At 38.8% G+C, this 216,172-nt stretch overlaps 5 protein-coding genes, 1 long non-coding RNA gene, 10 other non-coding genes and 1 pseudogene across 32 annotated transcripts; 3 read left to right on the forward strand and 14 right to left on the reverse strand.

Moving 5' to 3' along the window:
* Positions 1-3,790: 3,790 nt before the first annotated feature.
* On the reverse strand, positions 3,791-28,011 carry CENPL (centromere protein L). Of its 3 annotated transcripts, XM_010813359.4 has the most exons (6): positions 27,587-28,011; positions 26,604-26,647; positions 17,925-18,101; positions 9,453-9,704; positions 5,603-6,145; positions 3,791-4,390 (listed from the first exon to the last, which is right to left on the reverse strand). In XM_010813359.4, exons 3-6 carry the CDS (start codon positions 18,096-18,098, stop codon positions 4,319-4,321), a joined length of 1,041 nt encoding a protein of 346 aa, XP_010811661.1. In that variant the 5' UTR covers positions 18,099-18,101; positions 26,604-26,647; positions 27,587-28,011; the 3' UTR covers positions 3,791-4,318.
* LOC781733 (small ribosomal subunit protein uS10-like) lies at positions 15,274-16,205 on the forward strand (annotated as a pseudogene).
* A 300-nt stretch (positions 28,012-28,311) lies between the features above and the next one.
* On the forward strand, positions 28,312-56,098 carry DARS2 (aspartyl-tRNA synthetase 2, mitochondrial). 4 transcript variants are annotated; one of them, XM_005217104.4, is made up of 18 exons: positions 28,312-28,442; positions 28,874-29,031; positions 29,674-29,773; positions 31,029-31,095; positions 32,838-32,939; positions 33,326-33,421; positions 34,874-34,997; positions 36,678-36,724; positions 38,871-38,977; positions 39,765-39,834; positions 40,603-40,782; positions 42,064-42,171; positions 45,025-45,087; positions 48,778-48,930; positions 51,452-51,670; positions 51,863-51,973; positions 53,898-53,973; positions 54,877-56,098. In XM_005217104.4, the coding sequence occupies exons 2-18, from the start codon at positions 28,914-28,916 to the stop codon at positions 55,089-55,091; spliced, it is 1,956 nt and encodes a 651-aa protein (XP_005217161.1). In that variant the 5' UTR covers positions 28,312-28,442; positions 28,874-28,913; the 3' UTR covers positions 55,092-56,098.
* A 2,394-nt stretch (positions 56,099-58,492) lies between these two features.
* On the reverse strand, positions 58,493-60,522 carry LOC100848315 (uncharacterized). Its single transcript, XR_009490878.1, has 6 exons — positions 60,473-60,522; positions 60,170-60,210; positions 59,834-59,889; positions 59,077-59,107; positions 58,863-58,892; positions 58,493-58,682 (listed from the first exon to the last, which is right to left on the reverse strand). It is a non-coding gene; the product is annotated as an uncharacterized lncRNA (long non-coding RNA).
* On the reverse strand, positions 58,753-58,829 carry LOC112441944 (small nucleolar RNA SNORD81). The gene has a single exon (XR_003029897.1). It is a non-coding gene; the product is annotated as a small nucleolar RNA SNORD81 (small nucleolar RNA).
* On the reverse strand, positions 58,962-59,038 carry LOC112441892 (small nucleolar RNA SNORD47). The gene has a single exon (XR_003029855.1). It is a non-coding gene; the product is annotated as a small nucleolar RNA SNORD47 (small nucleolar RNA).
* On the reverse strand, positions 59,709-59,789 carry LOC112441895 (small nucleolar RNA snR60/Z15/Z230/Z193/J17). Its single transcript, XR_003029858.1, has one exon. It is a non-coding gene; the product is annotated as a small nucleolar RNA snR60/Z15/Z230/Z193/J17 (small nucleolar RNA).
* Positions 59,960-60,040, reverse strand: LOC112441945 (small nucleolar RNA SNORD79). Its single transcript, XR_003029898.1, has one exon. It is a non-coding gene; the product is annotated as a small nucleolar RNA SNORD79 (small nucleolar RNA).
* On the reverse strand, positions 60,282-60,346 carry LOC112441904 (small nucleolar RNA SNORD78). Its single transcript, XR_003029867.1, has one exon. It is a non-coding gene; the product is annotated as a small nucleolar RNA SNORD78 (small nucleolar RNA).
* A 65-nt stretch (positions 60,523-60,587) lies between the features above and the next one.
* Positions 60,588-60,648, reverse strand: LOC112441894 (small nucleolar RNA SNORD44). The gene has a single exon (XR_003029857.1). It is a non-coding gene; the product is annotated as a small nucleolar RNA SNORD44 (small nucleolar RNA).
* A 275-nt stretch (positions 60,649-60,923) lies between these two features.
* On the reverse strand, positions 60,924-60,992 carry LOC112441903 (small nucleolar RNA SNORD77). Its single transcript, XR_003029866.1, has one exon. It is a non-coding gene; the product is annotated as a small nucleolar RNA SNORD77 (small nucleolar RNA).
* A 265-nt stretch (positions 60,993-61,257) lies between these two features.
* LOC112441942 (small nucleolar RNA SNORD24) lies at positions 61,258-61,339 on the reverse strand. The gene has a single exon (XR_003029895.1). It is a non-coding gene; the product is annotated as a small nucleolar RNA SNORD24 (small nucleolar RNA).
* A 159-nt stretch (positions 61,340-61,498) lies between these two features.
* Positions 61,499-61,561, reverse strand: LOC112441905 (small nucleolar RNA SNORD75). Its single transcript, XR_003029868.1, has one exon. It is a non-coding gene; the product is annotated as a small nucleolar RNA SNORD75 (small nucleolar RNA).
* A 354-nt stretch (positions 61,562-61,915) lies between these two features.
* LOC112441893 (small nucleolar RNA SNORD74) lies at positions 61,916-61,995 on the reverse strand. Its single transcript, XR_003029856.1, has one exon. It is a non-coding gene; the product is annotated as a small nucleolar RNA SNORD74 (small nucleolar RNA).
* Positions 61,996-62,618: 623 nt separating this feature from the next.
* On the forward strand, positions 62,619-91,022 carry ZBTB37 (zinc finger and BTB domain containing 37). 7 transcript variants are annotated; one of them, XR_009490769.1, is made up of 7 exons: positions 62,619-62,662; positions 63,194-63,392; positions 64,410-65,366; positions 67,043-67,142; positions 67,292-67,421; positions 69,291-69,366; positions 73,777-73,861. XR_009490769.1 is itself a non-coding variant. In XM_015475158.3 (5 exons), the coding sequence occupies exons 3-5, from the start codon at positions 64,444-64,446 to the stop codon at positions 74,263-74,265; spliced, it is 1,512 nt and encodes a 503-aa protein (XP_015330644.1). In that variant the 5' UTR covers positions 62,619-62,662; positions 63,194-63,392; positions 64,407-64,443; the 3' UTR covers positions 74,266-91,022. The 7 variants fall into 7 exon arrangements, 5 of the variants coding, with proteins under 5 accessions (XP_015330644.1, XP_010811663.1, XP_005217190.1 ...); XR_003029631.2 differs by lacking the exon at positions 69,291-69,366 and having other exon boundaries at positions 73,777-73,863; XM_015475158.3 differs by lacking the exons at positions 67,292-67,421; positions 69,291-69,366 and having other exon boundaries at positions 64,407-65,366; positions 73,777-91,022.
* A 292-nt stretch (positions 91,023-91,314) lies between these two features.
* On the reverse strand, positions 91,315-101,928 carry SERPINC1 (serpin family C member 1). Its single transcript, NM_001034698.2, is given in 7 exon segments — positions 91,315-91,563; positions 94,219-94,283; positions 95,198-95,588; positions 97,663-97,800; positions 98,613-98,828; positions 99,491-99,860; positions 101,819-101,928. Coding segments are annotated over 7 exon segments (1,398 nt in total). The 5' UTR covers positions 101,860-101,928; the 3' UTR covers positions 91,315-91,386.
* Positions 101,929-114,069: 12,141 nt separating this feature from the next.
* On the reverse strand, positions 114,070-189,839 carry RC3H1 (ring finger and CCCH-type domains 1). Of its 6 annotated transcripts, XM_059875799.1 has the most exons (21): positions 189,622-189,839; positions 170,084-176,134; positions 156,127-156,493; positions 153,831-153,951; positions 152,869-153,108; positions 152,309-152,484; positions 151,024-151,224; positions 146,728-146,860; positions 141,953-142,071; positions 140,517-140,629; positions 136,858-137,139; positions 136,307-136,521; positions 134,392-134,762; positions 133,670-133,837; positions 129,333-129,485; positions 127,089-127,302; positions 126,539-126,629; positions 126,281-126,413; positions 124,266-124,439; positions 122,861-122,976; positions 114,070-121,622 (listed from the first exon to the last, which is right to left on the reverse strand). In XM_059875799.1, the coding sequence occupies exons 3-21, from the start codon at positions 156,355-156,357 to the stop codon at positions 121,472-121,474; spliced, it is 3,402 nt and encodes a 1,133-aa protein (XP_059731782.1). In that variant the 5' UTR covers positions 156,358-156,493; positions 170,084-176,134; positions 189,622-189,839; the 3' UTR covers positions 114,070-121,471. The 6 variants fall into 6 exon arrangements, with proteins under 6 accessions (XP_059731782.1, XP_024832626.1, XP_024832627.1 ...); XM_024976858.2 differs by lacking the exon at positions 170,084-176,134 and having other exon boundaries at positions 146,728-146,854; XM_024976859.2 differs by lacking the exon at positions 170,084-176,134 and having other exon boundaries at positions 124,266-124,412.
* Positions 189,840-216,172: the final 26,333 nt, after the last annotated feature.

The following is a 216,172-nucleotide window of genomic DNA, read 5'->3' on the forward strand; positions in this document are numbered from 1 at the left end:
TCTTTTCAGTAAATGGTACTGGAACAAATGAATATTCATATGCAAAATGATTAATTTGAATGCTTACCTCACACCATACATAAAAACTCAAAATGTATTACAGATCTAAATTTAAGAGCCAAAGTTATAAAATTCTTATAAGAAAACATAGGAATAAATCTTTGGGACCTTGAACTAAGCAATGATTTCTTAGATACCACACCGAAAGCACAAAATACAAAAGGAAAAAAATTTGACAAATTGGGATTCTTCAAAATTTAAAATTTCTCCACTTCAAAAATAAATGAGTTCTGAATAAATAAATAAATAAATAAATAAATGAGTTCTGTTATTTCCAATTCAAAGTTAACACTATAGAGTTTCTACTTGATTTTATAATTGTGTTATACACTTGTACACTGAAAATCTTGGTTTCTAACATTGTTATAATTACATATATTTTATTATGAATAGTGATAAAATAAAAATGTTGTTGTTGTTTAGTTGCTAAATTATGTCCAGCTGTGTGACCCCATGGATTGTAGCCTGCCAGGCTCTTCTGTCCATGGGATTTTCTGGGCAAGGATACTGGAGAGGGTTGCCATTCATTCTCCAGGGGATCTTTCCAACCCAGGGATTGAACACATGTCACCTGCATTGCAGGTGGATTCTTTACTGAGCCACCTGTGAATATTGGTATAACACTACTGATATTATTAATAATAAGGTAACTGAACGCAATTTAAGATTCCTTTGCTAGGAATCTTTTCCTAGGATATAGCCCACTCAAAGGCATAGTCAAAACACAAGGATTTAGAGATACTAAAAATAACTCTTTGTATCTTTATGGCCTAAACATCATATAGTTAGGTTCATTTTCAAGTTTTAAGGATTTTTTTTCATTTTGATCTAATTTTGTTTTGTAATTATATAAAACACTTAGATGGTTCCAAACTACAAACAAGGAATATTCAGAAAACTTCTAAATTTATTCCTGTCCCCTCTCTACCCAGTTGGTTCCCCTCATTCCACTAGCAATGACTTTTACTAGTTTTTGGTTTATCCTTCCATTGTTTCTGAAAATGGAAGGAAATATACACACATACTCATATTCCCCACCCCATTCCTTCCATAAACGCATACAATACACTCTGTCCTCATCTTGTTCTTTCACATAACTATATCCTAGAGATAACTCCAGTACTCTTGCCTGGAAAATCCCATGGACAGAGGAGCCTGGAAGGCTGCAGTCCATGGGGTCACTAAGAGTCGGACACAACTAAACGACTTAACTTTCACTTTTCACTTTCATGTATTGGAGAAGGAAATGGCAACCTACTCCAGTGTTCTTGCCTTGAGAATCCCAGGGACAGGGGAGCCTGGTGGGCTGCTGTCTATGGGGTCACACAGAGTCAGACACGACTGAAGCGACTCAGCAGCAGCAGCAGAGACAACTCCATGGCAATATTAGCTATCTTCCTCAAACCCTTTTATAACTACATAGTAGTAATTCACTATGCAGACGTAGCATAATTTATTCAAACAATCCCTCTCTGATGAGCATTTGGATTTTTTTTTAGTCTTGCTATTACATATACTGTTGTAATAAATAGCCTCATTCCCACTTCAATTTGTATTTTTGCTAGTGAATTTTGGGGACAGAATCCCACAGTGGGATCGCTAGCCAAAGGGTAAATCATACATAATTTTGCTAGACATTGCTAACTTCCCCATGAGGCAGCACCATTTCTAGCAAACTTTTTTCCCTTTTCCACTCTTGCGTACCTACAACCCTTTCTCCATTGTTATCTTCTAAAATCTTGTAGGATACAAATTGGGTCACATTAACTCTTCTGCTTAAAATATCAGTGGCTCTCCATTGCATTTAGAATAAAATCCACTTCCTTCACAGTACCAGTAAAAACGTAAATGATGTTTATCCCTCCTCTATCACTTAGAATTAGGTTTGGACTATGGGCAAGAGAACCAAAGTAACAAGAGCTTAACCAAGATAGAAGTTTACATCTCTGATACATAAGTCTGAATAAACATCATCCAAGGATGGCACTGGGGTTCAGCTTCAAGTTCTCAGGAGGACTTTCCTGGTAGTCCAGGGGATAAGAATCTGCCTTCCAGTACAGGGGACTGGGATCCGTGGTTGGTAAACTATGACCCTACACAGCTCAGGGAAACTAAGCCCGCATGCCACAACTGGAGAAGCCCTCACAACTAGAAAAGTTTGTGTGCTGCAAAGAAGAGCCCACAGACCTCAACCAAGACTAAGCATGTGTGTATGTGTGCTCGGTCATTTCTGACTCTTTGCAACCCCATGGAGTACAGCCTGCCAGGCTCCTCTGTCCATGGAATTTTCCAGGCAAGAATGCTGGAGTGGGTTGCCATTTTCTCCTCCCAGGGATCTTCCGGATCCAGAGATCAAACTCGTGTCTCCTGAATTGACAGGCAGATTCTTTACCACTGAGCCATCTGGGAAGGCCCAAGACCAAGCATAGCCAAAAAAGAGTCCTCAGGGCACAAACTCCTTCCAGGCCATACTCTGCCATCCCTGTGACTTGACACTCACCCTAATGACCTAAAAAAGCAGCTAGAGAACCAGTCATTATATGCATTCCAAACAGCAAAATTGGAAGAAAAATAAGAAAAGGGCAAGGGGTGCACGCCTGTTTACTAAGCTCCTAGAAGATCTATATGACACTTGCATTTTTATGCCATAGGTCAGAACTCAAGTCATTTGACTTATAGCTACCTGAGAAAAGCTAAAAATGTCATCTTTATACTGGGCAGCCACATGCCCAGGCAAAAACTGGGAGACATAACACCATGGCCTAAGTAAGTCTCTGATGAACACTCTTTAGTTTCATCTCATGCTGCTCCACCCAAACTCCCCACGCTACGGCCACACAGACTTCCTTCATTCCTCAAAGAAGCCAAGCTCTTACCTTTCTCAAGGCCTTTGCACTTGCAGTTTTACCTGTCTAGCACACACTTCCTCAGATCTTCATACAGCTGGTTCTCTCTCATCATTTAGGACTCAGCTCAATGTCCTCATAGAGACATTGTTTGACAACTGTATATAAAATAGGCCCCATCCCAGTCACTCTTCTTATTGCACTGCTTTATTTATAGCATTTATCTGTACCTGAATTTATTTATTTTTTGCCTTCCTCTCCTTGAATATAATTTTCATAAGCCAGGGCTCTTTTTTATCCTCACTACTAAATCTCTTATAACCCAATACAATTCTAAGTACAGAGTAGGAGCTTAACATTAGTTGAATCAAGAAATGTCTGACTCCAAAGCCCATGCTTGTTTCACTACCTCTGCTGTTCCTAGTATACGTGAAACAATAACCCATTCCAGAAGTTAGTCTTTGCTTTTTAATCACAGCCTATTAAAGTTATTTTCTTTCCGAGAAGATTCTAAAAAACATTTTTTCTTAAGTTAAACTGTTCCTCTGCTCAGTGAGTAAAAAGCAGTTTTAGACATAACATCTTATGCAAGTCTATGTTGCACTATTTTGCAGTTTTCATCTGTAAAATGGAAGAGTAGATTAAAATAAATTCACTTCATCTACAGATATTTAGTAAGCATTGTGCTAAAACAAAACTAAGGACATGAAAGTTACATAAAATAATCCTTGCCCTCAACAGAGACTCACAGCTGTCTTTCAACTCTCTGATTTGTATGATTCCACAATAGCCATTGTGTAACCTTTACAGAGAAAAAGCCTATAACTTCCCATTCCTGGGACATTAAATAAAGGTTCGTCATCAAGACACTGATAAACACAAGATTTCATTTTAAAAGTGAATATTTAATTCAACATTGCAATAAGAATTAAACAGTTAAAAACAGAAGCATATTAGTGGCTTAAAAAGGACAGCAACTTTAGTTCCTTTGGAGAGGATTTTGATTGCCGGTTGTCTACAGCAAAACGATGCTAGGAAAATGTCTGTAGAAGACAGAAAATCTCTCTGAATGCAAGTCTAAAATGCTTAAAAATAGGGATTAAAGGTTTTAAAGATGCAAACCAGAAGTATCCAGTATTAAGATGGCCAAAAAATGAACTCCACATAGTCTAGAGACTAGAATCCCAGACGATCATGACTGTTACACAGGCACCTGGCTGTGGTTCATCCACTACCACCTTCTTGGTTCTTCTAGATCCTTCTTGGCTTTCATCTGGGTAACTCCAAGGCACTGTGAGGAAAACAGATGGATAGATGCCCATTTCTCCTGTAGTCCCTCTCAGTTTGGCAATTAAGCAGTCAGTCAGTGAGAAAAAGGTATTTAATCCATAACTTATAGTCCCCATAAGACCTCACTCAATTTGAAAAACCGCCAGTTCTGTCAAATACGCCAGCACTCCAATAAGGTATTTAGGACACAAAATCTGGGGAAAAAAAGACATTTAAATTAAAATACAATTAATTATAATATAGTTTGATATCTGATAAATATTCCAGACTTATTTTAAATTCCGTATCTATAAGCTAAGCTATGAATAGGAATTGTTATTCTAAGCCAAACAAGACTACTTAATAAAGATGCCTGACTTTAATAAATTTGCAACTATTAGTCAATGGTGCTTAGAAGGAATTAGATTAAGGTTCTTATTTATCCTGGCTTCCACTGATTAGCTACCTACCTGCTTAAAGAGAGGGGGTAGGGGAAGGGTATCTATGAACCCCTTGGACGTATATATCTCTACTTTCTAGAAAAAGTTTCATAGCTTCCTTCTGAAAAGTATGTACGTGCGTGCTAAGACGCTTCAGCCATGTCTGACTCTTTGCAACCTGATGGACTGTAGTCCGCCAGGTTCCTCTGTCCATGGGGTTTTCCAGGCAAGAATAGTAGAGTGGGTTGCCATGTCCTCCTCCAGGGGATATTCCTGACCTAGAGATTGAACCCACGTCTCTTATGTCTCCGACCTTGGCAGGCAGGTTCTTTACCACTAGGGCCACCTCTCAAAGTTATACACAACACCAAAAATGTTTTGTAGAAACAAACCAGAGGCAGAAACTTAGTTAACACATTAATTTCAAACTTCTGAGAGGCAGTACAGTGTTGCAGTTAAAAATATATAAGTCTTTGAGTCAGATGCCTGGGTTTAAATTTCAACTCCACTTATTAGCTGTGTGATCCTTAGGGAGCCTATTTATCTTCTGTGCCACAATTTCCTCTTTACGACCTATGCAAGCAGGTTGTTGTGAAAACTAAATGGGACAATATGTATAAAAATGCTTACTAATGCTTGGCATGGTTAGTGCTTGACAAATGTTAGCTATCATTTGGCATTATTTGAACCTAGGAACCACAATTACTCTCTTACATCATTAAGAGAGGTTCTTAGAATAGTCCAGATAAAACAGGGCCACCCTCATATCCACAGATGGATACAAACACACTATATAAAATAGTTTAAAAATATACTTATTAATAGAATGTGAGCATATGGAAGTAAAATTTAAAATATATATAAGGACTTCATGAAATTGAATTCTAAGTATTTCAAAGTATTCCTTCATCGTGGAAAATATTATTGCTATGCATTCTGAAAACTATGCAAAAATAAGGAAAAATAACTAGATTTGTTCAAACTAACCTTTATTTTTCCATCAGTATGTGCTGAAGCTACAGATGTTGAAACACGAACCAATCTTGTGGCTGATAAATGAATTTTGAAATGCCTATGGAAATGTGAATACAGGCAGTCCATGAACAAGTCAACTTCCTCCTGGGTAACTTCCCCAGGTGTTTTGTGAACACTGTCCCATAAAGCTTTTGCATCTTCTGGATGTATGGCGTAAGAAATGTCCAGACTATGAGGGCTACAGGGTACAGACCAAAGAAATTCAGTAGTGGCCATATAATGGTCCATTTTGCATGCAGTCCACATAGCAGCCATCCAGGAAAGGTTAAATGCATTGATTGCTAAGGGACGGAAGTAACAGTCAAAAGTTTTCTGAAACCAGGTTCCAATTATAGCTGTATTAGTCTCTGCACCATTTACAAGGAATAAGGGTAGACAGGTGAAATCTTCTGAAACAGTCTCCAGAAGACTGTCTCCAAATACACAGCAGAACCAACCAGTCCACAACACTTTGCCTTCTTTGTGCTCAGATGGCAATTGAGATTTGGACAGAATCTATGAAGGAAAATCAAACAGGTTCATTAAATTCCAAAGTACATTTATTCTGGACTTCCCTGGTGGTCCAGTGGTTAAGAATCCGCCTGCCAATGCACAGGACAGGGGTTGGATCCCTGGCCAGGGTAGATTTCACATGCCTTGGGGCAACTAATCCCACAAGCCACAACCACTGGACCTGTGCCCCAGAGCCCATGCTCTGCAACAAGAGAAGCCACAAAATGAAAAGCCCTCACACTGCCAACTACAGAATAACCCCACTCGCCAAAATTAGAGAAGGCCCTCACATAGTAACAAAGATCCTCATACAGCAATGTAGCCAAAAATAAATAAAATAAAAAACAAAAGCACATTTACTCCTAAATTACATCGTCTCAGCGTTAATTAATATAGTACATTTAAAAATAAGAAGATATGTTGAATTAACATTACCTGCCAAAAACCACACAAAGAATTGTCTCCTTAATCATTATTAGGGTTTATTCAAGTTAATTGACCTTTCTCCTAATACTCTGATTAGGACAAAGTATATGGCAAGATCTTGGTGCAATCAAATACAAAATAAGAATACCAATAAGGTATAATCAGGTACAGTATCCCGAAAAAAAAAATCTCAACCTGAGAAGGGACTGTAAAGTAAAAAGTTCACCAGATCCAAAGTGCTGGAATTATTCCACTGGGAAAGATGCCACTATTTCCTAAGGCAGCTCTGTCTATCCACTTAAAATGCTCTTTTGTGTGTTAGACCCCATAGTTTCCAACCACTGGTCCTACTTTTTTCCTTACATGCATATAGATCAAATCTGATCTAATCTCTCTTCTACAGAAAAAGCCCGGCAAATATTTGATGGTCTCTATCATATGCTGCCAAGGTCAATATCTCCAGTTTCTTCAACCATTCTTCCTATGACATACGTTCGAGTTCTCACACTATTTGGACACACTTCTCTGAAAACCTTTGGCACAGGAGTCATTCGTAAGTGAACGTAATTACTTCAAAAACATCTGATTACAGGACTGTTAACACCTTTAACCTGTATTATACTCCTACTAATCTACCTTAGATTGCAGTAGTTTTCTGCTTTTTAGTTGAAAACGTTACATAAATTAGCCCTACATACTCATTTTCATTGTTAATAAGTAAATCCCCCACCCCCTACAACTTATACTAAGGCAATAAACGTATACCTATTAAAAATTTAATCTCTTTCAATTTGACCCACTGTGCCAATCCATTCAGATCTTCTAGAATCTTGATTATATTTTCCAGTAGATTGACTAACCCCTCAAATGTCAAATCTTCAAATTATATAACAAACATACCTTCCAGATAGTTATAGAAGTTTTAATTTAAGTTCAACCAGGACAAGGTGAAGATCACAGCCCTATATTATATATCCCTTTAGAGACAATCATGTAAACAATTACTTTGACCACTCTCCTCCTTGTTCAAAAAGTTATAAGAGACTTTCAAATACATTTAAAGCCCAGATATAGTATGTCTATCATATTTTCATAATCTAAAAGTCCTATAACTCTGTCAAGAAATAGATTTAATTTGAAAACTATTAGGATACTACACTAGGAATTCAAGAGGTCATTTATATTTCTCACAAGAATATTTGCTTGCCTGATGACATGCAAACCATATAACTTCTTAAGGCCTCAACTGCTTTACATGACAGACTGCTAATTATCTACCCAGTATCTATTTTTCCCTCCACAATAATACAGAGATTTTACTTGGGCTGGCAAAGTACCTACTGAAAAAAATTTCTAGTCTCCCTTCCAACTGGGATGTAAAGAGAAGTTACTATTGGCTCTCAGCAAGTCTCATTCAAAATTTACTCAGTGGCAGGCAACCTGTCTGCCCTTCCCATCCTCCTCCTCCTCCTTGTCTTGAACTTACATATAATATTTAGAACTCCAGGAGCCAATTTAGATTACAATGAGACCATAAGCATGGAAGCCACGGACCAAGGATGATAGAGAAGACAGAAGGAGCTTATATTATTAATAATTTCATGAAGCATTTATCAGCCTTGAAAAGCTTACCTCTGGACACTTTTTTGCAAAATAACTAAACCTCTATCATCACTGTTATTTAGACTTTCTGTTATATGCACCTGAACCTAATCCCAATAATCCTGAAAACCTTGCCAATACCATGAGGGTCAGATAGAAAGTAAATACTTGAGGCTTTGAAAGCCATATGGTCTCTGTAGCAACTACTCAATTCTGCTGTTGTAACACAAAAGCAGCCATAGACTACAGAAACAAATGAATGGGGATCTATTTCAAGAAAACATAACTTACAAAGCCAAGACGCAGGCTATATCTGGACTTCAGGTCATAGTTTGCTGACCCCTTATCGAACAAACAAAATTTCAACTGTTTCAGAACTTACCAATGACTAAAATGAGTTAACTCAGCAGAAACAGAAGTAGCAGGCATAAATAATAAAATAAATCTGGTTTCTTAATAAAACAAAGGATAGTCATACTACTTTTATACACTACATATAGGAAGAAATGTAAAATGTTACATTTTTAAGAGTAATTTGGCATGATATATCTACTTCTAGGATTTTAATCCCAGTAAAAACCATAGAAATATACAGATAAATTTACAAAAATGCAAAATTTACATTTAGTTACTCAAAATGACATGAGTTAACTAGTTACAGTGCAGATTATTAGTTTAAAAAGAAGCCATAATCATACTGCAAAAATATGGACAATATGACCACGATTTTAATAGATACAAATAGCCAAACAGACATATCTAGGTTCATGATGGAGTCTGCAGTTTTCTTACAATGTCTTTGCCTAGTTTTGGTATTAGGGTAATACTGGCCTTCCCCTTAGGAAGTATTCCCTCTGCTTCTAGCCTCTGAAAAAGCTTGTAGGAAACTGGTATAACCTCTTTAAATGTTGGGTAGAATTCACCAATGAACCCATCCAGACCTGTTGCTTTCTGTTTTGGAAGGTTATTAATTATTGACTCCATTTCTTTACTAGACCTAGGTCTATTCAGATTGTCTACTGCCAAACAGATGTATACCAAACTGTTATCCTGTGGTTTTTAACTTTGTTTGTACTTAAATATTTAAGTTTTATTAAAAGAAACAGGGTTATATTGTAAAAGGAAAAATCTAATTGCTGTAATTTGATCAAACAAGATATAACATAGGTTATAAATCACACACTTGAGAATTTTAAAAACAGTAAGAATATAGTACAATTTCTAAACCAAAACAATGCACATTCCTTTCTCCTAGGAAGCAAGTACGACTTTTACAATATACCTGGACAAGAAATGCTTCAGGATCTCTTTGTGTTCCTTTCACTCCCATGAGAGTAGAGAAAACCACTTTGATGTTGAAGTCATCTCCCACTTCCACAGCAAGTCCTTTCTGCTTTTCAGCAGCAATAAATGCATTCAGAAGTTTAGAGTACTCTTTGAAATTAGTATAGGAGAATTTATATAAGGGAGTTAAACTATATAAAGTCCATTGTTTATGCAGAAGGAATGCAAACTTTTGAGGATCAACATCTTCCTAAAAAAAATCAAGACAAAAGAAGTCAGAGAATAAGGAAACATCAGGCGCTTCCCTGGTGGCCCAGTGGCTGAGAATCTGCCTTGCAACACAGTGGACACCAGTTCAGTCTGGGAAGATTCCACATGCCACAGAGCAACTAAGCCCCTGTGCTTGTGCAATCATAAATAAATAAATAAAGAAAAGAAAAGAAAAGAATTTGGAAACTAAGAACTTAATCACAGTATTTTAAGTATTTAATACAGATCTATTATTGGATACCTGATCTTCGCATTCCAGTCAAACTGAGTTTGTAGGACTCTTTGAAGATCTTTGAACAGACTTTTGCATCTGCTGTGCCTTCCCTTTTTGATGTTCTTCCCAGAGTGTTTACAGGACATGGTCCTTCCCTTTCTCTGCCCGAACGTCACTCAAGAGGGCACCCTATCTAAAGCAGCACCTGCATCCATTCCAACTTTGTCACTCTGTATCTCCTGAACATGTTTCCCGCCTCCCCCCACCCCCACCCCGCCACAACATTTATTATGTGACATTATGTACTTGTCTATATTTTTGGAATCACAGGTACCATTAAAAACAAAATAGTTCATTTCTATTGGCCCTAGGGCATTGTTGAGGGTCTTCACATACACCCCCATATAAGCTTCTAGTTTTATCCTGAATTGAAATTTTCTATAGAATCCATACTTCCTGATATAGTCTCACAGTTCCACCTCTTTTAGAACTTTCAACACAGTTTTCCACTTGACAAAAATATTTGTCCTGACTGAAGTACTCACGGAAAAGTCATAAAACTTTTTTCTTATTACTTCAAAAGATTTGGGGCAAAAAAAGGCTGGGGGCAGATTCCCTGGCAGTCCAATGGTTAGGACTTGGTGCTCTCACTGCAGGGGCCCAGGTTCAACCTCTGGTTAGGGAACTACGATCCCACAAGCCCATTTGGTGCAACCAAAAAAAGATTTGGCAAAATTATTTGTATCACATAGAGAAAAGGAAACACTGAACCAGGCATTCTATTCTTGAATTTATATACAATCTCTGTTTTCTGGTTAAAAGCTATCACTTTCATTACCAGGACTAGGAATTTTTAAGGAAGTTTTCATAAAGAAGCAAAAATTTTCCCATATTCCAAAAGATACTAGACCTACAACAGAGAAAAGAAAACAAAGTTATAAGGAAGGTGTGGGTGACTTGGTCAGACTTCTTACTAAGTGACTCAGAAGCATCCATCAAACTTGTATCCACTAGGGCTTTATTTCATGCTTCAGTAAAATTAAAAATTATGAATGTTATATACAAGGTTTAGGGTTTTTTAATGAATGATCAAAACAGCATATTGCCACTAGACAAATCTGGGACAATATAAAAACCAAAATGATTTAGTAAGGAATTAGAAAAATTTTTAAAAAAACACAGGAATTCATAAGAATGAAATCAGAATACTCCCTAACACCATACACAAAAATAAACTCAAAATGGATTAAAGACCTAAATGTAAGACCAATCACAAAGGGGAAAATACAGCAAGAACTCTCTGACATAAATCATATCAAGATCTTTTTTGATCCACCTCCTGGAATAATCAAAATAAAAACAAAAATAAATGGGACCTAATTAAACTTAAAAAGCTTTTGCATAGCAAAGACAACCATAAATGAGACAAAAAGACAACCCTCAGAACAGGAGAAAATATTTACAAACAAAGCAACTGACATGGGATTAATCTCCAAAATATACAAACAGTTCATGAAGCTCAATATTAAAATAAAAAACAACCCAATCAAAAATGGGCAGAAGACCTAAATAGACATTTCTCCAAAGAAGATATACAGATGGCCAAGAGACACTTGAAAAGATGCTCAGTATCACTAATTATTAGAGAAATGCAGAACAAAACTACGATGAGGTATCACCTCACACTGGTCAGAAGAGTCATCATCAAAAAAATATCTAAGTATCACATGTTGACTCTTTGAGGAAGACATGGTTGCCACTGCCGGGAGGACCAACCCCATGTCCAAGGAGCCGTGGCTGCATGGGCACAGGAGGGCCTAGGGGAGCTATCCCACGTTGAAGGTCAGGAAGGGCGGCGGTGAGGAGATACCCCTTGTCCAAGGTAAGGAGCAATGGCTGCGCTTTGCTGGAGCAGCCATGAAGAGATACCCCACGCCCAAGGTAAGAGAAACCCAAGTAAGATGGTAGGTGTTGTAAGAGGGCATCAGAGGGCAAACACACTGAAACCATACTCACAGAAAACTAGTCAATCTAATCACACTAGGACCACAGCCTTGTCTAACTCAGTCAAACTAAGCCAGGCCCGTGGGGCAACCCAAGATGGGCAGGTCATGGTGGAGAGATCTGACAGAATGTGGTCCACTGGAGAAGGGAATGGCAAACCACTTCAGTATTCTTGCCTTGAGAACCCCATGAACAGTATGAAAAGGCAAAATGATAGGATACTGACAGAGGAACTCCCCAGGTCAGTAGGTGCCCAATATGCTACTGGAGATCAGTGGAGAAATAACTCCAGAAAGAATGAAGGGATGGAGACAAAGCAAAAAGAATACCCAGCTGTGGATGTGACTGGTGATAGAAGCAAGGTCCGATGCTGTAAAGAGCAATATTGCATAGGAACCTGGAATGTCAGGTCCATGAATCAAGGCAAATTGGAAGTGGTCAAACAAGAGATGGCAAGAGTGAATGTCGACATTCTAGGAATCAGTGAACTGAAATGGACTGGAATGGGTGAATTTAACTCAGATGACCATTATATCTACTACTGCAGGCAGGAATCCCTCAGAAGAAATGGAGTAGCCCTCATGGTCAACAAAAGAGTCCGAAATGCAGTACTTGGATGCAATCTCAAAAATGACAGAATGATCTCTGTTCATTTCCAAGGCAAACCATTCAATATCACAGTAATCCAAGTCTATGCCCCAACCAGTAACACTGAAGAAGCTGAAGTTGAATGGTTCTATGAAGACTTACAAGACCTTTTAGAATTAACACCCAAAAAAGATGTCCTTTTCATTATAGGGGACTGGAATGCAAAAGTAGGAAGTCAAGAAACACCTGGAGTAACAGGCAAATTTGGCCTTGGAATACGGAATGAAGCAGGGCAAAGACTAGTAGAGTTTTGCCAAGAAAATGCACTGGTCATAACAAACACCCTCTTCCAACAACACAAGAGAAGACTCTATACATGGACATCACCAGATGGTCAACACCAAAATCAGATTGATTATATTCTTTGCAGCCAAAGAGGGAGAAGCTCTATACAGTCAGCAAAAACAAGACTAGGAGCTGACTATGGCTCAGACCATGAACTCTTTATTGTCAAATTCAGACTGAAATTGAAGAAAGTAGGGAAAACCACTAGACCATTCAGGTATGACCTAAATCAAATCCCTTATGATTATACAGTGGAAGTGAGAAATAGATTTAAGGGCCTAGATCTGACAGACAGAGTGCCTGATGAACTATGGAATGAGGTTTGTGACACTGTACAGGAGACAGGGATCAAGACCATCCCCATGGAAAAGAAATGCAAAAAAGCAAAATGGCTGTCTGGGGAGGCCTTACAAATAGCTGTGAAAAGAAGAGAAGTGAAAAGCAAAGGAGAAAAGGAAAGATATAAACATCTGAATGCAGTTCCAAAGAATAGCAAGAAGAGATAAGAAAGCCTTCTTCAGCAATCAATGCAAAGAAATAGAGGAAAACAACAGAATGGGAAAGACTACAGATCTCTTCAAGAAAATCAGAGATACCAAAAGAACATTTCATGCAAAGATGGGCTTGATAAAGGACAGAAATGGTATGGACCTAACAGAAGCAGAAGATATTAAGAAGAGGTGGCAAGAATACACAGAAGAACTGTACAAAAAAGATCTTCACGACCCAGATGATCACGGTGGTGTGATCACTGACCTAGAACCAGACATCCTGGAATGTGAAGTCAAGTGGGCCTTAGAAAGCATCACTACGAACAAAGCTAGTGGAGTTGATGGAATTCCAGTTGAGCTATTTCAAATCCTGGAAGGTGATGCTGTGAAAGTGCTGCACTCAATATGCCAGCACATTTGGAAAACTCAGCAGTGGCCACAGGACTGGAAAAGGTCTGTTTTCATTCCAATCCCAAAGAAAGGCACTGCCAAAGAATGCTCAAACTACCGCATAATTGCACTCATCTCACATGCTAGTAAAGTAATGCTCAAAATTCTCCAAGCCAGGCTTCAGCAATATGTGAACCGTGAAATTCCTGATGTTCAAGCTGGTTTTAGAAAAGGCAGAGGAACCAGAGATCAAATTGCCAACATCCGCTGGATCATGGAAAAAGCAAGAGAGTTCGAGAAAAACATCTATTTCTGCTTTATTGACTATGCCAAAGCCTTTGACTGTGTGGATCACAATAAACTGTGGAAAATTCTGAAAGAGATGGGAATACCAGACCACCTGACCTGCGTGCGTCTTGAGAAGCCTGTATGCAGGTCAGGAAGCAACAGTTAGAACTGGACATGGAACAACAGACTGGTTCCAAATAGGAAAAGGAGTTCGTCAAGGCTGTATATTGTCACCCTGTTTATTTAACTTATATGCAGAGTACATTATGAGAAACGCTGGACCTGAAGAAACACAAGCTAGAATCAAGATTGCCGGGAAATATCAGTAACCTCAGATATGCAGATGACACCACCCTTATGGCAGAAAGTGAAGAGGAACTCAAAAGCCTCTTGATGAAAGTGAAAGAGGAGAGTGAAAAAGTTGGCTTAAAGCTCAACATTTAGAAAACGAAGATCATGGCATCCGGTCCCATCACTTCATGGGAAATAGATGGGGAAACAGTGGAAACAGTGTCACACTTTATTTTTGGGGCTCCAAAATCACTGCAGATGGTGACTTCAGCCATGAAATTAAAAGACGCTTGCTCCTTGGAAGGAAAGTTATGACCAACCTAGATGGCATATTCAAAAGCAGAGACATTACTTTGCCAACAAAGGTCCGTCTAGTCAAGGCTATGGTTTTTCCAGTGGTCATGTATGGATGTGAGAGTTGGACTGTGAAGAAGGCTGAGCGCCGAAGAATTGATGCTTTTGAACTGTGGTGTTGGAGAAGACTCTTGAGAGTCCCTTGGGCTGCAAGGAGATCCAACCAGTCCATTCTGAAGCAGATCAGCCCTGGGATTTCTTTGGAAAGAATGATGCTAAAGCTGAAACTCCAATACTTTGGCCACCTCATGCGAACAGTTGACTCACTGGAAAAGACTCTGATGCTGGGAGGGATTGGGGGCAGGAGGAGAAGGGGACGACAGAGGATGAGATGGCTGGATGGCATCACTGACTTGATGGACATGAGTCTCAGTGAACTCCGGGAGCTGGTGATGGACAGGGAGGCCTGGCGTGCTGCGATTCATGGGGTGGCAAAGAGTCAGACACGAGTGAGCGACTGATCTGATCTGATCTGATCTCTGATGGTTGCCACTGCAGCAGAGCCCTTGCCACCTGCCCCTGCTCATGATTCATCACTGTGCTCTTGTGGACAAACAAGTAGGTTAGGAAGCCACATCACAGCCATGGCCTTTAAAGGCACCAGCAAGATTCCTGTGGAGCCAGAGGTGGCCATTCACCAGATTAGGATTACCCTCACCAGTCACAGCCTCAGGTCTCTAGAGAAGGAATGTGCCTACCTGATCAGAGGCGTGAAGGAAAAGACTCTCGAAGTGAAAGGACCTCTTCAGATGCCTACCGCGACTCTGAGAATAACTACAAGGAAAACTCCTTGTGGTGAAGGTTCTAAGAATTGGGATCAGTTCCAGATGAGGATCCAAAAATGACTCACTGACCTGCACAGTCCCTGTGAGATTGTCAAGCAGATCACTTCTGTCAGTATTGAGCCAAGAGTCGAGGTGGAAGTCACCACTGCTGACGCCTAAATCAAACTTTTTAGTAAACTGATAATCAGTTGTTAAAAATAAATAAATAAATACATAAATGCTGGAGAGGATGTGGAGAAAAGGGAACTCTCCTGCACTATTGGTGGGAATGTAAATTGATACAACCACTATGCAGAACAGTATGGAGATTCCTTAAAAAAACTAAAAACAGAACCACCATATGACCCAGCAATCCCACTTCTGGGCATATATCCTGAGAAAACCATAATTCAAAAAGACCCAATGTTCATTGCAGCACAGTTTATAATAGTCAGGACATGGAAGCAACCTAAATGTCCACTGACAAATGAATAAAGATGTAGTACATATATGCAATGGAATATTATTCAGCCATAAAAAAGAATGAAATCAAGTCATCTGTAGAGACATGGATGGACCTAGCGTCTGTCATACAGACTGAAGTAAATCAGACTAAAGTAAATCAGAAGGGAAAAAATATATCGTATATTAACGAATATATGTGGAATCTAGAAAAATGGTACAGATGCTATATGCAGGGCAGGAATAGAGATGCAAATGTAGGGAAAGGACATGTGGACATGGCGGGGAGGGGGAGCTGAGATGAACTGGGAGACTGGGACTGATGTATATGCACTACCATGTATAAAAGAGATACCTAGTAGGAACCTACTGTGTAGCACAGGGAGCTGAGCTCAGTGCTCTGTGGTGACCTACATGGGTGGGATGGGATGGGGAGAGGTCCAAGAGGGAGTGGCTGCTAGGTCACTTCAGTCGTGTCCGACTCTGTGCAACCCCACAGACGGCAGCCACCAGGCTCCCCCATCCCTGGGATTCTCCAGGCAAGAATACTGGAGTGGGTTGCCATTTCTTTCTCCAGTGCATGGAAGTGAAAAGTGCAAGTGAAGTCACTCAGTCGTGTCCAACTCTCAGCGACTCCATGGACTGCATGCAGCCTACCAGGCTCCTCCGTCCATGGGATTTTCCAGGCAAGAGTACTGGAGTGGGGTGCCATCGCCTTCTCCAAGAGGGAGTGGAGATACATGTATATACACACACATAGAGCTGATTCACACATATAGCTGATACATATATATACACACATATAGCTGATTCACTTTGTTGTACAGCAGAAACTAACATTGTAATTATACCCCAACAAAAAAATAAAATAAATTTAAAATAATAAATAAACAAGATTTAATGAATCCATACTGATAAATGGATAAACAAATGGAATAGAAATGAGAAGGGCCTAAAATATAATGCCAAAAGCTAGCTGGAAAATACGGAGCAAATAGAGATGGAAAATCATTATTTTGCAACCATTATGATAAAGATGGAATTACGCAACTCTACTCAGTGCTCTGTAGAGACCTAAATGGGAAGGAAATCCAACAAAAAGGGGACATACGTATATATATATAGCCGATTCACTTTGCTATACAACAGAAACTAACACAATGTTGTAAAGCAACTTTATACTCCAATTTATACTCCAATAAATACTAAGTTTAAGAAGAAAACCAGTAAGACTGAAAAAATTAAAACACAAATAAAAACTAATTTTTAAAAACAGGATCAGGCAAAAAACATCAATGGATAAGGGATGTTAAGTTTAAGGTGAAATTTTGACAAGGCACCAGATATATGTATTATCTTAAAGTGTCTCCCCACAGACTGCTTCTTAGTTGCAGGGGAAATAAAACAATAATTTCGGGGCAACACTTTCTAACAGTGTGATCAAAATTAACATCACCTATGTGCTATCAGGTGTTATCCCCCCAAAAAGGACACAACAGCACCTATACGATATTCCAGTTAGTGATACCTAACTTTAGTCTAATCTTGAGAAAACATCAGACAACTACAATATTCCTCATTTTGTATTGCTTCCCTGGTGGCGCAGACGGTAAAGAATCTGCCTACAATGCGGGAGACCTGGGTTCTATCCCTGGACTGGGAAGATCCCCTGGCAGAGGGCCTGGCCACCCACTCCAATACAAAATGAAGGACATTCTATTTAAAAAAGGAAGAGGAGGAAACATATTCTTCAAAACTGTCAGTATCATAAGAGAGAAATATTGTGGAAACATTCCAAATTAAAGGAAGTTAAAAAACATATGGCACCGATAGTACAAATAATTGTTTTAACCATTTCTCATTCATTACTTGTGGGATTAAGAAGATATTAAAAGTATCTTTTAGTTACAAATATTTATAATATATATATAATAAATAGTAACAAAATTTTTAAATGTTTTGCTCACATTCTCAGTTACTGGGAATACCAAGGAACACAAAAAACATACCTGCAGTTGTGAACCCTGGGGGATTTTCCTTCGTGGTGGAGTTGGGATAAATGAAGTCTGCTTCCTGACTGATTCTAATCGTTTCTGCAGAGGGGTGGCGCCTACAAAGAAATCTTTAAGCCTTGAGGAGGCGTCTTGTCTAGGAGTCAATTCCGGTGCATCATAAGAATCCATGGTCTGCATAAAAAGAAATAAAACCAGAATTCCAAACACTAAGACGTTAATTCATGCTTGTAGTTTCACTGATTCTTCTCCCTCCTGTAAAGGAATTCTTTCTCTCTCCCTCCCTCTCTTTGCCTCAAGTTTTGGCTTTGTAACCAAATCTTGTATTTCTCATTGGCTAACAGGCTATCTTCATGAACATCTTACTGACACCTCAAACACAGTATGTTCAAAACTAAATTCACCTTCCATTCTCCTCCTTCTAAAAGCCAGCTGGTCCATTTTCAAATTCCTGTCAACTTTCTAAGTTAATTTAAATTTATTTACGTAGTCTCCCATTTCTACTTTTTAACATACAGTCATTAAGCATATTCTTTTGCGTTTTTTCCTTCCTCAGTTTCCCCATTCATTCCCAAAGCTACTTCCTTAACCAGGGCTTATTACCACAACCGAGCGTTCCATATCTGAGGGCAATCCATTTTTCAGAAATGGCACTTTTAAAATAAAGAAAAAACAAAACAAACAAAAAGAAATGACACTTTATTATTAGTCCCCTGTACAAACACTTTACAGTGGTGAGATAAAGTCTCCTCTTCTGCTGGGTACTCTTTATTTCATAATGCAGCTTGTTCTTACCCTTCTCCTAGACATAAACACGTTCTCATCTTCATGTGTCTGCCTATCAACTATATTCCCTATCTCAAGTGTTCTTTTTCCATTCCATCTCCATTAAGACTATGTTTGAATTTAATCTCCTTTCAAACAGCATGGTTTTATTAACCATTTCCCACCCCCCAGAAGACCTATGTTACACACTTCTGTGTCTGTATCAGTGGCTCATTCCCGGAAGCAGTGTACATATGCGTATAGAATGAGGTCTCAGGGGTAAATATTTTGAAAAAGCCCCAAAGCCCTCTAGATGACTCTAACAAAATCCCTCAAGAATATTCTACAAAGTCTTTGGAGATTAATAATACATTAGCCCATCCCCAGTGGCACAGCGGTCAAGAATCCATTTGCCAATGCAGGAGACACAGGTTCGATCCCTGGATCAGGAAGACCCTCTGGACAAGGAAATGGCAAACCAGTCTAGTACTCTTTCCTGGGAAATCCCATGGACAGAGAAGCCTGGTGGGCTACAGTCCTTGGGGTCACAGTGAGTTAGACATGACTTAGTGACTAAACCAGCCCATATAGCTCTCTTTGATCACCTAGTCTATACCACTAATTTTGGCCCAAATTCATACTTCCTTATATTATTTTTTTGGTGTGTATTTCCTCTTTTCCCAGTAAGACTAAACTACTTTGAAACTGTGTTCTTTATATTTATCTTGTATAATTACCCTACTATAATGCTGAATACTCTGTTAAGGAAGTATTGGTTTAACTGAACAGAAGTATTTCATAGAACCCCGAAATTGAAAGGAGTTATGATCTAAAACACAAGAGAAGACTCTACACATGGACATCATCAAATGGTCAACACCGAAATCAGACTGATTATATTCTTTGCACTCAAAGATGGAGAAGCTCTATACAGTCAGCAAAAACAAGACCAGGAGCTGACTGTGGCTCAGATCATGAACTCCTTATTGACAAATTCAGACTGAAATTGAAGAAAGTAGGGAAAACCACTAGACCATTCAGGTATGACCTAAATCAAATTCCTTATGATTATACAGTGGAAGTGAGAAATAGATTTAAGGGCCTAGATCTGATAGATAGAGTGCCTGATGAACTATGGACGGAGGTTCATGACATTGTACATGGGGATCAAGACCATCCCCATGGAAAAGAAATGCAAAAAGGCAAAATGGCTGTCTGGGGAGGCCTTACAAACAGCTGTGAAAATAAGAGAATCGAAAAGCAAAGGAGAAAAGGAAAGATATAAGTATCTGAATGCAGAGTTCCAAAGAATAGCAAGGAGAGATAAGAAAGCCTTCCTCGGCGATCAATGCAAAGAAATAGAGGAAAACAACAGAATGGGAAAGACTAGAGATCTCTTCAAGAAAATTAGAGATACCAAGGGAACATTTCATGCAAAGATGGGCTTGATAAAGGACACAAATGCTGCTTCTAAGTCATTTCAGTTGTGTCAGACTCTGTGTGACCCCACAGACGGCAGCCCACCAGGCTCCCCCACCCCTGGGATTCTCCAGGCAAGAACACTGGAGTGGGTTGCCATTTCCGTCTCCAGTGCATGAAAGTGAAAAGTGAAAGTGAAGCCGCTCAAGTCATGTCCGACTCTTAGCGACCCCATGGACTGCAACCTACCAGGTTCCTCCATCCATGGGACTTTCCAGGCAAGAGTACTAGAGTGGGGTGCCATTGCCTTCTCCGAAGGACAGAAATGGTATGGACCTAACAGAAGCAGAAGATATTAAGAAGAGGTGGCAAGAATACACAGAAGAACTGTACAAAAAAGATCTTCATGACCAAAATAATCACGATGGTGTGATCACTCACCTAGAGCCAGACATCCTGGAATATGAAGTCAAGTGGGCCTTAGAAAGCATCACTATAAACAAAGCTAGTGGAGTTGATGGAATTCCAGCTGAGCTATTTCAAATCCTAGAAGATGATGCTGTGAAAGTGCTGCACTCAATATGCCAGCACATTTGGAAAACTCAGCAGTGGCCACAGGACTGGAAAAGGTCCGTTTTCATTCCAATCCCAAAGAAAGGCACTGCCAAAGAATGCTCAGACTACTGCACAATTGCACTCATCTCACACGCTAGTAAAATAATGCTCAAAATTCTCCAAGCCAGGCTTCAGCAATACATGAACCACGAACTTCCAGATGTTCAAGCTGGATTTAGAAAAGGCAGAGGAACCAGAGATCAAATTGCCAACATCCGCTGGATCATGGAAAAAGCAAGAGAGTTCCAGAAAAACATCTATTTCTGCTTTATTGACTATGCCAAAGCCTTTGACTGTGTGGATCACAATAAACTGTGGAAAATTCTGAAAGAGATGGAATACCAGACCACCTGACCTGCCTCTTGAGAAACCTGTTTGCAGGTCAGAAAGCAACAGTTAGAACTGGACATGGAACAACAGACTGGTTCCAAATAGGAAAAGGAGTACGTCAAGGCTAGATATCGTCACCCTGCTTATTTAACTTATATGCAGAGTACGTCATGAGAAACGCTGGGCTGGATGAAGCACAAGCTGGAATCAAGACTGCTGGGAGAAATACCAATAACCTCAGATATGCAGATGACACCACCCTTATGGCAGAAAGTGAAGAAGAATTAAAGAGCCTCTTGATGAAAGTGAAAGAGGAGAGTGAAAAAGTTGGCTTAAAGCTCAACATTCAGAAAACAAAGATCATGGCATCTGGCCCCATCACTTCATGGGAAATAGATGGGAAAACAGTGGAAACGGTGTCATACTTTATTTTGGGGGGCTCCAAAATCACTGCAGATGGTGATTGCAGCCATGAAATGAAAAGACACTTACTCTTTGGAAGGAAAGTTATGACCAACCTAGATAGCATATTAAAAAGCAGAGATATTACTTTGCCAACAAAGGTATGTCTAGTCAAGGCTATGGTTTTTCCAGTGGTCATGTATGGATGTGAGAGTTGGACTATAAAGAAAGCTGAGTGCTGAAGAACTGATGCTTTTGACTGTGGTGTTGGAGAAGACTCTTGAGAGTCCCCTGGACTACAAGGAGATCCAACCAGTCCATTCTAAAGGAGATCAGTCCTGGGATTTCTTTGGAAGGAATGATGCTAAAGCTGAAACTCTAATACTTCAGCCACCTCATGCGAAGAGTTGACTCATTGGAAAAGACTCTGATGCTGGGAGGGCTTGGGGGCAGGAGGAGAAGGAGACAACAGAGGATGAGATGGCTGGATGGCATCACCGACTCAATGGACATGAGTTTGGGTGAACTCTGGGAGTTGGTGATGGACAGGGAGGCCTGGCGTGCTGCGATTCATGGGGTCGCAAAGAGTCGGACACGACTGAGGGTTTGAACTGAACTGAACTGATGATTTAAAAGTTATAAAAATTATTTCCAAGTACTGGCACAGTTGTGCTTCCCCGGTGGCTACTGGTAAAGAATCCACCCACTAATACAAGAGATGAGTGTCAGGAAATCCCATGAGGTGGGCACGGCACCCTACTCCAGTATTCTTAGCTGGATAATCCCATGGAGCCTGGTGTCCTACAGTCCATGGGGCCACAAGAGTTGGACTCTTAGCAACTAAACTACAATTGGCATAGTTACCCTTTTAAAGTTTTTTTCACAGGAGTTTTTATTACTATATTTAAACTTCATTAGGTCAAAGTATGACACACTCTATTATCTTGCACAAAACTCCATACATAAATTAAATACATAGTTCTCAAAGCTCCTGAGTGATAATGCCCAGAGCAAGATTATATACCATACAATTTAAATAGCAGCTACTGCAAAGCAATCTAGCTTTAAATTTGCACAGAATTCTATTCAAAAAGGAATTTCAATCAATATCACTTACAGAGAATGTTTTCTTTTTCAAATTTGTTATTTGGAATAATTTCTAACATTTTTTGAGTATTCATCATGTGCCAGGTACTTTCCTAAACCCTTTAACAATCCTATGAGGTGAGTTATATATTTCCAGCTGACAGATGCAAAGACAAAGAAATCAAGTAACTTGCCACAGTCATGCAGTTAAAGATGCAAAAGCCAGAATTTAAATGCAGACAGTCTTAACACCAGAGTAGGTGCTCTTACCTCCTTGTTTCATGCCACTTTTCAGTAGGCATCAATTTCAAGACAAAATAAGCCTAACTAAATTTGACTCCTCTTAAAAGAGAAATGCTATAAATTCCAAAAAATCATTAAAGTCTATCTAGGTAAGAGAAAACTGGAGATACCAAGGGAACATTTCACATAAGGATGGGAATGATAAAGCACAGAAACAGCAAGGACCTAACAGAAGCAGAAGAGATTAAGAGGTGGTGGCCAGAAAACACAGAAGAACTATACAAAAAAGGTCTTAATGATCCTGGATAACCACAATGGTGTGTTAACTCACCTAGAGCCAGACATCCTGCAGTGTGAAGTCATGCGGGCCTTAGGAAGCATTACTACAAACAAAGCTAGAGGAGGTGATGGAATTCCATCTGAGCTATTTCAAATCCTTAAAAATGATGCTTTTACAGTGCTGCACTCAATATGTCAGCAAATTTGGAAAACTCAGCAGTGGCCATAGGACTGGAAAAGGTCAGTTTTCATTCTAATCCTAAAGAAGGGCAATGCCAAAGAATGTTCAAACTACCATACAATTGCACTCATTTCACATGCTAGTAAGATGATGTCAAAATCCTTCAAGCTAAGTTTCAACAGTACACGAAGGCAGAGGAACAAGAAATCAAATTGCCAACATTCACTGGATCACAGAGAAAGCAAGGGAATTCCAGAAAAACATCTACTTCTGTATCACTGACTATGCTAAAGCCTTTGTGTGGATCACAACAAACTGTGGAAAATTCTTAAAAAGATGGGAACACAAGACCACCTTACCTGTCTCCTGAGAAACCTGTATGTGGGTCAAGAAGCAACAATCAGAACAAGACATGGAACAAAGGATGGGTTCAAAATTGGGAAAGGAGTACCACAAGGCTGTTTATTGTCACCTTGCTTATTTAAATTCTATGCAGAGTACATCATGGGAAATGCGAGATTGGATGAATACCAAGCTGGAATCAAGATTACCTGGAGAAATATCAACAATCTCAGATATGCAGATGATACCACTCTAATGGCAAAAAGTGAAAGGGAACTAAAAAGTCTCTTAATGAGGGTGAAAGAACAGAGTGAAAAAAGCTGGCTTAAAACTCAACATTCAAAAAACTAAGATCATGGTATCTGGTCCCATCACTTCATGGCAAATAGAAGGGTAAAAAATGAAAGCAGTTGGAGAGGGTGTGGAGAAAAGGGAACCCTCTTACACTGTTGGTGGGAATGCAAACTAGTACAGCCACTATGGAGAACAGTGTGGAGATTCCTTAAAAAACTGGAAATAGAACTGCCTTATGATCCAGCAATCCCACTGCTGGGCATACACACTGAGGAAACCAGAAGGGAAAGAGACATGTGTACCCCAATGTTCATCGCAGCACTGTTTATAATAGCCAGGACATGGAAGCAACCTAGATGTCCATCATCAGATGAATAGATAAGAAAGCTGTGGTACATATACACAATGGAGTATTACTCAGCCATTAAAAAGAATACATTTGAATCAGTTCTAATGAGGTGGATGAAACTGGAGCCTATTATACAGAGTGAAGTAAGCCAGAAAGAAAAACACCAATACAGTATACTAATGCATATATATGGAATTTAGAAAGATGGTAACAATAACCCTGTATACGAGACAGCAAAAGAGACACTGATGTATAGAACAGTCTTATGGACTCTGTGGGAGAGGGAGAGGATGGGATGATTTGGGAGAATGACATTGAAACATGTATAATATCATGTATGAAACGAGTTGCCAGTACAGGTTCAATGCACGATACTGGATGCTTGGGGCTGGTGCACTGGGACAACCCAGAGGGATGGTATAGGGAGGGAGGAGTGGGGAGGGTTCAGGATGGGGAACACATGTATACCTGTGGCGGATTCATTTCAATATTTGGCAAAACCAATACAATATTGTAAAGTTTAAAAATAAAATAAAATTTAAAAAAAAGTGAAAGCAGTGACAGATTTCTTGGACTCCAAACCACTGCAAACAGTGACTACAAACATGAAATTAAAAGACACTTGCTCTTTAGACAAAGTGTATTAAACTTAGACAGTGTATTAAAAAGCAGAGACATCACTTGACCAACAAAAGTCCGTTTAGTGAAAGCTATGTTTTCAGTAGTAATGTACGGAATTGAGAGTTGGACCATAAAGAAGGCTGAGCGCCAAAGAATCGATCTGTGGTGCTGGAGACAACTTTCAGAGTCCCTTGAACTGCAGGGAGATCAAAAGGGTCAACCCTAAGGCAAATCAACCCTGAATATGCATTGGAAGAACTGATACTGAAGCTGAAGCTCCAATATTTTGGCCACCTGATGCAAAGAGCCAACTTAACAGAAAAGACCCCAATGCTGGGAAAGATTGAAGGCTAAAGGAGAAGGGGGTGGCAGAGGATGAGATGGTTAGATAGCATCACTAACACAATGGACATGAATCTGAGCAAACTCCAGGAGACAGTGAAGGGCAGAGGAGGCTGGCATGCTGTAGTCCACGGGGTGGCAGAGTCAGACAAGGCTTAGCAACTGAACAACAAAAGTGAGAGAAAGACTACTAGCTTAAAGGACTGGTTTTGAGAAAACATTTCCCTTAAGCATTTAATACTACAGTAATGTGAAATAGCCCAATCCATGCATTAAAGATCAGAAAATGATTTATATCTGTTTTATTTTCTCACTCCATACTCAACAATGAGTATTTTTGCCCTGCCTGATAATTAAAGAGGTTAAAATATATTTTGATTCAATACTTTACTTTCCTAACATTCTTCCTTTCAACTATAAGGAAAGAGGTCCTTTTACTTGCTTTCTAAAGTCAGTCCATCAACTGATATTCTTGATCTCCATAGTCCTTCACATCCCCCTTAGGCACAATCTTCCATGTTTATTTCAAACCTCTATCATCTCTTATCTCTACTCCACAGGATACTTTTCTTCCACTGCTGAGCATATTTGTTTAAAACCTATTCATCTCATTCCTTTTGAGACCACTTTCCTGGAAATGTGGTATACAACTATTGCCTCCATTTACTAATAAATATTTTACTAGATATCTTTAGCAATCTCTTACGTATCTATCACTACAAAGACACTGCAATTTGAAGATTACCACTGGCCCTTTGAAGACTGTCAACAATGTTTTTGTGAAAATCATGGACAATCATTGGGTCATCAAGTTTGCTCATCCTTATTCCTCTAAACTTTCTGCTATCTTGTTCTTTTCAAACACTCAACTATTTCTCCTCCTTGTTTCTTATAGTTTCTTCTGATTCATTTGCTGACTCCTTTGCTTCCTCCAGTTGCAACAGCTGGTGTCTCCCCAAACTCTGAAATCACTTGTTCTCCATAAGGAAACATTCATTCAATATACGACTCCTCTAGTCCCATACTTTTGCACCTGCATTTCCAATTTCCTGTAAAACACTGAACTTCTGTGTCCTCGAACTCATTAAGTTCAAAGCTAAACATTATTCCACGACCAATCTTTCCTCTCCAACTACCCTGTTTCTCGGTAACAATTCCAACTCTTCCTTCTCATTTTTCTCCCTGCCTATTAAAATACACCTTAGTCATCTTTTACTCTTCACTCAAGTTTTACATCCAAAGTACCATCAAATTGTGATATATTCCTTAAAAATATATTTATTAGCCCTCTCAAATCACCTTCACTTCCATTCTTAATTTTAGCCACTTATTTCCAACTCAAGCCCCTTTCCCCAACCCAACCCTTTTCCCAACCCAAGACTAGTTTTTCCATAGACACCTCTCTTACCTTGTCATTACCTTGCTTGAGATCCCGTAACAATTCCCACACACCTAAATAAATGGAGTCAGAACTCTCTGTCTGGGCTTCAAGGCACCACCTTATCTGATCATAGTATCTGACCCTATTTGGGTTCACTCTTTACTGCTTTAGTTCTTACCCCAAGATCCATGGACAAACGGTCTTCCCAAAATCTAACAGCCCTCTAAGGTTGAATGCAAAATGTTTTATGCATGTGTAAATGGTAGGAGAAGGGGGTGAAGAAAGGTCTTTTTTTCCCTGTGGTTAAGTCTGTGAAGAAATGGACCCTTACTTAAATCACCTTTGTACCTTGCCACCAACACCTAAGTCCAATCGCCCAATAACACCAATGTATTACCAAATCCAAGCTCCCTCTGCTCACCACAAGACAGGTCAATGATTCAGAGATGAGGTGTTCAGGGAAGCCAATTATTTTCCAATAAAGAAAATAAATTTTCTTTATTTTATGACTGTATTCGGAAAGCCAGTTGACCAAGAAGATGGTAGACTAACATCTCAAAATAACCATCTTATCCTGCGCTAGATGCCAGTTCTTTTATAGATGAGAGATGGGAGGAGGTGAGGAAACAAAGTAAAAAGGCCATTAATCTTGAAAGTATCTCCTAGAAGAACAAGCCTTAGGCAGGGGATGTACTAATTTCTTCCTTCCTGTCATCTACAGGCGGGCAGGGTTCTAAACCAAGGCACTTTAATAACAGTCAGGCAGAGGTGCAGAATTCTCAGGCAGGCCACTATGTACTACAATAACAAAAGCAACTACAAGCAAGTCAAAGAAACAGTTTCAACACGGAATCAGAATTGGCTTTACCCTGCAACAAATGCTTAGCCCAGAGCTAAGCAGGTCCTGTGAAACGCACCTGAGCAGCCAAGTATTGTAAAGGTAACGACCACACGACAGGGCAAAACACAAAGTTTACTGCTATGGCTGAACCAATAACAAAGTATCTTACCAATAAAATGCCGTGATGACGCTGTCACCCATTCCCTTCACGAATCATTCTTCAAGCCGGGATCCAAAACTCCATCAAAACTGCAATCCCTCGAGGTAAAAAAGCCGCCAAAATGACAGCAAAAAGAAAGTCCAGAAGAACCCCTGGCCCTCCCAAATTCCCTCAAGCTCCACCACAGGACGCTTCAAGACGGACGCAAACGAGCCCAGAAAGACCTCCGCTCCCAAAGACGCCAGCCCAGCCTGGCACCTCAAGCCGAAGGGATATATCCGCTGCCTCAACCACCAGCTCCGCGACCCTCGCTCATAAGGAGTCAGCTTCAGCCCGCGGAGGGAAAGGGCAAGGGACAGTGTGTCCCACCTCGCCCCTCTCCACTTGAGCCCTCAGAGGCCAACGCTAGCTCGGAAATCCCGCCTTTGAGAAGCGGCAAATTGGCGTTCAGCCACCTCTTCCGTTTAAAATCGTTTCCCGACTCGCTCTGCGGCCGGACGCAGGACGTCTCCGCGGTGCCGATACCAAGTCTGTGAAGCTAATGAAGCAACTACGGTCGCCATTTTAACTGAGGGCATGGGAACGATCTAACCGTTACCGTCTACTTCCCTTCTCTCTGTCTTCCTTTTTTACCGGCGTTAAGCATTCCTTCCAATTTCCTCCCGTAGTAAATATGGCTGCGACGACACCCTGCCTCCTCCCCCGCGCTCTGATTGGTTGACTCCTTCTACCGTAATTTTGGTTCGTCGCGGGGTGGGTTAAGGAGTGAATGGCGCTCAGTGGCATGTATGAGTGGTTCCAGGCCCTAAAAGCATTGTGGATTTGCTTGCTTTCCTCCTTCTGAAGACTAGAGGTCGGCCGACAGGTTTGGGAGGTTTGAAATGCGGGGTTGATTTCTTCCCTGTTTTCCGGTTCTGCCCGCGGGAACCTTCAGGAAAGCGTGGAAAGACGGGAAGGGCGTGCGCCTGCTGACCGGCCCCTTTCTGCCTCTGCACGGTCGTGGTATCCCGCCTTGCGCTGCTGTATGGAGTCATTCGCTTGTCGCTTCTGGCCTACCTTTAATAGAAGTGCAAACGGATGCATTGAGAAGGGGGAAAGGGTATTAAAAAATCTTTACCCTACTCACTTTCCCCAAAGGCCCCAACGACTTTGCAGATTTATCTAGTTTACCTACACGAGCATTTGAATGTTCAGAGGACAAGGGCTTCAATATTAAAAAGAGTGGGAACTCCTGGCGTTTTAAGGGATTTGTTACAGTTCCTAAACTGACTTTTGACCACCATTCAACACCTGCAGCGTGAGATTCCTGAGCGTTTTACCATCCTGCGGCTCCAACATGTTCTGTTGGTTAAGTCGACTGTGCGGGGAATTATCCACACCCACCAGAAGGACCACCCAGTTGATCTGGAGTTCTGCCGCCCGAAGTATGGTACTGAGTTCACAGAGAATTCCAGGTGAATGCAGTATGGAACTTTGTCCTCTGAACAGCACTGCCTCTTGTTCTCTGCAGCCAGAGTGCTTTATTCCATTTCCCCACAAGTCTTGACTGGCTAGCTTTATGTATAGGAGCACATTATTCACCCTCTTCCTTTTTTATTTTTTCCCCTGAAGTTTAAAAAGACCAGTAGAGTAATCACATGAATAGTCTGTTCATTTAGTTGATGCCTAAATAAGAAGCCTAAAATATTCTTGCATACTTGAGAATACTTTAAATAGGGTTTTCTAGTGTACAAGTGACTGTTTCACTCTAGATTCATATACTAAAACCAGTTACTGCACCAACAAACTTCTGTAATTTCCAGGACTTTTACTTCATTTGAGGAAGAATGTGCACTATAAAGAACAGATCGGTGCAAACACTGAGTGATCAAAAATATTTATAGTCTTAAGAGGAGGCAAAATTTTACATTGACAGTTATTCACTTGGATTTTGACATATTTGCAGGCAATTTTAATAGTGATTGATTACGTTCTTCAACTTTAGATTTTATCCATTGACATGAAATACCAAAGATGGTATGATTTAAGAGTCTATTCTCAGAAATTTGCAAATGATATACTTTTAATCTTGCCTTTTTCCCCCTCTTTTTCAAAAGAACTCAGTAGCTTTGTTGCCCGGACCAACACATGTGGAGAGTTGCGTTCTTCTCACTTAGGCCAAGAAGTCACCTTATGTGGATGGATTCAGTTCCGAAGGTAGATAGAGGCAAGTGGTGTAAGAACACATGATGATGGTTTTCCCAAGGCAGTTTCAAACCTTTATTAATTTTCAACCGTCAGAAGAATAAAAGCTTTGCAGCTCTTGCAGGATTCTCAGAAGTCATTGAGTTTTCAGTTTTATTTTGTTTTGAAAAACTCAAATAGTGTCACTCAGTAAGTACCAGTAACATTTGTTGAAGCGTATAATAATGAAGTGTGATCTACCAGAGGACAGAAATGTCTCTAGATTTACTAAGATTGAAGAGTTCCTAGAACTAGTAATTGGGTAAGCTGATAAGCATCAATAGCATAAAAAAGCATATTTTATTCTAAATTTAGGTAGAGAAAGGCCTAAAAATATGAACAATGATTCCTTGCTGTTGAGTCCATTTTTTTGTTGTTTGGCTCTTTATTTCTAGAACATATGTGAATAGCACAGTAATTCACAATGAAGAGCTCCAAAATACATAGATTGTGTGACTTTCCTAAAAAATATGTCCCCTTTGGGTGGATATTTGACCCATACCTTTGGTGACTTCTATCTCCTGAAATGAAAATCTGAGGAGGCTTTTCTGTACCTCTTCTTGGTACTAAGAACGTGAGAAATGTAGGTTGAATGCTAAAATATTGGGATTTGGGGACCTTTTGATAGTTTGTAGAGGTTTAAGTTAGTATTAGACCTCTTTTAGAAAATTTTAGATTGCATCTCATATTTGGTGGTGGTGTTCAGTTGCTAAGTCGACCCCGTGGACTGCAGCATGCCAGACTTCCTTGTCTTTCACTATCTCCCAGGGTTTGCTCAAACACATGTCTTTGAGTCATATATTTAGAAAAAGGTAAGATTTTATATTGCTGCATTTAAAAAAATGACCAATCAGATGTCTCTAATATCCTAAAATATTACTTTTGGATTTTAATATGTGCAAGGTTTCCAAATTTAGTTAAATTTTCTTATAAAGACTTAAGCTAATAAAATTTTTAAAAATCTGCCTTTTTATTAATAACTCATCTGGATATTATTCGTAAGCTGTACATACAGCTAATAAAAGTTGATATTGCAAATGAAAAAAGTGTTTTTTCCTTAATAACCTACATAGATAATTGCATGAATATAGATAGCTATGAAGCACAGTATTTATTATAAAAAAAGAACGTGAGAAATTGCATGGGCTTTTTGTTTAGTTTGTTTTGCCTGCTTAAATTTTGGTCTCAGAGATTTTATCCTAATATGTTCATTTTATTCATTAATCAGGCAAAATATCTTCCTGGTCCTAAGAGATTTCCATGGACTTGTTCAAGTTGTCATTCCCCAGGATGAGGTAATAGAAAGGTCCTCCTATTACGTGAAAGTTTCTTTGATGCTTTGAAACAAAGCATGTTGGATCAGTGTGCTTGAGGTTTTTGTTAAAACTACTGTAAGCAGCATTAAGACTGATGACAAACTGGGAAAAAATATGTACAATTCATGTTACAGACAAAGGACTAATTTCTCTAATACATAAAGGCTTCTACAAATCAATAAAAACATTTTTTTAAGACCAGTGATCCAGTAGAAATATGAATGCAGAATATGAACATAAAATCTATAGAAAAGAAGATATAAATGGCCGTTTTTTTATATGTCTGTAGACATATGAAAATGTGCCAACTTTACTCATAGGCAGAAAAATGTGAATTACATTGCACAGAATTGGGGAATTCCCTGGTGGCCTAGTGGTTAGGATTCCAGACTTTCACTGCCATGGCCCAAGGTTGAAGAACTGAGACCCTGCAAGCCATGCAACATGGCAAAAAAAAACATTATACAGAATTGTTATTTTTGATGCATTAGATTGACAACACACAGTGTTTGGGAAAATAAATGCTCATCCATTCCTGGAGGAAGTACAAGTTGGCACTAGCACTATGGAGGGCAATTGGCAATATCAAAATCATAAATGCATACATTCTTTGAACCATTCATTCCAGTTCCAATCAATTATCTTAAAGTTATCTTACAAACAGACTAACATAGATGCAAAATGACACAAATATAATACCAGATTATTCACTGCTGAATTGTTTTTAATTGAAAGTTGGGAATAACTTAGACATTCCCCAATAAGAGACTGGTATAAAAATTAACGTACATCCTCACAGCAAGGAAAAGCTGGAAGAAGCTCTTTATATACTAATACGGGAAAAAATCCAAATTGTATTGTTAGATATGAAAACAGGATACAGAAGAGCATGTAGAGTGATATTATCTGTACTAAAAGGGCGTGTGTGTGTCTGTGTGTGTGTGTGTGTGTTACAAAATATACCTGAAACGACACATAACGTTGAGGAGGGGAATTAAGGGGTGGAGGGAAAAGATAGGAGAGAGACTTTTCACTGTAGATCTGTTTGTACCCTTTGAGATTGAGCCATATGAAGTACTACCTGCTCCAGAAATAATTACCATTAAAATTAGATAATTCTCGCCATGCTTCTTGGCCAATTGGTTTCTAATGTGGTAATATTTACAAATTTTTATATGCCTGAGAAAAATAAGATTTACTCAGCTGTTAATGTTTGAATTAAGTAAAGAGTCATGGGTTATCTTTCAGATATCAGAAATGAGCATAGCTAACCTAGGAGAAGTCTTTCATTGCTCCTGGATTTAACTGTCCCTAAGTTTAACCCTGGAGACAGTTGCCTTTCAAGTATGTGGGGCTTGTTTGCATTAATCATTCTTCTTACTTTCTATTAAGGAAAAAAAATTTGGAGACAGTTGCCTTTAAAGTATGTGGGGCTTGTTTGCATTAATCATTCTTCTTAGTTTCTCTTAAGGAAAAACAAATTTAATTCTTAACTAATAGTTTTATATGCTCGGTTATATGGCATCAAAATGGGGATTCAATTTATCAAGTTTTTGTGTTTTTTTTTAACCAAATTCTTTAATAAAGTCATTAACGGCAGCCCTGGTATTTATGGTAATTAAGCTATGAGTATTAACATTTTTCTAAGCCATAATCTAGTTGCTGCAGAGTTCTTTAAGTTCACTTGTTTGTTGGAACTGTTTTTCCCTCTTACTCTGTAGTCTGCTGCTTCGGTGAAGAAGATTTTATGTGAAGCTCCCATGGAATCTGTGGTGCAAGTGTCTGGGACAGTAATTTCCCGACCTCCAGGACAAAAGAATCCAGTTAGTAATTTAGAAACCGTCTATTTAAATTTTACCTGTGTACATTTGCACAATCAACACATTCAAGCAACAGAGACTGTGTATCTATTAGATATCTAGCACTAAAGCTCTGCAGGTTCTACAGATGAACCTACAGATTTAAAAATCATCACTGCGAACATAAGCACCTAAATAAATATGCATGTTAAGACATTTGTTAATGAGCTCGTCAGCCACAAAGACGCATAAGAACATCAGTCATACACAGACATTTATGTTTTAGACTATGCACTATTAGCATCCCATGCGTTTTACATATGTAAATAAATGCTTGCATTTCATAAATATTCATTGTGTACATGATCGATTGAATGATTTTTAAAACAGGTCTTTTCTCTCTCTTTAAGAAAATGCCAACAGGTGAGATTGAAATCAAAGTTAAGACAGCTAAACTTCTGAATTCCTGCAAGAAGCTGCCCTTTGAAATTAAGGACTTTATGAAGGTGCCATCTTCTGTTACTAATAAAACAGAGTGTCTAGAAAATGCTGGTAACCAGCAAAGTGTTTTTGGAATTTTAAGAAAAAGTTTTTCTACGAAATTAAGCATTCTGTTATAGCTATGTCATGAATATTCTTCTAATTTTATAATTTCCTGGTAAACTGTTCTTAAATATCAACATTTCATTAAGCTAGAATGTTTTTTCAGACAGTTGGAAACATGGTTCTCTTTAAGACTTCAGTGTCATTTTGTTCAAGTTTTTTTGTTGCTATGGTTTTACATTTTGTAGGGAAATTTGTATCTACCATTAGAATGGCCAAATGGCATATATTGAGCAATGCACATGTTAAGTTTAAGCCTCTAACAATGATAAAATGTTTATAAATCATACAAATATTATTACTTTAATTTAGGATATTCTTTGAGAAAGCTAGATAGCCCTGAATATGTAAGCCCAGCTACTTTTCAGCTTTGTGACAATTATCTACAGTTGTCACAAATAATCTATAGCTACCTGTATAATACCTAATTTGTAAACTAACCTATAAAACATACATTTTTAAATTGTATGGCCACTTTGTCTTATATTTGAGTTCCCAATACTTAATATTTTAATTAGAAAAAGCAATATAAGTACAGAGTTGACCTTGTTATGGCGGGGGGGGGGGGGGGGGGGGCAGGGAGGAAATGTACAGTTTTCCCCCAGCTATAAGCTCTTAAAAAGAGAAGTGGCAGACAGTTCTTCTATTTCTATTTTAGTATCAAAGAAATAACCTATTCTGGGGAAAGGACTTTTTAAAAAAAAGTTGTCAGCACAAGAGGGAGGCAAAGATTTACCATCTTAAAAAATAAGCAGACCTCCTCGTTATGTTCCTACCAGTACAGTTGTAGCGTCGTCCTCTGTTCCCTTCATTTCACTTCTCCCATTCAGGTGAAAAGTCGTGGCTGTTTTTGGCTCTGCTGTTGATTTTTTAATAATCTTTGAAATCTTTACTTTTTCTATTTTTTCAAGACCAAACTCCAGGCTTAAAAATGAATAATGGATAGAGAGTTCCCGGTGACCTAGTGGTTAGGATTCCAGAATCCTTTCACTGCCATGGCCCAGGTTCAATCCCTGGTTGGGGAACGGAGATTTCAATAAGCCCCATGGTGTGGTCAAGAAAGAAAAAAAGAGGGAGGGCGGAAATGAATGGATACAAGTTTAGAAAAGTAGGTAAATTTCAGTCAGTGAAGTGTGGTTCCCTGAAAAATGTAAAATCTGTACTAGTAACAAGCCTAGAAATTGTGAGAATTAAGGATGCTGGTGTATATACAACTGGTAGAAGCTAAAGATAGAGCTAAAGTTTTTGAAAATTCAGTCTGTGTCTAAAGTTAATACCTTTTTAATGATTGAAACATTTGAAATATTTTAACATTTGAAGCATATTTAAACATAAAAATCTTTACATTTGTTTAGAAAACAGAGACTCTTCGTTTGCAGTACCGCTACTTAGATTTGCGTAGTGTCCAAATGCAGTATAACCTGCGACTGAGATCCCAGATGGTCATGAAAATGCGGGAATATCTCTGTAATCTACATGGTAAGGAAAGAAACAATAATTTCCATGTGTTTTATCCTAGAGCATAATTTAGTAACACAGAGCATAATTTAGTAACATAAAGCATAATTTAGTTCCCTCAGTTCAGTTCAGTTCAGTTGCTCAGTCGTGTCCGACTCTTTGCGACCCCATCAATCACAGCACACCAGGCCTCCCTGTCCATCACCAACTCTGGGAGTTCCCTCAGACTCATGTCCATCAAGTCAGTGATGCCATCCAGCCATCTCATCCTCTGTCGCCCCCTTCTCCTCCTGCTCCCAATCCCTCCCAGCATCAGAGTCTTTTCCAATGAGTCAACTCTTCGCATAGGTGGCCAAAGTACTGGAGTTTCAGCTTTAGCATCATTCCTTCCAAAGAAATCCGAGGGTTGATCTCCTTCAGAATGGACTGGTTGGATCTCCTTGCAGTCCAAGGGACTCTCAAGAGTCTTCTCCAGCACCACAGTTCAAAAGCATCAATTCTTCAGCGCTCAGCCTTCACAGTCCAACTCTCACATCCATACATGACCATAGGAAAAACCATAGCCTTGACTAGACAGACATTTGTTGGCAAAGTAATGTCTCTGCTTTTGAATATGCTATCTAGGTTGGTCATAACTTTCCTTCCAAGGAGTAAGTATCTTTTAATTTCATGGCTGCAGTCACCATCTGCAGTGATTTTGGAGCCCAGAAAAATAAAGTCTGATACTGTTTCCTCACCTATTTCCCATGAAGTGATGGGACCAGATGCCATGATCTTCGTTTTCTGAATGTTGAGTTTTAAGCCAACTTTTCAACTCTCCACTTTCACTTTCATCAAGAGGCTTTTTAGTTCCTCTTCACTTTCTGCCATAAGGGTGGTGTCATCTGCGTATCTGAGGTTATTAATATTTCTCCCGGCAATCTTGATTTCAGCTTGTGCTTCATCCAGCCCAGCATTTCTCATGATGTACTCTGCATACAAGTTAAATAAGCAGGGTGACAATATACAGCCTTGATGTACTCCTTTTCCTATTTGGAACCTGGGTCATAAATATAGACTTTTCAAGGTGATAGTGCCTGTGTATATCGGCTATATATTGCCCATCACATTGAGGTGGACCAGCCCTTTGGTTTTTATCTGTAAGTTTTCTTAATTGTTTCTCATGCTTACACATCATTTATTGGGAGCTCAGGAATGTCACATGAGGGACTTGCCTGGTGATTCAGTGTTAAGACTGCACTCCCAAAGCAGGGGGCCTAGGTTTGATCTCTGGTCAGAAAACTAGATCCCACATGCCCAAACTAAAACCTGAGGCAGCCAATTAAATAAAATTTAAGAAAAGAAGAAGAAGAAGAAATGTCATGTGAATGAAACTAGACTTTTCAATCAGCCCTGGACTTTTTTCTACTATATTTGTGTTATATTTGCTATGCTAGCAGAACAGGAAAACCAGAACAGTTCAATACACAAGAATCCGTCAACAGAATTATTTCAGGACAAGAGTACAAACTTTATGAACAGAATAGAAAATCTTCAGCTTCCCTCTTGAACTGGTGGAAACCAGCATTAATGTGCTTGGTAACTCAATTACAGTCAAAATTCCTAATTAAATGGTAGCCTCAGATTTGTTGGACAGTACTTGGTAAATTCATGTTTGGTAAATTCCCATCTATTAAATTCTGACATGTCTCTCTTTTTTAGGTTTTGTGGATGTAGAAACACCAACATTATTCAAGAGGACTCCAGGGGTATGTATATTCCTTAAGTCAGCCTACTAATAATGTCCTGCTGGTTATGAAACTAGACCACTTTGCTTTTATATTGCCTTAGTTCTATTTCTTTTATTTTACTGCCTTAGGATGGTCACATTAACTAGGTGTTTTTAGAGTTGAAAAAATAATATGGGTTAATACTTTTAGTCAGAATGTTTTAATCCTATATCATTTTCTTTCCATTGAGCTTTATAGCTACCAATCAATAATGAATTTGTTCTTTAAAACTAAATCACATGTTCACTAAGAACTGACATTTCCAAACACTGGTATTTATACAATCCATGGACTTATAAAATTATAGTTTAAGTTTAGATAAGCAATTAAGAATTACTTGCATAGGAACTGATGCCCAAAATCCTTTTAGTTGGACTTCCCTCCTGGTCCCGTGGTGAAGAATCGGCCTGCCAGTGCTGGGGCACGGATTCTATCACTGGTCCAGAAAGATTCTACGTGCCGCGCAACAACTAAGCCCATGTACTGAAACTGCTGAGCCCATGCAGCACACCTACTGATGCCTGTGCACCCTGAGCCCATGCTCTGCAATTAGAGAAGCCACTGCAATGAGAAGCCTGCACACCACAACTGGAGACTAGCTCCTGATTGCTGCAACTAGAGAAAACCACCACATAGAACAAAGATCCAGCACAGCCAAAAATAATAAATAAACAGGATTCCAAATTAAAAAAAACAAAAAACTTTTAACTAGTAACACAATTGGGCATTCATCTCAAAAAGCATAATACTAAGTTGGGATCAAACTGCCAACATCCACTGGATTATCGAAAAAGCAAGAGAGTTCCAGAAAAACATCTATTTCTGCTTTATTGACTATGCCAAAGCCTTTGACTGTGTGGATCACAATAAACTGTGGAAAATTCTGAAAGAGATGGGAATACCAGACCACCTGACCTGCCTCTTGAGAAGCCTGTATGCAGGTCAGGAAGCAACAGTTAGAACTGGACATGGAACAACAGACTGGTTCCAAATAGGAAAAGGAGTACGTCAAGGCTGTATATTGTCACCCTGCTTATTTAACTTATGTGCAGAGTACATCATGAGAAACGCTGGGCTGGAGGAAGCACAGGCTGGAATCAAGACTGCTGGGAGAAATATCAATAACCTCAAATTTGCAGATGACACCACCCTTATGGCAGAAAGTGAAGAAGAACTAAAGAGCCTCTTGATGAAAGTGAAAGAGGAGAGGGAAAAAATTGGCTTAAAGCTCAACATTCAGAAAACTAAGATCATGGCATCGGTCCCATCACTTCATGGCAAAGAGATGGGGAAACAGTGGCTGACTTTATTTTGGGGGGCTCCAAAATCACTGCAGATGGTGATTGCAGCAAGGAAATTAAAAGATGCTTACTTCTTGGAAGGAAAATTATGACCAACCTAGATAGCATATTCAAGAGCAGAGACATTACTTTGCCAACAAAGGTCCATCTAGTCAAGGCTATGGTTTTTCCAGTAGTCATTATGGATGTTAGAGTTGGACTATAAAGAAAGCTGAGCACCAAAGAATTGATGCTTTTGAACTGTGGTATTGGAGAATACTCTTGAGAGTCCCTTGAACTGCAAGGAGATCCAACCAGTCCATCCTAAAGATCAGTCCTGGGTGTTCATTGGAAGGACTGATGTTGAAGCTGAAACTCCAATACTTTGGCCACCTGATGTGAAGAGCTGACTCATTTGAAAAGACCCTGATGCTGGGAAAGATTGAGGGCAGGACAAGAAAGGGACGACGGAGGATGAGATGGTTGGATGGCATCACCGACTCAATGGACATGGGTTTGGGTGGACTTTGGGCGTTGGTGATGAACAGGGAGGCCTGGCGTGCTGCGTGCGGTTCATGGGGTCTCAAAGAGTCAGACACGACTGAGCAACTGAACTGAATATTAAGTATACTTAATATGTACAAATATTATTATACTTAATATGTACAAACATTATTTAAAGCCTACTATGTGCCAACCTTTTGGGGACTGAAGGATGAGTAAGAAATGAACTGTCATTTGTGGGAACTTTACTCTTTAGTTGATTTCATTGAGGAACGACTTCCACCAGTTGTTGGATATGTTTTTTTAATAATATTTCTGCACTCCCTCTCTCTCATTCAAAGGGTGCAAAAGAGTTTGTAATACCATCCAGGGAACCTGGGAAGTTTTATTCTCTCCCTCAGAGTCCTCAACAGTTTAAGCAGCTTCTGATGGTTGGTGGTCTAGACAGGTGAGCTTTCTTTATGCTAGCAGTGGTCAGAAAAAAGGGAAAGAGGGGAAAGGAAACACAAAATTGTCTAATCTTTCAAAAGAAGTTTCGAAAATGTATGAGAGTTTGGAAAATACTTGTAAAATACCCTAAAAACGTGTAGTTATTATGTAAAGATTTATTCGGTGTCCATTATGTACAAAGTTCTATGCTAATAGATGGGACAAGGGGTTAAAAACAAAAAAGAATAGGTTTTGCTCTTGAGCTGATGAATCTAAGACAAAACAGGATAATAAAACCAAGTGTGACGTAAACCAAAAATAAGTATGCTGAGAGTTGCAGACTGGTTGCCTTAAGTAGTTGGAAATTATATTGTTTTGGGGAATATCATTAAAAACTTTGTGATCTAGGCCTTCTGGGACAGAGCTGCATTTCAGCAGGTGAAAATGAAAGTTGGAACAGCATAGCCCAGGAAGGCTCAAGTGTACTCATGGAGCAGTGGGTATTTCAGTTTGGCTGAAGCAAAAGAGTATGTATATAAAGAAGCATGGACTGTCCTGTGTGTCAGTCTAATATTTGGACATCCAAAGGTGCCATTGTATGTTTTTAAGAAAATATACAGAGTAGTTAACTTCTCGTGGGTCAACCATATGTCGGAGTAGGTTAGAGCATCTTAAGGATTTTACAGTTTCTTGCGTTGCTTTAGTAGTAGTATTATTTCATAGCCTACATTGCCAGGAACTATTAGGGGAAAGTGTGTGTGTGTTTCTAGAATCCTGACTGAATTAATGCTGTTTTCCAATTGTAGATATTTTCAGGTTGCCCGATGTTACCGAGACGAAGGTTCAAGACCAGACAGACAGCCTGAATTTACTCAGGTACTTATATTCATTCGCCTCTTATTGATTCAGCCTTGCTACACCCAAGAATGTGGACAGAAATTATACTTTCTTCTCATTCCATTTATCTATCAGATATTTAATTAAACCAACCTGTAGTTAAGGCATTAATTATTTAATTTTTGATCCATTTACAAAGAATATGGTCTCATGTTGATGTTTGACAGAAAACAACAAAATTCTGTAAGGCAATTATCCTTCAATTAAAAAATAAATTAAAAGAAAAAGAATATGGTCATAAACTAAGGATGAACAGATTCCTAAAGTGTTTCAATGATCATGATATGATAAAGTTCTTTTAAAAAAATCTCTTGTGCACTAAAACCAACAATTTCTCGTGTTGACATTTAATCTGTAAACAGATCTAGTCAGTGTGAACAAAGCTATTATGATTTAGTTTCTATGTTATATCATATTAACCAGTGTAGGTGAAGCACAAAAGCCGTAAGATTTAGAGATGGACAGACATTAAGATCAAATACAGTTTAACTGCACACACTCAGAAGTCACTTAGCCTCTCTGAGCCTTCAGCCATGGGATAGTTGTGGGCACTAACAGTTGGATGTATGTAGAGCATTAGCACAGGGCCTGGCACAAAACAGACATACTACAATATTTAACCTGCTCCCCCACGTAGTAAGAACAGAATCCAATGGTAATTTGAAACAAGAGGAATACATAACTGTGTATGTCTTTATTAATACGGTGGCTCTTCAAGTTAGTTTCCGTATGTTGTTTCGGTTTCAGATCGACATAGAGATGTCCTTTGTAGACCAGACGGGCGTCCAGAGTCTAATTGAGGGCTTGCTCCAGTATTCGTGGCCCAGTGACAAAGATCCTCTGGTGGTCCCTTTTCCTTCCATGCCTTTTGCTGAGGCACTGGCCAGCTATGGAACCGATAAACCTGACACTCGCTTTGGGATGAAGGTACTTTTCTTCACTTTTCCCAGGACTCTGCCCCCAAATGGTCCTGTAGTCAATTTTGAACCACTTTAACCTTTACAACCAGTTACACTGTTGTATCATATTTTTTGCTGTTCCCTTAGCTTGTTACTTTTGTTGTTACCCAGCGACAGCAAGAGAGAATAATAGCATGTTAACATTACAATCGGAGAAGGCAATGGCACCCCACTCCAGTACTCTTGCCTGGAAAATCCCATGGACGGAGGAGCCTGGTAGGCTGCAGTCCATGGGGTCACGAAGAGTCAGACACGACTGAGCGACTTCACTTTCACTTTTCACTTTCATGCACTAGAGAAGGAAATGGCAACCCACTCCAGTGTTCTTGCCTGGAGAATCCCAGGGACGAGGGAACCTGGTGGGCTTCCGTCTATGATGTCGCAAAGAATCGAATACGACTGAAGCAACTTAGCAGCAGCAGCAACATTACAATACCTTTTCTCTATCTACTGTGTTCCAAGATCCATTTTCAAGAGCAAGGTTTTTCCTACTGACAAGTTATTAGTTATATGGATGTGAATGGTAACTTGAAAGAAAAAAAAACTTACTCTTTCCTCTTGAATTTTTCTTAAGCTAAAATGGACTTGGAAGGCAAATGATTAAGGGTTATTTATTCTCTTTCCCTGGTCTATAAAGAGCTCAAACATGGGAAATGTTTATTCGCAGAGCAGTTTCCCTTAGGAAGCCACTTTTTATTTTCTCTTAGAGAGCAACAGTTCTTCATTGCTGTAATGCTGATGACATTTATCTTGGTTCTCAGTGTAGATTCCTTAGAAACTGAATTCTGCCTGGTCCACAAATAGGCAGCACTTAATTCTTATAATGAAAAAAATGTAACAGAAAAAGTTATACCTACCTGCTTACAGCAGCCAGGTTAACTACTCCTTGTTTCTTTTGTAATATGAAATGGTCGTTCTTCTTAAGTTAGGCTGCCTAAGTTAAATTCTGGCTCTGCTACTTACTGGCTGTGTTATCTTGGGCAAGTCATTTCTTTGTGCCTTGGTTTCCTCTTTATTAAATGGGGATAATAAGAGGGCCTACCTCATACTCTCATTGTACAGATGAAATGAACTATTACTGATACATTAGTACCTTAACATTTTTATGGTGCCCAACCTGCAGTAAACACTGGATGAACGTGCTCTGTAAATGTTAAGATCTATTCTCCTCTTTAAAATCTTGTTTGTAAAAGGTTTTGTGATAAAAATGACCTCACGTTGAGTTACCTTCTTCTGTTCTATTTTCCAGATTGTAGATATCAGTGACATGTTCAGAAACACAGAAGTTGGATTTCTCCAAGATGCCCTTAGTAAACCCCAAGGAACTGTCAAAGCCATATGTATCCGTAAAGGAGCAGTAAGTGGAGCCAATTCTATGTCTTCTCTAGAATCTGTATTTGGGAAGTAAATATGTTCAACATTGGCATGTTTAAGCTTCAGAGAGAAACATTCTCTTTAAATAAAAATGTAATTTGTCATATAGAGTCTAATAGTGTCTTTAGAAGCAGAAGATATTAAGAAGAGGTGGCAAGAATACACAAACTATACAAAAAAGATCTTCATGACCCAGATAATCAGGATAGTGTGATCACTCACCTAGAGCCAGACATCCCGGAATGTGAAGTCAAGTGGGCCTTAGAAAGCATCACTATGAACAAAGCTAGTGGAGGTGATGGAATTCCAGTTGAGCTGTTTCAAGTCCTAAAAGATGATGCTGTGAAAGTGCTGCACTCAATATGCCAGCAAATTTGGAAAACTCAGCAGTGGCCACAGGACTGGAAAAGGTCCGTTTTCATTCCAATCCCAAAGAAAGGCAATGCCAAAGAATGCTCAAACTACCACACAATTGCACTCATCTCGCACGCTAGCAAAGTAATGCTCAAAATTCTCCAAGCCAGGCTTCAGCAATATATGAACTGTGAACTTCCAGATGTTCAAGATGGATTTAGAAAAGGCAGAGAAACCAGAGATCAAATTGCCAACATCTGCTGGATCATAGAAAAAGCAAGAGAGTTCCAGAAAAACATCTATTTCTGCTTTATTGACTATGCCAAAGCCTTTGACTATACGGATCACAATAAGTTGTGGAAAATTCTGAAAGAGATGGGAATGCCAGACCACCTGACCTGCCTCTTGAGAAATCTGTATGCAGGTCAGGAAGCAACAGTTATAACTGGACATGGAACAACAGACTGGTTTCAAATAGGAAAAGGAGTACGTTAAGGCTCTATATTGTCACCCTACTTATTTAACTTATATGCAGAGTACATCATGAGAATTGCTGGGCTGGATGAAGCACAAGCTAGAATCAAGACTGCTTGGGAGAAATATCAGTAACCTCAGATTTGCAGATGACACTACCCTTATGGCAGAAAGTGAAGAAGAGCTAAAGAGCCTCTTGATGAAAGTGAAAGAGGAGAGTGAAAAAGTTGGCTTAAAGCTCAACATTCAGAAAACGAAGATCATGGCAAATAGATGGGGAAACAGTGGAAACAGTGGCTGACTTTGTTTTTCTGGGCTCCAAAATCACTGCAGATGGTGATTGCAGCCATGAAATTAAAAGACGCTTACTCCTTGGAAGGAAAGTTATGACCAACCTAGACAACATATTAAAAAGCAGAGACATTACTTTGCAAACAAAAGTCCGTCTAGTCAAAACTATGGTTTTTCCAGTAGCCATGTATGGATATGAGAATTGGACTGTAAAGAAAGCTGAGCACCAAAGAATTGATGCTTTTGAACTGTGGTATTGGAGAAGACTCTTGAGAGTCCCTTGGACAGCAAGGAGATCAAACCAGTCCATCCTAAAGGAGATCATCAGTCCTGGGTGTTCGCTGGATGGACTAATGTTGAAGCTGAAACTCTAATACTTTGGCCACCTGATGCAAAGAGCTGACTGATTTGAAAAGACCCTGATGCTGGGAAAGATTGAGGGCAGGAGGAGAAGGGGACAACAGAGGATGAGATGGTTGGATGGCATCACCGACTCAATGGACATGAGTTTAGGTGAACTCTGGGAATTGGTGATGGATAGGGAGGCCGGGCGTGCTGCAGTCCATGGGGTCACAAAGAGTCGGACATGACTGAGCAACTGAACTGAGTGTCTCTAGAACTATAAGGAGAGAATGATAAAACCTTATGAATTTGAGTTTACACTCTCAAGGTCTAGTGCTTTTATTTTTCTTTTTAATGCTGTAAAGTTCTGTACTTCCTTTGGGATTATTTTTCTGTTTCCAGCCTCAGTTTGTCCAAAGGCTCCCAGTTCTGTATCAATTTTAGCATAGCCATTGCTTGTTGGTTCGGGTTTTCTGAGGCTCTGGGATCTATTGTATTAATAATGGGAAGAGAAAGGAGGTGGAGCTATGAAAAGCAAAAGGAGTGGAAATGAGAGTAGGAGAATTGTTGGGTTGGTTAAGCATGGGCTCTTTAGTAATGGGACGTGTCTTTTTTATGTAGTTAGCACATCTGCTTTGGAAATAATTTAGGAAGAGGAATTCCAAATGTATTTTGAATAGGATGACTATTTTGAAAGACTACTCAGTTGAATATATAAGCATATTAGTATATTTAAAATGAGTATAAGAATTCAGTACCATTACTTTTTATTCACTTCATATGTTCAGTGGAAAGTAATTTGGTGCCCATACTCTAGTCCAGATATATTGAATGTGTCCAGGTAAGCTCAGTATAACATATATTGCTTGATATTATTTATCCCAATTTGAGTATATCCATTCTTTCCCAGGTAGATTAGAAGGGTCATGAGCCATGTAAACCTCTTTATATCTCCCGTACCTGAGCTCCATGAGTATTACTGATGATGAGAGCCATAGTATCTCACTTAGAAACACATTGGGATAATTTAAAGAAATAAGATATAAAGAATTTTAAGTGACCTGAAATAATCAAATTCCAAGCCTTCTTATTGATTTTGTTGATCTTTCACAATTCAGTTGTAAAGATACATTTTGAACATATTATGTATGCACAGTCTTCTGTGGAATACATTCACAGCTGTTTCCATTGAGACCTGCATAATTAGAAAGAATACACCTGAAACAAGCCTTAAAATTTTGTCATTTGACAATAGAAATTAAATCTTTATTGAACCTTATATTATAATGGAAAGACACAAAATATATTTCTTTCCCATTTCATTGACATGTTTGTGAGGCTATCATATTGATGAATTTACTTTTTCTTTCATCAGAAATATTTGAAAAGGAAGGACATTGAATCCATTAGAAAATTTGCAGCTGACCATTTTAATGAGGTAAGGAGCAGGTTTTTTCCTTTCTTTTAGGGATTCAATATTTTAACTATTAATTGCTTGTACTCTTATGCTATCATTAGTCTTGAGAGGTTTGTTATTTCAGATCAGTCTTCTACTTTTCTTCTTTTTCTTTTGAAAGTTAATCTTACCCCTGGATATAACTCCAAGACTCCAACTTAGATGAATTTACCATTAATCAGAATGCAAATTTCAACCATAGCCTTTTAAAATAAATAATAGTACTTTAATGCAGTTGGGAAGATTAAATAAAGCCCAAGGTTTAATGGGCCCAAGGTTTAAATGAAGCATGGTTAGTGTGAAAGAAAGCCAATATTCATTATTCTTCCCATACCCTTTTTTTAAATTCTGAATATACCTGTCCTTAGAAATATTTTGTGTTCTTGGCTTGGTGAACGGTAACACTAAAATCTAGATGAAAAGGAGCAGGAAATGGGCATTCTTACACTGTCACTGGAAGTATGAATTGCCTCGATCATTTTGGAATCAATAACTTTAAAAATAGTCATGCTCTTTGAGTCAGTAATTTTCTATACCTTAAAGGAAGGATCTTGGATATGAGGACACTTATAGACAGTATTGAAAGGTTGTTGTTGAATGAAAAGACGCCGGGATTCTTGGCCGCCAGAGGAGAAGAATTCAATCCGGGGCCAGAGACGAGGCTTGATCACTGAGAGCTTTTGTGTAATAAAGTTTTATTAAAGTATAAAGGAGATAGAGAAAGCTTCTGACATAGGCATCAGAAGGGGGCAGAAAGAGTACCCAGCTGCTAGTCTTCAGCTGGATGTTATATAGTCACTAGCAGTCTGTTAATGAAAGAAAGGAATGTCTTAAAACTCAGAATGGCACCAGGCCCCTAACCCATAATATGCATTTTGGGATAATCTTGGCACCAAATGGTTCATCCTGGGCCATAAAATGATTAACTTGAATCTTGTAGAAGGACAGATTACCATACAAATAGTTTCGTTTACATAGATTAGGGCGACGATATCTGAGTATAACATACTGGTTTTTCAAGTAGGTTCTGAGCCATGAGAGAACCGACTTGAAGACAGAGTTTGGGATAAATGCATAACACATTAGCATAGCTTAAGACAAATATTTCCATAGAAAAATGCATTGGTTATCTCAAGGTTTGAGAATAGTTAACTTCAGGTGCAACCAGGTGTCATTATGGCAACACAGTATTTTAAGAGAAACCTCCTTTTAAATTTGTATAGAGAAGGAAAAAAATATCACTAGGTTTTTTTCCTCCTGCCACTTAAGAAAGATAAAAATGTCTGACACTTGTTGGAGACCCCTGGCCTTCCTGCCTGTTACCCTCTCAGTATTATTTACAGGAATAAAATGAAATCATATGGGAGTGGTTTAATTAAGGAAGAATTAAGGAAATAAATATTAAAGTTCCTTTTTGAAGTTTGTAATGTAGGGGAAATGTTCAGGTTATAATGATCTGTAAGAAAAGGAGAATACAGAATTACATACTCACTGATCATAACTATATAAACTCCATGGATTGAAAATGGACTACCCAGTCTCTTCAGCAAGTGGTATTGGGAAAGCTGGACAGTCACATGTAAAAACACACTTCAAACATACTGTCACACCAAAATAAAGTAAACTCAAAATGGCTTGAATGTTTAAAATATAAGACATGACACCTTTAAACACCTAGAAGAAAACATAGGCAAAACTTTCTCTGACATAAATTGTAGCAATTCTTTGTTGGATCAGCCTCCCAAGGCAAAAGAAATAAAAGTAAAAACAACCAAATGGGACCTGGCCACATTTACTAGCGTTAGCTCAGTAAAGGAAATCATAAACAAAACAAAAAGGAAACCTATGGACTGGGAGAAAATATTTGCAAATGATGTGACCACCAAGAGCATATTTTCCAAGTTTACAAACAGCTCATACAACTGAATATCAAAAAACCAAAGAACCCAATCAAAAACTGGGCAGAAAACTTAAGTAGACATTTCTCCAAAGAAGATATACAGATGACCAATTATTAGAAAAATGCAGACCAAAACTACAATGAGATATCACCTCACACTAGTCAGAATGGCCATCATCAGAAAGTCTATGTAAACAATAAAAGCCAGAGAGGATGTGAAGGAAAGGGAACTCTCCTACACTGTTGGTGGGAATGTAAATTGATGCAGCCAATATGTAGGACAGTATGGAGTTTTTTTCCTTAAAAAACTAAAAATAGAGTTAACTATTTGATCTAGCAATCACACTCCTGGCATATCCTAGAAAAGAGGAAAACTCTAGTTTGAAAAGATAGATGCACCCCAGTGATCACAGCAGCACTATTTACAATAACCAAGACATGGAAGTAACATTCCGTGTGTTGCACACTTTGAGGGGCCTTTTAAATATGAAGCTTAAGACCTCTCTTTGTAACTTGCCTGTCTCTTTTGTTTTCATGTCCTTTCCATCATTTTGTCTTTTTTATTCTTTCACGAAGATTTCTTCAGCTCTCCTGTTGAAATTTAAGTAGTCATATTTTTATATCCTATTAGTTCTTGCTTGCTTCTTTGCATTTTATTCTGGTTTTATTGATAAAGTATCTTTTTTAATACCTTTGAAGATTCAAGTTTTTTTTGGTCCCTAAATTATCTCTTTCCTTAGGGGTCTTTTTTTTTTTTAATGCTATAGCTTATTCAATATGTAGTGATTATTAGTTACACATATTTAAGAATGAGCTATTTCAAAAGCTGTTTAAAGGGCCCTATGTAAATGGTTAGGTTTACTTTCGAGTGAGCAGCAAGATGGTTGCCTGTTTCCCGGCGGCCCTGTGCCTCAGAATTTTGCAGGGTGAGATCAGTTCCTTCTTTAAAAAAAAAAAAAAAAATTCAGGCAATTCTTTACTGGGGCCCCTGCTGCAACAGAGGGGAGCAAGAACAAACGACAGTTTCCCTTAATTGTTTGTTCACTGGAGGATGGGGACAGGGCGGGCAGGGGACAGAAGTGAGCTTGTTCCTTATATGGGATGAAGATAGGGGTTTATCCACGTGTTGCTGCTGCTGCTGCTGCTAAGTCGCTTCAGTCGTGTCCGACTCTGTGTGACCCCATAGACGGCAGCCCACCAGGCTCCCCCGTCCCTGAGATTTTCCAGGCAAGAACACTGGAGTGGGTTTCCATTTCCTTCTCCAGTGCATCAAAGTGAAAAGTGAAAGTGAAGTCGCTCAGTCAGGTCCGACTCTAGCGACCCCATGGACTGCAACCTACCAGGCTCCTCCGTCCATGGGGTTTTCCAGGCAAGAGTACTGGAGTGGGGTGCCATTGCCTTCTCCGATCCACGTGTTAGGCCATATCAATTCCTTCTTGTGCTGAAGCTGCTCCAGTGTTCTCTAGGCTAGAGTTTCCTTCATCTTGCTTCTTTGGTCATTCCTATTTCACTCACATGCAACCTGCCAAAAATTTTCACGAATCTCTTATTTGCTGGCATCCCTTCCCATCCTTCTTTCCTTTTTCTTTTTTTTTGTTTTTTTTTTTTCGTTGTGGTGAGATTACTTTTCAGATTCCTTTAGTATCAAGGAGGAAATAGAGATAATCTCAAGATAACCTCTTCTTTTTCTTTTGGAGACAAGAAATCTTTGTACTACAGGAAAAATAAATCACCCCTGCTTTTTAAAAACTGTAAGTCTTTTTCTTTATCAGGAAGTCTTACCTATATTCCTGAAAACCAATGAAAACTGGAATTCTCCAGTTGCTAAGTTCATAATGGAGGAGCAAGGCTTGGGACTCGTCAAACTGTTGGAGACCCAAGAGGAGGACGTGGTCCTGCTCACTGCCGGAGAGCACAAGAAAGCAGTAAGAAAAATTACCTCCAGGCTTCTGTGCTGTTGGTGTTGAATGATGCCTCTCTTCTCCTATGTGTATCGTACATACTTGAAATTGACTGTTAATTTCATAAAATGGAGCTGCTCCGCATGGTTTTATATATATGTTTTATAATTTTATTGATTTTTGGCTGCACTGGGTCTTTGTTGCTGCATGGGCTTTTCTCTAGTTGTAGCCACTAGGGGCTTCTCATTGCACAGCATTCTCTTTTTGTGGAGCATACAGTTGGGGCGTGCAGTCTTCAGTAATTGCAGCACTCAGGCTTGGTTCTTGCTGCTCGCAGTCTGTAGAGCTCGGGCTCAGTAGTTGTTGTGCACAGGCTTAGTTGCTCCATGGCATGTGGAATCTTCCCAGACCAGGATTCTGGTCTTATTGATAAAGTTCCATGTGTCCCCTGCATTGGCAGGTGGATTCTTATCCAGTGCGCCAATAGAGAAGGCCAGTTTTTATATTAATAAATGTCTTTTGGCATTTTATAATGCATTATGTAAAAACTATAGTTTTTGCATCATCTGCCAGCCTCCATTGGCATTGCTCACACAGATTAGATTTGGCTGATTAGGAAAGCCACTTAGGTGGAGAGAGGGCTATTGATACTCATTGTACAACTGTGAAAAAATTTTTCAGTTTTGAAGTTTCGCAGATTAAGAAAAGTTGGTAGTCCCAAACTTTTGTACAGAATGCATTTCTGAAAATGTGAAGGGACGGATCAGACTGCTGAAGGGCTGCTGGGTTGGCAGACACTCCTGGTCCTACTTAGCTGAAACAGAATCCTTTTTCCTCAGGAGCAGCACCTGGCAGGTGGTACACGCTGCCACACACTGGCTAAATCACCATTCTTCAGGAGATACATGGAACAGTGGATTTAACTTTAGAGATCACTGTAAAATATACAAAGTGTGGTTTGTGTGTGCATGCTAAGTCGCTTCAGTTGTGTCCAACTCTGTGACCCTATGGACTGTATTGTGCCCTCATTGTAAAATATACAAAGTGTGGTATAAAACTCAAACATGAATATTGAAAATATAATGTGGCGGGGGGGGACTTCCATGATGGGCTAGTGATTAAGACTCTATGCATGTAGTGGGTATGGGTTCAGTCCCTTATCGAGGAACTAATATCCCATGTCCCATGCAGCCAAAAAATAAAAAGAAATACTTAAAAAGAAATATACTGTAGGGAATTCTCTGGTGGCCCCATGGTTAAGACTTTGTGCTTCCACCCCATGGGAACCAGTTTCAGTCTTTGGTTGGAGAACTAAGATCCCAGATGCCACATGGCACAGCCAAGAAAAAGAAAGAAAATATACTAAATATACAGTAAATGTCAAGCATGATAAAAAGTCATCCTTGCACTATAGTATATCTTTATAGTGCCTAATTTGTACTTTATCAAGTTTATTCTACTAATTTATATTTGTGCTGTACTTATTTATCATTATTTCTTCCAAAGGAATAGTTTCAGGGTTCATCTACAAGCCTAAGTTAATCTACTACCCTTCCCTTTCCCTGCAGTAAGAGTGAAGAAAGCTATTTAATTACAACTTTTTTTGAAACCACAGTCATTTTTTAAATTAATTCATTTATGAAAATTGAGGCACAGAGGTTAAGAATTTGTTCACACTCACACAGCTAGGAGGTGGAGGACCCTGACTTCTAACCCACAAAATCTGTTTCCAGAAGTCTCACTCTTAATGTAACCTCTAACCCATACTGTCTCTCTAATAATGGCCAACATTTATTGAATGTTAAGTGTATACAGCCTCTCATCAGCTCCTCCCCACAATCCTTCAGGCACAGTAAGGAAATACTCATCATAATGGCTGGTTCATATTACAGAGCTTATCTGACTTGATCTTCACAACAGTCTTTAGAGTAGATATTTTATCTCCATTTTACTATGGGAAAAGGTGCACAGGAGTTAGTAGCCAAACTGAGATACAGACCTATGTTAATCAAGCTCTGGTACCTGTGTTCTCAAGTCACTGTGTTAGCAAATACTCACCAAATCTGCTGAGTGTGGCCATCATCCTCAGCAATGTCGCAAATCATCCTCAGATCCTTCTCTTCTGAGAGGCAGAGAGTGTCTCGTCTGTAAATTGGATAGCTCAATTGATAGAGAATCTGCCTGCAATGCAGGAGACCCCGGTTCGATTCCTGGGTCCGGAAGATGCCCTGGAGAAGGGAAAGGCTACCCACTCCAGTATTCTTAGGCTTCCCTTGTGGCTCAGCTGGTAAAGAATCTGCCTGCAATGCGGGAGACCTGGGTTCAATCCCTGGGTTGGCAAGATCCCCTGGAGAAGGAAAGGGATACCCACTCCAATATTCAGGCCTGGAGAATTTCATGGACTGAATAGGCCATGGGGTCACAAAGAGTCGGACACAACTGAGCGACTTTCACTTCTCAGAGAAAGGCCTGGCTTTAGAATCCACATGTGTCATTTGCTGCCTGTTCTGTTACAGCAGTTAACGTTTGTATCTTCTGTTTGCAGTGCTCTTTGATGGGAAAATTACGACTGGAGTGTGCTGACCTTCTAGAAGCAAGAGGAGTGGTGCTTCGTGACCCCGCTCTGTTCTCTTTCCTTTGGGTGGTGGATTTCCCCCTCTTCCTTCCCAAGGAGGAAAATCCCCAAGAGCTGGAGTCAGCCCACCACCCATTTACTGCTCCCCATCCGAGTGACATTCACCTTCTTTACACTGAGCCCCACAAGGTATGATAGCTATACTTCCAAATTAAACGGAAATACGGAAACTTCAGGTTTCATGGTCTGACCCAGTTCCAGAAGCCCCAGAAGAAATTGTCAGATTTGAGCCATTGTCCCTAAGTAGCTACAGTTTCTTCAACCTACAGAACAGAAAACCAGAGATTTTTCTCTAACACAAAGGCTCTTTGAATCTTCTAGGTCCGTAGCCAACACTATGACTTGGTTTTAAACGGCAATGAGATAGGAGGTGGTTCTATCCGAATTCATAATTCAGAGCTTCAGCATTACGTCCTGGACACAGTACTAAAGGTAACATCATCTTCTAACCTGGCCTTTTTTTAAAACCCTAATATTTGTCTGTTTTGTTAAAATTTGTCATGAATGGAGGATTCACTAGCTACAGAATAGTGTCAGCTTATTTCTCTACCTTTAGTGTTAGACTTTGAAAAATAAATTAAAATAATGGGTATTTTTTAGTGACTACTATATGTCAAGCACTGTTTAAGTACCTTATATGCATGGACACACTGAATCCTCACAATTATTTCTTTTGTGTCAGCTTAGCTGTGGACTCTATAGTTATCTACTCTCCGTCATTAGGCATGGGCTCTGGAACACATGGGCTCAGTACTTGTGGTGCAAGGGCTTAGCTGCTCGGCAGCATGTGGGACCTTAATTCCCCAACCAGAGATTGAACCTACATGTTCTGTGTTACAAGGCAAATTCTTAACCATTGGACCACCAGGGTAGTTCCCTCACACTTACTTTTTAAATTAAGACCCTTATTCTACTTATTTTAAAGATAAACAGATTAATGAACCTAGCCTAAAGTCACATAGCACAGAAACAAGCAGCGCCAGGATTCAGGCCCAGGCAGGGTTGCTCTTGAACCCAAGCTCCCAACCTCCTAATCACGGCACTGCTCCAAAATGGATGCAGTCTGAAGTGGCTGAAAATTGTGTTGTTTTGGGGGAGTGGGGGGGTGCAGTTTTGGCCACACCACAGGGCATGCAAGATCTTAGTTCTGCAACCAGGGATCGAACGCATGCTCCCTACAGTGGAAGTACAGAATCTTAACCACTGGACTACCAGGGGAGTCCTGAAAATATTGATACTGCTAGAGAAAAGGAGAGTGATTTGAAAGAATTTTATGTCACTTAGTATTTGAGGTGGGGTAGATTTTAATGATAATGACGGAGAGTGGGTTAATCAGAATTTTCAGAAGAGTCTATATAGATGCAAGCCTAAGAATCTGTGGTTTGTTGATGACTCTTCAGGAGGCTAGGATGGATTTCAGGAGGCCCAAGAAATCCTTGGAAATCTTTGGTCCAGGAAGTCCAAGAGAGTCTGATCCTAAAAGATCACTTTGTGGAGTGGGTTATTTGAGATTGAGGAACTTTGGGAACAGCATTGGAGAACTCAGAACACTCTAGCTTTAAAAACTTTACAAACTCCCTTAACTTTTCTCCTCTTAAGTCAAAACCCCTAACCGCTAGTTTCCCACTAGTGGGAAACCACTTCTGTTTTTTCTTCATTCCTTTCAAGCTTCTCAAAATGTCAGTGAGAATACATTGCTTGAACTTCTTCTCTTCATTCACCCTAGTGCCTCTCGGCCCTTGTGCACATTAGAACAGAATCACCGGTAAAGCATTAAAAACAAAACAAGAAAACCACTCACTTTTCCTCAGCAGACCAATTAAAATAAAAAAGCTCTAGATGTGAGATTTGGACATTTGTTCCTTGAAGTTTCCCCGACTTGATTGTGACCTGTAGTCTGGTTGGGGACCCATTTCAGACACAGCTGCAACACTTCCACAGGCATTGCCCATAAAAGCTATCTTGCCCGTGGTCATCAGATCCAGCAGCCTCTTGTTGGCCCACAAGCTGTCTTATCTTCTGGCAGCATCTGCACTGTTGCCTTCCTGATAACCTCACCTCTTAGCCCATGTGACAAGACCAGGTCCTCCTTTTCACCCTTTTTCTGAGGCCACATCTCATGTCCTTAATTGGTCTTAACTCTGTCTGCATTATCAGCATAATAGCTGCATTTACTGAGCCCCAGGCATTTCTCTGCATGTTATAGTACCCCTGATTTGTCATATTCTCTTGCTAAATATAGGCCTCTAAAGGTACTTTTTAAATTCAACTTTTATTTTCCCTTTAGCAACTAATTATATTATTCTGGCACCTAGTGGGCCCTCAGTATGTATTTAAATTATCTTTTGAATTTCAGGAAGATGTGAAATTGCTCTCCCATCTGCTCCAGGCTTTAGATTATGGGGCGCCCCCTCATGGAGGAATTGCCTTAGGTAAACAATCTATCCTTTTTTAAGCCTTGTTTCAATCCATTGCCTAAGTGTCAAATTTGGGCTCTCAGTTTATGAGGAAGGGTGGGGTTGGGGAAGTGGAGGAGTAAAGAGGGTATGAGGTGAGCCCAAGAGTTCTAAAAGAATTTGGTGTTTTTCATTTTGATATTTTTTTGCCCATGCTGTGTGGCTTGTGGGATATTAGTTCCCAGACCAGGGATTGAACCCGGTCTGAGCAATGAAAGCGTGGAGTCCTAACCACTAGACCACCAGGCGATTCCCTGATGATATATTTTTTAAAATATATTTAACCAGTTATAAAGATAAAAGTTAACTGATAATTTGCATTTGAAAATGTTTTTTAATAGAATAAAACTAGACAAGTCTTAAGTCAATATTGCTCACTTCCCTGGAAGCTCAGACACGTTCATTGGAGTATGAAAAGTACTGCTCCACAGTATTCAGCTTATGTGAAATTAGGAATATGCCAGTGCCTTTCTGATGGCCCAGGTTGCTCACATTGCTAGTTTTTTCAAACAAGAAAAGTGTGAGAGGTTCTAGGCAGCTTACCTAGATTGTAGGCCCTCAACAACAGGGACCTCCTTCTGTGTTTTTGGAGTCCTGTGCACAGTACCTAATTTTTTTTAAGGCCTTCAGTGAGCACTTGCTAAGGTCTCATTAATTGCTGTGACTATTAATCCCAGTCACATGTGAATATTAGTCCTGAGCACTTTTCTACAATGAGATAAAAGAACCTCTCAAACAGAAGTTCCCTAAAAAGGCCAGGGAACTGTGATTAGCTGCAACTTATTAAAGGCTCTTATTTGTTTTATACAACCTTTAAGAAAAACTAAGTCACCCTCAACCTTAGATTATGTTCTCAGTTATCAACTTTATATTTTACAGGGTTAGACAGACTGATGTGCCTTGTCACTGGAGCACCAAGCATCAGAGATGTCATAGCCTTCCCCAAATCCTTCCGGGGGCACGATCTCATGAGCAATGCCCCAGATTCTATCCCTCCTGAGGAACTGAAGCCCTATCACATCCAGGTCTCCTGGCCAATGGATGCAGAAACAGAAAAGAGCTCATCGAATCATCCATGCCGTTCAGAAAGTTGAGCTATTGAATTTTGTCCTTTGTTTCCCCAAGGCTAAAATCAGATCTGGAGTTCGGCCACAGATCTGACTTCAAGTTTTTCGATGGAAGAAATCCAGGCTACATTCTTCACCTCAATGAATAAACAGATAAAAGGTATCCAGTTTTCATGATAGCGTGCAATGCTGGGATTATTTGGAACTTTTTTAAAGTTTCTTTTTACTTGGAAAGGTGTGAAAGATGGCTCTTTGTTGGAGTAACATAAAGGCATAGTATTTTCTAATCACATTTTTTATACTCAGATAGTAGACTGTTCTCTTAGGACAGAGGTAGTCAAATCACATGTAAAAATGTGGAAAAATTCTTGCCCCATTAGACTGGTCAGTTGACGGAGGGGTCAGTGCAACCAGCTTCACCACAAGAATCCTATAAAATAACCTGGATAATGACATTTATACTATCAATGTAATATAGTGAGAAGCAACACGACATAAAGCAAAAAAAAATCACTGAAATAAAGGTCACAAATGTTAATCAGTGCTTTACCCCACAAGTTGTGTAAATCTCTCTTGGCCTCCCTTTCTGCCTATATGAAATATAAATAGTACTTTCCCTGAATCTCTCTTCTTGTCAGAATCCTAGGAGATAAATATATGTGGAAGATAACTTGAGTAAATATGCTCTGAAAACCTTTCAGGCATTATTTAAATGAAATATTATGCACCTGGAAATAGAATACTCTTTAGTATATAAAGTAAAATACTTTATGTAAAATACTAAAATACTATGTACTTTATAATTTTAGGTTAAAACTGACATCTATGGTAAAAAGGAAAACAATAATCTCACTAATCATTATTATTTATATTTCTATTTTTTAAAATAATCATGAATTCCTGAACAAATTTTCCTCAATTATAACTGAAAATATTAACCTTAAACCAACCTCAAATGTAGAAAAGTGAACACTGGAATTTACTCATTTTTTTACACATTCTGTTGACACAAATAAAGACTTATAAAATGTGAATAAGGTCTTGATTGTTTTCTACTTTATCTTTTGCCTTGACATTCTTTTGATTTACAATTTATAAATACCAAATATTCTTACATTCCAGTCTGTTTTTCTCACATTGCCATAAGCAGTGTGATACAGTAATCACCTGTCCAGGTCTAATTTATGATGTTCAGTAGGCTGTGAAGAGTGCATGTCCTTCATGACGCTGTTCAGTTGCCCAGTTGTGTCCAACTCTGAACCCCATGGACTGCAGCACACATGGACAGGCTTCCCTGTCCATCATCAGCTCCCAGAATTTGCTCAAACTCATGTCCATTGAGTCGTTAATGCCATCCAACTGTCTCATCCTGTCATCCCCTTCTCCTCCCACCTTTAGCATCAGGGTCTTTTGAGTGAAAGTCGCTCAGTCGTGTCCAACTCTTTGCTACCCCATAGACTATACAGTTAATGGAATTCTCCAGGCCAGAATACTGGAGTGGGTGGCCTTTCCCTTCTCCAGGGGATCTTCCCAAGCCAGGGCTCGAACCCAGGTCTCCTGCATTGCAGGCGGATTCTTTACCAGCTGAGCTTATCAGGGAGGTGGAGCTTTTCCCTAGTTTGTCCCTTAACCCTATCTTTTCCCATTTGTGGATGTACTCTGGAGCCAGAAAAATCCTTGCTGGCAGAGATCTTATGAGAAAGGTGTCCAGCTCTGCCTACCCTTTCTCAGTGTAATTTATAGATGCCCTTTGTTAGTTAAGAAAATGCAATTTTACATTTATTTATCCCACAAGTACAATACCTACTTTCTAAATGTAACTTACGATTCACTGTTTAGAACCTAATCCTGACCACAATAATGTCTTTCTGTCCTCAAAATGAGTTACAAGTGACTCCCTAAATCCAAAGAATTACTGTAGCCTAGACACCACACCCCAAGTCCCCAGAGGTTCATACAATGCCATGTTGCTATCAGTCGTTCAGTCCTGTCAGGGCAAAAAGAGGCTTATGCTGAAACACAGGGGATCATAAATCAGAAATAACACAACCAGGGTTTTGAAGCACACAAGCTAATTGTAAACTCTAAGCGAGGTTTCAGTAATTTGGCCCAAAATACCTTTGTTTGCTTAGGGGTTTTTTCTCTACCCCTCCGGTATTCCTGCCTGGAGAATCCAATGGACAGAGGAGCCTGGTGGGCAGAGTCCATGGAATCGCACGAGCCGAACACGACTTATTTCTCAGTATCTTAGAGCTAACAATGGCTAAGGAAACCCACTCCAGTGTTCTTGCTTGGAAAATCTCATGGATGGAAGAGCTTAGTTGAACAATTGTTATAACCATGCTTTGCTTACTCCGAGGCATGTCTGACTGTGACCCCATGGACTGTCAAGCATGGTCTGTGGGTATTCTCTAAGCAATAATACTGGAGTGGGTTGCCATTTCCTTCCCCAGGGGATCTTCACAACCCAGGGTTCAAACTCTATCTCCCAATCGCAAGGGCATTCTTTCCTGTCTCGGCCACCAGGTAAGATCCTTCTGGACATTGGATAATTGCTTTACAATGTATTGTTTTCTGCATCATGAATATCTTTATGCCCAGAATATCTTAAGGCTAATTCAAACTGTCATGGTCTAGAATATTCCAAGAAATAAACGTTCAAACTGAAGTTTCAAAATCCACGTCGGGCCTACTGTAATACTATATGCACTTAGTCCTGTCCAACTTTGTGACCCCATGGGCCAGAGCACACCTGGCAGTACTGGAGCTGGCTGCCATTTCTTTCTCCAAAGTATCTTCCCAACTCGGGGATTGAATCTGAGGGTCTGTAGTGGACCCCTAGTGCTAGGTAATGAGACTTGAGGCTTCCCTGGTGGCTCAGCCAGTAAAGAATCTGCATGTAATATAGTATACTCAGGTTCACCGTCCTGGTCCAGGTTTGATCCCTGGGTCAACAGTGATCAACCAGTGTGGCCAAAAAAAAAAATGTCAACCTTTTACAGAAATAAATCCCAAACTGCTAAGCTAATATTAACTGAATTTTTGGCTATTTTAGCTATTGGGAACTTAAATGTTTTGGCAAGCAACCAAGACTTAAACCCCAACTTAATGTGGCTACACACCTGAGTGCCAAATTATAAAGCTTAAATTCGATTAGCAGGTACTTACACTTTTGGATGTTGCCAGAGCTAATGGTTTCCTTGGTAATTTAGGAATTAGCAACTCACTGACTAATTAATTTTCTCATTAACTTGAACCACACTCACACCCAACATCTGCAAAACCAGTATCCATTTTCTAGAGAAGGATGTTACAACTGCAGTATTTACCTTAAAGATCTCAAAAAACATGCCATGGGATCTTCTTGATTACAAGTGTCCTATTTTCCTACCTACACCTTATGAAATTAAAATGAGCATACTTCAGAATGATTTATAAACATTTATTAAAATAGAAAGCTGGAGAATTTCCTGGGGTCCAATGGTTAGCGCTGAGCTTCCACTGCAGCAGTCACAGGTTTGATCCCTTGTCAGGAAGCTAGGATCCCAAAAGCTGTGCAGAGCAGCAGTCAATTAATAGCTGTTTGCTCTTCTATCCCATGTGCATCCATCAGGCTGCCTGTAACAACAGAGAAGCCATTTTTAGTCCCCTTTCCATGTTTCAATTCTAATGCCATTTGGGATACACAAAGAATATCAGATCTTTGAACATCATCAAGGCATCAGTGAGAGAGTTCAAGTTGGGCTGAGATCATCACATATTCTTAAACAAAACAGTACAGTTATTTTCAAGGCTCACCTGTTCTATCTGACTGGTATCATAAATGCCCTGAAAAGACACGACCATATGTTAAATCACAGTAAACGAAAAAAAAAATGTGATACTTGTTGCTAAAGTAACCTCAGAATCAAAATGGAACGGTTTTTTGGTTGATATCATTCTATTCATTTGGCAGAATCATCACATCACTGGTTACCTTATAACTCATCAAAAATACCAGAAAATAACTTACCTTGAAATCTTCAGGACAACAAAACATCTGCCTGATTGAAAATGAACAATAAAGACTTTCATTTACAACATGGCCTTGTATATATGATGCCATTAAAATCTTCATTTAAAAATTTGCCCTTTCTCCCATTTTAACATTTTTCAAAAAAAATTCTAGGTCAGTGAGTCTGTTCTGGGCAAAGTGAATCTTTCTCATGATACATTTGGCCAAACCCAGAATATACAACACCTTGATTTAACTCCAATGCAAGTCAATACGCAGTGTACAAGCTCAGCCGTGATCACACGGACTGTAGCCCTAGATTCAGAATCTGACGTGCCAATCTCATGCTAGATGTTGATAGTGAGACGAGGATGCTACATAGGAAGTTACTGTTCCATTTTGCTGTGAACCTGAACTGCTCTAAAAAGTTACTATCAAACATCAACTACTCATTCTGGTGTTGTCTACAGTTATGACATGGAAATTTCCTCAGTTTTAGCCTGTTCTTATCAAAATGTTAACTCCTAATCCTGAAATTAACTATATAGGACACTTACATTATACTTATCCAAATCCTGAACATTTCAGTGAGACAAAGACTAATATGACTAATTTCCACTTTCAAAGGTATAAAACAGAATTGTTGTAGCCAGATACATCAGATAGGAGCGAAAGACAGTATTTGCTCATCACTGTTAGTCTGCTGAACTATGTTTTCATCATTGTATCGGCTTTAAATCACAAAACACAAAAACCAAATTTGAGACTTCCATACCTTTGGTTAGAACTCTTGGTTCCTTGCATGGACGTAGTCTCTACCTCTCTTCACACCTGCAGAAATTAAATTACTTTTAAAATAAGTAGTAATAGATTTCAAAATACTATTGATACTGATTCAAGATACTGTTTCAGTTTTTAAAAACTTCATTCTTTTTCAGAGAGATTCCCATCTGTTTTATTATAAAAATCATCACCAACAGTACCTTGCTTAATAATTAGGCAAGATTGATTTGTCCATCAGAGAACACTATCAAACGTCAACTACTTGGACCAGCACATTTCACAAACAATGTAAGCCCAAATGCCAGTAGTGAGTGTTTTCGTGTCTTACCCCAAAGAAGTCATCCATAGAAAAAAACATGTAGCCATCATCTGTAAGGAAAAAGACCTTTTCATTAAAAGGTCAATCTTATTGTTAAATCCTGAAGTGTTTTGTCAAAGGGTTCTTCAGAGTTAGACTTGTCAACATGCTAATTTCAGGTCAGACATTTGCTCAACATCATTGCAAAAACCCTCTCCATCCTTTTCATACCATGCTCGACATGCAATTACAAACCAGGCAGATTAGCTTGGTAGTTAAACATTCAACTTCATCAGCAGTCTCTATAACAATGTTTTTGCCATTAATACTCACCAAAAAGGCCAACTGCTTTTGACAGGTCAAGGATTCAAGTTCACCTAAGAAATAAAAGAGTGGTTTTCTATAGCCAAAGACAAATTTTCGCCCCACAAATTTTTAAAATGCCTGAAATCAGATAGAGCTAATTAAGACCTTCATATTCAGTCAGCATTTGCTTATCATCACACAGGCTGTTTTTAAGAAAGGACAAGGACCTGGCTTTTATTTAATGCTTTCAGTACACTTTTCAAACATTTCAAGGTAGGACTGCTTCCTGTGCATTGGAAGGCAACCCAAAAATCATTAGTGGCATTCTGTCGTGTTTGCCCAGTCACCAATGTTTAGTTCACTGGAAATTTTACTTACCTCTTCAACTTCCAGTCAAGTCTGCTTAATGGCTACAAACAAAGAGAAACCAGATTAGTAGTAGTAGTTTACATCTACTATCAGCAAGTTTTACTAAATCAGATACATCAGATAAAATGGTTTCTCTTTCATGATTCCTATCTGTTGAACTATGCAACCATCACAGTATCTGTTTCTTCAGATTCCCCCTAGTATTCATTATAATAAAAGGACGCAAAGATTAACATTTGAAAAGGGAGAAGTTCCTAATATAAGCACCAGTATCCGCCTGGCACTCACTAGTCCCTTTTTGAAAAAAATTCATAGTAATTAAAAAATGGTTTCTCACCTGTCTGCTCATAGATAGAGCATCAAGCTTGAGCTTTAAGACCTGGGAAGAAAGTTTCATGTCAAGGTAGGTGCAATCTCTGCGCTCTCTGAACAGCCATTTCGTGTGCCTCAGTTAGAATAATGGTGGTAATAATTCTCGTCATCCTCACAGTCAAGAGTAGCAAATAAACTCTCATCATTGTGGCACATTCAGGGGACTTTCAACCTAACTTTCCCTTGCAAGGGAATTTCAGTAACTCACCACAGCAGTAGTTGTCATCCTTCTGGTACACAACTAGAAAACAGACAAAGAGTACACAATGAAACATACTGTGGTGCTAAGCTAATCATTGCCTCAAGTATTTAAGCCTCAGAATATAAATTTTCAGAAATCCCTTCTGTCCACTACTCTGTAAACCATCACAGGCTTAAAGACCACGTCTAAGATTTCACGCTTCCCACCGTATCCAGCAGTTTCTTACCTGCCCACCAGAAGCCATCAAAATCCACACTGGAGTCATGCCTGCCGCGTTTCCTAAGAAAAGGTTGAGGAATTTTTAAAATGTATTTTGCTGTAAGTTTACGTCACTTACATATCATGTACACAAATCGTTTACACATCCATAACTGCATGAGAACCCCTCAAAATTAAGGTTAGACGATGACAAAATGGTGCAATGCGAAACGCCGCCATTTAAAGAACCACGTGCCCTTCCCGAAAACAGGGACCGAGGAAGGTTCATTCCCAGGTTATTAACAAAGACCCATCCGGTGAGTCGGGTTACGCCGCCATCAGAGCCGTTGGCATTCATCAACAATCTCAGATGTCCCTACCAACACAGGCTTCATCAGAGGCAGAGCAAACGAGCTGCGTTTTTCCCGCAGTTAGGCCCTATAATCAACAGTATAAACTAGATCCTCCCCGCACTCAACTCGCAATCCTCCACCATCTCATCTTGAGAGAGCCCTGCGAAGGCCTGCAAGTGGCCTAGGCATACCAGCCAACTCAAGGATACCCAAACTGCTAAGGGCTGGAGGACTCAGGCTAAGTACTTACTTAGCAGCATACAAAAACGGAGAACACCCGGCTCGCAGCCACGAAAGACCGAGATGGCGCCCAGGCGCCTGTATATAAGTATTCTGCGCCATGACGTCATGACGCACACTCTCCGCCAGAGACGGCTTCAGCCCCTCCCCCCCGCCTCAGTCTCCTCCTCTTCTATCCGCACCCCCGTCCAGTCCTCCAAGCCCGCCCCTCGGCCCCGCCCTCGGCCCCGCCTCACCTCGCCGTTGTGGGCGGGGATACAGTTGCCCACGTGATGCAGGATTCCCGCCCTCCTACAGACTGAGGAGGAGCGGAAGAGAGGGGAGGGGGCGCGAGGGACGGAAAGCGCTGGGGGAGGGGGAAGGGGGGCGGTATAAGGGTGAGTGATTTCCTTCCGGCACGTCGCCCGCTCCGGGGGAGGGGGTGGGGGGTTTCACTTCCGGGACGGTGTTCCGGCCCATTCCGGCCCATTTCCACCCCCGGAGGTAGGTGCTGCTCTTTGACTGGGCTCGGGCCCCACACGGTAGTCCCGCTGCCCTGCACTGGGGCCGCCTCGCCCGGTCTCCGCCGCAGCCTGCCCCTGGGGCGCTCAGCCACTTCCTTCCACCCCGCCTCAAGGAACCCGGAGACCTTCCACCCTCTTGGCCCCGGGCCGCGTCGAGCTGCGGGACCCGCCCCCTCGTGGGCCCCTCCCTCAGGACCCCGGGATGGGCGGCCCCCTCCCCCACCGCAGCCCGACACACCCAGATACACACACCCACCTCTGGGCAGCTCCCCGCCCGCTTACGCCTGCCGCCTGGACCGGGTCCCGGGGCGCCGCCCCCTTCCCGGTCCTCTACCCTCACCTGATTGCTCGCTCCCGATCGGCTCGCCTTCCTCTGCTCTCCGCCCCCGCACCTCAGTGACATTTCGCCCCTTTGCCTGTTCTCCGTTCCCCACGCTTCCCACCGCGGACTAAAGCCACTTGAATACCGGAGTGGCCAACCCCATGCCGTTCCCGATTCTCCCTCTTGCAGCTCTCACCCCTCCAGTGCCGACGGTAGAAAAAGACCTTACTCCAGGGGCTTCCTCCTCACTGGGGAATTGCCGGAAAGAACAAACAAAAAAAAGGCGCTGGTGTAGGCTCCAAAATAAACATCTGAATTCATGATGGCATCGACAGAGGCTCTTATTGGATTAAAAGTTTCAAAACAAACAAAAACGCTTTGGAAAAAGGTCAGATTGACTAAAGTTGGTTCTTGAACGCAGTGTATACAAATACTTCCCTATTTACTGATAAGTGTGTTGTAATTTCGGGCAATACTGTGAGCTTGTCAGGATAACTTACTGAACTTTCAGATCTTAGGTAACTACGTGTGCTCAAGTCAGTGTCTTTCTAATGGGATTTATGCAAACTACTCTCAACCGGTGAAGATTATTGGATGCAGTTACAGGCTTGTTTTTTAAAAAATCTTTTAAAGTAAAAATATTGGCCATACTTAGCAAATGCTGTTTTTCACCAGCTTTGGGCAACTAAACTTTAGAATCAAAGTATTACCACCCTGAAAATTCCAACTTTGGATTTAGGTAGAGGCAGCTTTATCTACCCTTTCCTAATCCTGAGGGTGAACGTCTTCAAGTAATCTTTATTTTCGTGCTGACAAAACTTGGAGTTTTTCCTAACCTAGCATCTCCCTCCAAGTGCTAAACCCAAAGTCTTTTTGTGTGGGCTCTGACTCTTCAGCTTAGAAATAATGGTTTATGTGGGATATTGGTCACTTTGTAAAATAGTAAACGTTAATTCATGCAGCAAGTAGTAAAATGTTCAGATTTCCCACCTGTGTATAATTAAATTTATTCAGAAAGCTGCTTCATTATATTGTATGCAAATACGTTATGATCAACATTTAGAAAATAAAAATTGTCACACTGGTTTTTTATCCCCTCTATTCTGTTGAACTTCAGTTTTGATGTTACATAGTTTGTTAATAAGGAAAGTATGGGCATAACTTGAATTTTTAGGAGTCTTAATGTTTTTGGTTGTAATGGTATCTTGCTTAGAAACCTAACCTACTAAACCTGTTGCTATTTCTTTTCCATATTTAAACATAAGGAAGGTATCTTAATCTACTTGGAGATTTTGAAATTTCAAGCAGTGAAATTGAAATTTCACTGAATAATATTTTAAATAGGTTTGAATTGCAAAGGAGTGGTTGTAATTACTGATGAGGGTTCGGTTGTCTCTCGCAGCAGGGTTGAATGCCTGCCTACACCCTCAGGCACGACCATGGAGAAAAGTGGGAACATACAACTGGAGATCCCTGACTTCAGCAACTCTGTCCTGAGCCATCTGAACCAGCTGCGCATGCAGGGCCGTCTCTGTGACATCGTGGTCAACGTGCAAGGACAAGCTTTTCGGGCTCACAAAGTGGTCCTGGCTGCCAGCTCCCCCTACTTCCGGGATCATATGTCCTTGAATGAGATGAGTACTGTCTCCATATCAGTCATCAAGAACCCTACTGTTTTTGAACAGCTCCTTTCTTTCTGTTACACGGGGCGGATCTGCCTGCAACTGGCGGATATCATCAGCTACCTGACCGCTGCCAGTTTTCTGCAGATGCAGCACATTATAGACAAATGTACCCAGATCCTGGAGGGCATTCATTTCAAAATTAACGTGGCTGAGGTTGAAGCCGAATTAAGTCAAACGAGGACCAAGCATGCAGAGGGACCTCCGGAGTCTCACAGAGTTACACCAAATCTAAACCGCTCCCTCAGCCCCCGACATAATACCCTCAAGGGAAACCGGCGAGGTCAGGTGAGTGCTGTCCTGGATATCCGGGAGCTCAGTCCTCCCGAGGAGTCCACCAGCCCGCAGATTATTGAACAGAGTTCTGATGTAGAGAGCCGGGAACCCATTCTTCGAATCAACCGAGCAGGACAGTGGTACGTGGAGACAGGGGTAGCAGACCGAGGAGCCCGGAGTGACGATGAAGTTAGAGTCCTGGGAGCAGTACACATCAAAACGGAAAATCTAGAGGAGTGGCTTGGGCCTGAGAATCAGCCTTCCGGAGAAGATGGGAGTAGTGCAGAGGAAGTCACGGCCATGGTGATTGACACCACAGGCCATGGTTCTGTAGGACAGGAAAATTATGCTTTAGGATCTTCAGGAGCCAAGGTGGCTAGGCCAACAAGCAGTGAGATTGACAGGTAAGTTGTTTTGTTTGCCCATCTAGTGGCTTACTGTGTAGACATAGGTAAAGCAGGCCCTCTGTGTGACACAAAGAGCATCTTCTTCCTTACTTGATGTTCTTCGTCAAAATAAGTTTATGTTGGGGAAACTGAAAGTGTGCCAAAAGACTTGCATTCTAATTTTTTTAAAGCAGGAAGCTCCTACTCCTGAAGTGTTCACAGTGTTGTGAGAACTATGGTAAAGTTAGACACTTCATGAATCAGAATAGCATCTGCAGTCACACTAGGATCAGTAATTGCCAGGGCCTCTTCAGAATTGAGGAAGAGAGCTGATCATCAGCTGTGAATCTGACAGCATTGCCCTTCCTTGGTATGGTCTCACACAGGTAGGTGGCCTCTGGGAGTCTCACTTTCCTTTGTAGCAGTTTACCTTTCTTTGCCTCCCCTGCTACCAAATTTGAGGAAGTATGGTACTAGCAGTGATGGTTCTTTTTAGTGTAATCACAGTAATTCCAAAGAAAAGCTTTTTGAGTGTTTTTCATTCCTTTTTTTCACTTGTCATTTGACTATATCTTTTCCATTTCTTTCATTGATGACAGCTGCTACCATAAACCTGAGAGTTTCTTTTTTTCACCAGTGCTACTATGCGCTATGCCTTACTTTTCTCTTTGCAATACATTGTGATTGTTTCTTTTGGGGGGAAATAACAATAATTTTAATCTAAGTTGAAAGAAAGTCTTAAAGAGAAAAGTATTACCAACTGAGATCGGTAATATTCTTTTCCTTTCTTAAAAGTTTAAAATTGAGTGAATGAACAGTGGTAACTAAAGAAGCTATTCCTTTGGTTTGCATCTGTTCTTGAGAGATAAATGTGTCATAAATTCGGAGAGGATATACTGTATCTACTTCAGTTGGTCTTGGTTTGAGTATTTTCCTTCTTCTGTCTTTCATAGTTAAAATATTCTTGAGCCTAATACTTACTGTCACCTGTATGAGCATTGTTGTCCCTCTTGTTAGAACTGTGTCAGGAACTAAATAGCTTTAAAGGCAAAGGTTTTTGATCTCCACGGTCTGTATCTGAAATATATAGCAAATTATCATGGGACTTGGGGAAAGGATTAACCAAAAACCTAAAATTTACATAGAAGAAACAAAAGACCTAGTTTTAATTTATTCCTTTTTGGTTTTCTAGTACTTAACATAAGGATAGAAGCTTATATTTAGCCTTAGCTTCACCAGATCATATGGTCTATCAGCTGTGTCATTTTTTATTTCTTAAAAATTTAGTAGGGCAAACTTGTCTTATTTCATGCCAACGTGCTAAGTCGCTTCAGTCGTGTCCAACTGTGTGTGACCCCATGGACTGTAGTCAGGCTCCTCTGTCAGTGGGATTCTCCAGGCAAGAATACTGGAGTGGGTTGCCATGCAATCCTGCAGGGGTCTTCCTGACCTAGGGATCAAACCTGTGTATCTTATGTGTCCTGCATTGGCAAGCAGGTTCTTTACCACTGGCGCCACCTGAGAAGCCTTCTTATTGCATATGATTCTATATTGACTCCATGGAAGGACTTCTTAGAAATCTGTTGTTCGATTTGTTCCCCCTTCCTAGACTATAAAGGAGGCAGACGTCAGCAGTTTTTAAGCTCCTCGACACTACTTTCCTGTTAGTCCCCTTTTTGCTCCTCTTCCAACAGATTTAGCCCCTCCGGCAGTGTTGTTCCCTTGACGGAGAGACACAGAGCCAGAAGTGAGTCTCCTGGGAGAATGGATGAACCTAAGCAACCCACTTCCCAGGTATGTAGTGGATTTGAGATTGCTGCGGTGGTTGAAGAAATTGCCACTGTGTGTGAACATAGCATAACGAATAAGAAAGGAAAGATGTTTTGTTAAATAAATGCTGCATTTGATGACTTTTCTCTTTATTTTTGCTTGTGAGCATGCAGGAAATGCACTTTTGGTGTCAGCAGAGTTTGGGAAGTAGAAAAGGATAAGATTGTGGAACTCTTTCCTGATTATAGGAGCCAGTCTGTAGCCCTAAGTGTAATAAAAATAACCTCTGAAAACTTCATGCAGGTAATTTAGGACCTGGGATGGAGAAAGTTTGATTTTGTACATATGTGGTTATAAGACTACATATTTACTAGTTGATATGTATTTTGTCTTTGTAAACAAATTGCTTATGCCTTTTATATCCTGCTTGCTTTTTAGTATGTTTGTATCCTTTCATTTATTTTCTTCCTAAATGTCTTGTTAGACTAAAATGTTTGAGAGAGGATAGAAATGATGTCTTTAATTTGTGACTCCTTAGCAAATAGTATAAGTATGTAGTTGGTTGATATTTTTGTTTATATTTTCTCACAGGTGTCTATCATTTGAAGATTGGTTTTTAAAAAGTTTGTGAACTCACCAAGTAGAGCACAATAAATTATAAACACTGTGGCCCTTTAAAAGGAAACACTGGTAGATTAAGATTACATAGCTAATTTTTTATCTTCTGCACAATATTGATAGTATCTTTTTAAATTTTTATCTAAACCATTGGATGTTTATTATGTATATAGTGTAGTAACAGCAGCAAGACATTATTATTAACTGTATCTATGTGTATATTATCATGCTGTTTGGTACCAGAAAAGGAATTGTAACCATGAAAGAATTTTTTAGTTTTAGTAAGGTGTCATAAAAAGTGTTTATGAACTTGAAGGAAAAGTAAATTTACTCGTATTATTAGGGCTCTTTTTCTTCTCATCTCTCCAATAGAATGTGATGATTATGTGACCAAAACTATTGTAAAAATAAATAGAGCAGTGAGACCAACCTTACGGTTTAATGTGGGCATAAGACAAACTAACAAATACACAAAACACATACAGATAAGACTATATAAACTTAAGTAATGGTGTTGTGGGAATAGGAGTGCTTAAAATGCAGTTATAGGAATCAGTATCTGCTTAAGGAAAGTGTTACTCAGGAGAGTTTAAGTGTGGTTTTTAAAGTAACTAGAAAGAGATAATTTATTCCATATGTGAATAGGATAGGAGTAAAACTTGGAATTCTACAAGGGTATTTACCAGACTGAAACAGAAGGAACAGGCTGTAAAGAAATAGAAGATAAGTAGTATTGTCTGGAATTGATATTAAAAGATGAGTGTAAGATATGCCTTGACATGCATGAAAGTTTATTATGGTGAGTCTACTCACCAGTTATTGTTTTCTCACCACAGAGAACCAAAACAGGACATGACTTACATTATACTAAGAACAAATTTTGATAGGTTTGAAGAGCTTCTTGATTATAAGCGTGATTTGACTGGAAAAGACTACTAAGGGCACTCCTTTATTCTAAACATTCTGTGTTTTTCCTTTTTCTTTCACAGGAAGGTTAAAATACTTGGCCTGATTTTCTAAGTCATTTATAATCTTTCAAACCTGGCTTTTCCTACCGTTCATCAGCATTAACCATCCCAAACAGACAGATTCTATGCCTCAGAACCACATCAAACTTCTGTCTCTGCCCTTTGAGTCAGGGATACTCACTCAGGCATCTGGGTCCACGCAAGGCCCGACTCTTAGTTCCATCTGTCCTAACTGTCCCTTTTGATCTCCCCTTCTTAAACCACTATAGCATTTACACGTGGCAACGTGTAATTTTTTCCTAATTCTCTACTGACTCATATAAATGATTTTCTGATTTACATTAATTTGTCTCCTAAATTGAAATCTCCTTGATAGCAAAGCCCACATTTTCTGATCTTCTTAGTATCTCGTGTTGTCTTATCAAGTGCCACTAAATGGGAGTCGTTTTACCTCTAAGTAGTTCTGAATAGCTAAAATTACTGAAAAGGGGCCCAATAAAGAGACAGCTACTAAATTAAGTCCTCAGTTTTAGAGATCATTAAATAAAATTAAGAACTAATCAGATGATTTTTGAATTCCCTTCAGTTCTTCGAGTCTCTGATTAGTAACTGAAGATTGGGATTGTGGACAGCTATGAAGCCCTTGTCAAGAATCTAGACGGGTATTTGTTTTAGAAAATATGGAAAGCATCCATTTATATGGAATTTATTCATTGTATGGAATAATTCATTTAGAAAACAGTTCTTGAATACCAGCTACATATCAGGGACTGTCAGGTTCTAGCATATTCCGCAATGTAGGATTGTCCCTGTGTGTAAAGAGTTTACAGTCTACTAGGGAATTGCCAAGTGGAAAAAGTGAAATTATCCACTTTTTTTAAAATACAAATTTATTTATTTTAATTGGAGGCTAATTACTTTACAGTATTGTATTGGTTCTGCCATACATCGACATGAATCCGCCATGGGTATACACGTGTCCCCCATCCTGAACCCCCCTCCCACCTCTCTCCCTGTACCATCCCTCTGGGTCATCCCAGTGCACCAGCCCCAAGCATCCTGTATCATGCATCGAACCTGGACTATTATACATGTTTCAATGCCATTCTCCCAAATCATCCCACTCTCTCCCTCTCCCACAGAGTCCAAAAGACTGTTCTATACATCTGTGTCTCTTTTGCTGTCTTGCATACAGGGTTATCGTTACCATCTTCCTAAAATTCCATATATATGCGTTAGTATACTGTATTGGTGTTTTTCTTTCTCTCTTATGTCACTCTGTATAATAGGATCCAGTTTCATCTACCTCATTAAAACTCAACTTTTTTATTTATTCATCTATTTATGGCTGCACTGGGTGTTCATCATTGTGCATGGGCTTTCTCTAGTTGCGACAGGCAGAGGCTCCTCACTAGTTGCAGTGCTCGGGCCTCTCACTGCAGTAGCTTCTCTCATTGCGGAGTCTAGGCTCTAGGGCGCTCAGGCTTCAGTAGTCTCAGCCTGTGGGCTCAGTAGTGTGGCATGAGGGCTTAGTTGCTCCAAGGCATGTGGAGTCTTCCCAAACCAGGATCAAATGTGTGTCCCATGCATTGGCAGGCAGATTCTTAACCCTGGACCACCAGGGAAGCCTGATCCAGCTCTTTGTGACAGAGACAACTAGGTGGCAGCTGTTTTTGTCCTTGCTTCTTTTTAGAGTTCAAAGGAATAAAACTACCAAAGAGACATTGTTTCCTATGACAAGGACCAATCTACATTTTATGCTCATTTATTTGCTCTTTTATTGCAACTTTATTGCAGTAATTTTTAGGTGAAATTGATCATAATGTGTGAGTTTTCTGATTATGGTTCATGATAGATAACTAGAACAAATTTACTTTCTTTTTGTGGACAGTACTGCTATGACACTATTTTCCTTAAAGTTAGGCCTTTTTTTTTAGGGAATTGGTATCCTCAAGATTATGAATAGTATTAGCAATTTTTGTAATGTTTAATAATAGCTAACATTGAGTTATGCTAAGCACTTTATTAATTCATTCAGTGCTCATAGCATCTGCTCAAGGTAGATGCTATTATTATATTCATTTTACAAATGGAGAGGCTGATGCACAGAGTAGTTAGATAACTTGTTCAAAATCAAATAATAAGTGGGATGGAGATTTTTTGTTTGCTTGTTCCTTTTTTGGGGGATGGGGTTGCGCTGGGTCTTCGTTGTGGTGCATGGACTTCTCTCCCTGTGGTGTGGTGGCTCTAGAGTGTGCAGGACCTCTAGGTGAAGCATGCAGGCTTAGTTGCAGGATGTGGGATCTTACTTCACTGACCAGGGATCGAACCTGGGTCCCCTGAACTGGAAGCATGGAGTCTTATCCACTGGACCACCAGGGAAGTTCCCAGATTTAAACCCAGGTTCCAGCACTCTTAAATTGCTGTAAAGTATAACCAGAGGCTTTCAGGGACATCTCAAGGTATACTGTTATCATATTTGATTCTCATAAGAATATAATAGAATTGGCAAAACATACGCTAACTTTATTTTATGGATGAGGAAACTAAGCCTCAGAGAAGTTGTTCTGTGCTCTGTCAGTGCTCATCCAGGACCTTTTATTGGGATAATCCCTCATTCTTTATGTGAGTTCAGTTTTGATTATCCAGTGAATTAGAGTAGAAATGTTATATGAAATAAATCAGAATCATCTAAAGCCTTACCAGTCCATGCTTTTCTTTACATACTGCTTCCCAAACCTGCTGAGAACTGCCTCTCTTCTGTTGGAAATACTGAAGAGCGCTATTGGCTAACAAATGTGAAAGGAGATAAAATGCATTTTTAGAAGTTCAAGAAAAGGATGTAAGATTAATTGCTAGATTCATCTTTCTCCAGTTAATCCAGAGTCAGCTTTCACATATTCTCCTCTTTGCACTGGTACTTTGCCTCTGCTAGATATATGTGTTTCCCTCCTACATACTTTAAATGCTTATATATATTTGTGTATATGTATATAATTTTTGTTCAAAACATTATACATAAAACATACATGTGTTACATATATACACACACACACACACACAATGACTTCAGAAGTCATCAGGATAAATCAGAAATTTATGAGTGGTGATATTTTAATACAGAATTTTAAATGCAAAGCTTTTATAAATGCAAGGTTTTTCAATTATTCATTCAAAAGAATATAGTATTCCCTCTCCCTTCTAGCTTTCAGATAGGAGGAAGACTTGTTTATTTCACATATTAAATACTTTAACTATTTAGATTATGTTCAGATTAGGTAAAACAAAATTAAGATTTTACTTGATATTTAGGAATTACTGGGAAGTTTTTAGGTGTGATAGTGGTATTTTAATTACATTAAGAAGAAAAGAATCCTTATCTCTTAAAAATACATACTAGAATATTTACATATGAAATTATGCCTGAGATTTTCTTCAAAAAATAATGTGAAAAAGACAAATGGGTGAAGGTAAAGAAAAAACAAAATTGCATGGGTTGAAATTGTTGGGTGATGAGGATTCAATATACTGTTGTGTCTAAAACTTAATAAAAAGTTTTAAAACTATATATATTTCCTCTTCAATTAAAAAAAAAAAAATTAGGGACTTCCCTAGTGGTCCATTAGTTAAGAGTCTGCCTACCAGTGCAGGGGACATGGTTCAATCCCTGGTCCCTGAAGATCCCACATGCCATGGAGAGACTAAGCCTGTGTGCCACAACTGCTAAAGCCAAATGCCTAGAACCTGGACACCACAATGAAGAGCAGCCACTGCTCGCCACAACTAGAAAAAGCCTGCACGCAGCAGTGAAGACCCGGCACAGCCATAAGTAAATCAGTGAGATTTAAAAGTTAAATCAGAAAAGGAAAGCATTTATTTTTCAATAATGTAAAGGCTTAGTTATCTAAGTAGCAACAGCAGAGGTTTAATGCTTTTACGGTAATTGCTTTTTTTGAATGTCTTAAGTAATTCTCTTTCACAATGCAAGAAATGTAGCTTAGTAGGGAGATACTTGATAAATTAAGAGCGATTAGAGTGAACTAGCGAAATCATTAGGAATATGTATTCCCCTTCTCTTTGTTTTGTCTGTTTTTTGTTCAGTTTTATCTTTCTGTTCAGAAGGCAAAATCAGAAATCAGGTCTTGTACTTCTTTCTCTGTGGCACCTGTCATTGTATTTGGTAGACAATAGCCAGTTGGTAAATACTGGATATCAAATTGTGAAGAGGTTATAGGAAGGAATAACTAAGTTAGTAAATTTATATCTCAGCCTAGTTTCCCAGTTCTTTTGCTAATTTTCTCTGAGGTCACTTAAATTTTGATCAGTCTTTAGAATAAAGAAAATATGTTGATGTGGTACTACAATATTTTGGGATAAAAAGGAATACTGTCACCTACAAGTTATACACATTTTTATAAAGCTAGTTACTACTGGGTTAAATTTTGGTATTAATGATAATGCAAAAAATACAATTTATAATGTGCTTGCCATAGTGTATTCTGTACTGTCAGATATAATAGCTATTAGCCATGTCATGTGGCTATTTAAATTTTAATTAATTGAAAGCATTTAAAATGAAAAATTCAGTTCCTCAGTCACACTAGCGTATTACACATGCTCAATAGCCGCGTGTGTTTGATGACAACTAGATTCGATGGTGCGGATTATCAAATAGTTCATCATCACAGAAAGTTCTACTGGACCAACACTGCCAAAGTACCTACCTGGTTGTCTAGATTCTGATTGCAAATTAGAGTCCAAATGGATGGTAAGAGGGGGCTTAGATTCTCCTATCACTGTAAATTAAAAATTTAGCAGGAGGTTAATAAGCGTGAGGTTTTTCAGCCAGAAAGTAACTCATTTGTCCTGTTCTTTTATGGTAATAGAGTAGAGTGGCCTCAGTGTTCTAAGATTCCTATCTTAAAATCTTTACTTTTGGGTAGTAATTAATTCACTGTTTGGATCTCTGCTAAAAATCATTTAGCGTAGAGACAGAAGTAAAAAACGATTTGATGTCTTTTACTGTATATACTTACATAGTTTCACTTGCTTGTTGTCCTCACCTGGTACAGGTAGAAGAGTCAGCAATGATGGGAGTAAGTGGCTATGTGGAGTATCTCCGAGAGCAGGAAGTATCTGAGCGGTGGTTCCGGTACAACCCCCGTCTCACCTGCATCTACTGTGCCAAATCTTTCAACCAGAAGGGGAGCCTGGACCGCCATATGCGCCTGCACATGGGGATCACACCGTTTGTCTGCCGCATGTGTGGCAAGAAATATACCCGGAAAGATCAGCTGGAGTACCACATCCGCAAACACACAGGCAACAAGCCTTTTCACTGTCATGTTTGTGGCAAAAGTTTCCCCTTTCAGGCCATCTTGAATCAGCACTTTCGCAAAAACCACCCTGGCTGTATACCCCTGGAGGGGCCTCATAGCATCTCCCCTGAAACGACTGTCACATCTCGGGGACAAGCCGAGGAAGAATCACCTTCACAAGAAGAGACAGTTGCTTCTGGGGAAACTGCCCAGGGCTCTGTGTCCACTACTGGACCAGATTGAAACAGTGAGGGGAAGGGGGCAGACCCTCTTCCCCTTTGGGCCATAAGTAACCAGCATCAGGGCCATGGACTGGTACTTAGATTCATGAAATGCCACATCACCAGATCAGAAGATGCTCCCAAGATGTTGCCAAACTAGAGCATCAGCAACATACACAAAAGCACTAGAGGCTCTTCCCCTCTTTCTTCCCACCTCACACTTGGAAAATAATCAAGCAAATCAACTTTGTAATTCAGGGATCAACAGCCTTGGTTTGTTAACTTTATAAAAGTTTTTTTAACTAAACAGTGACAGATGATCATTTCTCTACCAGTCATGTTTGAACACTGTACTTTGGTCCATATCACCCTGGTGGCTGTCATTGCCCAGGTGTAAAACACAAAGCAGGAGCCTCGGTCATCTGAACCAGCCAGCCACGAAAGAGAAGGAAGTCATCATGATGGTGATGATAAGGGGGAGCTTCTCTTCTTCCTTCCCTGCCAGAACTTGCAGTTTCATATTTCAAGGAAAAAAAAGAATCCTGGTAGTTCTTTTTGTTTTGAAAGATTAGACTTAATCTTTGCCCAGGCAGGGCACCGGATGCTTTGCCTGATTGTTTCACGTAATTGGCCATCTTGGAGCAGTATTCTAATGGGCAGCAGCATCTGAAGCACTTTAGGCACCTGGAAATGAAATGAGCAGCCAAGTGTTTACAATAGGTATTCCTGCATTTGGGGGCTTGAGTGTTGTGTCGAGCAAGAGGGGAGCACGGGAAGGAAGTGTTTTTGTGTCGCAGTTACCGAATATCGAGTAACACAGAGCCAGCTGTACTGCAACTTCCTGATCAGTGTTTGTAAGCCATAATGCTTGCATATCTTCGGGTGTTAAGAAATGGCTCTAGTCCAGATGGATAAACGTGTAAGGCTGACTACCAAAGTTTCATCTAGTCTCTTCGGCTCCTAGTTTCACATAACAGCAATATTATACATCAAAAATGTCACTTTACAGTGAAATGAGCCTGGATTCTATTTTTAAATTCACAGGTCTCCATATTTGATAACTTTTATATGACATTTTAAACATTTTTTCTGCAATATTGTGGTTGTAGAAATTCAACACTATGGTTCTTACTGCAACCACAATTCCATTTCCTCCTGCATATGTGATAGTTTATATTTTCAGTCCAATAGAAGAACCTCACTAATCCATGTCTTGCGTCTGCAAACCTAGTAATTCATAAACCAACCATTAGCAAATTGCTGGTGACTCCAAGAGCTTTGCTTTTTAATAATACACAACAGGGCATTTACCAGAAAACATCATGCACAATCATGTTGCAATAAATTGATCAAGGGAATCAATTTTGATCAGGTTTGGTTACTTAATCATTCCTAAGATTTTTGAAACTTCAAGGGACCTTTTTGGTAATTCTGGGTATTTCTGAGATTCTTAATCCAGCACCAAGAGTCAGAAAGAATTTACCAAATGTAGAGCTTCAGATGCCCTGTCTTGCATGCAGAGAATGAAGGAGGATCATTAAGGGATGCAGGCAAGTAGATGCTTACAAGTTACAATGCAAATAGAAAGAAAACTCTCTGGCTTCTCATAATTGATCACTGATCTTTTAGAGAGTATTTAAATACGTAGTGGTGTAAGAAATTGTTTTGGTACAGGGGCATAGATGATTGTAAAAGAGATGTGGGAGAGAATTTGATCATGCCTGCACTGGTGGTGAGCCATTCATGAGAACATTAGTGGTGTGCCCCCTTCCTGGGAATGCTTTGGTTATGTGGAAAAGTGGGTAGGAAAGAATGGCCTTGCTTTGATGATCGGAAGTTAGAATGTAGAGGGTAACTTTTAAGCAATCTGAGACCTGTATATATACATACATCTGTGCCCTATCACTAGTGAATGGTTATTTTTCTTTCTGGAAAAACAGAATGTGTCTTGTAACAGGAATGTAATAAGGCTACTACCATTTGATGAGCGCCTACCCTTAAAAGTCATGTTAAAGCCATGTTTGTCTTCAGAAAACAGACTTTGGCATTCTCTTTAGTTGCGCAACAGCATGATAGGGTGAAAACTGCCGCTGCGGGCCATCTTAGGGAGCAACTGTGCTCTGTGGCATAGAAAAAGTGGAGCTGAAATTAGACTGAAATCTTTAAAGAAGCATTTTAGCTGGCAGTCAAGGTTTTCAGTGGACAGATTCTGCTGTTACTAAATAGGCCGGAGGTGAGAGGTACAGAGTATGCTGCTTTAGAAGGACTGTTGAAGCCTACCAAAAATATATACGTCCATCTTACTTGTGAGAAGTATGCTGGGAAGTTCTGTATTGCTTTGTTAGTTTTTTAGATGTTATATGAGAAAATACAGCTTTTAAAACTATTACCAAATTGTAAAAGTGAGGTGCAGTCATTTCTGTGAAGAGGAACTTCAGCATTTGTCAGTGCTCCATCCGGGGTGAGCAACAGACATTTTAAGTGAACTGGGAACTGTTTGATAGATGTGGAAATGCTGTGAGGGTTTGATGGGTTCCCCCCTCCCTTTTTATTCACTGCTAACAGGTTTTTGCTGTATCTATACTGTGAATAGAGTGCTTTTCGGTCATCTAGGACCACTGCAGCACAATCATATTTGCTGGTTCTCGCCTCTTAATTGGCCTAGTGCAGAGCCATGAAATTCATGAAAATTCAAACCAGCCTAACTTTTAAACACATAAGTTTCTGAAAACAATTTCTTCATTTTAGTTAGAAGAGAGATTATTATTCTAAATAACTATCCAAGATTCTTATCCAGATTCACTGTGACATTGTCTTAGTTCTTAGCTAACATCCTTGTAGGGACATAGGAGTTAGTAGTGTTCTATCTACATTAATGAAAAGCTCTATAGGTATGTGCACAGAGGATACCTCTCTTAAGGATGTACTACATGGACTTTTAGCTAACGCTGAAACTCATTACCAAATTTTAGCTTGCACGTGTCACCTTGTGAAGGGAACAGCATTAGCAGTGAGAGCTAAATCATCATTAAATACTCTAATGCCGTGAAATAGCTAACACTGGGACTGTTTTCATTTGTTGAGTGGCCCTTAATTGCAAAGGAGCTACCTAATATTCTTAGCAAAAGAAGAGAGATGACATTAATCTACTTTCATTCTAAAAGGTACCTTTTATTTCTCTCTCAGAATTCTGATACCAGTTTAAAATATGGCATTGGCATGAACAGTAATACTGTACTTTAGGCAGAAGGCTCTTTCTAATGACTTGTCCTCTCTTTACTCAGAACCGTATTTACCTCTGAACAGAGTTGAGTTTTCTGTGAGTTGCAAACTACCCCCTAGTTATTCATTATACCAGAGGGTCAAAGCTAGTCTTGGATATGTAAGCATAAATTAGTTCCTGAAGGATAAAGATTGGTAAATAAGGGAGATAGCAGTTAAGGGAAGTTTTGGGGTTGTTTTTTTTAGTGTTTCCAATTCCCTCTGTATCAGTGAAACAGGGTTTTCCAAAGATGGCATGACAATAGAAATAAACCATTTTCCTACTAACTTCATAGTTGAAATCTGACCTTGGTTGGAAGTGGTTTGATACAAGAGTGAAATAGCGAACTTCATCTTTAATAGCTGAATAGTCTTTGGTCAGGAAATAACTTTCAAAAGTTTTAACTGTTTCTTAACATTAATTTTATTTTAACTGGTAAAAACAACATTTTGTTTGACTAAAAGATCTAATTTAAAGAAATGAAAGCAATGAGCAATAGAAAGGAAATTAAATTTGAACAAAGATAAAAAGTTGTAGTCATAGTGGAAAGGCGTTTAATCAGGGAGGAGTTGGAGTCTTGGAAGTTTTTATTTTTTCAGCTGTAACCGGCATGTGGATTTGTTTTGTTTTGTTTTTTCTCTTCCTCAGATGTTCTCCTTATCTGTATATTCATTCATTCAGTATTTTGGTTGCTGAGATTTAGAAAAAGAATAAGTAGCAATTAAGCCAGATAAATCCCTCCATTTGAGAGGATGCCCTAAGGGGGCAAAATATATCTCTAGGATTTAGGAATTAGATCAAGATTTCAGCAAACCACAGTGCCCAAGCCAAATCCTGAGGTCACCTTTATGTATAAAGAATGTGGTAGTGGAAGAGAGCCACCCCTATCCATTTAGGTGTTACGGCTACTTTGTACAGTCCTGGCAAAGCTGACGGAGACCACAGGGCCTGCTGTCTGGCTCTTGACAGAAAAGGTCGCCACGTCCAGAATTATTAATAGATTTAAAGAATTATGCCATCCCCCTCAATTTGTCGCTCTTGTCATTTTGCCTTTATAGCAGGTTGGTTGAGGTTTTAAGTTTGTACTGCCGTGTGTGCATCGGTTTCTTGAAAGAAGTTGCCATTTTTTTCTAGATGCTTGTCTCATTTGTGCTCCTTCTTGAATCCCATTGCTTTAAAGCATTTCGAGCAGGCATTATGATTTGTCCTTTCCTTTAAGGTAGATTAAGTTGAGGATGGTAATTACAGATTTAAGAAAGTAATTTTTAAAAATAACTCCCATGCATAATAATGTAAAGTTAAATGAATATCATCTTTAGAGAAAATACTGGGGAAGAGAAGTAATGTTTTTATAAGTAAATTTTGCCATTTCTCTAAGTTAACAGATGATGGTGGCAAGAATGGATTTATTCTCTCTAGTATTAAAATTAATTTCTCTTAAGAATAAGTGGTTTGATTCCTATCCGAAATCTGTTTTTCTAGATTAGAAACTATCCATTTCTTCACTATAAATCTTCATTTTAATTTACTCAAGTAAACTCACTCTGTTCTATGTGGTGTAGTAAAAAGCCAAAATCTTCCTTTTTTAAAAAAAGAATATTTTAAAACTTAAATATCTGAAGATTGAAAGTTCTTTTTAGAACTATCGTCCAATTTCTGTTATTGTTTATAATTCTCAATATATATTGGGACATTATATATTTGCTTTGTGAATGTTCATTCTTACTGTTCAATTAGTTTATTTATGCTAGATGTGGAAAAGTAAATGGAAAATGTTAGGATGATAATAAACATAATTCCTTGCAAGAGGAAAATATAATGGCTCCCCATTTGTAAACAGTGCATGGACTTCTGAGTTAAATTTATCTGGGCAGAGTGTTCTAGGCCATGCTCATACAATACAGTGAGTTTGATTCTTACTTTGTTGTGAGTTCTACCAACACATGCAAAGTTTGGATGAGTTACCTAGTCGCATATACAGCACCTCTTCACTATAGGTTTTATTCTTAAAGTTGCCTTTTTCTAAGTTGGAAATTAGGTTTTATATGTTACACCCTCAGTAATAATCTTCATCTAGAAGGTTCCAGTATATTTGCATAGGTCAGATCTGCTTTGTCTTGGAGCACTTATATTAATAATGAGTTCTTGAGATTTTAGAGTAGTTTTTCTGGTTAATTTGGGATTCCAGTTAATTTAGGGTATAGGACTTTGAAAGAAATTGTATTTAGGTAGTCCAGTGAATCATTTGCATACACCTTCATTTGAGGGCTTGGTAACAGATGTCATTTAAATAAGAATCTGTTGAAAATAATGGAGTTTGCCGAGCATTATGACTTCTTTGATAACTATCAATCTTAATGTGGTTTTGCCTCCTTTGCTTTCTAGTGTCTTTCTGTTTTTCACTCTTCTTATTATAAAGTGGTGCTTTTCCTGGGACCAGTCTTTTTACTTTGCATTAAGTAATTTTTCTTGCTCAGGACAAACCAAAGTTGGATAGTTTCATACTTTCAAACCTGACTTAATTACATTCCACACCTGCAAGATATCTGTACAGACTATCTGGTTTTGTGTAGGCAGACTATCCTTCCCTTTGTGAAGAACAGCAGTGGCTTAGAAGGCAAGCATTGCCTGAAATATGCATTACGTTCACAGTGGGTACACATATAAATAAATTTCTTATCTTATACCTTCCCCATTATCTGTAACGTAATTAGGAAAGGTCCATTAGCTCAAATAGTGGAAGCTTTAAACACAAAGCTTAGTTACAAAGGCAGAGCAGTTAAGGGGGGAAAAACCACTTTTCTAATGCTTGCTTTTTTTATGTCGACTCAGTAAGTCCTGTTAAGGAAACTAGAATTCACCACCCACTTAAGATATTTGTTCAGCATCTCATACGACCAACAGCACAATTTAATATACTGTGAATCTTAGAATCTGAATTTCTCCATAATGCCGGAAGTCAAAGTATGTATCTCATGGGGAAATGTTTCCTACCCTGTGAAATCACTTATATGGTAGGTAGCAAGAGGAGAATCTGTTCTATTAAGTACATTTTTGTTCCATTAAGTAGTTTTTGGTACCAGACAGTGTGCTTGGGATTTGTATAGCAAAACTGATTTTATACATAGTTTAGATGTGGCTTCCTGTACTTGAGAGTCCTAAACCCACTTGGTTAGAGGCTGATATATGTATTTAAAAGCCATGAGGGTCAAAAAGAAGGGGACGAAATTAACCATACTAAGTGCTCTAGAGACATAACTGCAGTAAATTCTCAAAATAACTCTCTGAGGTAGTAACAGAAGTAGCTAAAAATCACTGACTTTGAGTGTTAACTATGTGTTAAGCACAGTTTAATGTTCCTCACATTAATTAACTCTGCTGCTCCTTAGACAAACCCATTAGAGTAGATGCTGTTACTATCCTCGCTTTAAAAAGAAACAGACAGAGAGGTTGACCTAGGCAGTCTTTCTCTAGACTTGACACTCTTTAATGGACTATGTTGCCTTTAACAGGTATAATTATACCATATTTTATAGATGAGGAAACTGTTGAGCCCAAGATTATACAATCGATAAATCGCAGAGCCAATACTTAACCAATCTGATTCCAAAGCCCAGACTATCTCCAGTACATCATGTTAACTCTGTTTACTTAACAGAGTTGAAGTAAACTAGAATATACCATAGCCAGTAACAGCACTGGTTTTAGTGAACTTTAAATTCAGGAATAAGTGATCGGAAGGTTTCTCTAAGAGATAATGCAGTTGATTTCGAGCAGATATTGCATGGTGAACATTTTTTGGGGATATTGCCCACCAATTTAGAGGAGTCACCCATTTGGTGGTTCTAATTGTGAACAACTGCTTGAGTTACTACTACCAAGGCAGAAATTGAAAGATTGCATTCCAGTTACCTGTTGCCATGTAACGAACTCTCTAAACCTCAGTGACTTAAAACAGCAACTACTTTATACATTTCATGATGTTGTGAATCAGAAATTCAGGACAGGCTTGTCTAGGCAGTTTCATGTTCCCTGTGGTGATGATTCAGGTCATCTGATAGTATTCAGCAGGTGATTGGACTGGTCAGGGTGTCCAAGGTGAGCTCACGGTCCTGACACCTTGGTTGACCAGAAAACTTGGCCCAGCAGGCCTTGTCCGCATCTCTGGAGCCTCGGGGACCCTCCATCTGATCTCTCTGTCAGAGTAGTCAAATTTAGGAGATCGCAGCTCAGGCCTCCAAGTCCTCTTCAAGGCCAGGCCCAGAGCTTTCATAAGAGTCATCACCACACATTATTGGTCAAAGAAGTCACTGGTCAGCCCAGATTCGAAGGGAGAGGAGATACCTTACCACTTGATGGAAGGTGTGTCAAGAATTTGAGACCATCTTTACAGGCAGCAGTATGTGTTCTGGATTTGTCTTAACTCGTGTGTTCATTTAGGTCAGTTGTTTGTGCTGTAAGAAACCATTTCTTCTACTTACCATGAGTTAGAAGAAGCTAGAAGGAGAATGAAACAAATACCTGGAACAGATTTCATTAGCTTCCCACCCCCAAGTTTCACTTACAGCAAAATTTCCATGTTTTCTTTTGTACAAGTTCCAAATTATTGCATTTGCCCTTTTTTTTTTTTCCTGTGAAGCAACAGTAATTATCCATGCTAAACCAGAAATAATCTATAGAGGGAGTAAAAACCTTGCTGTTACAGACCTTGATTTATTAGAGATGTCAGCTGTAGTTCATTTTCAAATAGGCATAAACTCCTGTGGTATGGAAAATTCATATAGCTGCTAAATCTGTTTCAACAGGAGTTTCTGTTAAGTGGCTAGATGGATTATATTTTTGACATAATTGAAAATTTTGCCTGCATATACTGCATATCTTTGTTCTGTGCTCAGTCTCTGTCATGTCCAACTCTTCGCAACAACCCTTTGGACTGTAGCCCACTGGGCTCCTCTGTCCATGGGATTCCCCAGACAAGATTACTGGAGTGGGTTGCCATTTCCTCCTCCAGGGGATCTTCCCAACCCAGGGATTGAACCCTCGTGTCCTGTGTCTCCTGCATTGGGAGGCAGATTCTTTACCACTGAGCCACTGGGGAAGCCCCCTACCTATCTTTACTGCCACCTCTGGCACAAATTTGTGCTGGAGAAGAGGTTCGTTCCGTTTATATTACCTTCCATTTTGGACACTGTTGCTCCATTTTATAGTTGTTAATCCTTTAAAAATTATCAGTTGCTACTGGCTTTTGTTGTCTGAAATGACATATCATTGAAGTGTTATGATTTGGGGTTAGATTTGTCAAGTTTAGGATGCTTTAACTCCTTCTGGCTTATAAAAGGACTTTTATTGCTTTCAGAAGAAATAGGGCAAAGAATAAATTATATTGGAAAAATGATCATCCCCAAATCAACTTTCTAAGAGAAGAAAGGTTTGGTGTTATCTATCCATTCCATCTGCAGTGGTTTCTTAGAGAATTAGTTGTGAGGGCTTCTTGTTGGTCAGTCCCAATTAGATCATATAGTCGAAGGGATCTCTGTTCTTGGGTCAGGCCTCAGGAATTACAAATACAGGAAATAAAAAGGGTACTCGGGGCTGAAAACTTAATTTAGGACTCTAAAAATCCTGGGACAGGAAAAAAGGACTTTGGCATTTGTGGTTGAATAACCAGGTATGGAATGTTTGAGTCATTTAGGCATCCGGATTAATTAGATTTTATCATATAATGATTGGGGCAAATTTTGATGAATAAAAATCAGTGAGCCTTAACATTTTCCGCTCTGCTGTACCTCAAAGTCTGCCCATTGTGACAGAGAAAACCTTTGAAAATATATTCCCAGGGAATGAAAAATTGGTTCTAGGTACTTTTGCTCTAAGCATCTTCGCCGTAGACATCTCTGCTGCAGGCATTTTCACCTTAATTACTAATTCACTGCAAGGCAATTTTCCCATAAAAGATAAAATAGTAAAAAATAAAAGAGGGATATTAAAGAGGACATAATGAAACATGATAAATGAATGACAGTTTTTTTAGAAAACTTGAAAGCAAATTACAAAATATTTGAATACATCTAAAATGTGTGTAGTTCATGGCAATCCTGCACGAATAACTTGATTTTCATATTTTGTGTGTTGTACCTAAGTACTTGTCTCCCAAGTCTTTCATTCTTAGTATTGAGTATTTTGATCATCTCCTCATCAGCATTGTGCATTTTCTTTTTCCTTAAACTACTTCTTTCATTGAGAGAGGTGTCAGTTTCCAAATAACCAGGATGCATATTCGTAGCCATGCTTTCTGTCGCATCTTGAAAGCCTCTGCACTATTGTTTGTTCTTGGCATCTGGTCATATGTCTGTTCATACTTTCCATAGTTGTACAGGAAATGTGGGTTCAGCTCTGCACCTGAGACTTTTGGCCTGTTTATCCTCCAGTGTAGTGTATTTCAAAATAAGACACCAACTCATGGGGCCAATCATCATCATCTGTCAGCTCAATAAAACCATCAGTAATGTCACTAACTGGGAGACATGCCTGTCAAAACCAAACTATCAAAGCAAAACTGTTACCCAGTTATTTTATCTTTTGTGGCAAAATTGTCTTATGGCCAGTTAGTCATGGTGCAAAAATGTTTGCAGCAAAGAAGCTCATAGCAAAAATACTGGTTACTTGAAAAATCTTTGATAATCTATGAAGATGCCTCTCGTTCGGTGTCTTATAGCCCTTTGGGCCCTCCTCTAGATTCTCTGACTCTTAAATTTGAAATCATCTGGTGGTTGCACAAAAACCAAGTACAGTTGACTCTTGAACAATGTGGGAGTTAGGATGCAGCCCTCTGCAAGTGGAAAATCCACCTATATCTTAATAGTTGGGCCTCTGTTTCTGAGGTTCCTCTGTATCTGGGGATTCAGCCAACTGCTGGAGGTTAGTAATGTAGCATTTACTATTGAAAAAAACGTGGGTATAAGTGGATCATGCAGTTCAAACCTGTGTTGATCAAGGGTCAGCTGTACTGTGGTCTCAAATTGAAAAAGAGGACAAAGAAGAAAGGGAACCTGTAGATTGACAAAATACTTTTTTTTTTTTTTTCAAAATACTTATTTTTTCTTTTCAGCATCATAAGTCTAAACTATTAAAGCTAATAACAACTACCTGAGAAATTATTATGGTTTAGATTTCTGCATTTAGCACATCTTAAAGCAGATATTTTTGACATATTTGAAGATGATCTACTGAGTTTCCTGTAAATTAACAGAATCCTAACTCTAGTGGTTCTTAAAGAGCTATTGCAAAAACCGAATTACAACACAGGGAACAAAACTTAAAATGTGTTTCCTCTGGAAGCCAAAATGCTAAAGCAGGGGTCACTAAGAGTGTGGCTGAAATCCACTTCAAGAATGGCTATCAGTCAGATAGCAAAGATATGTAAAATTTATATGGTATTTGCTATTTTTACAAAAATGATTTTAAATCATGTAACTTGAAAAGTGAGCCTGTTTTCTTTTTGGAAAAGTGGGCCAATAAAAATAACACTAATATAATTCAATTGTATATGCATGTGCATTGAACACAGAGTGGTATACTAAAGATAGTTCATGCAAATAACTTTTGTGGGAAGTTTGGCTATTTTCTTAATATCTCGTTTTCATAAATGTATGTTTATAAATATATTTACTCATCCTCTATAACCTTGGTAGCTTTAGAAGCATTTTGTTAGCTGTATCATTGATTATAAAAATCAATTTCTTGGCATAGTAGGCTATGAGAGCTTTTAGTTGCTTTGTTTGTATTTTGGCTAAGAAAATTATTTCTTGCACTTTGTATTTATAAAGATGTTATAACACTTTGCACCCACTTAGTGCAGCTATTCTTTAGCGACAAAAGATGTAGGCGTTAAAGTGAAATGTATGTTTAGAAGCCCGGCAAAAGGAGGGTTCTCAAAAGAACAAATTTGGCTTGCATCTACCAGAGAAAAGCTGGGGGTTAATAGAAAATTTAGGTTGAAAATATATGTTGGAATAGGTGTGCAGTCACTGCAAGTTGCAATATCATTATGAATTGCCCGCTATATGTATGTGATTGTATGTATGTGTGTGAGAAAAAAATGTCTGATGAAGGCAGATAAGTCAGTGTAGAAAATTCTACCTCCCATTAAAGACAGAATATTCCAAGTTTGCCCTGTAGCCCCTTACGCAGGAGGCTGGATTCCTCAGCCACTGTCCACCTCATTCTCTTTTGTACTCGCTTTAGCTCCTCTACCTCTGAGCACTTGGCTGAAGAAAGTGTAGCTTTCTGTAGCAAGCAAAGGAAAGCCAGACCCAAAATATAGAGGTTGCAGTATCTCATGTCTCTTTGTCATCTTCACATGTTAATGTTTGGTTTTGTTGCCCAAATCAGTGTCAGAACACTTGGGTTTAGTACTTTTATCCACTGGCCTCTGTTTGGCAAGAGTAGCCCTTGGAAGTGGAGTCTTTCTGCTGTTTTTAAAGATGCACTCAATTCCTTTTAATGATGTGAAAATTTTGTTTGAATCCTGAGCTTTTTTTATTTTTTAATTGCCATTTGCAGCCCATTTTGGGGACTGGAATATCAACCATATTTTCCTGATGTTGAGCCTTCTGCCAGTATCTTGACATGCAGTTTTGCATGACCTGGATTTTTGGATGACCTATTTTGCTTTTAGACACTCTGAAATTCTTCTCTTTATAATGCCAAGAATGTTATAATAGTTAGGATGGCCTATTGTGGGTGTCAGGAAATTCAGTTTCGGTAGTAAATGCCACTAGGCAGACCACCTAATCTTTAAATGCAGTTGGAGCACTCAGCTGATCTGCTGTTGGGGGCACCCTAGTCCACTGAGCCAAATCAGGTTACCTACCTTTTGAACATTTGTTACAGCTGAGAAAGGACTGTGGGCCTTTCAGAAATATCTCAGAATGCTTTCCACCTTTTCATTCAAATGCACTGGTTAGAATAGCTGGTTGTAATGTCCAAACAGGGACTTGCTGGTTAGGAGTGAAAACGAGAGAGGGACCCATTTGCAGACTTGGAGAGTTTTCACATCCGTGTTTTAGGTACTAACTGATAAGTGTTTACTTTTCCTGTTGACTGGATAGGGCAAGTGACAGTACTGCCAGTGTGAAATTCCAAATTCAGTAAGCAGTACTCATTGGTGACGACTGATGTATTGGGTTGGCCAGCCCAATAGTAACCTTCATCCGTGTAACAGTATGAATTCTGTAAGGAGATGAGATACTAAAATCATGTGAATCTCTTCACCACAGCTATTTTTTTTCTAACTATAGAATAATTGTCAGCCTATAAGCCATGCTACTAAGAACCTAGACTCAGGAATTAACTTCTGCTTAGGAAAATTCTTCCTTCTGGCTTATCTTTTGTTTGTGCCCGGAGTCTTGGCCTAGACCTGTCCCCAGCTGTTTTGCTACAAACACATACTTAAGGTGCAGTCTTACCTAAGTCAATAATACACTGTCAGCCATGCAGTCTGTTTTATAGCCAAAGTGATTTATTGAAATACAAAACAAAAAAAGTGAGAGATGCCTAGGTCATTTCTGGGAGGCACGTTGAATCAACCTGTGAATCTGGGAGGAAGCATAGAGTCTTATCTTCTGTCTGGCTTGGGTGAACAGTGACTTTAATGCTTTCTATTAAAATACTGCAGAGCTAGTTGACCTTGGCAGGTAGTTCTCAATTTTGGCTGCACATTAGAATCACCTGGGGCTTTTACAAAATGACTGCCGCCTAGGGCCCCCTCTGGACATGCACGTTTAATTGGCTGGCTGTGCAGCCTGGGCTTAAGAGCTGCTCAGGTGGTTTTAATGGGCAGCCAAGGTTGAGAATCATTTTCTAGGTAGTCCTGAGGGGTCTGTGGCAGGATAACCTCCACCCGGTTGTCTTTTGTCAGAGGTACCTTTATTAGTATCACAGGCATGGCTTGGCGTTTAAAACTTAGCACGGGCCACGGCTCAGGTGGTAAAATGGACCATCCGTTTGTCCGCAGAGTCATTCAGCAGAGAGCTGTTGCCATGCACCCAGTTTCCTCTCTGTACCAAAGCCTGCACAAGTCAGCAAAAGACATTTTCTGAGTCTGCTCCCTAGAATCCTCTTTCCCTTTCATATGTGATTTAAGTGGAGATTTTTAAAACTCTGCTAGCTAAAATAGAGCACTTGAACTTATTAAAAGAGCCAGGCACCGCCCCCCCCCCCCCAAAAAAAAGAGCCAGGCCCAAGCCACCTAGGGTGATTTTTATTTGTAAAATAATCAGGTAGCATTGTTAAAGTTAATGAAATAGAAGGGTCCTTCCTGGTGTGATGGTGATGTAGTTGATTATTTGTCCCTTGGCCTGTCTTCTAAGTGGGATTTCAATGTACGGTGACTTTCACTTTTCCATGTTCCTTTGTGAATTAAATGCACTAGCTAAGGCGTAAATATTTCTGAGTTTTACATGAAATGTGAAATGAGTCCTTTTAGCAGCTTTGTTCCAGGATGTCAAAGACTTAACCCAGTAATTCCCAAACAAGTTTTCATATCGTCGATTCATTCACCCACCCAGGTGTAAAAAACCTGCCCATGGCAACCTCAGTGTGGTAATGGGGAGAGGAGGACTGTTTGATTAGCCTTTAAAGAGTGAGAGCCACCATTCAAACTAATAAACTACTAAGTGATTTCTAATTCATGAAAGAAATTTGTGTTCAAGAGCAAGTTCAAATGTGATGGTCTCATCTGAGAGACTGCTGGCACTGTGGAAACTTTGATTCCTATACTGCCTGCAAATAATCGATGATTTAAATTTCAAATAGGTGGTGTGTTTGAGAAGAAACAAGTGGGTGGAAGGAAAGATTGTTTAAGTGCAGAGGACTGAATTAGCATCAGACTCTGACATTTCATTAAAATAACATTTAGGCCTGACTTATTTGCTTAGCATGTGTATGCTGCAATGTCAGAAATGCCTCCTATGCCTTAGAAGATCTGAGAAGGCTTCCTTACGTTGGGTGGAACAGAAAAGCAATAGTAGCCTTGGAGACTTGTCTGCATCCAGAGAGAAGCCCATTAGGGTTCTCATACTGAGAAACCTTGAGTACTGTGAAATGTTGAACTTTATGCAGATCACATCGCACTGGATTTTAAAGATTTAGGGGAAGGAAGTAGAGGAGGAGAAGGGGAAGTAATTAATGGTAAAGTATATATATATGAACTTGTACTATATTTTACACAAGTAATGAAACAAATTCCCTATCAGGAATTCTCTGTCAGGACTAACCAGCCATATTCTTCTGTCCTACTGATTGGCTTGTGATTCCTCTTAAACCTCTAAGTAATCCTTTCTGAAAGAGCTAAACAGAAACTAGTCTGACTGCAGTTTCACCACCCTGCCCCATTCCCTTACTCACAACAAAAGAAAAACATACCCAAACTATAGGCAAAAAAAAAAAGTCTCAGTACGTTAACTTTTCATCCTTTATGGTCTGTGTTCACTGTTGTAGCCTATTGCATTGTTTTGCAATATAATGGCAGAACTTAAGTAGATCTGCCACATAAGTCAGGAACCATTGGCTTCTCCTTTAAGAAATCTTAACACCAGAACTCTCAATCTTTAGCTTGTCAGCACAAGTGAGTAAAGGGAGAAGTACGTTGAAAGAACACAGGGAATTCCCTGGCCGTCCAGGGGTTAGAACTTCGTGCTTTCACCGCTGAGGGCCGGGGTTCAATCCCTGGTTGAGGAACTAATAGGATCCTGCAAGCCACTTAGATTTCCTGGCTTCTCATAATTTCAGGTGGGACCCACTTACGCTCTGTGTCTGAGAAGAAAAGACAGAGGGTTCAAAGATAGAAAAGTCAATGTAGTCAAAATGTGGTTTCCTTCAGATGGACATAATCTCAAAGACATCTGTCCAGCTGTTCTCAATGGTGCTTACACGATGGGTGACAGCTGTCTCCCATCTTCCCGTCCCTGGCACTGTGCCTTCCCACTGGTCACTGTGAAAAGCAGATCACACTGGACTCAGAGGCCAGAATCCAGGACGATTTCCCCCTTCTCATCACTTCTTCATACAGCTAATAATGTAGCATATACTTCTCTTTGGAAAATTCTTGGGTTTGATCCCCCCAAGAAATAGTAAAGCATTTAAAGGAAAAGTAAGATTCTGGTGGTAGCTATCAAAGATGACAGGAACATTTTAGCTTCCCCTTAGATGATATTTATTGATAGCAAGGACCAACTATGCCTCCTCATCCTCAGTTTCTAAGGATAGCATAATATTTCTAAGCAACAAAGTTATCTAACATTTTTTTCACAACTTGTTAATCAAGGATTCATATTAAAACCGACAATCAGTTTCTAAAATGTTGTTATCCCTGAAAGGGAATGAGATAGAGTTTTTAACTAGAAGAACCTGTTTTTTTTTCCCTTTGAAAAAACTAACACTTGAGGTTTGTGTCTTTCGTCTGCAATGATCGCTCCATAAAGATGTCTCAGAACAGTCAGTGAGCCAAGGCTAGCGCTCTCATGCCCCTGAGGGTGCTGGACTGGGTTTGTACATCTTATTTCCTTAGAGAATATCTGTTTTTATTATGCCCTTAACTATAAATACCTATATATAGGAATAGGATTTTCACCCCACCCTCTTGTAATCATTATCACTTAAGTGTAAACCACACCTCCCCCTGTCCCCACTTTTACTGAAAAAAATGCACTTTAATTCCTAAGGAGAGTGGCTGTTCCTGGCCCCTAAGCCAGATTACTTCAGGAGGAGAGTTGAGGAGGGAGAACCCTAGGCAGACCCTGTGAAATTAACCAAATTCCTTAATGTAAACACACAAGTCAACCATTTTTAAGCTGCCCCCACCCCCAGCCAGAGGGCAAAAGAAACAACCAAATGCAAAAGTTCAAAATGCCTACCTTAATTTGAGATGTTTCACTAGGGAATATACCCAATATTTTCTCAGCTACCAAATTATCAGAAACTTGAGGGTGATTTTGTGGGAGGCTGAGACTCCTTTTTTAAATGAAAAGGCCAAGTGAATCACACAGGCTATAAAATACGATCCTGATTTGTGAAGTATCTGATTCGTTCTCTCCCTTAATTTGACAGGTGTTCTCAAGTCTCTCCTCCTGTAGATTCTGTCCTTCCCCTGATGACAAGCCAATAGTTCTTGGTGGGGTTGCATGTCTCCTAGAGCCCCAGGAGCCCTGTTGTGTCGGGGAAGCGGGGAGGGTAGGAGGGTGGGCAGAGACGGGCTGGGGGAGGGAGATTCAGAGAAAGAGTGAAGATATATGGGTTTATATAAACATATTTAAAGCAGTTTAGCAAAAGCTTTCTCGTTGAACAGCTTTAAGAACAATGTGAATGAAATTTAGCAACTTGGTTAGTAATTTGAAAAGTCTATTAATGTATACTTGAAATTCTGTTTGTATAAAAATACATTTTCCTCTTTATTTTAACACTGTGTAAAAGAACATTATGCATGTGAGTGGTTTGAGAATTAAATGATTTAATATTCATATTTGCATTTCTGTCTCTTCTGTATAGATATTAATTCTTTTTAAATTTTTGGACTTTTTTTCAGTATAAAGGGATTATCTAGATTTCAAGCTCACCCTGCCCTCTCAAGATGCCTACTGTCTTTCAAGATGAAGTAGTAACATACCTCCCTCCTTCACTTTCTTGACCCAGATGTGTTCACTGGTAGAGAAAAGTCGAAAGCCTCGTTATACCAAATGCCGAGCAGCATCTCTATCCATTTCTCCTTTCCTTGCCTTCATTTCAGATGGCAAAGTCCATTCATAATTGTCAGATATGGGAAGTTGTATTTATTTTTACTTGTATTCACAAACCAAAATAGGAAGAAGTACAAAGGATAACATTTTAATCAACACAAGGGTTGGCTACTCTACCCATGAATATAATAGTGTTCAGAGCAACTTCCCTGATGAGAACCAGGAAGGGCCTGTTGGCCTTGAAGGTCACCCTGTCCGAGTTCAGCGAACGACCAGCGATGCTAATGACGGTACTTGCTGCAGCTTCACTGCCTTCCTCATTTACCTGCAGGTCAAATGGGAAACAGACTGCCACGTTAGCTACTCTGCAGCTCATTACAAGAGGTACATCATCCATGGACACAGCAATTCCTCAAACATGCCACTTATTTTCCAGTTGCTATGAGTTAGGTCGGATCCCCTCTGGAACCTTACTTTTAGTCTTTTCTTTCATCCACTGTACTGATGTAAGACTTGTATTCATCCAAGCCTTGTGCTGAAAGAAAGTGCCAGGGTCCATTCAGATACTCTCTGAACCAGAAATCTGGATGTACACAAAGTTGTCACATTTCTGGCTGGCAATGTTGTACATGATACTGAACTGTATACTGAAAGACCTATTGACTCAAAATTAGAGCACCGCAGTTGAGACAGTTCCACTCTGGATCATCAAGATCCTAGATAGAACTACTGTCAACAGCCACTCAGGAACTAGGGCCTGTGAAAAGAGGATGGTCCTCTGGCTGGATGAGATGAATATTTCTCAGAGTAATAGATTGAAAGGATGGTGTTGGAGCTTACTGATAAGTAGAACTGCCACAGATCTGGAGGGAGATGGGAGACACCTTTAGAAATTTTGCTTGAGCACCTAGAATGTCACTAAAACTGTGTCCCTGCCTCCAAGGAAAGCATTTCAGACCCCTGAGCTTTGAGAGAAGCTGGTTGATGATTTCCCCTTCCTCATTCCTTACCACCTCTCCCTTCTACACATGCTATCTAATTCACGATCGTTTTAGTACTAAGAGCAGACGAACTTTTGTAAGACCAGGGCCCTTTTACTCAAATCAGATTCTGGTTTTCAGTGGCTTCTCAGGAGACAATCAATTAGGGTCCTTGTGTATAGGGCTCCCAAGAGCCATGGAGGAACCTTGCATCATTGTTTAGTGGGCTCAGGTAGACAAAATGAAACTGAACTTTTGCTTCTTCTTGATCGTAACTCAAGGCCCTCATGGAGGTCTGAGTTGACCACTTCCATTTGGGGTCCATGGAAGAAGATTCTCAGTCATAGTTAAAATCCTGAGGACTCATCTTCTCTTGCAGTCTAAATGTTATTTCTTCCATAATCAATATGGCTTCAGTATTTTCACTTCCAAAATCATTAATCCAGTATTCATGTAAAACCCCCTGTTCTGACCTCAGAATCTTTTAAGATATATATCTTTCTACTCTTGCTTTGGTCCTATTGCTCTATAGAATATAGTCCCGCATTGAGGATTTTATTGCCTAGCCCATTGCCTTTCTAACCTAACTCCTGCTATCGTGTGACCTAGACAATTAAAATGTCTTGGTAGGAGACCCATTCAATACTCTAAACTTCCATTTCTTTCATCTCATTGAACCCAATGAGCATTGCCTTCACTTCAGCAAACCAGTCCGTGGCTACACTTTGAAGTTGCCATCTCTCAGAACATCTCGACCTTTGAAATTATAATTACATTATCCTCTCAGTCTATAACCTTCTGTTTTTTTCAAACTATCACATTTCCTCACTCCCATTAAAATTACCCTGGCTTTTTCCTGTCCCTTGATCCTTCCACTTTCCTCCTAATGACATATTTCCCACTGAGCTTGGACTTTGTAACTATATTTACTAGCACCATGCTCTGAAATCTATCTCTTCGACCACAGTCTCCTTTTTGAGATTTCTAAATTTTATGACCTCTAACATTGGCCTATCACATTTCCCTCATAGCCTGGGTCCCCCAAAGAATGGTCTACATAAGTGGTTCGCAAACCTGGATGCGCATCAGAATTCTTTGAGGAGCTTTGTAAATATACAGATATTCAGACCTTGAGTCAAGCTCTCTAGATAACTAATGCTATTGATCCATAGTTCAGTATTTGTTTGAGAGCCAGAAGTTCTATAGGCTTTACACAGCTCTTACTCCAGTAAAGGTTTCCATGGGCATCTTAGTTGGGGCAACACTGGGTTAAGCAATATTGAATCATTTTCTTCACTGTGGAACTGCTCAGACATCAACACTCCAATGTGTTTTGATTTTCTGTTAACTTCCCTAGAAGAGGATATACATTTATTTGACCACCTAACTTTTTATTACCTGCAGCGTAGTCTAGAGTTCTAGTTTTCTGGAACACACTGTAGGACACTACAGTGATGGTCTACACTCACCAGCTCTTTCTTACTTTCCATTTGCTCTTCAATCATTACAATTAGGACGTGCCCCCACTACACTGTCCAAATGCCTCAGGGGAAAGTCACCTGCGGTCACTTTTCAGTCTTCTCACTAGATGCTTTCCATTTTCTTAAAACTCCTTCCTGGGTTTCCATAAGCTCATCATCTCCTGGTTCTCCTTTTAATGCCTTTGCTGGCTGCTTTTCCGGTATCACCTTCACCTTAATGTCTGTGTTCCCAGGAGAGGTAGCGGATGGAGGGTAGAACAATTAGACCACGAGGGCTTCAAGTTAGAGTTATGTATAGAGGAGGACACTATAGACTTGGGGTTTGAGGGACCTGGAAACATGCCTTTTATCACAGTTGTCACCTACTGTTCAAACATCTGCTGTCTACACCGTAAGAGCCAATGAAGGAATGACTCCAAAGTTACTCATCATATGAGATACTGATATATTGAATAATAAAGCAGCATGGTAACAAAAAAAGCAAGCATAAGAAGAGAGAGCGGAGAGAGGTGTATTTACCTCAAGAAATGCCTTGTGGAATGCATCTGAGACATAGAGGTCGCTCCGACCTTCTGCAACAATACCTAGAAGGAAGACCAGAGAAAGATCTGTGAAATGGGAGAAAGTTGGCTTCAACCCACAGAGAGGAATTCAGTTTGGATTAAGAGGTCCTTTGGGACTTTTAGAAAAATAGAAATCCTGGACCCTCACCTAATGATACCCTCAAAATCAATACACATTAAAAATAATAAAATACTTTGGGTTTATTCAGCCTGGTTCCTATGAAGTTAATCTGGTGCTTTAGCTTATGGGGGTTTGGGGGTTAAGGCTGAGGACCCTGTTCTTAAAGAAATGCTCACTCCATCTAGTAGCAATGTCTTTCCTTCCAGGGTGACAACACCTTGAAGAAAGGGTATGGTTCTGAGACCTAGTTTAAAGGCAGCCCATTACACATGAATCCACTTAACTAATGTTGTAAACTTCTTTTTAAAAATGAGATATTTTAATGCATATTTTTCAAGGATGGTGTGTTGGAAGAACCAAAACAACTTAACACTATTATCAGAGAATCACAACTGGGAAGGCTTGTCTGCATCTGTCCAGAAGCCCTTTAGAATATCAGGAAGGGCTATTAAATGTCAGCTACAGCTCTTTGGTGGGACTTGGATGTCCTTGGCTCTTAATCCTAGCTGTCTCTTTGCTCTGAACTCTGGTGGTTTTCAAGTTTCTCTCTACCTGGTCCCACCTCTTCTATGAGTTACAGACTCCAAAGGTTCCAGTGCCAGCTGGGCCCATGGAGACCCAAGAGCCAGCTTCCCCTCGTACACAGGAGAGAACTGATCCCTTGAGAGGGAAGGGATTCCCCTGAGTTGGCAGTAGGACTGGGATTAGAATCCAGGTGTCTGGACTCCCTCTCGTCTACTCCTTCCCCATCTCTTCCACCTTTGGTCAGACAACTCTGAGGGTAGAGAAAGGAGGAAACCCTTCCTGCCCTCACCTGGGAGCCTGGACTTCTCAGGACTGAACAGGTCTTCGAGGCCCATGTCTTGCAGCTGCTCCTTCACGCTGAAGCTGTCCTCGATGCGGAAGCGGGGCATGTGGACCACCAGCAGCGTCTCTGTCAGCTCATCCAGCCACTCCTGCAGCATGTCTGGGGTGAGTTCCTGTTCCACCTTGGCCAGGGTCTTCTCCAGCTTGGGCAGGATGAGCACCATGGTGATGTCATCACCCTTGAAGGGCAACTCGAGCACCTGGGTGCTTTCTGCTACTCTCCGATAGCGGAACTTGCTTTCCTGGTACATCATGAGTACTGAACATGACTCCCCATCAGCCTTGTAGAACAGTTCCTTCCTTGTGTTCTCGGGACTGAACTTTGACTTCCACAGGCCCTGGAGGAAGACACCAGGTGCGAGAATCACAAAGCAAGAAGACCAGAAACATCCGTAGGAGAATGCTGACATGAAAAACAGTCAAAATATTTTATTACATTAAAAAAGTGAAGTTGCTCAGTCGTGTCTGACTCTTTGTGACCCCATGGACTGTAGCCTACCAGACTCCTCCGTCCATGGAATTTTTCAGGCAAAAGTACTGGAGTGGGTTGCCATTTCCTTCTCCAGGGTATCTTCCCAATTCGGGGATTGAACCCAGGTCTCCCTCATTGCAGACACTTTACCATCTGAGCCACCAGGGACGACCATGGAAGTGCAATTTTTAAGAACAAAGACCTAGAGGGATGTGCATAAAAAGGCTTTTTAATACTGACTGTGTCAGAGTGACAGAATCATGAGTGGGGTTTTTTTTTCAATGAATTTTCTGTATTTTCTAGATTTTTCATCAATGACTATTTGCTTTTATAACAAGAAAAACATAAAAACAAAAATAACCTACTGGCCTCTTGGCAAGTCTCTTCTGGAGTTTAAATCTAATTGCCTTTTGCCTTCTGCCTCCCACCAGCCTCCTTCTCAAAGACCATCCTCCAAAATGCTGGGCTTTCTCCCTGATGAATAAAGCCAGACAAAGGTAGTAACCCCAGGGAGTCATCTGGGAGTCCTGCCAGGCAGAGAGTGAGGCCTGGCCAACTTCCTGTTCAAAGAGGGAAGGGATACAAGATACTGCTTTGACATTTCCAAGATGTAGTTAGCATTCCTTGTCATCTTCTGGCTCTTTGATTTGGGGACAAGTCACTTAACTCTTTCAGTGGTGGTTCTTCGCTTGTAAAATTAGGAGCTGGTTATCCCTAATATTTGTAGGATGCTTACTGTGTGCCAGTCACCGCTCCAGGCATTTTGTATGCATTGACTTAATCCCCTCAGTAACCCTGTGAGGCAGATGTATCATTGTTACCACTTTATAGATGCAGAAACTGGGACACGGAAAGGTCTTAAGTAACTCTCTCAAGTTTGTAGTCACAAGTGGAAGAGTCAGAATTTAAACTAAGTACTGTCTGAGCAGCTCAAGTTCTCATTTGTGATGTCATGAGAATCAGAAGGCAAAGTGTTTCATAAACTGCAAAGGGCAGTCAGTACACACTGTAGAAATGCAACCTACTGCGTTCTTGGCATGAGGGAACCCCCAAGCAACAAAGCAGTTGGCAACAGCAGTGACGGGCTAACCCTCCAGGCCCAGTCGGGGAGAAGAACACATCTAGAGCATGACCCGGGAGGGCACAATTCAACCTGTGTTAAGCTGGTGGGCCTCCTGAGTGTCAGTGGTCTGTTTATTCCCACTATCCTCTCCCCTCATCCTTTTTCCTAAATGTAATCAAGTTGGAACAATCTTCAGAACTTGACTCTCTGAGAAAGACAAAGCCATCTGCATGATCATGTCACAAGTCCTCTGCAAAATTTGAGGTTAGTCTGGTACCAGGAGGTTCAGAAGCTTCAGGCAAGAGGAATTTTGAGATGCTGCAGAAGCTGCTCTAGATGATGGAGAAAACCTCATCACTGAGGATTGTCTATAGACTCTGTCATTTTGTTCCAGATTTCAAAATGAAGTTAACTGGACAGAAGAAATCATCACATACTTATGAGAATTTATTATCATGCACACCTTGCTGCTGAGCATGCTGGTCTATGAATGTGTACACGCTGCCTTGGGCCCAGAGACATTACCAGGCCCCCTTTGGACCTCAGTCCAGCAACCACAGCCCTAGACATGACTCTAGACTCAGCAAATTTGTATTTATGCCCAGACCACGCATGTACTATTTCTCAAAATGATCTGCCTACACATGCCCAATGGTATGAAGGAGAGTGAGCTGGAGGGAAATATGTCATCCCTGAGGTCTCTCCAGGGTCATTTTATTTTTTTGCATTTATTTTTTTAAAATATATTTATTTTTAATTGGAGGATAATTGCTTTACCATATTGTGTTAGTTTCTGCCATACATCAACATGCATCAGCCATAGGTATACATATGTCCCCTCCCTCTTGAGCCTCCCTCCAGCACCATTTTTGAGTACCTTGAAGTAAATGGTGTTGACTAGCACCAGGACAGTGAACTCATTGATGGCTTGTGGGGGAATGACATCAGTGATACGCCCTTCAGTCTTATTGGATATCCATTGGTTGATAGTCAATCTGGACTGCTCTGCATTTCCCTGAGGAGAACAGGAAACAAACCTACCCAACTGTGCTATTCAATTGGCTTCTCCATCTCCCCATGCAGAATTTTATTTTGTCCATCATCCCTCCACTCTTTCCCACCATTTTGTTAAACCATCACTCTAACCCAGATTGGAGAAACCACACATATCTAGCATATTGTTGTGGATCTTCCATAGAGTTAATAAATATTAACAGAAGAAAGAGAAAGAAAAAGAGGAAGAAATAAAGAAACAGAAGAAGAGAAAAATAGTCTAGAAAAAGAAAACAAAATATTATCTTCTTTGACTTTGGAAACCTGAACTCTTATGAGTATTCATGAGATGTGTTCTCTAGGAAGCCAAGGAGTGATGGTGGAGGTGCAGGGGGCACAGGAGAGATGTCCATGTGATCCAAAAAGTTTGAGAAATACTTTTGAATAAAATCAGTAGACTTCTTTGTTGCAGGACTTTTTTTTTTTTTTTTAACTTTTTAAGTAAGTCTGTTTATTGAAAGGATCTGAAAATAGTAATAATGCTTGCAACATTTAAGGTCTACAATTGCTCTGTTATGTGAACGAGTGCCCACGTTCTGAATGCCACTGTTACAGGATTTTTATAACTTTTTCAGAGGAGCCTCTGCAATCCATAGATAGCACTGATTTCTCAGGTTTCAAATAAGAATACATATCCCAGGGGCTCTGACTTAAAACACCTCTTCCTGCCTTCAATTAGCATAGCAGTGTTCATTAGGATCCTGCTTCCTTGTCTCTTTAACTTCTGAGTAGAGAGGAAGAACTCTGAGGTCTGGGATGACATCTGGAACTCACCTTGAAGTCCAGGGGCTGGAGCTTGGCCCCATATACCACCTCACTGATGTCCTGGTAGGTCTCATTGAATGTAATGGATTTGTCTCCAAAAAGACGGTTGGCTGATACCAACTCAGAGGATTTATTGGCTTTTCGATAGAGTCGGCAGTTCAGTTTGGCAAAGAAAAAGTGGATCTGATCAGAAGTTTTCTCAGAGATGGTATCAAACTTAAAAACCTGTAGAAGCCAAAAGAAAATAATGGTGGGTCTGGTGGGACAGCCTGGTTCACATGATCGGTGAGCATCATGCCAGGCAGCCCCTGACCAATAGTCATCAAGCACAGTGCCTGGCACAGCATAAACATTCAACTCATGCTTTCTAAAGGAATACATGGAAAAAAGAAGAAGAAAGCGGGGGCTTCCCTGGTGGTCTAGTGGTTAAGAATCTGCCCACCAATGCAGGGGACATGGGTTTGATCCCTGGTCTAGGAAGATTCCACATGCCATGGGTTAGCTAAGCCCATGCGCCACAAGTACTGAGCCTGTGTGCTGCAACCACTGAAGCCTGTGAGCGCTAGAGCCCATGCTCTGCAACAAGAGAAGTCGCCACAATGAGAAGCCCGAGCACCACAACGGAAGAGTGTCACCCTCTCTGGGCAACTAGAGAAAAACCCATGCAGCGACAAAGACCCAGCACAGCCATAAATAAATAAATAGATAAATAAATAAAGGATGTGTTAAAAAAAAAGCGGGGGGGTGGTGGGGTTAGGAAGGAGAGAGAGAAAAAGAAACACAAAGAGCCGGGGACACTACCCAAAGTCTCGAAAGGGTGCTTAAGCACATGGATGTTCTCTTAGGAGTTACAGCAAGGAGCTGGGCAGAAGGGCTTTGAGTTGTACCTCCATCAACTGCTTGAGTGTGTTGTCACAGGCACCCAGCTTGGTCATAGCAAAAGCTGTGGAGATACTCAGGGGTGACAGGAAAATGTTGTCATTGTTATTCTTGGAGTCTGCCAAATGCTGATAGAAGGCAGTGGCAAAGTGGGAATTGGCCTTGGACAGTTCCCAGACCCGCCGGTTGGTGGCCCCAGGGATCTTCTGCTCGGAGCCTTGGCCCTCAGTTGCCTTCTTCTCTGAGGAACGGTAAATACACATGGGATTCACAGGAATGTCCCGAGGTTTGGCTGTGCAGACGTCTTCCACAGGGCTCCGATGACAGGTCACACAGCCCCAGAGGCCAATAAGCAGCAAAGGGAGAAGACATATACTCCTATAGGGGGACAGAAACCTGAGTTAAGCTAGGCTGAGAAATCCCCTCCCCACTGTCCACCACAGATTTACCCTAGTAGATCACCAGCCCACACTGTGTGGCCAAGAGGGCCAACACCTTTGAAAAGTACAAGGGCCAAGGACAAGTTCATTCCTGGACTCCTTACCCTGGACATAGTCCTGTTGAAATTAAGAGTCAACTGTGGGAGTAACGATGTTATTAGAAGTCTTGTGTGCTCAATGCCTCATGCTGGAAGAAATGAAGAATGCGAAGCTTCCAACTGGTGAAATGGACAATGCATACATGAAATATGGCAGGGAATTTTAGTGCCCAGGGAAAACTTAGGTCAGTTGGAAGAGCCATTAACAGAAGCTATTTAGGGAAGGGATTTTAACCTGGATGTTAAAGGACTGGGAAGAGTTTGATTGACAGCAACACCAGAGGGCTAAGAAGGAATGTCTGGGGCAAAACTACAATCTATGTGCTGAAAACTCTGAAATCTCTAGCTCCAGTCCTAGTCTTTCCACTGAGTTCCAGACCAGTTGTTTGCTGGACAATTCCACCTGGATGTCCTGTTGATCCCTTAGTGAAATACAAATAAACTGAACTTGTCTCTCACCCAAACACCTGCTTCTCCTTCTATGTCCCCCAGCTCAGCAAATGGGACCTTCAGGTACCCTGTCATCCAATCTAGAGACCTGAGAGCCATCCAGGATTTCTCCCTCTCTCCCTTCTCAATAGTCAGACCCTAGATGCTATGCATTGTTTTCTTGTTCTCTCACTGCCTTAGATCAGGTCCTCATCATTTTCTGTTGCCTGCAAATTTTAGTAACTTCCAAAGTGTGTTCACTAAAGTAAATAAAACCAGTCTCACTTTCAAAAAAAAAGGATATCATGAAATTGACAAACTAGGAAAATCGGGACACCCAATTAAGTAAACAAAGTGATAAACTCTATTATCGTGTTTTTATAGATAAGACATGAGGAGCCAGACACTTCCTCTGGTTGACTTGGGGCCCTAGGCCTACAGAAAGGAGTCTGTACATGGGTACTGACTCTTCACAATCTTCCCGCAGCAGAAAAAGACAAGACATGTAGGTGGTGTAGAAAGGACTCGCCAGAGTGGTCTTCCGGGCAAGTGTGGGGCTGGCTGGAAGCTGGGGGCAGCTGAAGGGTACTTGGTTTCTTGCATGATCTGAAGTCAACCCTGAAGTCTTTTTAAGAACAGAGGCACTGAGTGGGAGAGCGGAGGTGCTGAGCGAGCTGTGGACGACAGGGTGAGGAAGCAGGGAGAAACTTGCCATTCATCTCTCCAGCTGGCTTGCCTCTGTTTCCCGTATTATCCCTCAGCTACCCTTAGAAATACAAGTGGAGGCTGTGGGGGCCCTGGGAGCTTTGTTAAGCACAAAGAAAAACCAAGGTGATCAAGCCAGAGCCTCACTTTTAGCTTCCTGTAAAAAAAAAAGGAAGGAATGTGTATGATGTTAAGAGATGATCCTTTGTCAAAGGTCACTGAGACCTTGGGAGGGAGTTGGGGTTGTGACAGGAAAGCGGGGTGGGCAGGGCGGAATTGGGTGGAAGGAGCAAAAAGAGAGTTAGGAGATCCTCACGCATTACATTGGCTCCCTCTTTCCAGATATATGGCAGGCCCAGCGCTTCCCCTTGGAGTGTCTCCTGGGCTGCTGAGAGGGCTGCCGCAGAGCAGCATCTCTTCTGAGGGAACACATCCCCCTTGTTTCTTGGGTTGGGAATCCAAGGTGTGGCTTAGGGAAAGGCCTTATCCCAGGAACCAAGCGGGAGGGAGGGTACTCAGGATGATGTCTTCCAAACGAGTCTCATTATAACTACCAGGGTGAGAGGGCCCGGTCTTCTTGAAGGTGTCGCGGTCACCCCGGCAAGCCCCTCAGAGGTCAGGAAACCCAGTGAGGGCATGCAGAGGGGAAGCCCACCCCTCTTACCTTTTTCCAGCGGTGACGGTTCCTATCCCATTGGAAATCATGGTCGCTAATCTTCCACAGGTCTGAGCGAGTGGAGATAGTGTGGTCTGAGGCAATCCCTCTGGACTGGTTCTTTCCTCTACATCTGACTGGGGTTCCAGAGGCTAGGGTGGGGGATGGAGCTGGTGAGGAGGGGAGGCCCGAGGTCAAAGGCTGATGACCGGCTCCCAGGGTTAAGTAAAGTGTGGAGCCCAGTGTTGGTTAATTAGTAGAGAAGTTTTAAAGTTCAGTCAGGTCCAGAGAAAAAGGCCCACCTTTCTTCCTCTTTTCATCTTTACAGAAAAGGAAAAGGACATGTTCACAAAATTTCATCAGAAAATACCTGACAGATGAGAACTCTGTCTGCAGGAACTTTTTTTTTCCTGGTTAACCAAACCGGGAAGTAGAAAATAGTACATACTCTATATAAATAAAATAGTATTACTGTATGAGCCACCAGGGAAGTCTCAAGAATACTGGTTGCCATTCCCTTCTCCAGGGGATCTTCCTGACCCAGGGATTGAACCCAGGTCTCCGGCATTGGAGGCAGATTCTTTACCATCTGAGCCACCAGGGAAGCCCAGTATATAACTAGCCAAGTTGAATGTCCAGAAAATTCTAGCTTTCTACCTCTCAGTGCAATGCCCTCTTTCTCATAGCTTTTTAAGGAGACAGAATAAAAGAGGTGATGTTATCTAATCAGAGGGGAGAGAAGAGAAATCAAACAGGCGCTACCTTCAGGCCTCTGAGAGACCATGTGTCTGTGACCCAGACAGGTTACACCTTTGTGTATAATGGCCTCATTCCCCATTCAGCCTTGAAGTGATTTGAGAGGGACACGATAGCAGGGGCCTCAAGGTGCCACCACAGACATTTCTTAAGGTGGAGGAGCTAGGTGAGGAATACTTAGAAAAATTCTATTGGGGGATTGGGAGACAGTGTGGGGCAGGCGAAAAACAAGCTTGCAACTGCTGAAATACTTCTAAAAAGCAAACAGAATGAATTATATTTATGTATATTGTTAATTTTACTTATTTTAGTAATTGGGGAGATGAAGTCAAATTAGTGGAGATAAAGGGCAAGGTTTATATTTATTTCCCTCTTCCTAAACAAACCAAAAACAGTATGACAAGGATTGCTACAAATGTAGATATAAGCCACCTTCTGTGTGATTGAAGACTAGTATTAAGTTGGTATTGTCATAGGCATTCTAAAGAGTTCTCTATTCATTAGACAGGAGAAACCTCTACCCAGACTGCAGTTGTGTCTAATTTATTTTTAAACTTTTTTGGCCGCACCCTGTGGCATGTGGGATCTTAGTTCAGGACTCGGGATTGAACTTGCACCCCTCGCATTGGAAGGCAGAGTCTATTCCCTAGACCACTGGGGAAGTTCCTATGTCTAAGTCTTGGCTGATTTAAACTTTGGACACTATGACGGCCTCTGTGTATGGTATGAATGGTTACAAGGAACCGTCCTAAAAAGCCCCAGAACGGTCAGAGTCTCTTGTCACTCCAGATTAAAGGCAATTGGAAAGTCTCCTGTTCAACCACTTGTCCTCAGCAAACATAGAGCACTACCTAGACAGCAGGCACTGTTGTAGAGGCTGGGAGCTCCAGTCAGGAAGACATGCAGCGATCACATAAAGAACCAATATATAAAAAATAAACCTGGGACTTCCCTTCCAGTGGCTAAGACTCCGTGCTCCCAATGCAGGGGGCCTGGGTTCGATCCCTGGTCAGGGAACTAGATCTCACATGCCGCAACTAAAGATTTAGCATGCTGCATCAAAGACCCCGCACAGCCAAATAAAATAAAATAAACTTAAAAAAAAAATCTGTAACATGTTGTGTGTGCTTAGTTGCTCAGTCATGTCCCACTCTCTGCAACCCCATTGACTGTAGCCTGCCAGGCTACTCTGTCCATGGGGATTCTCCAGGAAAGAATACTGGATTGGGTTGCCATGCCCTCCTCCAGGGGATCTTCCCAACCCAGGGATCAAACCCAGGTCTCCCACATTGGTGGCAGGTCTTCCACATTGCTGGCAGATTCTTTACCATCTGAGCTACCAGGGAAGCCCACATTAGGTATTAATAAGGGTTACAGAGGAAAATACAACAGGGCAAGGGAGTAGAAAGTGATGAGAGGAGATAGGGACATTATTGTAGAACGGTGGTAGGAAAGTCCTCCCTCATGAACTAACATTAAGGAAACAGAATAAAGTTGGGGGCGGGGGGAGGAGGAACCACATAGTACTTTCAGGAAGAGCTTTCCACATAGAAGAAACAGGAGATAACAAACATCCTGAGGTGGAATATGCAGTTCAGACCTATTGTTCCAACTTGTAGAAGTTGTGAGACATGCCTTGGAGGAAGGCAGACGAAGAGATGGAGCACAAGGGGTGAAGAGGGTCTGGTGAACATTTGTGGGAAAAGAGATGAGGATGCAGATACCACCAGACCAGGTAGTGAAGAACTATACATCAGCAACTGGGTTTAATATGTTCATTCATTGAGTCATATGCTCATTTAATTAACATGCTTTTAATAAATGCCTATAGGTACCAGGCATGGTTGGTGCTGGGCCTGGGTATATGAAGATGACTTTGCTCTCCAGGAGCTCCATGCTTCACAGTAGACCCCAGACATGATGATAAACATGCCCATCAATGCTACTGGTCATCTGACTAAAGCTGGAGCAGGAGAGGGGAAGATCAGGAGGTGATAATAGTGTAAGAGATTTCCAAGACTAAGATACAAAGTCTTTTTATTTTAAAATAATTCTAAAGTAACAAAAAAGTTGCAAAAGTAATACAAAATATTCTTATACATCCTTTACCCAGATTCCCCAAATATTCACACTGTTCTCATCTTACATTTGCTTTCTGTTGTTTCATACCCCTCTCTTCCTCCCCATCTCTATATTTTCTGTATTGTTTTAGAATAATTTGCAGATATAAATGCCTTTTTATCCTTATATAGAGTGAGGTTCCTAAAAACCAGAACATCTCTTTATATGATCACAGTATAAAATACACAAGATTGATAGTAATACAGTACCATTTTCAAATCCATAACTCTTATTCTAAATTTACCAAATGTCTATATTCTTTATAGCAACTGGTTCTCAAAAATTTGGGTCTTAGGATCTCTTTTTAGTCTTGCTAAATTACATTTAAACATAATTATTTAAATAATACATACATAAAATAACTTTAACTTCATGCATACACTGAAAGGTTTGCATGGGGGAACTCCCAGGATCACACCTTGGGAAACATTAATTTTCAGGCCCTGAAAGTCCCTGCCCCACCACTTCCAGGTCCAGGGTCACACACTGCATTTAACTGTCATGCTTCTTTGGTCTCCTCTAGTTTGAAACAGTTGCTCTCTTTTCTTTGTCTTTCATGACTATGGAATTTTTTAGAGTACGGGCCAGCTATTTTTGAAGAATGTCTTTCAATTTGAGTATATCTGAGGTTTCTACAGGATTTGAAAGTTACACTTTTTTTTTTTTTGGTAGGAATACTAAAGAAATAATACTGTGTCATTCTCAGTGCATCATATCAGGAGGCACGAGGTATCAATTTATCCCATTAATTGGGATAATTGATGTCAGTTTTGATCACTTAAGTTAAATAAGATCAGGACTGTAAAATTATAACATTTCCCTTTTTATTAAGTAAGTATCCTGTAAGAAGATACCTTGAGAACATGATAACATTACTTTTCATCAAACTGTCACATGCTAATTTTAGCATTCCTCAGTGGTTCTTCTGTAAGGCTTTTAAAGCACTTTTCCTAGTTCCCATCTGATTCCTTAAGAAGAATTATCATTGAAACCATTAGAATTCAGACTTCAACTAAAGTTAGACAACACACTCTCTTGCTAGGGTGTGAGGAAAATGCCCTTTCACTCATTGCTGGTGGGAACGCAGACTGCTATAACCCTTTGAAGGAAAAGTTGGCAATACTAACATTACAAATGAGTTTACCCTTTGAGCTGGAAATTCTACTGCAGGAAGTGTATCCTACAGATATATCTGCATGGGTATAAGTAAGGTTACCAGTTATAACTTGATTTGCATAGCAAAAGATTAGAAACAATTTCCCCTTACAGCAAACTAGTTAAACCAACATACATCCCCACAATCGAAGACTATGCCACTGTCAAAAAGAATGAGGCTCTTTTCTATGTGCTGATATGGAAGGGTTTCTAGGACCACTAAGTAGAAAGAAGCAAGCACTGCCAAGCAGTGCTTAGAATGTGCTACCTTTCGTATCACATATTGGGGTTGATAGGGGTAGGTGTCGACAGACAAGGGTGGGAGTGAGTTTTGTCAATATGAATCTTAATTAATTTTCTATTTTTGAACATGTCAATGCATCATTTAGTCAAGACGGTATGGACTTTGTGAGCAACAAGGGCATCAGTGTTGTATTCCACAGAGGCTTGGGGAGACAGGAGTATAAGGGCATGACGTGAAAAGTGGTGGCAGCACCAAAGAGAAACTAGACGCAGCTTGAGCCGCTGGCTGGTGACAGAGGAGGAAAGAAGAATGAGAGTAGCCAAGGTCAGTGTCTGCAGGTGGAACTGTGGTGTTTACGTGTGCTCTGCCTGGGAAGATAATTGCTAATGACTGTATCATATTTCACTGTCTAGAATTTTAACCATTGCTTCACAGTCAGTTCAGTTCAGTTCAGTCACTCAGTCACGTCCGACTCTTTTCGACCCCATGAATTGCAGCACGCCAGGCCTCCCTGTCCATCACAAACTCCCGGAGATCACCCAGACTCATATCCATCGAGTCAGTGATGCCATCCAGCCATCTCATCCTCTGTCGTCCCCTTCTCCTCCTGCCCCCAATCCCTCCCAGCTTCAGAGTCTTTTCCAATGAGTCAACTCTTCGTATGAGGTGGCCAAAGTACTGGAGTTTCAGCTTCAGCATCATTCTTCCAAAGAAATCCCAGGGCTGATCTCCTTCAGAATGGACTGGTTGGATCTCCTTGCAGTCCAAGGGACTCTCAAGAGTCTTCTCCAACACCACAGTTCAAAAGCATCAATTCTTCGGTGCTCAGCCTTCTTCACAGTCCAACTCTCACATCCATACATGACCACTGGAAAAACCATAGCCTTGACTAGACGAACTTTTGTTGGCAAAGTAATGTCTCTGCTTTTCAACATGCTATCTAGGTTGGTCATAACTTTCCTTCCAAGGAGTAAGCGTCTTTTAATTTCATGGCTGCAGTCACCATCTGCAGTGATTTTGGAGCCCCCCAAAATAAAGTCTGACACTGTTTCCACTGTTTCCCCATCTATTTCCCATGAAGTGATGGGACCGGATGCCATGATCTTCGTTTTCTGAATGTTGAGTTTTAAGCCAACTTTTTCACTCTCCTCTTTCACCTTCATCAGGAGGCTTTTGAGTTCCTCTTCACTTTCTGCCATAAGGGTGGTGTCATCTGCATATTTGGTGTTATTGACATTTCTCCCGGCAATCTTGATTCCAGCTTGTGCTTCTTCCAGCCCAGCATTTCTCATGATGTACTCTGCATAGAAGTTAAATAAGCTTATTTTCTTATTACGTACGCCTTTTCCTATTTGGAAGCAGTCTGTTGTTCCATGTCCAGTTCTAACTGTTGCTTCCTGACCTGCATACAAATTTCTCAAGAGGCAGGTCAGGTGGTCTGGTATTCCCATCTCATTCAGAATTTTCCAGTTTATTGTGCTTAGGTCAAAATCTTTAAATCTTTGAATGAGATAATAATAATATGTGGCATTTACTACACACCAGGATCTATGCTGAGTGCTTTATAGGCATTTGCTTCTACAATTCTCTTGTCAGCTCTACCAGGAATATATTATGCCCAGTTTACAGACAAAGCAACTACTATTTACAAGGGTTAAAGACTTGCCCCAAATTACAAAGCTGGCAAAGCAGAGATTCAAACCTTTGTCTGCCTGTCTCACAGGTCTTGGGCCTCCTACAGGACAGCTATCAAGAAAATGTCCAGGGACTTCCCTGGTGGCACAGTGGAAAGGAATCCACCTGCCAGTGTAGGAGACACAGGTTCGATCCCTGATCCTGCAGGATCCCACATGCCTTGGAGCAATGGAGCCCGTGTGCCACAACTCCTGAGACTGTGCCCTAGAGCCTGAGAACCACAACTACTGAAGCCCCACTGCTAGAGCCCATGCTCCACAACAGAAGAAGCCTCAGCAATGAGAAGCTTCTGTACCACAACTAGAGAGCAGCTCCCGCTCTCCACAACTAGAGAAAAGCCTGAGCAGCAATGAAGACCCAGCAAAGCCAATAAATATATAAATTAAAAATTTTTTTAAAAGGTCAAAAAAAAACACAACTAAACAAACCAAAGTTACCTAGAATCAAATAAAAATTCACACACACACACAAAGAAAATGTCTGTTTTCCCAGGTTAAAACTTAGTGTCCAGTTGTTTTTCTTGAGGCAGGGTTTAAGTCACTATCTAGTCGCTCAGTCACATCTGACTCTGAGACCCTATGGACTTGTAGCCCTTCAGGCTCCTCTGTCCATGGAATTTACCAGGCAAGAATACTGGAGTGGGATGCCATTCCCTTTTTCAGGGGATCTTCCTGACCCCTGGGATGAACAATACAATACAGGGATGGAACCTGTATTGCAAGCAGATTCTTTATTGTCTGAACCACAAAGGAATATACTCACCCTCCTGTGAGTAGTCTCTATCAACTTTGTCCAGGAGTCCCTCAAAATCCAGGGCCCAGAAGAAAACTCAGGGGCTGCCACCATTTCCTTTGTCTACCCAAATTTTATCACAGAGCATTTGTCTTTGAGGCACATTCCAAATGTGATTTTTCCAGGCAGTCCTTTAGAGTCTTTAATACCAGCCCAGTCTTTAATTCTCTTGCACACAACTCCTCTTGGCTTTCATTGTGAAGATTTTGATGACCCTAAATCCCTTTCCTCTTGGTACAGCTTAGACTGGTTTGGTACAGCTTAGACTGGTTTGATGAGGAAAAGAAAAAGCAGCTGGTATGTTGGGTGGACTAATTTGGGTCTCTGTCTCTGTCTACACACACACACACCACACACACACAGAGTCATTAGTATTCTGTAAAATGTTTTTTTTAATAACTTTATTTTTGGCTGTGCTGGGTCTTCATTGCTGCGTGCGGGCTTTCTCTACTGGTGGTGAGCAGGGGCTACTCTCTAGTTGCAATGCGTGGGCTTCTCACTGTGGTGGCTTTTCTTGCAGTGGAGCTCGGGCTTTAAGGTACACCAGCTTCAGTAGGTACAGCATGTGGGCTCTAGAGCACAGGCTCAATAGTTGTGGTACATGGACTTAGTTGCTTTGTGGCATGTGAGATCTTCCCGTATCAGAGATCAATCACTTGTCTCCTGCATTGGCAGGCCAATTATTTACCACTGAGCTACCAGGAAAGCCCTGTGAGATGTTTTAATAATTATGTACCTTAAAATCAAATTCTTCATGGAAAGGTCTAACGGTTTCTGGAAGTGGAGGCAGACTTTCGGAACTTCTATTAGATAAAAAGTAGCACTACTTCTATGCTGAGCATAAACAAGGTTGGAAGGAGCTCAGAGGGCCTCTCTACGCTTTGCGCGCTGTGTATAGGTTTGAGGAGCCATGGAGAGGAAAGAATGTAGCATTCAATTGTCCTCTCTTTAATGCTTCCTTCAAGGCCAGTAATAAAATATACAACTCTTTCCCTAGCCCTGCCTCTGGTCTCAGTAGTAACTCCTGTGAGCAGGAAATCGAGCTGGTCCTCACCATTACCACATATCCTAGGCTTTTCTTTCTATTCTTGTCTTTGGATCCAAGAGAAAGACCTTGGCAGAGAACAAACAGTAGAAATGAGCTCCTGCTGTGGTTACTGAGTAACTCAAAGCTTAATTCTTCCACAGAAATTCGGCAAAACATCTAGCACACACACACACACACACACACAGAGTTGTCTCCAACTCTCCTGGGTTTCTAGTTTACTAGATGGCTACGGCCATCTAGTAATTAAGGTGAAAGAAAAATTTTCAAACTAAATCCTGCAGTATCATTTGGCAGCTACTCTCAAAGCATCTCACTGGTATTTGTCCAAATTCTCACAAATGTGAGAAAGTTCCGTTTCAGTTTCATGGAAATCAAATAAAACAAATACTTACTGAACATGCCCAGTGCACATGCCACTGGGTCTTGAATGTACCAGGTACTCAATAAATATTTGTGTTTGAAGAAACCCAGGTTCAGAGTAGTTTGGCTGACTTATTAAGAAGGAAGTATTTTAAATTTCTCCCAAATGGAAGGTTAAGATTATCAAGTAAAGTAGAAAAGATTACTTATCCAGAGGAATTGACACCTTGTATGAATAGAGACACCTCTTGGAAGGTTGAGCAAGAGAGGGCTGCACGGGGTCGAAGTTCTAAGCAACTTGTAGGTGGTAAAAGAGAAACTGAGAAGACAGCAGAGGCAGTGGTTGGAGGTAGTGGGAGAAAGTTCCACGGAGAGAGGGTGGGTTAGACAGACCAAGAAGCAACAGGCAGAAACTAGCAATAAAGCTGAAGTCAAGAGTGTATGTTTTGACAAGTACAGGTCAATTATGTGACTGGTGTCTTTTCCTACTTCTGCCAAGGGTTGCTTTAGCAAATTTAAGTCCACTTGAGGGTGGAGGAGGAAATGAGGGGGTAGAAATGAATGTACCTTGGCAGCTTTTATCCCATCAAGACACAGTTGGTTTCAGGTCCTTCCCAAACAGCCAATGCTAAAAATCAACAGATACTGTACGGGTGCAGGCTTCTAACTTTGAACAGAAACAAGTTCTAAGAACCACATCTCATGTGGCTTCACAGGTTCAGCTTACCAGGAAATGGTGCTGGATACCAAACCCTCCAGCCGCTCAGAGAGAAATGGGCCAGCCCACTCTGGAGAGACAGCCTGTATCATGCCCTAAGGCCAGGAGTTCATCTGGTTGTCTAGCTTGTTGTCAGGTTAACAAAATGTCCAGTTAGATGATAATGGTAAGCATAGGGACTGAGGAAAATTAGAGGGTATGCTTTAGATCCTAATAACCTGAACATTTTTGTACTTGAGAGGATAACAAGATGATGACAAACTAAGGTCGCTGTGCGTTTTCCTTAAAATTGAATTTTTTAAGGGCTTTGAAACTGTAAAGGTAATTTTTTCCCCTTTAACCTGATAATATTGGATCAGGCTGTGCACTTGGTCAAGGGAATTACGAGAAGCTGACTTTGGTGGCACCCATTTGGGTATTTAGAAATGCCAATCATACTCGTGCTGTTCTCAAGTATGGCCTAAACACTGTCTCAGAAATTCCTCCCCTCCTTTTCATTTTCTTTGTCCTGCTGCGAGCCCTCATCATTTCTTCTAAGTCTGTTGCAACAGATTTGTAACTGAGCTCTCTGCCTTAGGCCCTTTGTTGTTTAGTCACTCAGCTGTGTCCTACTCTTTGCAACTCCAGGGACTGTAGCCCACTAGGCTCTTCTGTCTATGGGATTTCCCAGGCAAGAATACTGGAGTGAACTGTCATTCCACTCAGGGGATATTCCTGATTTAGGGATCAAACCTGAGTCTCCTGCATCGCAGGTAAGATTCTTTACCACTGAGCCACCAAGGAAGCCATGCCTTAGGCCCTGTTCCACTTCAAATCACAATCATCACATCACTGTCAGGTTGAAAATCTTTACTAGTGTTTAATTGCTAAGGGAAAAAAATCACAACAGCTCAGAAGGGGTACATAAAGCTTTCCAAGTCCTGTCCTCAACCAAACTTTTCTATATCCCCAACTCCTTGAAGTTCTGTTCCAGGCCATATACTATGTGCTCCCAGGCTTAGAACTTCTACTTCTGCTCTGTTCCCCATACAAACACTTCTGTGCCTTTCAGGACCAACTCCTGAAATGTAAAAACTTTGCTGAGTCACCGTGCTTCTCCAGCCTTACATTTGTCTTTAAGTGGTCTCCGAGTTACCCTCGTTACGCCTCATACCTTATTCACTTCACTAAAATAGGCAGAAACTGGATCCCTCTGCTTCTAAAATTGCCTATCAAGAAAACCCTACTACTCCAAAGTGTGGTCTCTTTGGGGCTGGTTTTTGGACAGACAGCACCGGCATCATCTGGGAGCCTCTTGGACAATCTTGGACCCACTCCAGACCTGCTGAAACAGGAGCTGCACTTTAACCAGAGCCCCGGGTGAACTATATTCACCTTAGGATTGAGAAGCTTGCTGACACAGAGCCTATTCAATAAACATGACTAAAGAGGCACACATCTGATCACTTTAGTTCCCCAACTTATAACCCTTCCTTGGACAGCTTTTACTTTCAGAATAAAACCCAGCTTTGTGATCTGGCTCTGCATCTGAAGCCATCTCACTCTCTCACTTCAATGACCTTCTTTCAGTTTCCGTAACAGTCTTTCTTTTTTTGTGGAGTTCACACATCTTTTTTTCTCTGACTAGGGGTCTCCTTACCCCCGCCACCACCGCCCCCAGAACTCCCCACCCTGCCCCAAGCCATTTCTTACCTTCAAGGCCACTGTCTCAGGAAAGCCTTTGGTGCCCAGCCAGGCAAGATTAAATCTTCCTTGAGTATAGTCTCACAGCTCCTTGCTCTTTTCTTCTGAAGATAATCGTGGATGAATAATCTTTTGGGTTGAGAAGGAAATGGCAACCCACTCCAGTATTCTTGCCTGGAGAATCCCATGGACAGAGGAGCCTGATGGGCTACAGTCCATGGAGTCGCAGAGTTGGGCATGACTGAGCCACTAACACAACAATGATCCTTTGGTAATTCTGTCTGTGGTGTTTTGTAGATGATTGTTACCTATCCATAAATGTACACGTCAAGTTCCGTAACTGGAGTTTGAGCTCCTTGAGGGTAGAGAATATTCTTTGTTCTCTACAGTACTGTGCCATATGGGGAGTACTCAGTAAATTACTTTAGTAAATACTGTAGTAAGTATTCAGTGAGTAGTTGCAAGTTCTGATGTGCTAGGTGGTCCCAATAAGGGTGGCAAGTCATTCTAACTGAGCTACCATGTTGGAAAGCAGAGTTTATAAATTGATCATGCAGACTAGCTGGTTACTGGGACTGAAATGCTAATACACACAGACACAAACTCTTATTAATCAATGAGTCTCAGTGTAAAGGATCAGAAAGTAACCTGTTGCTTGTAAGCAGGGTGGGCCTGGGTAAGTGGTTAAGACAGTAGGTCTGGTTTTGGAATTCCCATTCTCGATTTTATTTTAGGCAATAGTTACCATCCCTCATACCCCCTGAGCTTTTTTTTTTTTGACTGTGGCCACTTCTCTTGAGGTCCAAAATGATAACAATGGATACATAATGCTAACTGATAGTAGAAGGCGTGATGTTTGTTCACTGGTAATATACATCATTTTTCTTTTAAAAATATTTAGTTATTTTAAAGGAAACTCTACCCACTGTCAGTTATGTGTCTTCTAAAAATATGGACATTTTATTCTATAACAATGTGCTATTATCACACTGAACAAAATGTTATTCCTTTGTTTTTTCTAATAGTCAATGTGTAAGTCAAATTCCCCTAACTAAATCTTTGAATGTTTGGTTTGTTGAAATTAGGATTCAAAGTCCACACAGTGCATGTGACTTTTGTATCTCTTAAGTTCCTTTTAATCTAAAGTAGTCCCCTCCCTTCCCCCGCTTTTTTCTTTAAGCCACTGAGTTCTTGAAGAGGGTATATTTTCCAGTAGTCTCTAAAAACTCTCTAAATGTCAGGACTCATTAATTGGTGGGGATTGCAGGACAATTAGGAAAAGTGAGTAAGAAAGACAAAAAATATTTGCATCAGGAAGGTATTCGGAGTAAGGCCGTGTTGCTTAAGCATAAAGAGGTCCTGCTTTTAAGAGAAGGCATAAAAACCAGAACTTTGCATGTGAACCATGGAGTCTCACTGAACGCTGACTCTAGGATCTGAGAACCATTACCTTTATTCCTAATGTGCAGTCACTGTATAACAAATGAAGGATTCTGGACTGTGGTGTTGGATTAATTCCTGTGAAATCTATAAAACTGGCACTATGAGTATGCGTTTGTGTATATTATCTACTTCTCTATATTTCACCTAAAAAACAAACACAACTCCATAAAAAAGGTACAAACAAGTACATAATCCCAAGGGTTAGAATAAGATGGCACAGGCTCATTTACAAAAAAGACTACGCATTTCTCCTCATTAATTTATCATTTAATATAAATGCTGACAGAAAGCAGATAAAGACCTTGTAGACACTTTCATATATTTACAAACCAAAAGGCGGATCACCTCCGATCACCTCCTTCTACTGGTTAAAATAATCTTTTTATCTGCAACTTGTGGGAGCCTTAAACACTAATTTGGAGCAACATGAGGCTGAGTCAGTTTCCAAGATAATAAAGAAAATAACACCATTTTAACAAAAGTGGCAACTTTGATATAAACAGCATGCACACAGGTTGAACAAGATGGCCTCATCCTCTCAAAACCCTGCAACAAGTAGACTATATACTTACTCAGACCCAGCATTTAGCTGTCCTAAACATCTTTCTATTACTACTTTACCCCACCTCACTTTTTTTTAAAGGCCATTTAAAAACTGAACATATAAACAGATTTTTAAAGAGAGAAAAACGGTCTACTTCAAACACAGGGTTCTTCTTTCCTATTCCCAAAGAACTTCTAGGAGATAACGTCTTCAAATAATAAGATTTCACAGCTTGCCAGATGCTAATTTCACAGCTTGTGAAATTTCAACTCATTATCTGTCTTCACTTTTTAAAGAAAAGTTGGAAACACTTGGAAAACGTGAAATTTCACAAACTTTAGCAATTTAAAAACGAGCTGTCCCTTTAAGGCTCAATATTTTTAATTCTTAACAGGTGGGTGAGGCAGGCGAGAAAGAACAGGGAGCTAAGGTAAGGGGAAAATAACAGAAATGCACAAAAACTTTTAAAAATGATATTCTGTCTAGCACTAATTTAAGAACAGGAGACATTAATTTTCACTATTCAAACTGTAAATGATTTCATGGTCATTTATAACCTGACTCAAATATAATGGGCTCCTTTATTAACCTACATTATTTTTGTCTTGTTAAATATACCTCTGCAGGGCACAATGACATACAATCAATACGATTGGTAAATTACACAAGCTCTATCCCAAGCAAATATGCATCAATATTAAAAAGTTATTAAAAAAAAAAAACAAAATAAAATCCACCCAAAAAGGTGATAATGACTGCAGAATGTCTCGGGGAGACTGGTATGAGCCTAAAGACCACACTGACTATAGTCAGGGGAAAAGGGGTAACACGGGGAAGAGACCACACACAAGAAGAGAAATCTCACAACTGGAAAATGTTTAAGTGGGTGAAAGGTTTTGTTCATTATCTTAATTCATTTTTTCCATTTCTGTTGTTCTAAAAAGTCATAGATTTACTATAAAGTAAAATAATGAAGCCTATGGATTAGTGGTGGGGTGGGGGTGGGGGGAAAATCAACTTTTTTCTTCTAAGTTCCTTTCATTCCCAGAATGTAGGAAGAAGAGAAAGGATGAAGAAGAAATAAAGGAAATTTAGGCAACAATACACTTGGAAAAAGTAGCTCTCAGAACAGTGTCTTAGTATGAACAGAGGATGTAAACATGATAAGCAAAAGCTTAAAATGCCTTGAAATCAGAGGAACATTTTACAGGGTGGCTCAGATATTACTGTGAGAATGGCAGTCAATTAGTGGAGAAAGATAACGCTAATAAATGGTGATTTCTTAAAAAAAAAAAAAAAACAGGCTACCGATTATCCACCCAATAGTTTGCTTCCATTCTTTTCCTGATCCTTTCATACACCAGCTGGAGTTGGAGGAGGGGGCCACCTGACAGTTTCCAGTTATAAGATGACTCTTGAGTGTACAACCTAGAATGGATGCCAAAGACTTGTGAGCTCTGTCTACTTAAGAGTTTAAATTAAAACAAAACCAAACCAAAAAGAAAAAGAAAAAGAAAAAACCACACAAAAAACCCCAACTAGAAACAATGAGACCTCAATACAAGAAAATAAATCACCTTATCTAGTATATAACATACATTAGGACAACAAACTCCACAGGATTTTATTTTTCTAAATACATATTTTGGACACAATATTTTGTCGTGAGGCTTATTTTAAATTCTCTCTCTCTTGGGTTATTGTGCCTTATTTTCTTTTGAAAATAAAAGTTATTAATCTAGGGATGTTCTGCTCAGGAATAAAGTTTAGGGGAAGGTCAGTGTTTGGCTGAAAACTCACAAGCTCTGTAATTCCAGTGGTGAGGTTAGTCCCTTTATCACAATAGAATTTCAAAGGGATCTTTACCCACTTTGTTCAGTGCAGTATTGAAAACTCACCCATTGGGAACATATTTATTATTAAAAGGTGTTACTTCTTGGTGGTGGCAGTTTTTTTATAAAGTAAACTTGCTGCTAGTGTTACTCAGTTAGAATCTAAAACATGTGAAAACATCTTTAGCAAAGAAAATCTTAAGAATCAAATTGTAAGCTGGCATTTACTATAATTAATAGTGTCTTTTGACAAAAACATCTTTCTTTTTCCAAGTGGCTCAGGAAAGTTGAAATAAGAATTTAAAAAAATATATTAACTGCAATCCACCTGTAATTCCCAATAAGTAATTTCAGCAGGAAATTTTCATAAAGCTGAGTTGAAGCCACAAATAAATATAAAAACCATAGTTGTCCAAGGCAGAAAAGTGTGCATATAGGCCAGCAAAATGCACAGTCAGGTAAAATAATGACAGCAGTAGACTGCTTACTTTTTCAATCCCTAATGTAGAACATAGAATATGCTTTAGTTTAGAAGCCCTAATTTTTACCTAAAAGGATAGGCAGATTTTTCATGGAAGATATCACCTTGCAAACACAATAATCATCTATCATCAATAACAACAAAACACAATTGGACTTTTAGGGTAAAAATCTAAGTAAACACTGCAGTTAATTTCCACCTGTAATTTCCACCTGTAGGTTCTTAATTTCCCCTAAAAAGTAACTGGGCCTTTTAATGACATATAAAACATTACAAGTGCTTTTCACAGACACAGTTTATACATGAAACCTTTACTCAACTCTTTAAAATGAGCAAAAAGAAAGCAGAAAAGAGATGGTTAGATCTCCATCTATCACCATTTATATATAAGCAATAGCAACCGAGTACTCTTTATGTTTAGTGAAAAGAATCTCTTTTTCTCTGAATCTGAATATAATCTAACAGGTACGAACTACAGTTAATTATTTTTCACCAATCACATGTTCATGGATTCTTTTACTCAGTCCCAAGACTTGATCATACTGACAGTAGATTGTCTTATAGGCACAAGTAAAACAAAAATATAACAAGCTATCATGACAAGACAATCTCAGTATATGGGGGCAGGAACTGCTTACACACAATACTGTAAAAGATGACATTCATGGTTTTAGAAAAACTGATGGGTTTTCATTACTTTTATATTTTATAAGGCCAGCTAACTTTCAGAGTCAACTTTAGACCTATCTCCCTACACAATATAATCAACTCATGAATACTAAAAGGTTTCACAATCAAAATGGCTATTTCCTCCCAAACCAAAACAGAGTAAAGCACAAGTCTTTGGCTCTCCTTTAAAGAAAACAGCAGGTTACCATTCCTAACCAGACCTTTGTTTTGCCTACCAGTAGGGCAAATACCACATTTGTGCATCACTGAGTAATAACACCATTAGAAAAGGCAACTTCACAGAAGTTATTGGCTAAGCGAATTCATTTGAATGCTCTGTTTTGAGGCAGCAAACTGTCACTGTTGCAGATTGGGGAGGGCAGTGGGTAAATCAAAGGGAATTTGCAAGATAGAGAAGGGCCAGAGAAAAAAGAAAAACAAAAGCAAACTTTGAGCTCCAACTTTGAAGACCTACGGAAAATCTGATGGAGTTACATATTCAAGATAGCAAATGCGAATCATACCAATTTTAGGTCTTTCAGACCGAAAAAAAAAAAAAAAAGGGAAAGACTAGGAGAAGGAAAGGGAAATAAAATGGGAAAAGGAAATTAGCCATATTAATGCTGTATGAAATATATTTTTATACTTTGAGTAGTTAAGTATGTTGTAGCTGGTATTAAAAATAGTGTCTTACTATTTGAATATTACTAGAAACCTATAACTAATTTTTCTTTTGATTAGAAAAGTAACAAGGAATGGATCTTTGGTCACATCAGCCTCTGTAAATTACCCAAGACATTGCAGCTACTGAACTTATGACAGTATCTACAAGCAAGGAGAAAAAACTACATATAGGTCAGAAAATTGAGTCTAGATATCTTATTCTCAGTTCTTCTACCCTTTTCCTAAGACCCACTGAATAAAGAAAAGGTCAAAGTACTTTTATACTCTGGTTATAATAAAATTATGGTGTTATCCAAACAGAACTGAAAGAAATGCTTATTACTCCTACCTTAACCCTTCAAAAGTGTTCATTTTCATCAGATGTCTGAGTATTGCCTTATAATTCAGAAGAAATTAACATCTGAATAAGCAAAAAGCCTAAAGATGGAATTTCCTATCTGACTGGCTTCATCGTTTTACCTGTCTCTGGGAATAAATCTAAGAAGCCAGAAAAGTCACTTTCTTTCACAGATTTTAAGAAAAAAGCAGTTAAAAAGTCAAACAGTTTTGCCAAACAGGCCATTTACCACCATAGGCTCATCATATGACAAAAAATATCACAGGGAAAAGGAAAACAAAGTAAGAGAAAAAATTTTTGGAGGTTTTATTGAATTCCTAAAACTGCTTATAAGCACTGGAAAAGTTGTAAGAATTTCCATGAGGTAAGGCAAAATAACTAATCTTAAATAGGTGAGTTACAGGCACAGTGGGACAGTATAGCTTCCTCTTGCTGTTCTACCCACCCAGACTTCCTCTAAAGGGTGGGGTCTTAGAGAGGTATAGCTAGAATTAAGGCTATAATTTAAGAGATCTGCATCCTCACTCCATGAAAATACCTTAAAAAGAGAGACTATTTTAAGTCAGTTCCAAACAGTGGCTTTTCTGGTTTTATTCAGAATAGGAAAACATAAATTAATCTCTCTTTCTACCTAGCTTACAAAATCAAAATGGTGAAAGAATGAGTGTATTTGAAGGAAATAAACAAGAACAACAGAAGTTGAGTTATTAGGAGTTTCAACAGATACCCAAAATGGAATTTTACTTTTACTCCATATTTCAACAAAATCAACACCCATAAATTTCTTTTTAATACCAGAATCATTCTGAATTCCAAACTGAACCAACTGCTCCTAAAATTTAGGAATTATTTAACATGTCCAAAGAAGAAATAAGATCTGCCCAAATCTGCCTACAGAAGGTTAGAGGCCAAGAATGTTGCCTTTTATGGTTAGAGAGAGAAATTATAAAAATCTCAGGACTCTGTCAGACATAAAATTTCTCTCCTTCTCCTCCCCAAAACAATAAGTACTTAAATAGTAAATGTAAGAGGGTTTTAAGCAAAATAAACGAAAAAAGGCAAAAAAGCAAATGTATTTTTAAAAAATAGGAAAACATGGATATCAACTGATAAAATGCCTCTTCATTCAGTGCTTCTACCTCCCAATCAGTCATTTTATCGCAACAGCTGCGCTCATGCGAAAAAATCCATAAAACATACCCAATATATATACAGATATAGCTATGTATATATGTATATATATAATATATATATATAAATTTTTATTTAAATAAAAAAGAAAGCTCGAATCCCAAGCCAATATGTGTATATCAAATCCTTGACCAGCCAGGTCTGTAGGGCATAATCAAATTCAATGTGAAATAGTATATAAACACGGTGCCTTGACTGGGCAAATTAAATAATTGCTACTCAAAAGAGTGTTCTGTTTGGACTCTCCTACTGGTAGGCAATGGCAGGACTGTATTACCCTCCCCCCTCCCTTACCCCCCATTTGTTTCATTTAATAGTACGATAGACACAGAGCTTAGACTGAGGTGGTTATGACCTCAGCAGGAGTTACGGGTTAAGAAAATAAGAAACAAGAAAAATACAAACTCTTGCTTTTACCCAACCAAAGCAATGCAGTAACTTATTACATAACCAGTGCTTTCTGTTTTAGTATAATCCAGAAAGGGAAATTTCTAGAAAATCAGGCAAACATAGGGATATGGTGGGTGACTATGTCAAATAATCCCCACTAAACACATTTTATATGGTCTTAGTTCAGTATAGACATGTGGCATCAGAATATGTGCAGCAGAACTAAATGAGAAAAATTATTCCTTATTCTCTTCAACATTTTCATGAAGAGTCTTTTCAGTATAGTGAAGCCAAGACTACAAAAATTGACTTCTAGGTACTTACTACCTACTTGCGCTAATGATTCCAAAAGGCAACTACCGATCAATTTGTAAACTATCCTTAAGATTCAGGCAGTTCTCATTTGCCAAATCTCCTTGAAAGCCAGGGGCTCCAGTATATAGGAATTTTGTACTTTTGGTTTTTGAGAGTAAAACAAAACATTCATTGAAATAATGTAGCTCTGCTCATTTTAAGTTCAATCAAGTGTTGAGCAGTTTTAAAACATGATGGATTATCCTGGTTTTTGAATATTCTATTATTTCAGAAGTTCAACTTGGAAAAGGATTGCTCTGAATTTCCAGTCATCAGCTCAATATAGGTAATAAACTAAATATGTATTTTCAGTGCTAATAAATTATAGTTCATCCTTAAAATAATTTCCATTTAAATCTAATCAAGCAGTCTAAAATTGACTTGGATTTCTGATTACATTAAGAGAATGAAAGCGGTTCATGATATGAAAATGAGGTCTTCAAAAATTAATTGGTAATTATTTCTCTGAAAAGCTGATATAAACAAAAAAACAGAAATAAAGCCCTCCTGAGCAACAACAGAAAGTTTTAATGCCATATGAAAAACCTCCCTACACATGAAGCTTGTGACCCAGAAAGAAAGCAAATTATGGCTTCCAAATAATGGCTCTTGGAAAAGTTGCTTTGCTGCACATTTTCTAATAACTAGTCTATTACTAATTCTCAAGCACCACAGAATTCTCAGAATGGCCGGGGCTTTTAGTCTGTGGTAATTTATGGGGTTGTGAGAGCTGGAAAGGATTGGGGATATGGAATTATACACTGGGTATGTAATAATACCAAAATACAAGAAAAACCTACTTCATTAAGATCATACAATTAATCAAACAGAGTGTATATATAATATCTTCTTTTTTTTTTTAAAGCCCTGGATCCAAGGCGTCCAAAGTTATTAAAATAAAGTTCATTCACAGAACAAAAACAAATTTAATCTGAATTGCTTGCAGATACTGCTAATTTTCTTTTTCTTTAAATTAAAAAATGCATTAATATGAACTATGTGCAGGGTTTGTTTTTAGTAGTGGTGTTTGTGCACATTGCCTCCGGTGCTTTTCCTGGATTTCTCTGACCACCCTCGGAGAAAGGTTAAGAAGTTATCTGTTCTCCTACCCCTATGCCCCACAGATTGGTTAGGAGCAGAAGATAAAGGTAGGACTCCTCATATTTTATGGAGTAGAACTGGATGTAACTCCTGATCTCTGGGAGTCATTATTGTCCCCTCCTCCCTCAGGGTCCTCTGACAGGTTCAGAGAGCTGGTCTTGTTGGACAGGAGGCTGATATTCTCTTGTGTCAATGCTGATCCATTAGGCACGTCACTGTTAACATTTAAAAAAAAAAAAACGAGTTGGAATTTTAAAAGAGGAGAGAGAGAAAACTGATTATTAGTAGAATAAAATCAACAGGGCCTTTCTATATAGCACTTTGGAAAATACGTGAATGGCTTTCAAACTTTAATTTATAGCTCTATATCCATGCTTTATTTTAGCATATGGGTTGGCAAACCAAGACAAGCTAGGTGACTGGTTTCTGTTTTGTTTAGCTGTTTCTACAAATAAAGTTTTTATTGGAATACAGCCTGCCCATCTGTTTACATATTGTCTATGACTGCTTTCACATTACAACAGCAGAACTGAGAGTTCTGACATGGATAGTAAGACTAATAATTTTAAATATTCACTATTTGGCCTTTAGGAAAAATGCTGACCCCTGCTTTAGCAGGTTTAATAGGACAAGATAACACATGGATTTAAACAGACAAAAACTTAAGCCTGGAAGCAACAGAGCATTAGAAATTGTTGTTGTATATCATCAGGAAGGCAACTCAGGACTATGCATTAAAAGCCTCAAAGTGCCCTAGTTGTAAAATATCCTAAGGTGCAAGATGTACAAAGAATTAACTACAATACATTTTTTGCAGGGTTGTTCATAATAGTCGATATGTATTCTTCTGTGCCTGTAGAAGACTAATGGGTGATATGGACAGACCAAATTAAAAACCAGGTGGGATAGAACAGGGGGTATGTGGGTGAAAGAGGCTAAATGCTCACACACTTAAGGGTATATATACATCAAAATGTTAACAATGGTTTTAAATAAATTATAAAACAAGGCGAAGGAGATGGAAGCAGAAAATTTCATTTCCTAGATATTAACTGATAATTCAACCTTGACTCTATTCTAAAATAAGTTTTATTAACTCCTTTTTGTTGTTTAGTTGCTAGGTCGTGTCCAACTCTTTGTGACCACATGGACTGTAGCACTTCAGGTTCCTTCTATCCATAGCATTTTCCAGGCAAGAATACTGGAGTGGTGTGTCATTTCCTTCTCCAGGGGATCTTCTAACCCAGGGATTGAACCTGTTTCTCCTGCACTGACAGGCAGGTTCTTTACCACTGAGCCACTAAGGAAGCCCCTTTATTAACCCCCAAATTTATGCAAAAATATTATTTTCTCAAAGTATACAAAATAATGATATTGTAAAAATCAAATTATATTTATGAGAGTGCTTCTATCATGACTGTATGAGACTATATGGAAGTGTCCCTTTCTTTACCTGAATGTTAACGTAAGGTCCTCAGCTGGAACCTTATTTTGTGGTTCTGGTTGTCCATTTTCTGCTTGCTTACTTGTATTCAATTTGCTTTTCACGTCCAGAGAACACTGGTTCTCCTTTGAAAGAAAAGGAAATAAATTTGATTATCTTCTATTTAATAGTGCTGATGGAGGAGAAACCAGCTACAAGTAATACAAAGTGATGAACAGAAATCATATTTAGTTATGTAAAATGATGAAAGAAACAGGCAGATTAAAAGAACAACAACACAAAAATATAGTGGAGTATGGTCCACTTGCTCATCATCCAAGATGGGCAATAAGGGGGCAATGTCTCATGTTAACATTGGAAAATCTCATAGGAAAACTGATGATTCAGAAAAATCAAGTCAAAGTATAGTAAGTATCTATAATACATTTATTGAAAACAGGAAAACAAATAAGCCCCATGTATTTCCTTTAAAAGAATGTGAAAACTATGCAACAATATCAAAAAGAAATATCAATTACCATGCAATCTGAAGGAATGTTTCAATCACCTAAGATTCAAAATTTACTGAAATGAGTGTTCATGCACCATAACATAAATCCTAAGCATATCTGTGGATTCAATTCCACAGGAAAGAATATGCTGATAGCATTTCATTCATGACAAAAAAAAAGGTCATCAATAACTCAAGGGCTGTGAAACCTAGAAATGTTACTTGGTAATATACCTTTGTATAACATGTGATGTGAAAGTCACTCAGTCATGTCCGACTCTTTGCGATCCCATGGCCTACACAGTCCATGGAATTCTCCAGGCCAGAATATACTGGAGTGGGTAGCCTTTCCCTTCTCCAGGGGATCTTCCCAACCCAGGGATCAAACCCAGGTCTCTTGCATTGCAGGTGGATTCTTTACCAGCTGAGCCACAAGGGAAGCCCAAGAATACTGGATGGAACCTACCCCTTCTCCAGCAGATCTTCCTGACCCAACCCAGGAATCTAACCAGAGTCTCCGGCATTGCAGGCAGATTCTTTACCAATTGAGCTTCAAGGAAGCCCTTGGATAACATAGCATTGCAAAAAATGCCATCCCCTCTGCTTCCTTAACCAACATGTTTAACAGAAATATAGTAACTTTCAGATAATCACCCTGTTTTCCTTGAAACTTTATTATAAATACAGAAATCTAAGACAAAAACCACACTCAAACCAATAGATAAATGAGGAGAAAAGTGATAAAATAAGAAGGCAGTCCATTTTCACGACACTCTTTCTAAGTATTAATCACTCATTTTAGCCTTGGGGTGATGATTTTATAGCTCTAGATGATTCTAGAACTCTAGAGCCACACGTTCAGTGACACAACTACACACAGGGTTTCCTTTCACCTTCCCTCTCTCTTTCCACAGTAACACTTACCATACTCAGTTCCCGGGTTCTCTTCCCAATTTCCCTTTCCACCTGGTGCAGTTCCAAGCTCAACTGCTCACTTGAAATCATTCCAGGCCATTTTGGAGGTGGTGGTGGTGGGGGCTGTGACTGGCCTGCCAAGGTGTTCGCCTCCCTCTGCAACACCAGTCTGTTACTAACAGCCTAGTGCATAAAGCCAAGCACATACACAGCTCAACACATTTCACACCAAGCATAGAATGACCAGGCCCGATTCCAGACCACAGCCTTAAGTAGCTTATTACTCATATATATTTGCAATAAAAACGATGCAACTATAAGGCACTGTTTCTTTGAATACCATTTGAATAAAAAAGGAAGAAGATGGGGGATTTAAACTTGGTGAATAGTAATTTAATCTTTGGTTTAAGTCGCTCTTCTTTTCTTATTTAAGACAGAAGTCAACTATAAATGTGGGGGAAAAAAACTATAAACATGCTTTTTTTTTTTTTCTTTTTTAACTGAAAGAGAGAAGTCAACTATAAATGTGGGGGAAAAAACTATAAATGTGCTTTTTCTTTTTTAACTGAATTTTCTCTGAAATAAATTCTATAATTTCTTTCAATGAAACTTCAATTATGACAAGGACTTTTAACCACAGTGAGTTAAACAATGCTGAAATTTTCTGGAACAGAAAATCAGTCTAGGAAATTTCAACTAAGATAAAAAGCCATGAAATAGTAAGGTAAAGAATTATATTTTATGAAGTTAAAGGTCCAAATCTTTAATAACTAGTTACCTGAAGATGAACATAATAAACATAGCATTCTTTTTTCTTACAATAGGAATTAGCAAGAAGTTTTGGACCAAGGTAAATAAAGCAATGGAAAAAGGAGACAAACATGAATACTATACAGGTTTATATTTCTAAACTTTATCACTTACACAAGAGTATAAGCCAGACACATGCTCAAAAATAAGCTCAAAAATAAACACACAAAACATCCTACCTATTGGTCTTGCTAATAAGAAAGTCTAAGACAGAATCAGTTAGAAATTTATTTCCAAAGCAATGCCTTACATATTATTAAAGATCCTGGTAGAAAGATAAAGACTAACGTTCTAAGAGTATCTTTTTCTTCAGAAGAGAGCAATGCATTTATCACTAGAATGTCTTTAGCTTTTCATATTCAAAGTCTATGTTCCAATCCAAAGGATAATATAAACAAAACCTAGTCTTCCTGATGTGGCACTTAAAGAACTTCAAGAATTTTTTGTCTTCTGACATTCTGTTTCTCTTAAGTACTAGACAGCATGGTGGAAAAAACAGTGAACTTAGAGTATGAAGACTTGGGTTCATGTTCAATCTCTGTGAAATTCATATCCTTCAACCAAAAAGGGAGGAAAATACCACCTGCCCAATCTACGTGTCAGGAACCCATATGAGTCAAATAAGACATGTAATAATAATTTATAAAGTGAAAAAACTATATTAATGAAAGGTATTGTTATTATGTAGAGGATTTTTTTTTTTTAGGTCAAAGTTGTGAGCTTCTACTAAAGATACTGAGGAATAAAAGAAGTGAGAGAAATTTTTTAAAATTAAAGAAAATGTGAGAAATTAAAAAACAAAATTTAAGTTAAAAGCATCTGTTGATTAAAAAACTATATAGTATACCCTCAACTTAAATGTGTTATCAGGGAATATAAGCTCCTTTTATATTTTTATTTTATTTAATATTTTAGATAATCTAGGAAATTTAGATTATCTAAAATATTATACAGTATAAAAATATAAAAGGAGTTTATATATAATATATAATAACATATAAAACATATAAAATATGTTTTCTATTCTCAAATAGAAATTCTAAATTTCCTAAAGTCTGAAAACTTCAAAGTATTAAAATTCTTTGAAAAATGGACACCTATACTAACTCTTAAGAAAAAGACTTTAAAGTTTGAGGTTCATTGAACCTCAAAAGTTCCTCCTTTTAAAATCTCTTTGAGAAGCTTTAAAAACTGGAATATTTCTAAGCTTGTACCTCTAGTCCACGTAGCTGGGTCTGTTGGCTAATTTGATGGTTTAGCTGCTGTAATTCTAGTCGTAGCTGTTCCCTCTCAGCAGACGGAAGGGGTTTTCCATGACTAGCCACTTCTGACATAGATATTCTCTCCCTTTGGTGGGAAGGAAAATGTGGAATAAATTTTACATTTTATTAAAAAAAATACTACTGATCAGAAAAACAAAGCAAGTTGAGTAATTCTAAAGGTTTATAAAAGTAATAAGAATGACATAATACCTCTCACTGAAGTGTCCCTGAGAAGGTATGTTTTGATGAGGTGAATATGGAGAACCTCCCCAGCCACCATGAGTTCCATATGGACCATAATCTGTAAGAGAGTAATTTACAGTGAAATGATGCAATTCGTGGATTTGATTCTCCTTTTCAGGTAGTCACAATCTAAAAGTCAAAACTATATTCTGTACAGTTATCTTCAAAGATGGCTACCAAAATGGTAATAGGGTATTGATGTTTGCTTTTCCCCACTAAAATATCAGTCTTTGTAATTTTTCCTCTGGTATGAATTTTTTAAAAATAAGATGTGTTATTTTAACAAAAACAATAAAACTATTAAAAAACACATAGGTTATCCCTCATATACAGATATTTTAGTTTGTACCCCTATAATTCCCCAGGTTATAATTACTTTTCTACAGGGCTAATTCCACAGAAAACTTTGCAGACTACTGCCCCTGAAAATTATGAAGAGCACTGATGGTAAATAGGGAGAAGGCAGTGTTGACAGTTGTGAATATGAACCCTCTAAAATCTGATTACATCTGATTACCTGAAATGTTAATAGATTTTGTGGGAGCTCCCTGAGGTGCCATAGCCTGCATTGGGCCAGCACCCTGATAGATCGTTTTGGAAGTTCGAGAAATGGCACCAAACCGAGATACTGTTGGTCGGTCTCCAAATGGGATGAGATCATCATCACTGGTTTCTGCTGCTCTTCTCTGAAGGTCCAATCGCTGGTCTCTCATTCCTTTACTCTCCACATTCTGAGAAAAAATGCAATGAGAAATCCACCCCTCACTTAGATCTCTAACATAATTTCCTTTAGCTCTGTAATAATTTACTGGTAAAAACTAAAATCATTGGTTGCTTTTAGTTGTCATATAAAACACTACCTTTTGAATCTCTGATCACTCCCTATAATGGTATTTTTTTCTACATCATCAGAAATATTTTTTACATCATTATCCAGTATACATACACACACACACACACACACACACACACATATACAAATATATATATGTACACATTCAAATAGATATATATAAACATTCTTTAAAAACATGTGCCAACATAGGCTTTTAAAAGGGATTACAGTCAGAAAGATAAATGGAAACTGAACTGTCCGACCCTTGCTACTTAAAGTGAAGTGAAAGTCACTTAATCGTGTCTGACTCTTTGTGACCCCATGGACTTCATAGTCCATGGAATTCTCCAGGCCAGAATACTGGAGTAGGTAGCCATTCCCTTCTCCAGGGGATCTTCTCAACCCAGGCATTGAACCCAGGTCGCCCACATTGTAGGCGATTCTTTACCAGCTGAGCCACGAGGGAAGCCCAAAGTATAGCCCAAAGTCCAGAAGCAACAGCATCACTACAGAACTCACTAGAAATGCAGAATTTCAGGTCTCATCCCAGTCTTACTGAATCAGAACTTGACCTTTAACAGATCCTTAGGTTAAATTCTAAGGATCAGAATTCACATCCAGACTCATGTTTGAAAAACACTGGGGGAGATTTTTATCCATTTGGGAAATGTTCAATAACATGTAGGTTAGGTTGGACAACATTTTTATTCTTCAGTAATTTATAAAACTTATTTTAATTACTCTTTCTGAAACAAGGGTTTCTATCTACTCTGCCTCCTTATCTCATTCCTGTTCTTAGAGAGGCTGTTTTTTATGGCCTAAAAACAATGTTGCCCTAAACCCACTACAGAAAAGCAAAAGGTTCCTTTCTGCTTTTTTCTCCTCTATATTCCTTTCTTTCTCTTTCTTTTTTTATTGCCTGGCATCTAATCATATTCATGCTATAGATGCTACTTCACTCATTTACAGCTATACTGGCATCTAAGTCTTGCTTTTCTATTACCAAGAACTGGTCTTCTCTCAACCTGCTGGACAAGTCTTCCTCTTTGAAAATCTATATCTTACAACCCAGGGAACCTTTCTTAGAATTAATAAGGGCAAATGGCTTAAGAATAATAGTAAAAAAAAAAAAAAAAAAAAAAGTCAAGGCATACCTTTAACTCATTAACACTACTCCTAAACATAAATTTCATCCATGTAAACAAGGAAACATAGGCAAGAATGTTTACTGTAGCACTGTAGATAATAATAAAAGATCAAAAACAGCCTAAAAATATCAACACGAAAATGAATAAACAATTATATTTATTTATTGTATGATTATCAGTTATCATAAATGGTATCTGATAAAAGAAGTGAAAATGAATGAATTTGGATTTAGATATAAATTTGGATACATCTCAAAAAACAATGCTGAAAGAAAACATAGGCTGAAATTTATAATATGTATAAGGTCTATAAATATTCAAAACAAAATTGTTTATAAGTCAATAAAAGTATCCATGAAATGATAAACTCTCAATTCAGGATAGGATTTACCTTAACTCCAGGGAAGGAGAGGAGCAGAAAATGAGATTAGGAAGGTATAGAAAGTTGGATTTAATTACTTAGGTAAAGTTTTATTTCTTTAAAGGATAAAGAAGCAATTAAGATAAAATAGTCATATATTTTAAGCTTGAGTATTAGATACACTGGTGTTACACTACTTTTGTTAAAAAATAAAATGATTTTAGTGTAATACATTTCGGTATACCACAGCTTATTTGAAGCTAAGTAACTATAATTGTGACACAAAAACTAGTGTTGTTCACTAGATTCAACTTTATTGTTTAAACTTAAGAGTTAAGAATTATAAAAGAAATCAAAAATGTTTTAAATATAATTCAATCACACAGTATAGAACTATGGCTCAGTTGTTACACATACCATCATTTCCACACTCCCTGCTGCCACAACATCTTTAGGTTTTGCATCTTTGGTTCCAATGTAGGAGCCAATAGTGTCACATGACCAGGGTGAATACTGGCTATAATCATTTCCTTTGTATTTCCCAGCTACCTTCAAGTCTTCATCCAAAAACTAGAGATAGAAAAAAGAAAAAGGAAACAAAATAGGAAATAGGTCTATGAGTAACAACACCGAGAAAGCAGGAATTTCTTTAGAACAGCATGCTAAAGCAACAAAATAATGGTTATTTGATTTGTGTCACAATAGAAGATTTTTGTTCACTATGAAAAATGTAAAACAAACAAAAACTGATGTTGAGCCATTACATTTTGTTAACACAAAGTCAAAAAGAAGTATCTCAAAATCTTTCAAAGAATCAAATTAGGATTTTTGAAGCAATTTGCTCATCCCCTTTCTCAACAGATTAAGTTAACATTTAAGCAAATAAGTACTAGGCCCTGGTTTTGCTAGACTCTTTTTAATGTTTCTTTCAATAATATTTCAGGTAAACAAGAGCACTAAACACTCTTTAAAATGTAATCATAAATATTCTATTTAAGTACATGATGACATAATGACTTTTTCCCTGAATCTCTTTAATAGCAACAATTTGTATCTTGAATAAAATCTGGTCCTTACGTTGAATGATTCAATGAAGTGAAGATTCCAAATTTTCTTAAGATGAGCTCTGAAGTTATATAATAACCAAATAGGTATTCTAAGTCTGATGTATTTTTACTTACATTCACATTTGTGTAACCTTTTACAGCCTTCTAAGTGCTTACACTATCTCATATGTTCTTCAAGTCCAGGTGAGACAACATGGGTGATCTGACCAAGGTTATACCAGTACAAGGAGTGCTAGGACACTATTAAATTGCCCTCACTTTATCACAGATGTATATACTGGCATACTAACACTCCAGGGGGATACTGGTACATTTAAATGGCTCTATGCTTCCCCTATACTGAAAAAAAAATAAAATAAAAAATTCTATTTTCTGAGTCATCATTCTGGTCTTCTGCAATGGCAGAAGGATCTGCTGTTCATAAATACCACTCATTTTCAAGCACAACTCCTATTTCCATTGTGTATAACTTCTTCCCATTTTTTTCTGTCCTACTTCTATTTTAAAAATCCCATCTCTTTTTTACATGTCTTCTCCACACACAACTTTTGTATAAAACAACTAGTTTTTTAAAAGACATGGTCTACTAACAAGACCATTTTCTGCCTCCAACAGCAAGACACGCAAGATAACTGGTTAAGTAAAAACAAAAACCAAAAATATGCAAAACACAAAACCTGAAGATGTAATTACTAAATAATCCTATTAAAAAATATAATGATAGGTTAGTTCATGTACAGAAAAGTTGAAATACATATTAAAAAGTTGAAATATAATAAACTGACAATGATACAGAAAATGAGATTTTGGAGAAATTTCTATGTTACATTATTTTCATAATGTATCAGTTTAGTATAACTATATGTGGGGTTGTAATAATCAGAACTGAAGTTTAATTATATAGCTTTATGTTATTAATGAGACAAATTCTAAAGTTCCTTAACAGTCACACATTATTACTTTTTAGAAATAAAAAAAAATACAAAGTTATTATTTACTGAATGCCCACTATGTGCCAGATGCCTTGTGTCATATTTAATTTTCACCACACCACTATGAGGTAGGTTTTGTTATGCTTGATTTACAAATAGAGAAACCTGAGCCTCAAGGTTAAGGAAAGCTAAGTAACTTACGAAAGATCTGAGCCACAAAGCTGAACGTGACAGATAAGTGTATTTCATTCTAAAACTGGCTCACTTTTCATGGTGTCATATTGCTTTCCGTATTTCTCAAAAAATGGTATTGCATAACAAAGCTCAGGGATGTCTCTAATAGTCAGGTTTTGAAAAAATATCATGTCATGTTTATCCTTTACAAGTAAAATGATATTAAGAGAAGATGTTACAGCTTTACTAATTAACCTAACCTACATTATTGTGGAAAATTCATACAGTGTTTAGACAGGAAAGCTAGATACTGTGAACTATCTTTAGTAATTTTACTTTCATACATCCCAAAGTTTACTGTTTATTATATGCAATACGGTATACTTTACTTTTCAACTTTCATTGCTTAGAAATACTGTTTAGAATTATAATTCTACACGTAAAGCATGTAAGACATTTTCCTTACATAATATAAACTGCACCCATATGAAAAAAATCTATTTGACTTAAAATGGCTATACACACTGAACTGAGGCAGTATGTATAACAACAAGCCAAAATAAATACATAAGATCAACAAAGCAAAAAGATAGCTTTCTGAAGAGATAAAATTGATGATAAATTCCTAGTAAGACATTAGAAGTGGAATAAAACCTGTAGACATTAAAAAGATAGTAAGATAATACTCATAATAACTTTTAGCATTGTCTTGTTGAAATACTGATAACCTTGAAATTATTGTTTATTACTCTCTAGTTTATTCAACTATTCAACAGTTTATTCTAGTAACTCTATTTCAGTGTTTTTCTGCCTTTTACTACCTATATTAACCTGTCTCTTGTATTTGAATTAACCTTATCATCCTACTGCTTTCCTCGCTATTGAGTTCAACAAAACTTTGACATGTCTCAGTTATAAAAATAGTCTAAAACTAGAAATACAAGGAAACTTTATTAATCTGATAAAGATTACCTATGAAAAAGCTGACAGCAAACATTATAACGTTAAACTGTTAGAAGTTTCATTTGCTCAAAGACCAGAAATAAGAAAATCTATCATCATCTCTCTTTCTAATATTACACTGGAGATCTAGCTTACATAACTAATAAGAAAAAGAAATACTTAAGAATAGAAAAGGAGAAAGCAAAATGGTCACCATTCATAGAGAACACAAAAATCCAAAAGAATCCACTAACAAATACAAGAATTAATAGGGAAATCTACCAAAGCTGCTGAACACAAGGATCAAATTCATAAAAATCTACTTAATTTTTCTGTAATAAGAACAAAGAGAATATGAAACTTCAAAAAGGATTCCATTTAAAACATCTTCAAAAACATTAGTTTTCTAGGAATAAGTTTAATGAAAGATGTGAAAGACACTGAAAACCATACAAGGTAGGACATTATTGAGAGAAATTAAAGAATATTCAAGAAAATGGAGAGTATACCATATTCGTAGAGACTCACTACTAGAAAGATGTTACTTCTCCTCAAATGGATCTAAAGCAACACTGTCCAGTGAAAAATATAACTGACCCACATATGTAAAATTTTTTAATAGGCACATTAAAAAATAAAAATATAAAATTCATTTTAACAATACATTTAATAATCCAAAGTGAAAAGGGGACTTTTCTGGTAGCTCAGACAGTAAAGAATTTGCCTGCAACAAAGGAGACCCAGGTTCAATCCCTGGGAGGGGAAGATCCCCTGGAGAAGAGGTTAAATTGTTAAATAATTTTAACAATACCTTTTATTTAACTTAATAATCCAAAGTAGTAATAATTTTAACATGTAATTAATATATATTACATATAATCATAATTATTATATAGACTATATAAATTAATATAAATGTATTACTGAGGAGAAGGGGACAACAGAGGATGAGATGGCTGGATGGCATCACTGACTCGATGGATGTGAGTCTGACTGAACTCCGGGAGTTGGTGATGGACAGGGAGGCCTGGCGTGCTGCAATTCACAGGGTCGCAGTCAGACACAACTGAGCGACTGAACTGACTGACTGACTGAAGTATTTTTGAGGGGGTACTAAATCTTCAAATCCAATATATGTTTTATGCTTATAGCACCAGGGAACTCAGATTAGGCTTAATTTAGGTATCATTATCCATATGTGGCTAGTGGTTAGCATAGTGGGTTGTGCAGATCCAGAGATTCGATGTAATTCTAATAAAAACTGCAGCAGATATTTCTGTGGACATCCACATGCTGATTCTAAAGTATGTTTGGAATTTCCAAGGACAAAGAACAGCAAAGATAAACCTGAAGACCAAAACTGGAAAACACACATCACCACATGAAGACAGTGTGATGTTGGTAGAAGGACAGAGAAATAGATTAATGAAACTGAAACATATACAGTCACTTGACTATGACCAGATTATGATATTATATACAAAAATCAATTCTAGATGGATTACAGATCAAAATAATAATAATAAACCTTTCAGAAGAAAACATAAAAATATCTTCATGATCTTGGGAAGGGTGAAGATTACTTAAACCGCTGATAAAGGAAAATTTGATAAATGAGACTAAAAAGTCACAGGCTTACTTCCTCTTGATGGAAGGCAGAAGGCAATGTTGGTGAAGGTGCAAAAGGAGGTGGAGAGATAACCTTCCTTTCTTCTAGCTGTGCCATTATTTCCTTTCGTCTTCGATGTAACTCATCTAGACTAGGATGGGGCTGGGGAGGAGGCGGAAGCCGACTGTACGGAGGCTCCTGGAAGTGAAAAGATGAGTATAAATTGAAAAAGAATTTCAGGACACAATGATTCACTTAGCACATATTTTGAATAACTAGCCTGTATACTCATCTGCTGTGATTCATGGGACCGCAAAGAGTCGGACACAACTGAGCGACTGAACTGAACTGATATTCATCTTAACATCTGGAAATAGCAAGACTTAATAAAACAAAACAAAACCCCTAAAAGTTCTCAGGACTTCCCAAAGACCTAAATATAAGTTTCTTTTTCTTTGTCAGAGACCATACTTTCTAAATGAATCTAGAAACATTAATAAAACCATCTAACATTTTCAGAAACTAAGATGGGTTAGTGGGAGTGGGGCAGTAATTTATTTCCCTTTTAATAGTCAAAAAATAAATAAAACCTAAATCTATGAAGATTATGAAAAGGTGACAAAAGTTGCTTTCTTTTAAAAGAATTAACTGATCAAAGGTTTATTACCATGGTAAAAGGTTAAACAGAAAATCGCTGTAAGCAATAGTCTAATTAAATCTACATTAATAATAATAAAAAGAACTCAGCATACTCTGTTGTATGAAGGTCTGATCTGAGTTGGGTGTGCAGCCACTGGATAGTAACCTTCCATTTGTTGGTATCTTTCTCTGGGTTCTGGTACATAGGGTGGCACTGCTGCAGGTGGAATCTCAATGGGTATAGGACTTTCTCGGAAAATCTCCTCTCTTGCATAAGACTGAGCTGGGTATACTCGACGGCCATCATAGTGTGGTGGGTACATAGGAGGGTACTGTTGTGGCTGTGTGCCATACTGTGAGTTTACTACACGATCTTGGAGGTATGGTGGATAATGATCCAAGTAGGGAGCACCAGGTTCAGGAGCAGATGGTGGAGGTCGGACAAAACGAGACACACATTGTGGAGGTGGAGCATAGTACATACCTATACAGTACAAAAGAGCAACCGAAAGCAACAATCAGCCAATCTATTTTTCTATGTAAGACTTTTCCTTTTAAAATATTTCAACAGCAAAGAATCAAAAATCCACTCATTTTTTAGATGTTTTCCCCTCTGCTTAGGTATGTAGTCAGGCTAGATTTATGAAAAATATCAAGCAAAAATTCTCCTTCCAAATTATTGAAAACACCAACCTATTCACAGTCTACAACAGTAAACTGGCTCTCTCAATTCTCTGATCATCTTTCTGGTGTGCCTAATATACTGCAAACACTGGAAAGCAAAAGAACTATATTTTCCTGAAGCTTAGGTTCCACAAATCTTTCATTTGCATAAGTTTAGAATGTGAGACTGAGTTAACTGGAAAGAGATATGGCCCTCAAAAGATCCATTCTGCTGGTACAGATAGAGTGGCTAACTGCATAACTCTAGAGTTATTTTTTTGGCCATGCTGAAAGGCACGTAGGCTCTTAGTTCCCCAATCAGGGACTGAACCCGTGTCCTCTGCAGTGGAAACATGGAATCTCAACCATTGGACTGCCAGGAAAGTCTCCTAGAGTTCCCGACCCAATAGTTGTGGCAGTAGCTTCCCAATTTCAAGACATTTGCCTCAACTGAGGAGCTCCTCTGTTGGCAATCAGGACAGAAGCTTCCTATATGTATTTTCTTCATTGTTTATTTTTTTTTAACATGAATTACATTATGTGAAAACTCATTCTCCATACCTAGTATTACCATTAAAATTGGCTATGTCTGTTTTCTCAAATACCTGCTTCCTATTTTCTCACCACATTAGTCCAGACCTCAAGTCACACCTGGATTAACAATAGTCTTACTCCTCCTTGACTCTAGACTCTCATCTTTACAATCCATTTGTAAATTTTCCTTTATATTCCCAAAACCTCTATTTAGGGCATTCTTCCTGAGTCTTTTGAGTCCTCAAGTTCTCAATGATCTTCCTTGAGTCTTGCAGTTAATTTCTACCACAGTAATATTCACCACCACAAGTGAACACCTCATTTCAAACATGCATATAGTTTTCTATTCTTTATAATATTGATTCTATACTATAAACTCTCTAGAAGTACGTACTTGCATTTTCTCATGTATATTACAGGACCTAGAAAAAAATATTACATGACAACTGAAAGGAAAAAATGTACCATGTGTGTTTAATTTATATTCACCATAATATTATATTCTTTTCTCATGCTTGAAGAAAACTTTTGTCAGGAAAATATATATTGTGCCTCAGCAAATTTCCATTGTCTACTTGAAGGACTTATTTCCATAAATATGTAAACACTTTTAATATACAACTGCTTCTAGCAGTTAGGGTAAACTGGTTTTCCTAGCTTTGCTACTTCATTTATTTCATATTATTTAGCTGATCATATAACTTCAGTTTTTTCCCAAGTATTAAAAAAAAGCATTTTTTTGAGGAGATTACTGAAAATATGGTCACTCTTACTTGAAATCATTCTTCCAACTCCTAAGAAAAGTGAGTGACATAAATGAAAGATCATTACCCTGCTGATAAGGTGCTGATTCGAACGGCGGAGCGGCTCCTCGAGGATCCTGGTAATAAACATCAGCCTGCTGTGCTGGATAGAGCTGAGAACCTCGCGCCACCATCTGAAGAGGTTTAGTGACAGGCATAGGGGGCAGCTCTGTTGGTCCTCTTGGAGGTACAGGATGCGGATTAACAGGCAAGGTAGAAATACTCTTAGGGACTGATTCTAGCCTAGGGGAGCAAGAGTCTGCATGTCAAGTTTAAGGTCTTAAAAATGTTTCTAAATGTATACAAACTGTTACATGTTTAAAAAAATTGCCAAAATTTGGGAAACAGGTTTCTTCCAATAACCATTGTTTTCCAGAAATTTTGCAAACTTTGATCTTATGTCACCTATACTGTTTCTCAAAAAATCACTGGCACATGAAATAGAAATAAAAAACAACAGAATAGAGCCCTCCAGTTAAGGGTTTTCCCCTCCCCCAAACAAAACACTGATTATTCTTTCTTCCTTCTACTTTATGTCAATAAAGAAACGTTAAATAAAAGTTAGTAAAAACAACGTACAAGTCAGGAGGGGACCCAGGGGCACTACTGCTCAAGTGATCGATCTTTCCTGGTTTCAGACTGGATTCGTAGCTGGGGTCTGTCCCTCGTGGAATCAGTTGTGTTACTGCATTCCCTGCTGATACAATCCCATTCGGCAGAGCAGGGGTTTTTCTGCTAGGCAGATCCACTGCCCCTTCTTCTTGAAGGATAGCTGTTGAAGGCAGGCCCACCTCATTAAGTTGACCCAAAGAGGCACTCAGGGGTCTTCTAGGAACCAGGCGTTTGTTCATTTTACGAAATCTATAGAAAAAGCAAAGGTGCACAACAAAAACCAAAATTGTGGAAGCAAAAATTAAGAAATAAAATGTATTTAAGATACAAAAGGAAAAGATTCTGAGCATATTACTTTCTAGAAATTCTCTTGAAACAATGGCTCTAGCTATCATCTTGGAAACTTGTGTGTGTGTATATATATATATATATATATGTCTGTATATATATAGACACACATAGACAAACTTTGGAGTAGGGGTTGGGGAGGGATCACCCATCAACAGTAACTACTGTTAAGAGTTTGATATATAATACAGATTTTTCCACTCTATGCACTAGTTTAATATTCTTACATTTATAAGATTATTATTTACAGAAATAGGGTTATATATGGCAAAGAGTCAGACACGACTGAGCAACTGAACTGAACTGAACTGATGACTGCTTAGTAAATTTTTTCCTCTACTTCAAAATCTTAACTATTCCTTTATGTCAGTATACTTTAGGTTGCCCCTAATTTTTGCTATTAAAACAATGTGGTAACAGAAAATTATATACATATACTTCACACCTGTGTAAATAACCAAAAGCAGAATTACTAAGTCTAATGTATGCATATTAGAAATTCTTATAATGTCCAAAGCTATTATAACTCCTACTGATTTTTTTTTTAAAAAAAGGCTTTTTTTCAATATCTTATTAAACATTGGCTAGTCTCAGCCTCTGACAGTTAAAAAAAAAATCAGGTTTTATTTTAATTTGCATTTCTTTAACAATTAGTGAAACTGAACATCGGAGAAGGCAATGGCACCCCACTCCAGTACTCTTGCCTGGAAAATCCCATGGACGGAGGAGCCTCATGGGCTGCAGTCCATGGGGTCGCTAAGAGTTGGACACGACTGAGCGACTTCACTTTCACTTTTCAGTTTCATGCACTGGAGAAGGAAATGGCAACCCACTCCAGTGTTCTTGCCTGGAGAACCCCAGGGACGGGGGAGCCTGGTGGGCTGCCGTCTGTGGGGTCGCACAGAGTTGGACACGACTGAAGTGACTTAGCAGCAGCAGCAGCAGAACATAGTTTCACATGTTTGCTGGCCATTTGTGTTTCTTTGGTGAATTGTTTACATGTCTGATCCATGTATCTACTGGTTCTTCTCTTTCTTATAGATTTGTAGGAGATCATTTTGTGTTACAGGTATCATGTCATTTCACCACCACTTTTCCTTCTTACTTTTGTGGTATTTGAGCCATTATCTTAATTTTTAACTTTCATTTAATCAAATTTATTAATCTTCTTTATGCATGCAGGTGTCATTCTTCAAAAATCCTTTCCTGGGCTTCCCTGCCAGTGTAGTGGTAAAGAATCCACCTGCCAATGCAGGAGACACAGGTTTGATCCCTAGTCCAGGAAGATCCCACATGCCACGGGGAAACAAAACCTGGGTGCCACAGCTACTGAGCCTGTGCTCTAGAGCCTCGGAGCTGCAACTACTGAAGCCTGAGTGCTCTGGAGCCCATGCTCCGCAAACAAGAGAAGCCACATAAATGAGAAGCCTGTGCACTGCAACTAGAGTAGTCTCCACTCACCACAACTAGAGAAAAGCCCGTGCAGCAATGAAGACCCAGTGCAATCAAAAATGAATAAATAAAATTACATTTTAAAAAATCCTTTCCTACATAAGATAATGTAACAACAACAAAAATCTCTAAGTACTCTATAATTTTCTCCTAAATATTTAAATCTCTGAGAAATTTATAATTCATTTTGGTGTAAAGGTTAAGAATCCAGCCCTAATTATTTTTCAAATAGAGTTGTTTCATCATCATATTTTTTTGATATTGATGTGAAATGTCACTTTTTTTCACATTGCTGAGTTCCTATATGTATCTGGAATTCTTTCTAGATTTTCTACTGTATTTCATTGGTCTATCTATTCCTATGCTAATATCACAGTTTTTATACTTTAGCTTCATAAAACAGGTTAATATTAATAGTTATTAGTCTAGTCCCCACTGAAGACTTTTTCCCTCAGAATTTCCTGGTTATTGGCAACTTTCTTCTTCCAAATGAACGAATTTGTTAGGGCCTAAAAATCATCCTGTTAAGATTCTGAGATTTCACTGAATTTACTGTTAAAAGAGAAAATAAAACCTCTTTATTTTATTTAAAAAAACAATGCCAAGTCTCATCCAAGAACACAGTATGCTTCATTTAGTCAACTCTTATGTTCCTAGGTAGTTTACTAATTCAATTCAATATAGATCCTGGGTATTTATTAGATTATTTGGTGTTTAACATTTTTTGTTGTTAATGCAAAAGGGATGTTAATGTCACCTTAATTTTTAACTGGTTATGTTTCCCTTTTTAGTTTATATGAAAGCAATTCATTTTTTTGATTTGCTACTTACTAAATTCTTGGTTCTTTTGATTCTAGCATTTCTCTTGAATTTTCCCATTTAATGATTTTGGATATTTTATTCTCTTGCTTACGTACATTAACTACAACTTCTAGAATGTTAAGTAACACTTTTTACTAGCAGAAAAATTTCCCTGAGTCTTGTCTGAAACAGGACTGTATATAATAAACTAATACCAAGTAAGCATCTGGCTCTTGACTTGAGATATAATTATCATGTTGGGAAAATATCTATGATATTTTTGTTCTACCAAGGAACCTTGATGGACATCAAATATTATTCAAATGCCTTTTGGTATCTTTGGCTATGATCACATGGTTACAACACCCTTCTTCTCTAACCTACAGTAATTATACTGTGCTACCTTTGCACCTTTGTAATGGTGTCTATTTTAATGTACTGAATTCCAAGTTGTAATAGTTGGGATTTAAAAAATATCAAGTGAGATGAATCTGTAGCTTTCTTTAATTGTGCTATCTTTGTCAAATTTAGTGTCAGTGTTACACGGGTTTTATAAAACAATTAAGAGGTTTTTCCTTTCTTTTTACTCTGTACTGGAGATTTAAAATCATTGAAATTATCTGGTCCTTGAAATTTGAAAGAATCTGTAAAAATGAGCCTGGCAGTAAATATCTTCTTGATAGACAAAGGGCAAAATTTTCCACTGGAAATGCAATTTTCAATTAGTTAAGTTCAATCAGTTAAAACTGATGAAAATTCTGAGACTTTTAATTTGGGGGAGGGGGTAATGAAAATGACTCACTTCTAGATTTAGTTAACCATAAGTAGTTTTCCATTTGTAGGCACAATGTAATGAAAGGTAAGGAAACTGATTTGCTATGCTTTTTTTAAAGTTTTGTATTACTTTCCAAACATTTCCTATTCATCAAAGGGAATGCAAATACATTTCTTCCTATTTCTCAATGGCAGCAAATTATTCTCTAACAAATTATTGGAAGGTTGAGTCTGATGACTTTCAAACTTACTTTTCCAGTTCCTCCTGTGAGTGTGCAAATGTACAGCTGGCCCCCCGAGGGCATCCTCCTCTCTGCTTCATGTCTCGACACATGTATGTTTTATATTTGCTATGCTGTGGAGGCTAAGATCAAAATTAAACATTAGCTATTTAAAATAATGTAAATTTTGTGTCACTATTTAAAGAACAATCCAGATGAATAACTCAGACTAACTTATACACTTACCTAGACTACTCAGAGCAAAAGTGCTGGAACATTATCCTGTCTGAGGTCTTAGAGAGTCCAAAAATAAATTACTTAAAAAATGTAGCTCTGATTTTTCTATGTTGATATTAACTATCAAACATGTAACATCACATAAATTCTTGATTCAATCTCATGAGGGCTCTATGATCTTCCCTCCAACATTGTACAGTGGACAAGCAAACCCCTGGAGTTTAGGACCTTCAAATACTTAACCTGTCTTTTAATAGTTGATTTGGATAGTGTTCAATGTAACTATGCTTATAATTATGTTCCTTTATAACATACTACAAAACATGGGAAGAACTTAAAAGTTAATATTATTTTTGTAACAGGGAGTTAAAAAGTAATTTTAACTAAATTTTAACATTAATTTTTCTAAATGTCTTAATCATAAAATAAAGTTCTGATCTTAGATTGGGAAAGCATATGTGTACTATTCGACTTAGCAGGACACTTTTAATATTTCTTAATTTTAAAGAAATTGTTAATATTTACCTGAGCCAGATAAATTAATAACAAAGTTTTAATTTCTCAAGCTTCCTATGGCAAAATAAAAGATAAAGTGAACCTAACATAAATTCTGAGGGTGAAATGAAATCTTTGGGAGTAAAATTTAAAATTCCAGCCATAACATAGGCTATTATATTTTACTGCCATATATTCCATTAAAAAATACCTGAGGAAAATTTGTCCCACTGGCATAAGAGACATTATGAATGAAAAATATTTAAATAGTAATAGAGAAAAAGCATTTACAAAATATGTGAACAGTACTGGAGAAATACAGCATTAGCACTAGAAAGTAATACTTATAATCAAACAGAAAGCAATAGTAGCCACGAAAAGAATAAGTTTATATAACTGGAATGACCTTTAACACGGAATCAAATGCTGCTATATCCAATGTGAAGTGACTCCAGCACGACATCAGGCCAGCAAGGATTACTTAATTTCAATGCCGTCAGACAAAATTACTAGGCTAATCCAGTAAACTGGCTGCTAACCATTCTCTATAAACCTTATTATTTTTGTTACATTTTTCTTGATGTCTAATGGAATAGGAAGTTAAAAATAGATTTTTAATTTTAATTTCTAGTCTTTACAGAGTCTAAAAATATTCTCGTCGTCTTATTGGGTTAATTTTTATCTGTAAGGATAACCACAGTAGCTTACTTTTAAATTTCAAACACCTCCCTTACCTGCTGTTGATCTGTTCCTTTTTTGCTGTGATTCTGGATATAATCAACCAGCCCATGTACCACTGTACGCACAGCAACCAACCCATTTTCTAGCTGTTCCCAAGTAGGAGGAGGAGCATCTATACAACAAATAAAAAAATTTTTTTCAAACTATGTTTTTCAAAGTTCTGCCCAATACTAAATTAGTAAAGGAGTGTCAGCCCTTCAGTGGAATTAAGCTAAGTTTTATACAGCTATTCATGAAATAGCTTATTCACCTAAACATCATTTTAAAGAAATAAATATATCCTTTTAAAGTAGGGGCTGTGATCTAAAATAACTACAGAGAGTGTGAAGGTAACATACAGGAATGAAATATGACAGATAATAAACAGCAACTGTCATCAGACCCTATTGTTGGAAATAACAATAAAGAGTAACAGGCCTGGTGCTCTGTGATGACCTAGAGGGGTGGGGTCGGGTGGGGTGGGTGAGAGATAGGAGGGAGGTTCAAGACAGAGAGGATATATGTATACTTATGGCTGACTGACGTTGTTGTATGGCAGAAACTCACACAACATTGTAAAGCAATTATTCTCCAATTAAAAAAAAAATAACTCATATTAGAATCACTGAAAAATAGAGTAAAAAATAAATTCCTAAGAAATAAAGTACTTTTAAAAAAAAAAGGTGACGGAGACTGTGTTAAAGAGTATGTCTCCCAGCTAAGGTTACGGTGACCACTCAACTTTAGCTGACTGCTGTTATGTGAAGATGCAGGATGACACTTTCAGATACACTTCTGTTTCCCAGGGAAAACTGAAATTTCAGATTTTTATGTAAAAAGTTTTAGTTTTTAAATGTTTGCACCTAAAAAAATGAGAGTATAGTACAGACCAACACACTTTGGATCAAATGTAATTGTGAACTGCCTATAGTCAAGCCAAATTGTAATGTCTATTTTGAAATTTTGTATAAGTCAAGTACTGGTAAACAGAATGCTTAAAAAGTTTAATAGAAGAGCCATTATATAAAGCAGCTGTGCTATACACACTCTTCATTTAGTAAGTGCTGTGATTTCCTAAAGGAAAAATTAACTACAAAGCTACATATGAAATGTTCTCTAAAAGAAATACAAAATGAAGCAAGAATGCATATGTATAAATGACTTCCTGTTGGAACACTGAAAAACTTCTGGGTAATGGCATTTGAACTACGCTTTGAAAGACACATGGAACTTCATCAGGAAAAAAGGATAAAGGCACAGAGAAAGTAAAGAGAACAGTCATACACAAAGTATTTTACTGAATACCTACAAAGTTTCAGGTATTATTCAAGTTGCTCAAGAAGCAGTAGACACCAAAACAAAAATCCTTATTCTATTCAAGGAGAAAAGCCAGACAATACATAAGATAAATAATCAAAACACAAATTATCTAGAGAATGATGAGTTGAATAAATAGAGCAAAGAAAGGGAGTGGAACAGGTATGTGTAAAATTTTAGACAAGGTTGCCTGTAAAGGGCTCCTTGAGAAGGTTACATTTGATTAGAGACTCAAAAGTAGGGTTTGAGTGTGCCTTGTGGATCTACTACGATATATGGGGAGAAAAACATTCCAAGAAGAGAGAAGAATAAGTACAAAGGCCCTAATATGGGAGTATGACATGTTAATGGAGGTGAAATTTGGAATGAATGCAGTGGGAAAAGAGTAAAAGAAGTTGGAGAGAGGCAAAGGAAGACCAGATCATGTGAGGTCTGGTAGATCATAGAAAAGACTGGCTTGTATTGAGTGATGGAAACCACTGGAGTTTTTGAGCAAAGGGGTAATAGAATCACTCTGGTTCCTATGTTAAAACCAGACAGACAACAGGAGGCTATTCCATCATCCATGAAGATAGAAGAGGGAGGTAGTAGAGAGGTGATAAGTAGATGGATTCTGAACGGATTTTTAAAGGTAGACCCTATGCGGTATGCTCAAAGATCAGATGTACCTTATGAGAGAAAGATGAGTTAATGATATCTCCAAGGTATTTGGCCTGAGGAAATGGAAGAATGGAGTTGCCACTAAAAGGAATGATGGGTGGGTGGGTGGAGGATATGGGCTGCAACTCACTTTTAGACAGACTACTCTTATAATTATTAGATTTTCAAGTAGAACTATTGGATAACAGGCAGGTAGATATACAAAAGAATTTAAAAAGAAAGTCTAGGCTGTAAATACTAAGTTACACAGATTTTTAAAACACCATCAACTGTAATATGTATAATCATTTTATGTGCTACCAAAATTAAAAAAAATTGCTAATTATTACATGTCACTGATTATACAAATGCAGCCCAATTTCAGAAATACTAAAATCTGAAAAAATGTGAGCCTCAGAACTGATGAAATATACCAAGTTTGTGAGTCATACAAATAAAATCTAAAGCTGTGAGACTAGATGAGATTATCTAGGGAATGAGTATAAATAGAAAAGAGAAGAGACACAAGGATTAAATTCCAGATGCACATCAAAGGTTAGAAAATATGGGGGGAAAAAAGAAAAAAGTTTAGAGGTTATGGAGAGAAGAAGAAATCAGCAAAAGAGGCCGAGAAGGAGATTTCAATGTAGTAAGAAGAAAACTAGGAGAGTACAGTGGCCTAGAAGTAAAAAGAGTGGTACAAGGAGTAGAGAGTAAACAACTATGTTAAAGGCTAACAGGTCAAACACAAAGAGAATCAAGAACTGATATTTGGAATTAGCTGCATGGAAGTCACTTGTGAACTTGAGAAAAGCCACTTTGATTGAGTGGTAGAGATAAATGTCTGATTGGAGTGTGTTCAAGAGAGTGCTATAAAAAGTATAGAATTGGAGTTGTAGGTAGATGGCAAATGATGTCAAAAGTGGATTTTGATGAAAAGAATGATAAAATGTTTGTATGTTGACAGAGCTACTCTATAGAGAAGGAAAACTAATGACATAAGAAACAGAGGCTACTGGAAGGATATACTTGACAAGATGATATTGATACATAAGGAAAGAGGGTAGCCTTAGCTAGAAGTATGGTTTATCCACTGTCACACAAGGAAGGAGTAGAATATATTGGCTCAGACTGATGTAGACATATTGGTGACTGATGAAGTAGTGAGCTTATGAAGTGATCTTTTGATTGCTCAGAATGTTCAAAGCACAGCAGTGGGGGGAAAAATAAAATCATTGTGTTCTAAAAATAGATCTTAGAATCCCTGGCAGTCCAGTGGTTAGGACTCTGGGCTTCTACTGCAGGGAGCCCAGGTTCACTCTCTAGTCAGGGAACTAAGATTCTGAATGCTGTGCAGCGTGGCCAAAAAATAAAAAAATAAAAATAGATCTAAACTGATTTGATTAAGCAACTTTGGTAATAAATTTACTACTCTGAAATGTCATGGTCAAGTGTTCCAAGCCTTATTCTACAGGCAATGCATGTCACTAAAAGTTTGAGTATTAAAATCAGAGATGTGATTTATTTTGCAGCAGTAAGCATATAAGATTAGAAGAATCAAAAGAGTAGAGGAGAATGAAAGGCATTTAGTTTCAGGAAAAGGAATGAGGCACTCATTGAAGCAGTATTAATCTATGGGATAGAGAGATACTGTGAAAGAACAGACAAATCTTGTCTGAAATGGGGTGTAGAGCAAGTGAAAGGAAAAGATATGCGGTAAGACAAAAGATTCAGGTTTTAAGCTTGCATACCTCAGAGAATCAGGTCATTTATTGAGAAAGGGAACACAGGAAGAAGAGCAAGTATCACGTGAAGATGAGTTTGCTCTGAAACACTGAGCAGAGAGGATGGAGAATCTCAGAAAGCATTTGGGAAAGTAGGTCTGGAGTGATGAACAGATAATAGTGACAGAGGTATTTGGGAGTCTATTATCTGTGAAGGAATAATACCTGATGCTGATAATGAATGACAAACATCTTCAACAGAGAGTGTAGAGAAAGCAAAATTCCAAGAACACAAGCAGCCTACTCTTCAGGGGGCAAGAGAGGAAAGAGCAGACAAAGTGAACAAAATAAGACAGAACTAGCATTCAGACAGGCCAGAAGAGAATCCTAAGACTACAGAAAGATAAGGTATCAAGACAGTTTATCAAGAAAGTAGTCAACAACATTACCAAATGCTGAAGACAAGTAATTTAAGAAGCCTTTGGAATTAGAAACTAGGAAATTACTAGTAAATATTAAAAGTTTTTAGTTCAGTAGTAGGAATAAACACAAAGACAGTAGCATATAAGCTAACACACCCAAGATTTAAGTATCAGGTGAAAAATGAAGCTTGGTTGATTTTCACCTTAAGGAGAAGGAACAGGAAATGGCTTGACAAATTAGACACGCAAAAGAAGATATGTGATGGAACAAGATTATGGTGGAGAAGGGAAACTTGGAACCAAAAAAATGCAACTAAGGACATGTTATACAGAAAAAAATGAAAAAAAAAAACCCAAAAAAACCCACAAAACTGGAGTTTTGTCAAAAGAGATGAAAATGGTAAAAATATAGCACAATGTTGTGATGAGACAGGGAAGAAACATAAAGGATCCCAGAAAGAATCTATTTTCCTGGTGAAAAGTAAAAATAAATTAAAAAGTATTAAATAAATATTAGTTGAAGTAACAAACAGACAGACAAGATCAGGACCAGAAACTTAACTACTACGTAAGAGATTCAGAATTACTACTCTGGGAAATTCTAGAGAAATTTAACAAAAGACAAAAGAATCACTGAATAGTACTAAGGCACATATAGGATAGTCCATTAATTCCCCCTGGATTTACCTGGACTAGGGTCAATGTTTGCTAATAGCTCCAAATGGGGTCTTAGTCGATTCAAGTTTGCTGGATCTCCAGTCCGCTGGAGAGCAATTGTTAGTTCCTGAACACTTTGTGCAAAAGAGGCTGGGGTCTGCAACTTAAAAAAAGATAAATATTAACTTCCCCCAAAGACCAGATAATCCTTTTAAAATAAAGATTATTTACAAGATCACAATCAGTTTTTGCAATTAATTACATTTAATTTTTATCCTCCCCCATATCCCATGTGTTGGCCAATTGGATCACTCGCTTCCTGAAGAAGCCCTGCACTTCTCTGCATCAACACGTTGGTATATTGTATACTCTCTTCTCTCTGTCATTACACTCCTCAAATGTGAGATCGTTCTCAACTCCTCAATTTGGAAATACTCTTTAGAGCTCAAGTTCTTACAGCACCATGTTAGTTTGCCTCATGGATCCGTTCAAATAATTGAAATTTGGAAATACAGTCTAGAGATAATGTTATACAACAACAAAAGCAATGAAACTGGAGTCAAACTGAGTTTGAATTCAAGTTCTGTTATAGACCAAAGGTTATGGCACCATATACAATATTTACAGACTCGATCTGAACTCACCTGTTGGCACGGACTACATAATTTGAGTTAATTCCAGTTCGGAAAAATTCTGTATTTGGTTTGGGATTCTTGGAAGCTATCAGGTTGCGTGTTTTCCTAAGGCTTAATGGACACACATACTTGCCCTAACTCTCCTAAGGGAGCCAATACATTTGACCGTTAAAGAAAAGATGAGGTGATGCTTCCCTAGTAGCTCAGTTGGTAAAGAACCTGCCTGCAATGCAGGAGACCCGGGTTTGATTTCTGGGTTGGGAAGATCTCCTGGAGAAGGAAATGGCAACCTACTCCAGTATTCTTGCCTGGAGAATTCCATGGACAGAGGAACTGGGCAGGCTACAGTCCATGGGATTGCAGAGTCAGATATGACTATGTGACTAACTTCCACTTTTCACAACTAAGGGTTCTTATTTGAAAACATTTAGCTCTGTGGTTTATTAATATAGAAGAGGGCTGCTCTCACCTTATGAAACTGACTGCATCCTGCCTATGACATGCGAATCTTTCTACTTTCACTTAAAAAAAAATACACGTATGAAACTTTTTCTCCCCTACAGGTCGTTTTAAAAGGTATATTTTAAATAGCATACATTTAAAAAAACATGGAGTAACACAACTAACTAATCATTAAAATGGTGACATGCCTTTTATTCAATTTTTTCATCTTTGCATGTTTTTCACATACTTTTAATGGGCTATTTATAAACTTCTGGATTTGTTTACCATTAACATTATAACAAAGATATTTTTAAAATATCTAACCGTCTTTATTATAAAATACTTCAAAATAATTGTCTACTATAATTCCTGTGCATCTATCACTGAGATTTAACAAAAATATTTCACTAACATTTTTAAAAAGAAATTTAATGCTATTTAATAGCTGAAGAGGGTATCTGTCCTGACATAACTGCAATTTTATTGGCCATGTAACTACTCAGTGTTCTGAGTAGATGAACGTTAACTTCTTTAACCATCCCCTTATAATAATCCTTTATAAATAATTTAGCAAATGACCCTTTTGAATTTCTAACTTTTTTGAAAGTTTGGATTATTCCTTTAAAATAAATTCCTGGAAATAGTAACTTTGGTAAAGGCCATGAATATTTTGAGGTTTGGGGACTTCCCAGTGGTCCGGTGGTTAAGACTCCTCTTCTGCTGCAGGGAACTAAGATCCCGCATGTGAAAGTAATAGAACACTGTAAATCAACTATATTTCAATTTAAAAATGGAAAAATTTGAGGCTTCACTGACAAGTTAGTTCCCTCAAAATCTGTAATCCATTTTACAAACCACAGCAATGAATGAGAGAATATGTTTCTTTATAGTTTAACAGACAATATTTGTCATGTTACTGTTTTAGATGTGTATTGATTATTGGGGCCCATTCTATCCCATCAATTAGATACACTTCCTCTTTGTGAACTCTAAATTCATATTTATTAATTTAGTACGGTTATTGATTTTCTTGTCACTTTTAATAAGTTCTCTATTTCCATGGTCCAACACAATAGCCCTTAGCTACGTAAGGCTATTAAAAACTTTAAGTAATATAAAAATTTTAGTTTATCAGTCACATAAGATACATGTCAAGTGTTTAATAGCCAAGTATGGCTAATGATCACCATATTGGACAATGCATGTATACAGAAGATTTTCATTATCACAGGAAGTTCTATTGCTCTATATAGTAACAAGATATCACACTGCAAACTTCATTTACCAGTTTGTTGCATGAAAGTTTAGGACATTAAATTCAAATTAAATTCACAATGTGAGCAAATTATTACAGAGTATACATTTAGGTATATAGTCCAGTTCAGATAAGAAGGTTAATAATCTCCTACTAGAGTTTTCACAAAAGTCAGTCAAGTTTCTCTTCAGAAGTAGAAAGGAACTCCTCTAAAAGATCATGATTAAGGTTATAATCAGTCTATTACATAATTTCACACCTAGGAGTGGCAGGTAAAGTTTTGGTAAAGGTATCTACTGCTACTGCTGCTGCTAAGTCACTTCAGTCATGTCCAACTCTGTGCGACCCCACAGACAGCAGCCCACCAGACTCCCCTGTCCCTGGGATTCTCCAGGCAAGAACACTGGAGTGGGGTGCCATTGCCTTCTCCAATGCAGGAAAGTGAAAAGTGAAAGTGAAGTCGCTCGGTCGTGTCTGACTCTTAGCGACCCCATGGACTGCAGCCCACCAGGCTCTGCCGTCCATGGGATTTTTCCAGGCAAGAGTACTGGAGTGGGATGCCAGTGCCTTCTCCACAGGACAGAACAAATAATATATACTGAAAATTATGCATCACATAGTTATAAAACACATTTCCTAATTCTCCTTTGACATCAACCTACTACTCATTTCAAGAATCTTATCTTTAGGAAAAGTAACAACAAAAAAAGGGTGGGGTGGGGTGGAGAGAATAGCCTGGAAAGAGGTTTTCATGGTTAAGAGCTGGATTCTTGAGTCAGAAGTCCAAGTTCAAATCCAGCTCTGTCACTTATTACCAATATGACCCTGGAGAAATGTACTTAACCTGCCTCTGTTTCTGTATAAAAGGAATATTACAGGGCTGTTGAGAAGATTAAATGAATTATTTAAAACTACCAGACAGGGAGTTCCCTGGCGGTCTAGTGGTTGGGACTTGGCACTTTCACTATCATGGCCAGGGTTTAATCCCTGGTCAGGGAACAAAGATCCCACAAGCCATGTGGTATGGCCAAAAAGTAAAACATTCTAAGCAAAGTATTAACACATTAAAATAAAAAAATAAATAATTAAAACTACCAGACACACAGCAAGCTCTCAGTAAGTGTTAAATATTTTTTATTTAGGCTACTCTTACATACTGACATTTCTTTAAATTAAATATAGGGTGGACTCTCACATATAGTCTCATTTCTATGGTTATAAGGATTTAAGATAAAGTAGCAAAAATTAAGGAAAATAGAAAGTTCTTAAAAATCATTGAACATAATATATACAAATGGCACTTAAAGACTTTTATACAGCACTTTCACAAATTTCATGTTGAATTACAACAAAACCAGCTTAAATATTTACTCTATAGCTTTAAGATAATTAAATATAGCTTTTAGAGTCAGAAATTTTAGGGGTCTGACCTAAAATTCATGTGTACTTAAGTGATCTTTTCATCATAACAAACAACAATTAAAAGTAGAGATAAACTGAAAATCTGATCAAATTTAGAATGGTTGATAATTTATTATGTGAGATTTTCCTGGCTGAGAGTCAAAAGAAACCTCAGTGTACACATCTTTCAGGCTATTAAATAGGTGCTCCAGGAAGAAGATAAAAGCACTGAGAAAATGAGTTTAACAAATATAGTGATCAAAACTCAGAGAAAAATAAAAGGGAGAGAGGCAATGAGAAAATAGAGACAGGAGACCCTCAAAGGGATGGAAAGCAGCACTGGATAAAATGTAAAACATTAATTAAATCAATTCTTATATAAGCAATGTCAGCTACACATCAATTTAAAAACCTTTATATGAACAAACTGGTATTATGATGCGACTAGTTATGACATGACACTCAGCTATAGAGAATATAATTTACAAGAGCCTGATATATAGTATTCATTTTAATACATATTTATTAAATAAATGAATTACCAAACTCCATGATTAGTCCAAGAAATAAAGAACAAAAAAAAGAGTCTACCTTGTCAATAATGGACTGCATATGAGATTTGTGAGACTGGTCCCCATACAGCAAAGAGGACCACTGGTCTGGTGCAATTCGTAAGCCTGCTTCCATAGCAATCTGCACTATCTGGGAGTCATGTTCTCGCCGCAGAGCTTCATAGGTTCTAAATTCTTCTTTCAGCTGCATCAAAGAAGAGTCTTCATCACGTTTGGTGACCTAATAAGACATATGTAATCTCATGAGTCAAGTAAGAAACAAACTGTGTTTATATATTATAAGACCACATAGAGACATGAAAATACTTTGAAAAGAAGAAAATTCTCATGCAACTATTCTGAAAAACACTGCCTTTTTTAGTTTGAGTGTCAGATGAGGGGATGCGATGGCCTCCTTATAGCTTATCAATTAACAATTTTTTAGACAGGCTCCCTGGCCCATGAAGTACTTGTTATATGTTGTGTCAAAAGCAGGAAACCATGACTTTAAGAAGGAAAACAAAATGAACAGTAAGAGACAACATACTGGACACCAATGTTTGAAGTGTGCCGATTCAATCTGGCATACAAAGGACTACGTTCTGCGTTACTGCATATACTAAAATCAAAATGGCAAATGGAGCTCCTGTGCTGTATATGTGGAATTATGTCAGGAGCAAATAGCCACATAAAATGCACTCCTGCTTTAATGACTCTCTCTTTAGATCAATTCTGTTTGTAGTCTTGATGGAAAACTGACATGGCTTTATAGTCTCTTCAAATAAAAAAATCTATATGCCTTGATTTGATCTTTGCTGTTCAATATCTAATATAAAAAATTCAATGCAACAAAATTGAACTTTAATAAGACACCATCTCCCTGGAGAAGGGAATGGCAACGCACTCCAGTATTCTTGCCTGGAGAATCCCATAGACAGAGGAGCCTGGTGAGCTATGGTACACAGGGATGCAAAGTCAGACACAGCTAAGTGACTACATTCTTGTTCTTTTTTTTAAGATTTTTTTTTCTTCTTTTCTTGATAAGGACTATTTTTAAAGTCTTTGTTTAACTTGTTACAATATTGCTTCTGTTTTATGTTTTAGTTTTTTGGCCAGGAGGCCTGTGGGATCTTATCTTCCTGACCAGGGATCCAACCCGCACCCCCTGTTTTGGAAGAAGTCTTAACCACTGGACCATCATCTACATTCTTTAAAAGAAAATCTGCTAAAATTTATGAAAAGATACAGGCAACTTTATGAAACTCAAGTTTTACTACTTAAGTTTGGGGAAAGAAAGTTTCCTTTTATCTTGAAATTTACCATACCTTGAAGCAGGAGGCTCTATAAAGGAGCTGGACAACATGCCCAATGCTAGTTTTAGAGGCTTGAGGAAACCGTGGCTCCAATCTCTGCACCACAAAGAGAACCAATACTTTTCTAGACAAAGCAGAACCATCTTCTAAGGCCAGGAGAACCAGCTTTAGGGCTTCCTCCTGCATTGCTAGGAAAAGTTGAAAAAAAAAAAAAATTTATCATGTACAGATACTAGATAAATCTATTTCTTAGAAGGGTGATATTTAATAATTTCTACAGGTACCACTTAATTAATGGGCAACACAACAACAACCAATATTCACAGCTACACTTTTTGAACCATATGGGGGCAATCTTGTATTACATTCCATATATTTAATTTAAGAAAGCAGGTTAATACAGTTAAGAGAAAAGTTTTAAGTGTACTGAAAAACTGACCTGGAATTACCCACGCCATGATTATAGGAAACCAAGTGAGACATTACTTGATAACAACAGAATATTGCAAAGAACTGGCCTTTTTATATCACCTATAGCGCCTACACTATACTTTAAATATAAAATTATATACCTGGTCCAAGGAACTGGCAGCCTCTAGCTCTGACTGCTGCCCAAAGATTGGAAGAGAGTTGCTGAGGATTCTGGTGTTGGAGAATGAGCTCTGTAACTGTTCGTTCACCTAAAGATCGGGCTGCCCTCATGGCACGAATCCTGCCTTCTTCTTCCACTAGTTGGCAGTGGACCAGCGTCACTAGCTTCCTCTGCATTGGGCGACTCAGAACACTCTGAGTAGTACTATTCAGACCCACTCCTTTAAAATAGAAGAAAGAGTTATTTCTAGGTTTCCAATGAAGTTTTGGAGTCCAGAAAAACTTCCTCTAATGGGCTGACTGACTTACAGGTATATGGAATAGTTCTGGGTTCTATCAGGATATTTAAAATAAACAATACAAATCACACAAATGAAGCCTAGTTTGTAGTTTAAAAGTATACAAAGCTGTTAACCACATGCAAGTGGAATACTCACGATGACATTAAATATATCATTATTCATTTTAAGCATAATTTTAAAAGGCTAGTCAATATTCACAATTAAAAATTCAAATCTTAGGTCCTAACAGATTTGGTACATTTCACAGTGGTTAAGCTCACCTTTTCAATGAAAACAAGCCATACTGGCAAGACAGTAATGGTAACTTTCAATTGTATTATATCCCCAATAGCACACCACACAAAACTGGATAGAAGGCAGACAATTCAGGGTTGTCAAATGATACAAAGCCCTTCTGAAACCACTAGTATGCTTATACCTACTTTTGCAACCCATTCAAAAAATGTTTCCAATAAACGGTACCTAAACTTTAAATTCACTACTTTATTTGATGTGGTTTATAATGATATTATTTAACATCAGTGGGTTTGGCTTATAATAAATAAATGAATTTTGTTAACACAGCCCACAATTTTTATGGTCACAAAAGCATCTTTGATGAACATGTGCTTAATTAGCATGGATAATTTCATCCAATTTACCTCTAGCACTGCTGAGTGGTTTCAGGTACAGTGCTAATTCTTCTACACATTTCTTGGCTTCCTCATAATGTTTTGTGTCTTCAACCCCACTACACAAAGTAATGGGCTGCTGCTCAGGAACCTAGAGGTCAAAAAAAGGGTGTTTGAGTGCTCACTAATTATGATCAAATGCTTTGTTGAATAGATTTTATGCACTCCTACTCTCCCTGGTGGCTCATGGTAAAGAAGCGGCCTGTAGTGCGGTTCACCCAGGAGTGGTAGTGTAGTGCGGGAGACCCAGGTTCAATCTCTGGGTTGGGAAGATCCCCTGGAGGAAATGGCAACCCACTTCAGTATATCTTCCCTGGAGAACCCAACGGACAAAGGAGCCTGGTGAGATACGGTCCATGGGGTCGGAAAGAGCTGACACAAGTGAGCAACTAACACTTTCATTTGCACTCTATCGCTGTCACTATCAAAACTCCCATTAAATTAACTGAATTCTTTCAAAAGATCTTTTCTATACATACATACAAAATTATAGCATTTTAAAATTTTTGTTTTATTTCTGTAACAGCTTTATTGAGACATAATTTGCATAACATATAACTGACCCATTTAAGGTATATATTCAATGACTTTAAGTATATTTAGTTATGCAACATCAAAATTTTAGAACATTTTCATGGCCCCTTAAAAGAATCCCACAGTCACGCCTGCCATATTTCCCCTCAAACCTCCTCCAGTTGTATGAAGAAACTATTTTCTGTCTCTCTGGATTTGCCTATTTACAACATTTCATATAAACAGAATCATATAATAACTTCCAAAGCAGCTGTACGATTTTGCATTCCCATCAGTAATAAATGAAGGGTCTCTGTTGCTTTATATACTCACCAGTATTTTGCATTGTGTTTTGAATTTTAGCTATTTTAATTCATGTGTAGTGGTATCTCATTGCTGTTTGCACAATTATTAAAGGTTATATTTTGTTTATACTTGCTATAAAATGTGGGCTATCTTTCCCTTATTGTAAAATATATCTTTGCAGCTTATTTATTTTCTACATAGTAGTTATACCTCTGACTGTCATTTTAATTTGCAATTTTTTAATGACGAACAATGCTGAGCAAGTTTTTATTTGCTCATTTGCCATGTGCATATCTTTGGTGAGGTGTACAGATCTCTATCCATTTAAAAATGATGTTCTTTTTATAATGGAGTTGAAAGAGTTCTTTATATGTTCTAGATACATGTTTCTTCTCAGATACATGATTTACAATTATTTTCTTCCATTCTGTGAGCTGTTCTCTTACTCTCTTGACAGTGTTGACGCACTATGCTTCTGGTTTCGTTTTTGTTTTTTGGCTGCAGCTATTGAGATCTCAGTTCCCCGATGAGGAATTGAACCTGGGCCATCAGCAATGGAAGTGCAGAGTCCCAACCACTGGATGTCCAGGTAAGTCCAGTAAGTTTTCCTTTTGAATAAGCTGTTCTAGAATCACTCTCTTTATCTCCAGCATATATAGTATCGACCTTCCTTACTTTTTATCCACTTAGAGGAAGACTGATTCAGCAAATATTAGTGGTACTAATATTAATATAAGTATTAATGTCCAAGTTCTAGTATATTTAGAACTTGGACAGAAAATAATTCACAGTAAACATAGGACACTTCAGACTCACACTATGCAAATCAGTGAGGGATTGTTTAAGTGAATCATATTTATCTCTGAAAAGCCTGCCTTCCTTGGCTTTGTGAAACCTTCTGAAGATACTACTGATCTCTAACTTGAGAATACTGACACAAAGCTTTCAGAGTATCACCTTCAGAATCACTAATTTTTACATTTTATGTATTAAAGGAGCATTTGCTCCTACTCTAGACAAAAGATTCCAAAGGCAGTGTTCTACAGTTTTCATTACCTTCTGTATCTTTCATTTCAGTTAGTATCTACTAAGTAAAATTGTCTGAAGCAGCTTCATTTTTCTTATTAAGTAAAATGCAATTGTTTAGCAAATAATATCTTCCTTAATATTAAGAAGTCCTTGTGACTTACCTCTAAGGTTTCTCTAGTGATCTGAGAGCGAAGGCTGTTGAGAAAATCTAACCACCAGATTGAATGTTACTGTGCAATGAGAAACACTGCACCAGCACAACAGAACCTAAGGTGCTGAAACAAAGTGTCTAAACAATACTTCACAGAATTGCATCTATTTAAATAGAAGGCAATAGGACTCAATCTTAATCAGTTTCTCTCAGAAGGAAAATACACATATACAGACATTTAAAAATGTAACAAGTTACCCAACTAACCTGAGCACCCACTAGCTGCAACAATGCTGAGTTCACTGGGAGGAGTTCAATGTCTGTATTGATAGTGGTCTGGTCAAATGGGCAAGCCTTGCGGTGGAGTTTGTTCAGGCACATCTTGCAGACAGTATGGCCACAACCCAAACTGATGGGCTTTCTAATTGTTTCGTCAAAAGTCTGAGTGCAAATTGGGCAGGAGAGGAAATCCGTCCACTGTGGAGCTTGCACAGGCATTGTTCTGGAGTTACAATTTACTCACACACACACAAAATCTAAAGCAAAGATTCCACTGGAATCAAAATCTTTGAAAAAAGTTTTTTTTTTTTAATATCTTCTGTAAATACAGTCAGCACATAGTGTGAAATATAACCTGAAAAACAAAGAAAGAAAATGACTGCCTTCCTTTACTGTACATTCTCACCCCACTACCTATAACATTTTATACCACATTTATATCAACACAGTCCACCTTTTTTGCATTTTGACAAAATCAGAGCCATAATAAAACAGCTAGTCTCATCCCTTCATTTTAGAGATGGAGAGTAGACCTCAGAAAAAGGAAGTAATTTGCTGTAGGTGACAATAACAAAGCTGGATCCAAGATCTAAGTCTCTCAATTTATCTAAGTTTATGATTGTTTTATATTTTAAAATTAGACTTAAGATAGCTAAGACTACTCTGATCTGCACACAATCTGTTCATCTGTGAAAATTCAGGAAGCTCTACACTTAACAATGTATACATTTCAGTGTATGTTATACCCTAATAAAGAGTTTTTTTTAAAAACTGGCCTAAAGTAAAAACTACCCTAAAATATTTTTATCATCAAATTCAGTGTGGGTAATGAGATTAAAAAGCGACTGTGGGGTTTTTAACATTTATCTTAAGAGTTTTTGTTTTGTTTTTTTTTTTAACTGGTAAAGATCTTTAAGCCTCTGTTATGGCTTATATTTGCTGCTATAGTATATTGTGTTATAGTTAAAATGATTTACTTCAAAAGATTTTTTAAATTCTCAAGTTTAAGAATGATAGAACAATACAGTTAACCAGAACACATATACATACAGTTAAATTTTACTGTCTCTCCACTTCCTTTTGGTAGGGGATAAAAATCAAATTACAAAACTTATCACCTGTGTCTAACATAAATTTTCTTTACATATAAAATCTAATCTGAAATTTCTTGCACATATCTGAAACAACCTGCTATACTTACTGTAACTGTAGTTTCTAAAAATGAGAACTAATGAACAGAACAATAAACTAACACAGTATTACATGTTCTTAAAGATTTGATTATGCTCCCTAGAGACTGCTTATGGAAAAAAAGAAAAACTCATCTAAGCTGTAATTAATTAGAAAGGTAAATTATCTACACATTTTATTTTCCAAGCATTACATTTAATTTAGGTTTTACTGAAGTAATTCAACCTTAAATGCAAGCCCATTATTGAGAGAACAATTTCCATTAGTATGCTAAAAAATTTTATCCAGTCACTGAACAAATTTTTACTAAGCACTACTAGTACTGTGATCCAGACTCTGAATTATTAGGGAAACAATGAAACTCTGTAGTATCTGCCTTGTGAGTAACCTGAGCTTTGTCTGGATTTTTGTGCTATCAAATAAATGGATAATGGGGGAAAAAATATAAGAACCTAGACAGTTAACAAGTTAATTTCATATGTAGATCTAAAATTAAAGTTATCTGTGTATATGTTCAAATGGCCTGTGCAATAACAGGACAGAGTGAGTACAGAAAATGCCCACATTTTTATTTCTATAATTAATTATAAATATTTTAAATAAAATATACCTGCAAATAGAATGAGTAGCTACAGGCATGTTTACATTAATTAAATCTTTATACTTAATAAAAAGAGACCATCATCCAAAGTGTTAAAAAAGAAAATGAAGTATCTAATTACTCAATTGTAAAGTCAAATGCTACAATTTGCATGGGGTTGTAGAGTGCTCCAAAATAAAGGAGAAAAGTGCTTAAAAGACATAATATTTAGAACAAGAACTGGTTATTAGTCAGAAATGTTTGCTGAAGTTGATTAAGTATCATCCAATCTTTTCTATAAATTAGCATGCAGCTTAAATGAATGCCTAAAAAGAATGTGGTCTTAGGTTAAACCTTCACACAGTGAATGATTCCTTCCTTTTTACTAGTATGGCTGTGTAAAGAACTTAACATTTGTTAATTAATCATAAAACAAAGTTAAAACATGGCTCTTTATTCCCTTAACACTGTAAAACTATAGAAACCCAAAAGAGCACAAAACATAAATGCTTTATTGCACAATCAGTATAATTTTTACTATTTATATGTCATGTGCCACATACTATAAATGTACTAAATGCTTTACATAGAACAAAATGATAAAAAGTAGGTAACTACTGTTATCTCATTTTACAGATACAGTTGACCCTTAAACATCATAGGTTTGAATACCAAGGGTCCACTTGTACGTGGAATTTTTTTTTTTCAATAGTAAATACTGCATATTACAACGACCTGCTTCCCTGGTGGCCCAGATGGTAAAGAATCTGCCTGCAATGTGGGAGACCTGGGTTCAATCCCCGAGTTGGGAAAATCCCCTGGAGGAAGGCATGGCAACCCACTCCAGTATTCTTGCCTGGAGAATCCCATGGACAGAGGAGCCTGGTGGGCTACTGTCCATGGGGTTGCAAAGAGTTGGACATAACTGAGTGACTAAGCACAGCACAGCACAACAACCTGCAATTGACTGAATCCTTGGGTGCAGAACCACAGATAAGGAGGAACCATACATATGGAGAGCTAACTGTAAATTAAACATAGATTTTCAACTGATCAGAGGGTCAATGGAGTTCAACTGTCAACTCCATGAGAAATGGAGGTTTAGTAAGGCTGAATAAGCTAAAAACAGAAAGAGCTGCAATAATAACCCAGATTTTATTGTTTAGTTGCTAAATTGCATCCTGCTCTTTTGCAACCCCATGGATTGTAGCCCTCCAGACTCTTCTGTCCATGGGAGTCCCCAGGCAAGAATACTGGAGTGGGTTGCCATTCCCTTCTTCAGGGGATCTTCCCAACCCAGGGATTGAACCCAGGTCTCCTGCACTGCAGGCAGATTATTTACTGTTTGAGCCACCAGGAAAGCCCAATATGCGTTGTGTATAGATTTTATAACAGGTAAAAGAAAAACATAATCACAGATTCTGAGACTAAATTCAATATAGTACAATTGGGGAGCTTGAAAAAAAAAATCAAAGCTACAGGGAAGCCAGAAACAAAACAAAAAATAAAACAGAGAGCAAGACAAAAAGATACGAGGTGAGACTAAAGAATTAGAAGGAACCAAAAACTATAGGATCTTTTAACTCATAACCAGTAGCTCATGGTAAAGAATCCACCTAAAAAGCAAGAGATTTTCCTGGGTCTGGAAGATCCCCTAGAGAAAGAAATGGGAACCCACTCCACTATTCTTGCCTGGGAAATCCCATGTACAGAGGAGCCTTGGCAGGCTATAGTCCATGGAGTCACAAAAGAGACAAACATGACTTTGCAACTAAACAACAACAATGGTATCTGATCGTAATGTTAAGGCACTGAAGAGCCAGGAAATGATCCACTTCATTGTTTTTTAAAACAAGGTATGCCTATACTATCAAAACATGCAGAATAATTAAAAAGAGAATTAAGCATGTAGAAATGTTAAGTTAAAGCAAAATTTTCAGACCAATATGTATGATGTCATTTGTGTTGGGGGGGAAAATCCTACAGTCTTGGTATCAATGAATATAAATGGATAGAAGAAAAAGATACAGAAAATATCTAACAAACTTAACAGCAGTTACACAGTTGGGCAACTTACAAAATGTATACAATCACAATTTACTTACATAAGTACAAAAAACCTGAAATAATGAAAACAAGAGAAGACAGACCACATTTAGAACACAAAGAATTACTATAAAACTATTAAAAACATTTTCTTTAATAAACTGATCTTCTTTTACTATACATATTTGGATGGTCAAGTCATCAAAATTACTTATTAGTTCTTTATAAAATTCATTAAAAACCCTTTAAGAACTTCTCTATAATTTATGTTTCAAAGAACTAGCATAATTTATTACTTTTATAATGAAATGTATCATTTCCATCTGTATTAACCTAGTAAAATGAAGTATATAATTGCTAACCCCTCACACATTCCAGTTAAGTAGCTCTTAGAGGCATAACAAAGTTTATAGAATTATCATTCAGAATCAGCACCCAGTTCTTCGCTAAAAAGCACTCTTTTGACCAAAAACATGGGTTTGAGAGACAAGGAGAGAACAATATTTTAAAAGTTTGACTTTGGATAGAAAATTTAATGAATAAGAAAAGGGTTAAGTCACACTTTGATGATTCTATTTCAATCAGCAAAATCAAAAACCAAAGCTTTTCTCAAGACTCAAACTGTCATTAAGTTGTAGTAGATACAAGAAGAATTTCCACTTCCTCATTCTTTAAACATCTTTCTCCAAAGTCATCTTTTAAAACATTGTTCAAGCTTCTCAAAGACAGTTCTTTACACCACCTTCAACTACAAAACACATCTAAATCACAAAGGACATATGACTTTGCGAATATAATAAACATTCTTTCAATCAAGAGTAAACATGAGACACTTTAATCATAACAAGCATGAGGAGGCTGAGAAGACAAAGGAGCTGTCACTGGACAAAGAAACAGGAATTAAGTGACTTTGTTGGAATTCTAGATGTGTCCAAAGAGATTATTGCAACAGGTGACCACCGGGAATAAAAATGAAAAAAATAAAAAAGTAACAGGAAGAGAGTGCCACACCCCACCTACGGCGACTGTGCTGGTGTTTTGGTCTCACCACTCCAGTGAAATAAATGGCTCTTCTCAACATCACCAAGATCAAGTCCTGAGCTTTTGGAGTGGGAGCACTGACTCCAAGACCCTAGACTACCAGAGAACTAACCCTAGGGAGTATCAAATAGTGAGAACTCCCACAAAGGAAACCATAAGTATTCCTTGTGAGGAAAACACAAGTATTAAATAATACATTAGATGAGATGGATCTCATTGATATCTTCAGGACATTCCATCCAAATACAGAAGAATACACCTTCTTCTCAAGTGCACATGGAACAGTCAATTTAAGAAAATTGAAATCATTATCAAGCATCTTTTCTGACACACTAGACATCAATTATAAGAAAAAAACTGTAAAAAACACAAACACATTGAGATTAAACAATACATTTCTAAATAACCAACAGGTTACTGAAAAAATCAAAAGGGAAATCAAAAAATTTCTAGAAATAAATGACAATGAAAACACAACTCAAAACCAATGGGATGCAGCAAAAGCACTTCTAAGAGGGAAGTGTATAGCAATACAGTCCTACCTCAAGAAACAAGATAAACATCGAATAGACAACCTAACTTTACACCTAAATAAAGCAAGTGGAAAAGAAAAAGAACAACAACAACAAATTAGCAGAAGGAAATAAATCATAAAGATTAGAGCAGAAATAAATGAAAAAGAAATGAAAGAAACAGTAGTAAAAGATTAATAAAACTAAAAGCTGGTTCTTTGAGAAGATAAACAAAATTGACAACCCTTTAGGCAGACTCATCAAGAAAGAGAGAATAATCAAATCAACAAAATTAGAAATGAAAAAGGAGAGGTTACAACAGACAACGCAGAAATACAAAGGATTATAAGAGACTATTATGAACAACTATATGGCAATAAAACGGATAACCTGGAAGAAATGGACAGATTCTTAGAAAACTTTAATCTTCCAAGACTGAACCAGGAAGAAGCAGAAATTATTGAACAACCCAATTACAAGCACTGAAATTGAAGCTGTGATCAAAAATCTCCCAAAAAACAAAAGCCCAGGACCAGATGGCTTCACAGGAGAATTCTATCAAACATTTAGAGAAGAGCTAATGCCTATCCTTCTAAAACTCTTTCAAAACACTGCAGAGGGAGGAACACTTCCAAACTCATTCTACAAGGTCACTATCACCCTGATACCAAAACCAGACAAAGACAACACAAAAAAAGAAAACGACAGGCCACTTATCACTGATGAACATAAATGTAAAAATTCTCAATAAAATTTTAGCAAACAGAATTCACCAACACATCAAAAACCTCATACTCCATGATCAAGTTGGGTTTATTCCAGGGATGCAAGAATTCTTCAACATACGCAAATCAATCAATGTAATACACCATATTAACAAATTGAAAGATAAAAACCATATGATAATCTCAACAGATGCAGAAAAAGCCTTTGACAAAATTCAGCAGCCATTTATGATTAAAACTCTTCAAAAAATGGGCATAGAAGAAACCTACCTCAACACAGTAAAGGCCATGTATGATAAGCCTACAGCAAACATTCTTCTCAGTGGTGCAAAACTGAAAGCATCCCCCTAACATCAGGAACGAGACAAGGGTGTCCACTTTTGTCACTAGTATTCAACATAGTTCTGGAAGTCCTAGCTACAGCAATCAGAGAAGAAAAAGAAATAAAAGGAATCCAGATAGAAAAGAGGAAGTAAAGAGCTCACTGTCTGCAGGTGACATGATACTGTACATAGAAAATCCTAAAGATAGTATCAAAAAATTACTACAGCTAATCAGTTAATTTAGCAAAGTTGCAGGATACAAAATCAGTACACAGCAATCACTTGCAATTCTATATACTAACAATGAAATACCAGAAAGAGAAATTAAGGAAGCAGTCCCATTCACCATTGCAACAAAAAATAAAAATATCTCTAGGAATAAACTTACCTAAGGAGACAAAAGAACTCTACACAAAAAATTATCAGACACTGATGAAAGAAATCAAAGATGACATAAACAGATGGAGAGATATTCCATGTTCCTGGGTAGGAAGAATCAATATTGTGAAAATGACTATACTACTAAATGCAATCTACAGTTTCAATGCGATCCCTATCAAATTACCAATGGCAGTTTTCACAGAACTATAAGAAAAAATTTCACAATTCATATGGAAACACAAAAGACCCTGATTAGCCAAAGCAGTCTTGAGAAAGAACGATGGAGCTGGAGGAATCAACCTTCCTGACTTCAGATTATACCATAATGCTACAGTCATCAAGACAGTATGGTACTGGCACAAAAACAGAAATATAGCCCAATGGAACAAGACAGAAAGCCCAGAAATAAACCCACACACCTACAGGTATCTTATTTTGACAAAGGAGGCAAGAATATACAATGGGGGCAAAGACAGCCTCTTCAATAAATGATGCTGGAAAAATTGGATAGCTACACATAAAAGAATGAAATTAGAACACTTCCTAACACGACACACAAAGATAAACTCAAAATGGATCAAAGACCTAAATGTAAGACCAAAAACTATAAAACTGTTAGAGGAAAACATAGGCAGAACACTTGATGACAGAAATCGAAGCAAGATCCTCTATGACCCACCTCCTCCTAGAGTGATGGAAATAAAAACAAAAGTAAACAAGTGGGACCTGATTAAACTCAAAAGCCTTTTGCACAGCAAAGGAAACTAAGCAAGGTGAAAAGACAACCCTCAGAATGGGAGAAAATAACAGCAAATGAAACAACTGACAAAGGATTAATTTCCAAAATATACAAGTAGCTCATACAACTCAATGCCAGAAAAGCAAACAACCCAATCAAAAGTGGGAAAGAGACTTAAATAGACATTTCTTCAAAGAAAACATGCAGATGGCTAGCAAACACATGAAAAGATGCTCAACACCGCTCATTATTAGAGAAATGCAAATCAAAACTCCAATGAGATATCACTTCACACAGGTCAGAGTGGCCATCATTTCAAAAAGTGTACAACAACAAATGCTGGAGAGGGTGTGGAGAAATGGAACACTCTTGCACTGTAAGTGGGAATGTAAATTGATACAGCCACTATGGAAGATGGTATGGAGACTCCTTAAAAAACTAGGAATAAAACCACCATATGACCCAGCAATCCCACTCCTAGGCATAAACCCCGAGGAAACCAAATTGAAAAAGACACATTTCCCATTGTTCACTGCAGCACTATTTACAACAGCTAGAGCATGGAAGCAACCTAGATGTCCACCAACAGATGATGGATAAGGAAGTTGTGGTACATATACACAGTGGAATATTACTCAGCCATAAGAAGGAACACATTTGAGTCAGTTCTAATGAGGTGGATGAACCTAGAGCCTATTATACAGAGTGAAGTAAGTCAGAAAGAGAAAGATAAATATTGTATACTAATGTATATATACGCAATCTAGAAAAATGGTACTGAAGAATTTATTTGCAGGGCAGCAACGGAGAAACAGACATATAGAATAGATTTTTGGACATGAGGAGAGGGGAGGAGAGGGTGAGACGTATGGAGAGAGTAACATGGAAACTTACATTACCATATGTAAAACAGATAGCCAATGGAAATTTGCTGTATGTCTCAGGAAACTGAAACAGGGGCTCTGTGTCAACCTAGAGGGGTAGGACTGGGAGGGAGATGGAAGGGAGGTTCAAAAGGGAGGGGATATATGAATACCTATGGCTGATTCATGTTGAGGTTTGACAGAAAACAACAAAATTCTGTAAAGCAATTATCCTTCAATTAAAAAACAAATAAAAAGAGTAAACACAAAATAAAATTATTAAATACCAACATCTAGATTCTTTAAACTTCCTCAGAGCAAAGCTATGTAAGAAAAAAAATTTTCTATTAATTAATGCACATGTGCTCAAAGTCTGCAGGTAAAATATGTGTTAGAGCTCAGACTAAATCTAGCTCATTAAGAGTAATTCTACTGGAACCTTCCTAATCAGAAACAGAACATAAATGATGGATCCTCTTATTTCTAAAAAAATACAAGAGTCACTCTGCTGCTCAATGATGAGAGCAATGGTTAACTTTCCCATCAGTTTAAACAAGACCTACTCTCCTTTGTAGATGGCAACAATTGGTGATCTTACTGTTGATAACTGATAATAGATCATTCAGAATACAAATTAAACAGCACTCAGTCTGACCTTGAAGAGAGCCCAAACTTATTTTAAAAAATCATATATAACTTCCCCAATAAAATACACATTCTTACACCCACAGGAGTATGCTTAAACAGCATTTAGAAGGTCATCTTCTGTGCCTTCTTCCATACCCTTGATAGGAGTTACTAGACAGAATGTGACATTGACATTTTACTAATTCTTCCCAACTTCTAAATTCTGATTAAAAACCATCACTCAAAATATCTCTTATGCTGCTGTTGTTCAATCACTCAGTCATGTCTGACTCTGCGATCCCACACACTGCAGCATGCCAGGCTCACCTGTCCTTCACTATCTCCTGGAGTTTGCTTAGATTCATGTCCATTGAGTCCATAATGCTATCTAACCATCTCATCCTTATCCACCTATATTAATAAAATTAATCTTCAATATTATCATCAGAGTTTTTTTTTCTTTTAAAAGGAAATAAAATCTTACCAGAGTAAGAAAATTATTTCAGTGAACAGTAAACAATAAAACCACTGACTCATTCCACCAGCTAAGTGACTAGTTTGCAGACATCAAACTCCAAGTCATGTAAATGCCTTGTAGTAACTCCTTTCAAACCCACGCCTCTGCAAAACAACAAACAACTACATGTTGTGAGCCTTAAGGTTTAAGGGTGATTAAAGCAATTCCCAAAGAGCTACTATAGGCAAAATTATGATAACATGATGTGTAACAGAGCTTGGCTTTCCAAAAGTAAACCATGTGTCATGTCTCATGCCAAGTGTTTTCAGGTGTGTCTCTCATTTAAATGTCCACCACAAATCTAAACCACAATCGAAACCACCACCAGTAACCAGTATTTGTTAAGCACCAACTAGGTGCCAGTACTTTCAGTGCTCTATATACTGTATCTAATTAATTAAATGTTCACAGCAACACTGTGATATAGTTATTTCCATTTCAAAGATAAAGAAACCAGAATACTAGTGAGTGGCTGGACTATGATTCAAATTCAGGCCAGCTTAACCCATAAGCTGGTACTTTAAAATTCTCTAATTTCTGCCACTTAACAGGTGCAATTAAGTCATTATGGCAAGGGAGCTTAGGATGATGGAAATGTTCTAAAATTGTGCCGATGGTTGCACAAGTCTAAAAATTTACTAAAAATTGTTGAACTGTACACTTAAGTAAATTTTACAGCATGTAAATTATACTTCAATAAAGCTGTTTAAATAGCCATTAAAGGTTTTTTATAAAGTCATAGTTTTTAATTTTAATGTAGTAATTTAAAAATATAAAGATACGTTTCAGACTGTTCTATGAGCACAGCAGTAATTCTAGTAGTAGTAGTAGTTTGGTCACTAAGTCGTGTCCGACTCTTGCAATGCCAAGGACTGTAGCCTGCCAGATTCCTCTGTCCATGGGATTCTCCAGGCAAGAATACTGGAGTGGGTTGCCATGTCCTTCTCCAGGGGATCTTCCTGACACAGGAATTGAACCCAGGTCTCCTGCATTGCAGGCAGATTCTTTACCGACTGAGCTACAAGGGAATAGCTAAATTAAATAAATAGCTAAATTATACTGCTTTGAAGATTTCATTTAAATATATTCAAACTGACATTTTAAAAATTGTTAAAAAGTTATTACCATCTCCTCCATCAAGGTTTATTTTATGCGTGTCTGATGTAGAGAGAGAAGTAAGAAAATTAAAATTCCTCAAGTATCTATTCTGGCCTAGTCACTCTTCAGAAGCATTATTATACCCATTTTATAGGTAACTCTTGATCTTCAGCAGCATTAAATAACTTGCCCAAAGTTAATAAATTGTCAAGTTGAGACTAAAACTCAGTTCTTATGTTAATTCACAGCGTAAGTTACCTAGAGCAAGATATTACATCAAACAAACAAAATCTTATTGTCTGTAAGAAGAAAATCCTGGATCTCCTTCCACCCTGCCCTACGCCATGAGATGAGTTTAATTATTATCTTTGGCCTTAATTTGCCATTTGCCTGGGACATTTCCATAGCAACCAATAAACAGGGCAACATCAGAGAAGAGAAAATTTTTAACTATCTTGAAAAGTGATGCTAAGAGCAGAAAATAAAAACAAAAAGAAGAAAAATAAATGAAGGTTTAGTACAATACCACTCAGGGTTATAATTCTCAGAATATTAGTTAATTCACATATAAAACAGTGTGAGATTTCTGAAGGCTCAAGGTTTCTCCAGCAATAACACCCTGTGAAGACTCAATTTTGACTGTAAAAATACTTCTTCCCAAAATAAACAAACTGAATTGTAACTTTATACTGTACACAACATCCTAGATATAAATAACTTAATATGCTAATGTTAGTGCAAATATAGACAAATTCTTAGGACCGGTATAAAGAGAAGGACTTCTGACTTAAAAGGAGGAACAGGCCTGGAAAACAGAACTTGATTAAAAGGGTTGAGAAAGCTGCACAGGGCTAATTTAGGTGGCTTATTTTCCCAGAGTTCAGAGGGACAAAAGCAAACACTTCTATTTCCAATGTAAAGCCAAATTTAGCAGAAGAAATAGTAAGGAAGGATAAAGCCATTCACAGAGAAGCTGCTTGATCAAGCTGAAACACTGCAAGTGAAGGACAGCTACTAACTTTGGGTATAAAGTCTGAAGCTTCAGATTCCTATTCTATATAGCAAAGTTCTACACTGTGTGTAAAACATGCTCCACAAGAGGTCATTAGAGTTATTACAGAGGTGGTGAAATAAAAAGGCCAAAGTCAAAAGCATCATCTTAAAGGAGCTGTGAGGCAGTAGGCAGGGAAACTTATCTGTCATAGCAAAACATCAAAGAGTTTTTTTTTTAGTTTGCATTAATAGTCTGCTGAAGATTACATATGCTGTATGTACATATGTCCTCACCATTTAATGGTGGCCCAAAAATCAAAGAATGAGAATAACAAAGTCAGATATATGTTGTTAACTGCTTTCAAATTAATTGTAGATGTCTGAAACTTGTTTTCTTTGTGAAAACTGATGTCTTATGAATAATAACACTTCCTAAAAAACAATAACAAAACCAACACCAAGAACAATGCACAGAAACTGTTTTGAGCCCTTTCTGTATATTAATTCATTTTACTTTAAAAATTAAATATCTTTTAAAAAAAAGAAAAATAAGAAAATAAGCTTAAAGACAGGAAAAAAAAAAAAAAGTGAAGTCTCCTTAATTAAGACTCTTTTTTAAGCCAAAAAGATAACTCACTTATCTTTTGAAATCTGTCCTCCTGCTAAAATAATGGCTCCTTTTCATAAAGGAAGTTTACTCCTCCTGTCCCCAGAAGTTATTTTGAGACACAATGACAAATCTGATTGGCAAGTCCTCAATAATCTTGAATGTAAGGGAAAATGTTCACTATAAAAAAAAAAATTAACTTGTGTCTCAGAAATTTATATTCCAGATTGTTAAATACTAATTTATAAAACTCCTGAGGAATTCAATGACATTGAGACATTTTAAGGCACAACACTAATACTGTTTCTTTAATGTATCCTAATTTATTAGTTCTTTCCTTGCTTATATGGAAGCATTTAAGCTTAAATCTTTGTGAAAAGGAGCTAAAAAAAAAAAATTTTACTTCTATCTCTACAATGCTATAAGTAAAAAAAAAAAAAAAGTAACTCAATCCCTGTGCCTATCCTCTGGTCTCTATTTTCTTCTCCCTCACCTCTGAGTTTTCAAATTATCACTTTATCCCAACCACTATTAGTGTATCAACAATCTTCTTATGAAATTCAACAGTCACATCTCAATCCTTATCTTCTTTCTATGTGTTTAGTAATGTTAACCAGCTTCTCCTGCAAATGCTGCCCTTCTGGGCTTCTATAATGGCATACTTTCCAGGTATTCCACTAATTAGCAGGCTACTCCTTACATGTCCCTTTTGAGGGCTTCTCCTTCTCTGCCCATCCTTGCCCTCCACCCATAAATGCAGTTCTTCAGAATTCCTTCCTCAATTCTCCTCTCTACAAAATTTCCCTGAGTGATTTCATCTACTTTCAGCTTTTGACTACCAACTGGATGCTTATGACTTCCAAAATTTCAAGCCACTCTTCTGAGTGCCAGCATCATATAACCAGTTGACTACTAGTCATTCATGTCCAACTGGGGTCTCAAACTATCTCAACCATACCAAACCTTTTGTTCCGTATGTTAATGATGAAGTGACTTACCTATTGAGAGAAGCATGAGTAATCATCCTTCACTATTCAGTTTTCCTCAAACCTGCTCTCCCCTCAACTAACAATCATTATGTCCCATTCATTTTATTTCCTCAGTGTTTTTTGAAACCTTTCCATCCATTTTTAAATCCTTACTTTAGGCTGCCAACATCTCTAACTGGGATTGCTGTGACAATTTCTTAAGTCCATGTTAAAAGTATCCTCAACAGAGCAGGTTCTTTAAAATCAGAGAATATCTTGGGCTTCCCCCCGTCCCCTTTCTTGATATCTTCCCTATGGTTTTAATACAGAAGAAGCCAGCTAATATACAATAGCAAACATATCAAGCTGGAATATTTATGCTTTCACCAACAGAAAGTCAACTGAATTAATAGAAAGCTGCTAGAGAAGAAACCTAGGGCTTTACTATCCAAAGTATCACGTACAGATAAACAAGGATAGATAAGACTTGAATAACACTATAAATCAACTAGACTTAAGACATCCATAGAATGTTCAACACAACAGAACTCTTTAAGTGCTTATGCTTATGAAACATTCTCCAAGATAGACCATATATGCTAGATGATAAGACAAGTCTGAGTAAGCTTAAAAGGATTGAAATCATAAACACTGTAGTCTCTGAATACAATGGAATGAAATTACCAACAAAAAAACCCTTAAACTCACAAATATAGGGAAGTTAAACAACATACTGTTGCCATTTCCTTCTCCAATGCATGAAAGGAAAAAGTGAAAGTGAAGTCGCTCAGTCGTGTCCAATTTCTTAGCAATCCCATGGACTGCAGCCTACCAGGCTCCTCCATCCATGGATTTTCCAGGCAAGAGTACTGGAGTGGGGTGCCACTGCCTTCTCCAATACTGCTAAATAACCTAAGTCAAAGAAGAAATCAAAAGGGAAATTAGAAAATATTTTGAAATGAATGAAAATGAAGATACACCATACCAAAATTCATGGGATGCATTTAAAGTAAGGCTTAGATGGATTTTAATAGCCTTAAGTGTCCATATTAAAAAGAAGAAAGTCTCAAATCAATAATCTTACTTTCCCACCTTAAGACATTGGGGAAAAAAAGATATCTAACACCAGCAACACAATGACAAATTCTCTGTGGCCAAAATATAAGTTCTGAATTTAATATTGTTAAGTAATGCCAATTTTAGATGATTTCTTCCCTAAATACTACAAAAGAGAAACTTATAAACAAAAGACATTAAAAACTTAAAAACCCAAGTATTCTAATATCACAAACAGTTTAATATTAGTTAATGAGGTGTAAATGCAATTTAAAAAAAATCTTGACAGTTCCTTTTTACAATGAATATACATATTTCAACTTGGAAGAGGGAGGTAGAGAGATACTTCAAGGCTGATGTACCCAAATATAAAATCTAGGGTTTTGTTTGATTATTTTAAGCAGATAACTTATAAGCAATCAAGTCTTAACATCAAAGCTAGCAAATAATAGAGGAAACAATTCTCAACTGTATCTTTCAGAGGGCCTCTGGGATACCACTTATTAGTAGCAAATTATGCTGGCATTCCTATCTTTGAAGGAGATTATCACAGGTTCAAGTAATAAGTGAGCAATATGACAACCCAGATAGCGTACTAAAAAGAAAAGACATCTCTTTGCTGACAAGATCTATAAAGTCAAAGCTACAGCTTTTCCAGTAGTCATGTACAGATAGATGTGAGAGTTGGACCCTAAAGAAGACTGACAGCCGAAGAAGTGATGCTTTTGAACTACAGTGCTGGACTCTTAAGAGTCCCACAGACTGGAGATCAAACCAGTCAATCCTAAAGGAAATCAACCTTGAATATTCATTGGAAAGACTGATGCTGAAGCTGATGCTCCAATACTTTGGCCATGTGAGCCTATTCACTGGTAAAGACCCTGATGCTTGGACAGACTGGAGGCAAAAGAAGAGGGCGGCAGAGGATAAGATAGCATCACCGACTCAATGGACATGAATTAGAGCAAACTCCAGGAGATAGTGAAGGATAGGGAAATCTGGAATGCTGCAGTCCATGGGGCTGCAAAGAGTTGGACATGATTTAGCAACTGAACAACAACATAAGCAAATGGAAATTTAAAGGAATGACAAGTTCTAAAATAATAATAGAATGTATGGATGGGTCAAAATATTCTAAAAACTTAGAGTGCTTTATTTTTTAATCCTCATAATAACCTTGCAAAATATTATTACAACTTTGAGAAAATCAGGGCTCAGAAAAGTTAAGCAATGTTCTTAAGATCTCACAGCCACCAAGGGTTGAGATTCCAACCTAGTTTATCTAACTTTACTCTGAAAAAAGTTTTCCCTTAGGTTTTTGAATCATTTCCTGTGACAGTCTGCAAAGATGGCCACAGTTCCTCCCATCCCTTTAGCTACACCCCTTTGTAATTTGACTTTGCTATTCTTTCTATCAAGAAAGAGAATCTTTTCCTCCACTTTGAATCTGGGTGACCTTGGCTTACTTTGAAAACTGTAGTTGAATATAGCATTAGTGATGTTTGTAGAGCTCCAGACAGAACATAAAAGCCTCAAGAAACCTTGCAACTTTCCACTCTTACTCTCTTGGAACATGGTGCCACTATGTGAAGGGCTAGACCTGAGCTAGACCTGAGATGAGACCAACAGAACAGAGAAAAATTGTCCCAGCTCAGACCCCTAGAACAATCAGCCCCAGTTTTAGCTGCCAGATGACTAACCTCTGAGACCAGCAGCAGAACCACCTGCAGCTAACCTAGTTCCAAGCACTAACTCAATTATAAGCAAACAGTTGCTGTTTTAAGCCACTCTAAATTTTGGAGTGGTTTGTTACTCAGCAATAGATTATCTGATTGTTTATATAGTCAAGACACAATTTTACATTTATAAATTTCACTAAAGCCTTTTGAGAAAAGAATAATACTGAATATTCATAGTAGAATCTAAAAGGTTCCCTCAACTGAATTATAAACTTTTAATAAAGTGAATCTCTTCTTTTTATAAGGCCTAAAAATTACCAATATATTTAAGTACCTTCACAAACACCACATGCCTAAATTTAGCTTCTTATTCTTGCAGCATAAATTATCAGTAACTGAGAAGAGCACTCAAGTGTACCAAAATGGTGATATTTTCAAAGCACAGCATGAACAACAAATCCTTAGACTTAACAATATGTACTACTTAGGCTTAATTTGGAGAAGGCAATGGCAACCCACTTGCCTGGGATATCCCATGGACAGAGGAGCCTGGTAGGCTGCGGTCCATGGGGTCGCTAAGAGTCGGATACAACTGAGTGTCTTCACTTTCACTTTTCACTTTCATGAATTGGAGAAAGAAATGCCAACCCACTCCAGTGTTCTTGCCTGGAGAATCCCAGGGACGGGGGAGCCTCGTGGGCTGCTGTCTATGGGGTCGCATATAGACGGACACGACTGAAGCAACTTAGCAGCAGCAGCAGGCTTAAATCTATCTGAATCTTTGTGTTCTATTCCAACCTAATACACTGAAACTGTCATCTATGTAACAGTCCTCCATGTTAATGTGCCAGAGCAGCATTATTAACTTATTGAAAGTGATTCAAATACTCCCAAGTTAGCTGTTATTAGTCTTCACTGGTACAATCTAAAGGCCTAAACTTCCTTACCAGCATCACCTTAGTCATCTTCAACAGGCTATACTTGCTTTCACCCACCTCTAACTTACCTTTACGTACTCCCTGAATCTTTTCCCCCTCTATCCCATATCCCAAAACTGTGTGTGGCGGGGGTGGGATCTGGGTGCTAAGCACTTACAAACCATCTCATTTAATCCTCCAACAACCTTCTGATCAGGTTACAGCAACTTCTATTATTTCTTTGGAAGAGAACCACAAAGCATATTTTATTAGAATATTTCACTGAAAAATAATCAGGGGACTAAAACACAAAGTGAATTTTAATTTTATAAATATTTTAAGATACTTAATATATTGAAATATAACATACATACATAAAAGGTATACAGAGTGTTCAGCTCAATGAATTATCAAAGTAAGCATACCTGTATACCCCGTCCTTCCCAGAAAGCCCCTCACTATCCTTCTCAATCATTATCTCTTTATTCTTGTCAGAGCCCACTGCTATCCTAACTTCTAATATTGTAGATTAATTTTAACTATTTTAAAATTCTATGTAATGAAGTCATCAGCATGTGTTTTCTATTTTGGCTTCTTTCATTCAACATATTTGTTAAGGTTGTTTTTCCTACACTTACATTACTAAACTGTTACAAAACATTCCAGTTAAACTACAATTAGAAAGCAAACCTTCATGAACTCATTTTTGGAGTACTGATGATATTTGATTTTGAATGAAGCAAATTTCTAGTGCTGAACTAGAAGGAAAACACCAGGTATCAAACAACAAAACTGGAGAACAAAGAATTCCCTCTTTACTCAAGAAAACAAAGCAACACATGTGTTACACTAATAGCCCTCAGTCCAGTTCAGTCGCTCAGTCGTGTCCAACTCTTTGCGGCCCCATGAATCACAGCCCTAGGCCTTTACTTTTACTTGTTTCTACCTTTTTCTTCCTGAGGGAGCTTGTGTCCTAGACTTCCTTGTGGAACTTCGTAGCTACCACAGGGCTCTGACTGAGTCTAGAACTGGGCAGCAAAGAAAAAACAGGCACATGTATTCAGAATAGGTAAGCTTCAAAGGCAATGTGCTTCTTTTGCAATGGGTGGGTGATACTTAGTGCACACTCTGACCTAGGGAATCTTTGTGTTAAAGATATAACCTATTTAATAATAGCAAAATAACAATAACATTCGTACTATTAAAATGTCCCCATAATCTACTGGCCAAGGCCTAAGGACATTTTTATCACTGTTTATTTTAGTGAAATATGCCTAAAAGAATTCAAACTATTTCCAGAACACAAAGTCACAAGGATATTCAACTGCACATACTTGAAAAAGAATGCTTAAAAAAAAAGTATAGATTCATTTTCCACTTTAGAACTATTTCTAGACTGTTAATCTCAGGTAAACTTCTATTTTGAAGAGTTTAAAAGAATGAACCAATTGCTACATGGAGTCCAAACCCAGAAGCCTACAGCTACAATGTATCTTATTTACATATATCAAGTGGTTTGAAAAAGCCATATAAATTGTAAAAAGATATTTTGCTGTTCCCAAGTAGTAGCTCAGAGAAGGCAATGGCACTCCACTCCAGTACTCTTGCCTGGAAAATCCTGTGGACGGAGGAGCCTGGTGGGCTGCAGTCCATGGGGTCGCTAAGAGTTGGACACGACTGAGTGATGTCACTTTCACTTTTCACTTTCATGCATTGGAGAAGGAATTGGCAACCCACTCCAGTGTTCTCGCCTGGAGAATCCCAGGGACTGGGGAGCCTGGTGGGCCGCCGTCTATGGGGTCGCACAGAGTCCGACACGACTGAAGTGACTTAGCAGCAGCAGCAGCTACTGTTAGAGAACCTACTGATTTGTTACTACTGTACCAGAATTAAACACAAACATTTCCTCCAAAATAGGTAACAATGATCTCTGAGGGAATAAATACGTGCTTAGGTCTGTGTAGTGTGTGGAACAGGCAACAGGACAAAAGGATGGGATACGCCAAACCGCCATGGGTTATACAACAAACAAATCTAATTTTACATGCTATTCTTTCATAAAATAGGGGGCCTCCTTTCTTATCTTGGAGAAGGCAATGGCAACCCACTCCAGTACTCTTGCCTGGAAAATCCCATGGACGGAGGAGCCTGGTAGGCTGCAGTGCATGGGATTGCTAAGAGTCGGGCAGGACTGAGCGACTTAACTTTCACTTTTCTAATCTTAAATCACGAACAATTTGTCCCTCTCCCAATCCTGAACTTTCTCCCTATTTCCCTACACATATTATTATGTGAATTCCCTGAGGGAGGGCCTCAGTTGATTACCTTATTTAAAATGGACCCCTCAACCCTAATCATACTACCACCACAATCTGTGCTTCCCATCTCATTCCTGATTAATTTTTCTCCAAAATACTTCTCACCATTCAATATGCTGTTTCTCTTATTTTGCTACAGTGTGGAACTGCCACTAGTAAAATTTAAGTTCCATGAAGACAGAGATTTTTGTTTGTTTCTCTCTCTCATCGTTTTTGAGTATATTTTATGTGCCAGGCACTATTCTAAATTTTACATGCATTATCTCACCTAGTCCTCACGATGATCCTATTAGATATCAGATATCATTATATCTTAATATTACAGTTGAAGAAACTCAGCACAAATGTTAGGTAATAAGCACAAGGTCACATGGTAATTAACTTGTCTCTATGTTTTTAAACTGGTAATGCCTTCTGTAGCCTTTGTTTCTTTAGTTACCTCACTACACAACGTGACACTCAATGTACACAACCTAGTAATCTGGTAAGCATCCTAGATTCCACCCTCTTCTACCTTCATTAAAAATTTTATATCATTTCTTACATCTGTATCTTCCTTTCTATCTCTCTTTCTATGATTGAAGGCTGTATTCATTCATTCATTCAAAAATTACTTACTGAGCACTGACCAAGTGCCACACACTGTCTTAGGATCTGAAGATGTAGTTCCTAGTGAAACAAAGTCCCTGCTCTCATACAGGATATATATAGTCTCTCTCACCTGGATCACACAGTGACCTTCTAAGTGATCTGTCTCCAGCTTTGTCTTCCTTCACCCTCCTCACAGCAGCTGGTCATTCACTTATGGTTTTCTTCTATGACCAAAAACAAAAGCAATAAAAAAGGACAATAACTTGAAAGATCCTCTTTCACAAGAGGATATCAAAATGGCCAATAAGTGTATCAGATACTTCTAAGAATCATCACAAGGGGAGTTTAAAGTAAAATGGCAATGAGAAACTATACCTAGCAGAATGGCTAAAAAAAAAAAAACTAACTGACAATACCACATATTAAAGGCTATATGAGCATGCAAAATTCTCATACAATGCTGCTAGCAGTGTGAACTGGTACATTTGGAAAACTGGCAGTAGCCTCTTAGATTAAACAAAAGCCGACTAAGGACTCCCAAATTTCACTGCCAGAGGAATGACTACATATGGTTACCAAAAAACGTATGCAATAATGTTCATAACAGCTTTACTCATAAAATGCCAAAAACAGACTGTAAACAATCCAAATGTTCATAAACAGTAGAGTGGATAAACTGTGACAATTTCATACAATGGAATACTATACAGCAAAAATAAAAATAGAACAACTGATCTACTGTTAAATATAACATGGCCAAATTTCAGAATACTACAATCAACAAAGCCAGATACAAAACAGCACCTTCTGCAGGATTCAGTTTATAGAAGGAGCAAAAAGAATACATGATGTACGATTTAGAAGAAAAACAGACTATGGTGCTAGAAGTGAGAATTTACTCTTGGGAAAGTTGGGAAACACTGGGGAGGAGAAAGAGTAGAAAGAATTCTTAGGTGCCAGAAACACTGAGTATCTTGATCTGGATGGTGGTTACACAAGTGTACATACATAAAAAGTCATCAAGATGTACACCTATGATTTTTGCCCTTTAGTGGGTGTGTTTTGTACCTCAAACATAAAACAAAAACAAAAAAAAACACAACTCTTTGATGGTGCCTTAGCAGAATTGATCCCAACTGCTTGAACACGTCATACAAGATCCCTGGGTTGTGGCCCCTACCTACCTCTCTAGCTTTATTTTTCATCACCATCTGCCTCAGGTTTTATATTTTAGCAACAAAAGTATGAAGATTTCCCCACACACAACATACGCTTTTTCACTCTAGGTCTTGTCTGGCTCAAATAAGTTAGGGATGTTAAACCCCTATTCACCCTTTAAGTCTCATTCAATTCAGGAAACTCCAGAAATCTCTTTAAAGCCCAGTATATATTAGGTTGCCCCTCTGATGGCTCCAATACATTCTAAACTTTATCTATAAGAGAAAATCCATACTGTTGTATACTGCAGTATGCCATTTCATTATTGTTTAGTTGTTCAGCTGTGTCTCTTTGTGACCCCATGAACTGTAGGCCACCAGACTTCTCTGTCCATGGAATTTTCCAAGCAAGAATACTGGAATGGGTTGCCATTTCCTCCACCAGGGGATCTTCCCAACCCAGGGATTAAACCCACATCTCCATGTCTTCTGAATGACAGGCAGATTCTTTACCACTGAGCCACTGGGGAAGCTGCTCCATGGCACATATCTGCTCAATAATTTTTAAATGATTGAAAAATATCACTACCTGATTGTGGCATGTTTCACATTTCTAAAGATAGTGCTGGACAAGTCACATGAAAGGTAAGAGTGCAGAATATATCACATTGGTTCTATTTTTATAATTCTGGTACTTAATATTTAGAAGAAAGTATACCTCCAAAATTAACCACATTCTTAAAAATATCTATAAATGAGGCAAAGCTAAAACTGAAGTAACAGATTAAAAAGTTAAGGATAAAGAAGCTAATCTGAAAAGACTATATATTGTGTGACTCCAGCTACACAATATTAGATTCCACAGAAACATATGAAAAGATACTTCATATCATATGTTATCAGGGAATGCAAATTAAAACAATAAAACATCACTACACACTATTAGAATGGCCAAAATCTGGAACACAGACAATATCAAATGCTGACAAAGATTCGGGGCCAACAGGAACTCTAATTCATTGTGGATAGGAAGGCAAAATAGGCCAGTTAACTTGGAAGACAATTTGGCAGTTTCTTACAAAACTAAACATATTCTTACCATACAATCCAGCATGACTCTCCTTGATATTTACCCAAAGGAGCTGAAAATTTGTATCCACACTAAAATCTGCATGTGGGTATTTACAGCAGCTTTATTCATAATTGCAAAACTTGGAAGCAATCAACCAAGACGTCCACCAGTGAATGGATAAATAACTGTGGTACAATCAGACAATGGAATATTATTCAGTTCTAAAAAAAAAATAAATGAACTACCAAGCCATGAAGAGACATGGAAGAAACTTGAATGCATATTACTAAATGAAAGAAGAATGCATATTGTACAAATCCATAGAATGTACAACACCAAGAGTGAACCCTAACCCTAATATAAACTATAGATTTAAACATCAATTTTAAGTTTATCAATTATAATCAATGTACCACTCTGGTGGTGAATGTTGATAATAAGGGTGGCTATGCATGGGTTGGGGAAAACTTGGTACCTTCTCAGTTTTACTGTGAACCTAAAACTGCTCTAAAAACAAACAAAGTCTTTTTAAAGCTAAAAAGAATATTTTAAAAAGTTAATAACTGAATTTGAAATCTTCCTTCTCCTTTGCCACTTATCATTTTGTCATTATACAGCTGTGAAGATGAGTAAAGTTTTAATACTCTGAATACGGTGAATTAACTAATAATGCATGTCAATCATTAGGGGAATAAGTGCTACAGCTTCAATATTTAAAGGTGTTTTCAAGAGATTATCTGTTCTAAGCTACTCTTAAATGCTTTTAAAGAGATTTAAATATTACATTTTCTATCCTAAGGATTTTCTTATTCAAAAAACCCTCTCTCCCTCCTCCTCTCCTTTTTAAAGCAGGAGAAAGAGAATAAATTGAAAGGAACTTTTGTGACCTTATGAGTAGATTTTATCAACTGCAGACTAACATAATAAAATGACATTTTCAAAAAACTTGACTCAGGTAACTCATAACTCAACTTTTCTAAATGTATGAAGAGCCTTACATTTTTTAAAAGTTTTTAATAAATTTAAAGAGAGGCTAGATTCAAGCAAAGAGTGACAGTTTAATCAAAACAGTAATTAATGTAAAAACTGACATATAAAACATGGGTTTTAAGAGCAGTAATTACAGGGAAAGCATTTCAAAATGAAGGTTAAAATTCAGGCTTTTTTTTTAATACAGTACTTAAACATGCAAGACTACTACTCTTTTAACAGAATGTCTTCACAAAAATGAACTTTTGAGCAAGCATAACTATCCATAACCTCAGATACGGAGATGACACCACCCTATGGTAGAAAGTGAAGAACTAAAAAGCCTCTTGATGAAAGTGAAAGAGGAGAGTGAAAAAGTTGTCTTGAAGCTCAACATTCAGAAAACTAAGATCATGGCATCTGGTCCCATCACTTCATGGTAAATAGATGGGGAAACAGTGGAAACAGTGTCAGACTATTTTTTGGGGCTCCAAAATCACTGCAGATGGTAATTGCAGCCATGAAATTAAAAGACACTTGCTCCTTAGAAGGAAAGTTATGACCAACCTAGATAACATATTCAAAAGCAGAGACATTACTTTGCCAACAAAGGTCCGTCTAGTCAAGGCTATGGTTTTTCCAGTGGTCATGTATGGATGTGAGAGTTGGACTGTGAAGAAAGCTGAGCGCCAAAGAATTGATGCTTTTGAACTGTGGTGTTGGAGAAGACTTGAGAGTCCTTTGGACTGCAAGGAGATCCAACCAGTCTATTCTAAAGGAGATCAGTCCTGGGTATTCTTTGGAAGGACTGATGCTAAAGCTGAAACTCCAATCCTTTGGCCACCTCATGCGAAGAGTTGACTCACTGGAAAAGATCCTGATGCTGGGAGGGATTGGGGACAGGAGGAGAAGGGGACGACAGCGGATGAGATGGCTGGATGGCATCACTGACTCGATGGACGTGAGTTTGAGTGAACTCCAGGAGTTGGTGATGGACAGGGAGGCCTGGAGTGCTGCAATTCAGTGATAGACAGGGAGGCCTGGTATGCTGCGATTCATGGGGTCACAAAGAGTTGGACACGACTGAGCGACTGAACTGAACTGAACTAAACCAGTGTACAGTGAAGGTCAAATCAAGACCATACACAGTATGGCTATTTTCAGCAAAAGCAGAGGTACAGCTTACCCCAAAAGAAAAGCAAAAGAGACTGACACAAGGCTTTCCATTTTTCAAGCTCTGGAAACTTGAACATGATAATCTGAAGAATGTTTAAGAAGATACAGGTTTATGTGGTAACCAAATTGGATGTTACAAAGTATTTGAATAGAATATAAACTACACCAGGGGCCAACAGAGAATTTTGGATGGCAACAATGTTCAGTTAAAATTCTATTCACTCTTACCAGCTAATATTCATATTAGTACAGGAAATTAATTTTTATTAGACAAAGTGGGTCATACACAGAGCAAAAAAGTTTTTCCATCATAACTGAATTATAGAGAAGAATCAGTGAAATAAATTTCATTTTCAAGTTCTCATTTTTTAAAGAATTAGTACATCATTATTTATTAAATCTATAGCTATAACCTCTACAGTTTTGATATAAATCACAGTCCCCAATAAACTCTTCAAACGTAACTGCAACTTTAAAATTACTGTAAAAGCAACCCCAACTAGTGGAAATCCCCAGAGAGAACTAGAAAAAGGAGTTCTAGATTCTGATCTAATTTCTGCCAGTTATTAGCTCTGAGACATGTTTACCTTTGATAAGAATTCAAAAGGTGTAGAGAAAAAACGAAGAAAAAGATGACTCTAGATTTTAGGGACAAGAAGAGTGGAGTAAAAGATGATGCCCTGATAGGAAACCACATTATAATGGACAGCATCTGGAAAGGCTGATTCTTTGGGGGAGTAAAGAATTTTAAATTATGTTAAGTTTAGGACTGCTGGCAGCATAAGCCAAAGCACTGAAAATGTAGGCTTAATGACAAATTGAGGCTCTGTAGGTAAATTCTCTGTGAGAGTGAATGTAAATGGAGAATCAGATTTTGACTGGTATCAGCGTTCTTCAATAGAACTTCTTGAGATGATGGAAATGTGCTATATCTGCATTTTCCAATATAGTAGCCACTAGCCACATGTAGCTACATGTAGTGATGGACAAGGAAGCCTGGCATACTGCAGTCCATGGGGTCGCAAAGAGTCAGACACGACTGAGCAACTGAATTGAACTGAGCCACATGTGGCTACTGAACCCTTGAAATGTGGCTGGTGCAACTGAGGAACTAAATTTTAAATTCTGATTTTAATTAATTAAAATTTAAATTTATCCATACAACAGAGCATTATTTAGCAATAAAAAGAAATGAGCTATAAAGTCATGGCGAGACAGGGAAGAATCTTAAACGTACGTTGCTAAGTGAAAGACAATCTCACCCGTAGAACCATACAATACAAATCATGAACTGTAAAGTAAACTATGGACTTTAGTTAATAATTTGTCAATACTGGTTTATCAATTATAACAAATGAACCAAACTAATGTAAGATGTTAACAGAAGTAACTGTGGGGAAAGGCATACATGGAAACATTACTTACAGTGCAGTTTTTCTATAAACCTAAAACTGCTCTATAAGAAAATCTAAATAATCACATGTAGCTAGTGCCTGGTAACAGCACAGGTTCATATTAATGAAAGACTGATGTGGGAAGAAAATGAGAATGGTATTTCATTCTTTACCACCAACTCCACCAGTACACAAGGTTTATTTTTATGTTGAATACTAACATTTGACAGCAGAAAATGTTCAAATATTCTAGATGAATATCTTTCTAAAGTGATTTTTATTAAAATGTAAGAAAGTAACATTTATTGAATGCATACTATACTAAAGATATAAGTTAACTCACTTAAATTTCGAAACAATCCTTTAAGATATTACCATTTCTGTTTTTAGAGACAAAAAATTATACAGTTATATGATAAAAGATGGGAACTAAGATACATCTGACTCCAAAGTCTATGTTTTAATATACTCTGTATATAGTTTTATGATTCCCAAATCACACACATAAGGGAATGTTCCCAAAATGAATCTACCAGGAAGAACAACAGGTTATACTGCAAAATACAATAATTAATTAATTAATTAATGATATACTCAGAAGTCTAAAGTGTCTTTGTATTTCATTGTCCCAAGCTAATGTGATAATGTAGGACTGGATAAATACAAGCTGGAATCAATACTGCTGGGAAAATATCAACAAATATGCAGATGATACCAGTCTAACGGCAAAGTGAAGAGGAACTAAAGAGCCTCTTGATGAGGGTGAAAGAGGAGAGTGAAAAAGCTGGCTTAAAACTCAACATTAAAAAAACAAAGATCATGGCACAAAGTCCCATCACTTCATGTCAAATAGAAGGGGGACAAGTGGAAACAGTGGGCTCCAAAATTACTGCAGATGGTGACTGCAGCCATGAAATTAAGAGACGTTTGCTCCTTAGAAGGAAAGTTATGACCAACCTAGACAGCATACTAAAAAGCAGAGACATCACTTTGCTGATAAAGGTCCATACAATCAAAGCTATGGTTCTTCCAGTAGCCATGTATGGATGTGAGAGTTGGACCATCAAGAAGCTTGAGCGCTTAAGAACTGATGCCTTCAAATCAGGGTGCTGGAGAAGATTCTTGAGTGCCTTTTGGACTGCAGGAGATCAAACCAGTCAATCCTAAAGGAAATCAACCCTGAATATTCATTGGAAGGACTGATGCTGAAGCTCCAATGGGAACAGCTGACTCATTGGAAAAGACCTTGATGCTGGGAAAGACTGAAGGCAAAAGAAGAAGAGGGTGGCAGAGGATGAGATGGTTAGATAGCATCACTGATGCAATGGACATGAGTTTGAGCAAACTCCGGGAGACAGTGAAGTACAGGGAAGCCTGGCATGCTGTAGTCCATGGGATTGCAAACAGTCGGACACAATTTAGAGACTGAACAACAACAACAACGGTGATTTTTTATCTTACTACTCTTCCTGCTGTCCATCTTACCTAGAGTGCCTCTACTCCCACACCTAATTTGCATTTTTAATCTGCTGTGAAATTATATCAAACTTCTTAGAATAACACACAGTGCAAGAGAGGTTCTAAGCCAGTTGCCTTCATATAGATGATTTAGTTCATTAATATTTAATGAAGGCTTTTTGGCTATTTCTTATTCTAAATTGGGATCTGGCCAGATGATACACTGTTTTATAATGAAGCTAAGAATATAATGATCCTGTTTCATTCACAAATCTTACACTAAACCATATTTTCAAGCATAATCTCTAAACATAACCTCATTTAAAGATGTTCTTTTATGATTAAATGTATTAATTTAGCACACTAGCTTTCTAATAAATGTTACTAATAATTCTAATTAAATGTTCTAATAATTATGTTATCAACATAAACGAGGTATATGTAAACATAAATATTTACAAAGAGAGTTGAAATTTTCCTGAAAAAATTCACTAGTAAAAAAAAAAAAAGAAGGGGACTTTGCTGGTGGTCCAGTGGCTAAGACTCCATGCTCCCAAGGCAGGGGACCTAAGTTTGGTCACTGGTCAGGGAACCATATCCTACACCTGCAACTTCGACCAGGTGCAGCCAAATAAATAAATATTTAAAAAAAAAAGAGAGAATAAGAGAAAGCAGGAATTTTACGGCATTGAATTCTAAATATATCTATATAATTTTTTAAATCACTTTTAAAGTTGCTCTTAAAACACTTAATAATTAAATTTTCCCTAAAAGAGATGAAATTAGCATCAAAATTTAAATTTTTCTTCCCTGCTTAGAGCTTTTGTATCTGTAAAGTATTATAAATCTTTAACAGATAATATAAAATCTGTATTTCACTTCTCATCATAAACATTAAAATTCAAATTTATTAGGGGAAGTACCTAATTTTGAATTTTGGAAAAGAATAAAAGAGTATTTTCAAAGCCCAAAATTGAAGCTTTAAATTCAGCAGTAATTCTAAATTTACAGAAGTCCAACTTTATTATACTTTATTCCAGAAAGAAAAAAAAGTCTGTTTATTTTCTCCCTCAATCAACCAACAAACATTTACAAACCAATTGCTTCTGTTTAACATGCTTTTGGAGGGAATTAGGTATAGAGTTGGAGAAGGCAATGGCACCCCACTCCAGTACTCTTGCCTGGAAAATCCCATGGACGGAGGAGCCTGATAGGCTGCAGTCCATGGGGTTGCTAGGAGTCGGACACGACTGAGCAACTTCACATTGACTTTTCACTTTCATGCATTGGAGGAGGAAATGGCAACCCACTCCAGTGTTCTTGCCTGGAGAATCCCAGGGACAGGGGAGCCTGGTGGGCTGCCGTCTATGGGGTCGCACAGAGTCGGACATGACTGAAGCGATTTAGCAGCAGTAGCAGCAGGTATAGAGTCCGGAGAAGGCAATGGCACCCCACTCCAGTACTCTTGCCTGGAAAATCCCATGGACGGAGGAGCCTGGTAGGCTGCAGTCCATGGGGTCGCCAAGAGCCGGGCATGACTGAGGGACTTCACTTTCACTTTTCACTGTCATGCATTGGAGAAGGCAATGGCACCCCACTCCAGTGTTCTTGCCTGGAGAATCCCAGGGACAGGGGAGCCTGGTGGGCTGCCGTCTATGGGGTCACACAGAGTCGGACACGACTGAAGCAACTTAGCAGCAGCAGCAGCAGCAGGTATAGAGTCAAGACCAAGGTTTTGAAGATTTAGTCAACAAGCAAATCCAAACAGCCTCAAATGTTAGCTGAATAAAAGTCATAAAGTTAGACTCATAAAGATAAAAGACCTTCAATCTAACCAGCACTTTCTACTGTAACTTCAAATAAGTTCTTGTTTATTAATGTTCCAAGTTTATTTTATATATTAAGAAAAAACAAAAGGCAAACAAGTTGCAGACAACAGACTAAGTATTCATTGCTCACAATTGTAGAGAACATTAAAATTTAGTTAATTCTCACAACCCTAATGAATCTGAGAGTTTAAGTACAACTTCTCTGGAGTGATCAAAACAAAAACATCAAAATGCTGTGACTTCCAACTTTTCTCCCATAAAGAATCCCTGGCAGCATGCCTACTGTACTTAGAGAAGAACACAAAGAATGAGGTGGTTTTTGATTCCTAACAATCATATCACAAAGTCTTTTCTTGCAATTTCAATTATACACAGCACTCGTGCTCAATCTTGGCTCAAAGTGATTTTATGTTAAATTCACAGAGACAGAAAGTAGTATGGTGGGTTGCCAGGGACTGGGGGAGGGGGAATGGGGAGTAACTGCTCAATGGGTACAAAAGCTTCCTTTTGGGGTGATAAAATGTTTTGGAATTAGACAGAGGTGGTGGTTGTACAACATTGTGAATGTATTGGCACTGAACTATTAAATATGGTTAATTTTATATTATGCGATTTAAACCTCCATTTAAAAAAATTTATGTTACAACATATAGACCATTTTAGAGTTCTTCAAAAACATTGTTACCACATTCAAATGCTGTTTAGATCTTGGAGATATTTAGAAAAAAAGCATTACAAGCTAAATTATCACCATATATATACAGTAATAGGTGTGTATTGATATCAGTGCTAAAATGCCTGAGAAACATCGAAATATTGCTGACATACTTTGTAAATAATCTCAAAAAATATATAAATGAACCTTGCGATATTTAATCCTCTAGGACAGAACACAATTTTAGTCAGCTCAACTGGGCATGTTAAGGTGAACTCAAAATTACTAAAATTTTTCTCTCAAACCTCAATCAGAAATACTGTAAACTGATGAGAAATGTCTAATATTACATAAAGAGTAAACAAGAATATAAGAAGTAAACAAGCACAAATCTGACCAACACTGGATATAAATAAATATGCTAAAGCTAACTGTCTTGCGGATGTAGCGCAACATCACTTCAGATTGAGTAAACTTCACACATGAAAATGTATAAACTCAACATTAAGAAACTTTGGAGTAAGAAAAATTCCTTTATATAAATGGTTGACAAAATTAATATTATGCTATACCCTCAGAGGCTAGTCCAAATACAGTCTAGACTTTAGGATTAAACAAAAGAGATGGTAATCTTAAAGTAGATCCTAATAGCAGGCTGATTTTGAAATATGTGACTGTCTTGATGCAGGTCAACCTGAGAATTTAAATCCACTTGAATCCAACCCCAAAGAATACCTGAACTCCTGAGCACATACAGGGCCAAAGCTAAACCAGGTCAGCATACCCTGCCAAGGAACATCCTGCTCCGAAGTGTCCACCAAACAAGGATCATTTATCAGTTTATTCTTCACTTTACTGGATACCAACCACATCCAAGATATATGCAAGAAAAGGCTCATCAGGCCCCACCAAACTCCATTTCAAGCTCTAATATCTGGAGATAAAAAATGCTGCAGAATTCTAAATGGTCTATGGCTTTAAAAAATTATAAATGAAGAGCTTCAAATGTAAGCTGACCTGACCTTAACATCATTGAAAGTTACTAAAATCATTTAAAAATCTTCGTATTTATTTCAAAGGTACAATTTAGTTAACAAATTAAAGCCATGAAACAATTACAACATTACCACAAATCTGTTCTATGTAAACAGTATGAGTTTCTATATGTATGGCATTCAGATGTAATAAAACCAAAATCGAGGGTTTTTTCTGTAATTTACATGAGTAAATACTTTCTCAAACTTGTAAGTGAATACTGGCAGGGTACAAATAATGAAAATAGAAAGGATATTAGCACAAAAGGCAAACTCAATATTACAAAACATAGTTCATAGTTTAAAAAAAAGAAATTCGTCATAAAGGAGATGCAAATTTAACCTTGGGACATATGGCAGGAGTAGCAGTAGTAAAACATCTATTAATAAGTTGAGTCACAAGACTTGGGTTTGAGTAAGCTTTTTCATCTATTAATTAAGTGGTCTTTTTGCCAGTTATAGTAGCTTCTCCTTAGACTGAGACTCTTACTATATAAAATGAGAATACCAGCAATACTACAGACGAATTAGGAGGAATAAATGCAAATATTTTTATTCATTTTATAAATATGCTTTGAAAAACTGTAATTTTAGATTTTTAATGTATTAAAAAAAGCCTTTCAAATTTCTTCAAATGAATCAAACATATAGTAACTTTTAATATTACCTCAAAAATACAAAACTAATTCTTAAGCTGTGGTCCCAAAACTTCTTAGAGGAAATTCTTAAATTATCACTTGAGAAAATCTGAATTGACATAATTGGAATAAACATTAATATTGAGGACATGACAATTGAGGGGTCACATCTTAAAACAGCTTGACACAAACAAAAGCACAATTCTCCAAGAGCTTTTTCAATATCGAATAGAAATTGGGACCTAGCCTCAATGCTTGTTGGGTCAGCATCTAATTTCAAACACAAAACCATCAACACTTAAAAATCTTTGTTTTCAGGAAGATGATGAGGCAAATTAGTCCTTAACACAAGATCTGTTTTCACAACAAAGCACACTGACCACTTAAAATTTACAAAATCATAAGTTACTACAATTGTTCTAATAGGTTTAGAGTCACAGATAAATTTAAGTATCAGTCACAGATAAATTTAAGTATCATGATATAGAGATTACTTGCACTCTGTATCAATCTAACACAATTCAGCAAAAAAAAAAAAAAAAAAAAGACTGACTGATTAAATTATAACTTTGAACACTTTAAAAATGTCCCTTTTGAAATGTATTCCCAGAAAATTCATATCAGCAGGAGCCATGTGAAAGTTGTTCTCTCCCCACTACCTAAAAAGTCAAAACATCCGCAACGTTATTTATACTAGACATAAAATGAAAGTCATTCATATTCATCTATTATACTTCAATTCTAAACAATAAAATAGTCCAACCTCCACGTTTATTCAATTGCTAGTCTATTTACCGTGAGTTTTTGTGGAAGAACCAAGGACCAGTGCCTCTCATTAAAGTTCATATAACCTGAAAATGCTCTAAATTACAACAGACATGGACAATTCTAACTAGAAGTTCACCCTAAAACTGTGTAAAAGATATTAACTGGCATATTCTCTGCACAGCACAGGTTCTGTGAAGAACGCAAACCAGTTGGACCATGAGAGTGAATGTTAAATAGTGCAAAGCAGTCTTTCGGACGCATTCAAATATTTTTAATATAAATTTCTCCATACGGCCGTAGAAACTGAAATAGAAATAACTTGGATTATTTCCTCCTTGAGAAATTAAGTTTAGGAGAAATAGTAGTTAATTGTTTTTTTTTTTTTTTTAGTAGTTAATTGTTGACGTTTCAGAAATCACTACACAGGGCAACTATAATGCGTCTTGATAAGCCTAAACATTCAACAGAGAACAGTTGTTTCTACTTTTCGAAAATTGTTAAAAAAAAAAAAAAAAAGACAAGTTCTAGCCTGGCGATGAACCTCTTCTGTCTCCTGAAGAAATGCTTCATTCGGTCTATTTTATCTAGTTAATATTGCTTCTTATGAGGCACACTAATAATTTAAAACGGTTCCTTTGAAGAAAAGTTTTATTCAAACATTACAATTTGTCTCCGCGTTGCCAGTAAGCGGCTTTGTTTCCAGTTTCTGGGACTATTCTGGGATGTCAAGAGTTATATTATTTACCGTTCCAAAAGAGCCCTTGTTTCACTCTCACCCTGGACGCGAACACAATTGATGTTTACAGAGAACCGATGCCTAGAGATGTTTAAAGAGGAACAGTCTTTAGCTCTCTCTCTCTCTCTCCATCCTTTGTCGATAATCACATTTTACCTGGTAGATTTCTTGCTGTTGTGCACTTAATTTTTTTTTTTTAAACACCTGCAAACATAACCGCCCTAGCGCCGCCGGGAAGAAAAAAAGACTACCGGGCTCGCTCTGCAGTAGCTCCAGGCAAACAGACTTCGTAAAACCCACTTGGCCAAGGAAAGGGAGCGCTTAAGGGGTAGGGGAGAGGGAGCAGCCTTGAGGTGCAGGGAGGCAGAGGCGGCGCCTGTTTACAGACGCCTTCACCTCCTCCACCCCCGCAGCCTGAGGGTCCAAAAAGCATCCCCTGGGCGCTCTCTGCTCCCGCCGAGGTCCTCGGACTAACAGAGGGGCTGGGCAGCCTGGTGGCCCCCTCCCTATGGCCGAAGCCTCCCTCGCCCTCCCCACGTCCAGGGCGGCGTCTGTACCTCCCCACGGCCTACCCACCCCTGCAGGCCCTCCCGGCGGCATGCGGAGGCCTGAGGCCTAAAGGACGCCGGCCACTGACAAGCCCCTGGACCACCGGCGAGGTCCGAGACCGGGCGGGCGGACGCCACGGCCGAGGAGCCGAGGGCGGCCGAGGACAGACCCTGCCCCGCCGCGGCCGCCTATTGTTCCCGACGGAGGCCAGGCCGCGGCCGCCCGGCTCCCCACGCCGCCGCCGCCGCCGCCGCCTGCCGCCTGCCGCTCGCTCACCGCGCTGGTCCGAGCAGTAGCTCCTCTCAGCTCCGAGTCCCCGCGGCCGTCGCCACCGCCGGGGCAGCCACCGCTGCCGCCGCTGCCACCGTCGACTCTGACTCTGTCCCAGGCCGCCGGGCCACGGCCGCCGCCGCCACCACCAGCGCCGCCTCCGGCCCCCCACCTGCTGCTGAGGCTGCTCCTGCAGCAGGGGCCATCTTGTTGGTCTGCCTCCTCTTCCTCCTCCTCCTCCTCCTCTTCCTCCGCCCCGTCGCTAGTTGTCCTCGTCCCCTTCCTCTTCCTCGGGCTCCGGCCCGCCCCAGAGACTGGGGCGGAGACGAGGGCGAGGCTCCTCCTTCCGGGGGCGGGCCATGCGGAGGGGGGGCGGGGCGGGCGCGGGAGCAAAGCTCTGAGTCACCCGCCACCAACGCCGTGGAGGGAGGGCGGCGTCGCTCCCCGCCTGGACCCGGCGCGCACCCACGCCCTGAGCTGAAGAACTGGTCCCCCAGCGCCTCGGCGTCCCGCGGGCAAGTGGCCAGACGGCGAGGGTGAATTCGAAAATTTCTGACATTTCCAGCCGGTCCGGCGCTCACCTCTAGTCCCTTGGCTATCTCAACCCGTCCCTCTACTCTTGTTTCTTTTTCACGTCTCTCCTCCTACACCTCAGAAGAATTTGTTCTTATCTCGTTTTATCCTGGTTCTTGATCACATCAGCTTTGCTCTAGTCACTCCTTTTACAGAGTCTCTGAAGAATTCAGCCTCCCAACAGGGCTGAACAGTCCAAAGGCCTGGACACTCGACTGCCTCAAAACGTCTCTCCAGGCCTATGTGACCAATTAACAGCTGTCTGAGGGAGGACAGGAAAAGAACTGGCTCTTAGAAGAAAAAACTCGGATCTAAAAGCTAACCTTGTGGTTATTGAAAGTCTCTTCTCCCTTATGGAAAAGAAGTCATCTTCATTTGGGGTCATGGAAGACCCCTTCAAGACAATTCAGTTTAACCAAACATTTGCTTTTAAGAAAGGAGAGAAATGGGGATTCTTCTTATACCATACAGTCCTAATTTCAAAATAAATCAGCTAGAATAGAGAGAGACGGTCCTCAAATAAGCACGCAATTAATACTCTTCTGCATTATCATCCCTTTGTTTTTTCCTCAGGTCTGGCCAAGAGAAGAGAGATTTTGCTGTCCTGTCCTTTCTTCCCTGCATACATCCCCAACACCAAGAGAAGTACTATATTTAGAGAAGCTTCTGTTTTTAAGCTGATAAATTCAATTACTGTAACAGCCAATGTTTTTATATTATTTGTAAATAATATATCACACACCTTCCTAAATTCTGAGCAGAGAACAGTTCTTTTTAGTTGCTAACACCCTCCTGCTACTCAAATTTCAGCTTCTTTCTAGAAGACCTATTGATGCCTTTATACTGATTGGAATTTAGTCTCTTTGAAGTGGGCTGAATCAGTAACCATCTCTTCAACCCAGTAAATAGTAACCCCAGTCCTGACAAGGGCAAATTTCTAGCTACCATGGAGGGATTAGGTGGATGTGTGCTAATCTAAAGGCTATCTTTTGGATAGCATTTCCCTTCTCAGCCAGGCCTCCCGTCTCCTGCTGGGAAAAAAAGATTAATCTGTTCCTCCAGTTTTTCCTCCTCCTCCCTTCTCACTCCTAGGGAACCTTCCACAACAGAAGGTTTCAGCGGCTGTTGCTAGGCAAACATGCCAACTTCCCTGTTTAGGTGAAGCAAGTAAGCCAACTTTCATTACAGTCAACCTAGATAATGTAATTTATTTGAACTGTTAATAGTTACACCTCAACAGGTAGACCCACTTCAAGGTTCCCTTAAAAAGTAAGATTTTTAAGTTAAATTTATTTTTATTTTGGTTAAAAATAAGTTTTAAATGCAGGGGCTTCCCAAAATTCATTTTAATGATATAGTTAAGAAAACATTTGGCAAAAAAAAAAAAAGACCAGCTTTGAAGAAAACAAGTGTTTGCAATAAAAACTAATCTACAAAAAGTAGTTTATATACTTTGAAGCCCCAGATAGGGTAGATGTATAAAGTGCAGAGAATAATTTATCCCATGAGACTAAGTCTGTTTAGCAGATAATATGGTTATTCGGTGGAAAAAAAAATATATATATCCTGGATTTTATTCCCAAATTAACTCTGTAAGAATTCTAGCTAGTGAATTCAGCACTTTTCCCCCCTGATGCTGCTGTTTAAAATTTTTACTATGTTATTGTTAAGTGATAGTAACCATTTTTAGGGTGTTGAGAGTTAATATGAATAAGATTAAATAATTATGTTGAAATTTAAATTATATTTAAGCTTCTAAATGCTTAAATTATATAATTTGTTTTAATCCAGTGAAATTTATATGTAAATTTTCATGTAAAGGGCTTAGAACAGCACATGGCACACAAAAGGTATACAAATGTTCTTTAAAAATCCACTTTAGATATATATCATTATAGTCTTTAGTTTCTTGATCAGTCATATAAGGATGACAGTAACCAAATACAATTTTGCTCTTAGCATGAACCCTAAAAGTTTTTAGTGCTGTTTTTTAATGTCACACACAAATCAGTTAGAATAAGCCCTTATAAATTTTTTAAATGTGTTTTCTGATATGCCTATATAATGTTTTTCTTTTGATTATTTATTTAGAATAGGCTATGCTTTTTAGTTTATGCTAAGTGATTTTCTAAGTTACCATATGCTTTAAAATTGATCTGGAATGTGTAATTGTCAACTTAAAGCACTGCTTATTGTATTAGGGCTAGGAAAAAACCTTACTGCAAACCAACTCACTGCGACAGCTGAAACAGAGACTACTATAAGTTAGGTAGGTGACATATATACTCAACTCTTTGTTACAGATAAGTGCCATGTTATTGAGTAGGGAGGCTAGAGAGTGGGACGGACTGGAGGAGGAGGAAAAAATTCAAAGATAAATGAATCATGTGTCCCTGCCTTAAAAAAATGTAATAATCTAGTGGGAAGAATACAATGAGAAGTACTTATCAACAGCTAGAGTATAAAATAGATGATTCTTGCATAAAAATATAGAATTCTGTGAAAGTTAAAAGGAAAAACTAGTGGGAATTGTCATTCTTATGTCATAGAACCTACCTTTTGACAGATGTCAATACTGTGCGTTAGATCTGTATGTAGAGGCATATAAGTACAATCAGCTTTCAATAGACGCCTGATTGGAGGATTTGCTCACACACTAGCAAATAAATCTATTAATTAAGTTGAATTAGATCTATTAAAGTACAGCTGATTTTGGTATTGACCATCTGGTGATGTCCATGTGTAGAGTCTTCTCTTGTGTTGTTGGAAGAGTGTTTGCTGTGACCAGTGCATTCTCCTGGCAAAACTCTGTTAGCCTTTGATGACCTGCTTCGTTTTGTACTCCAAGGCCAAATCTGCCTGTTACTCCAGGTATCATTTGACTTCCTACTTTTGCATTCCAGTCCCCTATAATGAAAAAGACATCTCTTTTGGGTGTTAGTTCTAGAAAGTCTTGTAGGTCTTCATAGAACTGTTCAACTTCAGCTTCTTCAGTATTACTGGTCGGGGCATAGACTTGGATTTCCGTGATATTGAATGATTTGCCTTGGAAATGAACAGAGATCATTCTGTCATTTTTGAGATTGCATCCAAGTACTGCATTTCAGACCCTTTTGTTGACTATGAGGGCTACTGCATTTCTTCGAAGGGATTCTTGCCCGCAGTAGTAAATAGAGTGGTCATCTGAGTTAAATTCACCCATTCCAGTCCATTTTAGTTTGCTGATTCCTAAAATGTCCACTGTTCACTCTTGCCATCTCCTGTTTGACCACTTCTAATTTACCTTGAATCATGGACCCAACATTCCAGGTTCCTATGCAATACTACTTTTTACAGTGTCAGACTAAACTTCCATCACCCGTCACATCCACAACTGAGTGTTGTTTTTGCTTTGGCTCTGTCTCTTCATTCTTCCTGGAGTTATTTCTCCACTCTTCTCCAGTAGCAAACTGGGCACCTTCCGACCTGGGGAGTTCATCTTTCAGTGTCATCCCTTTAAAATCACTGCAGATGGTGACTGCAGCCATGAAATTAAAAGATTCTTACTCCTTGGAAGGAAAGTTATGACCAACCTAGCATATTAAAAAGCAGAGATATTACTTTGCCAACAAAGGTCCGTCTAGTCAAGGCTATGGTTTTACCAGTGGTCATGTATGGATGTGAGAGTTGGACTGTGAAGAAAGCTGAGCACCGAAGAATTGATGCTTTTGAACTGTGGTGCTGGAGAACACCCTTGCGAGTCCCTTGGACTGCAAGAAAATCCAACCAGTCCATCCTAAAGGAGATCAGTCCTGGATGTTCATTGGAAGGACTGATGCTGAGGCTGAAACTCCAATACTTTGGCCACCTCATGCGAAGAGTTGACTCATTGGAAAAGACCCTGATGCTGGGAAGGATTGGAAGCAGGAGGACAAGGGGACGACAGAGGATGAGATGGCTGGATGGCATCACTGACTCGATGCACTTGAGTTTGGGTGAACTCTGGGAGTTGGTGATGGACAGGGAGGCCTGGCATGCTGCAATTCATGGGGTCACAAAGAGTCAGACACAACTGAGCGACTGAACTGAACTGAACTGAATTGTTCATGGGGTTCTCAAGGCAAGAATATTGAAGTGGTTTGCAATTCTCTTCTCCAGTGGACCACGTTTTGTCAGAACTCTCCACCATGACCAATCCGTCTTAGGTGGCCCTATGTGGTATGGCTCATAGTTTCACCAAGCTATTCAAGACTGTGGTCCATGTGATCAGTTTGGTTAGTTTTCTGTGATTGTGGTTTTCAGTGTGTCTGCCCTCTGATGGATAAGGATAAGAGGCTTATGGAAGCTTCCTGAGGGAGAGACAGACTGAGGGGGAAACTGGATCTTGTTCTGATGGGTGGGGCTGTGTTTAGTAAACCTTTAATCTAATTTTGTTGATGGGCAGGGCTGTGTTCCCTCCCAGTTACTTCACCTGAGGCCAAACTATGGTGGAGGTAATGAAGACAATGGCAACCTCCTTTGAAAGGTCCCATACAGGCACTGCTGCACAGTGCCTCTGACCCTCCAGCTGGCCACTGCCAACCCACACCTCTGCTGGAGACTCCTGCACACTCATGGGCATGTCTGGGTCAGTTTCTTGTGGGCTCACTGCTCCTTTCTCCTGGGTCCTGGTGCACAAAAGATTTTGTTTGTACCCTCCAAGAGTCTGTTTCCTCGGTCCTGTGTAAGTTCTGGTGGGTCAATGGTGGGGTTAATGGTGACCTCCTCCAAGAGGGTTTATGCTATACCCAGGTCTGCTGCACCCAGAGCCCCTGCATCAGGCCACTGCTGACCCATACCTCCACAGGAGACATCGAGTGGGTCTTAGGAAGCAACACTACAAGCAAAGCTAGTGGAGGTGATGGGATTTCAGTTGAGTTATTTCAAAGCCTAAAAGATGATGCTTTGAAAGTGCTGCACTCAATATGCCAGCAAATTTGGAAAACTCAGCAGTGGCCACAGGACTGGGAAAGTCAGTTTTCATTCCAATCTCAAAGAAAGACAATGCTGAAGAATGTTCAAACTACCACACAATTGAACTCATCTCACACACTAGCAAAGTCATGCTCAAAATTCTCCAAGCCAAGCTTCAACAGTACATGAACCGTGAACTTCCAGATGTTCAAGCTGGATTTAGAAAAGGCAGAGGAACCAGAGATCAGATTGCCAGCATCTGTTGGAGCATCGAAAAGGCAAGAGAGTTCCAAAGAAACATCTACTTCTGCTTTATAGACTATGCTAAAGCCTTTGACTGTGTGGGTCACAACAAACTGTGGAAAATTGTGAAAGAGGTGTGAATACCAGACTACCCGACCTGCCTCCTGAGACATCTGTATGCAGGTCAAGAAGCAACAGTTAGAACTGGACATGGAACAACAGACTGGTTCCAAATTGGGAAAGGAGTATGTCAAGGCTGTATATTGTCACTCTGTTTATTTAACTTACATGCAGAGTACATCATGAAAAATGCTGGGCTGGATGAAGCACAAGCAGGAATCAGTATTTCCAGGAGAAATATCAATAACCTCAGATATGCAGATGACACCACCCTCATGGCAAAAAGCAAAGAAGAACTAAAGAGCCTCTTGATGAAAGTGAAAGTGGAGAGTGAAAAAGTTGGCTTAAAGTTCAACATTCAGAAAATGAAGATCATGGCATCTGGTCCCATCACTTCATGGCAAATCGATGGGGAAACAATGAAAACAGTGACAGACTTTATTTTGGGGGGCTCCAAAATCTGTGCAGATGGTGACTGCAGCCATGAAATTAAAAGATGCTTACTCCTTGGAAGAAAAGCTATGACCAACCTAGACAGCATATTCAAAAGCAGAGGCATTACTTTGCGAACAAAGGTCCTTCTAGTCAAAGATAAGGCTTTTCCAGTGGTTATGTATGGATGTCAGAGTTGGACTATAAAGAAAGCTGAGCACTGAAGAATTGATGCTTTTGAACTGTGGTGTTGGAGAAGACTCTTGAGAGTCCCTTGGACTGCAAGGAGATCCAATCAGTCCCTCCTAAAGGATATCAGTCCTGAATATTCATTGGAAGGACTGATGCTGAAGCTGAATCTTCAATACTTTGGCCACCTGATGGGAAGAACTGACTTGTTGGAAAAGACCCTGATTTTGGGAAAAATTGAAGGCAGGAGGAGAAGGGGACAACAGAGGGCGAGGTGGTTGGATGGCATCACCGACATGGTGGACATGAGTTTGAGTAACCTGCAGGAGTTGGTGATGGACAGGGAAGCCTGGCATGCTGCAGTCCATGGAGTCTCAAAGAGTCAGACATGACTGAGTGACTGAACTGAACTGAAAGTACAGCTAGGTCCTGAGACCTCTCCAGTGTAAATTATTTATGTACGCAGAGGAAATGACAGCCTCAAAAATGAACACATGCACAAAATACAGGGTACTGGAGCTGAGTCATTTGGATTTTCTGAATTGCTTTAGGTAAATTAACTATGGGAGGCCAAGTTAGGCCTCTCTTTCTCACCCTCCTTTCCTTGTATATAGATTCCCCATAGTCTACATTTTCCCCCAATCTACACTTCTTTACCAGTGTTCATTAAGATAAATCTGTGGGATAAGAAATAGAGGAAGGTGTCCCAAGGAAATAGGAAATCAACAGTTTCTGACCTGCCCTTAATCTTTACAGTCCAATCTCAAAAGAGGCCTGAGGTAGTAACTGCAAACTAAACCTAAAGGTTGCCTTAGATCCAGGGTAACAATCCAAAATGATCATGGAAGATGTAGCCAAGTTAGTTCTGGGATTTCTGGAACTAGATTCCTGTAGACTTGATTTCAAAAGAGCTAAATAATATGATGTTTCTGAGTCCTGCCTGTAATTGCTTTTGAACTGGCCTACCACCTTATTGCCAAATTCAGACTGAAATTGAAGAAAGTGGGGAAACCACTAGACCATTCAGGTATGACCTAAATCAAATCCCTTATGATTATACAGTGGAAGTGAGTAATAGATTTAAAGGACTAGATCTGACAGAGTGCCTGATGAACTATGGACTGAGGTTCGTGACATTGTACAGGAGACAGGGATCAAGACCATCCCCATGGAAAGGAAATGCAAAAAAGCAAAATGGCTGTCTGGGGAGGGCTTACAAATAGCTGTGAAAAGAAGAAAAGTGAAAAGCAAAGGAGGGAATGAGAGATATAAGCATCTGAATGCAGAGTTCCAAAGAATAGCAAGAAGAGATAAGAAAGCCTTCCTCAGCAATCAATGCAAAGAAATAGAGGAAAACAACAGAATGGGAAAGACTAGAGATCTCTTCAAGAAAATCAGAGATATCAAGGGAATATTTAATGCAAAGATGGCCTCGATAAAGGACAGAAATGGTATGGACCTAACAGAAGCCGAAGATATTAAGAACAGGTGGCAAGAATACATAGAAGAACTGTACAAAAAAGATCTTCACGACCCAGATAATCACGATGGTGTGATCACTCACCTAGAGCCAGACATCCTGGAATGTGAAGTCAAGTGGGCCTTAGAAAGCATCACTACAAACAAAGCTAGTGGAGGTGATGGAATTCCAGTTGAGCTATTTCAAATCCTGAAAGATGATGCTGTGAAAGTGCTGTACTCAGTATGCCAGCAAAGTTTGGAAAACTCAGCAGTGGCCTCAGGACTGGAAAAGGTCAGTTTTCATTCCAATCCCAAAGAAAGGCAATGCCAAAGAATGCAAACTACTGCACAATTGCACTCATCTCACATGCTAGTAAAGTAGTGCTCAAAATTCTCCAAGCCAGGCTTCAGCAATACGTGAACAGTGAACTTCCAGATATTCAAGCTGGTTTTAGAAAAGGCCGAGGAACCAGAGAACAAATTGCCAACATCTGCGGGATCATCGAAAAAGCAAGAGAGTTCCAGGAAAACATCTATTTCTGCTTTATTGACTATGCCAAAGCCTCTGACTGTGTGGATCACAATAAACTGTGGAAAATTCTGAAAGAGATGCGAATACCAGACCACCTGACCTGCCTCTTGAGAAACCTATATGCAGGTCAGCAGATTGGTTCCAAATAGGAAAAGGAGTATGTCAAGGCTGTATATTGTCACCCTGCTTATTTAACTTATATGCAGAGTACATCATGAGAAACACTGGGCTGGAAAAAGCACAAGCTGGAATCAAGATTGCCAGGAGAAATATCAATCACCTCAGATATGCAGATGACACCACGCTTATGGCAGAAAGTGAAGAGGAACTAAAAAGCCTCTTGTTGAAGGTGAAAGAGGAGAGTGAAAAAGTTGGCTTAAAACTCAACATTCAGAAAATGAAGATCATGGAGTCTGGTCCCATTACTTCATGGGAAATAGATGGGGAAACAGTGGAAACTGTGTCAGACTTTATTTTGAGGGGCTCCAAAATCAGTGCAGATGGTGACTGCAGCCATGAAATTAAAAGACGCTTACTCTTTGGAAGGAAAGTTATGACCAACCTAGATAGCATATTGAAAAGCAGAGACATTACTTTGCCAACAAAGGTCCGTCTAGTCAAGGCTATGGTTTTTCCAGTAGTCATGTATGGATGTGAGAGTTGGACTGTGAAGAAAGCTGAGCACCGAAGAATTGATGCTTTTGAACTGTGGTGTTGAAGAAGACTCTTGAGAGTCCGTTGGACTGCAAGGAGATCCAACCAGTCCATTCTGAAGGAGATCAGCCCTGAGATTTCTTTGGAAGGAATGATGCTAAAGCTGAAACTCCAGTACTTTGGCCACCTCATGCAAAGTGTTGACTCATTGGAAAAGACTCTGATGCTGGGAGGGATTGGGGGCAGGAGGAGAAGGGGACGACAGAGGATGAGATGGCTGGATGGCATTACCGACTCGATGCACGTGAGTCTGGGTGAACTCCGGGAGTTGGTGATGGACAGGGAGGCCCGGCGTGCTGTGATTCATGGGGTCGCAAAGAGTCAGACACGACTGAGCCACTGAACTAAACTGAACTGAACTGAACCACCTATGAATTAAGAATATCTGAACATCAACTGATCTCCTGAGACCTCTTCCAGGGTGATAGTAAACAGCACCCCTTTATGAATGAAACATCAGACAACTTGAGGCAGAGAGGTGCATTCTAGGTTCTATAATACTTTAAACAGTGTTATAGGAGAAAGTAGCTCCACTTTTAAATTGGGCAAAACTCACTGGAATGTTGTTGGTTTTCATTATTGGGTTAGTTTGCTAGGGCTGTGGTAACAAATAGCACAGATCGGATAGCTTAAACAACAGATATTTTTTCAAAATTCTGGAGGCTAGAAGTCCAAAATCAAGGTGTAGGCAGGCTTGGTTTTTTCCAAGGCCTCACTCTTTGGCTTGTAGACAGCCATCTTCTCCATCTGTCTTCACACGGTCTTCACCATCATGTCTGTCTGTGTACTATCTCCTCTTCTTATAGGGGCACTAGGTATGTTAGATTAAGGCCTACCCCTATAACCTTATTTTACCTTAATTATCTCTCCAAAGGCCCTATCTCCAAATTCAGTTATGTTCTGAGGTACTCGAAGTTAGGGCTATAACATGTGACTTTGGTGGGAGCAAGAGGGATGGTTAGACACAGTTCAGCCCATAACAATAATAAATGCTCATTTTTAGAGTATCATCAGATCAGATCAGATCAGTCGCTCAGTCGTGTCCGACTTTTTGCGACCCCATGAATCGCAGCACGCCAGGCCTCCCTGTCCATCACCAACTCCCGGAGTTCACACAGACTCACATCCATTGAGTCAGTGATGCCATCCAGCCATCTCATCCTCTGTCATCCCCTTCTCCTTTTGCCCCCAATCCCTCCCAGCATCAGAGTCTTTTCCAGTGAGTCAACTCTTCGCACGAGGTGGCCAAAGTACTGGAGTTTCAGCTTTAGCATCATTCCTTCCAAAGAAATCTCAGGGCTGATCTCCTTCAGAATGGACTGGTTGGATCTCCTTGCAGTCCAAGGGACTCTCAAGAGTCTTCTCTAACACCACAGTTCAAAAGCATCAATTCTTCGGCGCTCAGCCTTCTTCACAGTCCAGCTCTCATATCCATACATGACCACTGGAAAAACCATAGCCTTGACTAGACAAACCTTTGTTGGCAAAGTAACGTGTCTGCTTTTGAATATTCTATCTAGGTTGGTCATAACTTTCCTTCCAAGGAATAAGCGTCTTTAAATTTCATGGCTGCAGTCACCATCTGCACTGATTTTGGAGCCCCCCAAAATAAAGTCTGACACTGTTTCCACTGTTTCCCCATCTATTTCCCATGAAGTGATGGGACCAGATGCCATGATCTTCATTTTCTGAATGTTGAACTTTAAGCCAACTTTTTCACTCTCCACTTTCACTTTCATCAAGAGACTTTTTAGTTCCTCTTCACTTTCTGCCATAAGGGTGGTGTCATCTGCATATCTGAGGTTATTGATGTTTCTCCCGGCAAAGTAAAAGGCACCCTAGTGAAAGTACAATTTTAAATCTACCCAGTGAAATCTGAAGCAACTTTTCTTTTTCTAATTACTCCTTGCACTATAAAATATCAATGCTTTGGGAGGCATAAATTAGCAACAGTAAATAGGATACTAGAATTATAAAAACCAAATTATCAAAATTATCTAAGTCACAGCTCAATGAGAGTTAGCAGAAGACAGATACTTGAAATTGAATAGACCCAAGATTAGTATGACTGGATTAAACATTTTTATCAAGCTAATGATTTGAACAGCATTTAGAGCTCTGCCTAAATAAGTAATTATAGATATTGTTGCTGTTGTTCAGTCACTCAGTCGACTCTGTGACCTCTGGAGCAGGATGCCAGGCTTCCCTCTCCTTCACTGTCTCCTGGAGTTTGCTCCAACTCATGTCCATTGAGTCAATAATGCCATCCAACCATCTCATCCTCTCTTGACCCCTTCTCCTCCTGCCCTCAATCTTTCCCAGCATCAAGGTCTTTTCCAGTGAGTCATTTCTTCCCATCAGGTGTCCAAAGTATTGGAGCTTCACCATCAGTCATTCCAATGAATATTCAGGGTTGATTTCCTTTAGGATTGATTGGTTTGATCTCCTTGCTGTCCAAGGGACTCTCAAGAGTCTTCTCCAGCACCACAGTTCAAAAACATCAGTTCTTCAGCACTCAGCCTTCTTTATGGTCCAACTCTCCCATCTGTACATAACTACTGGAAAAACCATAGCTTTGACTAGATGGGCCTTTATTGGCAAAGCAATGTCTCTGCTTTTTAATATGACATCTGGGTTTGTCATAGCTTTTCTTCCAATGAGCAAGTGTCTTTTAATTTTATGGCTGCAGTCACCATCCACAGTGATTTTGAAACCTACAAAAATAAAGCCAGTCACTGTTTTCCATTTTTCCACATCTATTTGCCATGAATTGATCGGACTAGATGCTGTGATCTTAGTTTTTGAATGCTGAGTTTTAAGCCAGCTTTTTCATTCTCCTCTTTCACCTTCATCAAGAGGCTGTTTAGTTGCTCTGATATATTGAGGTTAAATACATTCTGTAACCAAATTATATCATCTAGCAAAAGATGTATGTTCAATATTTCTTAGGCATTATTAGATTTACCTTGTTATAAGTAACCAGTTAAAAAAAAGTCTGACATTGATATGTAAATCATTCAGGAAACCAGCATTTGAAAGTTGTGCTGTAAGCAAGATGGAGAGGAAACTTCCTTTTGCTCCATGCCTTAATTTCTAAGATCTGGGCTTAGGTGAGTCTTTAGAGTTCTTTATGATGTTCTAAGAGGTTAGGGATTAAAGTTGAGCTCTACCAGTGGGAGACAGGTCATGAACCAGATGTCCCTGTGGCATACTCCTCATTGAAGATGAGTTTTCACCCTTATGTTACTCCATAAATTTATTTCCCTTTTGTTATCCTCTAGATTTGAATAACATCTTATTTGAATGTTCCAGTGTTTTCTCAGACGTGGTAACTTCTTTTAACGGGAGAGTTCAGCAGTTATACCTAGGCCTAAGTCATACTCAGCCCAACCATTCTTATGGGCGGAGAAGGCAATGGCACCCCACTCCAGTACTCTTGCCTGGAAATCCCATGGACGGAGGAGTCTGGTAGGCTACAGTCCATGGGTTCGCTAAGAGTCAGACATGACTGAGCGACTTCACTTTCTCTTTTCACTTTCATGCATTGGAGAAGGAAATGGCAACCCACTCCAGTGTTCTTGCCTGGAGAATCCCAGGGACAGGGGAGCCTGGTGGGCTGCCGTCTATGGGGTCACACAGAGTCGGACACGACTGAAGTGACTTAGCATAGCATAGCATAGCATTCTTATGGAGGTCCGTGTCGCATTAGTAACAGGAAATACTACAGCTCCCCCAGAGAAAATGCATATCTCAGGAGATAAGAATCAGTATCTCTTTCCACCTGTATGTTTTTCTTCTGTTGTCAGTCTTGGAGAGGTAGACCTAGTGCAAACCCTTGTCCCGTTACTTACTAGCTGTGCTGTACAAGTTAACCTTAGAATGCTGTATTTCCTTTGCTATAAAATAAGGATTAAATGTATTTAATGTATTAAATAATTCAATTAAAATGTATCTAAGATGGTTTTTACGTAGGCAAATGAAAAATACATGTTGAGCATCTAGTGCAATGCCTGACATCTATTAGTAGTAGACACTCTGTGAATGAAAATTATTAAAATTATACTGTGCTTGTGTGTGTTCAGTCCCTCAGTCGTGTCTGACTCTTTGTGACCCCATGGACTGCAGCCTGCCAGGCTCCTCTGTCCATGGGATTTTCCAGGTAAGAGTACTGGAGTGGGTTGCCATTTCCTTCTCCAAAGAATCTTCCCAACCCAAGAATTGAAGCCATGTCTCCTGGTCTCCTGTATTGGCAGGCGGATTCTTTACCACTGAGCCATCCGGAAAGCCAAAATTACTAGGTACTGTGTATTATATTAGACTGGTGATTTTCAATTTTGTGTGAACTTTTAAAAACTATATCTCCAGCTCTTCAGAGATTTCCATCTAGGATATTGGTGTGGGACCAGGGAGTTTTTCTTTTTGGGGATTTTACAGAAGATCCCATCCTGTGATCTGAGATGAGATCCACTGACATAGATCAATGGTCAGCAAAATTTTTTGGTAAATGGCCAGATAGTAAATATTTTAGGCTTTACAGGCTATCTGGTCTCTGCCACAACTACTCAACTCTGTTATTATAGCATGCAAGCAGCTCTAAACAAAGTGTAAACTAATGACCATGACTGGATTCCAGTACAACTTTGTTTATAAAAGCAGACATAAAGAGATGCTGGTGGGCTGGATTTGGCCCCCACACTGTTGTTTGTCATACCTGTCTTCCCTGAAGAGAGATTTTATTTGCTGTAGCCAGGCAAGCTATTTAACAGCAGCTTTAAAAATCTTCCTTACGTGTAATGACCAATATTTGATGTTAAACACAATTAGACAGAGATCCTGCCTTTTCAAGGAATTAGTAATCCAGAATAACAACAGCACAGACATAATATTTGCAAAGAATCCTGTATGAGTAATTGTCATGCAAACAGATGACTCTACAAGACTAAATGGGAAACTAAGTTCAGAGGTGGGCAGATTTTCCTAATACTTTTGATTTGTAAATATCAGATAAAATCAAAGGAGCACAAGGGGTCATTCAGGAACCAATGTGAAGAGAACAATGCCCCTGATTAGAACTTCCTTCTCATCAGTAAGCTATATAAGGGAGCATCTTTTAAAAGGAGTCCCTTAAACAGAACTTCATGACTGTACATGGCTGAATTGCCTTCTCACAATGTCATTTCATCAAAATATATTATTTTCAAATTTATTCTCTGAGGTTAGGTGCTATGATACAGCTGTTGTTTAATGACACCTGTGACCGTACCCTTTATTTGACCTGGAAAAAAGAAAGTTTCCTTTTCTCAATAGGAACAGTAAATGTAGGAAAAAAAGAAAAAACTTCAGTGGATCAATTTGTGAGCTTGTGTGTACATGTATATATGGATATGTTTATATCAATAGTTGGTGATTTAGTAAGCTACCACCTCATGTGTGCTCAGTTGTGTCTGACTCTTTGCAACCCTATGGACTAGGGCCCACAAGGCTCCTCTGTTCATGGGATTCTCCAGGCAAGCATACTGGAGTGGGTTACTGTTTCGTCCTCCAGGGGAATCTTCCCAACCCAGGGACAGAACCCACACCTCCTGCACCTCCTGCATTGGCAGACAGATTCTTTTTTACCACTGAGCTGCCTGGGAAGCCCCTAACCTATTGCCTACAGCTGCAGAAATGATGTATAGTAGCTGTTGGACAGAGCAAGATTCTCTTATATTGCCTCATACCCCTGAAAGATAGATGTATATAGTGGATATTTATAATTCTTTGACTGCTCATCATCTTACCCTTCCCTTCTTATACTGTTAGGGAATTTTCCAATTGGGAATATTTGTGGGTGGCAGGATCTTTCTTCCCACTACAGGCAGAAAATCCAGATATTTGCCTTCGGCCCTCCACCCGCCACCTCCTCTCCCTATACCCCACAGCATCCTAGAGTAAGAGAAAGTGATCTAAACTTGGTAGGCTGGATGCTGTTACTTGGAACTTTGAGTCTAAACTGAGTTACACAGAAGTGAGTAGAATTCATCCCACTCACAACTTTCATACCCAGAGTCCGAAAAAACAGTGGCAATAATCCTGAGATGGGGTCCAGCCTCTACTGGTCAGGTCAACAGTACCCTTACCAGGCCATTTCTGGACTGACTTTAGCCCAAGTTCTGGCCATCTAGCTTCCTTCAGTTCCCTACCTTACTATTAAAAGTATAAGCCACTCAGGGTTCTTCCAGAAAATTCCCTCTCTGCTGATGTTAACCACCAAAATAGTTTAACATACAAGGGAAAAGGTACAGCAATCAAGGGTCCACAGAAATAAGCCGTTTTCCCATTTTTCATATAGTTGACATTTACTCACTTTAAAGGAATTACCATGTTTTTTCTTCCTTTGGGCCCTGATTTCATGATCCTAGTCAAACAATCTCAAAACTTAACATCTGTATCCATTTCACTTAAACTGAAGTGGAGATATCCTAAATTATATGTTTCCTTCTGTTACTCAGTTCATTGATATACTCAAATAATAAGCAGTCCTCTCAAGCTTTTGATGTGATTGTTTTCCTTATTCTGCCAAGAATGTTTAGTGTCTACATTAAAAACTAATATTGCACAGATTTCTCAAGGGAAAAGTCTCCATGTAAATATCTCTTAGCTAAAAATTATGAAAAATGCAAAGTGCTTTTTATTTTTTCTCAAATTCCTTTTGCTAACAGGCATTCTTTCTAATCAAGCATTTCATCTGGGGCAAAACCTTCTTTGCTAAAATTACATGGAAAAAGAATTATTTTAAAAATTTTGTGCAAAGGTATTTCCACTCTCATAATTGAAGTGTTAATTTGTGGATCTTTTCTGCAGAGATTTGTAACTTTGTTTCTGCAACATCTAACTGAGCATCAGATGTTCTCAAATGATGATATAAAAGTCACAGAACAAAATTAATTTGCATTGACTTTATCACAAGGAATCACAGCAAATATTTGATAACCTGTTATATATGCCTATCCCTGGAGAAGGAAATGGCAACCCATTCCAGTACTCTTGCCTGGAAAACTCCATGGATGGAGGAACCTGGTGGGCTACCATCCATGGGGTTGCAAAGAGTCAGACACGACTGAGCGACTTCATTTTCACTTTCTTATATATGCCTATAAACATCATTTTGCTTCTCAGGTGAGATTGATATGCAGAATGGGTTTTTTGTATTTATATGTATTTAACACAAATGATCATGAAAGAGTATTTGTGTAAACATTGTGGATGGGGGTTCAGATCAGGATGATGCCTGGGATGGATTGTCTTGCTATGATGCTAACGTGTAAAATATTCTGTCACATACTCACACATAAACCCCAAACAAAACAAACCATCTATCAACTTTCTGACCTTATCAGCAATTCCACTTATAGATATTTACTCGAGAAATGAAAACATATCTCCACAAAGATTTACATATAAATGTTCGTAGCAGCTTCACTTATGATGACCTCACATGAGAAACAGCATTTTAGTGTCCATCAATAGAAGAAAATCTAAACAATGGTGTCACCATGCTGCTGCTGCTGCTGCTGCTGCTAAGTCGCTTCAGTCGTGTCCGACTCTGTGCGACCCCATAGACAGCAGCCCACCAGGCTCTGCCGTCCCTGGGATTCTCCAGGCAAGAACACTGGAGTGGGTTGCCATTTCCTTCTCCATTGCGAGAAAGTGAAAAGTGAAAGTGAAGTCGCTCGGTTGCGTCCGACTCGTAGTGACCCTATGGACTGCAGCTCACCAGGCTCCTCCATCCATGGGATTTTCCCATACAATATAGTAATACTCATCAAGAAAAAGGAACAAGCTAATTATACTTGCAATGACATGAATGAGTCTCAAAAACATCTTGCTGAATAAAAGAAGCCTTACATATAAGAAAGAGTTCAGTTCAGTTCAGTCACTCAGTTGTGTCCAACTCTTTGCCAGCCCATGAATCTCAGCACGCCAGGCCTCGATGTCCACCACCAACTCCCGGAGTTCACTCAGACTCACATCCATCGAGTCAGTGATGCCATCCAGCTATCTCATCCTCTGTCGTCCCCTTCTCCTTTTGCCCCCAATCCCTCCCAGCATCAGAGTCTTTTCCAGTGAGTCAACTCTTCGCATGAGGTGGCCAAAGTACTGGAATTTCAGCTTTAGCATCATTCCTTCCAAAGAAATCCCAGGGCTGATCTCCTTCAGAATGGACTGGTTGGATCTCCTTGCAGTCCAATGGACTCTCAAGAGTCTTCTCCAACACCACAGTTCAAAAGCATCAATTCTTCGGCACTCAGCTTTCTTCACAGTCCAACTCTCACATCCGTACCACTATATACTATATAATTTCATTTATATGAAACTCTGGAACAGGCAATCTTTGGTGGAAAAATATCAAAAATATGGTTGCCTCTGTGGGAGAAGGCAATGGCAACCCACTCCAGTACTCTTGTCTGGAAAGTCCCATGGACGGAGGAGCCTGGTGAGCTGCAGTCCGTGGGGTCTCGAAGAGTCGGACAGGACTGAGAGACTTCCCTTTCACTTTTCACTTTCATGCATTGGAGAAGAAAAAGGCAACCCACTCCAGTGTTCTTGCCTGGAGAATCCCAGGGACAGGGGAGCCTGGTGGGCTGCTGTCTATGGGGTTGCACAGAGTCAGACACGACTGAAGCAACTTAACAGCAGCAGCAGCAGCAGTAGCAGCAGCTGTGGGAGAGGGAGTAGAGACTGACTGAAAGGGACTTGAGGGAATTTTCTGGGGTCGTCATGATGTGTATATATTGATAGGAATTTGCATTAAACAGGCAATTATACATTTGTTAAAATTCATCAAATGGAACATTTTCATTATATATAAATTTCAATTTAAAAAGTCCCATAGGCCGAGAGGAGTTACCCCTCGCCCAAGGTCAGGGGCAGCGGCCGAGAGGAGCTACCCTACGTCCAAGGATCAGTGGCTGCGCGGGTGCAGGAGGGCCGAGAGGAGCTACTCCACGTTCAAGGTCAGGAGAGGCAGCAGTGAGGAGATACCCCTTGTCCAAGGTAAGGAGCAGTGGCTGTGCTTTGCTGGAGCAGCCGTGAAGAGATACCCCACGTCCAAGGTAAGAGAAACCCAAGTAAGATGGTAGATGTTGTGAGAGGGCATCAGAGGGCAGACACACTGAAACCATAATCACAGAAAACTAGTCAATCTAATCACAGGGACCACAGCCTTGTCTAACTCAATGAAACTAAGCCATGCCATGTGGGGCCACCCAAGACAGGCGGGTCATGGTGGAGAGGTCTGACAAAATGTGGTCCATTGGAGAAGGGAATGGCAAACCACTTCAGTATTCTTGCCTTGAGAACCCCATGAACAGTATGAAAAGGCAAACAATAGGATACTGAAAGAGGAACTCCCCAGGTTGGTAGGTACCCAATATGCTACTGGAGATCAGTGGAGAAATAACTCCAGAAAGAATGAAGGGATGGAGACAAAGCAAAAAGAATACCCAGCTGTGGATGTGACTGGCAATAGAAGCAAGGTCCAATGCTGTAAAGAGCAATATTGCATAGGAACCTGGAATGTCAGGTCCATGAATCAAGGCAAATTGGAAGTGGTCAAACAGGAGATGGCAAGAGTGAACATCAACATTCTAGGAATCAGCGAACTGAAATGGACTGGAATGGGTGAATTTAACTCAGATGACCATTATATCTACTACTGTGGGCAGGAATCCCTTACAAGAAATGGAGTAGCCATTATGGTCAACAAAAGAGTCCAAAATGCAGTACTTGGATGCAATCTCAAAAATGACAGAATGATCTCTGTTCGTTTCCAAGGCAAACCATTCAATATCACAGTAATCCAAGTCTATGCCCCAACCAGTAACTCTGAAGAAGCTGAAGTTGAATGGTTCTATGAAGACCGACAAGACCTTTTAAAACTAACACCCCAAAAAGATGTCCTTTTCTCTATAGGGGATTGGAATGCAAAAGTAAGAAGTCAAGAAACACCTGAAGTAACAGGCAAATTTGGCCTTGGAATACGGAATGAAGCAGGGCAAGGCTAATAGAGTTTTGCCAAGAGAACACACTGGTCATAGCAAACACCCTCTTCCAACAACGCAAGAGAAGACTCTACACATGGACATCACCAGATAGTCAATACTGAAATCAGACTGATTATATTCTTTGCAGCCAAAGTTGGAGGAGCTCTATACAGTCAGCAAAAACAAGACCGGGAGCTAATGGTGGCTCAGATCATGAACTCCTTATTGCCAAATTCAGACTTAAATTGAAGAAAGTAGGGAAAACCACTAGACCATTCAGGTATGACCTAAATCAAATCCCTTATGATTATACATTGGAAGTGAGAAATAGATTTAAGGGACTAGATCTGATAGATCGAGTGCCTGATAAATTATGGACATTCGTGACATTGTACAGGAGAAAAGGATCAAGACCATCCCCACGGAAAAAAAAAATGCAAAAAAGCAAAATGGCTGTCTGGGCAGGCCTTACTAATAGCTGTGAAAAGAAGAGAAGCAAAAAGCAAAGGAGAAAAGGAAAGATATAAGCATCTGAATATAGAGTTCCAGAATATAGCAAGGAGAGACAAGAAAGCCTTCCTCAGCGATCAGTGCAAAGAAATAGAGGAAAACAACAGAATGGGAAAGACTAGAGATCTCGTCAAGAAAATCAGAGCTACCAAGGGAACATTTCATGCAAAGATAGGCTCAATAAAGGACAGAAATGGTATGGACTTAACAGAAACAGAAGATATTAAGAATAGGTGGCAAGAATACACAGAAGAACTGTACAAAAAAGATCTTCACGACCAAGATAATCACGATGATGTGATCACTCACCTAAGAGCCAGACATCCTGGAATGTGAAGTCAAGTGGACCTTAGAAAGCATCACTACAAACAAAGCTAGTGGAGGTGATGGAATTCCAGTTGAGCTATTTCAACTCCTGGAAGATGATACTGTAGAGTGCTGCACTCAATATGCCAGCAAATCTGGAAAACTCAGCAGTGGCCACAGGAGTGGAAAAAGTCAGTGCTGCAATTCATGGGGTCACAAAGAGTCGGACATGACTGAGCGACTGAACTGAACTGAACTGAACTGATAGATAAATATTGAACTCTGGTTGATGTGCATGCTTTTAGGGGTGAAATGTACTAATATCTGCAGCTTACTTTGAAATGCATCAAAAATAAAATACCTTGTTAGATGGATAGAAGACTAGACAAATAAATAGAAATGGGAAAAAACAAATATAGTGAAAAGCCAGTTATAGAATGTTGGTGGTGGGTATATGGATGCTCACAGTGTAACTCTTTATGTTTAAAGTTTTTCATCATGAAGTGATGATGAGGAAATTATGTTCTTCAAAGCTTAGTTTTAGGCCCCCCTTTTTTCTTTATTCTGTTCTCTCTTCCTGTTTAATCTTACCTACTCCTGTGACTTAAATACCAACTGATGATGCCCTCATCCTTGTATCATTATCCTAGATCTATCTGCTGAGCTTCTGATCCATATATTTCTTACCTGACACCTCACTTAGATGTCTGGTTGCTGCTGCTGCTAAGTCGCTTTACTCGTGTCCGACTCTGTGTGACCCCATAGATGGCAGCCCACCAGGCTCCCCCATCCCTGGGATTCTCCAGGCAAGAACATTGGAGTGGGTTGCCTTTTTCCTCTCCAATGCATGAAACTGAAAAGTGAAAGTGAAGTCACTCAGTCGTGTCGGACTCTTAGTGACCCCATGGACTGCAGCCTACCAGGCTCCTCCATCCATGGGATTTTCCAGGCAAGAGTACTGGAGTAGGGTGCCATTGCCTTCTCTGTAGACATCTCAAATTCAGCATTTCAAAATAGACTTACATTTATCTTCTTCTTGATCTAAACCTGCACTTTTAGTGTTTCTCACCTCAGTAAATTGAGTGCTGCACTTTCACAGCATCATCTTTTAGGATTTGAAATAGCTCAACTGGAATTCCATCACCTCCATTAGCTTTGTTTGTAGTGATGTTTCCTAAGGTCCACTTGACTTTGCAATCCAGGATGTCTGGCTCTAGGTGAGTAATCACACCATCATGATTATCTGGGTCATGAAGATCTTTTTTGTATAGTTCTGTGTATTCTTGCCACCTTTTCTTAATTATCTTCTGCTTCTGTTAGATCCATACCATTTCTGTCCTTTATTGTGCCCATCTTTGCATGAAATGTTCCCTTGGTATCTCTAATTTCCTTGAAGAGATCTCTAGTCTTTCCAATCCTATTGTTTTCCTCTATTTCTTTGCATTGATCACTGAGGAAGGCTTTCTTATCTCTCCTTGTTATTTTTTGGAACTCTGCATTCAAATGGGTGTATCTTTACTTTTCTCCTTCATGTTTCACTTCTCTTCTTTTCATAGCTATTTATAAGACCTCCTCAGACAACCATTTTGCCTTTTTGCATTTCTTTTTCTTGGGGATAGTCTTGATCCCTACCTTCTGTTCAATGTCACAAACCTCTGTCCATAGGTTGTCCACTGGAATGGGTTGCCATTTCCTTCTTCAGGCACTCTATCAGATCTAATCCCTTGAATCTATTTCTCACTTCCACTGTATAAATGTAAGGGATTTGATTTAGGTCATACCATTTTAGTTCAATGATTCCTAAAATGTCGATGTTCACTCTTGCCATCTCCTGTTTGACCACTTCTAGTTTGCCTTGATTCGTGGATGTAACATTCCAGGTTCCTGTGCAATATTGCTCTTTACAGCATTGAACTTTACTTCCCTCACCAGTCACATCCACAACTGGGTGTTGTTTTGGCTTTGGCTCCATCTCTTCATTCTTTCTGGAGTTATTTCTCCACTGATCTCCAGTAGCATATTGGGCACCTACTGACCTGGGGAGTTCATCTTTCAGTGTCCTATTTTTTGCCTTTTCATACTGTTCATGGGGTTCTCAAGGCAAGAATACTGAAGTGCTGTGCCATTCTCTTCTCCAGTGAACCATATTTTGTCAGAACTCTCCACCTGCCTGGCTCATAGTTTCATAGTGGCCACAGGACTGGAAAAGTTCAGTTTTCACTACAATCCCAAAGAAAGGCAATGCCAAAGAATGCTTAAACCCCATAGTTTAAGCTGCTCTGGGTTGTTGGACATTTATATTGAAGAATGCTCCTCTAAATTACAAAGTGCAATTAACCATGGAACTAGAGTTTTATTTTTGTTAAAACTTGAACCAAAAGTAGACTGTCAGATTACCGACACTGGAGGCCTAGGAGGGCGGCTGCCTGGGGCCCATGGCTTCTATATTTTAAAAGAATATATAAAGACAAATTTAATTTAGAGATTTTTGTTTAATATCTATAAAAACTACACTCCCATGTAGGGACCAGGAGACCTCCAGCCATATTGATTTTTAAGTTATAGCGGAATTTTGATGAAAACGTGAGCTGCAGTAATTTTGTGTTGCAGGATGGAGCAGTAGAGGGGTACTGGGGAAATGGACATATTTTCAATAGTTTCCCATATTTTTCTACATTTGCTTCTTTTTGTCCCCCTTCTCTACAAGGATGGTGTTTCAAAAAATTAATGCACATTTAATTCTCCAAGCCAAGCTTCAATAGTACGTGAACCATGAGCTTCCAGATGTTCAAGCTGGATTTCGAAAAAACAGAGGAGCCAGAGATGAAATTGCCAATCTCCATTGGATCATCAAAAAAGCAAGAGTTCCAGAAAAATATCTACTTCTGCTTTATTGACTATGCCAAAGCCTTTGACTGTGTGGATCACAACAAACTGTGGAAAATCTTCAAGAGATGGGAATACCAGACCACCTGACATGCCTCCTGAGACATCTGTATGCAGGTCAAGAAGCAACAGTTAGAACTGGACATGGAACAACAGACTGGTTCCAAATCGGGAAAGGAGTATATCAAGGCTGTATGTTGTCACCCTGCTTATTTAACTTATATGCAGGGTTCATCATGCGAAATGCCAGGCTGGATGAAGCACAAGATGGAATCAGTATTGCCAGGAGAAATATCAGTAACCTCAGATATGCTGATGACACCACCCTTATGGCAGAAAGCAAAGAAGAACTAAAGAGCCTCTTGATGAAAGTGAAAGAGAAGAGTGAAAAAGCTGGCTTAAAACTCAACATTCAGAAAACTAAGATCATGGCATCCAGTTCCATCACTTCATGGCAAATAGATGCAGAAACATTGGAAACAGTGACAGACTTTGTTTTTGGGGGCTCCAGAATCCCTGAAGATGGTGATTGCAGCCATGAAACTAAAAGACACTTACTCCTTGGAAGGAAAGTTATGACCAACCTAGGCAGCATATTCAAAAGCAGAGACGTTACTTTGCCAACAAAGGTCCATCTAGTCAAAGCTATGGTTTTTCCAGTAGTCATGTATGGATGTGAGAGTTGGACAATAAAGAAAGCTGAGTGCCAAAGAATTAATGCTTTTGAACTGTGGTGTTGGAGAATTGAGAGTCCCTTGGACTGCAAAGAGATCCAATCAGTCCTTCCTAAAGGAAATCAGTCCTGAATGTTCATTGGAAGCAGTGATGCTGAAGCTGAAACTCCAATCCTTTGGCCACCTTATGAGAAGAACCAACTTGTTGGAAAAGACCCTGATGCTGGGAAAGGTTGAAGGCAGGAGGAGAAGGGGACAACAGAGGGTGAGATGGTTGGATAGCGTCCCCAACATGATGGACATGAGTTTGAGTAAGCTCCAGGAGTTGGTGATGAACAGGAAAGCCTGGCATGCTGCAGTCCATGGGGTCACAAGAGTTGGACAAGACTGAGCAACTGAACTGAAGTGAACCTCAGTAAATTATGCCACCATCCAGTCATGGCCATGCCATAAATCTAGACACTCAGGTCTTGCTTACATCAAGATAATCACTAAATGGTGACAATGCTTATTCCTAAATTTGTCCTAGAATGCATTGAATTCTCTCTGCTCATCACTGACACCAAAGAGGCTCCAGCTGCCTTATTGTATCTTGGCTATTTAGTCTCGTAACTGGTCTCTCCTCTTCTGTCTTTGAAGAATCACACCAATTCTTTCAAGACATAAACTGATCATGTGACTTCCTGGCATGAAACTCTTCAATGGCTTCTTATCACACTTAAAATGAATTTGAAATCCATGGCATATGCTACAGGCTGAATTGTGTCCCCTCCCCAAATTCATATGTTGAAGCTCTAACCTCCCATGGATTGTATTGGTAGTAGCATCTTTAAGGAGGTAATTGAGATGAAGGGTGGAGCCTTGATCTGATAGGGCTTCCCTGGCAGCTCACATAGTAAAGAGTTTGCCTGCAATGCAGGAGACTTGAGTTCAATCCCTGGGTAGGAGGATCCCCTGGAGAAGAAAATGGCAAGTATTCTTGCCTGGAAAATCCAATGGATGGAGGAGCCTGGTGGGCTATACCCCATGGCATTGCAAAGAGTCAGGCATGACTGAGTGACTAACACACACCTGGTCTGATTGCACCAAAGCTCTTTATAAAAAGAGGAAAGGCTACCAGAGCTCTCTCCCCACCACATGAGGCCACAGCCAGAAGGCCACTGTCTGCAAGCCAGTAGAAGAACTCACACCAGATCCTGCCCATGCTAGCTAGCACCTTGATCTTGGACTTTCACCCTGAATAACTGTGAGACAATAAATTTCTGTTGCTTAGGCCACCCAGTCTTTTGTAGCAGCCAGAGCTGACTAATAGAGCATAGAAGACCATGTATGATCTGGCCCCAGTGTATTTCTCCAGCTTGTGTCTCACTCTCTCCCCCTTAGATCTCTACTACAAGTTCTCTGCTTGATTTCATCTTCAAAACATGACACGCTCCCTCTTGTCTCAGGGACTTCATACATGCTCTCCCTTCTGCCTGGAAGTTCTTCCCTTCCCTCTTCACCTGGCTAATTCTTATTTATCTTTTAGTCTCTAATGTTTCTTGTTCAGAATGGCCTACCCTGACTTCTCAGTCTAAACTGAGGGCCTCTCTCATAATACCCTCTATTTTTTCTTCATAAGAAAGTTTGTAATTATATAGCTTGTTTTGTTTGCTAAGTCACTTCAGTGGTGTTCAACTCTTTTTGACCCTGTGGACCATAGCCCACCAGGCTCCTCTGTCCATGGGATTCTCTAGGCAAGAATACTGGAGTGGGTTGCCATGCCCTCTTAAAGGGGATTTTCCTGACCCAGGGATTGAACCCATATCTGTTACAACTCCTGCATCAGCAGATGGGTTCTTTACCACTAGCGCCAACTGGGAAGCCCAATTATATAGTTTACTGTGTTATAATCAATAACCTCAGATATGCAGGTGACACCACCCTTATGGCAGAAAGTGAAGAACTAAAGAGTCTCTTGATGAAAGCGAAAGAGGAGAGTGAAAAGTTGGCTTTAAGCTGAATATTCAGAAAATATTGGCATCCGGTCCCATCACTTCATGGCAAATAGATGGGGAAACAGTGGAAATAGTGCCTGACTTTATTTTTCTGGGCTCCAAAATCACTGCGGATGGTGATTGCAGCCATGAAATTAAAAGACACTTCTTGGAAAGAAAGTTATAACTAACCAACAGCATATTGAAAAGCAGAGACATTACTTTGTCCACAAAGGTCCATCTAGTCAAGGCTATGGTTTTTCCAGTAGTCATGTATGGATGTGAGAGTTGGACTATAAAGAAAGCTGAGTGCAAAAGAATTGATGCTGTGGTGTTGGAGAAGACTCTTGAGAATCCCTTGGACTGCAAGGAGATCCAACTAGTCCATTCTAAAGGAGATCAGTCCTGGGTGTTCATTGGGAGGACTGATGCTAAAGCTGAAACTCCAGTACTTTGGCCACCTGATGTGAAGAGCTGACTCATTTGAAAAGACCCTGATGCTGGGAAAACTGAGGGCAGGAGGAGAAGGGGATGACAGAGGATGAGATGGTTGGATGGCATCACTGACTCAACGGACATGGGTTTGGGTGAACTCCAGGAGTTGGTGATGGACAGGAAGGCCTGACATGCTGCAGTTCATGGGGTCACAGAGTTGGACACAACTGAGCCCCTGAACTGAACTGAATAGGTTGATATTTCTCCTCCCCTAGAATTTAAGTTTCATACATATAGGAACTGTGTATTATCCATTGTTGTATCATTAGGGGCTAAAAATGTCTCAAAGATATCAGGTCTTCAGGAAATATTTGTTGAATGAAAAAACAATTGATGATTGCAGACACATATTCCTTAAAATATGTTCTTTATACATGGTGAATATTAAAAAGCAGGTTATAAAACCATGTATTGATATAATATGATCCTTTTGAATAACATAAACAAAGAAAAATAATATCAATGACTTAGACCCTCCTGTTGAAAGCA

This window comes from Bos taurus, chromosome 16 (assembly GCF_002263795.3).
Source record: "Bos taurus isolate L1 Dominette 01449 registration number 42190680 breed Hereford chromosome 16, ARS-UCD2.0, whole genome shotgun sequence".
In the NCBI taxonomy this organism is placed as follows: domain Eukaryota; kingdom Metazoa; phylum Chordata; class Mammalia; order Artiodactyla; family Bovidae; genus Bos; species Bos taurus.

Coding starts and splice junctions, on each gene's coding strand:
- CENPL (XM_010813359.4), bottom strand. CDS start 18,098: ATGGATTCTTATGATGCACCGGAATTGACTCCTAGACAAGACGCCTCC. Junction 9,705..17,924: donor CCCAGGGTTCACAACTGCAG/GTATGTTTTTTG, acceptor GATTTTTTTTAG/GAAGATGTTGATCCTCAAAA. Junction 6,146..9,452: donor CTGAAGCATTTCTTGTCCAG/GTATATTGTAAA, acceptor TTTCCTTCATAG/ATTCTGTCCAAATCTCAATT.
- DARS2 (XM_010813347.4), top strand. CDS start 28,914: ATGTTCTGTTGGTTAAGTCGACTGTGCGGGGAATTATCCACACCCACC. Junction 34,998..36,677: donor ATATCTCTGTAATCTACATG/GTAAGGAAAGAA, acceptor TCTCTTTTTTAG/GTTTTGTGGATGTAGAAACA. Junction 51,974..53,897: donor TCCTGGACACAGTACTAAAG/GTAACATCATCT, acceptor TTTGAATTTCAG/GAAGATGTGAAATTGCTCTC.
- ZBTB37 (XM_015475158.3), top strand. CDS start 64,444: ATGGAGAAAAGTGGGAACATACAACTGGAGATCCCTGACTTCAGCAAC. Junction 65,367..67,042: donor ACAAGCAGTGAGATTGACAG/GTAAGTTGTTTT, acceptor CTCTTCCAACAG/ATTTAGCCCCTCCGGCAGTG. Junction 67,143..73,776: donor CTAAGCAACCCACTTCCCAG/GTATGTAGTGGA, acceptor CACCTGGTACAG/GTAGAAGAGTCAGCAATGAT.
- RC3H1 (XM_024976855.2), bottom strand. CDS start 156,357: ATGCCTGTGCAAGCTCCACAGTGGACGGATTTCCTCTCCTGCCCAATT. Junction 153,952..156,126: donor TGCAGCTAGTGGGTGCTCAG/GTTAGTTGGGTA, acceptor TTTGACCTCTAG/GTTCCTGAGCAGCAGCCCAT. Junction 129,486..133,669: donor CTGCCTTCCATCAAGAGGAA/GTAAGCCTGTGA, acceptor TTCTATCTCTAG/TTTTTGGATGAAGACTTGAA.